At 35.6% G+C, this 288358-nt stretch overlaps 1 protein-coding gene across 2 annotated transcripts; it reads left to right on the top strand.

Moving 5' to 3' along the window:
* The first annotated feature begins 101353 nt into the window (after nucleotides 1-101353).
* LOC149554532 (Peptidase S41 family protein) lies at nucleotides 101354-285025 on the top strand. 2 transcript variants are annotated; one of them, XM_089828576.1, is made up of 13 exons: nucleotides 101354-101748; nucleotides 117620-117989; nucleotides 118312-118461; nucleotides 129512-129594; nucleotides 129908-130116; nucleotides 158084-158155; nucleotides 158387-158505; nucleotides 253993-254068; nucleotides 254235-254276; nucleotides 255161-255269; nucleotides 255891-255988; nucleotides 284302-284395; nucleotides 284695-285025. In XM_089828576.1, exons 1-13 carry the CDS (start codon nucleotides 101611-101613, stop codon nucleotides 284818-284820), a joined length of 1686 nt encoding a protein of 561 aa, XP_089684702.1. In that variant the 5' UTR covers nucleotides 101354-101610; the 3' UTR covers nucleotides 284821-285025. The 2 variants fall into 2 exon arrangements, with proteins under 2 accessions (XP_089684702.1, XP_089684703.1); XM_089828577.1 differs by having other exon boundaries at nucleotides 101393-101748; nucleotides 118348-118461.
* Nucleotides 285026-288358: the final 3333 nt, after the last annotated feature.

Genomic DNA, 288358 nt, shown 5'->3' with positions numbered 1-288358 from the left:
TTAATGAATAACAAAGGGACCTGATAAAGTGGCTGAGTGGGAAAGCAAGCATCAAAGTGATCAGTTAAACATGAAAAGCACGATACTTGGATTCCTGGAAGCTATTTAAGTCAGATAATAGAGTAGATCTAGCATCTCCTATGCTTTATATTTGTGGGAATTTAAGGAGATAATTAATGTCTTTACGATTGCATGCTTGCATAAGTCGTAAACTGTAACTGGCTATCCTTCATGAGGAAGTCGTAATTGTAAGAGTTTGTTATTTTCCTTCCTTTTAAATAAGACCTCATCTATATCTACGAGGTTAGGTAGTAAGTAGACTAATAGAAGTGATAGACATCTTGTTGTTTTTCCAAATTATTGTAATACTGCATATTTGAATGAACACATGACTTTGTTGAGTTTCTATACTTTCGTCTGAGTTGATCTTTCCTCCATTCTTCCATGGGGGCCCATGAAAAAGGTGGAGTCTACTTTAATAATTAGGAGTTAGACTCAGTTTTCTAAGTTAAGATTAGAATTGTTGTTCCTGCAGCCACTGGAAACAGAACTAGTCATTGTTCCTGTAGCAGTAGGTGCATAGATGTATGGTTAAATAATTAGAATTTCTTTCCAAGCATTTGATAGTTGTCTTTTCTTTGGATAAACTAGATTTCCTTAATAGTTATTGCATTCAAGTTAGTAGTGACTTTTAGCTAAAACTAGAGCATATGCTTTTCAAACATCATCTCAAGTTCACACTCCCAGATTGACATTTAATGAAGATCAGCATAGTACTTTGGTAGTAAGGGATGCCCAATCCTGTAACTAAAAAGGTGTTATATTGACTAGAAATTTTTGGCACCATTTCCAGGGATGGTGTCAGTCTCGTATTCACTAGTGAGTCACTTAGTTAGTTTCATTTTTAGTATTTTTGCATACATAGGAGAAGAGACCACCTTGGAATATTTCTTCCCAACTTCAATCAGGAAGATCCTTTTTATCCTGACCCTGAAGAAAGAGAAGAGAGAGAAGAAAGAGATGAAGAGCAAGAACTGTTTGAGAATGTATTTGCAAAAGTACTGGAACAAGTACAATCACCAACCACATTTGAAGAATCCTTCCATTTGAATAATCTTTTTGTTGAGCCAGAATATCAAGATAATCCATTAGCTCTAGTCATTTATCAGCCACCACTAGGACATCCACAAATGGTAGCAGCTTAGCCTACCTTTCCCTTTCCAATCCCTACTCAATAGGGTAACCAAAATCTGAAGAATATACCCTCAGCTACCCTGCCCAAGTTCTATGGTCTTATTACTGAAGATCCAGAAACCCTTCTCTTTGAGTTTGACATCCTTTGTCAAAGTTATGATTACACATTTCCATCAACTCTCAAAGAAGTTGCTTTAAGATGGTTCATGAGTCTAGGTGCCAATGTTGTGACAGATTGGCCAACTATGAGTAACATGTTCCTTAATAAATATCAAGAATATTGCAGAGGCCATCACTTAAAAGGAGATGACATTTTTAAGATGTCACAAAAGAAGGATGAGACTCTGGAGGACTATGTTGCCTAGTTCATATTTAACTTACAGTGCAACACACAGCATTAGCTGAATGAGGAGTCCCAAAAGCATCTCTTTCTAAAAGGAGTGCATGACAGGAGTATGGAAGCCTTAGACTTAATGGTTGGAGGTGACATTACACAGAAGACATGGGCTAAAATTTGGAACATTTGCTTGAGTTATTCTAGAGCAAAAATTAAAAAAAGGACAAGGTTTGAGGGACTTACTCCAAAAAAATCCTACTGTTGGAGTATCTAAGACAGAACTGTCAAACCTCCTATCATATTTCAAGTAGGACATCATTAATGATACCGTTGCACAACTAGACACCATGCAAGCACAAAGGAAGAAGGAGGATGCTAATATTATGTTAGCAAAATATCGTCCCCATTTTAGAGAGAAGAAATGCAACTGCCAAGGCAAGCCTATTACTAGCTTGGAATCACAGCATGTGCCTACTAAATTCAAGGCAATTGATGAAGATGGGGAAGTCCTCTATGTTGCTTAACGAAGGCCGTGGGCTCAAAGATTAGGTATTCCTCAAGACCCACTCCATAATTATGGTGGTAATAATCAATGGTAACAACAGCATGGTAATTATAATAATTAGTAGTAGCCTAACCAAGGGTGGTAGCAGCCAAACCAAGGGTGGCAGTAGCCTAACCAAGGGTGTCAGCAACCTAACCAAGGTTGGCAGCAACCTCAGTAGGGTTGGTAGCAACCCAAAAATTGGTAGTACCAGCATCAACCAGCCTTGACTTAGCCTCCTCAACAACAAGCCTTAATGCCTCCTACAACCAATATAGCCCCTCCACAATAGGCATAATTACCTACACAACCTGTGCCTAATCCTAATAGTGCATAACCTCCAGCCCAGCAATAAAGCTATTCCATCACCTTGAATGATATTCATCTACGATCTAAAACAATGCCTGCATCACCTCAGTAGCCCATTATAACATAAGTAGATGATACAAATGTTGAGTTAGTTCAAGAACCTACCACTACTATCTCTCCTATAGCCAAGAAACCACCATTTCCTAGTAGGTTAACAGAGAAAATTCTATCAAATGAAAATCAAGTTGCACTAGATTTGCTTGAGCAACTCAAGCAAATGATGGTAAAAATTCCCTTGCTTGATGCAATAAAGGAAGTACCCATATATTCAAAAGCCATCAAAGAAGCATGTATTAAAAATCTAGGAAGGAAAAAGAAAGATCCAAAGACTATCCATGTCCTTGGCTAGCTTTCTGATCTTATGCTCGATAACCTCAAGATGCCTAAGTATGCAAACCTTGGAAGCCTAGTAGTAACCCTTGCCATTCAAGGAGTGCAGAATGTTTTAATAGAATTAGGAGCATCCATTAATGTAATGACCAAGGAAGTAGTGTACAAGTTAAACATCATTGGTCTCAAACAAACACCAACAATCTTGTAGTTAGTAGATAGTTCTACCATCATTCCTGATGGCATGTTAGAAGATGTCACTGTCACATTACATTCATGGGATTATCTAGTTGATTTTGTAGTACTCTCTCCAAAAACAAGTACTGGGGGATATCTTATCATTCTAGGATGACTGTGGTTAGCAACAGTAGATGCTTATATTGCATGCCAATCAGGGAAGATGACTATTTCAGATGGGACAAACACTAAAAAATTAACCTTGTATTCTCCTACTCAACCTTTGCTATAGGATGACCAAGTTGTCTGGCCAAATATGGGTGATTTTGATATGGACATAGATTCTATTAAACAATTGATGATGATCTCATGGGACTCATTTGTAAGCATTAAAGAAGAGGATGATGTCATTTCTTCTATCATACTAGATGAGTATGGAACACAACTTGAGACATCTTCTAAAAAGGATTGTGTTTTAGAAAGCATTCTGCCTTTACCCTCTGAACTTCATTATTTTGAGTCTGCACAGCTTTTACATTCACTCCTACCACATGAGATAGACTCACAACCAATTGCTCAGATTTCAATGGCTAAAAAAGTAGTCAAAACAACAATCGTTCTAGGGAGAGAACTAAACTTAAGCAAGTCCTTGTCTCAAGCACAATATCACGATATCTTGCAACTATTACAAAAGCACCAAGATGCTTTCACTTGGGAGTATATAGATATGAAAGGTTTGGACCCCGCATTCTATACTCATAGGATTTATATAAGTCCTAATTGCAAACCTGTGAGATAACCTCAATGTAGGATAAACCCAGCATTAAGGGATATTGTCAAAAATGAACTGCAAAAGTTACTCAATGATAGCTTCATATATCCTATTTCAGATAGTCAATGGGTTTCACTATTGGTTATTGTTCCCAAGAAGGGGGGAAAATGGTGAGTCTACATAGATTATAAAGAACTTAACTCAGCTACCAAGAAGGATTACTTTCCATTGCCTTTTATCGATCATGTTCTTGGCAATCTTGCAGGAAAAAAGTACTTTTCATTCTTGGATGGGTTCGTGGCTACAATCAAATCCTAATAGCACTAGAGGATCAGGACAAGACCACATTCACATGTCCATGGGGAAAATTTTCTTATGATGTCCTACCATTTAGTTTGTGCAATGCACCTACAACTTTCCAAAGAGTTGTTATTAGCATTTTTTCTGACATATCTGCAAATTGTTGGGAAGTGTATATGGATGACTTCACCACATATGGGTAGACATATGAAGAAGCCAAGGAGAACTTGGACAAGGTTTTACAAAGATGAAAATACTACAACTTTTCTTTAAACAATGAAAAGTGTTTCATAATCATGCAAGAAGGAGTGGTGTTGGGACACTTTATTTCCCCCAAAGGAATTGAAGTAGATCCAGCAAAAATAAAAGTCATACACACATTGGATGTACCAGCTAAATTGAAAGAAGTTAGGAGTTTTCTAGAACATGCAGGGTACTATTGATGTTTTATCAAAGATTTCAATCAAATTACAACACCCCTATATAAATTGCTTCAAAAAGATGCAGAGTTTGTATGGGATTTTGATTATACAAAGGCTTTCTTGTAGCTTAAGGAAGTCCTCTCAACAACACCAGTGCTCCGAGGACCAAATTGGGAGTTACCTTTTCATATACATACTGATGCTTCAAATCATGTCATTAGAGTAGTACTTGGCCAAAAGATAGATTCAATAGAACATGCAATTTTCTATATCAGCAAGAATCTTCAAGGAGCCGATTATAACTACACTGTAACAGAGAAAGAATTGCTTGTTGTAATTTATGCTCTGAATAAGTTCAAACATTATATTACAGGGTACCAAATATTTGTACATACAAATCACTCTACTATCAAATATTTGATGAACAAACCAGCAATCTCTGGATGATTGGTTCGATGATTGTTACTAATGCAAGAATTTAACATTACCATTATCGACAAACCAAGTAAAGAAAATGTTGTAGCTGATTTTTTGTCTCATCTTCAAACACCTGATGATCCTAAAGCCATAGAAGATAGCTTTCCTGATGGACATTTCTTTCTTTTGTTAGCACAAAACCCTTGGTATGCTAACATTGCCAACTACCTAACCACTGGTAAAACACCCCCACATTTCTTTGCAAAGGAAAAATGGTTGTTGGTGGAAAATAGTTTTAACTTTTCATGGATCTCAGGGTTCATGTTTTATACTGGACCAGATCAGGTGACATGAAGATGTCTCAGAGAGGATGAAACTTATGATGTTCTTCGTGCTTGTCATTATGAACCCTATGGTGGCCACTTTGTTAACAAAAGGACTAAATTAAAGATTTTAAATATAGGATATTATTGGCCCACACTTCACAAGGATTCGGCCCAATATACAAAAAAGATGTGACAAATGTCAGAGAATGGGTCAACCAACAAAAATAGATGCAATGCCCCTACAACCACAGATAGTAGTAGCACCATTTGATAAATGGGGGATTGATTTTTTTAGCTCTATTAAACCACCATCAGAAGGAAAGAGTTACATCCTAGTTTGCACTGATTATGTTACTAAATGGGCAAAAGCAAAACCCATGAAGCATCCTCATGACAATAATGTTGCAAAGTTTCTATATGAATGTATCTTTACCAGATTCAGTGTTCCAACAGAATTACAATCAGATCAAGGGCCTTAGTTTACATCTAACTTGATAGCTACACTCATGGAGGAGTACAAAATTTGGCATGGAAAATCTTCTCCGTATCATCCACAGGCCAATGGACATGTTGAGGTGACAAATAGAGAGCTAGAAAATATACTCACTAAAATAGTGTCCTTGCATCGAAAAGATTGGGCAGCTCAACTTCTTGAAGCCTTATGGGCATACAAAACAGCATGGAAATCCACTATTGGGTTTACACCTTTTGAGCTTTTATATGGGAAGACAGTTGTTATGCCCATTGAATTTGAACATAAGACTCTGCAAGCAGCTTTGGAACTTGATATTGCCCTTCCTACAACACAATAGGATTGCATTTTGCATCTAAATGAGTTGGATGAATGGTGGAAGTTAGCTCTTCATAATATAGAATTAATTCAAAGTTAGAGGAAGCAATGGCATGACAGATTCATTGAAGATAGAGAATTCTATGTTGGTGATTGGGCGCTCCTATATGACTCGTGATATCAACATCATCAAGAAAAATTTCAAACTTGATGGTTTGGTCCATATGAAATTATTGCAATTTTTAAAAATGGAGCAGTTCAACTATCAACAATTGATCCGATCAAATTCAAACTCCTGGTTAATGGGCATCGCCCAAAGTTATATCATAAACTAGCAACCCAGGAGAATTTCTTTAACGGTTCAACATAACAGAAACATCTCTTCCTGCAACTACTTCATGCAAGTCTTCCACTTAGATGTCTAAAGCCCCTTGAATTTATTTCAAAGCCTTCATAATAAAAATTTCACATTCATGTGAAATTCATTTCTTTTCCACCTCATTCCATCCCATCTTCTTGTTTTTCCATCATCATGTCATCTCATCTTCTTTCTATCGTACGGTACTACTCAGACCATCATTCCTATCATGCCTCAAGTCGGTTACACTAAACCCCCTTTGCATTTATTTAATTTATTATTTATTTAGAAAAGCATGTTATTTTGGTTTTTAGAATTTTCAATCTTTAAGGTCTGGTGGGACCCAATCTCTAATAGGTTGGGGGAGGGAAAATCGAAATCATAAATGCAAATCAAGGTAAATCTTAAGTTGGCATGTAGGATGTATGGGGTAGGGTCATCTCAGTAATGAGTTGGCACTCCTTTGTACTTTTGAAGTGTGTGTGAAATAATTTAAAAAGCCAACCATTAAATTATGATTTCACAAGCACATAACTCCTCATTAATATGGCATATGTTTTGGGCATGATCTTTATCCTTATTATGTTTTGGTAATTAAAATGTCATCATGAAGTACTGAAAGATGTGTGAAGTACTAAAGGATGTGATGTGTGGAAAGTGTTGAAGTATTTCAAAAGCTTTTGTTTCCTTTTCCAAATGCCATTGTTGAAACCCTTGTAGCCATCTCTGCCCACACTCTTAATAACTTACAATGAATTTTCCAGTTATAGCATTTTTTTTTGAAGAAATTTTCAAAAAGAAAGCATGGGTGGAGAACCTTAGTGGCATGAACCAGTAGATCATAGAGTCTTGTTGGTAGACCTAACAACATGCAACTTGTTTCAACAACAAGGTTGGCTAGCTTACTGTCTCAGTTTGAAGTAGTTTGATTAGGAAATTGTGCTCCAATTTCATAATACACTAAGGGATGGATATGCAACTGTTAAGGGTATTTGGATAGATTTTATAGAGGAGGTGGTGGTAGAAGTTTCTATTTTGCCTACAAATGGAGGATGATGGACAGAGGACATGGATGCATGACAAGCAAAAGAGCAATTCTCAGTACATGGAGATCCTCGACTGGAGGAAAACAAAAAGTAAGGTACATTACGGTTATCTCTCCCTCTTCAATTTATCCACCTTGCTGAATTTAACATAAGATATTTTACCTATGAGGGGAGGTATTCCTATTTGCATGCTATTCATTTTAAAATTTTGAGTGGTTTGAGGCATGGTGATTGTCCTGTAAATCTCCCAAGTTTCTTTTATAATATTATCAAAAGGCAAGCTACTTATGTACAACAAGGAAAAACCCAGTTGGTATCCCACCATTGCTTAATTAGGGCCATAGTTGAAAGGGAATTAACTAGGCAACACTTAAGAACATGGGAGGATTTTGTAAAACTCAAGACAGTGGGACCCTAGAGGGGTGGACTTAAAGGGCAAGGAATGGGGACAAGAGAGAAAACTACTATAGGAATCAGGAAAGTGGTATATAAAATAGCTCAAGAAGCTTCGGCTTCTACATCTACACCCAAAACTATGAAAAGGAAAATTTTGCTTGTAGAAGCCTCAACCCCTAAAAAGAAAAAATCACACACAACTACTACAAAGTAAAGTTCAGAAGAAGCATCCCCAGTATCACAAGAACCTACACCCAACCTTAATAAAGGGAAATCTGTTGATAAGGGTAAGTAACCAATCTCTACCCCACAACGAGTTGTCAGATTATCTGGGGTGGACTTGAAAAAGGAACCTTCCATTCCACCTATTGATTCAGAAGCTCCAATACATACACCTATGCAGTCCTCAAAGCCTACAACCCATACTCCTAAAGATGAAAGTGATCTTGAGGAAATTCCTGCAAAACCAAATAGCCCTATTAACATTGATATGACACAGAGTCCTCAGAGAAAATATTGTTTGGGTTTGAACAACCAGCAGAGGAAACTAATAATTTACCACCAGAGGAATATCCATCTGTTGCACAGGAAATGGTTAAAGAAATTGTTGAAACATTTCAAGTTAAAATGGCTATTGTGCCCTATCTTGTAACTGTTGTGCCTTCAAAAAAAGTTGGCAGTCTTGTTGCTCATCAACCTCCTCAAGATGACAGCACTGTTGCTCATCAAAGTGATAGCTTTGTTAAACATCACCATTCTTAGGACGACAACACTATTATTGGTCCAAGTGTCAACCCTTTTATCCACCATCATCTTGAGCACCACCTTGAAGATAATAGACCCATTTTCCATTGTCATACACCACCAAACATTTCTACTCCATTAATAGCTAGCTTTAGTTTATACCAACAGTTTCAATGGGAAAAAACAAATTGGGACCTAGAAAGGAAACAATTGGTCAAAACTATCAAGGAACAAGCATTGCAAACTTGAAGAGAAAGGTAGTAAAATTATGGTCCTGCAGCAACGTGTCATGAAGGTGATAGAGTTCATTCCAGAGCTTGTAAATTGTAGGTCACTATCTCCAGTTTATACACTATTCCTAAAAGAACAAATGATTAATTTTCAATTGTCTCAAATTACTCGGGGGTTGAACCCTTCTTTGCAAACTCCCCAAGAATTCTATGAAACATTCAAATCAGTCTCAATGGTGTTGCAAAATCTCCTTTGTGAGTTATATGTTCATAATCTTACTATTCCAGATGATAAGGATTGAAATTCTTTGTTATATGTGGGAGATGTACAGTTTAGAGCAGTTATGTCATGGATGCAGAATGAGATCAATCGAGAGAATCAGGGCACTCCTTATAGGGAAAAAGAAATGTTTGAACCACTATAAATTTGGCCTGAGGTGCAAAACACTCACAGGGTATTCTTTGATTGGCTTTCTATTAAAAACAATCAAAGTGTTGCTACTAAAATTCACCCTATCCAAGAACAGGCATTTTTGGATTGGGAGAAACATTGTTCTACAATTGCCCTTGATGCCATTCGAGTCTCCACTCAAAGATGGATCCAATTATCAGAAGATCTAAAAACAAGGGAGTTGCACTCTCCTCAAAATCTAGAGTTGGCCATCAGTAGGATGCCCAGGTACATGATATTAGGTAGACATCAAAAAAGTTATTGGGTTCCTCTTCATTTCCAACCATCAATACTCTTGCATCCCATGCTTGGAAAGTATGATTCATTTGTTGAATATAACATGGTTATTGAAGAATAGAAATGGGAAAGGTTGAAACAGAGCTCATGAATCAGGGGAGAAAATCACCAATGATCTTGGGCTGCAGATAAGGATCAAAAACCTAGAGATGCTAAAGGGACTAGCATCAAGACGGTTGGGGGGGAAATGATGGCATGAAGAAATAGAAGTCTTTTTGGCCCTTTTTGTGAACATTTGTCTATAAAATACTAAACTTTATCATCTTTTAAGTATAGTATTTTGAAATTTTGATGTATAAGGTATGGATATATGGCATAAGAATGATAATTAGAATTATATCTAAAAGGGGGTTCATTTTGTGGTAAAAATATTTTTTCATGAATGTTTGATATGGGTAGATCTTCCTATAGTCAAAGAGATTGCAAAAAATATTAGTTGAATAATTAATGTTTTTTCTTTATAAATTAATAGATATAAATAAATGTGTGTGGGAAGTTTTATGTGCATTAAATGTTGATCTTAGGAATACAAGCTGAGTTGGAGTTAATCAAAAAAAATGTGAAGGATTAATGCTGAGGCATTTATGGTATTAAAGAGAAACATTATGACACTATTGCAGCTGGAGACTTGGTGGAAAAGTAAGAAGGGACATGTTTTAATGAATAATAAAAGGGACCTGATAAAGTGGCTGAGCAAGAAAGCAAGCATCAAAGCGATCGGTTAAACATTCAAAGCACAATACCTAGATTCCTAGAAGCTATTTAAGTCAGATAATAGAGCAGATCTAGCATCTACTATGCTCTATATTTGTGGGAATTTAAGGAGATAATTAATGTCTTTACGATTGCATGCTTGCATAAGTCTCAAACTGTAACTGTCTATCCTTCATGAGAAAGTCTTAATTGTAGGAGTTTGTTATTTTCCTTCCTTTTAAATAAGACCTCATCTATATCTACAAGGTTAGGTAGTAAGCAGACTGATAGAAGTGATAGACATCTTGTTGTTTTTCCAAGTTATTGTAATACTGAATATTTGAATGAAGACATGACTTTGTTGAGTTTCTATACTTTCATCTGAGTTGGTCTTTCCTTCATTCTTCCATTGGGGGCCCACGCCGAAGGTGGAGTCTACTTTAATAATTAGGAGTTAGACTCAGTTTTCTAAGTTAAGATTAGAACTGTTGTTCCTATAGGCACTGGAAATAGAACCAATCACTTTTCCTGCAGCAATAGGTGCATAGATATATGGTTAAATAATTAGAATTTCCTTCCAAGCATTTGATAGTTGTCTTTTCTTTGGATAAACTAGATTTCCTTAATGCTTATTGCATTCAAGGTAGTAGTGACTTTTAGCGAAAACTAAAGCATATAATTTTCAAACATCATCTCAATTTCACGCTCCCAGATTGACATTTAATGAAGATTAGCATAGTACTTTGGTAGTAAGGGATGCCCAATCCTTTAACTAAAAAGGTGTTATATTGACTAGATAGCTATAGGATCTTGTAGCTTGGTTAGGACCTCAAGTTGAGGAAAACCAACATGACCATGGCTAATAAGAGGGATCTCACCATGGAGACTCCCACATGTTAGAGCATAGAGGCAAAGAAGAGCATGGGCATGAATGCGAGAATTATCGCATACCAACTGGTGATAAGATTACCATAGGAGAGGCCATGGTCAGGATGATGGAGATTCTATCTGAATGGATATGATGAGAGACCTTTAGAGCTCTAAACCACCATTTTTTGATTGCCTAGGAGGAGGTCTTGAGACCAAGACATGGTTACTAGATATGGGGTTTTGCTTCTCATTGAGTCCTTATGAAAGAAACTTGAAAGCCCAGTGTGTTGTTACACAACTAAGAGACCATGGATCTATATGATGGGATATGGAGAGTGAGAAGCTCTAGATTAGTATAACAGATCTCACTTGGGAGATCTTTGAGGAGAGGTTTAGGGAGAAATTTCTATCTCCATAGTACTGAGAGGCTCATGCTGATGAGTTCCATGAACTCAAATAGGGGAACATGTTAGTGGATCAATATGAGAGGCAATTATTTGGGTTGAGATAGTACTCCAGCTATCATTATGATGAGGTACTCCTCACACAACATTTTGTAAGTGGTCTTTGATGTAGCCCAATATTGTCAAAGGATAATTTAGAAATTGATACAAGACAGATGTTTCAGAATACCATAACTCTTCATTAAAAATTTTGCAACTCTACTCTACCGCTACAATAAAAAAAAACACCTACTTATTACAATTTCAAAAATTACCATATTTGGCAAATTTTTAGGAAAAATAGATTTTTCCATTTTTGGTAATTTTTAAAACTCATCCTAAAAATCCCAATTTTTCCTAAGAAAAGCCCCCAACTAAGGCAAGATGAATTGCAAACTAATCAATGAAATCAAAAATATGATTTTAGATTTATTACAAAAATAACTTTATAAAAAAATGGAAAAAAATATAAAAAACCAAATTTGGAGGTCAAGATGAGATTTCAAGCTCCCAAAAAAATGTCAAAATAGGTCATCTATTGAACTAAGCTCCATTGACAATCCAAATAACTCCTAATACAACTGCTTGTAAAATTTCAGCCAAAACCCACATCCAAGTCAAAAGTTATGACCTTGGAAGTAAATATTGTCCAAAACCCACATTTGAGTCAATAGCCTTGACCCTTAGATACCCCTACATCATTCTCCCCTATTTGAAAAGAACATAACTCCTACAAGTTTTGGTCCTCAAACTACTTCCTTTTAAACTCTTCTAGATTTTACAAATCCCATTTTGTAATCCAAGTGTTATCTGTCAGTGTCAACTCTTCCCATTGGACGAGATATCTATTGTAGGCACCCTGGTGAGTCTGAACAGTCTTCTTGTCTAGAATTTGTGCAATCTTTTCTCTTTTTTTTATGGGTATGGTGTGTGTCTAGTCTACCACATCCTCCTTTTCAACAAAGGTATCATCACCATGGAAAGTATACAAATCAAAAATATTAAACAAAGGAGATATATCAAGACCATTGAGGAGCTCTGCCACATAAGCATTATTATTAATCTTCTTCAAAATCTTGTAGGGACCAATTTTCTTATATTTCAATTTATGATAATTCCCAGTAGGAAACCTCTCCTTTCTGAGATAAACTATTACCAGATCCCCTGCACTAAAAACTTGATACCTTCGAGTAGCATCTATAGAAGCTTTATACCACTCATTGATATCTTGCAACTTATGTTTTACATCATTCTACAACTAGTAGAGTTTCTCTACAAAGGATTCTCCATCATTACTGACTCTGTCACCCAAGGGAACCTACACCAAATCAAGAACACCCTAAGGGTTATGTCCATGAACAACTTGAAATGGTGACTTACTAGTTAACCTATTCACTAAGTTGTTATAAGAAAATTTTGCTTGAGGCAATGCCAAATCACATTGTTTGGGCTTCTCTCCAACAATACATCGCAATAGATTACCCAAACTACGATTGACAACTTATGTTTGTCCATCAGTTTGTGGATGGTAAGCACTATTAAACTATAATTTAGTTCCCATTTTCTTCCATAAGGTCCTCCAGAGATGACTCAAGAACTTAGTATCTCGATTAGAGGTGATCATTTTTAGAACCCCATGCAATCTGACTATTTCAAAAAAGAATAACTTGACCACCCTAGTACATCACTAGTTTTCTTACAAGCAATGAAATGAACCATTTTTGAGAATCTATTCACAACTACAAAGATAAAGTCATTACCTCATTGTGTATGTAGAAATCTCAATACAAAATCCATACTCAAGTCTATCCATAGTCCTACTAGAACTGGTAATGGCATGCACAATCCAATGTTCTGGGAGTGCCCTTTGGCTAACTTGATAAATTTGACACCTCTCCACAAACTTGGTGATATCTTGCTTTATCTTTGGCCAATAGTACTTATCTACCACCAAAGCTATTGTTTTATCCTTCCCAAAATTCCCAACCATACCATTGCTATGAAATTCTCAAATAATATTTTTCCACATTAAGCCTATAGGAACACATAGTTGCTTCCCCTTGAATAAGTAACCATCTTGCATTAGATACTCACCTCGAATAGTGTCTATGTGCCCAGGTACTAGATTCTTCAACTCATCAACTTCTTCCCAAAAGTCACTATTAGATCCATACAAGCCTTTGATTACATCGAAGCCAACCATCTCTATTTCCATGATGGTCAAAAGAAAAACTCACGTACTCAAGGCATCTGTAACTTGATTATGTTTCTCTGATTTATGCTTCAGAACAAAGGTAAACCCCTGTAAGAAAGAGACCCACTTTGCATGCCTATTGTTCAATTTCTTTTGTGTGTTTAAGTATTTTATAGCAATATGGTATGTAAACAACACAAATTCTATGGCTACTAGATAATGTTTCTAGTGTATCAAAGCTTGAACAATTGCATAGAATTCTATATCATATGTAGAATATTTCTTTCGCACATCATTCAATTTTTCACTAAAAAAGGCAATGGGCTTACCTTCTTGGTTGAGTACAGCACCAATGCCCACATGTGAGCCATCACAGTCCGCTTCAAACACTTTATCAAAATCTGGTAGTGCTAGTATTGGAGCTTCAGTGACCTTCTTCTTTAGGTATTGGAAACTTTCTTCAGCATCTTTGGTCCATGAAAAATCTTGACCCTTAGTGCAGTTTGTCACAGGTGCTACAATGCTACTGAAATTACAAATAACTTTCTATAAAAAGTAGTCAAGCCATGAAAACTTCTCACCTTTGTGATACTACATGGAATACATCATCCAAGAATGGCTCAAACTTTCTCTGGATCTATCTTGACACCATCTACAGAAATGACAAATCCTAGAAAAATCGAGCTTGCTTGCATGGACCTACACTTCTTAAAATTAGCAGAGAGCTCTTCTCTTCTTGATACCCCCAATATGATCCTCAGGTGTTGTAGATGTTCTTCCCTTTCCTTACTAAAAATTAGTATATCATCAAAATAAACTAGTACAAACTTATCAATGTAGGGATGCAACATAGTGTTCATGAGTCTCATAAAAGTACTAGGTGTGTTGGATAACCCAAAAGGCTTAACCTTCAATTCATACAAGCCATCCCTAGATTTGAAAGTTTTTTTCCACTCATCCCCCTCTTGGATGCAGATCAAATGGAACCCACTTGTAGATCAATCTTAGAGAAATGCATCGCTCCAACAAGCACGTCCATCATGTCATCCAAATGTGGGATAGGAAAATGATACTTGACGGTTATCCTATTGATGGCTTAATTTTTTGTGCACATCCTCCATGTTCCATCTTTATTTGGAGTTAATAATGTTGGGACAACACAAGGACTCATGCTTTCCTATACTAAGCTCTTTTGTATGAGCTTAGTCACTTATTTGTCCAATTTTGCATGTTGTGTCAGATTCATTCTATATGTTGCTTGATTGGGGAGACTTGCTCCTAGAATAAGATCAATATGATTATTGATATCTCATTTTGGGAGAAGTCCATTAGGTAGCTCTTTTGGAATAACATCTAAATATTATTCTAACACTGCAACTACTTTTGGTGGTATAGTCAATTATTCCTCTTTTCCCTTTTGTACTACCAATGCATAACAATACCCTGTCACTTTCATCTCCTTGACAAGTTCCTTTATGGACAACATACTTTCAGTTCTTCCATCACTCTTGAGAGGTAATAAGACTACCTTAGATCCATCCTTCCAGAAGGTGTAAGTATTATTTTCTCCATTATGAATAACCTTTTTTTCATACTGCTAGGGATAACCCAAGAGGACATGGCATACGTCCATCAGAATCACATCACACCATAGCTCATCCTTGTAGACCTTCCCTATGGAAAATTTAACAAGACACCTCTTATCTACTGTGACTTCACTTCCCTTTTTAAACCATGCAATCTAATAAGGATGAGGGTGCTTTTCACACTAGAGATTTAGTTTATCCACTATTTCTTTAGAAACCATATTCTCACAACTGCCTCCATCAATAATTACTTGACATAACTTTCCTCTTGAGGTACACCTTGTCAAAAATATTTTGGTCCTAAGCCATGAATCATCAATGCCTTTCTCCTCTACATCCTCCTTGGCTGGAATAATTATTGTCCTTCTCATCATGAGACTTTCTCCCATATCTAGAGATGCTTCTTTTTCAGATTCATTGTCGGCTTGGGCTAGGTTCACTCTGGATGGCCCTCCTTGATTTCTATCCTGCATGTTGAAATTGGAACACTCAAAAGTCTTGTGGCCTTCTTCTTCACACCTAAAACAAGTGAGAGGCCTTCTCTAGTTTTTCCAACCTCTTCTGCTTCTGTAGCCTTGACCTCACTAAAACCCCCTTCCTCTTTTTTGATTTGGAGGATCTTGCCTAGTGTCTATATATTTTTTGGAACCTTGAAAACTCTCTCCTCAGCCATTATTAAAACCTCTCAAAAATGGAGTTGAGTTACCCCTTTATCCACCTCAATTCCTCTAGTTATATTACCTATTCTACTTTTCTTCAACCTTCAGAGCTAATTGGTAGGCTTCCTCCATACTATTAACATAATGCATGCTTAGTTCATCTTGAATAGAGAATTTTAGGCCATTCACATATCTAGTAGCCATCTACTCATTATTTTATTGATGCTCTATGCACATGGATAACTTGTAGAACTCATTTTTATAGTCTTGCACTGAAGACAAGTTTTGCTTCAAATTTTGGAATCTGTGAAAGAGGGTTTGTAAATAATCTATGAGTAAGAACTTTTGTCTCAACTTTTTATCCATCTTAATCCATGTCTTAATCTTCTCGTTGTCATTTCTAACTTGTTCCTTTTGGAGGTGATCCCACCATATCATTGCATGTCCTTTTAGTTTTGTGCATGTAGACTTCATCTTCTTTTCTTCTATCATAGGCTTCCATTAAAAAAAAAATCCCATCTCATTCAACCATTCTATTAGTTCTTATGGCCTAAGACTAACAACATAGTTTGAAACATCAATTTTGATTACTTCACTCCTTCCTTCTAAAGCCTTGAGAACTCTATCTTCATAGCTCATTTCTCCCAGTCCTTTGTCTACATTTTCTCCCTCTTCATCAGATTCATTTCCTCTTTGTATTCCTTGATTATCTAGTCGCTTATTGATTCATTCAATCTCCCTCTACATTTCTAGTACCAATCTTTGCATCGGCTTGACACCTCCTCTTCCTCTTCCTCTTCCTCTCCTAGTCATCTTACTACTTTAATACCAAATGATGTAGCCCAATCTCATTAAAGGATAATTTAAAAATTGACATAAGATAGATGGTTTAGAATACCATGACTCTTCATTAAAACTTTCGCAACTCTACTCTACCTCTACAATGAAAAAAAAAACCTACTTATTACAATTCTAAAAATTACCATATTTGGCAAATTTTTGGGAAAAATAATTTTTTCTATTTTTAGTAATTTTTAAAACTCATCGTACGAATCCCAATTTTTCCAAAGAAAATCCCCAACTAAGGCAAGACGAATTTCCAACTAATCAACGAAATCAAAAATATGATTTTGGATTTATTACAAAAATAACTTTCTAAAAAAAACTATAATTTTTTTTTTTTAAATCCAAATTTGAAGGTCAAGATGAGATTTCAGGCTCCTGGAAAAATGTCAAAAATGGCCACCTATCAAGCTAAGTTCCATTGGTAGTCCAAATAAATCCTTCTAATGTAATTACTTGTAAAATTTCAGCCAAAATTGACATCTGAGTCAAAAGTTTTGACCCTCAGAATTAAATCTTGACCAAAACCCACATCTAAGTCAATAGCCTTGACCCTTAGATGCCCCAGCATTAGTCTTAAATACTCTATCATTGGTGATGTTCATCTTCACCATCCTAGGACACCTGCATTTTCCACAAAGAAGGCAAGAATTGCTGAGAGAAATATGGTTAGGGGATTTAGTGTTAGATTATGCTCTTAGAGCCATAGTACACAATCTACATGGTAGAGTGTATCACCCCTCAAACATAGGTCATAGGGTGGGGCCAAGCCCAATCAGCACCCTCACAAGGTGGTCATGGTTGTCAGGACCGATGATGCCAACATTATTGACATAAGGGTGGATAGAGTTTAGGTACCACATAAGGAAAGGGGCATGACCAAAGTTGAGGTCAGTAGTCCCAGTAGACTCATCCATCTTAGGGTAATAAGCAAGACTCTGTTAGAGGGAGTGCACCATATTCTAGTGCTTCCTAGGGTGGACATGGATCCGATTCTAGTTTTAGAGGAGCATGTTTTCCATGTGGTCAGCTCCTCCATAGATCAATGGAGTGTCCACTAAAGACATCTTCAAGACCTAGAAAAGGTGTGGCCATGTTTGAACCTATTGTAGGAGATGTAGGCAGATCTCACAGAGTTTTTACGATGGTTGAAAATTATCAAGTTGAGCACTAGGGTATCACAGTCAAGGCTATAGGTACATTGCATGGTAATTTATTTAAAGTATTAATTGATTTATGTTCTTTGTTTTCTTTTATTTCACCAACCCTTATTCAGCGATGTGGTCTAGTGGTTGCATGATAGGTTGATAGGTGACAGGTTGGGGTAGCTACAGGTTCCAAGGTGACTGTGGATTCCATAGTAAGTGGTTGTGTTTTGGACTTGGGTACCTTTACTACAATAATTGATCTTTGAATCTTGCTCCTAGGATCTTACGATATCATGTTGGTTAGATGCCCATCAGGTGAATATATATTGTTGATATAAGTTGCTACAATGTGTCGATGACACAGGTGATCAAGTAGAGCTTGTAGGGGTCTAGAGGCCAGTCTCACTCTGGTTCTCAGCTAAATAGCTGAAGTGGAGTGTGTGACATGGATGTCATATGTTTGTGGTCTTTGTCAGTGACCTTGAGGAGGCTGAGAGCCATGAGGTGATGCTAGATGATCACCCACTCCTTTGTGAGTATGCAGACATATTCCCTGATGAGATACCAAGTATGTTGTCAGAATGTGACATTGATTTTCATATTGATCTCATTCTAGGAGTGAAGCCTATTTTATGAGCTTCTTACTATATGACTACATAGGAGTTGAGTGAACTAAGATTACCAATGGAGGAATTATTGGCCAAGGGCCATATTCATCCTAGTGTATCCCCATAGGGTGCACTAGTCATCTCTGTGAAGAAGAAAGATGGGTCATTGCATTTATGCATTGATTACTGACAACTAGATAAGGTAACAGTGAAGAACCGGTACCCCTTGTCAAGGATTGTTGACTTGTTTGATTAGATGAAGAGAGAAAGAGTGCTCTCAAAGATTGATCTTAAGTTAGGATATCATCATCTTCGGATTCATGAGGTTGACATTCATCGGGAAACTTTTGTACATGCTACGGGCATTATGAATTTATGATTATACCCTTTGGGTTAACCAAAGTGTCATCAATGTTTAAGAGTTTAATGAATGGAGTATTTTGCATGTACCATAATCAGTGTGTCCTTGTTTTCTTAGATGACATATTGCTCTATTCTAAGATTGTTGAAGACCATGAGGTCCATTATCACCAAGTGTTGTAGTACTTATGAGACCATTTGTTGTATGCAAACTTGGGTAAATGTGGATTCTTCTAGTTTGAGGTGAAGTATTTGGGGCATATCATCATTGATGATGGCATTGCAGTGGATCCAAAGAAAATTTGAGCTATTATGGATTGGTTGGCACCCACTAATGTTTCAAAGGTCCATAGTTTCATGGGATTGGTAGGTTACTATTGTCTATTCATGAAGAATTTGTCACAAGTGGCTCATCATATCACTTCTCTTCAATAGAAAGGGAAGAAGTATGTTTGGTTAGACCAATGTGAGTTAGGGTTTTAGGCTCTAAAGGAGCGAGTGACCAATGTGCCAGTCCTTGTTGTGCCTAATCCTATAGATAACTTTATGGTTTGTACAGATACATCCTTGGAGGTTTTGGGTGCAGTGTTGATGCAGGATGGTCGTGTGATTGTATATGAGTTTAGAAAACTCAAGAACCATGAGCTTAACTATTGAACTCATGATTTGGAACTTGCAGTAGTTGCACATGCACTTGTGCATTGGATACATTTCCTTTTGGGACATAAGTTTGATTTGCATAGAGATCATCATAGCTTGTAGCATCTCTTTACTCATCGAAACCTAAATGTACAATGTCACTGGATGGAATTTTTGTGTGAATATTATTTTGATGTTTACTACATCAAAGGGAAAGAGAATGTCATTATAGATGCCTAGAGTAGGAGATGACATTAGATATCACTTTTGTCATTGAAAGTGGATTTAAGGAGTCGTATCTTGGAGGTCTTGCCTAGTGACACATGGTATCATGAGGTGAGGTTGGATATTGAGTATATATTTATCCTTAATGGGATGTTTTCAAGTTATTTGTTAGAGTCTGATGGGCTATTGTGGTACTTTGGGCATACTTATGTTTTGGTGCTTGTTGATCTTCGTACCTTGATTTTGTCAAAAGTATATTGTGCACCATATTCCACACATCCCAACATCAAGAAGATGCATGTTGACCTTAGATAGTTGTACTTTTGGGTAGGGATGAGGCATGATGTTGTTGATTTTATTGCTTGATGTCTTGAGTGTCAGAGAGTAAAGGCAAAGCATCAACATCTGGCAAGCCTTTTGTAACTATATACCATTCCAGAGTGGAAGTGGGATACTATATCTATTGATTTTATCACATGTTTTCCTATTTCATCATGATGACATGATTATATCATGGTAACAATGGACAAGTTGTCCAAGGTAGCACATTTTTTGCTAATGAGAGCATCCTACATAGCTTCTCTTGTAGCGCATATTTTGTTGGAGAACATTATTCGATTGCATGGAATCCCTTATCAAATTATATAAGATAGATATTTATTATTTACTTCATCATTGTGGACATCTCTCCAGCATGCTTTGGGCACGTAGCTCAATTTTAGTTTGCCATATGTCTGTGATGGACAAGTAGTTGAAGTGGGAAGACTACTTATACCTTATTGATTTTTCTTATAACAATGGGTATCACAATTCTCTTAGCATGTCACCTTTCCAAGCCTTGTACAGTAGACCATGTCATACCCCTTTGAGTTGGGATCGTTTGGAGGACCCAGTAATTTTAGGTCTAGAGATGCTTTAGGATATGGACTAGTAGGTTGTACATATTAGAGAGAATTTGATTATTGCTCATGATAGGTAGAAGAAATATGCATATACCCATAGGTTGGAACATCACTTTTTAGTTGGTGACTGAGTATTTTTAAGAGTGTGTCCACCGAAGAGCCCCATCTGTATGGTAGATCATGTCATACCCCTTTGAGTTGGGATTGTTTGGAGGACTTAGTAATTTTAGGTCTAGAGATGCTTCAGGATATGGAGCAATAGGTTGTACATATAAGAGATAATTTGGTTATTGCTCATGACAGGTAGAAGAAATATGCATATACCCATAGGTTGGATCATCACTTTTTAGTTGGTGACCAAGTGTTTTTAAGAGTGTGTTCACTGAAGAACCCCATCCATTATGGGAAGGCTCTAAGTTGGCACCACATTTTTTTTGGACCATTTGAGATCCTTGAAAGGATCATTCTTTTTTTTTATCAACTAGCATTTCCACCTTGCCTATCACGTATCCATCAAGTTTTCCATGTTTTCGATATGATGTAGTATATTCTTGATGTGACCCATGTACTTGACTAGGATGCTTTGTAGGTGGAGGATGGGTAGCTTTCTTTGGAGCCCATTTGTATCCTTGAGCATCAGAGGTCAGGATCTAGAGTAGGTAAGGGCCCAACGGGACTCGAATGATGAGACTTCTGCTACTTGGGAGGATGTTACATGATTGAGAGATTTGTACCTTATCTTTTTGCACGCTTCTAGGAGTAAGTCTATGCCTAGTGGGGGAGGATGGAGTTCCACTTGAATTTGTATTTTGTACCTTGTTAGATTTTTTGATTTGAGGGATATTTTGATACTCATGTTGGATGGTATTTGAGATGACATGATGGCCAGATACTATATTTTGATTGCTAGTATTATAGATGTTAGATACTATGTTGTTCAATTTGATCATATATGCATGATGGTGCTTATTGATGTGACATGATGCTTTATGATGATATCTAGTTAATTTTTTTTCGAACATATACTCCTTTTATGATTATATTATGGACTTATTGGATTATGGATATAATGATTTGATGTTATGTATATTTACTTCATTCTTGTTTTGAAATGTTTTATGATGTAGTGAGTGACCTAAATAGATTATTTAATATAATTTTTAAAATGTTTAATTATGTGATTTAATGCATATATCACTTTGGCTATATGATTATATGCAATTGCACTTGATAGCATTGTTTAGTGTGCAAGATTTATATCCTTAGTATTGGCACATGAAGTTAGTGATTCAGCTATTTATACCTAGCAAATGTCATCTTCGTATGGGTGGCGTGTCTTGTTTAATTTTTAATTAAACCTTCCAATGATTTAATAGAAATTTGGATTCATTTACATTTGTGTCGAGACCCATATTATGTTTGTGCATTTAGATATCCGCATTTGGTCACAAATATTATTATTAAGGAAAATTGTGATTTAATATTCTAGGATATTTTGGGTTTCTGATTTCATTATTTTAATTACTGGCAGCTTTTTCATAGTTGAATTCCATTTTATTGGAATTACTTGATTTTTTTTGGGTTAAAAAGGGATTTATTTTAGTGAGCCGATTATTTTCCTATTTTAATATTTCACTTTTAGAGTGAATATATATCCCAAAAAGGGTATTATTCCTCACTTATCACTTTTGAATTAGAAATTTGAGAGCGAAATCTCAAATCTTCTTCAAGAGGTATTGTTTTTTTACTCATTGTAGGAGTTGTGGGCATGGGGATCATTGTGAGATTGATCTTCTTGGACCTGGCTCGGGGAGACCTTGGTTTGTTGAGTTTTTTTGTGGCTTTCATAGAGCGATTATTTTATCACAAGTGATTTTTGCCTTTTTGGCTACTATGTAGGGATCTTCCATTTTTGAGTTTTTAACTCTGTCTCTAAGTCTATTTCTGGTACTAATATGTTAGGAGTCAGAGAACTAGTGTTCCCCTTTGTTTCTGTATGTAGGCTCTACCCAGTTGGGTAGGTGTGAGCATTTGTTGCTTCTTGGTGTGAGGTTTTGGGTTTTTGGACTATTATGCTATTATTTTTTGCATACGGACTCCAAACCCAAATTTTATTGGATATTTGGGGGTTTTATACTCATTTGTGAAAAGAGTTCTAGTTTCGTTGATTTTCATCAACATTGGTTTTTGGGCATTTTTTACTTCCCCTCGATTTTCATGCAGCCTAGTTTTCTTGGGTGTTTCATGGCACTAATGTTGGTCATGGACTCAGATTATTCATGAGGAATCCAATCCAACCATAAATGTTTCTTCTTTTATTAGGATTCATGTCAAATCTGGACTCCTGACTATGTGCTTAGTTGAGTGATTTGATACTTAGTATTTTATTATTGGTTCTCATCCAGCCCTTGTTGTTTATGATCTTTGTGTAGTTAGTGTACCCACACATTAGCATGTGAGTGTGCACTTGTTAGGTTCTTCCGAGACCTAATCTCCTAGTTGCTTTTTCTTGAGTTATGTTCATTGGGGTTGGGTCGGGAAACTACATTTCCTATGGGAACTCATCATGTGATGAACATGGGCATGTAGGGTAGACTAGTGGAGGGGCTTCTCTCATAACCTTAGGTCATGTTCCTGACAAGGTTGACATGATTAAGTTTCTAATAAGTAATAACTAAATTAATTCATGGGTAATAAAACTAAGATAAGAAAATGTGACATACATGTACAGCTCATCAAAAGGTATGTACCCATTCAATTCATTTGAGGGCCAAGTGTCTGCATGGTTCATCTAGTGACACAATGCAATGACCTCTCGAGGGAGAGTTTTTGTACAATTCTTATCTTGGGAGTCCCAAGAGATCTACTTTCCACTAGAATCCCTACAAAGTAAACCCATAAAGCATTTGACTATGACCTATTGTATTGCATTGTCTCATAATCTTGGTTTCAATCCTATGTACTATTTGGCATGAGTATTAGCCATGGATGAGTGTATTGTGTGTGTTTGAGGTTGGATCACTATCTCTATCAGCACGGCAGGAGTGGGCATATGGGTTCCACATGGTTGGGAGGCATAGCTACCTATACCATTGCTAGGGACTGGCAAATAATATTGGCCTTCCTCCATCATCAAGTCTAGAGCTAGATGCTCACATGGTTCTCCATATCTTCTAGAGTATGCTTTCCATGTGGTTTATGTTATTTCAGTTAATTAAGATAGTTGATTTATGCACATGTATGTTTAGTACAATGTTACTTTTTTGCAAGATTACACTTGATGCTATGGATTAGATGGTTAGATGTTTAAATCTCCTTTATTTACACGTCATTTCATTTCCATATTTTTGAGTGTCTAAGCCTTGATTTGTGTGTTTTTGGTACTCCCCAGTGTGGAGGAATTATTCTTACCATATTTTCATTTACGCATTTAATGTTTTTTTTCATCCTTTTTTGCATCAGATATGTGTTTCCTCACATGAGGAGAGCATCTCTCACATGGGCCTTGGTAGATGCTCATGTCAGAGTATGTGTTCTCATGCATAGACTAGTGTTTACTCGCATGAGAAAGTATTGACTTGCATGACCAAGTAGTCTCTTGTGTAGTTGAATGTCTACCTGTGCGAAGGAGTGTTTCCTCATGCAAAGGAGTGGTTCCTCACATGAAGGAGAGTTTCCTCACACAGGGGTGAGTTTCCTTACATGAGGCATGATACTTGCTCATGCAAGCATGTGTTCACTTGTGCGAGTCTAGATTTTTGAACTTCTTCATGCGGAAGACAAGGAGCTTGTTTGTGCATCTTTGGGAAGCATATTTGGGTGTCTTGGACACCATTTTGGATTGCACACTTTCCTAGGTCTTGATAGATCAGAGATTAAGGGTTTCTTGTTTGTTCAAACTCTCATAGCAGGTTATTGACACATTGGTAAGTAGTGACACTTGGAGATCATTGGTTGCTTGGATTGTTTGCTTAAGTCTTTTGTTACAATCTTTCAATCGGTTGCTTGTTGATGTTTTTTGAATCCATGCATGTTACTTTTTTTTAAAAAATGTATTTTCTTTTATGGATACTTGTTCCAAGGATCTATAGGTGGAGCACTATATTGGTGGTTCCTTGAGGCTAGAATATATGTTTTTTTACTATGCACGTTATTTATACATGGAAGATTCATTAGTTTTCTAGTTTACTATGTATGATATTCATAAAATATTCATTAGTTTACTAGTTTTTATCATCTTTTGGCAAGTTATTATGAATGAAATTTAATGATCAAATTGATGGAATAAAAAGAGTGTTGGAATCATAAGTTCTATTACACCAAAATCTCAAGCTAACAATGAATATCACAATAACCAGAGATAAGGGTCCACCGAAAGTTCTTAAGGAAATGTTAGAAATCCATCAATCTATGTTGAATGGTACCTTCACTTAAAGGGGATAGAGACACCAACCTCTTAAGAATCCCCCCTCAGCATGACCAAAGAAGGTTGAACCCTGCTTGGATACCACTTGCATGAATCACCATTGTTATTATGAGCCAAAATATCAAGCTATCAATGAACATCACAATAGCCAGAGATAAGGATCTACAAGAGTCGATTAGGCACACATCACAAATCAATAGTCTATAATAAAAGACCATCCTCCTAAAAAAGAGGATTATGAGTTATATTGTACACCTTGTGATGAAGGGTACTCCCTTTAATAACACAAACACATAGCAAAAATAAATAAATAACAATGAGTTGCAGAAACAAAGAATTGGCTTCTTATTATCTCTTAAAGTATGGATTACAAATTTTAGAAATAAAACATCCAAGTCCACATGGATATTTTTCTTACAATATTCTATAATCTAGAGCTACCACTAGCATCTAAGAACTGTCCTAGAAAACCCTACGAGCCTTATTTATATAGACAATTTTCCACCACCTAAAAAGGTTCTATAAATTTAACCCTAGACCCCAAGGCCAAAAAACCTTAAATTATTATTATTATTCATATTTTATTACATTAGAGTAGGCCCCAACAAAGAACTCAAAAGAAGTTTTGGATAATTTTAATTTTTTCCCTTTTTAGGCGGTGCGACTTCCAAAGACCATAACTTATTTCCAATTGCTCTGCTTGACTATTATGACCCTATTTTAGAAATTATGGAACCTAATCTAGAATGGTTGAATTGTGCAAGCTCTAGTCATTTGAGGTTTGACCCCTTTTAGAGCTTCTAAATCCTTCAAAACTAAGTTTAATTTTGTATACCCTACTACCAATATCAAATTTTTATACCCTACTACCAATATCAATTTTTAATACCCTGCTACCAATATAATAACTTCACAAATAGACTTGACATTGCAACAAAACATTATATGCAGGCTGATGTATGTGAAATTAAGCTCCAAGGATGAAATAATAACATTTTGATCTCAAATGGCCAACTTAAAAAAAATAGTAAGCCTCCACAAATAGTAACTCTACACTAAGATAACACTTGATGAAAAATAAAATGTAAATATTTTTGGGTAATGCAAGATTTCCCTTATGTTAAGGATGGTCCTACGTCAAACACCAAGGATAATTTGAGAAGTGACCTTAGCACAACTTAGGTGTTCAGAGGAAAACCAAGATGGTTAACCTCCTCCCTTTCTAGCCATGATGAATCTTCAATAAGTCATTATTTCCATTTGATTAGATATTCTTCATATGTCATATTTTGTGTGCTTCTACCAATACAATTGTCTAAAATTCCTTCAATCTCCTTTGTAGCTAAAGTAGTTGATGGAATACTCCATTGATCTTCAGTGACCTTGTCTTCAACACCTCCTTCATAATATTATGTTTGAAATGTTACACATTAGTGAAACATTTATCTCATTAGACAACTCTACTTCATAGGCATTTCTTGAATCATGCTTCTTTAGTATCTTGCATGGTCCAAAATTCTTCATCTTCAACTTATTATATGTTATAACTAAAAATATATCCTTCCCTAAATGAACCATGACTTGATCTCTAGTATGAAATTCCTTATGTCTCCTTTTCTCATTTGCCTTCTCCTTCTATTATGTATTAATTTTGGTAATGTTATTCCCCGCCGCTTCATGAATTCTCTTACAATATTATGCAAAATGAACTCCTTGGCCCAAAATTCCTCATCTTCTCTGGGTCCATTTTTAGACCTTCTGCTAAGATTACAAATCTAAGATATACTAACTCCTTTACAAAATTGTATTTCTTTAGGTTAATCGATAATTTATCTTCTCTTAGCCTCTCAAAGACCCTATGATATGCATTATATGCTCCTCCAAAGTCATACTAAAGATCAAAATATCATCTAGGTAAACGATGAAAAAATTACCTAAAAATTCTTTCAATACATCATTTATGAGCCGCATAAATGTGCACAGTGTACTAGTTATCCCAAAAGGCATGTCCAACCACTCATACAATCCCTCCTTTATCTTGAAGGTTGTCGTTCATTCATCTCCTTATCTGATCCATATTTGGTGATATCCTCTCTTCAAATATATATTTGTCAATTATAAAAATTCACTCAAATAATCCATAATATCATCCATCCTTAGCAAGGAAAATCTATAATTGATAGTGATCTTGTTAATGGTTCAAGAATATATACAAATCTTCCATTGTCATATTTTATTTTGTTCTAATATTGATGGTACAACACATGGACTCAAACTCTCATGAATCAACTCCTCTAATAATGTTTATACTTATTTATTTAATTCTTCACCTTTTGTTGGAATCATTCAATGAGCTATCTTATTTGCAAAATTAGCTCTTGGAATCAAATCCATCTAACAAATTATCTTCCTTATAGGTGGCATCCCATTAGGAAAATTATTAGATACAATTACCTTAAATTTTTGTGTGAAAAAGTAGGCATACTTCTATAAACCATTATATCCAAGGGATCTCAATGACTAGAAGGCTTAGAAGGTGGCTTATAAATAATTATCCATGTTATGAAAGGAATCAAATGATGTATAATCTGATAATGACTCTCAAATAAACCAAAAGATTGCAGACCCTTGCAAAGTGCACCATATAATAAGAGATTCAAAGAGTATAAGAAATAGAGAGATGCTAGTATCCAAGATATCAAGTGAATATGTGATGCAAGAGCATCTAGGGTGTAAGAGAAATCTTGCATCAACCAAAAATTTTGTATTCCAATTATTTGAATAAGTTTTGTCTTAATGTAGAGTTGTTGTCTATGGAGGATTGTTACTCAGTAAGTGAGTCATATGAGCTTAGAATGTTCTAATTTCAGAGGTGGGGGCTCATATCAGCCTGCCAGTTGAGGCTTAGTACCATATCATAAGTATCAGTGGAGTTATTATGGATTTTTTGTATAAATGTTTGGTACAAAACCTTTGCGATTAATTTTGAAGGAAAAATGTACCCAGATGAGGCTCAAAAAATTGATGGATGGGCACTTGCACCAATCCAAGCTTATATATCAAAAGTTGAGGATTCCAAAAAGTAATCAGAGCAACAGTTTGAAAGTTATGGTTTTCCAAAGTTGGGCCAACCAAAACTTCCAAAATAAATGTCAAGAGTGTATATGATAGACTATATATGTATTGTTAGAGTCTATTAGACTTAGGTATTAAGTTTAAGTGTCTAGAAGCTTCCTAAGTGGCATAAAATTGCCAATTTAAGAAATGTGTGTACATTGTCTAGGACAGCTCTAGGTGATTGTTCATAGATTTTTCTTGCAAATTGCTATAATAATGGCACCCATGTGGGTTAGCATATTGTAATTCTGAATTCTGTAATTTTGCATTTATAGTGATAATAAGAAGCCCATATTTTGTTCTCACAAATTGTTGTTATTTCTTTGTTTTTGTTATGTGTTTATGGTATTTAGGGGAACACCCTTCATCAAGTGGTAACAAAGATGAAGTTCCTAAGTGTGTTGACAGATTATCAAATATGAGGTAGTTCATACAAGGACTATGGTTTGGGTTGACTGTGTAGACAAATCACCAATTGTGAGGCAATTTACACTAGGGTTTCAGCGGAATTGCAAAGATGCCTCCATAAAGAAAGTGCACTAGGAGAGTTATAGGTGTTACACCTGAGGTTTTTAGAGCCCTCAAGACTAAAATGCAAGCATTACAAGAACAAATGTATAGAGGAATTAATCTTACCATAGAAGATGATGAAAGGAAGGATGAAAGGGAAGAAGAAGGAAATGTTGATCAAGCAGTACAAGATGAAGCTTTGAACCTAGGGGGGAAATTATTTTAAGGCTATTTCTAAGATTGGAAAAAGCCCTAAGTTTGAAGTTCCCACATTTTTGAGAAATATTAATTGAGAGGAATTGATCGATTGGATCAATGAATTAGAAGAGATTTTTGAATATGAAGATATTAAAGATCTAGGTAGGGTGAAGTTTGCAAAGGCCAAATTAAAGGGTCATGCAAAGATTTGGTGGCAAGAGATCCAATTGAAATGAAATAGAAGAGGGAAGGACAAAATCACTTGATGGGATCAAATGATAGCTAAAATGAAACAACAATTCATTCTTGTGGATTATGAGCTTGATTTGTTAAAGAAAATGCAAGGGTTGAAGCAAGCAGGGAGATTTTTTCAAGACTATACCAAAGAGTTCTACCAAATTCTCATTAGAACCGAGCATGTAGAAGTTGATAAAGAGAAAGCTAGTTGTTATCTTAGTGGGTTAATTTCAAGAATTTAGGAGGAGCTATGTCTAGTTTGAATGACTAGTATTGAGGAGGTGTATCATTTTTCCTTAAGAGTTGAAGAAAAGGTAAGCACAAAGTTTGATAACAAGAATAGTGGAAGAGGTTGTAGTGGAAGATCTAGTGGATATTCTTATGGAGGTCAAAAAGATGATCAAAAGAACAAGGATGAGGCAAGTAGTAGCAATTGGGATCAGAGGGGAAATAATTCCAATTGTTTCCATGATCAAGACAATAGAAATTCAAGAGGAAGAGGAACAAGACAAGGTTCTAAAAGAGGAGATTTTCTAAGAAAATACTTTCACTTTGGAGAGGAAGGGCACATAGCATGTGAATTTTCCTAGCACCAAGGAAGGACAGATCAAATAAAAGAAGGTCATGCAAGAGTTGTGCATGTTGATGAAGATTCCAAATCATCTCATTATAAAGATGTTGAAAGAGGAGAATTCATAGTTAATAGGAGAGTCGTGTTGAGTGGAGAGAATGAACCTAATCAAAGGAGGAGTTTATTTCACAACTAGTTCAAATGTGAAGATAAGTGCTATGATGTTATCATTAATAGTAGAAGTACTAACAATATGGTATCAGAAAATATGGTTACAAAGTTGAAGCTGAAGAGGAAGAAACACCTGCATTTGTATTGTATTGTCTGGGTGCAAGATGACCACAAGGTCATGGTCAATGAGAAATACACAATGAAGTTCAAGATTGGAAGCTACTAGGATAAGGTGTTGTGTGATATCATACCTATGGATATATGTCATATGTTGTTGGGTAGGTCATGGAAGTTTGACAAGCATGTTGTACATGAGGGGTGATTAAATAACTACACTCTAACAAAGGATGGAGTGAAACATAAGTTGCAACCATTAAAGGAGAAAAAAGAAAAGGTATGTAGTGCTACAAGAATATATGTTGTTGATGGAAAGGAGTTTCTCCAAGGTATGAAGCATGAACATATGTGTTTTATTATAATCCCAAAAGATGGTAAAGAAGAAGTATAGGAGGTACTTGTAAAAGTTGTAGATTTGTTGGGAGAGTTTCCTAATATTGTGTTAGATAATGTACTTGGTAGATTACCCCCAATAAGGAAGATTAGTCATTAGATGGATTTTATTATAGGAGCCATTTTTCCAAAAATCTAGTGCATAGAATGACAACAATAAAAACTGAGTTAAAAATACAAGTGCATGAGTTTTTCTAGAAGGGGTTGATTTGAGAGAGTTTGAGTCCATGGCTTGTACCAGCAATATTAGTAGCAAAGAAGAATGGCAAATGAAAGATGTATACAAATTCTTGAGCTATCAACAAGATGACAATAAAGTATAGATTTTCATTGCCAAGGATGGATGATATTATGGATTGTTTGAGTGGAGTTGTCTATTTCATAAAGATAGATCTAAAGAGCAGGTACCATCAAATTTGTATTAGAAAAGGATTAGAGTGGAAGACTACCTTCAAGAAAAGGGAAGGATTGTATGAGTAGTTATTCATGCCTTTTAGGCTAACTAATGTACCAAGCACTTTTATGAGGTTTATGAATGAGGTACTGAAGGAATTTGTAGGTAAGTTTGCCATTGTTTACCTAGATGATATATTGATCTTTAGCAAGATGCTAGAGGAGCATTTGATGCATATCAAAAAGATGTTTGATAATTTGAGGGAAGAAAAGTTGTTGATAAACCTGAAGAAGTGCATTTTTGTGAAGAAGGAGTTGATGTACCTAGGATTTGTAGTTTCAATAGAAGGTCTAAAAATGGACCTAAAGAAATTAAAGGCTTTCCCTTAATGGCCTTCTCCAAAGAGTGCTACAAAGGTAAGATTTTTTCATGAACTGACTAGTTTTTACAGAAAGCTCATATGAGGTTTTAGCAGTATTTGTGGACCCTTGACTAAAATAATGTGAGAGAATATGAAAGAATTTAAGTGGATTGTAGGAAAAGATAAGAGTTTTAATCTATTGAAACATAAAGTTATAGAGAAGCTTGTATAAGCACTTCCAGATTTTAATAAGGTGTTTCAAGTAAATTGTGATGCTAGTGGTACTGCAATGGAAGTTGTTTTGAGCTAACAAGGTAGGCCTGTTACTTATTTTAGTGAAAAATTGAACAATGCCAAAAGAAAATATTATGTTTATGATTAGGAATTTTATGCTATAGTTCAAGCATTGAAGAAGTGGATACACTATCTTCTTCCTAAAGAGTTTGTTTTGTATATTGATCATCAGGCTTTGTAATATTTGAATAGTCTGGGAAAATTAAACCAAAGGCATTTGAAGTGAGTTGAGTTTATGCAAAGTTATACATTTTTTTTTTGAAACACAAGAGTGGGAAATCTAAAAGAGTTGTAGATTCTCTTAGTAGAAAGCAACTTTTGCTAACAAAAAAACAAATTAAGGTGGTCGGGTTCAAGGAACTCAGTAATTTGTATCCAAAGGATTTTGATTTTATTGAAGTGTGGAAGGGTTGTACAGAACCTATTACACTTTTTAGGACAAAGTGGTTGGATTTCATAATCCAATATGGTATATTGTTCAAAGCAAGTCAGTTGTGCATTCCAAGAAGTTCGATGAGAGAGAATCTTGTCAAGGAGAAGCATAGTGGAGGATTGGTTGGACACTTTGGTAGAGATAAAACTATTGCTTTGGTTGTTGAGAACTATTATTGACCATAGTTACATCAAGATGTCAAGAAGTTTGCATAGAGTTGTATAGTATGTCAAAATGGAAAAAGGAATAAAGAAGAATAAAAGGTTGTATCATCTATTACTTGTACTAGAGAAGTCATGAAAGGATGTCAAATGGATTTCATTCTTGGATTTCCAAGGACTCAACAAGACCATGATTCTATTTTAAAGGTGGTTGACAGGGTTTCAAAGATGGCACATTTCATTCCCTGCAAGAAGACTAGTGATGTCATTCATATGACATAGTTGTTTTTTATAGAAGTGGTGAGACTACTTGTTCTGCCAAAGAGCATAGTTTCAGATCGAGATACCAAATTTTTTGGGTATTTGTGTTGTACATTATAGAATAAATTGAAGATAAATTTGATTTTTAGTTCATCACATCATCCATAGACTAATGGATAGACAAAAGTTGTGAATCACACTTTGGGAAATTTGTTGAGATGCTTAGTTGGAGATAAACTAAAGGGATAGGATCTAATTTTACCATAGGTAGAATTTCCATATAATAATTATGTCAACAAGAGTATTGGTAAATCACCATTCTAGATTATAGATGGGAGCAATCCCAGAAATGCTTCTAAATTGAGTTAGTTCGACAAAGGACAAATACGTAGTGTTCAAGTAGAAGAGTTTGTTGAATATTTGAAGAATGTCCATGAGGAAGTGAGAAAACACATCACAAAGATGAATATGCTGCAAAAGTTTAAGGAATATGTGAAAAAAGGTATAAAGAATTTTATATTGGAGATGAAGTCATGGTTCATTTGAGAAAGGATCATTTTCCAATGGGTACATATAATAAGTTGAAAATGAATAAGTTTGGACTATGCAAGCAAGGATGACTTTAGTGGCTAATATTCACCAATTGGATAATCTCACTCACTGGGGACCCCAAATTTGGCTAATATTTTTGCACATTTGGGGTGTCAATGTTGCCTACACTTTACCAAAATTGGGTCCCATACTTAAGCTAATCACCAATAATAATACAAAAGTATTTAGATTTTAGCGATGACTTTGTGAATGGAATCTAATTTTCGTATGTGATAAATTACATATTTTCTTCTATAATTTTGAAGGCTTTTCTTACTCGATTTTCATATTCACCAATATTTGGTAAAAATTTAAGTTAAGTTATAGATTAATTATACACATATAACATGTCTCTCTATTTCAAAGACTTTTAATGAAACTTTAGATCATTTCTTACTTTGGCCCATAATAGATTTGCTTAGGGACACATGTTTTTATAAGTTTCACCTAAAATAGGATTTAGGACATTAATTTAGGATCACCCAATGGTTATATTAAATAGGGTTGTTGATATTGATATTACAGTCAAGTTTGTTTATTAGTGACACACACATTTAATCAGATAGTTAGCAACTATTGAGCTTATCTTGTAGTCTATAGTGTTAACCAAGTAATTCAGGTTATACTGAGTTCTACGATTGCTATCGAGTTCCAAAAATAATATTCAGTTCACACCAAGTAGTATCTACTAAGTTGGTGATTATCAGTGTAAGTCGAGTTTCATAGTGTTTACCGAGTTTCTTAGTGCAAACTAAGTTTTCTAGTGCTTACTAAGTTCACAGCTTTAGTAATGTGAATCTAGTGCTAACCAAGCTATGTAGTATCAACCAAGCTATTCAATTTATACTAAGCTCATAGTGATGGTGTTGACCAAGCTATGCAGTGTCAACCAAGTGATTCAGTTTATATGCCAAGTTTTGGAGTCACCAGTACAGACTGAGTTCAGAATACTTGAAAGTGATTAGTATGAGTTGAGCTTCTACATCTACCGAGTGCATGACAATACTGAGCATTGAAAATGGTTTTTGAGTGTCAAAATCTCACTAAGTTTTTCTTTAGAACCCGTGTACCTACAATTGGGCCAACTTTGTGTATTTTGATGAAACCTATATTACAGCTGACTTTGATGAATTGTAAATTGGATTGGTATATATGTAATGTATTGTATCAAATCCAAAAAAAGAAATAAATAAGAATGAATACAAAAATATATTTATAAGAGTAGAAGTGGGAAGTAAGGAGGGTACAAGTAGTATAAGGAGCAGCAAAAATTTATCTGTCATAGCAAGGTGATCATTACACTCCAAAGGAATCTCATTCAAAAAATCAAAGTTGCAGATCAGAGATTAGCCACTGGTTCATCCTAATAGGTGGAACAGTTAAATCATTTCACAAGGTAGACTTAACAGTCTTTTGTAAATCTCTTTACCGAGTGCATACTTCATTGAATGTTTGTAAATACTTTTGCAAGGTGGATCTAGTAGTTCTTATTGCTCCTAATAGGGTAGATCATCAAAAGCGATCATTGTAAGCCTTAATAGGTCAACTTTATACTGCAGTACTAAAGCTTATGGGTATCATCCCCACCCCAGTTTTACTTTCTATTTGGAAGGTTTTTGGGTTACCATATTGTGTCAAAGTGTTATGAATGTTTTAATGCTTTCAATTTTTAATGCATGCAATTAGATTAGAATGCATATGAAGGATTAATTGGTGAATTAAGATTAAGTTTTATTGGTTATTAATTCACCCCTCCCCTCTCAATAACCTAGCCTATCTTATATTTCCAATAACTACCCCCAAACTAACATTCAATAGTTGGGAGGGAAACTATAATGATAAAATGGGCTGAATTTAACCTTAAAGTTTGATAATTAATTAGGTTCTATATAATAATAATAATAATAATTAGTTTCTAGATATGTGTACTTTTGTTCATGATTTTCATCAATAACAAAAGATTCGCATGGATTTTATAGAATTTTCATATGGTTGAAAATAATTCGCCAGTAAATTTTATTTTTTAAATCTTACCTGAAAATAGGAATTTGCTAATAGAAATTAATTTTTTTCCCCTTAACTAGTTTGATTCACCAAAATTTTATACTTTTTTCCAAAGATGGGTTTCTTAAAGTTATCCTTGCGTGCAAGATTGTGAAAAGGCATGATTTTGGAATTGCCTATGAAGTGGAGTTTCCTGTTGAACTAAATATTTCACCACTATTTAACATTTTAGATTTGAAAAAGTATCATTAAGGAGGTGATGAAGATGAAATTGTAGAAGTGTAGTGGAGTACTCTAGCAACTATTTGAGCTACAAAGGAAATTGATGAGATACTGGATAGTTGTGTTGGAAAAAGTATAAGGAACAAAACTTATGAATAATGTTTGATCAAAGGGAAAGGGAGGATAGTAAATGATTCATCATGGATAGCAAGGGAGGAAGTTAACCTTCTTTTTTTCCTCTGAACACTTGACATGTGATAGGGTCACTTCTCAAATTATCCAGAGTGTCTGATGTGGGAGCATCTAGGGTGTAAAAGCAATCTTGCATCAACCAAAAATATTTTATTTCAGTTGTTTGAATAAGACTTGTCTTAATGTAGAGTTGTTGTCTATAGAGGCTTACTACTCAGTAAGTCATTCATACAAGCTCAGAATGTCCTAATTATATTACAGGTGTAGATTTATCTCAGTCATATCAGCCTGCCAGATGCAGCTTGGTGCCATATATAAGTATTAGTGGATTTATTGCTCATTTTTGGTATAAAGTTTGGGCACAAAAGATTTGGGCTCAATTTTGAAGGCCTGAATGTGCTTGGATGAGGTATAAAAACTCAAAGGATGGGCACATGTGTCATTCTGAGCCTATATGTCAAAAGCTTAAGATTTTGAAAAAGTGGTTATAATAGCCAATCGGAGCAATGATTTGAGAGTTATGGCCTTCCAAAGTTGGGCTAACCAAAACTTCCAAAATAAATGTCAAAAGCATATTTGGCCTATACTATATCTATTGTTGGGGTTTGTCAACCCTAGGTATTAAGTTTGAGTGTTTAGAACCTTCTCGAGTAACATAAAGTTTCTTATTTAAGAAATGTTCATACATTATCTATGAAAACTTTGGGTCATAGTTTGCACATCTGTCTCCCAGATTACTGTAATGAAGGCACCCATGTGGGTTCGCATATTGTAATTATAAATTCTATAATTCTACATTTGTGGCTAAAATAAGAAGCCCATATTTTGTTCTCGCAAATTATTATTATTTCTTTGTTTATGTATGTGTTTATGGTATTAAGGGGAGAACCCTTCATCAATATGCAATGCAAAACTAAACTAAAATGAGATGCAATATTACTTCCTCCCAATTAAGCTAGATATGCTAATCTAATTGCAATGAAATGAAATATTAAGCTAGACTGCAAGCATGAAAATGCAAGAGTGCAAAGTGCTTAAGAATAAAAAATGACAACAAAACATTAACATGAACTCTAGATGTATGACAGAGTGAGGAGAGAGAGCCTCCTTTTAAAGAAATTTGGACAGTCAATATTAAGGGACAAAGTCAATGATGAGGATTTGTACATTTAGTTGATCCATTTGCACAAGATTCTCAAGAGGTAAAAGGATTGCATGAGATTAATAGGAAAAATAATGAGTGGTAGAGTTTTTTTTTTTTAAATTGAAAGGTCAAAAGACTCCACTCACCTTGTAAAGCATGCATTAAGTTGTAGATAATTTGTTTTGATTTTTATTTATAAATTATAAAAATATATTTTCATATGGACATAGAATAAAGTGGATTTTTATTTAAGTAAAAGGGGACATGTTCTTTTAATTCAATAAACCTAGGATAAAGTTGTCATAATCAAATAAATGCTTTGATCAAGGATTATAGATTGATAAATTATGTAGAATTGATTAAGTGCATAATGTGGTCTAGCACATGGATTCCAAAATACTGAAAAGGGGTGCTTAAAATTTACTATACCAAAATTGGATGATTGCATTTTCCCCTCTTTGATTTAGCCTATGAGTGAGCACATTGAGTCAAAAATTTAAAATGTAAAATAACTGATAAGAGATTTGACTTCAAACCTGATCGAACAATGTGTAGTAAGATAACTAACTCCAAATTTGATCAAACAAATATTAGCAAGTTTAATAATCTTGAAAATGCAATTTGATGTGAAGTAAAGAAACTAAATATTAAGACATGGTTGATAAGACATTACCAAAACTGATGTGATGTGATGAGAACTAATATGTCCAAGGTTGAATACATTGGACAAAACATCTTTCTCAAGAAGAAATATTTGAAGGATCTCAACTTGATGTAAAGCAATGAAGGTGAGATGCTCCTAACGATAATAGTGTGGCATATTCAATTTGTAGCTTTGAAAGATTGATGATAAAGTATTCCTTCCCCTTCAGGTTTGAAATCAAAATGATGTAGAGAAGATGAAAAAATGAGATAGAGTTTATCAAATCAAGATAATATAAGGTCAAGATGAATGATGAGTGATTCAAAAAGTATAGAACCAAGTTTGACCACCTAGCAATAAGAATTTGTCCCAAATGTACTAGACATATATATGAATTAAGTCAATAAAGAAGAAATGAGATAAAAATGATGATGACGGATAGGTTGGAATGATAAGTAAATATGAATAAAGTTTGCCTCAAATGATACGAAAGATTTGCTTCAAAAGGTTCAGTCAACATCGTACATAAGAAAGAAATTAAAAATCATGATTTTGACAAGCCATATGGAGTTGGATTTCAATTTTGATCTAAAAAATAACCCAAGATGTCAAAATTAGGTTAGGGTAAATTTTTGAAAAAATCCAAAATATTACATAATTATGTCAAAATGCTATATAAGGGGTCAAAAAGGGTCATTTTAAAATCATTTGTTCTTTTGTCTTTGAATGATCTCAGAGCTTTTTAAAGAGTAAAAATGTCAATTTATGTATGAGAGCATCGATTTAAGCTAAGTAGGAGGCATAATAGGCCTCGATACTATGGTGCATCGGTAAGTAATAAAAAACCAAACTCAATTCTACTTTTGTTTCTAAAAAATTTCAAGTTTTTGGTTTAGTGATTTTTTGTATCACATAATAGGGTAGTTTTATCATATGCTTTTAGGGGAAAAAATGGAACAATTTTTCATTCAATGTTATTTTATCACATGCCTTGGTTCCATATTATCATAGATTTGGTACCTAAATGTCATACGACTTCATGTGATCTATCGCATGGAAAATGGTGAATTATTGTATGATAATTATCAAACATTTATTTTATCGCCCATATAAATGTGACCATTTAATTAATTTTTGAACTAACCAATTTTTCATTTTAGTTGATGTTGTGATTCCTTGGCTCTTTTAGATGCATTTAAATATATCATTTATATGTTGTGGCATGTATTTTCTTCTTTGCAATGCAATAGAAGTTCTCAAATTTGTATATCTCATGCCCCTATCCCATGGGCTTGTGTTTAGTGAGATGACTGACCAATGATGAGACAACAATATTACATGTCATGAGACTATGTTCCTTACTACATTTTCCCCATATCTGAGAAAATTGTGACCTATAGATAGCTCTTGCTGAGGGGTTCTATTCAATGCATAACACATTCAAATTGCCTACCAGAGAGACCACTATTACTTTGGAGGATATATATTGCATTCTTTGCATTCCATGTTAAGGAGACTCGGTAAGTATTTTCAATGTTGCATTTTTTTTTTGTATGGTTTACTCATGTTTGAAAAACATTAATATAAATCTATGGCTTATTACATGTGTACTTTGATCAGAGTTTGAGAAATAACATAGCCACAATGCACAAAGTTTTTGATGATGAGACCATTCTTGACAGGCATATTCTGTGGGATCAAATGATGCGCTTTTATAGTAATGACTATCCTATTGCCTATATACTTTATTCACTGATTGGTCATATCCTTGGAGAAGATAAATGTCAATAGGGCTTCCAATGTGATTGGAATAGGTTGGGTATGGATCTGATATCTTATCCTCGACATATGCCATCGGGACCCAACATTTTGTTAGAGAGCTACATGATATAGTATATAGAGATGGGAATAGTTGGTATGTTGGGGTTATGATTTCTCAAATGTGGGTATGGGAGCACATAGTGATCACTTGACCCATTGTAACACTATGGTATAGGGGGCATACCTACATATTGATATATCATACAACTTCATCAAACCTAGTTGGGAAAAATACCCTACTAGTGATAGACATTGGATGGTATTACCTCATTAGTTTGAAGACCATATGTTCAATGTGAGCTATGGGAGGGAGATGATGAGGATTTATCATTTATGCTATTCAGCAAGGCTCTAATGGGTATACAATTAGGGATAGTAGATAGGTTTGCTATCAGTCAAGTGGAGGCAACATGGTATTAACACTGAGTTAATCAATTATGCATGTTATCCCCCATAGAAGGCACTAGGTTGGGAGCCTATAGCAAGCTTCAACTTATGTTAAAAAGAGGTATGAGAGCATCAAATTACTACATGGGACCTTTTATCCCAACTAATGGATGTAGATGCTACTCTCGAGTATCACCATTGATTTCATGTGCATCTTCTTCCTCGGTTCATTAATCCTATGAAGTATGTCCCTCAGTCAGATGATGTAGATCATGGAGGTGATGGGGAAGATAGACAACATGGTGGAGGGAGAGGAGGTGGAGGCAAAAACACTAGTGGTAGGTCTAGGGTCAGTGACCCTTCCAATAGCTGACCAAGTCCACATACCTGGAGTAGGGAAGAGAGACACACTCTAAGCTCTATGAGAATTTTTATGGCAATGGAGGAGGGTTAGCCAAATGGAGAAATGACTGGTGAGGAGCCAATAGGTCAATAGAGGCTCATTGCAGAGGAAGCTTCTACAACAATAGGAGTAGCAAGCGAAGGATAGTGCGTCCACTAAGTCGATCAGGGTGCTAGAGGTCGAGTTACTGATGTAGGAGCATCTTAGGTGTAAGGGCAATCTTTCTTCACCCAAAAATATATATTTTTGGCATTTTTCAATAAATTCTATTTTAGTATAGAGTTACTATTTGTGGAAATTTACTATTTTTAGTAAGTGGTTCATACAATCTTAGAATGTTCTAATTTCATAGGTGGAGGTTCATCTTAGTGGATCAGCCTGCCAATGGAGTTGCATCATCATACCATATGTATTGAAAAAGTTATTGAGGTTTTTGGGTATGAAACCTTTGAGCTTAGATTTGAAGGCCTTAAAGGCTCCAAAACTTGATCATGCCTAGGTTGATTTGCACTTGCACATTTCAAGCACTATGTTTTAGAAGTAATGATTCCAAAAAGTACTTATAGTTGAGAACTGGAGCTTGTATGCAAAAGTTATGACCTCTCAAAGTTCAGGTACCTAAAAACATAGTTATGGTTGACCCTATGTAATAAATTAGAAAATAATTTTAATTGGGGGTTTTTTTGACCTTAAGGGCTAGGATTAGTGTCTAGAAACTTCATAGGCCGTGAAAAATTACCTATTTAAGGAAGGCTCATAGTGATGTCTGGGCAGTGCTAGGTTATAGTTTACAGCTCTATCTTTTAGATTATTGTAAATAAGGTGTCCATATGGGTTTGCATATTGTATTTAAAATTATGTAATTCTTTATTTGCAATGAGAATAAGATGCCCATATTTTGTTCTCACAAATTGTTGTTATTTCTTTATTTTTGTTATGTGTTTATGGTATTAAAGAGAGCACCCTTCATTAAATGGTATCAAAGTGAGAGTTTCTGAGTGTGTAGTATATAATTGACTATGAGTAAATTTGCATGAGGATCATGATTTGGGTTGCATGTGTAGACAGATCACTGATTATAAGGTTTTTTACACTAGGATTTTAGTGAAATTGTGAAAATGCCTCCAAGAAGATAATGTGGTGGAAGAGCCACGGGTATTACACTTGAGGGCTTTAGAGCCCTCCAAAGACAAAAACAAGCATTGGAAGAACACATGCATAAAGGAATAAATCTTTTTGTAAGAGATGAAAGTGAACAAGAAGGAGAAGAAGAAGAAAATGTTGAAGAAGGGGCAAATTCTAAACCCAGAAGAAGAGAAGCTTTTTAGGATCACTTCCAAGATTTGAAAAAGATCTAGGTTTTAGGTTCCCACTTTTTTGATAAATCTTCACCTAGAGGAATTGATTGATTGGATCAATGAATTAGAAGAACATTTTGAGTATGAAGATATTGAGGTTCCTAATAGGGTCAAGTTTACAAAGAATAAACTAAAGGGTCATGCGAAGATGTAGTGGCAGGAGATTCAACTATAGAAGAATAGAAGAAGGAAGGATAAAATCACAAGATGGGAACAAATGATAGCCAAAATGAAGGAACATTCATTTTTATCAATTATGAGCTTGATATGGTGAAGAAAATACAAGGGTTCAAGCAAGTAGGAAATTTGTTCCAGAATATACAACAAAGTTCTACCGAGTTCTTATCATAAAATTTCATGCAAAAGTTGACAAGGAGAAGGTTGCATTATCTTAATCAATTTGTCATGTCCCCTTTTCAAATAACTAAAAATAATAATCTTTGCTAAGGAAAGCAGGCTCAAAAAGGTGAAGTTTCAGCAAAAGGAGGTAATCTTTGGAAACCAATGGACTAATAAATGAAAATTATTATTAAAATATGTTTTATTAACCCCTCTTGGTCGTGAGTTAGGGTTATGCCCTTTTTTAAAGGAATTTGGAGGCATTTTGGGTTCATTCCAGAACTTGATTTTTTCTCATTGCTTTATTGTTCTTCAGATGTTGTCAAACCTATGGAGAAGGAGACCCAAGGATGGGAGTTTAAAGCCATTCCATGTGCAAAATCATGCAGAGTTTTCCCCTGTGTTGAACAGTGCAAATTTGTGAGTTTTCGAGTGTGTTTTTTGTAAGAGTTTGGTGTTTTCAGTTGAGTATTTCATATCAGTTTGGGTTGCTACTGTATTTCAAACATTTAGATGTTAAAATAGAGCTGAATATATGTATTGGGTCATGGTTATACTTATGTGATAGATTATTAGTGTTTTAGTGGTGTTTCTGGGCTATTTTGTGTTATTTTTGGGAGCCCAATGAGCATTGTTTTTGTCCTTTGTTTGGGAGCTATTGTGTAAACTCTATACAGATCTAGAAATGTCATTTTGTAGGCCATTATGCTGGTGAAATTTCTATAAAAATTGTCCACTTTCAGATTTATGAATAATATGTGAAGCTGTGAAGTTTTTGGCACTATTTCAAGCATACTCGATTTGGGTTTTATTGAGAAATTGGTGGATCTTTAAAATATTGGTTGTTTGATTTTAAAAATCTAATTAGAGGCTTTAAATATCATATAAAATCATAAAGGGGACATTTCAGCAGTATCAGAGCTATGTGTTGGGCCCATTTGTCGTTGCACCAAAAGCCATGACTCTTAGTGAACATGGAACACCATGATCTTGCCATCCTGAGGGTTTGTAGAAGTTTGCATGCAACTAAGTAAAAGAGAAAAGAGATATTTGCAACGAGAAAAGAATAAAGAAATTTTGATCAAACCTCTAGTTAAAAGTAAAAGTACAAAATCCAAGGAAGGAAAAAGTATGGCTGACCCAGATGAGATGGCAAAGAAATTCTTCCAAGACATCCAAAATACTCAAAAGCAAACAATGGATAGTTTGGCAAAAACTAGAGAGGCTTTGCGAATATTGATAGAAAAACTGCAACGAGGTGCATCTACTAATGAGAAAGGGAGCACTTCAGAGGAGCCAAGAAATCTGAAACCCACACCCTTTAAATAAACCAAAACTATTTTCCTTCCTATAGATGAGCCACTAGTACCAAATCTAGCCCTTAATCCCATGGAAGAGGTTAAAAGTAACTTGATTGCATTAAGAGCTACTTACAATGGCTTAGATGATGACTTTTGCAATTCGATTCCTTTTAGAGAATATGTGGATATGATGAACACTTTGATGCCCAAGAAAGAGTACAAGAGGGAGCATGACATGAGTGGAAGAGAGCTCAAAAATAAAATAGACAAGTTTACAACACCTACTTTTGATGGAACACATAAAATTTCAGCTAGAGCATGGCTACAAAAATTACATACCTTCTTCACACTTAACCCCATGAAGGAGAGTGATGTTGTTCAATTTGCAAGTCCACACTTGGAAGATGTAGCCTATGATTGGTGGTATCATGGAATGACTACTCAAGGTCATGATCAGGTAACTACATTTGATGATTTCAGTCAAAGAGTGATAGATAGATTTGACCTCAAGGATGATGAAGAGTATTTTAAAGAATTGTCAAAGTTGAAGCAAACCAAATTAGTTAATGAGTATGTAGAAGAGTTTCAAAAAGTGGCTATTATGGTACCTGATATGAGTGAAAAGAGGATTGTTTATCTTTTTCTTGATGGTTTGGAAGATTATGTTAAGGGTTTGGTTAAGGTTTTCTCACTCTCAACCTTATAGGAAGCTATCAAAAGAAGCTTGCAACTTGAAACTTGTGTGCCTATGAAACCAGTCACTAATCAAAAACCCCCAAATCTTTGGCAACACAAGGAGAATTTTTAGAAAAAGACTTTTCCAACACTACCACCAAAAGATGTGATAAATGTGGCAAAAAAGAAGGTAGATGAAGAGACTAGGAGTGACTTACGAAGGAAAAAGCTTTGTTTCACTTGTAAAGAACCATGGGTTCTAGGACACAGATGTTTGGGGAAAGGTCAAGTGCACTATATTGAAGTTGCTTCATAATCTGATTCAGATGAGCATAAGGAATTTCATGATACTAAGGAGGAGGAAGAAGAAGAGAGCGAAAAAGAAATCAGCAAGGATGGAACTTTAGCAACATTATCAAGAGTCCCAAGATACCATCCCTTTCGAATTCGAGGGGTACTAGCATGGAAAAGGTTGACAATTCTTGTTGATAGTGGGGCAACTCACAATTTTATTGATGAAGGATTTGTCATGAAAAGAGGGCTTAAAGCAAAAGATTTTGAGGAATTTAATGTTACTGTAGCTAATGAATTCACTATGCCTTGCACACGGGTGGTGAAACAACTCAAGATGAACTTAGGAGATTATGAGTTATGTGATGACTTCTATGTTGTTGGCATTAGGGAGACAAATCTTGCATTGGGTGTTCAATGGTTGCACTCTATTGGAGGCTATTACATGAACCATCAAACTATGGAGTTTAAATTTCATTCTAATGGGAAAGAAGTCTTATTGAGAGGCTTATCGAATGGAGCACCTAAGGTGGTCTCTGCAAAGAGGATGGAGAAGACTTTTCGAAGAGGACAAGTAGCATGGGCAGTAGGAGTCATAATCCATCCAACAAGCTCTCTAAAGAATCAAGGTAATTTCCATTTTGAAATTCAAAATATTCTTGATAAGCATAGTATAGTTTTCAATGACTTGTCTCTAGGATTACCACCAGATAGAGGTTTTGAGCATGTTATAGAGTTAGAATAGGGTGCCAAACTAGTTCTAACAACCCCATACTGTCATCCAAGAGGTTATAAGGAAGAAAGTAAAAAAACTATTAAGGAACTCCTGGACATGGGATTCATAAGGCCTAGCTCTAGTCCATTTGCATCATCTATGGTACTTATCAAGAAAAAAGATGGTACAATGAGAATGTGTATAGACTACAGGGCTCTAAATAAGAAGCCCATAAAAAATAGGTATCCCATACCATGCATAGATGAACTCATTGATGAGTTACATGGTGTTGTATACTTTTCAAAAATTGACTTAAGATCAGGGTACCATCAAATCTGAATGAGGAGTGAAGATGTGGAAAAGACTGCTTTCAGATGTCACTATGGACACTTTGAATTTCTTGTTATGCCATTTGGCCTCACTAATGCACCCACAACATTCCAATCTTGTATGAATAAGGTATTCAGCCAGCATCTTCAAAAATTTGTTTTGGTATTTTTTGATGATATCTTGATTTATAGTAAAACATGGGAAGAGCATATAAAGCACATAGACACTGTTTTGGGAATCTTGGAGTAGCAATCTTCTATGCTAAGCTATCTAAATATGAGTTTGGTTTGACAGAGATCCTATATTTGGGACATATTATAAGTTCTAAAGGAGTATAGGTTGATCAACAAAAAATCCAGGCAATTTTGGATTGGCCTCCACCCACTAATCTTACACAGTTGAGAGGTTTCTTCGAGTTGTGTAGCTACTATAGGAGATTTTCCAAGGGATTTTCTTAGCTTTCTGCCCCCTTGACTGATTTGACAAAGAAAGAATCTTTTTTTTGGATAGAAGAGGCACAAAAAACATTTGATAAGCTTAAGGAAGTAATGAATTCATGCCCTATGCTTGCAATTCCAGATTTCTCTTTACCTTTTGTTGTTGAATGTGATGCTTCTGGAGAAGGTATAGGGGCTATCCTAACTCAAAGGGGACATCCAATAGCATTTGAGAGTAGAAAATTAAATCAATCAAAGAAAGGTTACTCCATCTATGATAAGGAAATGTTGGAAATCATGCATGCACTTCATAAGTTTAGACAATATTTGGTATGTGGGAGATTCATTGCAAAGACAGACCATAATAGCCTTAGGTTCTTCTTGAACCAAAGGGATTTGAATGATCTTCAACAAAAATGGGTAAGCAAATTGCAAGCTTATGATTTTGATATTGAATACATGAAAGGAAAGAATAATGTGGTTGTTGATGCTCTCTCAAGAAAGTCCACTTTGTGTTCCTTAAAATCTATCTCTATTGATTGAAAAGTCTCCATAATTTTAGAGTATGCTAAAGATTCCTTTGCCACCAAGATTTTGGATAAGTTAGTGGATGATAATAGGTACAATGTTGTTGATGAATTGATTTATTATAAGAACGGGATCTTCTTAGTGCCAGGATCAAAAACTAAGGAGAGGATATTGAGGGCCTTTCATGACACACCTTTGGCTGGTCATCAAGGATACTTCAAGACATACAGGAAAATTCAAAAGAAGTTTTCATGGAAGGGTATGAAGGAGGATGTCCTTAAACACATTAAGGAATGTATGGTATGCCAACAAAGCAAGAGTGAGAAAAATTTTCTTGCAGGGTTATTGCAGCCACTTCCTATTCCTGAACAAAAATGGGAAAGTATTTCCATGGACTTCACCACCTAGTTTGCCCAAGGTTCAAGGTAAGGATTGCATATATGTGGTGGTAGATAGACTAACTAAGTATGCACATTTCTTTCCTATCACATCTGATTTCAAGGCATCAGAAGTGGTCAAATTGTTCTTCAAGAAAATTTTTAGATTACATGGCTTGCCTAGAAACATTGTCAGTGACCGAGACAGTAGATTCCTCATCTCTTTTTGGAAGGAGCTCTTTCATTTGGCAGGAACTGAACTCACTCCCAGTACTAGCTATCACCCTCAAATAGATGGACAAATAAAGATAGTTAGTAAATGGATAGAGGGATATTTCAGGAACTATGTTTCAAATCAACAACATGCTTGGGTGAAATGGTTGCACCTAGGGGAGTATTGTTACAATAAATCTCATCACATGTCTATTGGTATGCCTCCTTTTTGTGCTCTTTATGGCTATGATGCCCTTTCCTTTGTTGATCTAGTACTTTCAGATAGCAAAGTACCTATAGCAAGTGATTTTGTCAAGCAAAGCCAAGACATAATAAGGTCCCTCAAGGATAATCTACAACATGTACAGAACCAACAGAAGTTGTACTTTGATAGGAAAAGGACTAAAAGATCTTTTGAGGTGGGAGATTTGGTATTTTTCAGGTTGCAGCGATATAAGAAAAGCACCTTGAAGAGGAGTGGGGTAGAGAAGCTCAAGCCAAGGTTCTATGGGCCTTATAAGATCATCAAGAAGGTAGGAGAGGTAGCTTATGAATTGGAGCTCCCACCAAACAAAAAAATACATAATGTTTTCCATGTATCTTTTCTAAAGAAGGTTCTAGGCCAGCAAACCATAGTATCTACAAAATTACCACCTCTTGATGATGAAGGGAAATTAGTTTTGATACTAGAAGAGATTTTGGATATAAGAGAGAAAAGATTAAGAAATAGGAATATCATAGAGCATTTGGTCAAATGGAAAGGATTACCATTAGAGGATGCAACTTGGAAAGGAGCACATATTCTTGAGCATTACAACCTTCATTTCTTGAGGACAAGAAATATTTGGGAGGGGAGGACTTGTCATGTCCCCTTTTCAAATAATTAAAAATAATAATCTTTGCTAAGGCAGGTAGGCTCAAAAAGGTGAAGTTTCGGCAAAAGGGGCTAATCTTTGAAAACCAATGGACTAATAAATGAAAATTATTATTAAAATATGTTTTATTAACCCCTCTTGGTCATGAGTTAGGGTTATGCCCTCTTATAAAGGGATTTGGAGGCATTTTGGGTTCATTCTAGAATTTGATTTTTGCTCATTGCTTTGTTGTTCTTCAGAGGCTGCCAAACCTGTGGAGAAGGAGACCCAAGGATGGGAGTTTGCAAGTTTCTAGGAAGGATAAGTATGGGATTTTGAAGCCATTCCATGTGCAAGCTCAAGCAGATTTTTTCCTTGTGCTGAATAGTGCAAATTTGTGGATTTTCGAGTGTGTTTTTTGTAAGAGTTTGGTGTTTACGATTGAGTATTTCATATCAGTTTGGGTTGCTACTGTATTTCAAACATTTAGATGTTAAAATAGATCTGAATATATGTATTGGGTCATGGTTATACTTATGTGATAGATTATTAGTGTTTTTGGGGTGTTTCTGGGCTATTTTGTGTTATATTTGGGAGCCCGATGAGTGTTGTTTTTGTCCTCCATTTGGAAGCTATTGTGTAAACTCTATATAGATCTAGAAATGTCATTTTTTAGGCCATTATTCTGGTGAAATTTATATAAAAATTGACCATTTTAAAATTTATTAATAATATGTGAAGCTGTGAAATTTTTAGCACTATTTCGGGCATACCCGATTTGGGTTTTATTGAGAAATTGGTGGATCTTTGAAATATTGGTTGTTTGATTTTAAAAATCTAATTAGAGGCTTTAAATATCATATAAAATTAGAAAGAGGACATTTCATAGTTGAGGCCAAGCATTCAAGAGGAATTGAGTCTGGCCTGAATGAACAATATTGAAGAGGCATACCAATCTGCCCTAAGATTTAAGGAAAAGATGAAGAAGAAGTTTGATAACAAGAATAGTGGTAGAGGTCATGATGAAAGATTTGGTAGGTGGTCTTATGGAGGATGAAATGAACATCACTAAAAGAAGGATGAGGCCAATAGTAACATTCAAAACCAAAGGGAAAATGATTCCAATAGTTTCCATGATTAGAATAACAAACATTAAAGAGCAAGAGTAAGAGGGCAAGGATCTAGTAGAGGAGGTTTTGTGGAACCTATTTTAACTGTGAGAAGAAGAGAATATGGCATTTAAGTGACCTTAGTGCTAGGATATGATAGATATGAGACCCAAAGGTCAAGCCAAAGCTATGCATGTTGATGAATATGCCAAATCATCTCATTATTAAGATGCTAAAAGAGGAAACGTCCTAGTTTACAAAAGATTTTTGTTGAGTGGTGAGAATGAACCTGATTAAAGGAGGAGTTTTTTCGTAAAAGTTGCAAATGTGAAGATAAGTGTTATGATGTGATTACTGATGGTAGAAGTACTAATAATCTGGTTTCATAAAATATGATCATGAAGTTAAAACTCAAGAAATAGAAACACTCGTATCCATACTGAATTGCTTGGGTGTAGGATGACCACAAGGTTATGGTCAATGAAAAATGCCTAGTGAAGTTCAAGATTGGAAGTTACCAGGATGAGGTTCTTTGTGATATCATGCCTATGGACATATGTCATATATCATATGTTATTATGTAGGTTGTGAAAGTTTGATATGCATGATGTACATGATGGGTGTAAAAACACATATACTTTAACAAAGGATAGAGTAAAATATAAGTTGAAGCCATTGAAGGATACAAATGAAAATGTATGTAGTGTTGCTAGAGTATGTTTTGTTGATGGAAATAAGTTCCTAGAGGGTATGAGGTGTGAGCATATGTTTTTTTCTTTAATTCCAAAAGATGGTAAAGAAGTAGATGAGGTACCTATAGAAGTTGAAGATTTATTGGAAGAGTTTCTAGATAATATATTTGATAATGTACTAGATGGGCTACCACTAGTAAGGAAGATCAATCACCAAATGGGCTTGATTCTAAGAGCCAATTTTCCAAAGAAGGCAGCACATAGCATGACACTAGAAGTAAGTGGGGAGTTAAATAAAAAAGTGCATGAGTTGTTGCAGAAGTGGTTGATTTGAGAGAGTCTAAGTCCATGTGTTGTACCAGTAGTATTGGCACCAAAATAGAATTGAGAATGAAGGATGTGTATAGATTCTTGAGCCATCAACAAGATCAAAATCAAGTACATATTTTCATTGCTACAGATGGATGATATCATGGACTATTTGAGCAAAGAAATGTATTTTGCAAAGATAGAGCTAAAGAGTAAGTATGATTAGATTTAGATTTGAGAAGGAGATGAGTGGAAGATAACCTTCAAGACAAGGGAAGGATTGTATGAGTGGTTATTCATGCCTTTTGGGATAACCAATGTACTAAGCACTTTCATGCGGCTCATGAATGAAGCACAACAATAATTTCTAGGAAAGTTTGTCAACATTTTCTTGGATGATATTTAGATATTTATTCAGACATTAGAGGAGCATATGATGCATATTTGTAAGGTGTTTGAGAAGTTGAAGAAAAAAAAGTTGTTGATAAAATTCGAAGAAGTATAATTTTTTGAAGAGGGAGTTGGTGTACCTAGGATTTGTAGTTTCGGTAGAAGGTCTAAAAATAGACCCTAAGAAAGTGAAAGCTATTCTTGAATGGCCTAGTCTAAGGAGTGTAATTGGAGTAAAGTCTTTTCATGGACTAGCTAGTTTTTATAGGAAGTTTATCAAAGGTTTTAGTAGTATTTTTGAACCCTTGAATGAAACAATGAGAGGGGATAGGAAAGAGTTTAAGTGGACTATAGGAGAAAATTGAGTTTTCAATTTGTTGAAACAAGAAGTTATAAAACAATCTATTTTAGAACTTATAGATTTTAATAAGGTGTTTCAAGTATACCGTGATGCAAGTGGTAATGAAATGGAAGTTGTTTTGATCCGAGAAGGTGGACTTATTGCCTATTTCAGTGAAAATTTGAATTATGCCAAAATAAAATACTTTTTTTATGATTATGAATTTTATGCTATAGTTAAAATATTGAAGAAGTGGAGACATTATCTTCTTCCTAAGGAGTTTGTTTTGTATACTAATCATCAAGCTTTGCAATTTTTGATAGTCAAGGAAAATTGAACCAAAGGCATTTTAAAAGGGTTAAAGTTTGGTAGAGTTATAGATGCAAATTTAGGTGGTTGGGTTCAAGGAACTCAAGAATTTGTATTCAAAGGATCTAGATTTTCATGAATTGTAAAAATATTATACATAACCTATTACACTTGACATAATGAAGTGGTTGGATTTCATAATCTAGGCTAGAATATTATTCAAAGGAAGTTAGTTATATATTCTTAGAAGTTCTATGGAGAGAATCCCATGAAGGAGAAGCATAGTGGAGGATTGGCTTGACATTTTAGTAGAGATAAAACTATTGCTTTGGTTGTTGAGAATTATTACTAGTCATAATTGCAACAAGATGTTGAGAAGCTTGTACAGAATTACAGAGAATGTTAGATGGAAAAAGGAGTGAAGCACAATATGAGTCATGTACCAGAGAAGTTGTGGGAGGATATCAACATGGATTTCATTCTTGGTTTATGAAGGACTTAATGAGGACATGATAAAAAATTGTAGGGTTTGATAGATTTTCAAAGATTATACATTTCATTCTCTGCAAGAAACTAGTGATATTGTTCATGTGACAAAGTTGTTTTTACAGAAGTGGTGAGAGAATATAGTATGCCAAATAGTATAGTTTCTAATCAAAATTCCAAGGTTCTTGGCATTTCTAACATACATTATGGAAGAACTTGAAAACATATTTGAATTTTATCTCATCACATCACCCACAGACTGATGGATAGACAAAGGTGGTGAATTAGTGTTTGGGGAACTTGTTGAGGCGTTTGGTTGGAGATAATCCAAAAGGTTGGGATCTGATTTTACCACAGGTAGGATTTACATAGAATAATTATGTCAACAAGAGCATTGGTAAATCACCATTCTGGATTGTATATGGGACTAGTCCTAGGAATGTTTCTAAATTAAGGAAGTTAGATAAATGAGAGATTAGTGTTGAAGTTGAGGATTTTGTTGAACATTTAAAGAATGTCCATTAGAAGGTGAGGAAGCACATCACAAAAATGAATAAACAATATAAGGCTAAAGAAGATGTGAAAAGGAGATGTAAAGAACTTCAAGTTGGAGATGAAGTCATTGTTCATTTGAGGAAGGAGAGTTTTCTAGTAGGCACATATAATTAGTTGAAATGAAGAATTTTGGACCATGCATGATACTGAAAATGCATGATTCTGAAAATGCCTATGAAGTAGAGTTTCCTGTTGAACTAAATATTTTGCCAATATTCAAAATTTTAGTTTTGATAGAATATTATGAAGGAGGTGATGGAGACAAGTTTTAGAAGCATAGTGGAGTATTCTAGCAACTATTTCAACTACAAAGGAGATTGAGGAGATATTGAACAATCATGTTGGAAGAAGCACATGGAACATAACATATGAAGAGTATCCAGTCAAATAGAAAGGGAGGTCAATGGAGAATTCATTGTGTCTAAGAAGGGAGGAGGTTGACCATCTTCATTTTCCTCTGACTGCCTGAGACGTGACAAGGTCACTTCTCAAATTACCCCAGTTATCTAATGTAGGAGCATCCTAGGTGTAAGGGTAATCTTGCATCACCCAAAAATATTTTATTTTTTCATTTTTCAATAAGGGCTATTTCAAAACAAAGTTACTATTTGTAAAAACATACTATTTTTAGTAAGTGGTTCATGCAATCTCAAAATGTTTTGATTTCACAAGTGGAGGTTTATCTTAGTCATAATAGCCTGCTAGTAGAAATGTATCATCTTACCATGTATTGTAGAAATTATTGAGGTTTCTAGGTACGAAACCTTTGAGCTTAGATTTGAAGGCCTTGGAGTCTCTAAAATGAGGTTGTGTTTGGGTTGACTAGTTCTTGTGTGTGTTAGGGATTGTAGGCTAGGAGCTGACGATTCTGAAAAGTAATTATAGTTGAAAATCAAAGCTCATATGCAAAAATTATGGCCTTTGAAAGTTGGGGTACCTAAAAGCATAGTTATGGATAACCCTATGTAATAAATTAGAAAATAATTTTTAATTGGGATTTTTTTAGCTTCAAGGGCTAGGGTTAGTATCTAAAACTTTCCAAGGTAGTAAAAATTTGCCTATTTAAGGAAGGCTCGTAGTGGTGTCTAGGAAGTGTCTGGTGATAGTTCACAGCTTTGTCTTGCAAATTATTGTAAAGAAGGTGCCCATGTGTGTTTGCATATTATATTTCAAAATTTTGTAATTTTGCATTTGCGACAATAATAAGAAGACCATATTTTATTGTCACAAATTGTTGTTATTTCCTTTTTTTTTATGTGTTTATGATATCAAGGGGAGCACCCTTCATCAGATATAATAGCTACTTATTGAACTAGTAGCTAGAGATAACATAGTTGATAGATGAGAGAGTACGTGGGTAGGTCCTAATACAAGAGAGGGACTAAGAATGCTAAGATGCAAAGAGGCATGGATCTTAGGAGACTGATTTTTTTGATGCAGATATAGGTGCAATGTTATCAAATAGGAGAGTACCATACTACTCTCAACACACATGATAGTCAAAGGAAGCAGTATAACCCCCAGAAAAGACATAGGCTCACCCACCTCCTCCTCTAGATTAGGTGGGAGGGAGTCAATCGAGAGCTCTCTATCATAGTTTGTACTTAGGATTATTTTTAAGAGATTTAGACTTTGAGATTATTCTAGATTTTGATCTCACTATACTTCAACTTGATTCATCATGATATATATGTGATACTATATTTGGAAATTTTCTATTGTTTACTTGTCTCATTCTCATGTGTGTGAATGTTATTTACTTTCATTACTTTCCTTCATGTTCATGTGATGTTGATATACATATATTATCTCTATCATTTTAGTATCACAATTTAGATATTATGCTCTCATAGATATAATTCTCTCATGTGTGTTAAGAACTTTGTAATTTGAAAACTTAGCATTTTGGATAAGATCGAATGGGATGATGTGATTAAGCCCTTTAATTGTAGGATAGAAGAATACTAAGAGGTAATAAAGACATGACAATAATACTCGGCTGATGAAAGCTCCCACCTCGCTCGATGCAAGATGAAAAAACTAAGATGAAACCCTAACATGAAATATGAAAAGTGCATGGTACAAGGGTTATTTTGAGTAGGTCCTTATTTTTATTATCGAGCCTTACCAAGGGACGTTGCAATATCATACAACTATCATTAGTGCAAGTGTAAATATGAAGATATGAATATAATCTATGTTAGATAGGATGTAGAAAAATACAATAAGCATCAAAGATGTAGAGGTCAAGACGACTCGTGATTAGATTTCTAACTAATGGGGTAAGATTATGTTCACATCAAGACATAAGTGTGGAGATGGCCATAAGCATGATCTTGCAGAAAAAAAACAATATTAAAGTCAAGGACATAATTCCAATTCAACTAAGTTTCCAAATGAATCAAGTCAAGGTATATGCAATGTTCCAACCAAGATGGGATACTTGTCATAGACACCTGATGCACTAGAATGCATAAGATCATCAAAATTGCACCTATAGGCAAAAGACAAATAAAATATTCCCCAAGGCCTCATTCCTCTAGTCAAGTGACATCTTAGGGAAACCAAGGATTGAACATCAACAAAAATAAATAGTAACAAGCACATAAAGAAAATCATAAATCATGCCTCAATGAATTTAGTTTAAGTGCAACATGAAAAAGAAAATAATCCCTAACCCTCAAGGACTTATGCCTACAAATGAGAGATGTCACATAATCCTAGACTACTAATAGAATCTTGGTTCAAGATAGACTATATGATAAGTGTGAAGAAAACCTTGATGTAAGATGGGAAGTGTTGATAAACATTGTTATGTCCTAGAAACAAAGATAACATGGTACATTCTCCCTAGAGCTAGACAAGACTAATTCCAAACCAAGGAGACATACATGTGATGGAAGTCAAGTGGTTCATGGCCAAAGTCGCAAGTTGATAGATGAAATTGCAAAGGTACATATAGTGCCTACTTCAAGGTTTTCACCACTTGGAAGATTTTTGTTTTTGTGAGTTTTCTATTTTTTTTGTTGATACATAAAAGTGCATATTTTCTAGGTTTTAACTAAGTTGATCATTTTTTTCAAGACATTTTAGGATTTTTCAAGATCATATATTAATTTTTTAATATATTTTTTTGGTGATATATCAAAGTGCCTATTTGTCAAGTTTTTACTAAGATGAACATTTTTTCAAGAAATTTGATGGTTTTTATGATTATTTAAGGATTATTTTTATTTATATTTTATTATTATTTTAGGATAATAAGCTATGTACAAGATCTATGAATGAAAGAGTGTCAAGCATAGAACTTCTTCAAGTGGAGAGTATTGATTGGCTTGGGAGTTGTTCCTGAGAGATCTAAAGTCATTGTAATGATATAAGGATCCAAAAAATTAGGTTTAAAATTTCCTTTTTGTTATCTATTCTTATGCTTTTGTCTCAAAACTAGGTCATCAACCTCAAATCTCTATAATGTACCTTCTTATTGTAGCTCTTTCACATCCTTTTTTGGTATACTCTCATGTGATCAAACACATATTGTCTGCATTTGTCTAGTGTGTTATTCTAGTCCTCATATATCACAAGCCCTTTTGAGGATACTGCAAGTGATGGTATCTCAACCTCAATAGGTAAGACAACTTTAGCCCCATAGACTAGATAAAAAGGAGTAGCTCCCATCGATGTGCATATTCTAGTTTTACAAGCCCATAAAGTAAGATTGATTTGGAGATGTCAATCCCTACTAGACTTAACAACTATTTTTTTCAAGATCTTGAGGAGATTTTTATTTGAAGCTTCAAATTTCCCATTTCCCTAAGGATAGTGTATGGATGACCAATTTTGTTTGATCTTAAACTTCTTGCATAATTGCTTTAGGTATTTTTTCTTCAATTGTCATCCATTATTAGTAACTATAGAGGATGTCACACTATATCGACAAATGATATAGTTCTAGATAAATAAGGACATTTATTTTCCTATAGTAACTAATAGTGGTACAACCTCAACCTGTTTTGTGAAATACTCAATAGCTGTGATGATAAATTTGTGTCATCTTGATGAGTTGGGATATATTTAACCTACTAGATCAAAGCTTTGCTACTAAAAAGGCCAGTATGTAATAGAAGGGATGAGGTCCTTGCCTAGAGCATGGATCAAATTGTCATGCATCTAATACTTCTTGTAGGATTTAGCATATCTAATAACATCAATCTACATGGTAGGCCAGTAATAACCAGTCTAAAGTAGTTTTCAAACTAGTATAAGACCATTATAGTGAGACTCACACACACCCTCATAGACTTTAATCAATGCACATTTAGATTCCTCTCTATCTAAAATTCTAAGAAGTTCTCTATCTTGACCCCTCCTAAATAAGTCACCAAAGATGGGGGTATAATGAGAGTTGTTGTGGTTAAGTTGTCATTTTCATTATAATTAAGCCATTAGGGATGATTTGGTCATGTAGATAGGAATAGATGTTGCATAGTGAGAGGAATCATGGAGAAAAATGGTGTAGATAGTGAAATTATTAGAAGAATTATGTGCGAGGAACTATAGATCTTCCACCAAGAATTGATAACTATACTCATGTTCTTATAATTGAAGGATAAAAGCCAATGTAGCCATAACATTGACAGCCTTGTTCTCAATTCTAGGAATATGCAGAAATGTTACAAAGGTGAAGTATTTATTAATATCATCAACCATATTTTTTTTAGCATGAATTTTGATGGTATTTATATGGAGGAGCATCATAGCATTGTTGGAGACATGATTTAGTGCTTATGTGTTGTATTCATGACATTTTTCATCATTGATGTCAGCATATACCTTATTTTGTAAAGATTTCTAGAGTTGTAAAGGCAGAGGTATTTGGCATGGTCAATAGTCAATGAGTTGGGTTGTGTGCTCTTAGACATATTTTTAGATATGTGTATAAGTTCTACAATTATTTTGCATAGAAAGAGATATAAAAATATGATAGAGTTATGGGATGTTTTCTAAAGGTAGCTTTCAGAGAGAGTTTCTAAAAAGTGGATACCAGTAAATCAATTATATCTTTTGGCTAAGATGGGATTTGGTTAAGTGAATTTAGAGGACGGTTAGAGACATATTCAAGATTTTATTTCTAGATGGAAAAATTAGATTTGTATTTTGAGCTGACTTATAAATTTTGTTCAATGTGTTTGTTCTTATGAGTTGAATATTGATCAAATCATTTATAGAAAGAGTTTAAATGTATTGTAACATTTATTGTAGTATAGTAATTATGTCCTATATTATCATTGTAAATTGAGAAAGTCTTAAGGCTGAATCAATATCTATTTTTGTACTTGGTATAAAGAAAAGGGCATTTCCTTGTGGTATAGTGTGGTATTGATTAGTGAGATCGTTGTGCAAACTTGAATATGAATTTTGCTAAAGTTAGAGCAAAGATTGATGCTAAGGATGTATTGTGAGCTTCAAAGGAACTTAATAGGCAAAAAAGTTTTTGTTTAGTCAATTTAGATTCTAGATAGGATATCTTGAATTTTTTTTGTGAAGACACTCTAAGGCTATTTAGACAGTGGATTATGTTATCCTCGTTTCAACTCCAACGAGGTTGGCACAGCTCCTAACATAGTTGGAATCTTCTAAAAAGGATTAAAAGTCTCCTTATAGGGAGTCATATATACTTATAGTGTTTCATTGGCTCCTAACAGATTCCATCCTTTCACAAGGAGATTTTATATTAGTACATCATGTTGTGGGCATCATTCCCACTAGGGTTTTCAATAGGATCAAGGGTTTCCCTAGATAACATATCTGGTGTTATTGTGGATGCTTATATTTCTATGGTCATTAGATCTATTTTTTACATGTTTCAAATTAATAAAGATATTGAGAGTTATTTTAATTACATAACTTATTTATCCCCCCCCCCCCCTCCCTCTCAATTATCTTTGTAGACTTTTCTTTCTAATACTTTTTATAAGGCATTAATTTTTAATCATTAGTTTTATATTCACTATTTTCTTGATTGATGACAAGCCAAGAATATCCAAAGATGTACAGCTGAGTAACCCCCATTTGATAGCCAATTTAGTTCCATTTATCAAAGCCTCATATTCAACTATGTTATTTGTGCGTGAGAATAACAACTTGTAAGATTTAGGGATGGTGTATCCTTGAGGTGTAATGAATAGTTTAACTTTGACACTTGAATTATTTTGTGTATAGTACCCCAAAAATTTAACCATTTTGTGTATAGGACCCATCAAAGAACATTTTTCAAGTGCATCCAATCGTGTACATGATGGATGAACTGGGATATTCATTCTGCATAGGTGCATTGTCTTGTAGAAGGAAGTTCGTTAATTGATCAACAATAGCTTGTCCTTTTATAGCCTTATGATCATTGTAATGTAAAATTTAGAAAGAATCACCATCCACTTAGCTAATTGACCCATAATTGTAACTTTACTTAATAAGTATTTGAATAGATTAATCTTAGCCACAAGCTCTATAGTATGTTCAAGTATATAGTGTCTAAGTGTTTGAGATACAAACACTACTACAAGACAAACTTTTTTAATCTTATTTTAATTGATATCATAAGCTACAAGTGTCCTACTAATGTATTAGATGAATCTTTCATTTCCTTTCTCATCTTTTTGTGTTAGTAATACCCCCAAGGATGTTGATGTAGCTCAAATGTATAGAATGAGAGGTTTCCCTAGAATAGGAGACATCAAGATAGGGGGATTCACCAAGTATGTCTTAATTTGACTCAATATTTTCTCACATTCTTCATTCCATACACACTTAGCACCCTTATGCAAGGTTTTATTAAATGGTTGTACTCTCTCAGCAAGTTGAGAAATGAGCCTCCTAATATATATTGTAGACATCCTTGAAGACTTCACATTTGACTAATGTTTCTAAGAAGTGACATATCCATAATGTCTTGAACATCTTTAGGGTCAACCTCAATTCCTTTAGAAGATATTATATAACCAAGTAGCTTTTGGGAGGTAACCCCAAATGCACACTTCTTCAAATTTGGTCTAAGCTCGAACCATTTCATGCACTCTGGGATTAAACTTAAATCTTCAAGATGTGTATTCCTTTACTTAGACTTAGCTAGAGTTTCACCCACATAATATTTCATTAAATGTTTCATCATATTATGAAATATGGCAGTCATAGCTCATGGATATGTAGCTTCAATATTTTTTAGTCCAAATGGCATGACATTCCAACAAAAGGTTCCTCATTGACAAGTAAAAGTGGGGTCTCTTGATCTTCGAAGCTATTTTATTTTTATTTTAACCTGAAAATCTATCCATTAGAGAATACATTTTGTAGCTCATTTTCATGTCCACTATAATATCTATTAGGAAGAAAAAAATCATTCTTAGGCAAAGCTTCATTTAAATCTAAAACATTAAAGAAAACTTGAAAGGATTTATCATATTTTGAGATAGGTATAATGTTTAAGATCCATTCAACAAAATCAATAGCTCGTATGAATCCAACACTTCATAGATTTTAGATTTTTTCTTTGACCAATGGAGATACGTGTGGATGCATCTTTCTAAATTTTTGTTTGACAAATTTAACACCAGGAGCTATGGAAAAGTGATGCATAATGAGATTAGTGTCAAGCCCTAGCATCTTTGAGTAAGTCCAAGTGAAGTTTATCTTTAACTTCATGAATAATTCTTTGAAATTTTTATTTTCATATTTTGATGAAGATTGTGCTAAGTGAATAATATGTGGTATTTCTTTTGTTCCAATATTGATCAATTGAGTAGGCTCTATCAAAACTAATGATCTTTCTTGAAAATAGCTAGGTAGATTACCAAGTATCTCATCATTAGGCACCTCAGGGAGGTTTTAACCTTGGGATAAATCTTTTCTTTTTACTATTTTAGGCTTTGACCCCACTACAAAGAGGTTTTCACCATCAGAGTGCTTATTATTTTTCATTGTTCTTTTTATTTTATAACTAAGATAGTTGATATTTGAATTAGTCATTTTTTTGTTGGTTCGGTGGTGGAAGAGACTACAAGTTTGACAATTTTTAGCTAAAATTTATTTCATAGTCATTTTGTAAAGTCAAAAATTTGGGTTGTTGATGTTGTTGTTGTGACCAATCGATAAAGTCGAGGTGCGTGAGTGAAAGGGATGTGGAATGTTTCAAGATATTAATATGGCGGTAATCATCTCTAGTGACAAGAAATTCAAAGCCTATAAGATCTTCTTCAAAGACACCTAAATTGATTGGACTCCTTGTAGCATGGTCAACTTGGTCAATGAGAGAAATATGTGAGTTTGACTCGTCAATCCTAGCGGGTGACTCATCATCTATAGAGTGAAATTGTGAATGACATCTACCCCCAATTATGTAGACTCAACTAAAAAATAACCCCACTCATAGTCATGTGAAGACAACATCCTTCACAAAAAAAATTGAGTTCTTCCTAGCAAGATGTTATAAGCAAGAGGTAGGTCCAAAACTTGGAAGAGAACATCCCTCTCAACTAACCCCACTTGAATAGGTAGTACAACAAGACCCTTAGAAGATCACTCTTCATCATCTTATGCCTTAATAGTAATTTTCCTTTGAGAGTTAATGATAAATGTTGACATGCCCAACTATTTAACTAAGTTATATGTACATATATTCAACCCTGTGCCTCTATTTATCAACATACATCTAACACAAGTTTTATGGATTTTGACTTCATTGTACAAGGCTGAATTGTGTTGGTGGATATGTGACTTATCATATTATTTAGAAAAGGTAAGCTAATGGGGGGAAATGATATGATTAACCATAGTTTGGAACCGATCAATGTCAAAATTCTTAGGATCACTTGCTATGAGTAATGCTTTCTCTATGATCTCCTTACGCAAAGGAGAGAGTTCCAAAAACTCAAGGATAGAAATCTAAGGAAGGGTGCATTGTGTTGGTGTTTGAAACTACTGAGCAACAAAATACTCAATATCACAGTGAACTTACTCACACAATCTAAGGATTAGCCAATTCCTAGTAGCAATTATATGAATAAACCACTTTGACCCAACTTCAACAAAACCAAAGATGGTTTCGTACTCTTTAGGCTCTGCTAAACCAAGGCGGGTATACCTAGGGATGATTCTAATGCAAACTGTTGTGTAGAGATTCTTTTAGTTTCATTCTGATTCTCATCTATTACACACTAACACATGAGCAGTTCACTTCACTTCTTTTAATGTTCTCAAACTTATATGCATCCCTTATTAGCAGATCTGGTCATAATTCTCCTAGGATTTACAAATATTCCTAGAAATAGCAGCTACCTAAGACTCAAAGAATAGATATAAACGAGTAGTGACCAGCATTTATAACTTTGAACAAAATGGAACAAAAAATAATTTTGATTTTATAATTGGTTTGATATGCAGCAACAGAATTCATCCTTGTTCACTTCTGACTTATGTGACCAATGCCTTATCCATTGGGCATAAAATTGACTATTAGCAGGAGATCTAATTAAAATAACTTGTAAATGAATTAATCAATTGTAATAACCCATTCCCATTCTTATGAAGTATCCTTCTCATAAATTAATAAACCCTACTTATTCACTGAAGCATTTCTATAATTCCTTGAATTAAAAGAAATAATGAAATTAGTATACAACCCATCCAGATTGTATTTAGTCAATTTAAACCTTATTTAAATGACTTCAAAGTAGATAAACCCATAAAATGGAGATAGAAATTGATGACACAGATATAGTGTAAATACCCTTTTGTATTAGCCCTTTAGATGACTAATACAATGACCAATAGAATGGAAAGCCCAAAATACCTTGCTGATTCTATCATTTCAATATATCATCAGAAAGTACAACTGGAAATAAACTCAAAATAACTACACACTATTGGACCAACTATATTCTCTCAAAAGACTAAAAATTATACTGAATTCGAACCCTCACATTGCCTTGAAAACTCATTTATATAGGCATGAGTTGCAATAAGCAAAGGGCAGATGTGATTTACAGGTGTCCTTCAAAAAGATTTTTTACATACATCTATAACAAAAAGACAAAATGCAAATAACAAAGAGGCTAATACATCAAACATTCCTTTGTGGGTCCACTTCTATTATTTCCTTTGGAAAGGCAAAAATACTTTGATCGAATTCCTTTAGCGTTCTGGTTCCTTGGGATAGGTGGCCATTAAATGTGATAGTGATGAGTCATCTCTTGCTACCTGAGGGTCCTCTTTGTCTTTATCATTAGTAGCAGAGGTGACTTCTACTTTTGTATCCTCTTCTTTATCATCATCCTCCACCTCATCATCTCCTTCTACCTACTCTGTAAACATAAACTCTTCCTTCCACTTATTGTAGGTAGTGTCCTTCGGCCAGTCAAAATTTAGAACTTCTCTTTGTACAATTACTAAAGAATTTGCATTTGCCTCTAAATCAACAAAATCTTTTTTGATGATATTATAGAATAATTTTACTTTTACCAACTCCTCATTTGTCATTGCCCATAACAAATAGCCTGTTTCATTTATAACCTTATTTATTCTTTCACAAAAGACTTCATCTAGCTCCCTCTTCCATTCTTCCTTTTCCTTTATTTTATCAATTATTTTTAGAGCACAAGGGAAAAAATCAAAAAAAATTGCAAAATACTTGGAAAAAAAAATAGTTAATCTTCTATAGAAAGAATCTTGCTTATCATCAAAACCTTGCAACTTATTTAGTAAATCAAAAATTTCTTCTATCTGATGATATGTTTGCTGAATAACAGATATACACATACCAGTGATATCTTCATTTCTCTCTGTCCATTTTTGTACAATGGGTTTAAATACGAATTCATTTCTTTTCAATTCATCCATCCCTAATAGCTAAAATCCTTGCTAATTGATCAAAAAATGTGGGCCATTCTATCCTATCTATTAAATACGTGATACCCTGCCTCAATTTTTCTTCATATTGATTATTAAGTTCTACATGCATTGCATGTAACTTATTTTTCTCCTCTTCAAAATCCTCTGCAGTATAGAACTGAGGCCTTTCTGGAGTATCAGGTATCTCAATAATTAGTGTTGATTTAAAAGGCTCAATAGGTGGTCGTGGGGGGTATGCAATCCTGGGTTTACTAGTCTCTCCTAATTTTCTTTTCCCAAGAATCTTCTCCATCTGAGTTACTTTATTTTCTAATGATTGCATTTGCATACCCCTCTCCTCATATGCTTTCAAAACTTCTTCAAACCTAGCATTGAGTTGGGCAAATTTATCTTCCTCTTGGCCATACACCATTCTACCAAATTTTAGCATCTCTGACGCCATCCCAATTATTTATTTACTACCTATCTCTCCAGCCCTGAACACTGTCAATGCACCAGTATGCTCTGTAGTGGGAATCTCATGCATTCTGGTATTTTCCCTTTTTTCATGGACCATATAACAAGAGCTTGGTGGTCATCACTAAATTTGACTCCTCTATGAGCCTGTAGTATTTATTCAGTAGTCCTTAGTTGAACATCCCTTTCTTTCCTTATTGAATAAAAAACAATGGCATTTGCTATATCCCATTCTGGCAAAAGGAGGACTCCTAATTATCTAACTATCTGCGTCCTAGCTTCAGGAGTAAATTGAGCAAAATCATTCAAAAATTTAGATTTCAACTCTTCCTTAATATCTAAATCTTTTTGGTTGCTCAGCCTTGATCTTCTCACAGGTTTTCTCAAAATTTGCATGTTTAATCTCCACAAAAATTGAGCAAAAGCCCTAGATTTTACAAAATTCTAATCATTAATAAAACTTTTAGAGGCTTGGGCAACAATCAGATCAATTTCCTTACCTTGGTAATCAATAACAGTTAAATCCAAGGAAGGCATAGGAGGTTCTTGTGGTTCTCCAATATCCAAATCTGTGGATGTAACAATTACATCCCCTTCTCCACCAATTTGTCTAAGCTGCTCCTTTAGAGATGCTTCATCATCTATTCAGATTGGGGACTGGCTTGGGGAGTATTGCTCTTTTTGAGAAGAAGAAGACCCCTGCTCTAATTTTTTCCTTTTTGGAGAGTTGGCTGCAGATGGACTTCCTGATCTTGGCCTCTGATGAAGGGGTGCCTTTTGCACACTCTAAACCATGACATAACCTACCCTTCTCTGCAATGTATACTGGCAAGAGCCACTATATTTTTGTTGCTTATCTTCCTTTGTACTTCTGCAGCCTTTTCTGGATATGTCTCAATATACATGGCTTTCTTTTCATTCATACTTTGGATGATCATAGCAAAATTATTCATTAATGTTTGCATTTTGGCTCCCCAATTTTTTTTCTTTCAATGGGTCATACTAGGGGTCAAAAGCATTAATAAATTCTAGGGTCTTGCTGAATACTATCCATTTTTCTTTCCTCGATTCTTGTTCTTGCAAAGTGAAAATATTTCTGATTATATCCTCCAGATAATAAACTTGTTGTACCATGCGAGAAGCTTTCACCCTCTCTCTTAAGACGTCATAGAATCCTTCAGGATCAATAAATCTGGCATGAGATTCTGCCATGTTATATCGATCTAAAAACAAATTCAGGTGCTTCCACCCCTTCCTGACAAAGACAAAATCATGTACCACAGTAACAATTGGAAAAAAGGTACCCTTCTTAGACAATTCCCTCTCATCTATAGTGCCTATTTGCCATAGGAGCTTGGCTATCCCTATCTTCAAGGGCACATGAAAAGGCAACACATGTGGCTTTCCCAAAAAACCATATACTCTTATTAGAGTTGAAACATTATAAGGGACTATATCCCCCCAATTATGACTAACCAATAGTCCTTGTGCATGGTCCTTGGGTCTGACCAATTCTAACAATGCTTGTAGAATTCAGGGGCTGCCCCCTTTCAAAAGCAACCTAAGCTTTGATGCAAAGTATCTATCAAATCTCACAAAACTGGCATCTGTAGCTTCTAAAGTCATATCTACACTCCACAGCTGCACTGGATTCCTCTCTCCATCCCTGGTCGTTTCCAGCTCAATACCCTTGGAGAAGAAGGTAAATACCTTGTACAAGCATACATGCATAAACAATGAATACCAATAGAATGGTTTGTCCACTTTTCCCCGTGCTATCCCCACCAGACCATTGTGAATTTCTTTCGCAAGAAAAGTAGCAAAATCCATTATAGTGCTCATCCCAAATTGAAGAGTTTGAGCCATGATAAGGACAATAGAACCTAGAATTTGATCAACTTCATCCATCCCAAAAATCTTGCAAAGAGAAAAATATAATGCTTGAGCTCTCAGGTTGAAATGTCTTCTCAGCAATGGCTCTAGGGTGCTGACTGTAATCACATGCAAGGTGCCAATTTTAGCAGCACGCTCCTACAATGGCCCTATTCTTAGGTAAATCCTTTGTGCATCATACCTTGCTTGAAGGTCATATCATGCACAACATGGTTAGGATTGAGGTTGAAAATCGCACTAATTAAATCAGGGCAAACCCTAAAGAGATTCACTCCAGCATGGTTTTTTATCCACCTTGTAATCGAATCATAATTCTTGGCCAAATCCATCAACAAATCACTATTAAAGAAAACTATGGGGACTGTTAATTCACCAATGTCAAACTCCTATACATTTTTCATAGGAGTGTCCAATTTTTGCTCTAATAAACATTTCTTAAACAATTCCAGACCCCCATGGAAACCTGGGCATCTCTTACCCAATTTGCTCTGTCATAAAAACCTTCTGCTACAGCTACTCTCGGGTGTTTTGGAATGAGTTCCCTCCCCTTAGTTATTTCATGTATTGATAAGGGGAATTGTTCAAGAAAATCATCGTGTACAGAACGCTTCAAATAATCTGTTTGTTCGGTGAACTCTTTTCGGGGAGGCATTTTGAATAAAACCATAGAAATTTTATAACAGCAAACACTTGAATTTTTTAAAGAGTCACAAAGTACTTACCCGCTAGAATTCATAGTTCTACACTGTGTGATTTCTTCTACAATTTTATTGGATCGCTAGCTAAAAATTTTGTGCCCTGGCTCTAAGAATTTTGTATGCCCTGATGTTCTTTCTGCGCTTTGGTGATTCATTAATGGTGAGATCATGAGTTCTTTTCATACATTGAAATCGCACGAATGAAATCTGAACCATATTTACTCTCAATAATTGTTACCTCCAAATTATAACCAAATTTGAATCCTATCCATAGATTTTCACCAGATCGGACGACTTTGATTTAAAAGGCAACAAGCTTTATGGCTTTAAAAAATAAGGCTACATGTCGCAATACCACTTGCCCACATTTCTTAAATTTCTTGCACTTTAGAATTGCGAGGAAGCACCGCTTGTTGATCAAGACAAGATCAACAATCAGATCAATTCACATTTGAACAAAATTCAGTCAGCTATACTGACCAATAGGAAGCCTTTATATGAGTTTGTGCCTTCTGACAACTTCCACGCCAACGGGTCCCATATCTTCTTCTAAGCGAGCAGGTGCTTGACGTCATTATTTCCACGTGTCAAGCTGGTGCATTCCCGCTTTCCTTATTGATCGAACATTTCCTTATTGTGGGATTGCGCCAGCCATTGATTTTTGAAAGATCAACGGTGACACTGATTATACCCTGCAGAGCTTCTGAGTTATAATTTTAGACGTCACCATGGACACGTGTCTGCAAGGCGCATATTTTCTTTACTTAAACTTCATTCAAGTTCTTAATGCGAGCAAGTGCCCTTCGTTGATCAAGACAAGATCAACGGTGTGAAACAATTCTACAGTTTATGCTTGCATCATCCACTTGGGCCAATGAAATGACTGCTTTCAATTTGCGTGCTCTGACTCATCTGACTATTGCATTAATTTATGAAACTTTCTATGCCCACATCATAAGTATTTCTAGCTAAGCACAAGTGGTAGGCCACATGGTGTGACTTAGTGTTCTTCCATAATTTGGCCCCACTATGACACACATTGCAAAGGCACATACCCACATTCCTTATTTGACTAGTAGCTTCATAATGCAGGTGTGCGCCAGACCTTGATCTTTAAAGGATCTATAGTCTAACAAAACTTCAATTGATCTGGCAAACACAACACTTTATTGGCATAACTGGCAGTACATATCAGCAATTTTTTTACAGCTTGGCACACTGTAGCACACACTGACAATTCTCGACCCCACCTTGCCATATGTCAAAAAACTGCTTACTCGCATTATTTATCTCTCGTGTAGCTTCAAAATGCGGGCATGTGTTGGCCTTTGATCTTTGACAGATCTACGGTTATAGAATCAAGTATCTTAAACACAATGTTGGCTGAAGTGACGAATAAAAAATTTCCAACCATCCCAACTTGTTTGACACTTTCCATGGAAGACATCTCAACATCATCCTTGAGAATGATGGGCCCATCTTGTTAGACTGTGCCACTTGTCCTATTGATGCTTCCCCGCAATATTTATTTCATGAGCATCTCCTTCTTGTGGGAAAGCACTAGCCCTTGATTCAAATGAAATCAATGGTTGATGCTTCTTGGTGATAAAGGCATATCTCTATTAGTAACTCAACCAATGATATTGCAGGAAATCCAAAACGTGCACGAAAAGTATTGACAAACCTGCAAAAGTTCTTGACAACTTATGACTCCCCACAAACTTTATGGTTCACTGGAACTTTAAAAAGGCAAGGGCTACATGTCGCCGATTCGCATGCCCACATTATTTAAAAACCTTGCATCTTAAAATTGCAGTAATGCAACACCCGTTGATCTGAACAAGATCAACAATCATAAAGATTTTGTGTCATCAGAGGTATTTCCTAATAGAAAGATCAAACAATTTACAAGCCAAGCATGACCATGTAAAGTTTAGACAAAATTATAATGAATTCATGCTTGCGCAAGCCCTTCCTTGGGATAAAAGCAATAAAAAAATTTGAGGGTTTTTTAAACTAGGGCAATCTAAGGGTTTGAAAAATACAAGGGAAAAAACCCTAATTTGCAAGATTTTAAGACTCAAATGATTTTTCACTAGAATTTTCCATAATTTTTGCATTGTGAAAAATTAGACCAACACATTGCAATTGGTCAAATAAGTTATAACTTGACTTGGTAGAGGTGCATATTTGTTTAGATGAGGTCCTTGATTTTTCATATGTTGGCTATTTGGACATTACTTTCTTGGAAGAGTTAGAACCCCTGAGTATGACCTTAGGTTGACTTCAAGTCATAGTATTCAAGCCCTCAGTTTGTGATGGGAAGTCAACTCCTCTAAAAATGATAATAGGTCATTGCTATTTTTTTCTAGGGTTCAATTCCATAAGGTTATGATCATATATTAGAAGAACCAACACCCTTTAGATATTTTCATATTTGAGCAAATGGTGTAGGAGAATTGCACTAGCACATAGCTATTGTCTCACACCTCATTGTTTGTGAGCTCCACCTTTGTGTCCTTATCACATTATCATCCTCATAGTCTTGCACATACTTTATTGCACAATGGAAGATGATCCACCTTTGGTGGACATGTGATTATACCCTGTCCAGTTGATAGGTTATCTCTATCATTACTCCCAGTTATCATGCATTGCATGTATATTCAAGCACATCTATGATGTATTTATTTGAATATTTGAATCTAAAATCCATTATCATTTGATCATTATTGAGATTCTCATTTGATCATCATTTTATCTTCCTTGTTCTATGTATTGATCTTATAGATCTTGGCCTTGCATTCATTGTCTTAGGCGAATTCTCATAGTTTTTGTCAAGTTTAATCCATAATGTTTGCAAAAAAAAGGTTTTTCTTCTCTGATTGTAGGTGTTTGATTATTGGTATAATTTCACATCCTTTATTCTTTTTTTTTCTCCTTGTTGTGAATAGTTTTGAGTATTGTTTTTTTCCTTATGTTAATATCCCTCGCAATCCCACACGTTTTGAGCTAATTGAGGCCTCAAGTAGAGTTACCTAACTTAAGTTATAAAGGAAAACATGGGGTTTTATTAGGCCAAAAACATGTCATAATTAAAAAACTCTAAACACAGACAATTTATTGACAAAAACATAAAATAGAATTATATTTAACATCTAAAGTGGATTTTGACATACATTTTTAAATTTTAACTCATTATGAGTTGATTTGACCACATATATTAATGTTTTATGAAAGTTAGCCCTTTTTAGTCTATTTTCATGTTATTTTATTGAAAACAATAGTCACTTTATTAAATTTAATTACATGAGACATTAAAAACGCATAAAGGTGGGATTTTTTATTACTCAAAACATATATCAACGTGTTAAACACTTATTAAACACTACTGCCAATAAATTTAAGTCCTAAATGCATATTAGTGGGCCTTTTAAATACAAAAACATGTTATTTAATCATTTAAATCACCTAAGGTAGAAAATTTGAACCCAAAAATATGTGTATTATATTTTTTAAGTCTATTAATGTGTTCATTAACTTGAACTAGTTATAAAAAGTATATAGGTGAGGAATTTCAATCCAAAAACACATGTGATTGTCAAAGCATGTGTTTTTCCTCCTCAAAAACACGTTATTACTTCTTTATAAGGGGTTTTTAAACATGTTTTTGCATATAGTGGGCTTTTTGAACTCCAAAACATGTAATTTTCACTTCTAAAAGCATGTCGTTTCTCATGCTAATTGTTAGAGTAATTATTTATTTACACTTATTAATTAAATCACTTTGATTTAATTAAATAAGTTGCCTATTACTCTAGTTTTCTTGTAGTGCCTGCCCCTAGGTCGCATTTATGTTATCATTGTCGAGCTCTTTTAGGGCTAGTTCTATGTTGATGGTTAGCAGCATTGTTTTGAGACTATTAGATATGTGTTATGGATTCAGTTGATATGTGATGAGATTACTTGGTACTTTACATTTCATGTATGCATGATGATTATTACAGTGTTTGCAATTATTGATGATGATTAGTTAGATGATTTATCATCATATGTGTTTTCTTATGGATACTTACCCCATACTTGCATGTGTATGGTGTGCGTGTTTGTTCTTATGTATGGCGTGTCTGATGTGGTTAAGGAAGTGAGTCATAGTCACTTGCTAGTCGGGATCTACATGATGCACCACTTCATGCCATTGCCTGTTTAGTTAGTATATATTGTGCTTGTACATTTATAGTTTTTATGTAGGTTGCAGGTACCAGGTATCGACTTCTCTGAATTGCCAGGATGAGCATACCCTATCACATCATCTCAATGATAAGAGATGGGAGATAAATTCTCATGTCCAAATCTCAACCTTTTAAGCCATTTGTCCTAATTGAAAATTAGGACAAGTATCTGAGTTGAGTACCCTCCGAATACATTGGATAACGTAATTCGTGATATAAACCCTTGGTTTGATTTTGTATGTATTTTGGCTATGATGGATTTTCATATTTTACCTTTGTGAGTCTTTGATGTATTTTCTATTAATTAAGCTTAATTAAAAGATTTAATTAATGGTTTAATTTAATGGAAGATTAATATGATATTTTAATATTTATTTTATTTAATTAATTGAAAAATTAATTAAATAAAATAATTAAATTTGAAGATAAAAGTTATAAGTTTAAATTTGGAATGTGACAATATTCATTTTAATAATAATATATTTGGAGTTCATTTTTAAATAAATGACTACATAATATTATTATTAAAGCTAATAAATATTTTAGAAATTAAGTTTTGAAAATGAAATTTAAAAGTGGAAAATATATTAAAATTATTAAAAGATTCTAGATTTCATGTGATTAAATATATATATATATATATATATATATATATATATATATATATATATATATATATATATATATATATATATATATATATATATATATATATATATATATATATATATATATATAAAGATTGAAAAGTGGAATTATTATAGTTAAGTGCATGAGATTTAATAAATAAATAAATAAAATTGGAAAGAGGAAATTAAATATTATATTAATTATTGTGCATTGTTTTAATATTTGCTCACATAGGAGTTGGCAAATTCTTGGGAGTTGTCATGTAGACAACACAGGAGTTGGCACTATAAGTATGCACAAGTTGTCTACACTTAGGAGTTAGCATTTTATTTGAGCACATGGTGTCTACAACCTTATGACTCATCTAGAAGGTTGGAGTAGACTCATGCTTAGTTGTCATGCTTATCTTCTAGTTGTCTCTAGACACATTCTAGATGCATCTTAGAGGCCTTTAAATAGAGGCTCTCCTAGTGTGCTTCTACATGCTCATATGTTTCTCCATGCTCATATGTTTCTACATGCTTCTATGCTTCTTCTAGCACTTCTAGTCACTTGGAGGATTCAATTGGCTTGGGTCTTGGAGGAATTGCGAATGATGGAGAAGGAATGGATTTTCTATGGACTTCTGAGGCATGGAAAATTAGCATCAGTGTCTAGGTGCACTCGTGATATTCGCATATTCTCTTTGCACTATTTCTCTTCCTGTCTTCATCATGTCTATTATATGTGTCTGAATACTCTCTGTGATTGAATCTACAATTTGAAATTGGAATCTAGATATGTATGTTATTTGGTTTCAAAAAAAACCTTAGCTTCAATTTAAAACGGGTTTGGGTTCGAATTAGAATCAAATTGAAAAATGGTGATTTCAAAATTTATAGTTAAACCTATTGGATGGAATATCGGGTAAATTTAGAGAACAAATATTCTTAAGTTGGGAAGTCTCTTAAAAATTGTGTATATGTTCTATACATGTTTATTTATCTTTTCAAATCTGCAAACACACACACACACACACACACACACACACACACACACACACACACACACACACACACATATATGTTAATGTTGTAGCATAAAACTATGCACATATATATATATATATATATATATATATATATATATATATATATATATATATATATATATATATATATATATATATATATATATATATATATATATATATATATATATATATATATATATATATATATATATATATATATATATATATTGCCAAATGAAATACTTAAATCGCATTCGAAACTTTATTGTTAGCCGAATCGCATGAAAACGTATTTGAAAAATGTTATGCAAAATAAATATAACATTGGGGCGGCGGGGTTCATCCACCACACCCCCCCGTAACCACAATTATTGCCGGCGGTGTACCTGCACAGGTCGTAGAGTACTCGCGAGTACACAGGGTACCTACAACCCGCGGGCCGCATGGCTTGCGTGTTGTATGCAGCGATTAAATTGCTTTGAATTACTTTAATATGATTTGAATGATAGTTTTGTTAAAAATTCATATGTTATATATTATGTTTTGAATTCGATATTTATATATATAGAGTTAATAAATATTATTATATGTATATATGTATATGTGTATATATATATATATATATATATATATATATATATATATATATATATATATATATATATATATATATATATATATATATATATATATATATATATATATATATTAATAGAATTTTATTTAAGTAATGTATTAGTGTAATTAAGATTAATAAAAAAATGTTGCAATTGAAATAGGGAAGTTGCCCAAATAGTTTTGGAATTCTCACGAATGAAAAAATGAGAAAACTATATATAATTCTTCCTAGAGATATAAACATTTACTTGATATTCATTGAATGATTGAATGAATGAAGAATCTAATTTAAATATTGATCATTATTAATGGGATTAGTATTTATTAATAATTGTTAAGGTTAGCAATTATTAATGAATGATAAGTATAGACTAGCTATTAAGTAATTCAATTAAATTGAAATTGAAATTAGTAATAATGGAAGTACAACAATAAGATATAATAATTAGTTTAGACAATCTCAGGGGATATGAGACGAAAGGTTAAAATAATTATTAGTTAATGATATTGAGAGATAGTTATCCTTATATCATTGGGAATATAAATGCATCAAAATATAGGTTATGGAACTATGGTTATTTATTAATCGAGAGATATTCTTTGAGTTGTCATGTTAAATATTAGTTAATTTAATTAATTGTAAATTAATTAAATTCAACTAATAAATAAGTCATGCAATGAGGTTCAATTGAATAATTAATGATTAAAAATAGTTTTAATGAGACTAATTGGTCGAGATAGAGGAAACGAAATTCATTCTATTATGATTAAATCATAATCATCTCTTGAGAGAACATAAAATTATAATGATTCGAACATTTACCCTTAGTGGAGTTTAGAAGGTTGATTTCAAAATAGTACGAGGATTACACTATAGGGTTAAAGGAAGTCTTCTTGCTTGATAGTAATCATTGAGTTATCAATTAAGTTATGTAATAGAGTTCAAATTGATATGCTAATATCGATTCCTCTAGCGATATTGTGAATTATCTATATCGAAGTTGGTAAGCCTTATGACTTGAATAATGAATTTAGATATTATATGGTTGTCAACGATGATAACGAATAAATTAAAAGGCTCAAACTTTAGTAATACTTAATTAAGTTTATAATTGAGAACTAATAGAATGTTGGAAGGTCATGGACTATGTACCTATGTTAATTGAGCTTTTTAATAACGTTATAATCTTATTTGAAGATTGATAATTGGTTCTCTTGTAAACGAATAATGATCCTTTGATTATGATGAAAAGTTGAAGTAACATTAAAGAAGAGTTATTCAATTAGAATATGGATCATAGTTAAATAAAGAGAACAATTTAATTAAAGGTCAATGATGATCAGTTTAATGAGTAAAGTATTTACCCTTAAGCTATTCTTAGAATATTATTTAAATTAATGGAAGGATAATGCTATCGGGGAAACAAACGGGTTGACTTGTAGGTCAAATGATTACTCTTAGTATACTTGAAACAAAAATTGGAAACCTCTACACTTAATTCAACTATGTGATTTTAGTAAACCGAAACATGTGTTTGCATTGTGTATTCTCTATGCTATTTGTTTTGAGTTTTGGGTTGACTAGTGTTGACCAGTCTTAGGTTGTTACCAGAGGCTCGGGGGTTATGAGATGTGATGGCATGTTGATCTTATTTGGTCTCGATCTTTATAAACCCAACCATGGTAATGTGATCGTATGCTCTATGAAATGTTTGTATTTATTGATTGTTATTGCTTTTTAGTCTTCATGTGTGAAGCTGAGATGTATGTGTATGAGACGCTTGAGCTAATCATTTTTGAGTCATCGATCAATTATCCTTGGATTATTTTCTAGTCGCCATGATGGGACTAAAATATGGATTTATTTCTTGATGATGTCATGTTGTGACATGTTTTGACTCAACCATTTTGGAGTCTTCGATCAATATGATTTTGAGATATTCTTGGTTGCTTGTTGAGAACCAATGGATATTGTGATTCATTTTGAGATATATTTTGGTTGTTGTGAACCAATAGATATGGTGATTTATTTTGAGATATATTTTGGTTATTGAGAACCAATTGATACTTATGATTATCAGTGACGCCTTCAGTTGCCAATAGAGAACTGTTGTGGTCATGATTTTCTATGGATGCTTTTCAGATGCTCATGGAGATTTGATGATTGTTATCATGGAGATTTGATGATTCTTATTGTGGATATTTGATGCTTTTATCATGGTTATTTGATGATTCTTTTTATGGATTATCTTTTGATATTTCTTTCTAGTCGCTTGTATAGGACTGGGGTGATTTTATGATTCCATGAGCTTAGGGTAGGTTATCTACTTGTAGTGTCAAAAAGTGGCTTGCAATGGGGGCCAGGGCCCTAAGTGGCTGCCAGGGTAACTCATTGTAAGTTTGGTTAATAAGTGTTAACATTTACACACTAAATGGGGATTAAATGAACCTAAAAAGATAATTGTTTTGATGTTCTCGCCCATGCCTTGAGTGCTTGTACAGACTAGGATGGGAGTAGAGAGAACGCATGGTTGCGACCTTGCATTCCGTAGTATGCCTCATCAGTATGAGAGGATACTAGTGGCCGCATGAGATCAGTATGGACCCGTGGAGTTTAGCTAACTGCCAAGGTAACTTGTACGTGATAAATTTGATGACACTTTCCCACTTGTAGAGTAGGTTTCCTACATGTCATTGTGTGCCTCTGGGAATTAGATGTCAATTTTGTGTGATGGAACCTTTGAGTTAGTATACTTTTAGGATTCTTGGACTTAAAGAGATTTAGACTATGTGTTTTTGGATAGCCTGTATGGGACTTGAGATTATCTCCTCAGCACAGTGGGAGTGGACCACGTAGGTACCACGCAATCGGGTGGTAGTGTTTTTCCACTCTTATCATTTGAGATCCATCGAAGACACCGTGGCTGGAGCATTCTTGGTTGGTATTTATCTTCATTATGTTCTTGGAGCATTATGATAGATGATATACCTTATGATGGATGTATTTACTAGTATGTTTCTTATATTGATGATTTGCATATGTTAAATGATGTTATCTTATGCTTTACTTTGTATGTTAGTAGGATGTTTTAGGAGTGACATTCCTACTATGATAATACCGATGATCTCTTCGGTGCTTTGGAATGTTATGCACAGAGGGATGGCTAAGATCCACAATGGTCTAATGATGCTATTTACGGTTGGGAGGAACCGTGCACTTAGTTATTTATGTTTGTGATGTATGGTTATCTCTTATAATGGATGTTTATATCTTATGTGATGATGTATGATTTGTGGTTTCATTTATGTTATTGCATCATGGATTAATATTGGATGATGATTTACTTTATTTACATGGATGCTTTATTCTTTTAAGCCTTTCATACCTTGTAACATGTACAGTGGATGATTGACCTAAAATGTAATTACTAAAAAGGACACTTGTAATATTGTTTAAGAACATTGGATGTAACATTGCTAAGAATGTGATGTTAGATGAATAGTTAATTTAGATGTGATACAACATTAAGGGATCTTTAAAGAATGTAACTGTTATGTATGTTATGTTTACTTTCATTTGAATTGTTGCTATTGCTTCCGCAAATGTTATGAATGGTTTACTTTCATGATTAAAAAATAAATAAATTGTTCAGCAAACTTAGTGAAATTTTAGATTAATTCTTTGGATCCCTTGGCGGGGTATTACATTTCTTAAGCTATCTCTTAGGTGCATATAAATAATATTTTATATTAATTATAATTTGCAACCTATCTTTTTTAGGCTTTAGGTTACCCTTTTTGGGTTTTGATCTCCTTTTATAAGGATTGATTTCTTTGTAATTATTAATCGGTTGAATAATCTTTTCTTCATTTGAATACAATTTGCATATTTTTTAGATCAAACCCTTGCCTCTTCTTGTCTTTTTCTTCTTTGTGATAGGTTTTGTACATGCAAGTATTCTTGGGCTTCGTGGATTTGATTTGCATATTTGCTCAAATCCTACATGGTATCAGAGCCAAATCTGTTGTAGCTTGTTTAGTATTTAGAGAAAAAGGGAGAACAAGGGTTTGGCAAATCAGATCTAGTGTTTTTCAGGTATTTCCCAAGAAAATAAGGGGGTCACTGATTATCAAAGCAGTTTGAGGCTAGATAGACTTCACAGATGGATCCAAAAGGCATCAAAACTCATGTTTCCATATAAAGTTTATCCGATTTGGACAACGTTGATCTAGGAGGCAAAAATTTTTTTGCCCGGCAGGCCCATATAGCCTCTGGCATGCAGTTCAAGGCAAAATTTTTGAAAAAAATGAAAAAATAAATTTAAAAGGTATTTTAACACCACGTCAATTAACTAACCGCTAGCGGTGCCGCTGATGTCACTCCTAGCAGTCACCACTTAGTAGTGGTCCACCTAGTAGCTCCACAACGGCCCGCCCACTGGCATCCCGCAAGCAACTCAACCCTATGGCTACCCAACTGCCACCCACCCGCTACCTAGCCACCGCTCCATCGGTGATGCGAGATTTTTTTTTTAATATTATTTTTTAATTAAAAATAATTTTTTTTGTGCTTTTTCAGGGGTGCTGTTAGTTTTTTCGTCATAACTTGAGCATACAAAGGTCTTTTTTTGATCTGAAAGAAGCACTAGAAAGCTGGTTCTAAGAAAAAGATAGTGGTTTAGGAGTTTTTTGGTTTTGATGCAATTTGGTTGCCTATTTTGGTAGTCAAAGCTAGATGTTCAATTTTTCACTCCTAAGGGCCTATCTTGTGCGTCCCATCTCCATTTTTTAAAAATGTTATATTTTTGGAAAGCTAGTTCTGTCTAATTTTTAGAAATGCTATAATTTCTTTTAGATTCTACCCCATTCTCTTTCTATCATGTTTTTGGCATTTTTTCTCTATGGTAGATTTCTTGGTTGTTCCAGATCCGAGGATCATTTTCATCACATGAGATCTTTTGTTTTCAGATGTACTATCTGTTGTATCAGCTTTTTTCCCTTTCTGATCATTGTTGATATCATTTGTAAGCATCTTTATGCAAATGCACTGAGATAAAGTGTCACTCCATGTGTTTCAGGATCTTTTTCATCATTGTGATTTATTGTACTCGCACTATATTATAAAGTGCCATAAGGGGATAGTTGATTATCATTTAGGCCCTCTTCCTTTGTCAAGTGAGTGTCCCTTCCATGACATTAGCCCCATGATGTGTCAATGACATGTGCCTTTATAGGTGTCTATACCCCTTCCTCACTCTCGATGTGCCTAGTTATTTATGTTTTGCAGGAGATTTTTGGCCCATTTTCTCAGTTGCCTATCACCTCACCCTATCTGCATTAAGGGGGGTTCTTTTTTTGTTTCTAATGCTTCCTTGGTTCAATGGTTCATTGGAGTAAGCTATGTATTCAATTTTTGATCCTATATACTAGGCAATCATAGTGGTTGGATACTTATGCATTTCGGTGAGATGGATCATCTACCATATAGACACTCTTATTTTCATTCCTACCTTGAGGTTCTAAGATTAGCAGTTTCTTTTTTATAGAGTTTGCGGCTTCTTCTTGCTTTTGTGGTTCTCTTCATGATCACTCTTTGTTACTATCTTCTGGAACATTCTTTGCTATCTCTTTTTGGAGTAGGGTTTTTCCCGTGTGGTTTTCTCTATTTCTCCATTTCATAGAGGTTTTGTTGTGATCGGGTACCTCATCAGGCCTTGTTGTTGAGACCCAATTTTCTACTTTCATAGTTGTGCTAGGTTAGCTTACGTCTTGAGCTTCCCTTAAGAGGGGTTGTTAGAGTAATTATTTGTTTACACTTATTAATTAAATCACTTTGATTTAATTATTACTCTAGTTTTCTTAAGCTATCTCTTAGGTCCATATAATTAATATTTTATATTAATTATAATGTGCAACCTAGCTTTTTAGGCTTTAGGTTACCCTTTTTGGGTTTCGATTTTCTTTTATAAGGATTGATCTCTTTGTAATTATTAATAGGTTGAATACAATTTCCATGTTTTTCATATCAAACCCTTGCCTCTTCTTGTCTTTTTCTTCTCTGTGACAGGTTTTGTACATACAAGTATTCTTGGGCTTCGTGGATTTGATTTGCATATTTGCTCAAATCCAACAACAATGTTAAAATTCATAAAGATGGAGATTATTGTGTCAAAAATACATGATTTTATCATTCATAAGCTTGCCCATACTTTTAAAACATGTATTTCTAAACACCATCCCTTAAGGTGGGGAATTTCAATCCAAAAGCATGTGTTTCTATCATTAAAAAGTAGGTCTTTAATGGTTTTATAACTAAAAGGCTAGAGGGTGGCAATTTATCCCAAAAGTACGTGCTTTTGGATTTGAAAAGTGTGTATTTAATGAAACATGCATGCGTTTGAGTAAAATGGCAAATTTTTGTCCAAAACCACATGCTTTTGTAAATAAAAATTAATCTTAATTACTTCATAAATTGAGAATTTTTGATCAAATACCCAAAAGTGGAAAATTTTAGCACAAAATCACATCTTTTTTACTCTCAAAACTCCACTTTCTTGAGATTTTTTCTCCAAGAATAGGTTTTTTAGCCTTCAAATGCTCATTTCTTGAGCATTACTTGATGTTTTTTATGATACATTGGTCATTTTCACCTAAAATCACCTAGGGATGACATATGGATATTCAAAAAGAGAGATTGTAGAGTGTTTTCCTCATCTCTCAACCCATCTAGTGAACATTTTTGCTCTAAAATGCCTTAGTTTGGAGCATTTTGCACCATCAAAACAAGTGTTTGGATCAAGGTAAGTTTGAAATCATTTTTTTATCATTCCTAGCTTGCATTCAAATCTTTTAAATCACATGATATGCTTTGGATGACATTTTCCAAATTCTTTGCATGTTGCACATTGCTTGGTCAAAATGATTGCAAATATGATGTATTTTCTTTCTCCAAATCTCTATAGTTGCCAAGCTACAAATTTTGACTCATTTCTTCCAATGATTGAATAAAGATTCCAGGTCTATTTAAAACTTCATCTTGTAACCTTTCTAAATCTAATAAATCTTTGTAATTGCATTTTTAGATTTTCTGCAAGTGTTTAAAAATACTTCTTCTCTTTCCTCTTGAGGAAAATGTATGATTCTTTTTTATTTTTTACAAGGGTTTTTGTTGTATATATTTGTTGACTTTTTTATGTAAGTCTCTTCATTTTAATTTTTAGACTTGCATGTATATATGATGTGCTCATTCTATTTTTCATCTACATTCTTTTAGTTGCATGTGCAAGCACTTCATATTACTTGTTTGTGCAATCAAGATTTAAAAACCCATTCTTAAAAATAACTCTCGTAAAGAAAATACATTTATCATATGCTTTTTTTTAATTAAAAAGCTCCATTTCCATGCTTGCATATACTCCTTTTATATCTTACATACCACTATCATGTATTTTAAAAATTCATAATATGGTGAATCCTTGCATGCACATAAATGGTTTTTTATAATGAAAATCAACAGTCTCATCATAAACAAACATCTTTCCATTCATTTTCCATGCTTTTTCCACACATAAATTTTGTTGTCTGTGCATGTTATTACCCTCCAAAAACTCATTTTTGGGTTTTTGCATCATATAAACACATATTTTGAGCTTTAAAACATGTATCCATTTCTTGTCCCAAAAAAATCCATCTGTATTTTTTAGAACTAGAAAATATTAGGGGGCAGGTTGAATCAATATTTCACAAACTTTTGTCTAAAATTAGATATCTTAATAAACTTTATAACTTACATGAGAAAGTAAACTAACTATGTCAAACAATAAACATAACCGTGCAATAAAGTAACTTAGAACACCATATTTTTGTTAAGTAGGAAAACCCTAGCCAAGTGAAAACCCTAGTGGGATGGTACCCACAAAATTATCCACTAATCAAAAGTATTTGGTTAAAGATATTGGCCCTATTAGGAGTATAATACATATGTATAGTGTCTCAGTCCTTGTTAGAGGACTTAGGCCTTGTTAAGCCTCAACCCTATTAAGATTTTTTATATACAATTACAAAATATATGCAAGATGAGCCCGTTGCCCAAACATACAATGTACAATAAGGTTCTTCAATACAAAGAGATAGATACAAAAACCTTTGTACTATTATCTTCAATATCTAATATTGCCTTTTCTGTTCTTCACAGAACTTTATCACAATTTGCATTTCTTTAATCATACATTAGAATTTGCATCTGATAAGCATTACATCAATATCGCATAACTCACACATAACTTTGCATTTAGCAATCTTCCTTCATACCTTTTTAATTGACAAATATTTTCTTTGTTGGCCTTCATGCCTTTATACACTTTATCAAAATAAAAAATTTACTTTTTTCCACTTAGTTTTAACATCTAAGATGTCATCCCTAATGAGTTAAGTAATTATTTTGTAAAACAAATAGTTCCTTAACCTAAAATGCCCATTTCCTTATCATGTCTTGTTTTGTCTATGCATTGTTGTAACTGGAAAATTCATCATAACTCTGCAAATACTGACTGTACTATCCTACAAACTTGCACACATCACCATCATAGTCTCAGGTAACCATACCTAAATCCTCACATGTCCATAATATGCCTATGAATCTCGCTAATCAAAACTCTAACTGTTCTGCTAGATAAATTGTATAACACATCTAAGTCTAAATGCCATAACTTTATCTTCATGCTTTGCTCACTTCATGTGACTGATATGTGTCCATAAATGAAAAAATAAAAATTTCTAACCTAGAAAAACTATCAACAATCTCCCCCTTTGGCATTGATGGCAACATATGGAAAAATTGGCTAAGTCCCAAAAGAAGACTTCTCAAAAACTTCAAAATTTACAAAACTTGTGGCCTTTGGAAAATGTCAAAACTTTAAAATGTCAAAATTGTGGATCATTACATATACCATATTTTCCTTATATCTTCTAGTTACATTAAAACTCCCCCTTTGATTAAAATTCTTTATTCTTATTACAATTTCTACACTGCTCCCCTTATATATACATACAATTTTTCTTATCTCTCCCCCTTTGACATTAATGCCAAAGGTGTCAAAAAGAACTATGTACATGTCAAAATTTCATAACCTATGTAGATGCTAAGTGGATATTCCTGAGATAAAATCAGTAAAGTTTATCTTCAAAATATCAAAATCCATATCCTATTTATCCTTCATTGTGTCTGAAATGCTAAGAACTACGCACAATGCATATGAAGCAATCTCTACTTCTTCCAAATTTGTATATGCAAACTTCTCATAAGAGGCCATAAAAAATTGGTATTATTTCAATTGTCTCGATACAAGATCAATTTTAGAGTAAGGTGTTCCCTTAACAGTGAAAATCTCTTCAGCATCATTTCCTTTTGTAGCTCTAAAAGCCTAATTTCATCATATATATACTTTCTTATTCTCCTTTCAGTTCTATAATCTAAACTAAGGGATTATGCACTTCATTCACAAGTGCCTTTAAATCTCTTAGCTTAATACTCAATTCACCTAAAATATCTCTGATAAATGTGTACATTCTAGGACACATTTTCCATACATAGTTTTTTCTTCTGTCAAACATTTTCTTAACTCTTTGATCTTTTCATCAAGAATCTTCAAATCTCCCTTAATGTTTTCATAGACTTTTCTAAACATTTTTGCATCGTGTAAGGTTTGAGCTTTGGTGGTTTTCACTTCTAATAAGTGTATGCATTCAGTATCAAAATCTTTGATCACTGCTTTAGCTCTATTTTGGGGTTCAATTTTAGTAAAATTCTTAGATATTACAGTCTAAAACTTCTCTATTATTTTTATCAAAGAGCTATGTAAACTCTTTACCTTTTTGTTCTTTTCAAACAATTTTTTGAGTGATGAGATCAATTCAACTTGATCATCATCATCTAACTTGTTTCCTGAAAAATGATTATTATAGATTCAAGTGGTGACCTAGAGAAACTAATTTCACTTTTCTTCATCTACTTGGCCTCCTCTTCCTTTTCTCCTCCTCCTCTTCCCTATTCTCCTTTTCTTCTTCTTCTCTTCTTCCTTCATCTTATTTTCTTCTTCTCTCTTCCTCTTCTTCCAACTTCTTTTTCTCTTCTTCTATCTTCTTTGTCACCTCTTTATTTTTCTTTCTTTCTTCCTCTAACTTGTTTTTCTTTTCTTCTTCTAACTTTTTCTTCTTTTCTTCTTTTTTTCTTGTAATCTTATTCCTTCTTCTTCCTTTTCCTTTTCTTATTCTACTTTCTCCTCTTCTCCTTCTTTATCATCTTTCGAGCTGACATAGCTTACCAAATTGTCAACATTTTCTCCAAAATCCTTAAAATGATAATCTATTATATCAATTGTGAAATTAGTGCTATCAATTTGCGTTGTATCCATACCTATTGTTACATGTGGAACTATTGCTACTATAGGTATTGTTGTCCTCTAAGGGTTGGAGGGTTTGAGGTTCTTCATCATCTATAATATGGATTTGTGAGTTTCCTCTCTTACATCCTCATAGTTATCTCCCATAATTAAAATTGTCCTTGTCTTGTTACTTACTTGTAAGGTTCAAGACTCTATAGTAAACTCTTCAAGTTCTCCTCACTTTCCACTACACATAAATTTCTGATCATGTTTTCTCTAATTTGTTTGTCTTCTTCTTGTAGCCTCTTCTTTGTATTCTATAATCTTTCATACAGATCATTGGGGATTTTTTCCTTAATGTCCTCAAAATTCTTCTTGTTAAAATCATATACCTTATTGTTGCTTTTCTAACTAAATTTTGTCCAAATTACTGTACAAGTATTCAACTGAACACAATTACCTTCATTAGTTATTACATTGTTCAACTTCTCTACCTTAGGTTTCCAAAGTTTGCTCTCTTTGATCACACTTTCTAATTTTCTTTTCTTTTCTTTAATTTCTTGGGGGTTTCTACTTGACCTCACATACTCTTTCCTTCATAGGTCATTAAGACCTTTTGTCTCTTCCCTAGCCTAACTCCCATCTTCTTTACTCTCTTTTGTTTGTGGGTCTCTACTGGTTCTTGTTTAATCTCTACCACTCTAGTTGATTTCCTTTTGACTTCCACAATGCCCACTTCTTGTTCTTCTTCACTAGATTCCACCAATGGAATTGTGAGTGCTCTCTAAGGTTGTTCTTGTGACACAACTACATATGGTACAACTGATGTTATTTCTTGAGGCTCAATGACTATTATGCCTTATGTCATGGGGTTTGGTGGTAAAGGTCTTGCTATTGCAAGTGGGGCCACAAACATAATTCCTTCTTATCCACTCCTCATTTATGCCACTATTTGTCTCATAGTTGATGCTTCTTATGGAGTCATTTGTGCTTCTTCCATAATCTTCTTCAGGATTCCCTCAACCAATTTCTTAGCTGACTTCTCGAGTTGAGCTTGCTAATTAATCTACATTATCTTCTCAAAAGTTCCAAATCTCTTAAACTCTTCATCTCTAGCTGACTTAAGAATCACTTCCACATATCCTTCAACTTGTTCTTCATAAATTTCATATCTAGCTGGCTCAACATATGTCATTTTTGTTGAAGTTGATGAAATATCAACCCCATAGCTCGCAAGAATCACCTATGTGCAAACACTTGTCACTGAAGAGAGAAGCAAAGGGTTATGGAGGCTAAAATTGCCAAATCCATAAATAAGACATTCTTGATGAGAAAAAAGAGAAATTGCTATTATCAAAAGTGAATCAATTAATTACAAATAGATCAATCCTTATAAAAGGAGATCAAAGCCCTAACAGGTAACTAACCTAGGTTGTATGATAATAATTAATAAAAGAATTAATTATTATATGCCCAAAGTTTAGCTTAAGTAAACTAGAGATAATAAGTGAATTAATAATTAAATCATATGATTTAATTAATAAAAATACTTTATCACTCTAACAATTTTGGGTTCTATTGCTTCTATGTAGGTAAATTTAGTATTAACAATAAAATATATATCATTCTTGAATTTGCTTACTACTGATGGTGGAATTCTACACCTCTACTTCATATCACTTTGGAATGTTCTAGCAATTAGATCTACAATGTTCTCAATCTTATCAATAGGGTATATCTTATATAAGTTAGTTATATTTTCCATGGTACAACTATCACTGCTCAGTAATTCGGTTACAAACATGAATGGAAATCTTTTAATCGGGTGGAAAAACATATAGGCTATCAATTACTTGAATCTAATTTCATTATTTTCACCTTCTTTATTCTTTCTAGATTTTCCACTAACTACGCTCTAAGCATCTCACACATGTTCATGTTTACTTTATCAACACACATCTTGTAGGTTGCATGGAAAAAGTCTACTACCATACCATCCTCTCTTGAACTAGAACAAAGATGTAATGATTCTACATATAAATCTTATATCCTGTTGTTTGATCTTGCTTGTCACAATTCCTCTTCCATTGTACTCAGACTTAGTATTTTTAGATGCAAGTTTCTTTACATTCGTCTCATTTATTGGCATTAAACCTTCATTACACAAACCATTCACTTCAAGAATGAGGTTTTTGATATATCTATCGCATTCTTTCCTAACCAAAAAATTTAATTGTGAAATTTTCTCAATATTATCTTTACCCAATCTTCATTGTCAAATTCGTGGGAAAATAAGTACTTAATCAGTTCATTCTGCTCCCGATGTTCATAACCACTCTTTAAACTCATGTCTTGATTGTATATAAGGTTGAATTCTTTGGTTATATTCCCTTCTCCCATAGTTTCAAACTTTCTTTTAATGTAACTTCCAATGTTTTCCAACTACAAAACTTTGTCTAGAATTATCAAAAATGCTATTGAAGAATCATCTTCTAGGGGTTTGATTGGGTTTATCTTTATCTTATGTTTAGGCTCATCCTCAACATTGCGAATTAAAATTCCTATCCATCTATAGTGCAAATAGTGGATTCAAATTCACAACTTCAACTTTTATAATCCGTAAAATACCTTCATATTGTGAAAATATGATTTACTAATGATTCACTACAATACTTCCTTGATATCCTTTGATTCACTCTTAATTTTCTCCTTAGCTCTTTGCACATTCAAATGATACTCAAAATATCAATTCTAATCCTTAAATTCTTATGTTTACCTACTCCATTAATTGTGCAAGTATGCAATCAACAAAAGTTCATTCTTTCTTTATCAGTAACCTTGTTTTACTTCGTGTATCCACATACAAGCTCCAAATCATTTGGGAATTTCACCATAGCTTCCACATATCATGTTCTACCTCATACTAACTATGCATACCTTAATTCTTTTTGTGTTACTTCTACTACCTTTCTTATGCTAATTCCTTGATAAAAGTGCTCAATTTAAATAGGATGAATCAATCACTACAACTGACTTCAATCTTCCTTTAGGTACTTCCTTTGACTATTCTTCCAACACTACATGTGAACTTGATGGATCTTTGACTTTGACAAATAGTTATCTTTCCAGTTGTCACTGTTGTTATGATTCCTTTTGGTATTCATGTTCATGTTCCTTCTAAAGTTTGGATTCTTCATGTTGTTCCTCATGTTCATTCTACAAAATCTTGCTATATGACCAAAATTGTTACATAACTAGCATACTGGTGCATTGTTTCCAAATCTAGGTCTAGGCTGGTTATAGGTTCTTTGCAATCTCTTAAAATATGTCTAAAGTCATTGCACTTATAACACATAATGTTGCTTCATATTCCATCATTTCCTTCATTAGATCTTCTTCCTGTTGGGTTAGTACCTCTAAACATTCTACTATTACTATTACTATTACTATTATCAAATTTAGACTTCTTACAATTAACTACTCTATGAACAAAACCATGACAATTATAATAGTAAAAATCAATAATAGATTCAAATGACTTACCTATATAGCCCTTTTCATATGATCAATTTCATTGCATGCATAAAATCTACCTTTAAATTCATATCTCACTTCTTCATGTGATTCAAGTTGCTTCGGTTGCTTAAGTTTATCAACTTGCTAAGGTTGTTTAGCTTTCTCAACCTCCTTAGGTGCATCATCAGATTGATTTGACTCAATCTTATCTAGGTCTTCTTTTTCTTGCATAGACTGATGATTTTTTAAAATCCAGTTCCTTTCTTGGTTCAAACTTCTTAACTAACTTTTCTTCAATGAAATATCTAAGACTAGTCTCATCATAAGAAGTTCTCTATATAAATATTTTTCATCAAGCTTCTCACTACTAGAAAACAATTTCTCAAGTTTCTGCTTAGACTAAGTTAACTCTCCTTTCACAATAATGTTGTACTTCTCAAGTTCTATATACTGCAACTTACTAGACTCAAGCTCAGATGTCAATTTGGTAATATTGTATCTCAGATCTGCATTCTAAACTTCAAATCTAATTCAACTTTACTGGTATCATACTTCAAGCTCAAATTTAGATCTATAATCTTAAGTTCATGCTTTAGGATCTCAGTTTCTTTCTTCAATATTGAAACTTCATTTGTGTCCTTAATTTGATCTTTAGGCTCTTTCTTGGACTTGAGATGATATATCTTGTATTTCAACTTTCCATGTAGTCTTTAGCATCTTCATATCTTTCTTTCAATCTGCTCTAGTGCACGGGGGTTAATCACTATTTCATAAACTTTTGCATATCTTTAATAACTTTATAACTTGCATAAGAAAGTAAACTAACTATGTTGAAAAGTAAACATAACAATGCAATAAATTACCTCATAACACCATAATTTTTTAACTAAGGAATCCTTGGCCAAGGGAAAACCCCAGTGGGATGGTACCCACAAATGATCCACTTATCAAAAGTATTTGGTGAAAGATATTGACACTTTAGGAGTCTATTGCATCTATATAGTGTCACAGTCCTTGTTAGAACCCTCAATCCTATTAGGATTTATTATATACAATTACAAAATATATTCAAGATGAGCCCACTACCCAAACATGCAATGTACAATAAAGTTCTTCAATACAAAGAGAGATATACAAAAACCTTTGTACTATTGGTGTTATCTTCAATATTTGATATTGCCTTTTCTTCTCTTCACAAAAATTTATCACAATTCACATTCCTCTGATCATACATCATAATTCACATCTCATAAACATTACACAAATATTACATAACTTACACATAACTTCGTATTTAGCAATCTTCCTTTATACCTTGCTAATTGACAAATATCTATTGTGTGGACCTTTGTGCCTTTATACATTTTATCAAAATACAAAAAAAAAAATTCCACTTAGGGCTACCATCTAGGATGTCTTCCCTAATTAGTTAAGTAATTAATTCCTTAACCTAAAATACCTATTTCCTTATCATACTCTATTATGCTTGTACACTGTTGTAACTAGTAAATTCATCATAACTTTGTATGTACTGACTGTACAATTCTAAAAACTTGCACACATCATCATTACAATCTCAGGCAATCATATCTCATTCCATACATGTCCATAATATTCCTACGAAGCTCTCCAATAAAAACTCTAACTCTGCTAGATAAACTATATAACACTTAGACAATTATCTAAGGCTAATTGGCATAACTTCATCTTCATGATCTGCTCACTTCATGTGATTGGTATGTTGCCATAAATGACAATATCAAAATATCTAACCCAGCCAAATTGTCAATAGTACTCCAATGCAATGCTCCCAGAAAACCTTATTTCTAAGTTTTTACCTCATTTAAAGAGATGGTTTTATGCATGCAAAGAAGAATGGAGGACAAATCAATGTTAAATTTAAATTAATATTTACTAATCAACACCACATACTAAGTAGTGAAGATAAGAAGGGGTACAAATTTAGAGGCTTGGGGCAAAGGAGAAAATTGAGAAAATTGGCAAAGAAGAGCAAATCTTTCCTCATATACTAAATTAGATTACTTCGCTCCTAGAGATTCATGACATTACCCTACTAATACAAATAGAAATTGTGATCAAATATTTGGTTACACCCAAAACTCTAGAAGTCACAAACAATAGCTTGGGGAAAAGAATGATTCATGGAAGGATAGGAAAGAACGAGCCAAGTACCATTTTTGAAGAGTAAGAGAAAACCCTAGATCTTTGACAGATCAAGGCAATAGAAGAATTAGCCCTTGGGAACCCCCACGATGGTTGAAATTCCCTATTCAACCAAGGGAAGACAATATATTGTGCAAAAGTCCAGAAATAAATAGATGGGGATATGCGCATATAATATCTGGAATTAAGGGAGGTTTTAAACTAGTAGAGGCAAAAGGTAGATTGTAACCCAAGTTAATAAGAAAATCCTAAATCCAACAACTTTAAAGTTTTAAACATCAGTATTGATTCAAAAGCATTGACATCATTGTTAGAGTGATAAAGTTTTTTATTATTAATTAGATCATATTGATTTAATTATTCACTTATTATCTCTAATTTACTTAAGCTAAACTTTGGACATATAATAATGAAATTTTTTTATTAATTATTATCATGCAACCTAGGTCTTACTTGTTAGGGTTTTGGTCTCTTTTTATAAGGATTGATCTCTTTGTACTATTCATTCACTTTTGATAATAATTATCTCTTGTTTTGCTCATCAAGAATGTCTCATCTGTGGATCTAGGAATTCTAACCTCCATAGCTTTTACTTCTCTCTTCTTGTGGTAGGTGGTTGTATGTAGGTGATTCTTAAGAGCTATGGGGTTGATCTTTCATCAACTTCAACATGGTATCAGAGCTCTAGATCTTCATGCCCCTGTTATGTTTATGAGAGTTTGGCTTGGCTTTTAGATATGCGCCTTTTCTTTCAAAGGGTTTCATTTTTTTAAGGATTTTTGTAATGAATATAAGAGGCCACTGATTTTTGGTGCACTTTCAAACCAAATAGACATCACCATTAAGCTTAGAACGCATAAAAACCCCTATTTTCATATAGAATTTGTCCAATTTCGACACAATTGGAATTTGAGGCAAAAAATAATATTGCTTCCAAATTAAGCACATTTCTTGATGTGGTGATTTTGTGGTTTTTGACATAGAAATCAATATTTTTCTCAAAAATTAATATTTTAGGCGTGCAAATTGAGGTTTTTTGAAACGTAAATCAAGATTTTTGTACAAAAATGATATTTTAGCACACAAATCGAGATACGTTGGCATGAAAGCCAATGTAGTTTGTACACAAACCAAGATATTTTGGTGTAGAAACCAAGATATGTTGGCACAAAAAATGAGGTGATTCACCTCTGCTTTCCCTTATGACTCTTTTTTGACCTATTTGTATTTTTGGCGATAACTTGCTCATCCAGACTCTATTTTTCGCAAATGAGATATCATCAGAAAGCTTATTTTGAGCTTGTCATGATGGTTTCATTTATTTGGACTTTTGGTGTTGTTTGGTTTCTAGTGTATGCAATCAAATTCAAAGGTTCTATTTTTCACTCTAGGAGACATATCTTGAGACATTCTATTTTCCAAATTTTGCTTTAGGCACATCTCATTTAGTTTTTTTTAATTCTTTGCATTTTGGTGGATATCTTGATTGTTCAGGTCTAGAGATCAATTTTGTTGCTTCAGATGATTTTTCATGGGTTTTTCTCTCACTTGTATTAGTCTTATGTCTCTTTTGATCTTTGTTAATGTCTTTTTGTAGTATTTTCGTAAACACACTGAGATAAAGTGCCACTCTATTGCATTTCAGCATCTTGCACATCTTTGTGTTTTGTTGTACTCACACTAAATTATAAAGTGCCTTGGGGGGTTTCGTGTTGGCTATACTCACCATCTTCCTTTATCAAGTGAGTGTTCCTTCCACGACATTAGCCTCATGATGTGTCGATGACACATACCAATATAGGTGTTTATACTTTTTTTGTACTCTCGATGTTCTTGGTTATTCTTTCTGTAGGAGATATTACATTTAATTTCAGTGTTCATGTCTTACCTCTCAGCATTATAGGGGGGTTATTTTGGTTCTATTATTTTCTTGGTTTGATGGAGTGAGCTATGTACTCAATATTTGATCCTATGTACTTGGAGATTGCAGTGGCTGGATACCTATGCATTTTAGTGAGATGGACCATTTACCATATAGACATTCTTTCATTCCTATGGACCATTTACCATATAGACATTCTTTCATTCCTATTTTTGGAGGCCATGAAGATACCTTCCATCTTTGATTGATTAGATCTTTAGACTTAGTCTTCGCTACCTAGTCATGTTGTATGCAATGGAGGTTCTTTTGATCAACAATTTAGTAGCATTTGTAGATTCATAGAGATCGATGAATTTGGAAAACATATACCAAAATGGCAATGCAATTACATCTACAAGTGATCTTAAGAAATCAACAAAATTTTTAACCCAATTACTGCAAAAATGGAGGAAATCCCAATATGGGTCCATTTGTACAAATTCTCATATGAATATAGGCTTGAAGACATTTTTATGGAAATCAAAAATAAATTGGGAAAATTTGTCTAGTTAGACAAAGCCATCTCCAAGGCAAACTTCAATATTTATGTAGGAATCTATGTGCTTTGGAATCCCCATTCACTCTTTCACAAAGTAGTAGAAATTAAAACTTCAGAAGGACTATGGAGACAGGAAATTTAAGTGGAGAAAGTCTTGGGAAAATGTCCACTTTGCAAAGAATGGGGGCACCTAGTCTAGGACTGTATCTACAACAAGAAAGGTAAGGAAACTTTAGACGAAGCTGCATATATTAGGATAATCAGTTTGGAGGAAAGGAATATTATTGAATCTAGACTAAAATATATGGATCTGAAGGATAAGGACAACCTGCCAACTAAAAAAAAAAAAAACCCAAATCAATCTCATCCTTCTAGATCTATTATCAAAATCCAAGATCTAAACCTATCACCTCTATTAGATGAGGCTAGAAACCATAAATATGTATCAAAAGTTGCATCAATAATTATCAAAGATGGGTTGGAACTAATTGGTATAATAGACTCAACTCAGCCAGTGGAAGGAGATGCAATGACATTATTGGAAGAGGTGAAAAACATAATTGGGGATTGTAATGACGATGAGGGCCCTTTAGGCTTGTAGGAGTAATTTCAAATAGAGGAACCAAGATCCATTTTGTAGTCAAAACCTATATTTTTTACTAAAAATTTGGGAAAATAGAAATGAGGTCATTGAATAATCCTATGATTATTACAGGATGAAGGAAACATAAAGGGTCAGACCAAATTGGGAAGCTCTAAAAATTCTCTAACCAACCAAAATTGAGATATGAGAGAGATAATTTCTCTCCCAAGGCTCCATGAAGTTCCTAACATGGAACATAAGGGGCTACAATGCCCCTGAAACAATATGCCTGATTAAAAAAGAGCTTGGTTAGGAAAAAGCGAATATTATATGCATTCAAGAAACAAAATTATCTAAATAGGAAGCAAGTTTGTGTTTTGAAGTTGGAAAAAAGTGGTGTGGTTTCTTTAATGATACAATTGGTGCATTAGGAGGGTTGGATTTATTATGGAATCCCAAAATAGTTCAGCTAGTGCCACTTGTCAAACATAGATTTTGGCAAGTAGGTTGATTAATGTCTATGGGCCAATAAAGATGATAGATAGGAAATCTATTTGGGAAGAAATATCTCATTTCATTAGTTGTCATCCCATTGAATCAATTATTATCACAATTGACTTCAATGTTACCCTATCTCCCACAAAAAAGGAGATGGTTGCAACTCATCCAGCCAAGTGTAGATGGATTTTCAAAACAAATTATCTTCCAATAATTTATGGGAAATTGAAGAAAAAGGTATCACATTTACATGGACAAACATATGCAAAGGACATTCGAATGCTACAAAGAAACTGAATTATTTCTTTCTTGTGGCTAATTGCCAATCCTCTCCCCTTTTATTTTAAGCTTTGGTCCTAAGCATTTTGGGATCAAACCATCCCATTTTTTTATTAGTCAACAAGGATGAGGTTCCAACTCGATGTCCTTTCAAGTTTGAAAAAAAATGGTTTAGACATGAAGGATTCGGGGAGATGGTCTCAAAATGGTGGATTTCTACCCTAATAAAAGATGAGAACAAAGCATTTAGATTCTTTGAAAAGTTAAAATACGTCAAGAAAAATCTAAAAGCATGGAACAAAAAACATTTTTGTAGCATTTTACAAGAAAAACATGAGCTTGAAGGTAATCTTGAGGTCCTTAATAGTAAAATCCTATCAGAAGGGATGGATGACCTTGACTATGCCATAGAGAAGGACAATAATAACATAGATGAAGAGATTCTTCAAAGAGAATAATTTTTTTGGAAGTAGAAATCAAGGGAAAATTGATTAAAGGAGGGAGATCAAAACACCAAAAAATTTCATAGTTCAGTCAAAGTGCACATATTTGTTAGTAGGACACTCTCAACTAGATTCATTGATGACAGTATATCGAAAGATCTAGAATTCATAAACTAGGAATCAATCTCTTTCTTTAACAATTTACGGAGCAAAAATTCAGAAACCAATATGCAAGGAAATAAGGACATACTTGGTGTAATCCCAAAATTGATCTATAAGATCGACAATGCCAACCCAATGAAACTATTAGGATTGGACGAGATTAAGAAGATAGTCTTCGACCTCAAAGGAGACAAGGCTCCTAACCTGGATGGTTTTGAAGCTTGTTTCTACTAAAACCTATGGGATATTATTGCACAAGAGCTTTTAGAGGTAGTGGAGGAATCTCAAAAGAATGGATTCATCATGAAAAAATTCAACAACACAATGGTGGCCTTAATCCCTCAAAAGGAGAAGCCTCAATCTTTTGAAGAATTCAGACCCATTTCTTTGTGCAAGTCATATCAAAGGTGGTTGCTAACAAGATAAAGCCAATTTTGGAGAAACTTATTTCCCCAAATCAAAGTGGCTTCACTCCAGGAAGGAATATTGTAGATGGAATCATTGTACACATAAGATAATCCATTTAGCCTAATCACATAAGAGAAGATAAATGATGTTAAAGCTTGATATTAGGAAGGCCTATGATAGGGTAGATAGAGGATTCTCAATCCAAGTTCTAAATAAGTTTGGCTTCTGTTATGGTTGGTTGAATTGGATCAATGGCATTATCAATGAGTAGAGGGCTTAAATTCAAGTTAATAGAAGCCCACATGGATTCTTTGAAACATCAAGGGTTCTATGCCAAAGGGACCTAATCTCACCCTTCTTGTTCATCCTTTTAGCTAAAGTGTTGGCAAACTAATTACTACTAAACATGCAAGTGGACAATGGAAGTATATTTCTATCTCTCATGATTTAGATGCAGTTACTCACACACAATTTGTAGATGACATATGTCTATTTGGTTTGGCCAATATGGAAGAAGCTCACATTATGAAAGGAGTTTTGAATACCTTTAGCATTGCAACAGGATGATGTGTAAATTGGGAAAAATCTAAATTATTGTGCGTTAACACTAAGAGAGGATCCCAACAAGCTATTGTAGCCCTCTTTGGAGAAAAAATTGGTAAGCTACCAGGTAAATACATTGGGGTTCCACTATTTGAAGGAAGAGGGGCCACATATTTATGGCATGATCTGTTTGATGGTTGTTGCTCTAAGTTGGAAAGTTGGAAGGGTAAGTGGCTGCCCTTGGTAGGGCGATTGTTAATTTTGTGCACATGAGTTATACTTGGGATGCCTATGCACTTGATGTCTTTTTTTTGGATTCGCCACAAAGTAGTTGACACTATTCAAAAGTGAATGAGGAAATTCTTATGGAATGACAATCAAGAGTAGGATGAATTCCCTATGATAATGTGGGGTAGTATCTTCCAACCCAAAGGTGATAGTGGCGTCGGTCTAAGGGATGTCAACTATTAAAACTTGGCATTGGAAGCAAAATTGATTTGGCAAATGTATGCCAATTCGGATCAGAGATGGGTCAAGATTCTTGCTACTAAATATATGGATTCACAGGAAAAAGGTAGAATACTTACAATAGCTAATCCAAGAAGAGGTTCGACTTTATGGAAATTCATTCTTAGTTGTAAAAGTTTAATCATAGACCACCTTACTTAGAAAATTGGTGATGGCTCATCCACTGACTTCTGGAGTGACTCTTGGGAAGGATTTCGAGTTCTAAAGGAAGGGGGATTTCCCTCCAGCATTCACAACACAATAGATAGGTCTTGGGGGCCCTAAAGCCAGAGATTTCATTAATATTAAGGCTTTAGAAGTAGGTAGAATATTCATGTGGAAAAATACTGATAGCTTAAACCTTCCCCCTAAGGACAAGGAAATACTACAAGAAATATTAAATAGTCTCCAAATCTCCGTATCTAGAAGTAAGCCAAGATAATTTGGCGCAGTTCACAAAGTGGCAAGTACTCAGTCAAAGTGGGATATACTCACTACAAGGGAAGCATGATGAGATGGAATGGGAAAAGAGACTTTGTTGGTATTCCTTATGTCTCCTCAAAGCTGTTGTTTTCACATGGCTTGCAGGAAACCAACAAATTTTGACTGGGGAATGACTTCAAAAAGTGGGGTTTTTGGGACATTTCAAATGCGCTCTATGCTTGATAGTGGAAGGAAAAACATATCATATTTTTCATCAATTATGAATTTTCACAACACACTTAGAACTTCATCTTCCAAAGATTGAATTGGCAAGGCCTAATGCTTACCAAGCTTAAGGACTGGATGTTTGCTTGGCCCTCAAAAGCTTGTAGGTCCATATATCGGTCCATCTGGCACAATATCCCATCCATTAATTTATGGGAATTGTGGAAAGAATGTAACTAAAGAATTTTCTAGGATAAATTAGAGTCTATTTAACAATTCCTATTTCGGTTGGAAAAGGCTAATTGAGAACTTGTCTCAAATGCTACTTCTGATCTCATCCTGACAAGCCCATCATCTAACATTAGGGATACTTTCATTTAGTAGAGTTGGTCCCTTATCGAGTATAGGCACATTCATAGCCTTGGGAGGATCAATCCTCTGCCTTGCAAAAGAGTGAGGCAAAGTGACAAGCTCCTGAAGATGGATGGATAAAAATTAATTTCGATGGGGCTACTAAAGGAAACCCAGGACCTTCAGGTATCAGGGTCATGGCAAGGAATGAATGTGGTAACATATTAGCGATTGATGCAAAACATGTACTCGAGGGAACTGATAATCTAGCTGAATGTTTGGCAGCACTTGAGACAGTCCTACTAGGTCTCAAAAATGGAGTTCGAAAAGTTTTCCTTGAAGGCGACTCTCAACTAGTAATTATAGGTATCATCAAATGTGAAATAGACACATGGTATCTAAACAAATATATATCACAAATTCGATACTTATTGGACAAGTTTGAGGACTTCAAGGTATCACATATCTTTTGAGAGGCTAACAAAATTGCTAACATTTTATCAAAATTTGGGGTGAACAATCCAAGTATTTTCCTTTTCAAAGATTTTTGGGAACTCAAACTCAAGCTCCTTGACTTCAACCATCTAAACCACAAAAGCCTTCAAAGAATGGGTGGCATGCCTTTCAATCACACGACAATATGTTTGGTAGGGCCCAACCATAGGCAGGTGTCCCTGATAGCATTACCAAAGTAAAGACTCCTCTGTACAATGAAATATTTCACATCCCCAAACAAGCATGATGGCATACATTCCAAAGATGAATCACATGATGGAGAGGTACCACCTTTGATGTTGTGTCAGAATCTATAGAAGGAATCGATTTCACCCAAATCTTAGGCTTGTTGGTAGTTCAAACCAGGATGTTGTCCATGGCAATGGTAGTGTTACAATTAATGTTGAGCCCAACGGTGGTGACCCAATATATCTGTGATTGTTGCTGATGTTTCACTTTTCTCTGAATGTGGTAGTTGTAAAGGAAAGCATGATCATGAGTGGGGGAATGCAAGGAGTAAATTTCTTGATGTTAGGTCTTCAACTATTTTTCTAAATTTTTCCAAGGATGAGGCTACTGGATGGTTTAAGTAAATCTTTATTGTTTTTCTATGGTCACATTTTGATCCTGGTGACTTTCTTGAATTGTACTTCCATCACATTTTGTTCACGTGATCTATACATTTGCAAGCTAGAACTTGGGTCGATGGATATCTAGGTGTTTAGGTTTGGTGTTTTGGAATCTCGTCCATAATAGATGCCTAAAAGCATGTTATATATATATATATATATATATATATATATATATATATATATATATATATATATATATATATATTTATATATATATATATATATATATATATATATATATTTTAATATCAATATAAACACTTTATTACCAATAAAAAAGAAGAAGAACAAAGGACACAAATTGGGCATGATCACATAATGGAACCTTCGTGGAGGTTAAAGAATGATTGCAAACATAAAGTGCTTTCAAGATAAAAATGGTCAACACTCAATGAAATGATCAAGGATGCATATATATATTCCAATCATAGATGCTTCCACCAAACCTGACCATGATAATTGTAATAAATCGGGCGTCTTGTAGCAACATGAAGACCAATAAAGCCTAATGTAATAGAATTCATGTCTTGCAAGAAACTTAGAATATTTTCATCATGTATATGTAATTTGCAATTGACATATTATGTGCAATGCAAAAACAAGATGTAATTGCATATGATAGTATCATGTGCAAAGTTGTAACATGCAATCAAGTTGCAACTCCATTAGGCACGTAATTTTGAATAAGTCAAAGTTAGTTAGGAGTTTATTTTTGAATAAATCAAAGTGGTTGAGTGTTTCCCCTTTTATCTCTACCTTTCTCTCTCTTCTTTTCCTATACAAAGGAGGGAGCTCATTACAAATAATGATATTCTGGCGAGCCACAAAAATTCTACCATTTTGTATTGTACACTCTAAGGCTTTTAATAAATCGTAATGTTTTGGTCAAGATGGATTTGGGTTCTAGTGTGCAGACTCTAAGCTGCCTATTGTATTTAGAGCCAATATAAACTTTTGAAGACTTTGTGTTGTAGAAAGACAAATTGTGATAGATAGTAGTGGTTGAAATTACTTAAAGTCAAAGAGCTTGGGCTTCAATTGTAATGTTTTTAATAAATTTGGGAATAACTAGTAGGAGACTTTGTGCCTTATTGTTTATTCTACCTGAATCCTCATTTGAGAAAATGCTCAAAGACTTTGGCTTCCTTTTTTTATTTCACAATACATAAAAAAATAAAATTACTTTCTATGGTGTTGTTCTTACGCATCAATTCCAGGGTCACTTGTATTATTGTAGCAATAGGGCACTCATTGTTAAGTTGGAAAGTTGTACTTGTATGCAAAATCATTCCTAAAAAAGAAGAATTGATTAAAGAATCATCATTTTGTTAATTTCAATTAACTTCTTATTGAAGCCACCTATGGTAAGAAGGGAGCCTCCCTTTTGTTGAGAGGAGAGAGTAATCTCATGAAATGTTACCTAAAGTTACAATTTTGTAAGTTGCAACTAGCTATGCACAATGTTTTTAACCAACACTTGCAAAAATATACATAAAAAACCACAAAAACCAGAAGAAATAGAAAATTTACAAAGATATTAAATCCACTAAAGAAAAATATAAATCCCAAAGCTCATAAGCTAACCAATCCAACATTGAGCATCCAATTTCTCTGCTCTCTTCATTAACATTTATATATAGACCTTATAATTCAAATGGCTTTAATGCCATCGTATATAGCCATGGAGATGACATGATCTACCCACTTATCAAAAGATTTTAAATGTCAATTATCCTCACCACATATCTGCTCCATCTGAGTACTAATTTAAAATTTTATTAAAGAGGGTAACATTTTTAACCCAAGCATACTCTCTTATTATTATTTATATTGTGGATCTATTGAATTGCACAATTCATGGGATCAAATAGAGCTGTGACTCCTACTTTTCATGTGCACATGGTTTCATATGGAATTTTAAGGTAGGTATTGGAGAAAGGGTCTAAGGTTTCCGCTCCTACACATAAATTTTAAGATATAATCTGGAAACTATTTACTTGAGAAACATTGACTTTGTTCTCATTCTCTCTTAATTTTTAAAGCCAACCAATGATTTTCAATTGTCATTAATCCATTTTAAAGAAAACTACTTCAAAAAAAATCTAAACAACATTTTGCAGACATAATACTTACAAGGAAGCAAGATAGATCTTCGATGGATTCCTACTTGAGCTAGTGAGCATTTACTCATGTTTGGCATATATAGAATGCCTATGTTCAAATACAAATAGTTCTAGGGCATCCTTTTGCAAACATAAACAATCTACAAATAATTTTGGGGTTTCCTTTTGCACATGGAGAAAAATCTAGAAATATTTTTAGGGTTTCCTTCCATACACATAGAAAAATCTAGAAACATTTAAAGTGATGGTGATGGTTAATAGTCATGTTTAGTTTATTTTCTAATTAAAGATCTAGAATATTATTTTTCTCATTGTTATTTTTTAGCAAGGAGCAATATAATTATAAATAAATAGTATTATTATTTTTGATTGAAAATGCATTAGAATAAATAGTATTGTTTAGCTTTATTAAATAAATCTAAATGATCAAAAAATAAATTTAATAGAAACGGTAGTAAATATTTTTGCATGATTCCAAAAATAAAATAAAATAAAATATCAACTAGCATTTTTTTTTTTGATCGGTAATAGTTGTTTTGTAATATAAAATATAAAAAATGGGTTATCCTTGGCCTGAACCAGTAACAAAAGGGTATGCACCCAACCTGAAGAGAGTCAATACAAAGGGGAAACTACATCTAAAATATGGGCTAGGACCTATAACTTTTCTTTACCTCAAGACTAAGACCAGAGGATCATCTCAAAGGGCTCTTTTGCCCCTCGCTTCTCTTTCTTGCTCTTCACAGCCTGCCATCCATCTTCCACCATTGCAGCTTTGGTCTGCCATGCTCTCCATATGTGTAGGATAATCCTCTTCATTATCATTTCTTTGTAATGTCTCTTTTGTTGCGTCATGATCATATTGCTTTTGCTTCTCTTTTCCTTCTGGTGTACCCATGCCTTCATAAACCTGCAAACACTTTCCACTTGCTACTGAAAATTTACCACTCCTTTTTGGAGGCTCATTTTTAGCTTCTGGAGATATCCTTTACAAGGATTTTGTAACAACTTGAGAGAAACTTTTTTGTTTCTCACCCTCATCCTCATTCTTCAAAATCATGTAGTGTTGTTCCTCACTATCTCTCCACCAAGATGCTTTTGCTGGATTCTCACTTTTGAGCATTTTGAAGCCACATGTCCCACTTAGTGACATCTCCTACACCTAAATGGAATACCTTCATAATCCAAGGGTTGAACCCAACAACCCATTGAAGTTTTAATCTCAATTTATGCTGGTAGCCCAAGTGAAATATTCATTTCAACTAAAACCCAGGCATAGGTGGAATGTAAAAGGTTTGAAGAGCCTTCATCTACCATCAAAAAATCACCTAACGAATTTCCAATAGATTCCAAACAAGAGTTAAACCATAAGTGTAAAGGAAAGTAGGGGAGTCTTACCCAGATAGGGATCTTTTCAAAACTTTTCGAATCAGGTCAGAAATTTGGGTGCCATGGTCTTAGCATAAGGGCATGTTGATCCTTCCAACACCAAAAATGATCACACGAGATTATCTTTTTATCCTGGGTATTCTCAAACACAACAATAAAAAACCCTTCAGCTGCAAGGTAAATCTAGATTGTTCCTGTTAGTAGGGTCCCCAAATTTTCGAGATCCATTTATGCAGCTCACTTAAACTAGGCCATAACCCATTGAACCTTCCTATTATTCCAAAATTAGAAAAGACTGGAACATTATGCATAACTTCCTCATTTGCACATGCATCTAAAACCACCGAAACACCTCCTTTTTTTTGTTGCACAGGGGGTCTAAAGGTAATAGCCCCGCTGCATCCTTCGCCATGGTTATCATGGCTTCCATCCCCAACCAAACCACCTCCCTTATTACCACTACTAGCAGAGTCTTCACCAACGGCACCAAAACCACCACCATCATCAAATTGGCTGCCTATTCTTCCACCCTTAACTCCTTCGTCACTATAATCTCTTCCATTTTTACATCTACCTTTGTCGAAACTCCCTGCCTTATCAAAACACTTGCTAACATTCGAGCAATAACAGACATTTGTGCCTGGGACTTGTGAAACCCTATGTCTGCCATCCGAGCTGAGTTCCATAGCTAACATCCCTGGCACGCCTTTGCCCAGGCCCTTGGATCCATCGGCCTTGAAGGGTGACTATTTAGCGAGAGGACCAACACAACCACTCATAAAAGAAATGTGTCTCGTATCCTTCTTTACGTTCATCTATTTCTCCTTTCCCGACATGTTCTTAGCACATTTCTTGAACATTTCCATTCGAAGCTAGAGGGGAGAGAGCTTAACGTTTTCGATCACCAATAGGTAGATTGCAGGGAGGTAAAACCTTAGTCGTCACATCAGTCGAGAGCGCCATGATATAAGTAGATAAGTTATTTCACATAAGTCATTAAATTTTTCAACTAGCATATTTCACTCTATAAATTAGATATATATTATTTTTATATTTTAATATAATATACAATGTTTATATTTATAATATATTAAGATCCATATTTAATAGCAACTAGATTATTATTTTTAATCACTTTGTCTTCATATTAACAAGTTTTCTAAATCTCAAATGCGTCATAACTTAGGTATCATTTTATTAGTGAATCATCTACAACAAAAATGAATTTTATAATTTTGTAAATTAAATATTTCTTATGTATGCTTTGAGAAATTTAGAATATAAAAATACTTGAATTTAATTGATGACTGAATGAAGATGTTTTAACAATAGCTACGAGACTGAACAACCCATTGGACCACAAAGTAAAGCTCTATCATTTTCATTTTATTTACGATATCAATCCTTTTTTTATGAATCTGCATCAGAAAACTAGATCTTTTGTGTAGTCTTGTTTCATCAGAGAGTTGGTGTAAGTAGCCCTCTTTCAAATTGTCCTCAAACTGTGTTTGAATATCTTGATAGCCAATGCACTAAAAGATAAAGTACAATTTTGTTTCGACACACCCTTTACTGCACATAAACTGTACTTTCTTTCTTCCCATACCTCCTTGGGCACCCCCCATCTCACACCATAGATGATAATTGCACCACTAGCAGTCTAACATTACCTTTCATGGGCATCCGTAGGTAATCTTTATCCTCATGACACCACGTGGGGTTGAACTCTTTCACATAGTGGATTATTTTTCTTCTCTATTTATTTTGTCTTCATGACGACCTTTAAGTTTATCCAACACAATTTTTTTTATCTCTTGACTAGTGTTGGAACATTTTAGAATGTTAATGTTCCGCTTATTTAACAATTTTTTTTATTATCCCTCATCTACAACTTTTTTCTTAGACCTAATCCCTCTTCAGATTAAAATTGCATGTTAATATTAAAATTAAAAATTTAATAACTACTTAAACAAAACTGATTTTAATGGTATATAACCTACAAGCAAATACTACTAGTTACTACTAATAATAAGAAGCCAAACGATAATTTAATTAAACGACCCATCAAGGAGAGGAGATTTCATCCCAAATGATCTGCAAGGGCGGAAAAATTATGCGCGAGCTTCAATGCCTCTTAAAAACTAAATGTGAAATCATACAAGTAAAAATCTAGTGAAGTTCAGAGAATAGAATGCTGCGGCATTCTCTTTATAAGGGGCAATCTTAATACGAACGGCAGCGAAGTTTTGTATGGGCACCATTGGTCGCTGAGCAGAGATGGGAGGATGCTATTATTACCATACGTTATCCTCTCCTAATGTCCCTTTACCTTCTGTCGCCGCTATTGCTGTCAATAGATGTCTTATTACTGGATGCTATGGGAAGCACAAATTCAGAGTTGCAGAATTTCAAGAGGTAAATATGTTTTGACACGTACATTATTATTTGATACTTACGTAGTGTATTCTAGCTAATTAGAAAGCTTCTGTTGAGAACAAGTTTTTAAAAAATATTTATAATTAATCATTTTATCAATACATATTTTTATCGTGAGAGGAATTGTGGACGCCCATTTTGAAGTTCATTCGTTCATTCAAATAAGACATGAAACCATCACCCCAAAAGTGTCTTGGTCAGGGATAGGTGTCGTTTCATACATCCATCTGGAAACAAGTTCGAAAGTCATTATAGCTAAACTATGTCTGTCCTTCAATGCACCCATTTGAGAACAAGTCTCGAATCCAAGATACCCTACTGGATTTGTCTTCGGCTAAGATAAGCCAATTGCGATTGTCTTCAGGAAAGGATAATTAAAGTCATTGCATGAATTCATTCTTATACAACGCTTAAAACCATGATACCCAAGTGGATTTGCTATGCATTTGTAAATAAGGCCTATAATCAAACTGCCCAACTGGCGTCGTCATCATCAGGAAAATAAAATTGATTTCCTTCCATATACCCATTTTGCGTTCACTTGAATTGCGCTTCGGAGATGTTCAATTCAGTAGATTGTTCTGCTATAATGGTGTGTAAGGAGCGTTTGAAATTATTTATTCCTTTCTATATACCCATATTGCTCAAGAAAAGAAAATTGGTTTCGATAAGCAGATTTCTCTGCCTCAATGGTCCGTAAGGAGTGGTTTGAAATTAATTTATGTTTATATTTGGCCACTAAGTTTTAAAGCCTGTTATTTGTCGGTCCATGTTAGTGTAGTTGAACATTTGATGAAGTCCATGTCTAAGCTTAGTTTGAATGGTTTGAATCATAGTTGAAAATCTTAGTCTTGGCAATATCTTGGCGAACCCAAAAAAATTCAAATCTTGGAATGCCGAAAAATTCAAATCTCGAAATGCCGATAACTCAAATTTTTTTTTGGCAATAAATTGGCACTTCTATTGAACATTTGAAAATATATAACTTCTTAAAATTATTTAAAACACACACATATACACTAAATTTGTAGAATGTATACTGATTTTAGATATCCACCATATATTAATCAAAGTTTTGACATTAATGCATAATAATTTGTCAATTAGAACTTAGCATATTTGCATAGAACCATTTATCAAAAAGAAAGTGCGACATCTAAATAAATATAAGTTGACTATATATCGAACTCCATGAAACTATTACTTTTGAAACATATTAAGTTTCGGCCGACCAAAACTAGAAGTAGAAATTATAAATTGCGTCTACGAGTAAAGCTCAAAAGAGATTGCTATTGCTGGGTGGGTGTTGCTGAAGTAGTTGGAACATCCTTAATAGATGCCTCCATAGGTGCTTGACTATGGTTTCATTCCTCCTCCTCATGTGCTGCCACTTCTGCATCTCAATCATTTCCTCCATTTGAAGCTCTAATAGCCGCTCATCAGTGAACAAAGGATTTTCATGCACATCCACATCCACATCATCACCATTAGGAGGAGCTATCCAATCTGCTGCATATGGATCAATGTCATCCAAGTCAAGTGCTTCATATGAAGCTTTCTCTCACACCCTTTTTTCGTGCAATTGAAGGTTGTACCACACAAACCATGTCATTCAAGTGCTTTTGAGTCAATCTATTCTGCTTCATTGTGTGTATGTTCCCAAAAATGCTCCAATTTTGTTTGCAACCAGAATCACTACAGGGCTGTGATAATATTCGAATGGAAAACTTTTGAAGATTAGGTGTTGTGGCACCATAATATTCCCACCACAAATCTGCAAGGATAAGAAAACTATTTGAAGTATGCTCAAGATTCCAATAAACTAATGTGTGAAATCAATGGTATAATAAAACAAAACACACGTGTTTTTTTACTTGGTTGTAGGGTGTATCTCCTATGTTTGCAATTGGGAGAAGAAAACAATGGCCCCTCTTCCCTCTTGTAGCTCTGTAACTCATCAAGTATGAGGTCTCGAAGGTCCAAATCAACAACCAATCTCTGAATACATGTGTCTAGGCCAACTTGAACCTCTGCATCAGCTTGGAAAGTGTCAGAGAAATAGAAGTTGTGATTCAAATAGTAGGCAGCTGTATGAATATGTTAGTGGAGTTGTTGGTTCCACTTATGATCAATTATGTTCCATATGGGTCTATATTTGGTCTCATTTGACCTATATAAGTGCTGAATGGCCTCTTTGGCCCTATCCATGGCCTCATATAGATACCCCATGTGGTTTTTATCCCCATCCACAATTCCTAGAACTTTCACCAACGATGTTGACACCTAGACATAAGAAATTCGACAAAAATCAGTAAATTGCGATATTTAAAAATTAAATAATAAATCATCAAATGACTTGAAAACTTACATTGATGATCTCCTCCACTAGCTCGGAAAATCTAGTATCAAACACAACCTTCACAATCTTTTTTGTTTTAGGCTTCTTGGCATAAGGACTCTCTAACCATTTCTTTTTTAGAAACATACGCCTCAGGTCTAACAATGTTTCCAATATGCTTTGCAAGTTGAGAAAATTAGTAGCAAAGCGTGTGAGCCCTTCTCGCACAAGATCCTTACCACCAATGTGCTCTCTCATAAGACTTAGGACCAATGTGTGATTGCAGATGTACTTTGCAATATCCTTCCATCTTTAACCACCTTCTCTACACAACTTAGTTTCCCTGTGTCCTCAAGGAGCAAGTCAAGACAATGGGCAACACAAGGGCTCCAAAATAATGTGGGATGCCTTTCTATCAAAAGTTTACTAACTGCCACATATGCAGTTGCATTATTAGTCACAATTTGGATTACATCAGCCACTCCCACTTCAACTACCACCTCATCCAACATGTTGCACAAAGTTTTTGCATTCTTCATTTGATCAGAGGCATCAACCAATTTTAGAAATACCAGTTGTCCCCCTGAGGAAACTACAAAGTTGATGAGCGTCCTATTCTTGTCAACTGTCCACCCATCGGATATAATAGTGCAACCCCTATGTTCCCAAATATTTCTTTTCTCTTCCACAAGTTGATGAATAGTTTTTACCTCATTGTCTAACAATGACCCACTCACCTCATAAAGAGTTTGGCCCTTGAACCCCTTACTAGACATAGAAATCAAAGTGACTACTTGATCCCAATATGGGCTACATAAAGCATCGAAGGGAAGATCATTGTAGAACCAAAATCTTGCAACTGCCACCCTTGTCTTCTCATGCATCTCTTTGTTCCATGCAGTGCCTTTCAATCCAGGTTGAGCACTAGGAGTATTATGTGGAATCCAAAAGTCTGAAAGATGGCCACTCACATTCTCGAATGACAATCCTCGTATCCCTGGCCCAGTGGAAGAAGCTTCTACACTTGTTTGTGACCTTGTAAAACTAAAATCTCCCATTGGGGCAGACATAGCATTTGCTGTCCTCATTTTGGCTATCTTCTTTTGCTCATATGCATTAAGGCTTGTTATAGACTGCCTAGTAGCCTCTTCACGACAACCATCACATGGTGTGATATCATGACCTTCTATCTTCCGAGTGTGATATTTTAGTTGAGTTATGCCCCCATTCATCGACTTAGGACATTGGTTACATTTCACATCTCTTTTTTCTCCCGGTGTCCCATGTTTCCAAAAGTCATCCCTACCTCTCCCACCTTCCATTTTATACAAAATCCAGGTACTGATTTTGTTACCTACTAGTCTGCAACAACAAGAATAAAGAATCAGAGTCACTGAGACTGAGAGGACACAATAAATAATTACAGCATAAGGATCGATGATCATATTTAATGGCTAATGTTTCTACTATTTTGCTCAAGGATATGTTAAACAGTTGGCTTTCATATAACACTCACTGCTCATAATCAAAGGCATTAAAATTTATTTGATTTGCAATTATTTAACAATACATACTCCCTCATTTATTACAATTTTGATGACCCCTGTTCTCATATGAAATATGGAGATTTGCAATATGGGCGTCTTCAAACATATTCCTATTTCTTAAACAATAAATGAGGGCTGGGTGGTTGTAACTTGTACAGTTTCATTTTCCTTACCATTGTTAGACACACATTGAATTGTGAAGTTGTGAACTATAATTATCATTTTTATTTTCAAAGTGTTTAGTGCAACGGATATAGGAAATGTTGTAGATTATGTTGAAGTTTGCATCTGGTATTTAATTATTAATTATAAGTGTCAAGATTATAGTCTCCTTCGGATTGATAGGTTCAGAATATCGTTTTGATATTAATATATATATGTACTTGTGAAGTAATATATATATATCTCCTTGAAAGACATGTATGGTAAATCGATTTAATATCGAAATGTTATTGGTTACTGAATGAGTTTTGTAAAGTAACCATTCGGTGATTATAAGTTGTGAAGAGTCAAGCCACGGAGGGCCATGACTCTTCGTGGCATATGCCACAGGAGAGTCATGTCTCTCCGTGGACATTGACTCCCATCATAAGTATTTATCCATCGTCAAGGACTGCTGTAGAAAATAATTAATAACCAGGACATTATCGACTACCAGCCATCTCTTAAATAAATCAAGTTAAATACGATTCAGTCCTTGGATAACTTGGTCAATTTCCAGTCATACCATATATTCTAAATCTGAATTAATATACGTGACAGTCTTACAAATATCAAACTGATATATATATAAAGAGCTCTGATTTCCTCTATAAAGATCTGTACACATATTTAACATGGTATCAGAGCCTTGTTAGAGGAAAATCATCGGAATTAAATTGAAATAAAGTTTTACTGTTATTTATATCAGTCAGATTAAATCAAGGCTATAATGGTGAATGGGATCAAAGTAGAAGATAAATTGGAAGGGGCTGGAAATTTCTCTTCATGGAAGATACGAATTTTAGCCCTACTTGAAGAACTTGAATTAGAAACCTTTGTAGAAGAAGATTAAAAAATGCCTGAAGAAGAACTTGAAAGGACAACTTGGAACAGATGAAAAAGAAAGCCCAAGAAGATTCTAATTGATGCCGTTAGAGATCATATTCTTCCTTCAATAGCAAGATTAAAAACAGCTTTTGAAGGATTTAAACCAATAAAGGATACGTTTGAAATAAGCAATGCAAGCAGAATACTTACATAATTACATTAAAGCAGCAACTCATGAACATGAAAATAAACAAAGGAGAGGCAATAACATCATACTTCCTAAGAATTTCTGAAATAAAGGATCAACTTGCCACCATGGGAAACAATGTAGACGACTCTGAACTTTGTCTAATTGCTCTAAGAGGACTTCCTATATCATGGGAGTCATTCATCCAATGTTTAAGCCATCCTACATTTCCAAAATTTGATCAACTAAAGAACAAATGCACTCAAGAGGAGTCACGACTAATATCAAGAGGAATTTGTACAAACAAAGGAGGAGAGATTCAAGCACTACATGCAAACTCAAGAAACAAAGGAATAAGAGGAAGTCCAAACCAAAGAGAGGAAACAAATCTCAAAATCACAAGGAGAGAGATCTATCCAAAGTACAATGCTATCGATGTGAAAAGTTTGGTCACATTCAAAGATTTTGTCCAAAAAAGAAGGAAAATCAAGCTACCTTGGCTGAATCCCATGAAGTGGAAAATTCTCTATTCTATTTAGCCTTGTCAAGTGAAATAAATTCAAGTAATAATTCTTGGATAATAGATAGCGGAGCTTGAAGACATATAATTGGATTTAGAAATCAGTTTGAAACATTCAAAAAGTATTGTATAGAAGAAGTCACAATTGGAGATAATTCTACTTACCCAGTAAAAGGAATTGGGACTTGCTCCTCTTTCATTAAAAGATGTGTTATTTGTACTTGGGATAAAAAGAAATCTAATCTCCATTTCAAGATTAGCTTATCAAGGATATCGTGTCACCTTCAATGAAGACAAAGTATTACTATAGCCTAAAAACTCCAACATAAAGAACGCCATTAATATAGGATCAAGAGATTGAACCTTGTTCAAATTAAGTACTAAAGCAAAACAACAAGCCCTAAATCATGAAGTCCATAAATCAATTGAAGTTTGACATAGAAGATTAGGACACCTTGGCTTTAGTGCCCTTCCTACTATAGGAAAAATCACTATAGTTCTACCTAATCTCAAATTTGATCATACTAGTATTTGTAAAGGGTGTGCACTAGGAAAAAATAAAAAGGGGTATTTTCCTTAAAGTAAGCACAAGTCTAAAATGGTGCTAGAACTTGTTCACACTGATTTGTGTGGACCCATGTCAACAACTTCTCTAGGAGGATTGTTGTACTATGTGACCTTCATTGATGATTACTCTAGAAAAGCTTGGATATACTTCCTAAAACTTAAAAGAATCTAATGAAGTTTTACAAAAGTTCAAAGAATTTAAAGCTCTAGTGGAAAATCATACTAGAAAGAAAATAAAAACTTTAAGATCAGATAATGGAGGTCAATACACTTCCGACATCTTCAAATAATTTTGTATTTCTGTTGGAATTAAGAGGGAGACAACAATACCGTATAATCCTCAACAAAATGGGGTTGCAGCAAGAAAAAATAGAACTATTATAGAAGCAACAAAAGCAATGATTCATGATCAAAATCTCTCTGTCTTTTTGGGCTGAAGCAGCAAATACAACAACATACATACAAAACAGAAGCCCTCATGTAACATTAGAAAATGTAACTCTAGAAGAGGCTTTCACAGGGAACAAACCAGACCTTAGTCATCTAAGAATTTTTGGTGGTCTAGTCTACATTCACATTCCCAAAGAGAAAAGGTCCAAATTAGAACCTTCCAGAAAGAAAGGCATATTGGTTGGTTACAGTGAAACATCTAAGGGATACAAACTATATATTCCAGGACAAAAGTCTATTGAAATCAGTAGGGATGTTCAGTTTGATGAAGACATTGCTTTCAAAACATCCTTAAACAAAGAAGATGAGGAAATTGAGAATCAGAGGGAGTACATCATAGAAGATGATTATAATACTGAGAACCAGAGGGAGAACACTATAGAAGATACTTCGACTAGAAATCTGAGGGAGTGCCCTTCAGAAGAACGAGACCCTCCCGTACCTAATCCTGAGAATGAGGAAGTTTTAAATCACAAGAAAAGACCACTATGGGCCAAGAAAATGATTGAAGAGAACAATGTAGAACTAGATGAGATTTCTAGAGAAAATAAGAAAACAAGAAATCAAAAATGTTATGTAGCCTTAATAACATAACTCACAAAAACTGAGCCAACTAATGTTGAGGAGGCTTAAAAATGTCAAGCATGGAAAGATGCAATGGTAGAAGAATATCAATCCATTCTAAAAATGATGTCTAGGATATCGTACCCAGACCTAAAGAAAAATCAGTTGTATCTTCAAAATGGTTGTTTAAAATCACGTATGCACCTGACAAAAGCATTAAAAAAACACAAGGCCGGATTTGTTGCAAGAGGTTTCTTTCAAAAGGCTGGAATTGACTCTGAAGAAATATTTTCTCCAGTTGCACACTACAGCTCACTAAGAACGATAATTGCCATTGCTGCATCCAAATGATGGAAAATACATCAAATGGATGTAAAGACAACTTTTCTAAATGGCATCATTGAAAAAGTATATATAGAACAACTTGACTGGTTCACCACACATGATAGGAAGCATTATGTATGCAAACTAAAGAAAGCTTTTTTATGGCCTTAAGCAAAGCTCCCAGGGCTTGGTATGAGAGGATAGACAACTATCTCTCCAAGTTAGGATACTCTAAAAATGAAGCTGATCCTAACATATACTTCAAAATATCTAATGATGATATGTTAGTTCTTGTTCTTTATGTCGATGATTTACTGATAAGAGGTGCAGACCATCTTATAGCCAAATGCAAGCAATATCTCATAGCTGAATTTGACATGAAGGATCTTGGACTTCTACATTATTTTTTAGGTTTAGAAGTGAGGCAAAAAGAGAAATATATTATCCTAAACCAAGAAAAATATACTACTGATATATTGACCAGATTTGGAATGATGGATTGCAAGCGTCTTTCAATGCCAATGGAAACTAACCTTCATAAGCTTAAAAGCGAAGTAGTAGATTCAGAACCTATAGAACCTACTAATTACCACCAAATGTGCGAACCCAAGAAAATTCATAATAGCTGCCAAGCATATTTTAAGATATCTACGAGGAACGATTGAACTTGGATTAAAGTATACAAATATAGAGTTACAACTTCAAGGGTATTTTGATTCAGACTGGGCAAGCAGTTCTATTGATCGTAAGAGTACTACAGGATGTTTTAGCCTTGGATCAGCTATGGTATCTTGGTTTAATAGAAAATAGTCAGTAGTTGCTCAGAGCTCCACTAAAGCTGAATATATGGCTGCCTCTATAGGAGTACATGAAGCAGCATGGCTAAGGAAACTTATATTTGGATTATTAGGAAAACCACTAAAACCCACTATAATCTACTGTGACAATCAAAGGTGCATTAGACTATCAGTTAACCCAATTTTCCATAACAAGTCCAAGCACATAGAAATTCCTTACCATTATGTAAGGGACATGGTGGACAAAGATGTTATAAAATTGATCTTCATTAGCACTGAAGAACAAAATGTAGACATTTTCACTAAGCCTCTTGCAAAGTTGAAAATTGAGTACTTCAAGAACAAACTTGGTATGATTAAATTGTAACCTGAGATTAAAATCTTGTATTATGTAAATTATTCATGAATATTTAATAAAATCAATATTGCAATATTGTGGATGTCTTGTGGCATAAGAAATGACGATTTGTTATGCGGATATGGTTGCTATTATAGGTGACGATCTTATTATAGCTTGACCTGTTATCATGTGTCATAATTTGATTTGAACACGTGATGACGGATGTATCAAGGTTGATTACATTCAGATGAAGTCCTTGTGTATCTTGATACTAGTGTTATCACTGGATCTAGTTAGAGGTTGTGATAACCATTGTGTTAAAATTGAGGTAAAACAGAAGATCTTGTTATCCTCAACTATTTTGTTGTGCACTCTCAAGATTGCACTCTCAATCCTTTGTTTGTCTAAGAGGGAGTGCTAAGATTATAGTTTTCTTTGGATTGATAGGTTCAGAATATGGTTTTGATATTAATATTTATATGTACTTGTGAAGTAATATATATATATATATATATATATATATATATATATATATATATATATATCTCCTTAAAATACATCTATGGTAAATCGATGTAATATTGAAATGATATTGGTTATCAAATGAATTTTGTAAAGTCACCATTCGGTGATTATAAGTTGTGAAGAGTCAAGCCAAGGAGGGCCATGACTCCTCGTGGCATATGCCACGGGAGAGTCATGTCCCTCCGTGGACATTGACTCAGATCATAAGTATATATCCATCATTGATGACTGCTGTAGAAAATAATTAATAACTAGGGCATTATTGACTACCAACAGTCTCATAAATAAATCAAATACGATTCAGTCCTTGGATAACTTGGTCAATTTCTAGTCATAACATATATTCTAAATCTGAATCATTATATGCGACAGTCTTACAAATATCAAACTGATATATATATATGTACATATATGTATATGTACATATATGTATATGTATAGATGTACATATATGTATGTACATATATCTATATATGTATATATGTACATATATATATACAAAGAGCTCTGATTTCCTCTATAAAGATCTATATATATATATATTTAACAGTAAGTTCTGCCTTACAATTGTTGATGATTGGTAGCTTTAGTAGTATAAACCTGTGAGATAAATTAATACAATAATAATGACTCATATATATAATTAAGATTATCATTATATCAATTACACTAATGAATAGACATGTCCCATGAAAGGACATGTCTCCTCTTGGTTTATTCCTCATACAAATACAAAGAGATTGTTGCTATTTGAAAAACACATACCTTAAATGGCAGTGCTATTACATTTGGAGGGATCTTAGAAACTCAACGTGGTATCAGAGTCAGGTTCCTTCTATAAAGCCTAACAACTTGAAGGTAGATCAACATGTGGGGAGAAAATAGTGAGTGTGAACAACATGAAGAGTATGTTGGAACTAATAGATTTGTTATTAGACATACTTGTATCAATCTTTAACGTAAATATATTGTTTGAGTGCAGATATGACATTAAGCATATATATATATTATATGTGCAAGGTAACATGTTTATCCTAACAACATTTTTACCAATACTACCCCCACATTTCTAGCGGTGTATATTGTAGAATAGCTATGCTATTAGTGACCATGATAGCGGACAACAAACGAAGAATATCAAATAGAAGGTTATATTTAAAGAGTGAAATTCCTCCCACCATCATAGGTGTTGATGATGTTTGAGTGGGTCTCCATGGAGCATTGACAAGAGTCTTGTAATGGTAACATTGCCAAGGATGGTACTATGAACCACATAGCTCTCAGATCCACATGATCTCGGGAATGTAGCAATTGGTAACCCTAAAACATGTTGGTTGAATAGTCAATGGAAGCGGGAACCATTGTTGGGTTCTTGAACTATTTGGGAACTCCTGATACAACCCGACCATGCTCCTAGTTAGAGGATCGGGTGAAAAATGGGGGTGTGAACCACGTTGAGCTATCAATCAACTTCGAAATTACTTGCTCTGTGCGACACTATTGAACCTTAAAGGGCTTAAGAGCAATTTTAATAGCAAACTGTGTCATCATTATGGGTGTCATATAGAATAAAAACATTAAGAAATGTTGCGCCAGAGTCATCGTGGATTGTGTTGAGAAATATTGCATTGAGGCACTAAGGGAAGCCTCGAAAAATATTTGTGTTGCTTACTAGAGTATCAAAAGAATCTCGTAACAAACTTTTGCGCCTTTTTGCTACTATCAAGAAAGAAATAACTGAAACAAAATATACAATATTCCATTAGGCACTTTATATGTGAATGACAATATTTCTTGAAAACATATAGTTTGATTACGATTGGAAGAGGTAGAGAATATCTGATTGTTGTGTGTCTTTAAATTTGGAAAAAATTAAAGGTGTAGTTGTATTTGAATATTTGCAAGGTTCAAGAAGTGAAGGCTTAAGTATTCTTGAATTAAATATTTAAATTTGCAGAACCTTTGTGCGTGAATATGGTGAACAAACAAAGTTCGTAGACATCTTCAGTAAGTGATATTTAGCGATTTAAGCCTGAACATCAATATTGTGAATTGTGGGATTTGGAGAAGTATTGTCATGTCATCATAGAAATTGATTCATTTAAAGACATAAAAAACCAAAGTTAATCCATTGTGATTAGAATGCTTGCATGAGCTTTAGAACTCTCAAGTTTTTGTAAAGAAGAGGAGAATGTTGCCTAGGTGACATGACCTTGATTGGAGCAGCTTATATTTGGAAGGATGTTGATAAGCGTTTGCTCCTAAGTAATGAGATAAGTATTTTGATTATTATATCTTGAATATTATCCATAATTTGCTTTTTATAGTCAACCTCTTATTTGTATTTCTACACGTACTATATGAGCTATTTGCCTTGATCTTTTCTGAGGATGCTTTTGCAGGAAAAAGGAGGATTGATATCAAATTCAGAGGGAGTTTGACACTTCTACAAAGGTAAAGGAGCTCAAAAAATTGATGTCCAGAGTAAGTTTGACACATCCATCTGAAGGAGTGGATAGAGGATATGTTTCAGTCCATTTTGAAGATCTTGATCATATCTGAATCAGAGGGAGTTTTGAATTTATGTAATCTTTTGGTATCATGTGTGTTATTGCATGATTTAATGGGCCTACCCCCTATGTGCATCATGAGGAAGTGACAACTTCCAAATGATTATCACTTGTATTTGCAGAAGTTATTGAAAAGTGATGATCTTACAATAACTTAATTTTCTATTATGATGGATATCTTACAATGTCTATGCAGATCATGATAGATTATACTTTGCATGGTGGATGTTTATATGGTACCATTATGAGAATGCGTGTGCACATACCTTATAAACATTTTGAGTACATGCTGAATGTTATACAAATTGATGTTCTGGAGGCCATTACATAGAGTACTAGGTGAATATCATGCAACTTGATGTTCAAGAGGCCATTACTCACAATACTTGGTGAATATATTGCATCTCAATATTTTTGGAGGCCATTACTCAAAGAGTACTTGGTGAACATCATTTCTTGATATTCTAGAAGACCAATACTCATGATATCAGATGTGATATCAAATCTTATTTGAGTATTTGGTGAATATCATATGTTGATATTCTGGAAGACCAATACTCATTATATCAAACGTGATATCAAAATAGTGAATATCATATGTGTTGACCCTATGGCAAGACATATTGTCAATTAGTAACAAACCACTTAAGCTACAACTACTTAGGAAGGTTGGTTAATATTGCAACTGAGCTTTCCATCAATAAAGAGTTTTCAGTGTAGCCTGAGCTGATGAAGGTTATATTGTGTTAACTGAGCTCACAGTATAAACTGAGTTATCCAAGTTGTCAGTGGAAACCAAGTTCCTAGTATGAACCGAGTTCATAGTGTTAGCCACGTTCTCAGTTTGAACCGAGCTAACTAGTTCAAGTCAGATTGCTCCTGTATCACTTGAGTGTCATAGAGTTATCCGAGCATCCAATAAATAGTGTCACCCGAGCTCACTGTATTGCCCAAGCATCATCAACAAAACATCAAATGCACAATATTGCCTGAGCGTCAGTATTTGGGTCGACTTGAAGGTATAACTTGATTATTATGAAGATAACTCTTATGTGAGCCAACTTGGTATGAAGTTATTGATTGAAGGGCATATAAGGAAGACAAATTCATTTGTCTATGATATAAGTTGTGTAATAATGAGATATATATGAAGACAAGGAGTGAATATGGAGTAGATTAAGCAAGCAAGCTACAAGGCAGTATAAAGGGCAAAGCAGTGACTCATTCATCACAGTCAGGTGATCATATAATTCAAAAGATCTACATCAGCAAACAGAGTAGCAAAGCTGAGATCAACCTGCTGATTTATCCTAACAGGTGCATCAGTCAAATCCTCTAACCAGGTGGACCTAACAGTCCTTTGCTGAATCTTTTAATAGAGTACATACTTCATTGTATTGTAAAATCCTTTTGCAAGGTGGACCTAACAATCCTTCATACTCCTAATAGAGTAGATCACCATAAGTGATCAATTGTAAGCCCTAATAGGCCACTTTTATTACTGCAGTAGTGAAGCATTGTGGGTGTCATCCCCATCCTAGTTTTAGCTTCTACTTGGAGGGTTTCTGGGTTACCAAATCTTGTGTCAAAATGTAATGGTTTCTTTGTTACTTTATGTACATGCAAGAAATTAGAGTAGACAATCTAAAGAAGTAAAGCAGAAGTCACCTAAGTGAAAAAATGTTTAATTGGTTCCTGATTCAGCCCCCCTCCCCCCTCTTAGTCTCCTGCTTGTTCTTACATTTCCAACAATTGGTATCAGAGCAAGGTTCTCTTATTAGGGGCTTAACAACTTAAGAGTAAAGATCTAAGAAAATGGAAGTGTACAAGTTAGAGAAAGCTATTAACAATGAAAAACTGGATCTACACATGGCTATGGAGCAAGTCAAGAAACTTAAGGAACAACTCACTCACTCTTTGAAAAGAAGAAAGGAATTGTCTATACAGATGAATGACAATCTCTACATAGAAGAAAGATTAGAAGATCTTTGCAAAGAAAGAAGTTCAAAAGAAGCAGATGCAGCCATAGAAGATCTACTAGTGAGAAATGCCACTTTACAAGAAGTAAGAAAATTGAGAAGAGAACAAGAAAGTCACTCGGTCAGGCTATGTGAAGTCATGGATCAAAAGAACAAAGCAATAAATGGCAAAGAAATGTCAAGTTCCTAGTATTGATCATAAGTCACACTCAAAATAAGGGAGAAAACATACATGATAATATTGTACAACGGAAGGTGGATTACGAATGTTACTCCATGATCATTAAATCATTGCTCAAGGGCAAGCAATTTTAGCAAGGGCAGACTGTCATATCCCTGGCATAGTATAGAGATAATCATTCTCCATGATTGATGACCAGAGAGTAATGCCCAGGAATAAAGCAACGATTCATATAAACCAGCAGATGACTAAGATGAAGCAATGCTCTGAATGATGATGCTACGATTGTTGAAAATGAAGCAGCAACCTTGTTGATAAAAGCAGCGGTCTTTATTACAAACAGTAATTGATGAGTAAAGAAGTAGGAACATAATGAAAAGATGCCACTCTCACAAGAGAGCACAACCACAGAAAGGGACACATCCTTCCATTCCAAGAAGAAGATATACATATTTGTAAGTGCAGGATCCGAGTGGCATCATCAGCAATCACCATGAAATTCCCTGCACATGTTTGACATCGCCAACTTTGCAAATAAATATGGCAGTCTCAAAACTCAGATCATAATCTTTATAGCTGTTAAGCAAGGACCGACTGGAATTCTAACATAAATCATGAATTAAGGCCGACCTAATGAGGAACATCACAAATCCGCGCATTGCTAAATTTCCCAGTTTAAAGAATACCTTCTCTTTTTGCAATCTCAGATATATTAGATCAAAACAACTTAATTTATAGCTTTGTTGAATCTGTTTTGAGGTGTTTCCTTTTGTTGGCTTGCTTCGTAAAATTTATTTGTGTGTTATGTTTTGTTTTGTCAGTTGCCTTTGTCCTTCTATTGAAGACATCTTATTGCAATTTTTTTTTGTTTCTATGAATTTCAACCTTAATATTTATTTCTTAATTTTTCAACAGTTTTTTATTTGTTGCCAGAAATTTGCAGTAGAGTCTAATCTCAAAGTGATATGTAAGCAGTGCCTTTTCAAAGATAAATTCAAGGTTTTCAATGTTTTGTCTGTTTTTAATTTGCTTTCTAAGAATGCTGTTTGTTTGCCAACTCAGTGTCTACAACATAAACATCATTCATAACATATTCTGTTATATTAGCAATATTATATTACTGCAGCAACATTTAAGAATCAATTCGGTTATCATGTTATTTCCATTGGCAATCTATATTTCATTTGCTGTACCACCTTAACAGATGTAATTGAAATCGGAGATTTTACATAAATCACACATCATGAATGAAACTTTTACCATGCAATTTTGAATGCTATCATCTTACCCTTAGTTTGCAGACTCTCATCTCTATCATCTTTTTTTCCTGCGCGAGTTTTCACAAGTTTAATTCTTGCTTTTTTATAAATGCAAAAAGATGTGGGTACAAATGGCGATGTAGGTAAAGCGCTGGTTAAAGTGCATTTTTTACATGTTGCTTTTGCTATAAAATCATGCATTTTCTTTTGTGAGATGGCACTCTTTAATTAAATTTTTATATGTTTCTTTAAGAGAGTTAATTTTTAGTATTCTCTAAGTTGCAAACTTTTTGCTGAGTTTTTATCGAGTATTTGCTGAGTTGAAAATTTTGGGCTTGCCGAGCACTATCCGAGTCTACGTCTGTGAACTATGATCTTATCTATTCCTTGAGCAAGGCACCTTTGGAATTTCTAGCTGACCTAAGATAAAAAGGTCACTAATGGGTTAAATCACATTTCTATCAGATATTAAATGTTATTGCTGTTAAACATGAAAAACACACTTGAGGTTATTGGAACAAGACTACTAGTAACTGTCTCTTTTCTAGCCAAGTGAATAGAGCTGAAAGACAAACATATGATTAATATCTTCTGTTTTCATATCATTAAGTATAATGATTTGGTTTATATTTATGCTTTAGGACTTGTGTTGGATGCTTTTGTATTTGTGCAGATCTCACAGCCAAAGACTAAGTACTGGAAGTGGGAAGTGAGAAAACACATGCACGACCATTTTTCACTTGACAAGAGAAAAGACAGACTACAGCTAGGAAATGGCATTAGGGCAAAGATAACAAATGGGCTCTTACCAGAAATTAAGTTGCAGTTCCAGGAATTTCTGAAGCACTCCAATTTATTTTTTCAGCGAGGCATACAATTATATCCAAACTATTTGGAATGTTATATTCACCCAAAAAAGTTAACAAAAGCACAGAGATGGCAAAAAAGCAAGAACAACAGGGGTTCCCTTATCCTGGTTGGATCAGTCATAACTCTTGTATTGATGATGTCAGTCTCCATAAATATCAACAGAAGTCCATCATGTGAGTACAAACTAACATTGACATTCATTTGACCTTCAAGATCTTTCAGCTTTGCAATTAAAATAAAACGAATTCATTATTGAAGGGATAAACTTAAAAAAAGAGCCTTAGAATGCGATAGATATGCAAAATGACATCACTAACAGTCATCTATGCATTTATTCTCCCACATTGTGAGGTTCGTATCATAAGAAAATGCTTTACAGGCATTCAAGCTGTAAACTGTTGCGGGTTTGAGTTTCTTGAACTAATTTTTTATCCTTGAGACATTATTGTTGCCTTATCATTTTAGCAATATATATGTTTCCCGAATTGAATGTAGGGGCACTTACTGAGGAAAATTTACTCTTTCTGGAAGCATGGAGGACCATTGATCGAGCATATGTTGACAAAACATTCAATGGTCAAAGATGGTTTCGCTATCGAGAAGATGCACTTCGCCATGACCCCATGAATACTCGTGAAGAGACATGTATGCAATCTTCCCTTAACTTATGTTTTTGTTTTCAATAATTTGAGCCGAGGTACATGTGCCTTTATTTTCTTCAATGTTGCCATTTTTAAACATGATGGAATATGTTGATAGAGAGGCCATGACAGCTGTAGTGCCCAATTGATGTAATTAAATTTAGGTTACCTTTTGCAATACCCTTTTGGGTTTATAAGATGAGCCCGAAGAGTAGGAGAGTTTATTCACTCTTGTTGCAGGCTTCCAGCCACCCTCAACATTTTGATGGGCTTCTGTTTAACCCTCCTAATGACACCCCTGGCCTTGGAGGTGTGACAAGCATGTTGTAGGATTGTGGACCTGTGGTTGTGGGGCCTAACAATGTGGATGCCATTTCTTTGATATATTTATTGTTTTTATGCTTCCTAGTGATTATCCAATAATGTCAAACTCTACAACTGAGGAATTCTACACTTGCCTCTTGGGTGCAGGTCATGTATAATGTCGAGTGTTGTCTACTTTCCTTGTACTTGACAAGGATTTTTCACAACTTTGCCCTTTTGTTTGTCACTTCTCATTTTTGTCACAACCTTTGGAATTGGGAACAATGACTATAATTTGGCAGGTCATCATGTCTGATTGCCCAGCAATGCAATAAAAATAAGGATGAATGCTATTACAATAATGACAATGATTATATTACTCAATGAAAGAATACATGAAACACAATTCAATTTGGGAAGAGTCCCACAGATGCTTCTACAAGGGTGAATCTTTGTCAACCAAATAAAGATATGATAAGATAAATTTATTAATGTCCAACAAGAGACCACAAAGAGGTATTAAGGGATTGCCAAAATACAACAAAAGAAACCAGACAACACCGGGAACACCAAATGGTGTCTGAGGAAAAGAAAAACAAAGAGCAACATTAGGTGGGAGCAGTAGCTACTGAGAACCCCAAAGGGTGTGATCCAGATTGAGAGGAAGTCTTATGCCACCTCTGAGAACCACTGGAGGTGGAGAGCTATTGCTGGGTGAAACTCCTGCTAGGCTTCACGGACCTAGTGTGCCCAGAGGAAGGGAGACCAAGTGACCGCTTGGTACCCAAGGCCGAAGGGACCACTGATAAGGAGGTGATGAGCTGATATGTGGTCTGTGTTGAAGAAGACTAAATCTGTAAGGTGTGGTCCTGAAGTCTCGAAGTCTCCTGAAGATAAAGAACAAGACATCGCTGTTTGGTGTACCCGAAGAAGGCTGAAAGGGACTGGCATCCTCTGAATAGAAAAAAATTGACAAAATGAATGGTGGGACTAAATAAGGGTGCATGCTAAATTTAAATAAGCATACTAATGCAATATTATTGTGAATTTTATATATTACGCGATTAAAGAATACATGATGCATGGTTTAACATGGGAAGAGTCCATTAGTTGGTGTCTACAATGATGACTATACCAGGTACATAATGACAAAAATGAATGGGATAACTTGAGATAAAAAAACATTGTGGTTGCACCATCATAATAGTTGGACAAATATTTGTAGTCTTATTATATCATAGACTATTTTTCTTTTACTACAACTTTCTTGCATTGTCTATATGGGAATTTTTGTAGTGGGGTATGCACGTGTTGCCCTCTCCAATATAACATAATAACAGACATACATGTCTAAGACATTGTTTTTTTATCAAGGCAAATTCTTCATGCATACTCATAGCATATAAACTGAGATTCGTTTTATCTCTCAGATTGTTGTATTTGATCCAGAATTATTACCTTTAAAAATATAGTGTTCTACACATATACTCTGTGTAGTATATTTTCTGGTAGTTTCATTTATTGAACATCGCATTGTGTATGGACTCAGCTGTTTTTTGTATTGCAGTAGAAACAATTGATCAGGACATTTTTCTGGGTCTAAACATTTTGAGTGCCATCGAACTTCTTTGGGCGATTGTGGACATTAATATAATCTCATTGTTAAACTCCTACACAAGTATTCCAGAAATTGCAAAATCCCTAATAGTAATGTGACTTGTGGAGGTTTAGAAGGTTTGTTGATTTACTTTTTCTATTTCTATGTTTGGATCACATTACTGTAGTGAAGTTTGTTGAATAGGCCGAATAACTGAGACGGGTAAATTAGTTATTCCCACACGCTTATAAAAACTTTTGATGTGTCGATTAATACTTAACAATCAACAATCGCTGCTTAAGATTTGTTGGTTATTGCATAGTAAATCACCAATGTAAAGATAAGCTTGAAAGCACATAAATACCAAAACAATCAACACTAGGATTTATGTGAAAAACCCAAACTGGGAAAAACCATGAAGAAGTTAATTCTCATGAAATGAAAAACACCTGTTAATGTGACACCGATTAAGGTGATTTTGTACAACAAGGCTAACTACTTGAAATGCTCACTGCAATATGAAAGGGTTTTGCCGGTAAGCTTCATTGTTCAGATGTCCACGCCTGCCAATAGTCTTATAGCTAGTACATGATAGATGAAGTAAGAACTACCATACAATATAGTTGTCAAGCCTCTGGAATTACAGTTTGTTACTGTCTTCACCTCCTCGAATCAGCTAACTGAGTAAGTTCGCACTTGCACCACATATAGCTCACATATAAGCAACAAGATCACATGAATCAAATGTACAATCTTGAATACATGGAGTTGTATGTATCCCTCTTGAAATGATACTTTATTTATACTAGATGCACACCACAAATCTATCGGTTAAAATAGATTTGAGATAGGTCACACCACCTCGAGCAATACAAAGATCCTCAAACACAACAACATGCCACAATGATCTCCAATGCCAATGGTTATGAATAAACACACTAGGAAAAATTGTTGTGACCTAAATCAAACCGCACACATCACAAAAGATCAACAAAAAAATATGATCCACCAAAATGATGCAAACCATCACCGAGGCATGAAATGATAAAATAATCAATGATTATCCAATGGTAACACCATCACCCGATACACGGGCAATTGGTGAAAGATAATCAATATGTGACCAATAGATACACCAAGTTGACAGTATATTGTACCGATACACTAGAGGTTGAGATAGAGATGTTGACATTAATGACAACCATCAACCCCATATTCTAGCAATCTCCCCTTTTGTCATTGATGGCAACAATCATCAATAACAAAGCATAGAAAGATCACTAGAATTAATGCTAAAACTCTCTGGAAGTTCTCCAACCCCCTTTAAAAACAATGACAAAGGGCTAGAAGGAAAATAATAGCTCCCTGGGACAAGCACACATTGCTTCCCTTGAGAGGAAGCCCACCAACATTGATGCAAACAGATATAGATGTGCAAAACGACTGGTCCAATATTCTAATGAGCACCAGAAAGGGGCTTAATGCTCAAGTTCCCTCTGAGATACTCGACAGTATCCTTAGACAAAGGTTTTGTGAATATGTTTGTGATTTGCTTCTTTGTTGATACATACTCCAGCTAAACTTCTCCAGCCTCAACCTTCTCTTTGATAAAGTGATATCTGATATCAATGTGTTTTGTTCTGCAATGCATTACCGGATTCCTTGACATATAGATAGCAATGGTGTTATCACATAGTATAGGAATTGGTTTAGAAAAATGGATCCCTATATTCTTCAAAGATTACTTCATCTATAATACCTATGTACAACACAAGGATGCTGCAATATATTCTGTTTCAGCTATTGAAAGCATTACAAAATCCTGCTTCTTGCTCGACCAAGGAACTAACAAAGAGCCAAGAAAGAGGACTTCCCTTTGGTACTCTTCCGGTCATCCAAAGATCTTGTCCAACTAGTACCTATATATGCTGTCAAAGTCAAATCTGATCCTTTTGGATACCATAAACTATAATCTTTACTCCCTTTCAAGTACTTGAAGATTCTCTTCACTACCATAACATGAGATTCTTTCAGTTCTTGAAACTTGGCTACCAAACATATTGCATAGATGATATCTCATCTAGACGCAGTGAGATACTAGGAACATCCAATCGATCTATACTTATTTGCATCTGCTTTCAGCAAGTCATCATACTTAATCAACTTGCAGCCGATGATAATAGGAGTGCTTACTGGCTTCGAGTTTTCTAAGCAAAATTTCTTCAACAATTCCTTCTCATACTTGGATTGTGAGATAAAAAATAGCTTTGCTGTTTCAGTTCACTTTTAATCCAAGGAAGAAATTCAATGCACCAATCCTAGACATCTCAAATTCCTTTCACATATCCTCAACAATTTTTTTGCACATATCATCTTTTCCACCAAAGATAATATCATCCACATACACCACAACAACCAGAACTCTGTTGGTATTTACTTTGAAGTACATATTGTTGTCTGCCCAACCTTTCTAAAATCCTCGAGTGATCAAATATTTATCCAACTTACCACGCTAGGCTCTAGGCACCTATTACAATCCATAAAGAGCCTTTTCCAATCTGCAAACTGCATCTGGTTTTGTCTCTGACCTGAAACCTTCCAGTTGCTCATTGTAGACTTCTTTATTCTGCTCACCATTCAAAAGTGCTGACATGACATCCATCTGATAGACTTTGAATTATCTGTAAGTTGCAAAAGCCAAGAACATTATGCTGGCCTCCATCTGAGCAACGGGTGCGTAAATCTCATCAAAGTCAATTCCTTCAATCTAAGAATAACCTTTGTAGACAAGTTTAGCTTTGTTTTTCACAACTTTACCATTCTAATCCAACTTGCTCCTGAGAACCCATTTAGTTCCAATCACATTCTTTCCTGTCGTTTTGGGAACAAGCTCCCAAGTCTGATTCTTTTCAATCTAATTTAGTTGTTCTTCCATTGCCTTGATTTAACTTTGATAATTACAAGATTTTGTCATAGATTTAGGTTCAACTTCTGAAAATAGGCATTATAAAGCTTGCTCTTTCATTGCCATACTTTTGGTAATAGCACCTTTGTTCTTATCACCGATAATCTTCTTTTTAGAATGATGCTTCTAAACATACCTTGGAATTTTACTGGTAGGAGAAGGGGCCGGTCTCGGTTCTTCTGCTTCCTCATCATTTTCTTTCTTTTCCTTAGTATCAGATTCATAATCAACAATCTTCTCTGGTTTCTTCTGAAAACTCTTCGTCAATTCTCACATTCACACTTTATTGTAACACTAATATGCTTTGTATCTGGTAGAGTGACCCAGAAAAAATCCTTCATCAGATCTGCTGTTCAACTTTCCCAAATTGTCTTCATCTCTTTGAATATAACAGCTACTTTCAAAGATTTTGAAAGATTTCATAATAGGTACCCTTCCATGCCAAAAGTTTGCATAAAGTCTTATAGTATCTTTTCCAGTACGAAACTCTGTTCAATGTGTACACAATAGTGTGTGCCGCTTCCTTGCAATAAACTTTTGGTAGGTTTGCTTCTTTTGATCATAGTCCATTTTGCTTATTGAATAGTTCTTCTATTCTTTCCACAATACCATTTTGCTGCAGGGTTTTGGCTGCAAAAGTTGTCTCCTTATTCCATGATCCTCACAGTAACTTTCAAATTCATTAGAAGTAAAATTGCCGCCTCTGCCAGATTTTAAATATTTGACTTTCCTTTCCCATTCACTCTCTACTCTAGCCTTAAATATCTTGATTTTGTCAAATGCTTCAGTTTTTCCTCCTAGAAATGTAACCCATGTATATCTAGAATGATTATCAATGAATTGCAAAATATACCTTTCACCCAGTAAACCTCTTGTTCTTGTAGGACCACAAAATATTGGTGTGCACAACATCTAGTACACTATTAGATGGGTGATCTTTAACTTCGAACATTTCTCTTGTATGCTTTCCTTCTTGACATCCTCTGCATATTACATATTACATTGTCTAGCTTTCTTAGCTTCAATAAGTCTAACAACTTCACTCATACTTATCCTTACCAAATTATCAAAATTTATGTGACATTTTCCAGTGCCAGAGCCAACTGTCATCAACTCAAAATATCTGACATCCTTCTGCATCTCCTTCCAACTGATGTTTATTTTTGCTAGTTCTCTTGCTAACCGCAATCAATGCTATTGTTCTCTTCTTGATTTCACAACCTTCATTCTTGAAAATAACGTCATAACCATTCTCATACCTGTCCAACACTCAACAAATTATAATACAAACCCTTCACATAATAAACATCGTTAGTGTAATTCTGACCATCAAAAGTAAATGATCCTTTCCCAACAATATATGCTGCTTTGTCCTCACCAAATTTAATAGGACCACCATTATACTTATGAAGTGAAACAAAATTTACTTTTATCTCCAGTCATATGATGAGAACAGCCACTGTCAATCAACCATTCATTCTATTTCCTGCTAACATATAAAGCAATTTCAATATGATCAATCTTAGCACAAATCTTAGAAATATCAATTTCAGATTTCTTGACCTCTTCCTCATCTTCAACATAAAACAAATAATCTTCACCTTCTGATTCATCATCAAAAACTTCTGTCTAGGACCTCTTAGGGCATCTAGTATCCAAGTGACCAACTTTACCACATTAAAAAATTTCAGAGGTAATGTACATTTATACTTGCTGGTACCTTTCTTCAATCTTCTTACTAAGTTAGCTTCGATCTCTTCATCATCATCACTGTTAGGTTCTTCCTCAACTTTGGTTGCTTTGAAAGCCGTTTCAGATATGCTTTTGTCATCAGCAAACTTTCTCAGCTCAGATGCTATCAATGTGCCAAACAATTGTTCCTTGGTAAACTCATTCGGATCATAAACTTCTTCAATAAACGAAACTTTGTCACTTTAACTGTCTAGTAATGTCATCAAGATCTCCATAAAGTCTTCATCAATTATGTTGCCGCCTTGATTCTTGTTCTCATTCACTGCACTTTCTACTCTTTGAAAATAACTTTTGATACCTTCAACATCTTCAATTCTAAGATTTTCATAATGTCTCTTTGCAGTCAACTTCTTAGAATGCTTCACCTTATCATTTCCTTCATAGATTATTTTCAAGTTTTCCCAAACCTCACAAGTAGAGTTTCAAAGAAATAACTTTAACAAGTTCTGATTTAGATAAAGCAGTAATAGTTGCATACCTTGCCTTCTCATTTTCCTCATATACTTCGATTTCATCTGCAGTATGTAAACCATTTTGAGGGAACACATACACAGTCTCCACATGCTTGCAAGTCGTGTAACTAGCAACTAATACTAGACAAACTGTCATCCGATCTTTCTATGAACTGTAATTCAATCTATCAAACATAAGAATTTTCAATTTGTGCGCCATCAGATTTGCCTGAAGCGATTAAGCTCAACACTGTGGAGCCAAGCTTTGATACCAATTATTGATTAGGCCAAATAATTGAGAGGGGGTGAATCAGTTATTCCCACACTTATAAAAACCTTTAATTTGTCAGTTAATACTTAATAATCAACAATCACCACTTAAGATCTATCAATTTGTAATATCCCTTTTTGGATATTTTTCCAAAAACCCGTGATAAAAAGTGCAGATTTAAATCCAAACAGAAAACCAATATTCAATATAAATTCCAAAACTTTAATCGATTTCTAACCAACACATTTGCATACAAGAAACTCAGAAAAGATTATTTTATTCCCCAATATTCAAAAGCTTATACATAAACCAGCAGATTAATACAAATAATTGTCCAATAACGTTACTGTATTATACAACAGCAATACAATAACATGCAACAATCCCAATAATCCAATCTTATAAACAGAAATGACAGTTAGATTGGCAATGTTTATTAAACCTGTAAGAAGGCTAGTTTTGCGTCCAACCTTCAAATGCTTCTTCAAGGGTTTGTGTCCTAGAAGAAATAACCAGCAACTGTTTCCAGCTCCCAGATTAATATTTGTCTTCAATATTATAATCTTCATATATCCTCTCATGTGGGGCTTGTTGTACCTTTATTACTTTTCCCAATGTGATGCACGCTCATTCAAGCAATGTGGGATAAAGCACCTTTTTTGTCCTTTAGTCACTTAAGTGAACATAGTACCTTTTTAAATAAAGTGACAAGTTAAATGAACTTTAATAGTCACTTAGTCAGTAAACCATATAGTCATTAGGCATTAAAATAACTGACCAAATGAACTCTGATAAACATGTGCAATAGCTTGTTGGAAAGCTCTCAGCGAGACGCTTCCAACTCAACACTGAGGTACCGAACATACCGAGTTTTGATTACTTACTAAAAATAGTAAGCATGTGGACAACCTACCAAAATTGCTCTGATGGGTTTGGAATTGGAAATGTCTAGGCCAAATCTCGAACTATACCCCGTAAAGAACCTTTTTGCCCCCGAAACCTAGGCGAAGTGAGCTGGCCACACAGAATTATAATGTCCCAGAAAAAAGGGGACATTACACAGTTATAGCATAGTACACCACCAACGTAAAGATAAGCATGAAAGCACAAAAATACCAATAAGATCAACACTAGGATTTATGTGGAAATCCCAAACTAGGAAAAACAGAGAAGCTAATGCTCATGAAATGAAAAAGACTGGTTAAGATGACCTCTGTTAAGGTGATTTTTTACAACAAGGTTACTTGCTTGTGCTCACTGCGATATGAAAGGGTTCTGTGAATGGAGACTTTACTTCTAGGATGGCCATGCCCTAGAAATACAATAAGGCTCACTGTCGATAGATTAAGGCTCACTGCCAACAAGTTTATGGCTAGTACAAGGTGGATGAAGTAACAACTACCACAAAAATAGTTGTCGAGCCTGTGCAATTCCAGTATGCTTCTCTCTTCACCTCCTTGAATCAGCTGAGTAAGTTTGCACTTGCACCACATATAGCTTGCATATAAGAAACAAGACAACATGAATTAAATGTACTAGCTTGAACTCACGGACTTACATGCATCCCTCTTGAAATGATACTTTATTTATGCCAAATGCACACCAAAAACCTGTTGGCTATAGTAGATTTGAGATAGGTCACACCTGTGTCACAAGGTTTGCCGAATTTTCAGCTTTAGGTTTGAAATTTGGCAAACCTATAAAAAATTAAAAAAACTTGTATAAATGTGGCTAAAACTGTAAAAAAATCACTTTTGGTTTTCTTAAAACATATTTTACTACGCATTTTGAAAAGGATTTTTTGGTAGTTTTCTCTGTAAATATTACCCTTGTTTAAGTGAAATAGCAGTTTTATGATCACGTCTATTGTGGAGGGTTTCTCAAGTTGATCTCGCTCTCGTAAAATCTTTGAAATTTAGGAAGATTTGAGCCAACTTCAAGATCATCCAATGCTTGCCAAACTTAGAGATTTTCCCAGTTATTTCCTTAGGGTTTCTCTTCTACTATCATGGCAATAATTCCTTCACTGCGAGCATGGTTTGTTGATTGCAACAGGGGCTTTCGATGTACTTAGAAGCTCTCCCTTCACTTGTGACCAAATTTGGCTATGACAATGATCTCTGGCATTGCCTTGCTGAACTTTCCTGTCACCACACAAAGAACGCAATGGAGGGAGGCCATCAAAGTTTTCAATTTAATACATCACTTTGTTTCTTAGGTTTCAATCTTTATTTTTCAATGTTTTAAGATTGCATATATAGTTATGTTATTTTTATTTATTTTTTAATATTAAAAATATTTAAGTTTGTTTATTATTATTTATAGGTTATATATATATATATATTATTAAAGCATTAATATCAAGTATATAAATTATTAATGCTGATAGGCATTCTACAATGCCAGGAAGGGTGGAGTGGGATGGTGTGAGTGTGTTAGTATTAACATTTATCTTTTTAGGTTAAATTTGACAACCAGTTACATGTCAAAATCATATTATTTATTATAAATAAAGTATATTTTTAGAAATAATTTGATAAGAATTACATAAAACATTTGCTAAAATTATAAACTTTGGAGATATAATTATTCACTTTGTAGTAATTAAAATAAAAAACTGAAGTGAGGGCAAAATAAATAAATAGAAATACATGGAAATATAAATATTTTTAGATGTAGTAAATTGATTTTTAATCATTTTATAATGGATATCTATCGACATCTCTTTAGATAGATTTGTTTATTATATCTATACTAGTTTATTATCATTATTAGTTCATTTGTTATTACTATTTTAATATATCAAACACAATAAATTAATCTTTTTATTATTGTTATTTATTATTTTGTTTTGTAAAGTTAAAATAAAAATAAATATATTTCTATTTTATGTTTTAAAAGTTATAGTTAGTGATTTTTTTTATTTTAAAAGTTTAATTTAAAAAAAAGAAAAAGTAGTATTATTTGAGTCAAAAGACAAAAAAGACAAAATAATTACTAGATATACTTATATTTTCAAAAAATTATATAAAGCGAATTTAATGTCAATTTTTTTAGAATTTTTTGCCCTTGTCGAATTTCATCCAAATTTTATAATTGTCGAACTTGAACTTGAACCTTGTGACTTAGGGTCACATCACCTTGAGTAATGCAACCATCCTCGAATACGACACATCACAATGATCTCTGGTGCTAATAGTTATGAATGAACACACTAGGAAAAGCCATTGTGACAAACATCAAACCACACACATCACAAAAGATTGACCCAAAAACATGATTCACTAGAATGATGCAAACCATCACAAAGGCAGGAAACAGTAAAACAATAAATGTTCAGCCAATGATTACACACATCACCCGATATACAAGCAAATAGTGAAAGAAAATCAATATGCAACCAATCAATACACCTTACAAACACCAAGTTGTTGGTACACTGCTGCCGACACAACTGTCAACTTCATATTCTAACACAGTTAAGAGTTAATCTGTTTGCATAAGTTAGGATCTCAGTCTCAGATTATTAAGTTGAAGTTTTCTAATAGATGAATGTATCATCCCCCTCTATAAAGGAGCCAGTTGTCTTGTTTTATTATTTAAACATTCACTAGTTTTCTTTGACATTTTTCTCTTGGTCATTGGTTGTGTGATTTTTATAACCTTCTTATTAGAAGAATATTCTCTAACTTGATCTTATTGGATAATGTCTAGATGCGGCAATCCGAAAGATGCTTGCGACTTTAAATGATCCTTTCACACGTTTCTTGGAGCCAGAAAAGTTCAACAGTTTGCGGGTATGTTTCTTTGACTTGCAACATTTTTATGTTTTGAGCTCTGTTTTGCACTTCTTGCTGTTATTTAATTGTTTATCATTGCTAATAGAGGAGCAATTTATTAATCTTCTTAGATATTAAGGTGGTTATTGAACAGTGCTTATATTCTATTTAAACACTTAAGAATGTTGCATGATACATTTGATTGAAATTTGGTGAAACTATACTTATAAAATGTAAATCATTATGCATTGGGAAACTCGAGATTTTTAGGACTGTGTTGTGTGTGCTAAATTGCATCAAACTAAGATGTTGCCATTGGCTTTGAAGTCAGTCTGGTACTAAGGGCGCTCTGACAGGAGTCGGTTTGGAGGTTGGATTTGACATGACTGTTGATAAAGCTTCAACTAATCTTATGGTCGTTTCACCTGTAGCTGGTGGGCCAGCAGACCATGCTGGTGTAATGCCTGGAGATATAATCTCTGCCATTAATGGCACAAGTACCCAAGGCATGGGGTTATATGATGCTGCTGAACTGCTACAGTGAGTATAGATTTTTCACTCTACAGATCTTTTATTCTGTTCTTGGTGCCATATGATGTTTTTACCAAAACATAAGGTAAATAAGGGTCATATGGCACTGCAAGATCTGATCTTGTTACAATTTCGGGTTTACTGCAAATCATTCAGTATTTTTCATTATTTATACAATTACTACAATAGCACAAGATTTGGCATAAAATATCATTTTGACTAGCTTCTTACTAGTGGCACAAATAGGCATAGTCAATAAAAGAAGCAAATTTATCTAGTATTGATTAACGGCAATTTTTTTTGTGTAGAACATACAACTTCAACTGAAATTACTAAATGATGAATGATAGAAAATTGAACCTTAAGTTTTGCATAGCTAATTAACAATGGAGAGTAGTGTGTGATGGATAGAGACACGGATCATAACAGTGGTGCAGGATATATAATATTGTGTTGTATATTAATTTTTCTATGGAAATGGTATTCAAGGTCAATATTGAAAACTTTAAATGTTTTAATGACCTAAGCAATATCAATATTAACATTTAGAATAAGATGAAGTTTACGAAAAATTTATAATTGTTAAGTTGCTATCCATAATGAAGAGAGATGATCTTTACTTGCAAGTACAATTTCAATCATTGAGTCTATGCTGAATTTTAATTGGGTGACATATGCTAATTGTTTTTGCAATGCCATCAATCCAAAATCAAATTACATTAATTAGTGGAGGATTTTATTGGGGTCGCTGCCTAAGACAAAAACATAACTGACATTACAAAAAATAAAGTGATTCAGATGGTCATAACAGTTTATACAGACAGCACAAGATAGCCTTAAAGAAGGCGGAGATAGTGTAAGAAGCCCAACAGATTCTAACTTCACCAGCATATTACTCCTTGCAATTTTTCTCTTAAATCTTCAATCTTTTGTCATGTGCATTTCATCAAACAATTTCCATCCTTAATTAAGAAAATTGCTTCATGATGCTGTCATAGAAATCATACTGGCAACTTATATAAAATCTGAATTTTTCGAACAGAGACATAGTCATTAAACCAAAGTTACAAACAGTTGGCATCCATCATATGTTGATGGTGTTCAAGGCATCACGCTAGACATATTGACAAACACTTGGCTAGCAGACTTTATAAACTCAGAACTCTGATTTTATTAACCAGGCATAAACTGAAATTCTCTAATCCACTCAGCTAATTACAATGAGAGATATTTGCCAAAAAAAAAATTAAAACTAATTGGCAATTATAGTAAAAAACCTGGAAATCAATACAGCACATCAAATCTATCAGTATTCTTTGAATTGTCTTCAGACATTGCATGAAACCCCCTAGACATCCATCATTGGGTAAGATAAAGCCCAAAAGCTGATTTGAAACCCTCTTTTGGTCGAACGGCACCCCTAGCTATGACCCAATTGCTAAGATATTTGAGTCAGCTGTTATAAATATTTCAAACATAGATCATATAGTAGCTGTGATTTCTCTGATCCCTGAGGACACTCCATACGCAATCTGAGACAATCTTTATTTACAATCCACGATTTTTTTTTAATTTCACCATTCAATCTCAATTTAACGCACATTGATGGCTCTGAATGAACCATACTCTGACACAATTCAGTGGCATCAATCTGGCAATTCAAAGTGCAAAAATCTTGGTAGAATTCTCAATTCTACAAGATCATGATTTTCTCTAACCCTTGTTTCTCTTCTTCACAAACAATCACAAAATGTATCCAGAGTAATCTTCGATTGGCATTCTCCCGGCTTATATATCTTCCCAATGCAAATTGACTAGAGGCTTCCATCACACACCTCACATAACTTAAAAGTTCATACTTCGATTGCATTTGAATTATAATATTTAATTCATCCTTCCTCATAGTTTGGCACCAACATATAAATTAATATTACAACCATTAATGGCACTTAAAACATATAACTTAGCAATTATGCAGTAAGCTTGAACATTATTATTAAATAAGTTAATTAATAATCATTAATTCAATAAATAGCCTATTTAATTCATCCAGTGACCAATTCACTACCCAGATGCTCACTTCCTGTCTTAGATGCCAAAATTTCTCCCATGGGGCATCTCTCTTTGAAACAAGTTAAATTTTCTTTTAAAAGTGTTTCCAAGTATGTCACCTTAACGCCCTTTATGAGTCACATATATTTAAAACAATATTAGGTTATGTATTTAATTTAACTTATATATTAATGTTGCTTCAGTAGTTCCCTGATCACCAAATATCACCAGGTAATTGACATTAAATGCTATCACCAACCATTGTAAAGAGAAATTGTTGCCAATTGATCAAGTTGGTGCCCAAGTTGATACTTACAAAAAATAAGTTAAATCAGACTAATTCTTTTGAAACCACCCCAGAGAGTGTCACAATATATAGTTTACTAAATTGAGCCCAAGGCAAGACCTGTAAACACCAAATAAGCTGAATGGTGAGGTCCTCAAGTTCCGAAGGCTCCCTAACCATATAGCATTAACCTATGGGAACCTGTTGAGTAGGCTAATAGTCACCAAGTTGTCAATGCCAAAGAAGGGGACATTACGTAAGTGTATTTGGCATAATTGACTATAATATTTCATTAATTTGTTTGTATTCAACTAATTATTATTTATTTAGGGGTATGGGTAGTATTAAGTGTTGATTCTTAGCAATTATCAATAGTTGTATTTTGCTAGGCAACTATTGGATGCTTGAAAGGGGCTCCTTGTAGTCAAGGAAAGTATTATGATGCATGGATGATCATCCTTGTCCTACTTTTGTGTAGGAACTTTGCATGAATAAAGTTATTCTTTTGTTACTATCTACTATGTATTGTCATTTATATTCCTCTATGCAATTACTATGCTTGTCATATATGGGATGAACAATCACCACACACCCCAACCAAACATGTGTTTGACATGCATTGTGGTCGCCTTTTCACTTGCATACTATTGAGGATCTTGTATTGTTTTGTCAGATGATGGAAATTGGATAAGATTTACTCCCTCTATGTTGGGTGAATGTTATTTGAAAAAATAATTTATGATTTACTTATCTCCAAGCAAAGTTCAACTTATTGTTATCAACAACTTATCGGCAAGAACAAAAAAAAATATCGGAGATAAGCCGGGAACTTCTCGGGAAAACATCAGGAACTTAAAAAATTGCTTAAATTTAAATGGAAATGCATTTTTGGCAAAATTAAATTAGCAGATCTAAACGAGTAAACAACCTAAACAAGCTGATCTAAGTATATATAAATGCAAATATGATACAAAATCGCTTCCTCATGCAAAATGCTGATGCCTCAAAGCCATAGTCAAATAGTTTGAACTCTAAAGAAAACTAAAAACAGCAAATTGTCTTTGTAAAACTATAAGCAAATACAAGTGTCAAGTACAATATCAAATTAGTCTACATCTTCCTCTTCCTCTTCATAGCAGCTCTAATAAAAACTACTAGAATAAGAGGGAGTTTAGCCCTAGAAGATTGCTGCGGCTGTGGCTGGATCTCCATCCTAGATGTATTTTACTTGGCAACTATTGGATGCTTGAAATAGGCTCCTTTTAGTCCAGGAAAGTATTATGATGCATGGCTGATCATCCTTGGCCTACTTTTGTGTAGGAACTTCACATGAACAAACTTATTCTTCTGTTACCGTATCTTTTATGTATTGTCATTTATATTCCTCTATGCAAGTACTACGCTTATCGTATATAGGATGAACAATCATCATACACCCCAACCAAACATGTTTTTGACATGCATTGTGGTTGCCTTTTCACTTGCACACTATTGAGGATCTTGTATTGTCTTGTTCGATGACGGGAAATTGATACTTTTGAAGATTTCCTCCCTCCTCTATGTTGGGTGAATTTTCTTTGCAAAAAAATATAATTATTATTTACTTGATATATTCAGGCATAGTTCAACTTATTGTTATAGAAAACTTATCGTTGAAATATTAGAGTAATTTAGGAGCTTCTTGAGAAAATATCAGAGATAAGTTGGGAACTTCTTGGGAACTGAAAAATTTGCTTAAATTTAATTGGAAATGCATTTTTTTTGCAAATTCAAAGGAGATGCATCTATTGAGTCAGTAAATGAGTAAACAACCCAAACAAGGTGATCTAGGTATATATAAATGCAAATATGATACAAAATCACATCCTCGTGTGGAATGTCGATTGCTTGTAGCCATAGTCTGATAGTCTGAACTCTAAAGCAAACTTTAAAAAGAAAATTGTCTTTGTAAAACTCTAAGAAAATACAAGTGTCAAGGACAATATTAAAATAGGCTATATCTTCCTCTTCCCCTTCCCCTTCCCAACTACTCTAGTAAAAACTACTGGAGTGGGAGGGAGTCTAGCCCAAGAAGACTATTGTGGTTGTGGCTGGACCCCCATCCTAGATGTAGATGATGCTTACACTAGCAGTGCCTCATCATATATATCTTCAATACTTTCAGTGCCCTCATCCTACTCAATGTCATCCAATCCCACTGTGAATCCACCCTTCTCCATACCCCGCCTCTCAAAATTACTAAATTCATCGTCTGTGAACAATGGGGGCTGCTCTTGTGATGTCCAATCATAGGAGGGATCTATGTCATCCAAATCAAGTGGACCAACTACTTCTAACTCTACCTTTTTTATGCTCAACTGAAGGTTATAATGCACATAAACAAAGTTATTGAGCCATCTCTGTGCTAACTTGTTCCTCTTTTTCATGTAAATGGTCTCGAATAAGCTCTAGGTATGCTCCCAACTAGATGAGGTATTGGCTGACATAAGATGCAAAGGGTAAGCTTTTGCAGATTTTGAACATTTCCGCCCCAATTTTGCCACAAATCATCTGCAAGATAAATAGTAAAGAGTTAGAAAACAAGGTGAAACATATTTTAGTAACTTAGTTTTTATCTACTTATCATGCATGCAAAAAACACCAAAAATCCAAATATTGTACCTGGAGTTTGAGTGTTCCTTCCTCTTCTTGCCAAGTTTGAGGAGAATAGCTTTCTTGTTGCATTTTGATACAGTTCCATTTCGGCCACAATGAGGCCTCTCACCCAAAGTAACGTGACTTGGACCTGGCTTGGACTCGGCAAGGGTAACTTGACTCGTGACCCAGCTCGGACTCGCCAGTGACTCAGCAAAGTGAAAAATCCTCAAAATTTTGAGATTTTTTAGGATTTAAAGAACATTCCATGCACCCATTATTGAATAAATCTTAAAGACACAATAACATTATTAAATAGAAGGTAATTTGATCTTAATGCACATACTTAAACATACATCGATTACATAAGTACAATACTACAAAGGTAAATTGCTAAATACTAAATAGTAGCTGAAGGAAATATTAGAAAAGTAAAACATAGATATATAAAATGATAAATCCATGAAACCCATCAAAATGTATATGAAATCCAACACATCAATAGTGATCATCAAATGTTCCAAATTCTGATCATATGTTAAGTTAAACAAAAAGTTAAAACAAGACTATAGCTATGGCTCCTAGTCCTCATCGTCATCCTCATCCTCATTCCCAACCTCAACCTCAACCTCAGGCTCAGTATAATCTATAAAATGCCTCTTAGTAAGGCGTCTAAGGTAGGCCCTGGATGACTGATTAGCCATAGCATCAGCCTGTGAGGTGCCTCTAGGATCAACAGTAGTCTTTGGCTCTGCCAGTGCCTGTGAGGTGCCACTGGGAACACTGGAGCTCTCTGGTCTTCTGCTGCCATAGCCACGGCTTCAGCCTCTTTGTTTGCCTCGTCAACCAACTCTAGGTCCTCATCATCAAAGACAGAATCAATAGCCTCAATGATCCACTCAGACTCTGGATCAACCTCCTCTAGAGTAATCGAAGAGGTGTCACTATCCAAAATCTCCCTAGTCCTAATGCGCAGGTTGTAATGCACAAAGACTAGCTTACTCATTTTCTCTACAAAAAACCTGTTATGCCTTTTCGAGTGGATGTGCTCGAACATGCTCCAGTTGCGCTCACATCCAGAAGCGCACTGGGCTGGCTCATTATGTGGATGGCAATTTACTGAAGGTTTTTGGTTGAAGGCCCAAACATTTGCCACCATCTATTTGAATTTTGAAAAAAGGAAAAGAAAAAAATATTAGTCTCATTTCAAAATTTGAACTTTAAAGCTAAAAATTTAGAAACTAGATTGTATAAGGCTTAAGATGCATTTTTTACCTGGCTGCAATTTTGTACGACCTTTGCAAATTTGACTTGAAAAAATGGGCCTTGATGCATTATTATAGGCATCCATCTCAAGCAATATATCTATGGCATTAGTGGCCATCTTTGATATTAGAGTGTATGGGCCACTAAGAACCTCCTCATCTGTCTTGAAATCTTCACGGAAACAGTGTGCCGGATTGAGGTAATAGGCTGCTGCTTGGATGGGCTTATGAAGCTGATTTTGCCATCTCCTATCAATTATGTCCCAAATAGGGTCATACTTGTCCTCAACTCCTACATATTTGGCCTTAATAGCCTCCTTGGCCCTATCCATACCCTCATATATGTAGCCCATAGCGGGCTTCTCCTCATTAGCAACTCGTAGGAGGGCTACAAGGGGCTCAATGATCTACAAAACAATTAAACAAAAAAACAATTTAGTGAATGATGAAACTTTGCAAAGTTGCACAATGAAAATAAAACAAAAATATGCATGACATAAATTAATTTATAAAATTTTAAGACTTAAGCTTTTAAAATTTAAATTACCTCCACAATCTCCGTACATGGCTCCCAAAAACCTTCTTCATCATAAATGCATTTTGTTGCATCTGTCCCTGCAGGGGTGGTCGCAAAGGATGAGAAACTCTATTGTGGACTAACAAACGTGCACCTCAAAGCTAACCTTGAACTCAACAAGGATTTTAGCCTGATAAAATTAGAGGCAAATCTTGTGATATCGAGACGAGCCAACTTCTTTCCCTTCGTGTACTCCCTCATAATGCTGAGGACCAAGGTATGATTATAGATGAACTTTCAAAGATTTTTGGCCCTAGCAACACATGATTTCACCCATTCAAGCTTGCCAATGTTCTCTAACATGAGGTCGAGGCAATGGGCCACACATGGAGTCCAAAAGATTTTTGGGTCTCTCCAAAAGTTTCCCTACAACAATTTTAAATTAGTTAGTAAACAGTGAAAATTTTGATGTATTACAAACTTTTAGTTTTCAAAATTTAATGAAATACTAAAATAATTTTTTTAGAACTTAGAAGTTAAAATCTTACTTGTAGCAACATATCAGTCACCACTTAAACAACATTCTCTTCCCCCACCTCCCTTATGACCTCCTCAATAGCCTCACATAAGAATTTTGCATTTTTGACATGTGAGGAAGTGTAATGTCCCCATTTTAGCAGTTGACCAAGTGTGTGTGCGTTAGCCTTGTTCTACATGGTCCCGAGGGCTAACGAAGGGTTTAATGGGATCTTGGAGTGTTTTGGCCTAGTCATTTCCAGTTTGGGCCAAAACGAAGTTGATTTACTCAGTTTCAGGCATACTTACTATTTTTAGTAAGTCGGCAGGACACAGTGGAGGTCAATTTTGGTGATTGGATTCGATACTCCTCGGTGAGAGCTTTCCGATGAGCTATCACTCCCATTTTTCGGAGTCCGATTGCTAATACATTTTAATGCCTGAAGTTTTATTAAAATAACGTCTAATTTAATTGTAAAATATTAAAGTGTTACTTTAATATTTATTTTATGGTGATGTGTGTAGACACCTAAATTTGATTACACTGCTTTGGTAATCTAATTTAGCCATCTCTAAAGGCATTATTAATTAAATTCTTATTTAATTAATCCTTTGCCATCCCTAGTTGATTAATTTAATTAATCATCTATAGTCCTAATTGATAAATCAAATAATCTATTATTTATCAATTAAATCCTTTTCTCCTATCTAATTCCAAAAATCCCCATTTATTAAATAAATCTATTTGATAAATGAAATCCTCAAATTCAAAAACCCCTAACCTATCTCTAATCCTCCATTTAGCCTAATCCACCCCATCCACCCATACTAACCAAGCTTAGCCACTAACTCACCCACCCTCATTAATGCCATCCACTTGCACATCTCTAACACTCCTAATCTAATCCTAAACCCAAGCCTAATCCACCCCCTAATGTTGTCACATTCCTTAAACAAGTTTAAGACTTTCCTAATCCAAACCAAAGTCTCCCCTCAAAAAACCCAACCACTAAGTCATGAGTGCTCTTACAAAACATAAAAGACTCTTACAAGCCCACTCATGACTCTTACACCCATCTTCCACACTCTTCCCTCTTCCACACTCATTCCTCTTACATCCCTCTTACATACTCAACCCCACTCATCATGACTTTAACCAACCCTTTACCCTACCCTCTCACACTCATCCTCCTTGTGACAAGTGTCACCTTCTCATTGGTGCTAAACAAGCACAATCCATGTGCTCTCCTTTGAGTGCATCCTAGCCCTCCTTAAGCCTTCATCCATCCTTGCATCTAAGCCCTCCATCCCTCTACCCCTTAGCCTATAAATTGAATCCCATCCCAAGCCATTTCATCAACAATCTTTGAGCTAAAGTTACCATGCTATTTTGAGAACCAAAGTCATCAATCTTACCCTTATAATGCCAAATTGAGAGCTCACAAAGCTACCAATTTGCCATTACCCATCTCCATTGAAGCAAGCTTTTGAGCATCTTGAGCATACATCCACAGCAAAAGGACACATCTACAGAATCAAGAAAGCATGGAGTGTTTTATCTTGTGAGGTTTGCACTTTTTGTTTGCTTTCTTTGTCTAAGCATATATGTGGATTTAGTTTTTGGTTTGTGAATGTTTACTTTATTTGTAAATTTTCTTTGCATACTAATTCTTGTTCTACAATGTGTACCCAAGGGAGACATAAGGGGTATTTTAATATATGTTTTATATTACACATCTTTATCCCACATTGCCCATATGAGTTGAACGGACCCGTGGGAATAGAATAAAAGGAAGCATTTGTAGCTTCATTAGACAAGTTGAATATGAGAAGAAATTGGTGTGTGAGTTGCAGCTCCGTTCTTGGCATTTGAGGACGTCTATCCTCTCTTGTAACATTCTAGACTTCATTACCTTGGGGTTTGGCCTTTAGAATTCTTTGTTATTGGCTTCATTATCAGGCAATTTAGTTGCATTTCCAGCTACAGGCAGATTTGGTATTTTGCTCATATCTTCTTCACTACTTTTCCGACGCTTATGCCGCTTTGAAGGAATGATATTACGAAGGTAGTGGACTGATTGAAGGACAAAGCACTGTAGCAACAAGTTTGAAAGCATGGGTTGGAGTATTATGTCAATACTGTTGAAGTAATTAGTGAGTTGATAAATCTGCCATGTATTTGGTTTTATGAATTCTGAAAATAACATTTTATTAGCAGCAGTTCATTTCCACTTTGCATATTATTGTAGTTTCTTTCTTGTTTATGTTGTATGATACCAATTCCATGCAAAAAACACAACAAACAAATAAACGTTTGATTTCTGGAGTTATAAGGGGTTTAAAACATTAAACGGAAAAATAAGAGGTTGAATGCAAACTGTTTGACAAAATTCCTTTCAGCAAATTGGTTTAGTTTTTTGGGACATCCAGGGGTGCCCATTACAGTGGTATCAGAGCTATAAGTCCTGCCATCCTGTGGAGGTCTTATAGGGAATTTAGAACAGCCGGATAGAGGGAAAAAGTAAGTAAAAAACACAGGCTAAGCATTTATGTTTGAGCATGCGACAGGGGTCTTATAATTTCCGCGATACCAGAGCAAGACAAAATAGGATTTCAGACTTGCAAAGCAAACAGTCTAGTACATCCGTGCAGGGGGACATTGAATTCAACCATACAGACATAGAGGAGATATTCTGTGATCAGGACAATAATATGGGTGATCGAGATGACAGGAATACAGGATTAGGCGGAGGCAGAAATGCTAGTCCAGATCAGGGGGAGGTACTGTTCCGACAGTTACTGGATACATTAGAGCAGGAGCAGAATAGGCGAATGGACATGATGTTGCAGCTCATGGCTAGACAGATGGGTGTCAATATTAATCCAGGTGATGCCAACAACAGAAACAATAACAACGAGAGAAACAATAACAACGGGGGAAACAATAACCATGAAGGCCAAGGCAACAACAATGGTCCTGAGAATAACATTAATGGTAATAATGGAAATGGCAACAATGGGAATGAGGCTGATAACTTTAGACACGTTGCACGCCCAGCACGGACTGCGAGCTCGAGACCTCTTCTACCCACTTTTCCACCCAGAGATCCGGTTCAACCAGTAAACGAACCGCAGATTACCGAGTTACAGGATCAGTTCAGGAGGGACTGGGAGGCTAGTGGACCAGAGTTTCAGGCGGATATTTCTCTTAGAGATTATATGGACTTGAGGATGAGACACATGCCTAAAGCAGGAGGGAGGAATCAAAACTTTGAGCTGAGGAAGAAATTTGGAAAACTTTCTTTACCTTATTATGATGCTTCAGGGAAGATGATTGCACGAGCTTGGGTGCAGAAGGTAGATACATACTTGCAGCTAAATCCTATGCCTGAGGAGGAGGCTATCAAGTATGCGGCTATGCACTTGGATGGCGTTGCACATGAATGGTGGCATCATGGCATGGTGACTTTGGGGCATAATCAGATTACATCCTATGAGGAATTCACCGAAACATTGATTGGGAGATTTGACACTAAGGATCAGATATCTGTACTTGTTACTGATATCTCTTCTAGGAGATTGGTGGTGTTATTTTGTGATGGTCTTGCTGATCCATTACGAGGTTGGGTGAAGGGACATGATCCACTCACGTTAACTGAAGCAACTAAAAAGGCACAAGATTTAGCCCCTTCGGTATACAAAGGAAAAAACCATTCAACAGATTCTTCCTACCGCAAGGACAAAGACAAAAAATCATTTCAGAAAGAGTATAGCAAACCCAAAGAAGGATCAAAAGGACTAGACAATGAAACCTTGAATGAACTTCGAAAGAAGAAGCTGTGCTTCCATTGTAGAGAGCCTTGGGACTTATCTCATAAATGTTCTCTCAAGGCTAAGGCAAATCAAATGGAGTATTTTTCAGCAGAAGAGTCAGAGTCAGAAGGGGAGGATCAGCACTCCGATTCAGATGAGGGTAACACTATAGAGGAGAGCAACATTCCTAAGGATGATAGATCGTTGGCACGCTTGACAGGGGCCCAAAAGGCAATCACATTTAAGGTCAGGGGTACTATCCAGGGGCAGAAAGTGATATCTCTTATTGACACTGGGGCTACACATAACTTCATAGATGCACAGTTGGTAGCCAGGAGAGGGTTACAGACAGAGGAGCATGATGGGTTTAGAGTCATGGTGGCTAACGGTGATAAGTTATTATGCACTCGGAAGATATCTAATCTTCGCATCAGGTTTGGAGATGGCTACGAGTTGGAGGATGAGTTCTATGTTGTGGACATGGGAGATTATGATGTCATCCTCGGCATGACATGGATGGCTTCACTAGTTGAGTTCACACTCAATCTAGCGAAATTGGAGATGAGATTCCAGCATGAGGGCAAAACTGTGGTACTTAGAGGGCTTTCAGATGGAGGTTGCAGAGTAGTGTCCTTGAGGAGAATGCGGAGACTTTTTCGTCATGATGACATAGAGTGGGCGGCAGAGTGCCACATTATGCCAACTTCACCAGAGCCACAAGAAAAGAGTCATCCACTAGATGTCCAGAAGATACTTGATAGACACGCTAAAGTATTTAGTGATATTCCTCATGGGGTTCCTCCTGACAGAGGGATGGAACATGTTATTGAGCTCGAGGAGGGAGTCAAACCAGTTATGATTACTCCCTATCGTCATCCTAAGAAACACAAGGATGAGATAGAGAAGGCGATTAAGGATTTGTTGGAGATGGGGCATATCAGGCCCAGTAAGAGCCCTTTTGCTTCAGCAGTAGTATTGGTAAAGAAGAAGGATGGGACGATGCGCATGTGCATCGATTACAGGGCACTGAATAAGAAAACAATTAAAAACAGGTATCCCATTCCTAGGATTGATGAGCTGATTGATGAGTTGCATGGGGCATGCTTCTTCACCAAAATTGATTTGCGATCCGGATACCATCAGATCAGGATGAGAGCAAAGGACATTGAGAAAAAAGCCTTCTGATGTCACTATGGCCACTTTGAGTTCATGGTTATGCCATTTGGTCTAACCAATGCACCTGCTACATTTCAAAGTTGTATGAACCAGGTATTCAGGAAGCAGCTGAGGAGATTTGTCTTGATCTTCTTTAATGACATCTTGGTCTTCAGTAAGACCTGGGAGGAGCACTTACATCATCTAGAGGAGGTGTTATCTATTCTGGAGAGGGAGTCATTGTATGCCAAGGAATCTAAATATGAGTTTGGCATGACTGAGCTCCTTTACCTGGGGCATATCATTAGTGCAGATGGCGTTCGGGTTGATCCCGAAAAGATTAGAGCTATTGTAGAATGGCCTACTCCCACAAACCTTACACAGCTTAAGGGATTCTTTGGTTTATGTGGTTTTTATAGGAGGTTTGTTAAGGGATTCTCATAGATTGCTACACCCTTGACAGATCTTACCAGGAAAGGAGCCTTCGTGTGGACAGGGGCAGCACAGAGGTGTTTTGAGCATTTCAAGCAGGTAATGTCTTCATGTCCAGTTCTAGCTCTACCGGATTTCACGAAGCCTTTTGAGCTTCATTGTGATGCATCAGGTGATGGGATTGGAGCAGTATTGATGCAGGAGAAGCATCCCATTGCATTCGAGAGTAGGAAGCTCCGAGGAGTTGAGAAAAGTTATTCTGTCTATGACCGGGAGATGTTGGCCATAATGCATGCATTGGCCAAATTTCGATCATATTTGGTAGGTGGACGTTTTGTGATCAAGACTGATCACAACAGTATTAAATACTTCATGAGCCAGCGTGATCTTAATGACCGGCAACAAAAATGGGTGACTAATTTGCAGGCTTATGACTTTGACATAGAGTTTGTCAAAGGTAAGAAAAATGTGGTGGCTGATGCCTTATCTCGGAGACCTCACTTATGTGCTCTGGCAGAGATTTCAGGAGATTGGAGAGATCGGATTATAGAAGAGTATGTCGGAGATGCTTGGGCTTCTGGATTGATTTCAGGTACCATACAGGATGATCGCTATGAGGTGATAGATGGATTGATCAGAGTTCAGGACAGGGTTTATTTGATTCCGTCATCACATTTGAGAGAGGCGATACTGAAGGCATTTCATGATGCACCCACAGCTGGACATTCGGGGGTCTTCAAGACCTACAGGCAGATCCGAGAGCGGTTTTCATGGAAAGGGCTCAAGGATGATGTTCAGAGGTATGTCAGGGAGTGTGTGGTTTGTCAACAGAATAAGGGAGAACACACATTTCCTGCAGGTTTATTACAGCCCTTGCCCATTCCTGATAGGAAATGGGAAAGTATTTTGATGGACTTCATCACTGGTTTACCACGAGTGCAGGGAAGGGATTGCATCTATGTGGTGGTGGACTGCTTGACGAAGTTTGCTCACTTCATTGCTATTCCGTCCACTTACATAGCAGCACAGGTGGCAGATATTTTCTTTAAAGAGATATTCAGGTTACATGGGTTGCCCAGATTCATTGTCAACGACCGGGATAGTAAGTTTATGAGTGTTTTTTGGCAAGAGTTGTTTAGGTTGTGTGGTACAGATCTTACACCTAGCACTAGTTATCATCCGCAAACAGATGGGCAAACAGAGATTGTGAATAAATGGGTGGAAGGATATTTGAGGAACTATGTAACTACACAACAAAAGGCTTGGATCAGATGGTTGCATATGGGAGAGTATTGTTATAACACCACTTCTCATATGTCCATCAAGATGACTCCTTTCATGACACTCTATGGTTATGAAGCACCTAGCTTCATGGATTTAGTTTTGGGGGACAGTAGAGTGCCCAAAGCCAAAAACTTATAGCAGGATAGTCAGGACATCCTGAAAGTGCTCAAAGAGAATATACAACAGGCCCAGAATCAACAGAAATTGTATGCTGATCAGCACCAAATAGAGCGCAGTTTTGAGGTAGGGGATATGGTTTACTTGAGGCTACAACCATATAGACAGTCATTGCTCAAGAAGAGCGGAGCTGAAAAGTTGAAACCTAGATTTTATGGTCCCTACAGGGTGATTCGCAAAGTGGGCAAAGTCGCCTATGAGCTTGAGCTTCCAGAGGGCAATCGAGTGCACAATGTGTTTCATGTGTCTAGGCTTAAGAAAGCCATTGGTCAGAGTGTAGTGCCTTCTGCAGTTTTACCCCCTTTGGATGAGGAGGGGAAGCTTGTGTTAGTACCTGATGCTATTCTGGATACCAGAGAGAGGAAGCTTAGAAATAGGATAGTGAAGGAGTATTTGGTCAGATGGAAAGATCTGCCGGAGGAAGATTCTACATGGGAGAGTGAGCAGGTTATTCAGCAGGCTGGACTGAGATTGCTTGAGGACAAGCAATTTCAAGGGGGGCAGACTGTATTGTCCCCATTTTAGCAGTTGACCAAGTGTGTGTGCGTTAGCCTTGTTCTACATGGTCCCGAGGGCTAACGAAGGGTTTAATGGGATCTTGGAGTGTTTTGGCCTAGTCATTTCCAGTTTGGGCCAAAACGAAGTTGATTTACTCAGTTTCAGGCATACTTACTATTTTTAGTAAGTCGGCAGGACACAGTGCAGGTCAATTTTGGTGATTGGATTCGATACTCCTCGGTGAGAGCTTTCCGATGAGCTATCACTCGCATTATTCGGAGTCCGATTGCTAATACATTTTAATGCCTGAAGTTTTATTAAAGTAACGTCTAATTTAATTGTAAAATATTAAAGTGTTACTTTAATATTTATTTTATGGTGATGTGTACCCAAGGGAGACATAAGGGGTATTTTAATATATGTTTTATATTACACATCTTTATCCCACATTGCCCATATGAGTTGAACGGACCCGTGAGAATAGAATAAAAGGAAGCATTTGTAGCTTCATTAGACAAGTTGAATATGAGAAGAAATTGGTGTGTGAGTTGCAGCTCCGTTCTTGGCATTTGAGGACGTCTATCCTCTCTTGTAACATTCTAGACGTCATTCCCTTGGGGTTTGGCCTTTAGAATTCTTTGTTATTGGCTTCATTATCAGGCAATTTAGTTGCATTTCCAGCTACAGGCAGATTTGGTATTTTGCTCATATCTTCTTCACTACTTTTCCGACGCTTATGCCGCTTTGAAGGAATGATATTACAAAGGTAGTGGATTGATTGAAGGACAAAGCACTGTAGCAACAAGTTCGAAAGCATGGGCTGGAGTATTATGTCAATACTACTGAAGTAATTAGTGAGTTGATAAATCTGCCATGTATTTGGTTTTATGAATTCTGAAAATAACATTTTATTAGCAGCAGTTCATTTCCACTTTGCATATTATTGTAGTTTCTTTCTTGTTTATGTTGTATGATACCAATTCCATGCACAAAACACAACAAACAAATAAACGTTTGATTTCTGGAGTTATAAGGGGTTTAAAACATTAAACGGAAAAATAAGAGGTTGAATGCAAACTGTTTGACAAAATTCCTTTCAGCAAATTGGTTTAGTTTTTTGGGACATCCAGGGGTGCCCATTACAGGAAGCATCTATAGACTTCAAAAACATGGTGGATCCTGAAAGTGAAAATTAAACAAAATAATTATCATTCAAGAATCAATAGTCAATAAAACAAAATTTTAGTTATTCATAATACATTAAATTTTAGACTTCGAGAAGTAGAGGATGATGAATTACCTCTGCTAGAAACAAAAAAATTTAGGAGGGTCCTATTCCTCCTATCTGTCCATCCATCCATCATAATGGTACACCCCCTTTGGCTCCAAATCTTTCTATGATTCTCCAACTCAAGTTTCATCTCGTCAACAATTTCTAGTAAGAGGGGGCCACTCAACTCATCTTTAGTGGGGGTTTTGAATCCCATACCACAGATGGAAACCACATAAATCATCCCTTGCCAATAAGGAGTCCTGTTACATTTAGAAAAATATTTTAATTAGCATATTTCAAATTTTCAACATCAAGTTAAAATTATAAAATTGAATTTAGAACTTAAAAGTTTAAAACGTAAAACAACCAAATATAAATGTAGTTGAAGTACCTGGCTGCTATGAATGGAATGTTGCAGAAAAACCAAAACTTGCAAACTGCTCTTATTTCAGCTTCATGGATCTCCCTATTCTTATTACAATAATAGATAAGACGTCTATTAGTAGTTAATGGTTATCTATTGTAAATATTTAGTTAGCTTTCGTTTTTTTAGTTTTATTTGTTAGAATAGAATATTTCTATTATTTCCGCTTTATTCTTTTGTATAAATTGACCTTTCGGTCTCTGTTAATAGCAAGCAAGTATTTACCAATTACCTCGTAATATGGTATCAGAGTATATTTCTTAATTTTTTTGAAAATTATAATTTCCTCTTCCGAAATTATCAGAGCCAATTTTCGAAATTATTATGTGAACTTTGCTTCCTAATCTCAAAACCCTGAGATTTTCAAAATAGTTTTTTCTTTGAGATTTTTGAAACTCGAGGATTTTTCCTGGCAGACTTGGGGATTTTTTTTTGGGCCATTTTCTTTGAAATCGCGGATTTCTTTTTCCTTGTGTTTTTTTTTGAGATTTGCGGCTTGCAAGCATCCTTCCTCTATTGGCGACCTTGTCTCCTCATGCAATCGTGTCACATGGCAGCACAAATCTAAACAAACATATGCAGAAAACGACGCGATTTTCTGGACCCGCAAAACACATGCAAAAAACGACTATTTTGAACGCCAAAGATCACTGCTGAAGCATTCACGACCCTCTTTGCCAGCATATCTTCCTTTTTCGGGTGTTTATTTATCCAAATTTGCCATTTTTTTCTGCAAATCCGACCTTCAAAGCCGCCGACTAGGGTTTTGCTCGAAACCCTAATTTTTGGAGTCGGAATTTTTTTGTTTGCAGATTCTTGGTGGGTTTTTCAAGAGCTCAACTGGCTTGTCATCCGTTTTTTCTGGGTGCCTCGATTTTTGTGCCTCAATTTTCGAGCCAGCGGATCCAGAAAATGACAGTAGATTCCTTCTGGGTTTTTCGAGCTCTCTTCTGGGTCATTCTCTGATTCTTTTGAGTCTTTCGTATTTTTGCCTTGAAGAACGTGCCTTCACAGATTTTCACAGTTTTTCATTGAAAAACGTGCCATGACATCTCTGAAAAATATTCTTCTTGAGCATAATTCCAAATTCAATGGTAGTAATTATGGAACCTGGAAGCAGCGCATCATCGCAATTTTCGAATATCGAAACACCGATCAACTTGTTCTGGGTGTTAGGTAGCGTCCGACTTCTCCGGGTCCTGATCAAGATACATGGGATCTGAATAATCGAGAGGCAATAATGCTTCTCAAACTATCCGTAGCTGATGACCAACTTTCTCAGATTTCATCCGGCAAGACAGCTGCTGAAATCTAGACACATCTAAAAGGTCTTCATGAGACTTTCGACAAGAGCAGAGCCTTCTTTCTGAAAAACACTTTGTTTTCTATTGTCATGGATGAGTGCACCTCGCTCCAGGCACACCTGAATCGGATTCAGGAAATCCGTGATTAGTTACTTGCCATCGGTCGCAAGATGGAGGAAGAGGATATTGTGGTAATCACTCTTCGGAGTTTACCAAAATCCTATGAGCATTTTATCGAGACTCTCAACATCACATCTACTGGTGTTGATCTAAAGTTCACTGATCTCTGCACCCTGCTGCTTCAGCAAGATCGGTGGAAACAACAGTTCGGTAGCAGCTCTAGTTCCACCTCCACTGAGCAAGCCTTTGCTGCGAAATCCTTTCAAAAGGATAATGGCAAGTTTCAGCAACCATCTCAGCAGAAGTCTTCTGCTCCAGCATCCGATGGTACCGAAAAGAAGAACATTCAATGCAACTACTGTCACAAGTTTGGTTACATGAAGGTTGAATGTCGGAAACGTTTAGCTGCCCAGTCTAAGCAATCAGGTTCGCAACCCAAAGAGAACAGTGCAGAGCACACTGAGCAGGCGAAATCTGCCTTTTACGCCTTTATGGCTAAAAGACCCGCAGATCATGTGAAGTCATCTGCCTGGTACATTGATTCAGGTGCCTCTCGACATTTCACTCATCGCAGAGACTGGTTTACTGACTACCGACCTTATTCAAATTCTGTTATTTTTGGTGGTGGAGAAGAGTACACGGTTGTTGGTAAAGGCAACATTCAAATTCAGTCTGTTGGGAGGAATCTCATATTCCTTGATGTGTACTACGTTCCAGGGATGGAACTAAATCTACTCTCAGTCAGTCAGTTGCTGCGACATTCTCCACACTTGGCAGTCACCTTCAGTTCACATCAGTGCACCATCACTGATCGGGCGACTAAGTCTACTGTTGCAGTTGGTCTTGAGGATCATGGTCTTTTCAGACTTACTAATTCTGGTGATTCTCAGGACTTAGCTATGGCTGCTCGGCGATCTTCCATCAACACACTTTGGCATCAGCGATATGGGCACTTAAATGTGCATTATCTCTCACAACTTGCTCGGGATGAGCTTGTTCTTGGTTTGCCAGAGATTCAAACTCAACACCTTGGAGTTTGTGACGCATGTCAGGCTGGGAAGCAACATCGCACACCTTTCCCCAGCGGCGATTCTTGGCGAGCTTCTCAGGTACTTCAGCTTGTTCATGCTGATATCTACGGCCCTATGGCCACTCCTTCTGTTCTTGGGTACAAGTATTTTCTGTTGTTTGTAGATGATTTCAGTAGAAAAATGTGGGTGTATTTCCTTAAAAAGAAATCCGATGCATTTACTGTATTTCAGAAGTTTAAACCCTTAGTTGAAAAAGAGTTTGGGAAATCTATTATTACTCTTAGATCAGACAATGGGGGGGAATTTTGTTCTAATGTTTTCTCCAACTTCTTGGATACACATGGCATCCAACGTCAGTTCACCACACCCCACATGCCACAACAAAACAGTGTAGTTGAACGTCGGAATAGGACAATCACCGAGATGGCTCGTTCTATGCTCGAACACAGACATGTTCCGAAGCAGTTTTGGGTAGAAGCAGTTAACACTGCAATTTATCTATTGAACCGGTCACCCACAGTGGCAGTCAAAGGTAAAACTCTCGAAGAGGCCTAGTCAGGTCGCAAGCCCAGAATCAGTCACCTGAAGGTTTTTGGCTCTCTTGCTTTTGTTTGGATTCTTGATGCTTCACGCACCAAGTTGGATGCCAAGAGTCAGAAATTGATGCTTGCTGGATATAGCAGTCTTCACATAGCCTACCGCCTTATTGATGTTGAGACATCTCGTCTCATAAACAGCCGCGATGTAGTCTTTGATGAGCAGCGAGGACCATTCATGCCTGTTTCTCCTGTTCCTGATCCAGCAGACCATCCTATGCAGGCTCATGATTTGGAAGTTCGATTTCCATTAGGTCCACCTGATGGGAGGGCTCCTGTAGCTCCTGCAGCTCCAGTCATGCCAGTGATACCTGTACAGACACCTCCGGCTTCTCCTGCAGGATCACCTCGTTTTGAAGATGCTTCACCTGAGTTTGATCCAGATTCTTCTGATGAGGATCCTTTTGATCAAGCATCTCCTAGTACTACTATTGGTCATTCTCCTCTCCGGCCTAAGTGGTGGGCTAAGACACTTGCTGATCTTCATGATGATGAGCTCATTGATGGGAGAACTGCTCGGAAAAAGAGCAAAACTACAGATTCTGTTAACTTTGCTCTTATGGCCAACATTCACAGTGTGTTTGAACCTCAAACATATTCCGAGGCTAAAGGAATTCCAGAGTGGGAACAGACCATGACATCTGAACACTAGAGCTTGCTGAAGAACAACACTTGGGTCCTTTCTAATCTTCCCCCAGGGAAGAAACCCATTGGCTGCAAATGGGTCTACAAAATCAAATACAAATCAGATGGTACTTTGGATAAGTACAAAGCTCGTTTAGTGGCAAAGGGCTTTTCTCAGCGTCAGGGCATTGATTATGAGAAGACCTTTGCTCCTACTGCAAAGATGAGCACCATCAGATTAGTCCTAGCCATGGCAGCACAGTTTGGCTGGAAGGTCCATCAGATGGACGTAAAGAGTGCTTTCCTGAATGGTGATCTCCATGTAGAGGTCTACATGACGCAGCCTCCTGGTTTCATGGTTGCTGGTAAAGACCATCGGGTTCTCAGATTGGTAAAAGCCCTCTATGGTTTGAAGCAAGCCCCTCGGGCATGGTACATCAAGATTGATACGTACCTCAGTGATCAAGGCTTCAAGAGGAGTTCTTCAGACTCAAATCTGTACATCAAGACTACTGACAGTGACATCATCCTTCTGGTTATCTATGTGGATGATCTGATCATCACTGGCAGTTCAACATCTTTGATTCAGGGAATCAAACAACACTTATGCCAGTCTTTTGATATGACTGACCTTGGGCTCATGCATTATTGCTTAGGTGTTGAAGTTTGGCAACAGTCTTCTGGTATATTCATCTCTCAGTCCAAATATGCTAGGGCCCTCTTAGACAAATTCTGAATCCAGGATTGCAAACCTGCATCTACACCTATGGAGAAAGGTCTCAAGTTATCAGCCAAGTCTGATTCTCTTTCCGTTGATGATACTACGTATAGGCAACTAGTAGGCAGCCTCATCTACCTATCTGCTACTAGGCTTGATATCAGCTTCGCAGTCAGCTATATTTCACGCTTTATGATAGCTCCTAAGGCTGATCATTGGACGGCAACAAAGCGTGTGCTTCGTTATGTGAAGGGCACTTCCGATTATGGACTTCTGTATTCTCGGAGTTCTAATCCTCAACTCAGTGGGTTCACAGATTCAGATTGGGCAGGCTCTGTTGATGATAAAAAGTCAACATTTGGATATGTGTTCAGTTTGGGATCCGATGCAGTCACATGGACCAGCAAGAAGCAACAGGCACTTTTTCTCTCTTCTACAAAGGCTGAATACAGAGGGACTGTTAAGGCAGGATGTGAAGCTGTTTGGCTTCATCGGATGCTTGAGGATATGCAGATGTCACCAACAGGACCGACTACTCTGTTTGTTGATAACGAAGGCGTTATCAAGTTAGCACGGAATCCAGTCTTCCATGAATGAACCAAGCATGTGGATGTTCGTTGTCATTACATACGACAACTGGTTGAAGACGGGACTATAGATCTGCATTATGTTCCTACCACCGATTAGACTGCAGACATTCTCACCAAGCCTCTTGGTCCTGATAAGTTTGTCAAATTCAGAGAACAGCTTGGTGTGTTAGATAGATTAACCATTAAGGGAGGGTATTACAATAATAGATAAGATGTCTATTATTAGTTAATGGTTATCTATTGTAAATATTTAGTTAGCTTTAGTTAGCTTTCGTTTTTTTAGTTTTATTTGTTAGAATAGAATATTTCTATTCTTTTGTATAAATTGACCTCTCGGTCTCTGTTAATAACAAGCAAGTATTTATCAATTACCTCGTAATAATTCTAGCCCAAGCTCTCAAGTGAGGGTTGTGCATCAGGAGTGGAATGTGGTACAAAAAAATTGTCCAACCTAGATTTTCTGACTCTAAGACGAAAGGTAAAGCCAATACTACTATCAGGGGCAGCACCACTAGCAGTGCAAGGAATAGATGTGGAAGAAGTACAACTAACAGAAGCACTAGGATGATAGGGGGGAAGGGAACAACCTTCTCCAACACAACTTATTGAACCTAGCCTGGGTGTAAAACTATATATATAAACATTTTCAAATGAACGTCGAAGGGAATTGGAACCAATCTGAGCTAACTCTGCTAATTGTTTTTGTTTTAATTCATTTTCTTGTTCATATTTTTCTAAGGCAACATAACAAAAATGTTGTGCTTCAATAGTTACAACTTTACAAGGCTCAACATCATGCCCAAGTATGCTAGCAATATGGTATTTCAATCTATTTATCCCCCCACTATTAACGACCTTACAAAATAGGCATTTTGTTTGAGTTCTACCTCTACCCAAAAAGTCTATAGTGTACTTCCAGCACTCATATTTTTTATTGCCTTTAGAGAGCTTGGGTTTTTTTACCTCCAGGAGCCATTATGAGAAAGGAAAAATATAAAGGTTGCTGCAATACGACATTTTAGACGAAATATTACCATTTAAGCATTGTATTTTATGAAGATCTAAAGTAAAACAAAACTCATAAACATACAAAAAAAATTCATCCAAAAAACCCATAAGCATAGAGGAAAAAATCATCAAAATCTAAAAAATCAACTCTTACCTCTTTGAAATGCGTTGAGAAGTGTTGAGAAGAGCTCCTATAAACTCCTTGATGATCTAAATGCAAGTGTATAGTTGCTCCAATGTTACAAATGCAAGCTTTTCTCCTCTTCCTTTTAGCTAGTTGCAAAACAACAACACTCTATTTCTTTTCTCTCTCTCTCTCTCTCTCTCTCTCTCTCTCTCTCTTTTTCTCATAATAGAGTGTTATGAAAGCCCTTTTAGGTTATAAGAATAACAAAGAACAAAAAAATTGTTTTTGTGTTATTTTTCCTTAACTGGAAACTAGCTACCGCGGCTGAGTCAAGTGAGTCGTGACCCGCGAGTCAGGTGAGTCACATCACCTGACCTGCCGAGCTCGGGTCATGGGTCATTTTGACCCGGCAAGCCATTGATGATTCGCCGACTTGGGAGACTCGCCTGACTCGCGGCGAGTCTCGTTACTTTGCTCTTACCTCAAACTTAGCTACCATCCTAAATATGCAGTCAATCAAGCCCTCCATGACCTCAACATTGAGATATGCATAGGATGGAGAGAAGCAAAAACAAGAGTTGAGTAAGTACTCCACTACATCGATGGGTTGGTGGAGTTGATTGTCTACCTCCTATCAAAAATTTTCCATATGGGGTCAAATTGGATGCTGTCCCCCTTATAGTAAATTTATACATCCTTTTTCCCTATCCATGGCCTCATATAAAGATACCCCATTGGGGTTTCCTCCTTGTCTACTATTGGTATATAGATTTGTCTTCACATAAAACTTCTAAAATAAACCTTATTCGCCCAATAACAAAGACACAAAAAGCTACCAACAGTTGGGTCACTTTGCCATTGGATTGTGCAAGTGCCCTCTGAATTTTACAAGGTACAACTCCCCGATTGATATACAAAGAATAAGATTTAAGAAACACTTTTAACTTCAAAGCGAAGGCTACCCGCACTATTCTTGAATAGGGGGCAAATTATTATAACTGAAATAGAAAGAAAAGACTTCCACATGCGGCAATGGAGATGCACAGTTCTTCCACCCACAAATGCACTTAGAAAGATTGAGAAAAGATTAAACTAAGGACATCCCCTGCAATAAATGAATTTTGTAATAGAATGGTAACTCCATCATTCAACCTTAATTCACACATGAATGAGAATAAGATCGATTCAAAGCATATAATCTTCGAAGCAATGAAATCTTCATTCAGTTAGAAATTATACAATTTCTAAACATTACTGACAATTCAAATTTCTTGTAGAAAATGAGAAAAAGAAACAAAACTAAAACGAACAGTTCTGATCACAATTAAAAATTGCCCCCTTTACACAATCTGAATTTCCCCAAATATGCAGCACAAAGTCTGCAAAAACAGTAGAACCTCCAGGACTCTCCACACCCAGAAAGAAGAAGCACATCGTTTGCTCCTTTCAGAAAAAGAACCCCCTTTACATTGAGCCTTTTTTAATATATAATCTTCCTCCAATGCCTTTTTCGGTTTTCAATTTAGTTCCCATAACCGTTTTCCCCAAACTACTTATGACATTACGTGCTTAATGTTTGTACCTGTGTCTATTGACATATGACTTTGAAAATCATATAAAGGTATTACTTATTGTTCACATCTTTCCAGGTCTATGTATAGCCGTATTCCATTATTCATGCATTCAATTTATAAGGTTTTGATGGTAAATGTAGGTGATGATTCACCGAGATAACTTTTTAATAGCTACCAAATCATAACAACAACGGGCCTTTTTCTGTGGTGACACATATCAAGTCAAGGATTTGTTCAGACAATTCTTTCAATGTAGAAGGCAACATAGGATTCAATTGTGTGCTTCATATGCCTTTTTTTCGCTCCTCCACTAAGCTCCTATTGATTTGTGATCCATTATCTTCTAGCAATCAGAGTTCATGCCTGCTCGAACCTTCCAAAGTAAGACTATGTTGTGGAGGATTTGTGTACTGAGTTCAAACACTCGGTTTTGTCAAGCATTTGGCTGACAGACTTATGTCTTGAATCACAAAACTTAGTGAAACCTCTTTATCTCCTTCCTGTGAATGTCACTTTGCCTTCTTGAGTGAGTTGGCGTCCATTGTGACGAGGATCCATCGGGGATGTCACACACCTCCTTTGCTCTCCATATTTAGTTGGACAACTAACACACATTCTTCACGGGACTGGCTCGATGGCTTCTCTTATGCTCTGCCATGTAGATGGCTCCTCATCATGTTGCTGTCCTATAGACTCAAGGGAGTCTCCAATCCGCATACATCAATAGGAGCACATTGCGCTCGGTGAAGATTGGAATGGTAACCACCTGATAGTGATCCTCTAACAGAGGGCATACGATCTCATTCAAAGTCCGTAGAGACTCATAGGCATTTTAACTAATGGTTGGCAAGCAATCCTCAGGTTACCCATCCATGAGATAGTGTGTTCGAGTTCCTCCATTCTTCGTGACATCTATGCCTTGTAGGTTCCTGTGCTTAGTCCGGATGTGAGCATCTTTGGTGAAATTGCCTGCGCATATGGGTGTTGATGATTTCGGTCGATGTTTCTTGTCTTCTAACCTTCGACCTCGATGTATACCATTTGACAATCCTTGGCCTTGTGCTCTACCAGCGGCTCCGATGCACTTTCATGTTTGGAATGCTGCCCATAGTACACCTCAAGCATAATGAATAGTTTTGTGCGCACCCGACACTTCAATTCCATCAGAGGTAACCCGATTGTCCATTTGGATAGTACATGTTCAAATGTCGATTTTTGTTTATGACCAATATCCTGTCAATACTTGCTATTACACATGCAACCGAATCCATTCAATGGCCTTTGAAATATCCACACGTCTCCTTTGATGACTGAGCCACTTTATTAAGGTTCTGAATGCTTAATTTGAGCATTGGTGCATTATCTCGGACTTGGACTGGATAATATTTTGTAAATCTTATGAATTCTTCATGGAGGTTATACCCGATTATTTTTTTTTGGATTATACCAATATCATGACTTTGTGATGCTCCTAGTGCATGATATCATCTCACAATATAGCCTGCAGTGATTATCTTTTATAGATATGCCATCTGATTCAAATTTGGAATCTTAGTCTTACTAACATCTATTGGAAAGCAATTTTGGTCTTCGATGACCTGGTTCTTCAACTAGTCAGGGTGTCTAAACTTGAATTTTGGTTTGCATCAAAGGACCCATTTTAACTGATTTGGGCCTTATTGGACTAAGGTGAACCGAGGAAAACTCTATCAAAATGACCTAAACCATTCAATCTGAATAAGAGAATCTCCTTAACCTGACTGCCCCAATTGTATTAGAGTGAACCACTGAACTTTGAAGTTGAACTGCTGAATTACATCCATAATCATGTCTCTAAATTGAATTTTGAATCTGAAGTTGGATTTCAAACTGGGGTACTTGAGTCTTCATTTGGACTTCAAACTGGTGTGCCATATCGAAACAATGGATTTGTTGAACCTTTTGAACCTTTGAACCTTGTTCAGATGGTTCAAAATTTACAAAGGAAAGCCTTGAACTTGTGTGCTTGAGCATTTTGATTCATCGTCATGAACTTCATCTGAGACCTTCTTTACACAACATTTTCAACACAGATCAGAGGAGAATTCAAGAGAACCAAGGAAAAGATCATTAGGAGGATGAGATTTTCAAGTTTAAAATTGGGGGTCAAAATGCCAACTAACATCTACCAAGCGGAGAATTTTAACTAAAGACTTTGTCACTTGCAATTGAAAAGTTAAAAAAGATTATCGTTAATTAGAGACTAGAGTTAAATAATGAAAGACTTGATTATTGAATGCAACAAAATTAAATATTCGACTTTTGAAGCTTCCAAGATACCTTCACAATTTCTATAGCACCATCAAAAAAGTGGTTGTTAAAAGAGCAACACTCTGTCCATCGGGCTTCTTTGAGTAGCTTGAGTTTAGCCATTCTGGACTTGCAAATTCAAAGAACTAATAACACTTTGCAATGTTAAGAAAATCATTGCAAACCTTGTGTCAGTAGGTCTAACCAACTCCTTCCCATGGGTGAACTCTCTCATAAAGCAGAGAACCCAAGGGTGATTGTAGATGTATTTTGTTATCTTCCTTGCATCCTCTACATTTGGTCTCACCCAATCCATTGGTAAGTTGAAGAGTCTTATACAATCTATTTATGTGATTGCTTGGTATATTGTAAATTAATCAAGTGAAAGCTTTGTACTCGAATACTTTTTATTGTCAATAAAAGAGAGATTTTACTGTTGTGGCTTGGTTTTTCCCCTTCAAGTGGAAGGTTTTTCCCAGGATAAATGCATTGTATCTTTTATGTATTATTTCTGGTCTTCTATATAGCTGTTTATCCAGTTTCTGGACTCAAAACATAACATTATGATCATATTAAAGAGACATTCAGAAACTTTATATATAAAAAGGGATAAAACTGAAAGATCTAAAATAGGACATTACAGATTCATGGTTAAAGTATTTCTTGATCTTATAATGTTAAATCATCACTTCCATTACCTACAATCTTGTATAACACTGCTTCATGGATATAGGCCAATGCCAGTAGCACACTGATGATAATCTTCACTGAAAACCAAAGAGAATATAAGGTGGTGGCACAATTGAAGTTGAATTATACAGGTTATGAATAATAATTTCTTTGGGGAAGGGCAAAGAATTCTTAATGCTGGACAATGCAGTTCTTTTTTAGCGTTATATGCAGAGGTCATCGAATGAAGTTTAGCTCAGGCCTAAAGCTCTTGGTTTTAGAATTAAAGACTATAAAGCTACGGACATAATTTCAGAGGATGATAAGTCAGAGGTAGTACAATACAAAGTCTAGCCATAGCCTTGTACGTCATGCAACTCACATTGATTGATATGACAACTTAAGGTTTGTTGTCAAATTCTATATGAACAGTTTCTCTTTCATTGAAATCCTACAAATTTCCACATATTAGAAATTTTGAAATCGATGAAGACCTGAAGTCTCGTCACAGTTGTGTCAAAAAGTTGAGCCCTGCTTCATGGCTATCCCACTAACTATTGACATCATTTGAATAATTCCAATCTCTTGATTCTACGTGCAACTAATTGCCCATTGCTAAAGATTATTTAATGTGGATTAGGATATTTAATGCAATGACTTCTCAACGTGGACACTCCATGAACTCTTTTTCTGGTTATTCATATTCTAGAAATCTGTTATGTCTGATTTGTTCTTGGTGTTATAAGAGACACTTTCTCAAGAAGTAATACCACATATCCAGTTCCCTGGATTTATTTGCATGGACCTTTTTACAATTTTTTTTGTGTTAAAGGGCAATATTCATTATGTAATACTCATTGATGATGGTTCCCACAAACATGTTTTAATCATATATGAGCAGTGATGAAGTTTACTTTGTATCTTTTGTTTAAATTCATTTATTGAGCATTTGAGAAAATACTTTTATTTCTTGTGCTTTGTTTTGTGGTTGATAAAACAGGGGTCCTGAGGATACAGTCGTCGAGCTAACACTCCATAAAGGAGACTCCGATTCAAGGACAATTTCTTTGAAGTGAGTGTTAGGCAGCTTAAATTGGATATTTTTATAGTTGGTCTTCAAGCGATATGGGGCTGCATGTTTCTGAGCAAGACAGTATATGGACATATGTTAAATATGATGTGAAAATTCTATACATTTAATCTTTTTATCCGTTTTTATTTGTTCTTGATATCAGTTTCAGTTTAACTATTATCAGTTGTAGTAGGTATGTTCATACCTAAGAACTTTGATTAAGGCTTGCAGACGGAAAAGAATTATGCTGAACCCTGTCAGTTGGCGGCTATGCAAACTCTCAAGAAATGGAAAAGAAACTTTAAGGATTGGGTACATCAGACTTGCAACTTTCAACCAGAATGCATCTGGTATGTTTGTGTACTTGCATTACCCTTTCTATGACAGGGACCAAGAATTTTAATATATTTTTGCTAATGTTTTTCTAGATTTTCTGCATATATGTTTTAGTCTCTATATATTTTGGAGACGTGTTACATAGGGTTCTATACATCTTTGTGGTTACTCTGTATTGGACTAAGCTATTGGTTATGTTCCTTTATACGCTGTATTTGAAATTTTGAATATACTTTAACTGCTTGTGGATTGGCATATCTATTCTGTTGGATAACATACCCCTGATGAATTTTATCTTCTGATAGTCAGAATGCAGCAATCGGAACTATTGACTTTCTGCTCAACTTTGATACACGTGGACTAAGTAATGCAGATAATTTTTTTAACATTAACCTTAATACCATGGATAGAGTTGGGATTTGCCCCTAGTGATTAGATTCTGTAAGATGGGTACTGACTGCTTTTATAATAAACAACACATCAAAATTTTGATGTAACATCTACAGTGACCATTCTGTCAACATTCATACCTACTACCTAAGTCATAGGATTCGCCAAATTTCATCCATGACAACATAATTGAGAATGAATAGAGAAAGACTTGGGGCATCTATGTCCACACCAGAGTTGATTTCAAGTAGATGCAACAAAAAGTTGCAAAAGTTGTTAGTGCATGGTTATTGCAAATCTCCCATATTACAGGCTCTGCCTGGCTTCATTTTATAGACTCTATCGCTGTCAGGTGTATATGTGTAGTGACAAAAACTTATATTGAAAGAGAGTATTTTGAGATCCAAAATTTCCGGATGTCTGTTAATGGGGCATATGGTAGATAGCAGCTGTACAAATAGATCCAAGTGGTTGGGCTGGACACAGTTTCTTTTGATTGCAAAGTAGCATTTTGTTGCCAGAAGACAATATAGTGCACAGCTTCATTATAAAGAAAAGCTGGTTAGAAAAGGATGCATGCCTCATAACCAGAGAACTAAGGGTCCATTGCTCAAAATTGCCAAGTATCATAGACTAGAAATACAAAAGGTTAGGGGAGCTGTGGAAGAGTGGAACCAAATAAAAATAAAGTAAATAAAAAGGGGAGCTGTGGAAGAGTGGAACCAAATAAAAATAAAGTAAATAAAACCTAACTGATCCTGATTTTGATACAGATTTGGGTACAAGGACTGGGCAAAAATAAATCCCACTTGGGTGCCTGCTCTGTGCACACATCCACACACATTGATATATTATAAAATTATAAATAGCTCAATGTGTACATGTTTCCACCAAATCATAGATAGATATCAATGCATGGATTTCTAGCATATAATATAATCGTTTCACTCTGCCAGTTCAGCAAAATCAGGAGTAGAGATTTGTGTTTTTACTTTATAGTGGCTTTTTAAAAAATACTTCAAAAATAAATCTTAGATTTGCGACACAGCTTCCATATGCCATTATGGACAATTGAGTTACTGATTTTAATATCTCTGTGTATGCCATCTATTCATGTCCCCCAGAATCAAAATTGTCTCAAAATACTTACCTTTTATTAAAACCAGATCAAGAATCCTCTTCAGAAGAATTAGCCTTGTGAGATTCTAGATAGAAGGTGAATCTGATTAAGATGCCTCTAAACTCTTAATGAAGCATGTTTCTCAGAAGACGTACATAGCTGTTATTCATATATTTACTTCATCAGAAAAGGGATTTCCGAGCTTTCAATACAACAGTATTGCATACATGCAGTCCACTTTGGAGATCATGTCTTTGAATCAAGAGGAAGGCAGGGTTGTACACCTTAATGAACAATATGTAAGGTAAATGGAAGAAGTAATTCTCTTGCAGAATGTATGGTTAAAGAGCCTCGCACACCATTTTGTTGTCTTGCATGGACCTAACCTAAAAATTACCTTCATCTTTTTAACTTTTTATTACATATAGAATATTCTGAAATGATTTGTAAAAATTCAATAGTATCAGATTCTTAAAATAATTTTCCTTCTACTTTGTTATAGTACAGTTACTAGATATGATTTATGCAAAGAACTTTGACATTGAGTTCATGTACAGTCATCTTTTGAAGTACAAGACCAAACAAGAAATAAATTGTAAACCATAGTGGTGGTTAAAAAAAAGTGAAAAAAACAAGACTTCTTTATTGGCAAACACACCCAAGGTTGAAAATGGAAGATGATGAATGACTTGGCCATTAGTCTAATGTTGAAGAACTCAAGAAAATTAAGGCATACCAAGAAAGAAAATCCTTTGGGTTCTGCTAGATTCTCCTTGGGTGCTGCTCGGGTCCTTCCTAGGCGCGTGAGTTCTTTGCGGGTTTTCCCACAGAGAACTTGGGCATCTAGGAAGGACTCGAGCAAAACTCAGGGAGAACTAGCTCAGAACTAGGCCCAAGATCAAACCCGTATCAGAACAGAGTACAAGGATCCAGTTGGTTAGGACTCAAGCAGGGCATCCCATGAATTATGTAATGAATTCTTGATAAATGACCTAGTTTTAATTAGAATATTGTAATGTTTCTTTAATGGTCATGTTAGTACTTTATAACATAGAAACTTTCCTGTTAGCTTTTTAGAATGTTTCTATTTCTTTCCCAATTATTCTCTATATTAGGAGACTACGTCTCCATTTGTAATTACTCATTTATGAATAATAAAATATTGGAACTTGGTATTAGAGCGAGTTGATGGGCTTTAATATTTGGCAAATTTTTTAAAAGAAAAATTTGTAGACCTTTTTGTCTTGGAATTTATTCCAAATTTTTGAATTGCTTTTTATGATAAAAATGGCTTTGCAAATTCCTTGGTGGATTCAAGGAGTGTGCGCTAAAAATAGTAAGCTTGGTCGAGGGTTTTGGTCGTGTGATTTCTTGGTTTGAGCAAAAGTCTACAAATTTTGCGTGTTGTATGTACTTGCATGTGCATTTTTGTGAGTTTCTTATTACTCACATGTGCTCTTTACCATGTGAAGTCAGTGTTTTTGTGTGTAAAAGTTTTTGAGGGTTTTTATAATTTTTTTTCTTAAAACTTATTGGTCAAGAAATTAAGGAGGATATGGTAGCATAACCTTGAAAAGTCTACCTAAATCAAGTGAGCACTTCATTAAAAACCCTCAATAGTACTACAACTAATCTCTACTTAAAGTTTTCAGACTTGCACACCAAACTTTTGTAGTAGGACCATTGCAAACAATAGTTTGGTAATAGTGCAACTTCATTCTCTTCAAATTAAGCCTTCTTCGCCAAATTCTTCACAAGGATAAAGGCAAACCGCAATTGACTCAATAGAAAGGCTATGGTTAGCCTAAGGATAGCTTGAAGAAGAAGAAAGTTCACTATAACAACTACCACAAATTTGATCACTTGATAAAGGATTTCCGAAACCAGCTTTCTTCTTAAAACAAGTTGGGAGGGTCTTATCCTAAAGCCAATGTTGCAATGCACATAGAGAAGAAAGAGTCTGCATTTTATGCTTTTTGTTGAGATTATTTGTGTTGCACACATTGCATAATATTTTGTTTATATTGTATTATTTTATTTTATTATTTAATGTTACATCTAGGAGCACCTAGATGGACATGCAACATGTAGAGATTCCCATGGAATATTCTTGAAGAGTTGTATTGTAACATTGTGATAATATTTAATGTAATTATTTAATATTAGGGAAAAATAATTAAATGCCCATTATTAAATGTGGGGTCAATGGGTTAGATAACACATGGTTTTAGCACATGGTTTATGTAATACCACTTGATGATTTTGTGGGAGATTGCTACGATATAAGTAACCACAATGGTAGTTGTAGAGGCAAGAGAAAAAATGCAATGTCCCTAGTATCTTCCAAGTTGATTGGCTTACAAACCTGCAAACGTGTTAGTATTCTGATAAATATAAAAAATATAAGATTATATTACTAAGACTTATGTGTGGAAAAAATGATAACTATTTCCTTCCTTAAGGAAAGATGGCTGTCAGATGTTTAGTTCTTGAGGGAGTGCATCCTTGGGCTCTATTTGTCATGCATGAATTAAAACAAGATCTCCACTAAACACCATCTTTTCACTATATTTTCTCTCATTAAGGCCTTATGGATAATCACATCGATATATCCATCCTTCTTAGGAGAGGTCTACTCATGCTAAGCCTTATTTATAAACAAATAGGTTTGTTCATCCTTATTAATGATTTGTCTTTCCAAAATTACTGACCTTCAGAGATATTCGATCCCTGCCAAAAAATAGGAATGACTTTTCCACTTTGGATGTATTCTTGCTTCCTCACAAGAGTCCTGCAACAAATTAGATCGTCCTTACTTCAATAGATAATTTCCAATGTATCTGTTATTTATTTATTTCTGATGTTTCCTTAGCATCAGGTTCTTTACACAACTGGGGGCTCCTAGATATTTATATTTATTAATGGAATGTTCACAATTTACTTCTCTCCCAATTTGCTTAACCTAATAGCTTGTACTTGTCTTCAAAGGTTTGTTTAGTGTTTGTTCTAACTCTGTTGCAGATCTCTGATATGCTAAGGTCGAAGCTTTACTTTACTCTTTCTATCTTTGATTTGTGGCTGAGGACTCTTCTTCCCCTTTTCCTGGCTCCGTGGTTTCCTTGATGTAGTGAGTGCTTCTCATGCAGCTGTCGATTATTGTTTCGATGGTTTCTTTGATTGTTTGTACTTTGACCTTCCTATTTATGTAACACTTGTACAATCCCCCCCGGACGGTTCAAAGATTGAGTTTGCTTGGAATTCCCTTGAGCCTTTTCCTAAGGTAATGTGATGCCGAGTTGGAAATTCACATTGGAATTGAATCGGTTTTTGTCTAACATGGTTTATGTTGTTGTTTCCTTCCTCTAATAAGTCTCACTAATCTCTGCTTTGTATCCCTCCGCCCTTATTCGACCATATACATATACTATGTCAAAGCTTCCACCTTGATTGGTCGTGCTGTTTGGGGTTGAGGTATATTTGACAATGGAAACAACTTGTTTATTGATGTAGGTATTTAATTATGTATAACATTTAAGTTAAATATAATATTTATGTTTCATGAATTATATGAAATATTATAAGGGTAAGATTATATATATATACATATTTGAAGGATATTTAAAATGGATGACAATAATGATTATTATTATTTCTTTTTATATAAATTATTTATATGAATTGAATTCTCATCTTTAGTATTTTATCAATATAAATGTTTATTCTATTTTCCTAGGGTCGTTACAGTTTCTCCCACTTGATTTTGCTTGTCCTTAAGCACTTTTATAATCTCTTCCTTCTCCCAAGTGGCATCTTCCTTAGGTAGATTCCTTCATTGAACTAGATATTTTGTAATAGTTCTATTTCTTAGCTTTCTTTTTCGAGTATCAAGAATGATCTAAGGTTCTAGTACAAGTTGACCTTTGTCGTCAAGAGGGGCTAAGCCTTTACAAGGTTCTATTTGTTTCCCTAGAACCCTCTTAAGCTTTGAGACATGTAAAACATTACAGATCCTACTCCCTTCAGGAAGTTGTAATTGATACGCTACTCTAGTTTTCCCTAATATTTGGTATGGTCCATAGAATTGTGGCTTGAGTTTTTCTACTCCATTCTTCTTAATTAAGGTTTGTTTATATGGTTGTAGTTTTAAGAACACTAAGTCCCCAACATCAAATGTCCTTTAATTATTTTGAGGTGGGGGCGTCGAGACAAAGCAACTGCAACTCCATTATTTACTCCTTATGTCATGTCCCCATTCTAGAGTGGACATCAGAGACAATAGAGTTGGCCTATCATTAGAGTCTCGTAGGTTGGCAGTGGTGTTTAGGGACTCAGTCAGGGTACATAGTGTTCGGATCTAGAGTTTCAGACAGTAGGAGAGCAGTTGAGAGCAGTTTCTTAATTGTGAGAGGAGTTTCCTACATTTTAGGAGGTGGAGATGGGTTACATTCTTGAGTCTCAATGAGATCATTCTATGCTTTCAGTTTTGGGAGATTCGGAGACATTCCTATTTTTTAGGAGTATCCCTATTTTTGAGGGATGAGACTGTCAATTATTTCAGATTATCCAGCATCAGACACAAGAGGTGACAAGATCAGTTTCACCTTGTAGAGGTGTTTTGGGCTATCAGTTCGCTATTTGGGAAATATTTTAATATATTTAAATATTCTCCTAAGTTAGCATTTTAATAATTTAAATAAGGCTAAGTTATAGCAATTTTGGAGTAATAAGGGGTTTTTTGGCCTCATCTGGATGAGTATCCCTTGGTGTAATAGCTCATTGGAAAGGTCTTGAACTTTTCTAAAGATTTCTCTTTTGACTCAGAGCATTTCGGTGAACGGATTTCTTTCTATTGGGAAAAAGGTCAATTTCTGGATACTTGACCACTTTAAAAATAAGAAATATATTATTTTATAACCCAACGCCACATGGAGACATTTTTAGGGTTTGAGCTAAGTATGGTGGGTTATAAGGAGGTAAAGAAAGTTCTAATTCATTATTGACATATTACATCTTGGATTTGCGATTTGGGCTTTGATTGAGCTTTCAGCACTTGGGACGCCAACTCCACTTGCTTTGCCTGTTTGGGATGTAGCCCCCAAAATAGTGGTTTGGATTTGTTGCAGTTAGAGGTGTCTTGGAGATTGTGCATTATTTCTTCTTGGGAACACAGTATTGAATTAGAGTTTCAGCTGGGATTTGGGCATTCTATCTATGTGTGAACACTTTGCAATTGTACGGCAACACCTGGCAGCCATATTCTTTCCCACGTGCAGCATTGGAGAGCTGGAATCTAGCCGTGTCTTCTTTTTGGGTTCATATTTCTTCTTCCCGCGTTCAAGTTGGGTTTATTCTTGGTTGTAATCTTGGTTGTAATCATCTGGATATTATTGTAAATCTTCATCCGATTACAAACTAGGTTTTATATTTAAAAATCTGCTTGAAGTGAAATTACTTTGGCTATATTTGAAATATATTTTCAGACCTGGTTCAGGTTATTGTACTTTTGTTATTACTCATTGCAAAATCATCAAAAACATAAAACACTCAAACCCTTCTGCAACTTCTGTCTAGCTCTGCAAGAAAATATTATTAAACAGGGAAAACAGATTTAAAAATGATAAAATTACAGCAGATCAACAGAAGAGATCCATCAGGGATCTTTCACCTTAACATATTCTATATCAAAGTCATATGCTTGAATTCTGCTCACCCACTTTTGGTTACGATCATTAAGGTCTTTCTGACTCAAGAAGAAACGTAGGCTGTTATGATCTATCTTAACAATGAACTTTCCACAAACCGAATACCGTCGAAATTTTGCCAAAGCATGCATTATGGCTAGCATTTATTTATCATATATAAAATACTGTTTTTCCACCTTGGCAAGTTTGCGACTTTCAAATGCTATGGGATACTTTGTTTGCATGAGGATCGCTCCAATCCCTTCTGATGCATCACATGTAACTCGAAGGGCAATGTGAAATTGGGTATGGCTAATACTGGCAATGAGCTCATAGTTTCTTTTAGTTTTTCAAATGCTTGTTGAGCCTTCTCTTTCCATGAGAAAGCACTCTTCTGGGTAAAGTCTATGAGGGGGGCGGCAATCTTAGAGAACCCTTTTATAAATTGTCCGTAATAACTGCATAATTCAATAAATCCCTAGAGTTAGAGTTAGGGTTTTCGGCTTCAGCCATTCTTCAATGGCTTAAATCTTTTCTTCATCTACGCTTACTCCTGCATTAATCTTTTGTCCCAAGTAAAGAATTTCATTTAGTCCAAACTCACTTTTTGAAATTTTCGCATAGAACGATTATGTTTCTAAAAGATTTAGAACTTCTTCAATATGTTGCAAATGTTCTTTCTAGGTCTTACTGTAAATGAGTATATCATCAAAAAATGTGGAGAAACTTTCTTAATTGTTGACTAAAAGTATGGTTCATACATGATTGGAAAGTGGCTAGAGCATTTATGAGGCTCAAGGAAAGTACTACAAATTTGAAATGCCCATAATGACGCTTGAATGCTGTTTTTGGGACATCTTCCTTCCTCATTCTAATTTGGTGATACCCAAATCTTAAATCATTTTTTTGAAAATATTGAGCACCATGTAATTCATCCATCAATTCATCTATCCTTGGAATTGGATACCTATTTTTTTACAGTTTTCTTGTTTAAGGCCCTATAATCAATGCACATTCTCATGATCCAGTTGTCTTGTATTTTGTCACCACAAAATGTAGGTAATTGTACAAAACTTTTCCGAACTAGTTTCGTATTTCTGTAAGCTTATTTCATTATTTAATTGGTTTGTATTGATCAATCAAACAACACCAATTGATATAATGAATCATTTTATTGAAGGCTTTCGTCAAGTCTTTTTCATTTTTCTATTTTTTGAGCCTATGCTTTATTTTTTAGGCCTTCAATGTCTTTTTCTTCGTTTTTGAGTGTGTTTTTGGTTTTGCTCAAATCATTGCTTTTGGTTTTCCCTTCGATTTGATCTAACTTGGGCCTCAATCGGAGTTGACAATCAAAAGATATGACCAATTTAGTGTCCAAAAAGTGGACCTTTTGATTTAACTGCATGAACTAAAAATATCATGTTATACTTTTAATTTGACATTCAGTTTTTGAAAAAAATAACTTAAATTCACTTTATGTTATGTATTTATGTTACTTTATTATTTAAATTTTTACTTAAAGTAACTATAGTGCACTTTATGTTATATTTTTAAGTTGAGTTTGTTTTTTGATTTTTCACATAAGTGACTGTATTAACTATAAAGTTCAATTTAATATTTGATATTTAAATCAAATGCTCTAGTAAATACTACTTATTAAATTATATTTACACATTATATTGTTAATATGATAATGTAAATGTAATTTATGTCCTACTTAAGTAATATTTTATCAAAATTAAATTGACATGTGCTTGAAAAAATCACTTAAATGTATAAAATCATTTAAAAGTGGACGTTTTTGATGCTATTGCAAGTAAACTTGCTTAAACGTGAGATGAAATCAAAAAGTTGAGCTACATATGTTATATGCATATGCATAAAAAAGGTGAGCTTTTGCCTTGAGTTGCATATGCGTGTAACTTAAACATGTCTTTACACCAAAAAGGTGTGTTTTGCACCAAAGACATGTAATTGCATCCCTAAAACCCGTTTTTGGGCAAAAAAACATGTTTGTAAAACGTGCATATGCACCAAAAAGGTGCATTTTTGCCTTGGGAGAGCCCATTACATGTTTTTTAAAGATGTAACAGCCTCTAAAAGGTGTGTTTTTCTCTATTGTGCGTATTTAAAACATGCAATCACAAAAAAAAGGTCCATTTTGCATTCAACTTCATGCATTTGCTCTTCCAAAACCCATTCTTAAAATTTCATGACTTTGGCCTCCAAGAACTCGTTTTTGGAGATTTCTCTTAGATTCTTCCATGGAATGACTTGAAATCTTTCCCTCAAGAGGTGTTTTTGCATCCTTATGCATTTTGCAACCTCATTCATTCTAAAAACATTTTATTTCAGCCCCATTTGAGTCACGTTTTGAAGAAAAATGCCCAGCCTTCAATTCACGTTTTGGCCAAATAAGGGGTTGTTTTGGAGTTTTGGTCATTGTACATGCATTTGAGAAAGTCGTTTTTTCATTCACAAGTCAAAAATGACTCATAAACATATGCATTTTTTGGCCATGTTTTTGCCAAAACAGCCCAGATTTTTGCATTAAAAATCATGTTTTTGTTCAAAAACTCAAAAAATGACATTTCTAGCCCATATCTTTGATCAAGAGGGGCTGTTTTTGAGGTTTAATGCATGCTATTGTCTTTGGAGACTATGTTTTTGGCATTCTCATATCAAATTTGACCATTGAATGCCCATTACATGCAAGTACAGAAGAAGTCAAAAAGTTGTTTGAAAATACGGATTTGAGGGAGAATTGGTCTTCAAGTCTATAAAACTCGCTATTTTGGTTCTTTGATCATCAAATAAGTAGACATTTTCCTTCTTATCTTATCTTTGTGGTCTCTTGTTGGACATTAATATCATTATCTTATCTTATCTTATCTTGCTAATTAATTTGTGCTTATTTTGCTGATTTTGTGCATATTTTAGCTTTATGTTTTACACATGTTGATTTTGTTGCCATGGAAAGTGTATTTTTCTTTTAAAAATGATGAAATGGTTCATTTTCATGTTTTTGGTTTTTTCCCAAACTCCAAATTCGAAATTGCATGTTGAAGTGGTTTGTTTGTTGACATGTTTGAGTCTTTTGCCAAAGGTATGTTCTTTTGAAGTTTGTTTTTGTGTTTTGTGTGTTTGCTTTTCAATTTTTCTTCATTTTGAAGAAGTTGCAAGTTCTTTCCCAAGAACTTGATCATGTTTCATTTCACTCCATCTTCCATTTCATGTAAGAGCATCATCACATTCCATTTCCATCTTTCCATATGCACTTACATCTCCATGAGCAAATACATATTACTCCATTTCCCGTATCATTATGCATTTCATTTCATCGTCATCCGCTCTTACATGTAAGCTCATCTTCCACCCACATTTGCATGTTATCTCACTTTCCATTCTTCATTACATATTGCATTTACATGTAATCCATTTTCCATGTAATGACATCTCGAAAACCCAAAGTCACTTTTTAAAAAGTCAAGAATTTTCATTCACACACATTCCCATGCATTCCACCTTCATAACTTTTCACTCCACCTTTCGTTTTCCATCCTCTACATATGCTTTCTGGTTCATTTACAACCATCACATGTGTTTCATAAGTATCTAATCCATACTTAGAATACCCACTCATGGGTTTGTCATTGTAACTCAAATCTCAAAGCTTTCATGGATTCAATCCCATTGAAACTTTCATGTTGCAACAAGTCAAGATACATCAAAATTTCTATAAAGAACGAAGACATCCAGTAAAGAAGGCGTGATTCAAAAAAGCGACAATTCATTTGGTCTCCATTTTCTCGATGGTTGTCTGAGAACCTAAGTTCATGTGGGAATGCGCCAAGCACTTTGTTTAAAAAAGAGAGTTAAAAGTGCTAATGAATTGTTGTTTTGAGTTATATCTGAACACCATTGAGAAGGTTTTCAAAGTGTTGGAGATTCCACAATGTGTCAATCTACAAAGGAGAATTCATGACAACTTGAACGAGAAAAAACTTGATCCCATCAAGATTTCAAATGACAACATATAATTCATCAAGCAGAGTTAGAGGCTATCAAAAGATGTAACACCATGATTATCAAGGTGAATGCAGTGGCACGAAACACAGGAACTCTCAATCCTATGATCATCCGGCATAGGATTGCCAAGTACAAGGCCCTTCAGCACAATTCTTAGGATTGTTTCAATTCTCTTCTGTCTTTCTTCTTCTTCTTCTTTCATGTTTGTAATTGAAGAGGATGTATTACATGAAAATGTGTAATTACATGTAACATGAGTTGCATGTAACCTATTAATTTATCTTTTAGTTAGACTAGGTCAAAGTTGGTTGAGTTGCTCCCATTTTTCCTCCATCTTTTACTCAACTCCTTTGCCTATATAAAGGAGTGCCCCCTCATTGTAAAAATTATCTTTTGTTGTATGCAAGAAAGCTCTACTAGATTTGTGTAAGTATAACTTTGATTGTGTAGTACAACTTTGGGAGATGTGAATAAAAGAAGCAATTGGATTCAAAGCTTTGACTGGAAGCAATTGTGATAGAGCAAATTAGAAGCTTTGATTATAATTTGTGTCTATTGGCTTTAATTCATGTTATTATTGTGCTTTCAATAATAGAGCATAGTGATTTAAGAAGCAATTGGAGCCGAAACTTTAACTGGGAGCAGTTGTGGCAATACATAGACTATTAGCTTTGATTGTAGCTTGTATTACCATCTCAAATTCACGAAAAATTAGTTAGAATTCCTTACTACTGGAAGTTTTTGTGCCCCAATGGCAGAGGTTATTCTTATAGAATACGTTAAAACAAGACTTAGAGCCAAACTGGTACGCTTTCAGCTAACATTTGAGTTTGTGTTGGTTTATCGGTATCACCATTTACAACTTTAGATAGAAGTGTAGTTTGAGGTTTCATCTTGCCCATTACTCGCTCCACAGGTAAGTGGATTCTTTCTTGACAGCTAAGAGGAATGAATACTGGTAACATTTCTTACAAAATCTCTTAACTTCTTGCTTACCTTGCATTGATCCAAGGAACGGTGAGAAGGGGGAGCCTTCCCTTTGAGGTAGGAGAGGCATTGTCTCACACTCTGTGGCTGGTCATCCTATTTTGCGACTGGATTTTACCTAAAATTTTCGGTTGCAAAATATCCACCCGATAGGCTCCATCTTTTTTCTTGACAAGAACTACTGAAGAGGCAAATGGGTTGTTGCTGGGTTGAATGTGTCCCATCTTTAATAACTCTTTAATAGTTTTTTCAATTTCTTCTTTGTATTTATGGGGGTGCTTGTAAGGGGTGGTTATGACTGGTTTGGCTCCTTCATCTAATTCTATGGAGTGTTCAAAGCCTCTTCTGGGTGGTAGACTTGGAAGGATATCTTCAAAGATTTTTTTGTGCTTCTTCAGGATGGGACGTATATCTGCATGTACTTTGAGTCCATCAGGAGGGGACTTATCTAGAACCATATTTTTAACTTTCCATTCTCCTTGATTGTGTCTAAGAATATGTTCTATTCTATTGCAAGATACTATTTTGGGGGATCCATCAGGTAATCCTTTTAATGTTATATCTTTTCCTTTGTGTTTAAAACATACTTCTAGATTGGGGTTATTGTAATAACCCTCAGTATGGTTATAACTTAAACTCCAAATTTCACCTATTTTTCACACTAGGTAGGTGTTTGGCATTTTGTCAAACACTTGTCAAATAAACTTTCCAGCAATGTAATTGGAAATGCATATTAATGTTCTCTAACTTGACTCACGTTTTTATTTGTGTTGAATAAATATTTGCATAGAGACAAATGCTGAAGGTAATGTAAATGACAGTATGCCACTAAAATATCCAGCCTTTAACAATTTGCAGCCCAGGAATTGTAATTATTAACAGCAGAAGCATACTTACAAATTTATATCGACTTGCAAATTTGAAAACCAGTCAATGCTGCATTATGATTAAAGATAAATCTGTCACTGCTCCTAACCAGTCGATTTGTACAAGGGCCCACTATAGTTTGAACAGACCTGCTCAATCCAGCTTGCATGGTAAAATAAGCACTTGAGTATCCCTTCCCAATATTGTCATGTGTGTGTTCCAATCTTGCAACGTCTCCACACACAGATTGACTGATAATAAAGGGGACAATTTCCTAGCAGCAATGTCCAGGCAGTGGCAACATATGTACTAGCGTCGGTTGTAGCATCTAGTAACCCGATAGGGCAATCTACCCTCAAAAGAAATGCAATCGTCCTCCACACAAATAGTCATCCAGGTTGACAGCCCTTGGATACTCAAAAAGAAAATGTACAGTAGCAATCTGCAGCAGATAATATCCTTCCCAAAAACCAGATTTCTCGACATCAAGGCCTCAAGACAATCACGTACTAAAAATTGCCTTAATTTGCAGCAGCAATTTGTTCACAATAACAAAGATATGAGCCCCAGAATAGAAATGTAATACACAGTAGTTATTATTGTTAATTTCTCCCAGATCTTTAACATCTTCTAGCAACCACGTATACAAACAGAAGACACCATAATTTGTATTTGACAAATTCAAATAATCTACTATACCTCAGCAGTAGATTAATTGCAGATCTCAGACTACTGGAACCTCAAATTATACCCTTCAGAATTCAATCTTTTAGCAAAACCAAAACTCCCAACACAAAGACTTCTTCCAAAGCAACAGTAACATAGAAATGGAAGATTAATAATTCTGAGAAATCAAATTCACAATACCTCAGTTGTGAATTGCCACTACTCAGAATTAACCCTTATACCACAGCAAGGGTGAAGAAATCAGAACTCAGGAAAGAGACACAAAGGCAACAAAAGAAAATATGTATTCAAGCATGTCTTTCCCAATAAACGAGCTCTTATTTATAAGCTTTTCGTTAGTCAAAGTTTTCTTAGAACTCCAGTTCAGAAATTGTGGAAGTCTCCCAAAAGAACTCAATGCTAGAAACTTTCCAACTCGCTTTTTAGAAACATCTCTTAAAGTCATTATTATAATAATATAAACATTATTATGATAGTGCAACTCAATGATTAATAAAAATAAGAGCTCATGCAATTATTACTTTACTAAGTGCAGGTGACGACCAACTGTTGAAGCCACCCACTGCATTGCCAAAAATAGCAACTGCCAAAATAATAGACTTAGTCAAATAGTAAGTCCACAACTAAGAACCCCAAAACATCATATCAGCTCATGAGAGTCGCTATGATGAGCCAACTCCATCCACTGTGTTGACCAGCCAAAATTGGGGACATTACAGTTATCTATAGTGAAATGCCCTAAGTGTCAATCCAAGGCATTCTGAGGATGATAGCATTTTGCAGTTCTACAACAAAAAAATCTGCCTTTATAGTGTGATTAGAGTAATTTTTAATTGGGGAATAATCTCCATGTATTGATCATTTGTCGCATTGCCCATTATCACCTTGAAGCCCTTGAATGTTTGAGTTTTTAACCTTATCTTTGCCACTAGGTCTTTGCTGATGAAGTTGTGAGAAGCTCTTGAATCTATTAATGCAATCACCTTTTGGCCCTTTAATGTTCCTTTGACATGAAAAGGTCTCTTTCCCCTTCCGTGTGTGATTACTGCTAGCATCCCAATTTTCTTCTCATTCACCCTTATTCTTTTGTGTGGTGCTTCATCCTCTCTTGTTTCTTCCATACTATGTAGTTGTCCACTTTTACATTGGTGGTCTCGTGCCCAAGGTTCTTTACATTTGAAACACAACCCTTTCTTAGATAATTGATCCTCATTCTTAATTGCTTCTTTACCTTGACATCGATGCCCTGGATTCCAAAGTTCTTTGCAAAAGTAACATGTTTTATCTTTATTTTCCCTTCTTGATCCTTCTTGCTTTTTAGGAGGGTAAGTTCTAAATCTTTCTTTGGATACATTAGATTCCACCTTTCTAGCCTTTTGGATGGCTTTTTCTACTATTTGTGGTTCTAAAGAATTGATTATGTTTTTAATGGAATCTTTTAAGCCTTCAACAAATAAGTATGTAAGCCTTTTTGGGATAAGTCAGGAACCATACCTGAAAGCTTTTGGAACTCGGCTGCAAATTCTTCTACCATTCCATGATGTTTTACATGGGCTAGTTCTTTAAAGCATAGTTGGAAAACTCGCCAAGCCCCCCAAAAGTTTAATTGGGAAAAACTCGGCGATTTAAAAAAAAAACTCAGGAACCTAAAAAACCACTGAAATTTAATTAAAAATACATTTATTTTGCAAAATTTAATGAGAAGATGCTTTTAATAAGTTAATTAAAGACAATAAAAAGAAACAAGCATAGTTTAGAATCTAGATATATATAAATCCATAGTGTGTACAAAATTACATTCTCATGTGGAATGCTCATGGCAAGAAGCAAAATAGTAAATAGTTTCAATTTGTCAAACTAGAAGTAAATACTAAAAGTCTAAATACATCAATACAATCACATCTTCCTCTTTCCACTTGCACTAGCAGGAAAGCGAGGGGGTGTAGTCCTAGAAGAAGTGCCTCGCACTGGGATAGGGTGTGAGCTACGTGACTGTGAACTCTGTGGCTGTTCCCCCTCGCTTGACGTCCCTACTGATTGGCTCGGCGTCCTGGAAGAGGATGCATCTCCTCCTAATGGTAATGCCTCATCCTCTGAGCTTGAATCATCATTGTCCTTGTCCTCATCCTCAATGTCATCCATTGTGAATTGAAAATCAGTGTCAGCCTCCCCCTCCATGGCCTGCCTCTCCAAATCAGCGATCTCATCTGGTGTAAACAATGGACCTGGCTCCTGTGCTATCCAATCAGAATAAGGATCTATCTCATCTAGATCAAGTGGACCAAGTAGTTCTAAGATCTGTGCCTTTTTTATGCGCAACTTAAGATTATAGTGCACATAAACAAGGTTATTAAGCCGTTTTTTAGTCATTCTATTTCTTTTCTTTGTGTGGATGGACTCAAATAAGTTCCAATTGGGCTCACAATGGGATGAGCTACAAGGTTGGGATAGGACTCTGAGAGCAAATTTTCTTAAATTGGTGGTATTGCCACCCCAACTTGCCCACCAAGAATCTGCAAAACAAAATATTAAAAGTTATAAAGCAATAAAAAAGATAATCAGAAGTACAACTTATCAATTAGCAAAAGTTTTAAAGATTGTTGACGCTTTACCTGGTGCTTGAGTAGATCTTGCTCTCTTTGCTAGCATAGAAGAGAACAAAGGACCCCTCGATTCCACATAGACTTGTTGTTCGGTCACAATAAGGTCTCTCTCTGCTTAACTGGATATCATTCTCTCAATGCATTTAGAGAGCCCTTCCATGACCTCTCCATTAGGATCTGAGTAGGAATCATCAGCCCTAAAACAAATAGAAAATGATATCAAGTCTTACTATACAACCTTAAAAAGTAAAGTAAAATAAAGTCTTAGTAAAATCCCAACTTCAAGGACAATCATAGTACCTGAATTTGGGGTTGAGGAAGTAGCCTGTTGCATGAATGGGTTGGTGGAGCATATTGTTCCACCTCCTATCAATTATTTCCCAAATGGGGTCAAATCTGAGACTGTCCCCATGATAGTAACTTCTAATAGCCTCTTTCGACCTATACATGGCCTCATAAAGACCTCCCATTGGGGATTGCTGCCCATCACATACGCGCAAGACTAGAACCAGGGGCAGAGACATTTACATTTGAAATTTGAAAAATACAAATTAGTTAATAACATAGTAAGTTATGAATTAATAATGAAACTTGAATAAACTAAAAATATAATGTTTTGATTCTTGAAGTTACCTCCACAATCTCCTTGGCCTTTGCGAAAAAACTATCATCAAAGACTATTCGTGCCACAGCCTCTCCTTCGAGCTTCTATGAGTAAGAAGAAGTAACCCAATCAGCACACACAAACATTTGTTTCAAAGCCAATATGTGGTCAAGAAAACTTTGCAACGTCAAGAAGACCGTTGCAAACCTTGTCATCGCAGGTCTCATCAAATCTTTGCCTTTAGTGGCCTTTCTCATCAAACTAAGAACCCATGGGTGATTATAGATATATTTCGTGACTCGCCTAGCATCTTCCACAATTGGACTCACCCAATCAAGTTTTCCTATGTCCTCCAAAAGAAGGTCAAGGACATGTGCTGCACAAGGTGACCAAAAAAGTGTGGGATGCCTCTCTTGGAGGATTCTACCTAAAAGACTGGCAAAAAATCAATAATTAGTTACAAACTTTCCATATTTAGTATTTACAAATTATATCAAATCTAAATTGAATAATACCATAGCATTACATTCATGATTCATATTGATTCGAACATAAAAAATTAAAAATTACCTGCTGCCACATATGCTGCTGCATTATCTGTGATTATTTGAACCACATTCTCTATTCCCACCTCCATGACAACATTCTCCAACATTAAAACCAATGTGGCTGCATTTTTCACTTTGTTGGAGGCGTCAACAGATTTCCAAAACACCACATCATCTTTGTAAGCAACCAAGAAATTAATGATGGTTCTACTTCTTCCATCTGTCCACCCATAAGATAAAATGGTGCAGCCATACTTCTTCCACTCTTTCTTGTGGTCTTCTATCAATACTGTTGCCCTACCAACCGCTTTGTCAAGCAACCTACAAAATTTAGGTGTAATATTAAATAAAGTGTTAGTAAAAATTAGGAAACAAGTTATAACAATTAAGATTTAAAATATAACAATGAACTAAAGTGAATCACAATTATTTACAATAACTAAACAGTAAAATACTAACCTTCCACTCATATTCTTGCGATTAGGCGGCTTGTACCCTTTGCCCGATATTGTCATTGCATTCACCATATTGACTCAATAGGGACTATCAGCTACATTCATTGAGATATTGTTGAAAAATCAAAAATCAGATGCTGCAATATCAGTTTGCTCATGCACCTCCTTGAACCATTCAGTGCCCTCTAATGATGGTTGTGCTCCAGGTGTGTTCCTAGGCACAAAATAACCCCCTATCCCTGATGAGGTTGGTGATGAAGAAGTAGGAGATGTAGAAGAAGTGGAACCGGTAAAAGAGATATTTTGTTTGCGGATCCGTGGGCCACGAAGAGATCCTGGTATGTTTTCAAGTGCTTCTTCTTCTTCTTGCATATCAAAAGGAGCTCCTTCAGATTCAGCCATGGCTGCCCTCATAGCTAATTTTGCCCTCTCCCTATTCGATTTTTTCTCTTCAACAATTGCAAGTAGGGCATTGATGAATCTTTTTTCTTCATCAGTTACCTTGAGACAAGGATTTGAGTCATGTTTCTTTATGCTTGCAAGGTGGTATTTGAGGCGGTTTATGCCTCTAGAAATAATTCTCACATGGAATGCATATCACCTTCCCAACATCATTTGGAGCTTCATAGGCATATCGCCATGTCTTATCTCTTGCATTTTTAGGCTGAGTGCTTATATATCCAGATGGGCATGGTGTTTGTGGCCACTCTTCTTGCGGGTTTGTCATTTTTTTAAATGGTTGACCGCTGCCCTACACATAAATGTATAAAAAAATGAATAAACAAAGTTAGAACCTAGAAGCTAGGGTTTCAAATGATTCAAAGTTCAAAGTTCAAAGTTCAACTTTAAACATAGAGTTAAACCTAAGTTACCGATTCGGATGCGGATTCCGGAAGCGGATACGGGATGTGGGGATTTTTTTTTTTTGGATGTGGATGCGGGAGGAAACGTGTGTGTATATATATATATATATATATATATATATATATATATATATATATATATAATATTATAATATTAACATATGCAACGAAATGCAAGAAAGATACAAAAACAAATCATTTGATAAAGCATAATATGACTATGAATCTATGATACTTAACAGTTAATTGAACCTTTAAACAAAATTCAAGATATTTCAAAATTCATATGATATTCATATATCAATATCAATATGTGCTTGTCCAACGTTAGCGTTTAGTCTTGACTCTTAAACAATAAGTTCAAATAGGTCATGTTCAAGATTCCAACAAAATAAAATTTAAAAACATGGTAAATGATTGAAGTCTGAAGATTCAATCAATTAGAGTCTGGCTCTGAATCATAGGGATTTGCAAGAAAATCCACATTCTCATTGTCATCTCCAACTGCTGAAAGATCATTTGAACCAAGCATGGTTCCACTTACACTAGATGCACCACGTGCCACACTAACATCATCACCGTCTCCAACTGTAACAAGATCATGAAGTGTTGCATCCAAATCTGCACACTCAGGGGCTACATCCCAAAGCTTTGTTGCCCCTTCCTTGTAATGATCATTCTTACGTGACAAAAGACGCAAGTTGGTGTGGACAAAGAACAAGTCCTCAGCTTTCTTGGAGCCTAACCGGTTGCGCTTCACCGAATGGATAAAGGAGTATGTACTCCAATTCCTTTCAGCAGCAGAAGAACTAGCAACCTATATAGTTGTCACAAAACATACAAATGAAAAGCAAATTAATTTTATAGAATGTGTGAAACACTAAATTCTACAATGCAAGTGTAAACATAAAATTTTAAAACAAATTTACAAAACAAAATAAAAAACTTACTTGTGATAGGACTTTGATTGCAAGAGGTTGAAGATGCTTGAAAGGTTGACCATACATGTACCACCATGTGATAGCTCCCATTCTATTTTGGTCCTTTAGTGCAAATGGAGAATGCTTTAACCCCGAAGCAAACAACCCAAATTCTTCCCTCACTTTTTCATGCATTTCTTCCAGTGGGAAGAGTCTTGAAAGGGCTTTGTGGCACCCCTCAGCAACCTCCTCATCCGCAAATGGTGCAACTCTATCCGGCATACCAGCTATCTCCTCACTATAGTACCTAGGAGATAAGGCATATGCAAGGAGGTGCAATGGGGTAGTCATCTTATTCCAGCGATGGTTGATAATTGCTTGCACTTGTTTGCATAAGGCTTCACATTGTGTGGGGTCACTCTCATGTGCTTGTATAGAATGTTTTACCTTCTCAACCATGGTCTCCATGCCATCATACACATCCCCTAAGCAAGGTGTATCTGTATCAGCAAAACGGAGCATAGTCATGATGGGCTCGGTGAAATCCAATACATATGCCACACGAGTCCACCAACTCTCATTCAAGATCAAATTCCCGATCCTTTGTGCTCTTTCTGAATTTGAGATCTTCCATACACCCCATTGATGACCGATGACCATTTGACTTAATGCATCTTTTACCTTGAGGAGTCGTCTCATAACGATTGTATGAGATGCAAAACGGGTCTCAGCAACCTAAGCAAGTTAACAATATGTCAATTGACAATATAATTATAAATTTTAATTTTTAACTAAATTACAAAACCATGAAACTTAGTAATTTAAAAAAATTAATTTACCTTCAGCAACTCCAATTTGGAGTATGTTCTAAAAATGGATTGTGACATGTGGTGGTTGGTCACAAACATCTGTATGTCCTCCCCCTCTTCATATATTTTCTTCACCCAATCTACTTCAGTGCCAATCCTCTGCATGATCAAGTTAAGGGAGTGAACAGTGCATGGAGTCCAAAAAATATGGTCATACCGACTCTCAACTAAAGCACCTGCACCCCTGCAATTTTTGGCATTGTCAGTGACCACCTGTACCACATTCTCACTACCCACCATCTCAATGGCCTCAATGAGAATTCTAGAAATGAATTCTGAATCCTTCACTTGCCCTTCACAATCAATGGCCTTCAAAAACATTGCCGCTTTGGGGGAAATTGCAATTACATTAATCAGTGGCCGGTTTCTTGTATCCTTCCAACCATCTGACACAATAGTTAGACCTGAAGTTTTCCAAGATTTTTTGATTGGTTGAAGGTCTCTCTCTATATGTGCCCTCTCTTGTTGCAATAAAGTTGTACGCACCTTTTCATAGCTCGGGATTGTGTAGTCAGCTGGTGATTCTTTGATTGCTGCCACCATTTCCTTCCAATATGGTGATCTCACCAAGTTGAAAGAAAGCCCATTCGCATAGAGGCAACGTGCAATAGCTTCATCAGCGCGGTCTCTTGCCCCCATTTTAAATGCGGTGTCCAATGGGCCTCTTTTACGGGTTGAAATTTCCATTTCTTCCTCATCCTCTTCTGGCACAGGTACCTGCAAGAATGGGTGTTGGGAGGATGCCATTGGTTCAGTGGGTGTCTTTGGCTTGCTCTTTGAGGAAGGACCTTGATAGTAGCTTTTTTTTGATCTATTGATCAATGCATCAGCAGCTTCTTGTTCTCTTACAAATGAAAGTATTTCCGCGCTAGTCATCCTAGTACCATTTTTGCCTTTGCACATTCCAAATCCTTTGCCAGCAGGGCCCATAAAATGAAGCTTCACTCGAGAATATGAGCTATTGAAAGGTTTTCCTTTGTTACTTTGACAATAATTGCACTTCCAATAGTATGAGCCACCTCCTGAAACCTGTGATATCCGTGTTGTATGTCTCCACAAAGGAGAACCTACATCAATTTTGAAATTATCAGTCCCTTCCCCTCCTTGGCCCCCCACTGAACTTTGACTAGCACTACCACCAGTATCCATTCTTGTCTAGTTTTTTGCAACCTATTTTATAAGAAAATAAATAAATTTTAATTAGTTCCTAACAACGATGAACATCAATGATCATGCATACAAGTGGAAAGAAGTGAGAAAAACTACTAAAATAGATACCCGAAGTTGCTTCTACATATCTTTCAAAAAAAAAAAATTGAAAAAAAACTTTAAAAAAATCTTCAAGAACTTAAAAAAATCATCAAAAACTCAAAAAAATTCATCTAAATACTCAAGAAAAGGATTGATCACTTACCTTGAATGGTTTAAACTTCTTTGAGAAAGCTATCTCTCCCTCTTCGATCGATCCTCTTCGAAAATGCTGAACTTAGCTTCACAATGAAGGAGTGGCTGTAGGTGCAAACAAAACTCTAAAATGACTCTTGTGAATGCTTCTATGTTGTCTTCTAGGGTCGTTTTAGGGTTTTATTGTGAAAAAATGCTTTAAAAAATGCTTTTAGTCACATGTTGTTTCATTGTTTTAAGTTAAAATATACTTTATTTAATTAGTTTTCCGCCTAACTCCTACGGATGCGTCCGGATGCTCCCGGATTCCCTGCGGATGCTACCCAGAAGCCACCTGCAGGCATCTGGAGGCTTCCCGCATCCGTCTGTATCGGATGCGGAAGCCAGGGAGCAGGGCCACGAATCGGTATCAGAGAGTTAAACTAAAAATGATTTTAAATGATTTGAAAACATATACAAACAACAACAAAAACAAAAGAACATTTGTTATAAAACTATAAAAACTTAAAAAGTTTTCAAACTATGATAAAATGAAAATACCTGGAAAGAAATTTGTCTTCTAAAACCGGTTAGAATCCTCTAAAATCCACTCAAATCCACTTTGAATCACTTGCAATCAGCCAAGAATGCCTCCAAACCTTCTTCTCTCCACACCTCAAGGCTCTAGACAATGCAAATATAAGAAAGAATGAGGAAAAAAAACACTTTTTGCCCTTTTAACCCGTCACAGGCCGCGGGCCAGTAAACCACGAGTTTTTATAAAAAACTCGCCGAGTTTTTGCAGGGTAATCGCTGACTATTTGGCGAGTTTTTTGAGAGTCAGCCGAGTTTTTAATCGGCGAGTTAATTGGTTAAAAACTCGCCGAGCTGGAAAACTCGGCGACTTTTCCATCTATGCTTTAATGTACCATTCAGGTTTGATTTGATCAAATCATTTATGAGCTTTTAAGAGAATTCTTGGTAAGAAGTTATGTTTTGATGGCCTAGAGAGAGAAGCCCATTATGCCACCATTCATGTGCTATTCCCTCTAAGTGGAGTATGGTGAATTGAAGGGCATCTTCTTCAGTCATTGTATAAAGAGTGAAATAGGTGTTTAATTTCTGGAGCCATGCATGGGCGGTCATTTTTTTTATCCATCAAAATTTGGTAGTATCACTTTTCTCACTTTGTGTTTAAGTTCACTATTTGTATGTCTTCTTTTTCTTTTTGGGGCCTCATGTTTTTGACCCTCGCGAAATTTTTTAAATGTTATGAGTTCTCTAATTTCGCTTGCATAGGCTCTTGCATTATCTATTGTGTTATTGGTGGGTTGATTCATTCCTTCCTCTTCCATTGGTATTTCTTCCCTTGGCAAAAAGTGTGGTGTCAGAATTCGAGAAGATGATGATTCATTCATATCTGCTTAATTTGAACTTATATCTCTTCCATAGTTTGGGTTATTCTTGCGACCGTTAATGGAATTTTTCATATTTTCCAAGGCTTTTAGAAGGGCTTGATTGGATTTATCTAACCTTTGGTTTTGACTCATGAGGGTTTGATTAGTTTGTTCCATAAAAGTTCTTAGTTCACTGGCCATTTCATTCATGGTTGTCTTCTTAGTTCTTTTCTCGTAAGTTTGCATGAAATGTCACAGGATGGCAAGATTGATGCTTTGATACCCTTGCAATGTCCCTAGTATCTTCTGAGTCGACTGGCTTACAAACCTGCAAATGTGTTAGTATTCTGATAAATATAAAAAATATAAGATTATATTACTAAGACATATGTGTGGAAAAAATGATAACTAGTTCCGTAAGGAGAGATGGTGATCAAATGTTCAGTTCCTGAGGGAGTGCCTCCCTGGGCTCTATTCGTCATGCACGACTTAGAACATCTCCACTAAACATCGTATTTCCTCTCATTAAGGCCTTATGGATAATCACATTGATATATCCATCCTTCTTAGGAAAGGTTCTACTCATCCTAAGCCTTATGAATAATGAAACAGGTTTTGTTCATCCTTATCAATGATTCATCTTTCCAAAAATACTAACCTTCAAAGATATTCGATCCCTACCTTAAATAGGAATGAATGACTTTTCCACTTTGGATGTATTCTTGCTTCCTCACGAGTCTTGCAAAAAATTGGATCGTCCTTACTTCAATAGATAATTTCCTATGTATGTGTTATTTATTTATTTTTGATGGTTCCTTAGCATCAGGTTCTTTACACAATCGGGGGCTCCTAGATATTTATATTTATTAATGGAATGTTCACAGTTTACTTCTCTCCCAATTTGCTTAACCCGACAACTTGTACTTGTCTTCGAAGGTTTGTTTAGTGTTTGTTCTAGTTCTGTTGTGGATCTCTGATGTGCCGAGGTTGAAGCTTTACTTTACTCTTTCTATCTTTGATTTGCAGCTGAGAGACTCTTATTCCCCTTTTCCTGGTTCCGTCGTTCCTTGATGTAGTGAGTGCTTCTCACACATCTATCGATTATTTTGCGATGGTTTCTTTGATTGTTTGCACTTTGAACTTCCTATTTATGTAACACTGTACAATCCTCCTGGACGGTTCGAAGATTGACTTTGCTTGGAATTCCACTTAGCCTTTTCCTAAGTTAATGTGATGCCAAGTTGGAAATCCACATCGGAATTGAACCTATTTTTGTCTGACACGGTTTACCTTGTTGTTGACTTCCTCTAATAAGTCTCACTGATCTTTTCTTTCTATCCCTCCTCCCTTATTTGACTAAATACGTTTACTATGTCAAAGCTTCCACGTTGACCAGTCGTGCCATTTGGGGTTGAGGTATATTTGACAATGGAAACAACTTGTTTATCGATGTAGGTATTTAATTATGTATAATATTTAAATTAAGTATGATATTTATGTTTCATGAATTATATGAAATATTATACGGGTAAGATTATATATATATTTCAAGGATATTTAAAATGGATGACCATAATGATTATTATTATTCCTTTTTATACAAATGATTTATATGAATTGAATTCTCATCTTTAATATTTTATCAATACAAATGTTTATCATATATTATCAATACAGATGTTTATCCTATTTTCCTATGGTCATTGCAAAAAAGGCAAAAGGCAAGAAAGAAAAGTCAAGCAAGGCAAGGTTTGACAGATTAGCCAAGGGAGCATTTGTGAAGGTTGGAAGTATGACATGGGATGTGTGGATTCATCCTTGTTTACATGGATTGCTTGATTATGACTATTGCTTTGAAGGCTTTCATTGTTGTATTGCAATGGTATTTTTGATGAGTAATACTTGGTGATGGATGGTTTTGAAGGTTGAGTTTTTCCCTCAATGAGGATTTCACAGGGTATATCTTGTGTCACATTTTTTTGGGTATGTTATCTATTCTATTACATGTGGATTTTAATGCTTATTTGTTTTAGATCTATTATGGGTTATGTGGAAATGGTAATATTTGTTGTTTCAAGTTTTCTTATAAGTGATATTAGAGCTATGGTTTCATTATTGTAGCCCTTGATTAAATCCATGGGAATGCATGAAAGAATGAAAGAAATGACAAGATATGTTGGTTTTGTAAGTTGTTTATCACAGGTCTAAGGGTTTTGGGTTTGCTGTTATGATGAGATGTTGGAAAATTTTGGGTATGTGAAGTTTTTGGTCAAAATGTTTTTTTTCGATATTTCATGTATATGAGTGGTTTAGGGGGGAGCTTGCAGAAATGACCTCCTAGGCGAAAACAAACATCACCATTGGATCAAGGTTGCCCTTTCTATAAATTGTGATATTTAATATGCCTTAGTTTGGCCATATTGATAGAAAATGCAAAGATTTGGCCGTCAAATTTAATCCTATCGAAATTTCGTCACTAGGAAAAGAAATAAAATCGTATTGAAAGTGGTAAAAAAACTGTCTTGGTAAAACGATCATAACAGTCACTCACGATATCGGATTTCAAACTTGTTATTGTCATTGGAAAACTAATTCAAAGAACTACAACTTGGTGCAAGTTTGATTTCCTGATTTTGACATTTTGTCAAGTTTAAGAGTCCAAAAGTTAGATATTGTTTATGTTGAGCACAAATATGGGCATAAATTGGGCATTCAAAGTCGGATTTTGGACTTTGAACAGTCAATGGAAACCTTTTGGAGAGCTCTACACATTGGTTCATATTTGGTGCAGGTTTGACATGGTTTATTTGGTGATATATTAATCTGAATGGTTTATAATATATATTGACCATGGTAACATTGTGAGTTTATGACATTGTATGTTTTTGAGATTTGACATTTGATGTCATTGTATACTCAATTTATGTTTCATATTGGTCTCATGATGATATGATTATCAGTGTTTGGTTTAGATATGTATGATGATTTGTTGGTCTACAAGTTGTGCAATTTTGTAAGCGATCTATTCTTACAGGTTGCATTTATGGCTTGGATATTAGTTGTCTTTGCCCATTGATCTTTCACTATTGATGCATATTCATATTTGTGGCTTGGAATTTGGGTTGTGTATCCCCTAAGTCGCATAATTTGCCGATTTGTGTTCATGTAGAAAGGATGAGATGTTATTATTGAGTATAGTCATGGTGGAGGATTGTGGCTGACTATTTTATGCTGATAGTTTGGAAACTTTGAGATTTCATTTCTTGGTTCATAGATGTGATCATGGTGCCATGGATTTCAACATGACATGATTGGATATACAGGTAATCAATTGGTGCTCATTGGTTTGGATTCTTGATTTTCTTATGGTGGTATATCTTCTTGGTTGAGGATTATGATTATTTGGTTTTTTTGAGGAGCTCATGATGTGTACTTTGAGTTCTTTAATGGTTTAAAGTCTTCGTTGATTCTCATGGTTAGAGGATGGTTTTTCTTATGATGTCATGGATAACTTGGATAGATGGTTTAGTGGGAGCTTGTGACAATGATGAGGTGGCAGTGCAAGATTAGTTTCTGGTGTGGTTTGTAGCTTCTTGATTTGGAGATATTGGTTTCATTTGGTACTGACACTTGGGTTGTGTGTGTGTAGACTTAGATGATCTTCATTTAGGAGATGGATATTATGATGCCATAGGTGACCCAGTACCATGGTTGAATGGGAGTTGTTGGCATTGATATATTTATTGAGTGTTTGTAGATGTTGGAGGATGTCTTAGATCTTGTTGCTGCACAAGCGTCTTTGATATTTGCATAGTGCACATGGTTCTTCATGGTGTGTGGAGATGGTTGCATCTTGAGGACTCATAGGGTTCTTGGTAAAAGTGTGGTTTATGCTTTCATTTGACATGTTATCCTTGGTATTATGATAGTTTCAGTATTATGTTATGGTTACTCTTGATATGTGTTTATAGTTTTGACATGTTATGGTAGATTCATATGGAGCATGTTGTCTCTTTAGTTAAGATAGTTAGATCATGTTGTCATAAATATGTTGCTGAGGCCATGGTTGGAACTTTAACATTGATCTTGGTCTAGTTTCTTGGTATTGAATACATTGATCATTTGCTAGATACTTCATGATATTGCTATCTTGCATTTGGAGTTGGCATAGATTGATTGGTTACAGGTACTCGTGGATACTTAGAGATGGTGGTGATGCTGATTTCTCTTGATTAGAGAAGTATTTGTTGTGATAGTTGATAGTTTCACTTGCAAGTTCGAATGGCATTCACCTGATATGGACTTGAGAGTAGATTGTTCTTCGATGAGTCTTGGTTGGAGACTTGGATATTTTGATGAGTGTTCTCATCTGCCATCTTGGTCTACTCAACAGTTTACTACTTGAGAGGTATAGCCGTTGGTTCTCTCAAGTTTATTATGTTTATGCTTGTTTTTCATTGATATGAATCTTGAGCTATGGTACATGAGTTAGTTCCTAAATATTCATTTGAGATAAAATTTAGCGTTGGTTATTTCCTTGTGCATATGTTGTTATGCTAGTTGAGTTTGGGAGATGGTTTTACATTGGGCATATTCTTTGGATTAGGAATGGTTATTCTTTGGGTTTATGAATGGTTTACGAGTTTTATCTTCTCGTGAGAAGCTTACATCCATGATTAGTTATATGGTATGGTTTGGGAATTGTTGTGGCTTCTTAGTTGAGGTTTTATGGAGGAGATCAAAGTAGAATAGTTTACATCTAGAGATGTGTGTAAAAGGACATGATACAGGTTATGATTTGCATGGTTTTTCTTTGGTCTTGGTTATCTTCCTGGATGTTCAGTTTCATTTACATTGGATTTGAGATTGATTGAAGATTGTGATAACTAGTTTGTGTTCATATATGTTATGTGAGAGATGACATAGTTGTTCTTTATCTCTTTCCTTTGTTGGTTGTGGAGAACTTGGGAGAGTATTGGAGACTTGTTAGGTGAGTTGTTTTGCAAGTTATTGGTTTATATGATGTGGATGTCCTTGATACTACATGGATTCACTTCTATGAGATGTTGTGAGTGGATTGGTTATAGACTTGCCACTATCTTTTGCAGTGGGAGCTTCTTGGTGTGAATGTGGAAGGCATTGCTCTTGTGATTGTAGGTTACAAATTGAATATCTTGATGATATGAGATTCATTTGGTATACCTTTGGAGGTATGGATAGTTGGATGGGTTGGCACTTTCTATGGGTGTTATTTCAAATGTGGATTTTGACAACTGTAGATGCATGTGATTATCTTTGGATCAGGTGTTTGTGCTTGATATTTTTCAGTTGGTGCAAGATTTTTTGACTTTAATGTGATAGGTTGGATGACTTTTTCTTTGGATGAATTCTATGTATGTCCAGTTGCAGTGGTATAATAGGAGGTAGGATCATTCATGTTTGAGATACTAGATACTTTGATTTTGTTGTGGGTACCAGGATGGAGCACACGGTGTACTTTGATCCATGATGGTGGATGCGCTAGGAAGGATTATTTCCTTGTTCATTTGTGTGGCTACGGATTAACCCTATGCAATGTATACAACAAGTGGGAGATTGTTGAGATTATATGTTGCACACATCGCACAATGTTGTTTATATTGTATTATATTATTTTATTATGAAATGTTACACCTAGGATCACCTAGATGGATGTGCAACATGTAGAGATTCCCATGAAATGTTGTTGATGAGTTGTATTGTAACATTATGATAATATTTGATGTAATCATTTAATATTGGGGAATAATAATTAAATGACTAACATTAAATGTGAGGTAAATGGGTAGGTAGCACATGGTTTTAGCACATGGTATATGTAATACCACTTGGTAGTTTTGTGGGAGATTACTACTTAATAAGCAACTTCAAGGGTAGTTGTAGAGGCACGGGAAAAAAGACAAAAGGCAAGAAATAAAAGTCGAGCAAGACAAGGCTTGACAGGTTAGCCAAGGGAGTATATGTGAAGGTTGGAAGCATAGCATGGGATGTGTGGATTCATGCTTGTTCACATGGATTGCTTGATTTGTTGAGTAACATGGATCTTTTCTGCAAATGTAATAATATGAGCATTGTGATAGGTATGTTCCAAGTGCAGATTTTGATCTCATATAAATATGAGAGGAGAGGAGACATGTCTCCAAGGTTTAATCATCATTTAATTAATACATATATTTCATAATAATAATTAGTATAATATATGTGTGTGTTTGTGTATTATATACTATATATAATAATATATTATTACTTAAATACACTTATATAGAAAATGATGATTTACCAAAAGTAACAATGTATCTCAGATCGAATTTATCAGACCGAAGCTACAACTTTAACACTCCCTCTTAGCTAGGGAGGATTTGTAGAACCTTGTTCTCTCAAGTATATAAAGAGATATCGACTCAGTATGATATTCTTGGAATGACATATATAAGGATATCAACATAAATCCATCAACACAAATATATATATTAATATATATTACATATGGAATTTGCTTCAATTCGCTATGAGTTTAAATTTCTCAACACTCCTTTAACAAGGAGAGAATTTTAGTAGTTATAATACAAGATTTGAATACCCCCTTCAGTGCGGTCTACGATAGATTTCAGTTATGGTGTTTAGCAAGAGCTGGCCTAAAGAACCATAACAAATTGATTTTCAAGGTGTCCAACAAAATTTGGCCCAAAGAACTATGATGAGTTGATTATCAAGGTGTCCGACAAAATTTGGCCCGAAGAACCATGATAAGTTGATTATCAATGTGTCCAGAAAAATCCGTCCCGAAGAACCAAGATAACACTTGTTCCACCACATTTTGGTGTTCAGAGAGAAGTCAACTATTGATAAGATTGTCACCTTACAGTAGCTACCTTCTATTCGTTATCATAACTTACGACAATCCAAGACAACAACTTAAATATAGTCTGTTATGATAATAGGTTCAGTTATTGATAAGATTGTCACCTTTCAGTAGCTTCCCTCTAAATATATACATCAAAGAAAGATCATCACCTTTCATGAAATAATCACAAAAGCATCATGTAGTAACTTACATGGTATCCACCATGAACCAAGTTAGAGGGTGGACCCACCATAGCTGCTACAAGAGGGTGGAACAAGGGTTTTCACCTCAGACTTCTCTGTCATAGAGGAGAGCACATTACAAAAGAATTTCACATAGAACTTCTCATAGAGAAGGTATCATCCACAAAGGATTACATATCAAAATTTCTCCCTCTGAACATCGATCATGGGAAGTCAGGTCCTCTAGTTACTTCCTTAGAAACTCTCTTCACCCAAGAATGCCTGTCAAACTCACTCTGAATTCGATATCAATTCTTCAACCTTCAGTGATAAGTTGTTATTTCTACATGATGTATATAGGGGTAGGCCCATCAAAATCATGTAGTCACATATATGTATATTTTAGACTCCTAAGTATCAATTTTCTAAGCTTCTAGATTACCTTTGAAGAAGTGCCAGACTCCCTCTTAATGAGAGAATACTCATTATCTCAATCATCAAGGATACTTGCTTCAAGAATCTCACTTTATCCAACCTAAGGAATTTTGGATCATTGTTTCTTTGTGTCTACATAGTGTTTAGTGGCATGTGTAAAGTAGCAACCTTCTTTTCTTGCAAGAACATCCCAAACATAAAGGAAAAGATCAAGGCAAATAGCTAGTATGTATAGAAACACAAATAGATAAATGTAATACTCAAATATATAAAATACTTATCTGCACATAGATAGACCATCTTCTCTCTAAAGATGGTTCAACTGGGAATGGAACATTGTTATCATTTTCCCTCCCCACGATGTGAAGTTCCCATTCTATATTTCCATGTGGCTATAATAATGTTTTGGATCATCTCCTGATTAATATAACTTTGCACGAGTCTGCACGAGTCTTTATAACAATTGCACCAATTTGTCAACACAAAAAACATGACTAAGGTACACATAAAATACATTGCCCAACTTCAGTTATGCCCACTCTCGATTTCACATTGATGATAGAAAGCGTCGAAGGATCAATAGGGCCCCATAAAATATGGATTGCAATAAAGTTCTCTCAAGCATATTGAATTATATATCATGCCATCTTATTTTGACAATGGATGGAGAACATGATGCAGGAACATCTTGGGCTTGCTTGCAATCTTGCGTGATTGGACAATTTTTGGCTTAAAGTATACATATGGAGCTTGACATACTCTATAGAGCTTGGCATTGCTTATTGGTTTGGTTGATGCTCGGCTTGGTTTTTTTTTGGCACTCGGCTTGGTCTTGGTTCCTGTTGGTGTCGAGTTGTCTGTAAGCCGACTTTCGGCATTTAATTTATGTATGGGTATTTAATTTATGTTGTAGCCGACTTGTGGCTCAACATATATTTAATGTAAGGGATTCAATTTAGTTTGTAAGGAATTGGCTGACTTGTGGCTTAGTTGGGTATAAGTATAGGGTCTTGTAGAGTCTTTAGGCATGATTATGGTGATCTAGCGTGGAAAAGAGGATGAAGGGTAGATGCGAACTTTGAAGAGCTAGTAGTTGTGGCTTGAGAATCAGAGAATTGCTTGGTGGACCTGAGGGTACAAGTGTGGATTCTTCTTGGTGTTTTTATCCAGCTGTGGATCTGGACTAGCTGGGAATTGAGATTATAAGTTGGATCTTGTGGGATCTTGTAGAACTGGTATTGTAATTATTGTTTGTATTTGGCCCTAACTAGGAAGGCCTTATAGCCCGACACATTGCATGTTATAAGTTATTTTAGGAATAAAGAGTTGTGATTTGGTACCAGATCTTACATTATTGTTGCTTGTTGTTGTGTTTCCACTGTGTGGTTATTTGTTGGGGGTTTGGGCATCTCCTTTGGGGATTCTCTTGCCTTGCACTGTGTTAGGTGGTATCAGAGCAAAGGTTTTCTTGAGCGTGTAGACAAATCGCCAAAGAGGAGGCAATTTGCACCAGGACTTGCAGAGAAGGTTGATCTTGTGGAGCTGATTGATCCTTTGGATTGGTGGATTTGTTGCTTTAGGTTTGCGAAATTTTGGAAGATACCTCCAAGAAGATTGGACCCTAGTGCGATTGATGATCTTAGTGATATCGTGGAAGAAAGGATCTCAAAGAAGGTTAGAGCAGAATTGAGATTTGAGATTGCATTGATGAGGAGTGATATGATTGCTGAAATTGTGAGTGCTTTAAGTGGTGTACCTAGGCATGTGGGTACTGAAGATGGCTATGAGGAAGTTATTGAAGACTTTAAAGTTGTTGGATCTAGTGGTGAGGATAGAACTGATCGTGTGCAGAGACTTATTGGAACTAGGGCTGGTCAGTTTGCTAGACCTGGATCTCAGTTGAAGCTGAAGCATAAGATGGAGGTTTCTAATTTCTCAGGTACTTTGACTCTTGAAGACTTGATTGATTGGATTGGTGAATTGGAAGACTACTTTGAGCTTGAGGATATTGAAGATCCACTCAGAGTGAGGTTGGCACAAACTAAGTTGAAAGGACATGTTGCTCTTTGGTGGAAATAATTGCAAAGAGACAGAGAGGAGGAAGGTGAAGTGAAGATCATTAGAGGGAGGTTGATGGTGACTATGTTGAAGGCTAAGTTCATTCTTGTTGATTATGAACTTGAGTTGTTTAAGAGATTGCAAAATTTGAAACAAAAGTATATGTCTGTGAAAGATTATACTGAGGAGTTCTACAAGTTGACTATTTGATCTGGTCATAAAAAATTGTCAAAGAAAAAGGTAGCTCGATACATTAATGGATTAAGATTCAATATTTAGGATGAGGTTGGTGCTGAATATTTCTTCAGTTGAGGATTTTATCAATATGCTCTGAAGGCAGGAGATAAGTTGAAGAGGAAAAGTCAAGGTAACGCTAGAGGGAAGGAGAAGTAGGATAACTCGGCAAAGGCTAAACTGAGTGCAGAAGGTGAACCAAAACCTGTTGATCAGAAGAGAAGGATAGGTGGAGGTGGGTTTAGTGGTAATTGTTTTAGATGTGGTGAAGGGCATAGATCTTTTGAATGTCCTCATGGTAGGAAAGCTGCTGTTGTGAATGAGGTTGTAGTCCAAAACAGTCAACCTGAGCAAGGAGAGAGTTTACTGGCTCGGCGAGTACTAGTTGGTTAAAGGACTAGTTTGTTCAGGACTCGTAAGTTTGGTGGTAAAGTCTGCAAGGTGATTGTGGATGGTGGTAGTATTGATAACCTTGTTGCTGAAGAGATGGTTCAGAAACTTGGTTTGAAGAGAGTGAGACACCCTTATCCTTATAGGATTGGTTGGTTGCAAGGTGAGCATGCTTTGGAATTGAGGGAGCAATGCCGTGTTGATTTCCAGATTAGGCAGTATAAAGATCAAGTGTTGTGTGACATTGTGGACATGAATAGTTGGCATGTGTTGCTTGGTAGACCTTGGCAGTATGATTGCGGAGCTGTGCATGATTTTCTCAAGAATGTGTTTACTATTGAGAAAGGTGGCAAGAAGTTTTCCCTGATTCATTTGCCAAATAAACAGCTCGGTAGGAGGAACTTGAGTATTGGTAGCCGAGTTGAGTTGAAAGATTTTGATAGGGTTGAAGATAAGCATGGAAAACAGACTTGTGGAACACCGAATATGGATGTCAAGAAGTAGAAGAAGAACAAGGGAAAGAGTGTACAAGTTGAGGACTTGGAGGATATGTATGTGAAGAACCAATTTGAGATTTATGTGCTGAATCTTAGAAGATGTTCTTCCTGCTACTGAGAACATCTTTTCGAACTTGGCGTGTCCGATGCAAAAGCATGCTGGGCTTGCTTGCAATCTTGCATGATCGGAGGATTTTTGGCTTAAAGTATACACTTGGAGCTCATCATACTCTATGGAGTTCGACGGATACTGGGAGCTTAGCATTCTCTATAGAGCTCGGCGAACGCTAAGGGCTTGGCATGCTCTAGGAGCTCAATATTGCTTATGGTTTGGTTGATGCTCGGCTTGGTTTTCTGTGGCACTCAGCTTGGTCTTGGTTCTTGTTGGTGCTGAGTTGTCTATGAGCCAACTTTGGACATTTAATTTATGTATGGGTATTTAATTTGTGTTGTAGCCGACTTGTGGCTCAACATAAAGTTAATGTAAGGGATTTAATTTAGTTTGTAAGGAACTGGGCCGACTTGTGGCTTAGTTGAGTATAAGTAGGGGGTTTGATAGAGTCTTTAGGCATGATTATGATGATCCAGTGTGGAGAAGAGGATGAAGAGTAGATGTGAACCTTGAAGAGCTTGTAGCTGTGGCTTGAGAACCAAAGGATTGCTTAGTGGACCTGAGGGTACAAGTGTGGATTCTTCTTAGTGTTTTTATCCAGTTGTGGATCTGGACTAGCTGGGAATTGCGAATGTAAGTTGGATCTTACAGAATTGATATTGTAATTGTTGTTTGTATTTGGCCCTAATCAGGAAGGCCTTACAGCTTGACACATTGCATGCAATAAATTATTTTAGGAATAGAGAGTTGTGATTTGGTATCAGATCTTTCATTATTGTTGCTTGTTGTTGTGTTTCCACTGTGTGGTTATTTGTTGGGGGTTTGGATATCTCCTTTGGGGATTATCCTACTTTGCACTGTGTCAGAACATAAAAAATTAAAAAATTCCAATAAGATTCATTATGCTAGTAGATTTATTGAATTTCTATGAACTTTTACAATCATGTGTAATGTCCCCATTTTTAGCAGGGTCCTGCAGTTGCCCAGTTCAGTTCACCAATGCGACCCTTGTGTGCTGATAGTGGGATTTGAGGGTTAATTGTGTGGTTATAAGCTTTCCAACAGCCTACGATGTGTTTGACTCCGTTTGAGGGACTTACTATTTATAGTAAGTCAATCTGTTGGTTCCGATGAGCTCAGTTTAGTTAGAGAAGTTGGAGGATGTTCTTAGTTTTTATTTCAAGCTTTCGGTTTGAGCTCCAAGAATCTTGGAGGGAGCGTCTATTTATAGTAAGTCACATCGTCAGGTTCATTCATCATCTTTCATCATCAGGATCACTTTGGTGTTGTCAGATTTCGATTTTGATACTTCTTCAGTTGTTTTCACAAGATGGGTGAATTATTATTATTATTCATCTAAATACGTTGAGGTTGCTATTTTTGTTGGTGTTGTTTGTTGGTCACTTCAGTATCATAGATCATTGGAATTGGGGCAAAAAAATTTAAATCATGGGAACAAGAAATAATGACCTTATGTGTCAAAATATTAAGTTATAGTGGAAAAGGTCATTTTTGGAGCCAAAACCAATTAATAAATTAGATTATAATGACACTACTATATTTTAATGTTTTGTGTGGGAAGCTTCTTAAGTGAAGTTCATTTAGGAAACTTTGTGCCATTTGGAGATTATAAATATGAGCCCATTCGATGAGTAAGGCATCTGATTGAATATTATTTTTCTCTTGTTGTCTTTGTGACACTTCTAAAGTTCTGAAATTTTGTGCACTTGTTAAAGTATAAGGGTTTGGGATCTATAGCTGAAGTATTGTAGATTCAATTCTGAGTTTCCATTTTGAGGATTGCATTTGCAATTGTGCTGAGGTATACAATTGCCTTTTTATCCTACTGTATTAACTGTTGCCAAGGAGAAGTTTAATTTTTCTTGCTACTGGAGATTATTTTGGAATTTGTGAAGGCATTCGGTGGAATTGTTATATCAAATTGTGTGCTGGTTAATTTGGAGTTGGTTGGGCACCATTTATATTTGTTGTCAGGCATTATTTGCTATCTACACTTTGGGAGCAACATATCTGTAGTTGCATTTGTTTGTTGGAGAATTCTTTTATTGTTGTTAGTCTTCATTTCAGAGGGTTTTCAAAGCATGTCTATATGTAAGTTCATGGACTGTAACTTCTAATTTTTTTGGGTATTGGTTTTTTTTTTTTATCAATAAGAGACCGAAGCCAAGATTCATTATTATTATGTGATGTGATTAATTGTTATTATTTATTAAGCTTGTGTAGAGTCGAACCCAAGATCTCTATGATAAGAGGCTTACAATTTACTGTTGTGTTATAGGCTCTTGCCTATTTTTCAGGGTATTGTTGATTTAGATAATAGGAGATATTTTATCAACTGGGTTGTTGATATTTTCTGAAAATACTTAGAATCTAAATTGGTATTAAAATTTGGAATTTTTAGTTGTGTATTTCCTATGTAATTTCCAAATATTTGAGTTCAAATTATTATTGCAATATCTTCTATTTTGTTGCTATATTGTTGTATCAAAAATTGCAAAGTATCAAAAACAAAAAAAGGAATCAATTCTTCATCAGAAACTGTTTGAGAGCCAACAAGGCTCATTACAGTGGTATCAAAGGTTGCTTGCAAAGTGTTTGACGAAATGTCAACCAACTAAATTATAACAGAATTTGGTGTTTGTTGAACTTATAACCGGTTGGGGTTATTACATCATGGTGGTCACAACCTCAATCTTGTTGTCATTTTGTGAAGTGCTAATATTGATGATGAAGTCGTACATGCCATCTCTTTAGAAAACTCAATCATCAAAGTAGGAGTTGGGAGTTGTGAATTCTTATTATTTCCTATTCCTCTATCTTCAAATGTCATTCTAAGCTCGTGTATGAGTCATAGAATTCCCTATCATTCAAATAATGACACTAACTATGTAATTCAACAATTATAGTCTTTTGATTAAGCAATATAATCTCATAGGTGTTAGCAAAACCTAATTACTTATTATCACCTCCGTGTTAGATAACAATATGAGTTTTAGATGTTCACATTCCAAGGGTAGGAATTACTAATATGTGTAGGTTTGTCAAAAAAAATGCATGATTCACACCATTGGAGCTTCCAACCTGACAAATGATAGTGCGAGTTCAAGCTATAAAATCCCTAGGTTGCTGGGTGTAAGTAAGTTGAATCGTTGGAAAACCTAATTATTATGAATTTGGACTTATGAAAACCATAGGCTGGTGAGAAGTCTTATTATGAATCCCATTGTTAGAATTTTATGTGTACGATTAAATTTGTAGGTTTCTCAAGGAGAAAGGGGAAAGATTGCGCAAAGTAAGACATAGTTGTGAATCAGGGTGCCAAATGGAAGTTTGACATACATTACAGAGATTTTGAATGCATGTGTAACATGATGCTCAATGGAAGAGAATCCCATCGCCTATGGATGGCTTAGCTCTGCAAGAATGATAAATCCCAGATTGTTCAAGCGTTTGGCTGTCTCGTGAACAATGGGAAACCATTGAAACCATTGAAGTTCGATGACTCCATTCTCTTCCACTATGCTAATTTAAGGTTGTGATTTCTTTTCTTCAAACCATTGTTATGCTTGGTATATTGTGATATTGCTATCAGGATTTAATTGTGTGATTTTGAGTCAAACTCATTGACCCATATTTCATGAGTAGTGATTCAACATGAATCCATCTCTCATGAGAATAAGTCAAACACTTAGCACTTATTGGATCTAGGTGATGCTCATGCGGGTGAAGAACCTGGACTTTTCGGGAGGTCACCCATCTCAGTACTACTCCAACTTGAGTGCGCTTAACTATGGAGTTTCCTCCATGGTTAAACCCAAAGCTTGCAACCCCATTTGCAAAACCTTCACCAAGTGTTGTGCTTAATGAGTTTGACACAAAATCACACAGTTAAATCATGGTAGCAATATCACAATTTGATTTGTTGTGGAAATTATCTCCTACTTATCAATTGATGAGTTTAAGGGGCTTTCTAATGAATGGTTCATAAAGCACAACACTTGGTCAAGGGGTTGCAAGCTTTGGGTTTAACCATGGAGGAAATTCCATAGTTAAGTGCACTCAGGCTATAGTAGTATTGGGATGGGTGACCTCCTGGGAAGTGTCGGTGCTTCACGCCTGTGAACATCACCTAGACCTAATGAGTGCTAAGTGTTCCATTTATTCTAATGAGAGATGGATTCATGTTGAATCACCACTCATGAAATATGGGTCAATTAGAGTTTGACTCAAAATCACACAGTTAAATCCTAATAGCAATATCACAATTTGACTTGTGGAAATTATCTCCTACTTATCAATTGATGAGCTTAAGGGGCTTTCTAATGAATGGTTCATACGACACAACACTTGGTGAAGGTTTTGCAAATGGGGTTGCAAGGTTTGGGTTTAACCATGGAGGAAACTCCATAGTTAAATGTGCTAAGGCTAGAGTAGTACTGGCATGGGTGACCTCCCGAGAAGTCTCGGTGCTTCACCTCTGTGAGCCACTGAGCATCACCTAGATCCAATGAGTGCTAAGTGTTTCATTTATTCTCATGAGAGATGGATTCATGTTGAATCACTAATGAAATATGGGTCAATGAGTTTGACTCAAAATCACATAGTTAAATCTTGATAGCAATATCACAATTTGACTTGCTGTGGAAATTATCTCCTACTTATCAAATGCTTGGTATAGTTGTCCTGCATTTTGTCACCACAAAATGTTGCTAACAATACAAAACTTTTCCAAGCTAGTTTCGTGTTTCTCTAAGCTTGAATTTGATATTCAATTGCTTAACGTTGATCGATCCATCCATTTCAATTTATATATCAAATTATTTTATTGAAGGTTTTTGTCAAGTCTTTTTCTTTTTTGTTTTCTATCGAGCCTTTGCTTAATTTTTGAAGCTTTCATCGTCATTTTCTTTTCTTTTGAGTTTGCATTTGTTGGTTTTAAGTCCTTTGGTTTTGCTCATGTCATGCCTTTCGGTTTTCCCTTCGATTTGATCTAACCTAGAGATCAATCAGAGTTGTCAATCAACAAATATGCCCGTTTTAGTGCATCAAAAGTGGACCTTTTAGGTGCAACAACACAAATTAAAAATATTATATATTTTTAATATGACTTTCACTTTTTGATAAATATAACTTAAATTCACTTTTTGTTATGTTTTAAGTTACTTTTACTTTAAATTTTTCACTTAAAGCGACTATAGTGAACTTTATGTTATAATTTTGAGTTACTTTTTGATTTTTCACTTAAAGTGACAATATAACTATATAGTTCCAGTTTAATTTTTTAATTTTTAAATCAAATTCTCATTTAAATGTTACTTTTTAAATGATGTTTATATGTTGTATTTTTAAATATGATATATAAATATATTTTATGACCCATTTAGTAACATTTTTATAAAATTAAGTGGATTAAATGACTTCATCAAAAGTGGACATTTTATATGCAATTACATATAAAATCCATCAAAAGTGGACATTTTAGATGTCACTGCATATAAAGTTCAACTTAGTGGACCTTTTTGATGTCATTGCATCAAAAGGTAAGTTTTTATGTCTTTGCATCCAAAATGTGAGATGTAACTTAAAATGTACATTCCCTTCCAAAAGGGGTCCGATTTTGATTGCTTGCACATTTTATAACATGTCATTGACCCAAAAAGGTCTTATTTGCCTTGTTTGCACATTTTAAAAGATGCTCTTGACCCAAAAAGGTCCAATTTTAACTTGAAACATGTTTTGATATATGCAATGCCCTTCAAAAAGTCTGATTTTGAAGAAATGCATGTCTTTGTGCTCCAAGAACCCGATTTTGATTATAAAGAGAGATTTTCGTGATGGATTTGCATGGGATTTTTTTCTATTGGAGGCATTTTTACTTGGCAATGATTTTCCTTGCATAAAAAATGGATCTAACATGCCCAAAAACATTATTTGAAGCTCAAATCTAGGGCACGTTTTTGAAGAAATAAGGAGAAAACATTTTTGAAGCTCAAATACAATTCAATTTGGCTTTATTAGGGGTTACATTGTATGTTGATGCATATTTTGGTGTTTAAACACCAAATCAATTTGGTCTTGTATCTTGGTGAAAAATGTTTTTCACCAAAAACATCCCAAGCACATGCATCCCAAAAATGTTGGATCTTGGAGCAATTTTAGGGAACATTTTGGCATCTTTTAACAACTATTCCTTGTTTGTTGCCCTTTCTCATTCAAATTTGTTAAAGGTTGAAAGATTCAAACTTTTTGGAGAACTTTTCAACATTGGATCATCTTTCTCCTTCATTTTTGGCACTCAATCTTCATGTAAGTGGACTCTTTCTTTCTTGCTATTTATTTGTGCTTATCTTGCTGATTTTATGCACATAATTGCTTGATGATTGCCACTCGTTGAAATCTATGCCAAGGAAAAGGGAATTTTTCCTTTAAAAATGAAGATTTTGATCATTTTCATGTTTTTAGTTCTTTCCCAAGTTTCAATTTCGAATTTGAGTGTTGAAGTGTTTTGCATCTTGGCATGTTCGAGTCACTTTCCAAAGTTATGCTTTTCTTTGTGTTTTTGTGTTTTGTGTTTGCTTGCCGGTTTTCTCTACTTTGGAGAAGTCAGAAGTTCTTTCCCAAGAACTTCTTGTTGTTTCACTTCATGTGAAAGCATCATCACATTCCACATTTCGTTTCCGTGTCACAACACCTCACCTCTCATTCAACGAATGTGATTACATGTTTTTCATCTCATTCACCATTCGCACATGCGTGTAATTTCATTTTCTGCTTCCATTTTCACTCATTTCACTTTCCGCATCCATTCGTGTGACATGATTAGATGAAATGCCTTACGTGTAATTGCATCCAAAAGGTCTGATTTTGATTAAGTCACTTTTTGAAAAGTCAAAAAGATGCTATTTTCATCGCCCATGTACTTTGACTTCCCCTTTTCACCAAAAGTGACTATAAAGCTCGTTATCCCTTTTCCATTTTCCATTTTTTCCCCTCCATATGCATTTGTGCCTTCATGAGCAAATATATGTTTCCACATTTTTTCATGCTTTGTATCTCATCTTCCATCCGCGCTCACATGTGAAGTGCATCCTCCATCTGCATTCGCACCTCATCTCACCTTTCATCTCCCATTACATGTTGCATGTTCATGTACTCATTTTTCATGCAATAATGCCTTGAAAACCCTACGTCACATTTGAAATCAGGAATCTTTATTTGCACACATTTCCATGCGTTCCACCACACATTCTCATTTTATTTCGTATCATTCCATCTTCCATTTTTCCACCTTCATAAGACTTCATTCCGCTTTCCGTTAATTTCATTTTCATCCATTGCATATGCATATGATTTCTTTGAGATCATTTCGTTGGATCTACCAAGTCTCCAATTTGTTTTCAAATCTTTGTTGATCACAAATCAACTTGTATGGCTATTCCATCTGATAATCTATTTATGTTTTGGGATTTTTGTATTGCAGTACATGCACAAGAAATGTCCTCACCATCAAAATCCAAAGGCAAAATGAAATATTAATATGATAAAGAATTGGCTCATATGGCTCCCTTATTGGTCATATTTATTCTAGATAACGTAATGAACATGAAGATTGGTCATGTGGATGTGGCTGATTTTTTGCAAAGAGTTGAAGCTCCAACTGGCCATGAAATGAAGTGTATCAAGAGAAGTAACATTCACCTGCTGTTTACATTTCCTATGGCTGCCATAGAATCTGATTTTGTTTTCAGATGTGCATAGCAGTTTACTCCAAAGACAAAGACTATCAAAGACGTTGATGGCAAGGTTATCATTAGCCTTGGTCCCGAGGTCATTGAACAAATCTTCAAGGTTTCAGATAAAGCAGAATGCGCAAACTTAACCAAGGAATAATCTTTGGCATGCTGGAATGAGCAAAAGGGTGATTATCAAAAGTTTGTCAACCTTTACTGGTTGGACAATAAAATGAACAACTTCTCCAAATGGCCAAAGACCGTTCATCGGTCTAACTTCAAACAAGAATATAAGAATCTTATCATCCTTCTCAGCAGAATTTGTGGCCTTAAAGATTCTAATGATTTCGAGTCATGGATGTATAAGTTCATGTTTCAAATCATGGAGAATAAAGAACACATCTTTTGGGGAGAGCTTATTTTCACTGCATTTTGCCAGTAGATAGGTAATGTGAGAACTTCATTGCCCTTCTACACGAATTCTTATCTTGTTTACATTGTTGCTGCCATGGGATCTTTTGCCAATCTTTCAACCAAGGGAGATCATCTTCAGGTTCCTATTTGGGATTACTATGACCAAATCACTTTGGCAAATAGTAAATTTCATTATAAAAGAGTCCAGGATGCCTTCTTTGGGCATTTCCAGTGTCTGTTCAATAAATAGTTATCTATTAAAAATGTATCTGACGCGGCGTGGAAGAAAGTGAACCAATACGGCTGTATTTTATTCAATTTCCAACTTTCACATTCTTGAGAGTTGGGTATTTCAAAGGCAAGCCATATACCTTACCTAGGTATGCTACAGATCGAATCATCTTGATGGAGTTAGCTAGACAGCTCATGAATGTGCAGAGTGATCAGCATGCTATGCATAGGTCTGGTTTTGGTAAATCCTCAGCTAAACCTTTGGCTATTAGCAACTATTCGATCATTTTTGTACCTAAAGCAAAGAACATGGAAGCAGAGTTGTAGTTGATCACCTTGAAGAAGTTCAAAGCCAGATTTGACTTTGATTACCGAGAGATGAATTCTCAAATAAAAATAGCTTACACTCATGTTCATCGCATCGAGGACATCTGTATTGATATGAGGACAAAACTTGACATCATGAAGATGGATTATTGCAGATTAACCTTGCAACAGATAATTGATCTTAACATGTTGGAGATCCCTTCAGATTTCCAAGGTGAAGATAATGGCAACATCCTTGATCTGGAGTTTCATCAAGCTAGCTTTGATTAAAAAGTGTCTTTTTCCTATCCGATGGCAACAAAAGGAAAGTACATTTATCATGGATAGATTTCAATCTATTTTGGTAAACACCAACAAATGGTTGAAAAATAAGGGCTTTAAAGAGTAAATCCTAAGATGGGCTTGGAATGTGGAAGTTTTGGTCCTCCTGTCAGGAAGTCACAACTGGAAATCAAGAGGAAAGATGGTGCCTCCTCTTCTGATGCTAAGGGTTCCCTCAAATTCAAATTAAAGGGTGGAAAAGGAGCCAAATCATCTCAAATCTATGAACCAATTTAAGAATCAGAGGAAGAATTGGAAACAGAATCTGATAAAGAAGATTCAGATGAAGAAGGGAAAATTATGATCATATCTCCCCCAAAGTCTGCACAAGCTTGTGCACCGTCTATACATGAGCCTTTTCTACACGAAGTAGATGATGATGTAGATTCATTTTGCACAATTTTCACTCCTATTCCAGTCTTGGAAGTCAATACAATGGCTCTTCCTATTTCTTCCATTGCTCCTCGCATTCCTGCAAATGAACAATTTGAACATTTAGCAAATGTGTTTGAGGATTTTCCAACTCTTACAATTGGTCAAGTTTCTCAGCTTGATATGTCTTTGACAGGTTTTGAGCTTTTCATGAAATCTTCTCAGCATGTTGCTATGCCTTCTGCTGTGTAAACTGAATCCTGTTCTGTTACAACAAAAATACAATCAGGATCAATGCCAATGGTTTCCATTGTATCCGCTTCTATGGATGAAGGTTTCAGCCTACCTATATAGTTGAGCAAAATAACAACGAAGACGAGAAAAGTGGTTATTCCTCTGGACAATCTCTTTGTTAAGAAGACCAAATCCAAATCTTTGAAAGACAAGATTGTTTCAAGGACTTTGGTTGATTCAGATAAAACCAAATTTGTTGAAGTTGCTGAGCCCCTGGTTGACAAACCTGTTGAGGAACTTACTCATTTTGATTACAAGTTTAGTAAAGTTGAAATCGGAAAGCAATCGCGTTTGAGTTGCTTGCAAGATGCTCAAGATGCATTGGCTAATGTATGAAAGAGCAATCATGAGTTATGGGAAAAGAAAAATCAACGGTTTTTCGTCTGAACGAGGTCATTCAGAAACAATCTTAATATTCTCATAGTGTTGTTATGTCTCAAACATCTAAGGAGAGATAGCTAATTGAAGCGGCCAAGTCTTGGATACAGGAAATCATTTTTGAAGGACTTCGAGCGATCATGGCGACATTTGCAGTTCTTAGGCATGTGAAAGAGATGAATGAAATGGAGCGAAACTTAATCTCTTCTTTGACTCAAGAAGTAGATAATTTGAAGGAAATCCTTGATGATTGGGATGAAATGGTAAGTTTTGATCTGGATGCCTTGGTCTCATGTGAGGTTCTTTCGTCATGTGAAATGCTCTTCAGATATCAATGACTCATTGGTTACAAAGAGGAAACATTGAGGAAGCTGATCACAAAGTTGCAGGTGGCCTTTGGAGATTGTCAAGCAGTTGAAGCAAGTGTTACTTGTGATTTGGAACAGATAGGATGCTGTTTTATTGATGATTTTGGTAATCTCATTGCAGTAGAAAGAGTAAACTCAGAATATATAATTAGGATCAATGCTGATGTAGATTCTGAAGACTTTGGTTGACACACAGTGAACAAGTTTGTCATGTATAAATCCTTGAGAAAACACTTATTGGATACTATGGCAGCAAACATCAAAGTTGTACAAACAACGTATGCAAATGCAGTGAGGGTAGAAGCCATATCGAAGACTGTAATGTTCCTTGTTACCAGTTTGAATTTTGCAGAGTAGAAAATTGATGGTTATGTGCCAAGGATTGGTCCCGTACGGATGAGGAAGTTCTTGGAGTGTAGTGATAGAAGCCGTACGGTGACTCTAGGTTGCTTGTAGCAGTCCGTACGGGCCAGATTCTCAGTAGGAAACCAAGTCCGTACGGTGAGTAGGTGGGCCACAGAAGACAGTACGGTCTATTGCCGTACGCTGGTATGTTTGCTGAAGGGAATGAGGGAGTGGCCGTACGGTAGATCACAAATGACCGTACAGGAACCACAGATCTAGCTATACGCTACACTATTATTATATTATGAATTGTGAATTGTGAATAATAAAGCAGGGCCCAATACAACACAGAGGAGCCGTACGGGCATGAGGAGAAAGAGTGAATGATGGAGGTCGTACAGTAACATTCCAGGAGGCAATTATCAATGCAAGCTAATTGATAATCAATAGTTCAGTTGCAAGAAAACTTACACAATTTGCACATGCAGAGACTACGCATTCACCAACAGGAATAGAGATGAAATTTAGCCTTCAGATTGCCCGAAACAGACCAAGGACACAATCGGAATAGGGTGAGGGTTTTGTTCCCACTGAAACCAAGTGAGCCAAATAGGGAAGGTCTTTCACTTCCGAAATGGCGAACAAATTCCGAACTCCAACAAGAATCCGCAGTACAGAGAAAATATGATTCCCAAAAACATACCTATCAACTACTACGAGCCGTGCTTAAATACCCATCGGAAAAGCTTTTCAAGGGTGTACAAAATTAGCCGACGGCGACACACTCTACTATGACAAAAATTAAATTTGGGTCCGAGTTAAATTAAACAATCGGCCCGTTACACAGAAATAATTAAATACATTTATTTCTATTTAGGAACATTACGGTCCTCCCGTCCCGAAATTTGCTTGTCCTCAAGCAAATGCAGTATCGGATGCTGAAGGATGTGTTCGCCTTCCCACGTTGCATCGTCCAGCGATAGATGTTGCCAACGTACTAGGTATTCTCTCACCGTTCGGTTACACAAGACTTTCGCGTACTTCGAGAATCTCAGCAGATTCCAAGATGAGTTTTCCCTCCTCATTGAGTGGTGGAAGATCTGTAGTTACGGAGATGTTTTGCTCGATAGCCTTCTTCAGACAAGAAACGTGGAAGACATTATGAATGCGACTACCTTCGGGAAGCTCTAGTTCGTACGCTACCTCACCAATGCGATGGATCACACTGATGAAGCGTCTATCCCGGTCGTTGACAATGTTTCAGGGTAACAATACATGCTCTGACATGCTGCAATACATCCCCTTTAAATCCCTTCCATGAGAACCTCTCCCTCATACTTCTGTAAGTTTTTAGGAAGCTAGGATGACCAGCTAGAGGGGAGTCGTGCACGTGCTTCTAGATCTTTTTCTTCAACTTTGATTCAGTCACTAGGTAGATCCAATCCTTATAATAAATGATATCATTCACCACCTTATAACGATCATCGTGGATATGACCATCCATTATCTCACAAGCAAAAGTATTCTTGGAATATTCCACCAGCAATTGTGCCTTCCAGTCGGCTGAGATCTGCTCTAGTGAGCAGATGGTGGGTCTTCGGGACAAGGCATCTGCAACAACATTGTTTTCCCCCTTTACATATTCAATATCAAAATCAAAAGATTGAACCTTGCTTACCCATTTTTGTTGCCGTTCGTTCAGATCTCACTGCTCCAGGAAATATTTCAAACTGTTGTGATTCGTACGGACAAAAAACTTGGCACCAACCAGGTACTGCCGAAACTTGGTCAGTGCGTGAACAATGGCCAATATTTCCTTATCATAGATGGAATACAGGCGCTCGGCTGGTGTAAGCTTCCTGCTCACATAGGCAATGGGGTGTTTGTCCTGCATCAAAACTGCTCCAATGCCTTCCCCTGACGCGTCGCATTCCAAAATGAATGGTCGGGGGAAGTCGGGCAATACCAACACCGGACAAGTGCTCATGGCCTCTTTTAACCTATCAAATGTGAGTTGCGCTTCTTCAGTCCACTGGAAAGCCCCTTTCTTCATCATATTTGTTAAAGGTGCGCTGAGCTGAGAAAAACCCTTGAAAAATCTCTAGTAGTAGCTGCACAATCCGAAGAACCCTCGCAGATCCGTGAGTGATTTCGGGGGAGGCCAATCGAGGATGGCCTGGATCTTCTCCTGATGCACTTGAACCCCATATTGATTCACAACATGCCCCAAGTACAATATCTCTGTCATTCCGAACTCACATTTGGATTGTTTGGCAAACAAGGACTGTTCTTCCATGATACTTACAACCTCATTCAAATGTTTCAGGTGCTCCTCCCACATCCTGCTATAAATGAGAAGATCATCAAAGAACACCAACAAATACTTACGCAACTGCTTGTTAAAGATGTGATTCATGCATGACTGGAATGTAGCAGGTGCGTTGGTCAGCTCAAACGGCATGACTAGGAACTCATAGTGTCCGTAATGGCAACGGAAGGCCGTTTTCTCCACATCCTCTTCCCTCATTCGGATCTGATGGTATCCAGAATGGAGATCTATTTTTGAGAAATAGACCGCACCATATAGTTCATCCAGCAGCTCATCTATCCTCGGAATGGGGTACCTGTTCTTTATTGTCCTCTTGTTCAATGCGCGATAGTCCACACACATACGCAATGTTCCGTCCTTCTTGACCAACACTACTGATGATGCGAACGGGCTAGAACTGGGACGGATCCATCCCTTATCAAGTAACTCCTGGATTGTTCGTTCGATTTCATCTTTGAACTTCTTCGGGTGGCGGTACGGTGTGGTTATAACAGGTTTCGCTCCTGGTTCCAACTCTATTGTATGTTCAAATCCTCGATGCGGCTATATGCCAGGAGGAATGTCTATGAAAATCCTTTCATGCTTACTTAAAACATCCTGAAGCTCTTTATCTTGTGGAGGTGTTCGGTGCCCCTTAATAGGTTCCACCGCGATGAAACATTGTGCAACCCACGCAACATCATCATGTCGTAGGATTGCCTCTATCCGATGCGCAGACACTTCCTTTGGTCCTTCATTTGCCATCCCTCAGAGTACCACCTTCTTCCCATCAGCCACGAAAGTGAAGTCCATTCGCTTGAAACTCTAAGTGTATTCATCAAGCGTCTCCATCCACTGTATGCCGAGGATGACCTCCATGTCGGCCAGATCCACTATAAAAAAGTCCTCTGTCACCGTGTGATTTGCCATCCCGCCAATCCTCCCCTATTTCCTCGAAGGTTTGAAGTCTCTCTCCGTGATGTGTCTCAGTCCGTGGTGGGAAAGTCGGCATGGATGGTCGAGAGTGTGCAGTGTGAGGGTGTGATCTGCTTGCCATTGAATCTGCGTTATGTCCATTCGGTTCTCCAGAAATTTTGTTTTTCGCCAACTTTTTGAGAGTTTCTTCCATAAGCCGTTGAGTATTAGTGATCTATGCCTGGTTCCGCGCAAGATCCCTCAAAAGTGCAATGAGTTCGGCACCTGTCGGTTCCTGTTCCTGTTCTTGTTCTTTAGCCATTCGATCAACAGAATGTGTCCTCTTCCAGCTATAAACTCACATTCACCGACCACAGGCTGGCAGGATCGATTGCTCTGATACCACTGTAATGTTCCCTGTTACCAGTTTGAATTTTGCAGAGTAGAAAATCGATGGTTATGTGCCAAGGATTAGTCTCGTACGGATGAGGAAGTGCCTAGAGTGCAGTGACAGAAGCCGTACGGTGACTATAGGTTGCTTGTAGCAGTCCGTACAAGAGTTAACAAGGGTGCCAGATTCTCAGTAGGAAACCAAGTCCGTACGGTGAGTAGGTGGGCCACAGAAGACCGTACGGTCTATTGTCGTACGGTGGTATGTTTGCTGAAGGGAATGAGGGGGTGGCCGTACGGTAGATCACAAATGACCGTATGGGAACCACAGATCTAGCCGTACGCTACACTATTATTATATTATGAATTGTGAATTGTGAATTATGAAGCGGGGCCGAATACAACACAGAGGAGCCGTACGGGCATGAGGAGAAAGAGTGAATGATGGAGGTCGTACAGTAACATTCTAGGAGGCAATTATCAATGCAAACTAATTGATAATCAATAGTTCAGTTGCAAGAAAACTTACACAATTTGCACATGTAGAGACTAAGCATTCACCAACAGGAATAGAGATGAAATTTAGCCTTCAGATTGCCTGAAACAGACCAAGGACACAATCGGAATAGGGTGAGGGTTTTGTTCCCACCGAAACCAAGCGAGCCAAATAGGGAAGGTCTTTCACTTCCGAAATGGCGAACAAATTCTGAACTCCAATAGGAATCCGCAGTACAGAGAAAATATGATTCCCAAAAACATACCTATCAACTACTACGAGCCGTGCTTAAATACCCATCGGAAAAGCTTTCTGAGGGTGTACAAAATTAGCCGATGGCGACACACTCTACTATGACAAAAATTAAATTTGGGTCCGAGTTAAATTAAACAATCGGCCCGTTACACAAAAATAATTAAATACATTTATTTCTGTTCAGGAACATTACAAAGACCATGGAAATTGTTGACCTCCCCACAGTGTGTGACATCATTGTCAAATTCAAAGCACTGAAAGACAATCTTTGATATTGTTGTTTTTGTTTTTATTTCATGTTAGTAGTTGTAAAAGGATGCATTACATGTAATGCGAGTTGCATGTAACCCTATATTATCTCTTGTAGTTAGACTCAGTGTAACGAGACTCGGACTCGGCAAGGGTAACTTGACTCGTGACCCGGCTCTAACTCGTGACCCAACTTAGCGGTGACTCAGCAAAGTGAAAAAACCTCAAAATTTTGAGATTTTTTAGGATTTAAAGAACATTTCATGCACCTATTATTGAATAAAGTGTAAAGACACAATAACATCATTAAATAGAAGATAATTTGATCATAATGCACATGCCACATACTTAAAAACTTAAAACTTAAAAGTCAAACATCGATTACATATGTACAATACTACAAAATTACAAACTTGCAAAGGTAAATTGCTAAAAGTAAATACTATATTACTAGTAATTAAAGTCAAACTAAGATAAATCCATGCAAACCATCAAAATGTATATGTATTATCATTTATGCATTATGAAATCCAACACATCAAGATTCAATAGTCATCGTCAAATTCAAATGTTCCAAATGCTGATCATATGTTAAGTTACTGTTAAACTATTAAACAAAAAGTTAAAACAAGACTATAAGTCTACAGCTATGGCTCCTAGTCGGAGTCCTCATCATCATCCTCATCCTCAGGCTCATTCTCATCGTTATGCTCATCATCATCGTCATCCTCATCCTCATCCCCAACCTCAACCTCAACCTCAGGCTCAGTATAATCTACAAAATGCCTCTTAGTAAGGTGTCTAAGGTAGGTCTTGGATGTCTCAGTAGCCATAGCATCAGCTCATGAGGTGCCTCTAAGATCAACTGTACTCTCTGCCTCTGGCTCTGCCAATGTCTGTGAGGTGCCACTAAGAACAACTGGAGCTCTCTTGTCCTCTGCTACCATAGCCACAGCCTCAGCCTGGCCCTCTCTATCTGCTTGGTCAAGCCACTGGAGGTCCTCATCATCAAAGACATGATCAGTAGCCTCAGTGATCCAATCAGACTCTGGATCAACCTCCTCTAGAGTAATTGGAGAGTTGTCACTATCCAAAATCTCCTTGATCCTAATGTGCAAGTTGTAGTGCACAAAGACTAGACTATTCATTTTCTGCACAGATAACCTGTTACGCCTCTTCGAGTGGATGTGCTCGAACATGCTCCAGTTGCGCTCACATCCAGAAGCGCTACTTGGCTGTCTCAAAATGTGGATGGCGATTTGCTGAAGGTTTTTGGTTGAAGGCCCAAACATTTGCCACCATCTATCTGAATTTTGAAAAAAGGAAAACAAATTTTTTTTTGTCTCATTTCAAAATTTGAACTTTAAGTTTAAAGCTAGAAATTTAGAAACTAGATTGTATAAGGCTTAAGCTGCAATCTTTACCTGGCTGCAATTTTGTACGACCTTCTTTGCAAATTTGACTTGAAAAAATGGGCCTTGATGCATTATTATAGGCATCCATCTCAAGCAATATATTTGTGGGATTAGGGGACATCTTCGATACCACTGTGTATAGGCCACTAAGAACCTCCTCATCTGCCTTGAAATCATCAAGGAGACGGTATGCCGGATTGAGGTAATAGGCTGCTGCGTGGATGGGCTTATGAAGCTGATTTTGCCATCTCCTATCAATTATGTCCCAAATAGGGCCATAGTTTTCCTCAAGTCCTACATATTTGGCCTTAATGGTCTCCTTGACCCTATCCATGCCCTCATAAATGTAGCCCATAGAGGGCTTCTCGCCATCAACAACTCGTAAGAGGGCTACAAGGGGCTCGATGATCTACAAAACAATTAAACAAAAAAACAATTTAGTGAATGATGAAACTTTGCAAAGTTGCACAATGAAAATAAAACAAAAATATGTATGAAACAAATTAATTTATAAAATTTTACGACTTAAGCTTTAAAAATTTAAAATTTAAATTTTAAATTACCTCCACAATCTTTGAACATGGCTCCCAAAAATCATCATCATCATAAATGCATTTTGTTGCATCTATCCCTGCAGGGCTGCTCGCAAAGGAGGAGGAACTCCATTCTAGACTAACAAACATGCACCTCAACTCTAACCTTGAACTCAGCAAGGATTTTAGTGTAATAAAGTTAGAGGCAAATCTTGTGATACCAGGACGAGCCAACTGCTTTCCCTTTGTGTATTTCCTCATAGTGCTGAGGACCAAGGCATGATTATAGATGAACTTACAAAGATTTTTGGCCTTGGTAACACATGATTTCACCCATACAAGCTTGCCAATATCCTCTAACATGAGGTCGATGCAATGGGCTGCACATGGAGTCCAAAATTTTTTTGGGTGTCTCTCCATCAATAGTTTTCCTGCAGCAATTTTAAATTAGTTAGTAAACAATGAAAATTTTTGATGTATTAAAAAATTTTTAATTTTCAAAATTTAATGAAAAACTAAAACAAATTTTTTAGAAGTAGAACTTAGAAAGTTAAAAGTTAAAATTTTACCTGCAGCAACATAATTAGTTGCATTATCTGTCACCACTTGGACAACATTGTCTTGCCCCACCTCCCTTATGACCTCCTCAATAGTCTCACATAAGAATTTTGCATTTTTCACACATGAGGAAGCATCTATGGACCTCAAAATCATGGTGGATCCTGAAAGTGAAAATTAAACAAAATAATTATCATTCAAGAATCAATACTCAGTAAAACAAAATTTTCGTTATTCAATAATAGTATACATTAAATTTTAAACTTCAAGAAGTAGAGCATGATGAATTACCTCCGCTAGAAACAAAAATATTTAGGAGGGTTCTGGACCTCCTATCTATCCATCCATCTGTCATGATGGTACACCCCTTTTGGCTCCAAATCTTTTTGTGGTCCTCCAACTCAAGTTTCATCTCCTCAACCATATCTAGCAAGAGGGGGCCACTCAACTCATCTTCAGTGGGGGCTTTGAACCCCGCACCCCAGATGGAAACTGCATCAATCATCCCCTGCCAATAAGGAGTCCTATTACATTTATAAAAACATTTTAATTAGCATATTTCAAATTTTCAACATCAAGTTAAAAGTATAAAATTGAATATAAATTTTAAAACTTAAAACGTAAAACAATCAAATATAAATGAAGTTGAAAAATTGAAGTACCTGGCTGCTATAAATGGAATGTCGCAAAAAAACCAAAACTTGCAAATTGCTCTTACTCCAGCTTCATGTATCTCCCTATTCCAGCCCATGCTCTCAAGTGAGGGTTGTGCACCAGGAGTGGTACGCGGTACAAAAAAGTTGTCCAACTTACTAGATTTTCTGACTCTAGGACGAAGAAGAGCAACACTACTAGAAGGGGCAGCAGAAGTAGCATCACTAGAAGTGCAAGGAATAGATGTAGAAGAAGCACGAGCAATAGAAGCACTAGGACGATAGGGGGGATGGGAAGAACCTTCTCCAACACAGCCTACTGACTCAGAAACATTTGCAGATGAGCGTGGAAGGGAACTAGAACCAATCAAAGCTAACTCTTCTAATTATTTTTTTTTAAATTACTTTTCTTGTTCATATTTTTCCATGGCTACATAACAAAAACGTTGAGCCTCAACAGTTGCAGCTCCACAAGGCTCAATATCATGACCACGTAAGCCAGCAATATGGTATTTTAATCTATTTATCCCCCTACTATTAATGGTTTTGCAAAATAGGCATTTTGTTTGACTTTTCTTTCTACCCGGAAATTCTATGGTGAACTTCCAACACTCATCTTTTTTGTTGTCTTTAGAGAGCTTGGGTTTTTTTAATCTCCAGAAGCCATTATGACTTAATTAAGGAAAAATGTAAAGGTTGCTGCAATAAGACATTTTAGACCAAATATTACCATTTCAACATTGCATTTTATGAAGATCTAAAGTAAAAAAAAAACTCATAAACAAACAAAAAAAATTCATGCAAAAGACCCATAAGCATAGACAAAAAAATCATCAAAATCTAAACAATCAAGTCTTACCTCTTTCAAATGCTTTGTGAAGTGTTGAGAAGAGCTCCTATAAACTCCTTGATGATCTAAATGCAAGCTCCAATGTCACAAATGCAAGCTTTTCTCCTCCTCCTTTCCGCTGGTTGCAAAACAAGAAAACTCTAATTCTCTTCTTCCTCTCTCTCTCTTTCTTCTTTTCACTATAGACTGTTATGGGAGCCCTTTTAGGGTTATATGAGTGAGAAATGTTAAAAAAAAACATGTAAAAAATTATATTTTGAAGGCCCGGTTTCAAGCCTATCGCGGCCGAGTCAAGCAGGCCGGGTCACGCGAGTCACTCGGTGACTCGCGAGCCATGCGAGTCACTCCTCGTGACTCGCCGCTCGCGGGTCACGAGTCATTGTGACTTGGCGAGGTCAGCGCGGCTCGCTAACTCGCGTGACTCGTTGCGAGTCACGTTACCCTGGTTAGACTGGGTCAAAGTTGGTTGAGTTGCTCCCACTTTTTCTCAACTCCTATGCCTATATAAAGGAGTGCCCCCTCATTGTAAAATCATCATTATCTTTATGCAAGAGAGCTCTGGAGAAATTGTGCTAGCAGAACTTTGTTTGTGTAAACACTATTTTGAGAGAAAGTGAATACAAAGGAGCATTTGGGACTTAACTTTGATTAAGTGAGATTGTTACTTGTGTGAGTTATAAGCTTTGTCTATAATTCATCTAAGTTATCTTTGATTCATGTTATCTTGTGTTTTGGGTAATTGTATCTTGTGAATTGAATATAAAAGAGTTAAGAAGCAATTGGAGCCAGAGCTTTGAATTCCAAGTTGTTTTCCTCTTATTGTCTCAGATGGAGTCATCCTTCTTGATTTTGTGCTCTTGCCGAACAACCTTCTCTAGAGCTTCCTCCATGGTTTGAGGAGTGAGAACATCAACTGCTCCACCTATTCTGTTGTTCAAACCCATAATGAATTTCCTCACTTTCATATTGGTATCCTGTTGATACGATGGTACATACTTTAACAATTGGGTGAATTTCTCCCAATACTTATGTACTGACATATCTCCTTACTTCAAATTTTGGAAGTCTAAAAGTTTCTGATCATAAAAGGTTTGGGGCAGCCTGCGGTTCCTAAAAATGGTCACAAATTTTTCCCAAGCGATCTCAGTGGTTTTAATATTCTGCTCAACTTTGGTGTTTGCTCACTAGGTTGTAGCTTCTCCAGTAAAATGATATATTCCCCAAGCTGCTTTTGAGGTTTCAAAGAAGTTTCTAATTTCAAAATATTATTCCATTTCAATTAACCAAGCCTTTGCTTCCTCCCTGGACTCAAAACCGGAAAACTTGGGTGATTTGATTTTCTTAATATCCCCTGACAGATCAGCCACTATTTCTTGTTTCTTTTTTTTTTATTGTTTGGGTGAGGATGTTTTCTTGTTATGCCTGGAGACTTTTGTCTCTACTCTAGGAGGAGGTGATGATTGAGTTTCCTTGCGATTCTGCCCCATTTGGGCTGCCATTTCATTCATTCTTCTTTCCATGTTTTCCAACTTCAGTTGCGTTTCTTGCAAGATCTGAAGTAACAAGTCATTAGAAGATCGAGTGTTTTCACAAATTATGCCTTGATCTGCAACATCCTCATTGTTGTTCATTTTATTTGTTTATTGATTTCACCTGTTAATTTTTACAAATTTGTGTCAACTTATTGAATTCATACATGTTTAGGAATTTCCACAAAATAAAGAGCTTGCATGAAATGCATGAATTTTTTTAAATTAACTTAATACTTTGTTGCTACACTTAGAGCAACCTTATTTACAAAAATTTCCTTTATTGAGGAGGTTTACATCAAAATATTTAATCTTGCTTTACAACACTTAATTTTGGCTCAGATTGGTACATATCCCACACCATCCAGGATCTATGGAATTGCAAACGAGAGTTGCTCTGTCGAACGTTCCAATTTTGAATCAACTTATTCCTATAAGCTGCTTTACTAGCTGGAGTCCATTTGACTCTTTCTTTCTTCATTCATTGTAATGCTTGGTACAGAGTTTCGTTGTCTTGGGGCATGGAGCAACAGGTGTAGTTGTATTTAGGCATGTTTTTAATTGAATAAGGAAAAATGGGATGTCAAGCCTTCTTGCGGGGTGTTTTACGTACTTGCATCCTATGCAATCAGTCTAGAACTTTTAGGTTTACATAAAAGGTAGTGTGCCCTAGGTTCAATGTCAAACCCAACGCTTTGATACCATATGTAACAAACGAATTTTCATAACCAATTCAAAGACATCTTAAGATCTATATGTTCTAACAATTACAAAGTAAATGATTCCATTTCACATGACAAAGACTTCTTGTAACGATAATTATATTAATATTCAGTTAAATGACTATTACTAATCCAACTGTATTTTCATGTTTAACTGAAATAATGAGAAACATATTCATTGTAAATAATTTAACCATTTCTAACCAATAACATATTCAACTATAAAAAATAAAGCAACCACTATCTTCTTTAACTAAAATCATGCTTAACTGAAAGTATACATATTCTTACTCAAATTTAGATGGCAATTAATTACCCTAATTGAAATTAAAAAGCTATCTAATATTCATGCTAGATGATTAACAAGTAAAAGAGTGAAAAACATACAGTAATAACAGATGATCCTTTATTTGGTTGTGTAAGCTTTGGCATTGGTAAGAGGAGAAGCATTGACACAGGCTTAACTTTTCAACCTCGGACCATACTTATCTCCACACATCCTAACATATTAGAATGACCCTCCCTACGTCGAGATCGGGCTTGGGATGTTCTTTAGTCCAGCCATCCGAGTTACCGGGTGGTTTTGAGTGCCCAATCAATTATACCTATATAACTGACGTCTACGAACATCAAGTGATCATAAGATTAACAAATATGCCTATAAACTACCTTGGCCAAGGATTTCTGTTCGGGTTCAATGACCCGATCACCACCACTCGACTTGACAACAGATTCCACTATAGGGACAACATGAGCTATTAAGTGTTTCATTACATAGTTATTCATATTTGATTTCATTCTTAGTTCGTGCAGGTTAACTCCACCTCTTCACCATTTCAATGGCTTCCTTGCCAGTGAATCTTAGGTGCTTGAAAGATTATGATCATTTTGTTTTATTTACACCTCTTCACCATTTCAATGGCTTCATTGCCGATGAATCCTAGGTGTTGGAGAATCTAAGAGTACTCTAATATTTGTTTCAGAAATTATATCAGCATGTTTATTGATGTCGATTCCAGAAATTATATCAGCATGTTTATTGATGTCGATTCATACAATCATTTATGTATTAACAGCTATCATTCGAATTTATAAATAATGTTTAGTCATGTAGATCTTCAATGAACTCTATGTAATGTAAGAGACCAATAGCATGGTTTGTGAATTAATCTCAGTCTACAATGCATAGCCAGCTACAGTTGGACATTCAAATCAGGATAGGAAGAAGTTATGAATTTGAAAACATATTTTGCATTATTCTCAGTTCTAACCATAAGTAGCCAACAGCAATCAGAGAAGTAAGAAACCATGAATTACGAATGCATCTGTTATATTTCTTTCAGCCATAGCAATGTGTAGCCTACTACATACTCAGCAAAAGAAGGACTCTTATGAAATATGATTGCATTTAATCATGACCTATGATTGGGATTGAAGTTGGTCATGACACAGCTCCTCCCGTCCCTAGCCAAATCTCATGTTTGGCTAATTGTTTCACCCGCTAGCTCTAAGACTTGGTTTGTGGGATACAAACGTTGGCAGAGCAAGGAAGAGACAGTATGATATGGGGTGTGCTAATAGAATGAATGATTCGACTGAGAAGGAAACTCACGGCTTGAATGATTCACACGACTTGGATGGAAAACGTAGTAGACATGGAAATAGGTTGATCCTGCCTTGGTTGTTTCACGGCTTCTTTAATGGCTTGTCGAGACTCCTCAGCTACTATCGATTTCCAAGATGTCTATTCGAATTCAAAAACATAAATTCGATTTGAAAAAAAAAAAATGAAGAGAGAAAAGAAATAAGGAGAAAAGAGGAGTTGAAGAGTTATAATTTTTATTATATTATAATAATATGTTCTTATATATGTTCACATAAGTATATTGATGAGGTGACATCATTAGAGTTTATATTATTATAATTTGTTGGTGCTATTTCATTTTTATATTTATGTGTTTGTATGTAAGTGTTTATTATAATGATATGATAAAAATTAATAAACAATCTCTTTAGGTATGTATTATATTGTAATTTATATTATTTTATGTTTTTTCCTATATTGTTTCTTTAATAGCTCATGTGGGTCTCATAATGTAACCTATGGACAAGTCATCGTATCCCTTCCAAGGAAGTCTAAGGTCATACCTGTCGATCCTGATGATTGAACCAAACTAACATCCCATTCCGGTGATCCCGTTTAGCAATGCTTTCCCTCTCTTCAGTCTTCTTTTGGAATCACCCATGTAAAACATTCTCGCCAAAATATTAATTCCATAGTAAATCAAAATAAAATATATTAGTTATTAATTAAAATCAAACAACTGCTAATCATCTAATAACAGTTATAGGTTACCGACATTTCATCAACAGTTAGTACAACGTATATAAATAACTCATTTCACATGATCATGAAAAGAATAATTCATCAACAGTCGGTACAACGTATATAAGTAACTAACTCATTTCACATGATCATGAAAGAAATAATTTGTTAAACCAACAGTTGTGGTCAAATAAAAAGTTAGGGCAAAATTTGGGATGTAACAATGGTGCATTTCCGTATTATTTATTCCTCATTCATTTCAATGTGAAACAAGTCTAGGTAAGAATTTTCTCTTGTTTTTCCACTCATATTTAAATAGATTTGATCTTCATATTGTTGGTGTGATTTCTTCCAAATAAGAGATACTACCACGGATTGATTTGTGGGTCTGTCACCGTCAGTCCTGCAACTTATGTTAATTTGGAGCAATTGGTGTTGTGTCCTTTATAACTACCTTCTTCCTTCCCTGTGATTGTTTTGCATTTATTTTATTTTCTACATTTGCAGCCTATTGCTCTGATACCATGTTGAGTAACATGGATCTTGTCTACAAATGTAATAATATGACCATTGTGATAGATATGCTCCAAATCCAACTTTGGATCTCATATAAATATGAGAGGAGACATGTCTCCAAGGTTTAATCATCATTTAATTCATACATATATTTCATAATAATAATTAGTATAATATATTATTATGACTTGAATAAGCATATATATAGAAAATAATGATTTACCAAAAGTAACAATGTATCTCAGATCAATTTTTTCTGACTGAAGCTACAACTTTAACATGATTATGGCTATGGTTTTGAAGGCTTCCATGGTTATATTGCAATGGTATTTTTGTTGAATAACACATGGTGATGGATGCTTTTAGAGGTTGGGTTTTTTCCTTAATGAGGGTTTCCCACGGTATATCTTGTGTCACATTTTTGTGAGTATGTTGTTTATTCTCTTGCATGTGGATTTTAATTGCTTAATTATTTTAGATCTATTATGGGTTATGTGGAAATGGTAATATTTTTGGTTGCAAGTTTCCTTACGCTTTCATGGCGAAACATCTTGCATATAATGTGGATTCTTTTGCCTAGTACATAGACTCTGGTGCTTGTTGACACTTCATTCATTAGCATGATTGGTTCATAGACTTCTTAGCTTTCACAGATTTAGTTATTTTTGGAGAAGAGTGTACTATTGTTGGCGTTGGGCAAAGACGTGTAGATGTAGTCTAGTGGGAAGAATCTCATATTCCTCAATTTATTCTACGTTCTTGGTATGAAACTAAATTCTCAATCTCATATTCCTCAATATATTCTATGTTCTTGGTATGAAACTAAATCTTCTCTCCTTGAGCTAGATTATGTGGCACTCTCTTCATCTTGATGTGGTGTTCACTTCACACAAGGTTGATCGTGCAACTTGTATTACTATGGTTGTAGGCATCAAGGATCATGGTTTGTACAGACTTGTGCATTTGGGTGATTTTCTTGAGCATGCCTTTGTAAGTAAATCATCTTCCGTCAACAATCTTTGGCATTAGTGGCATGGTCATTTGAACATTCACTATATTTCTCAGCATGTTTGAGAGGATCTATTTCTTGGCTTACTTTAGATTCACACTCAACATCATAGAATTTATGGAGCTAGTCAAGTTGGGAAGCAACATAGGACACCATTCAAGGATGGTGACTCATGATGAGCCTCAAAGGTATGAGAGTTGTTTCAGGTTGATGTGTGTGGTCTAATGAATCATCTTTTGTAATTGGTGCCAAGTTTATTTTTCTTTTTGTGGATGATTTTAGTCATAAAATCTGGGTGTACTTTCTTAGATAGGAATAAGATGTGTATTGTATGGAAAAAATTTAAGGCCTTAGTAGAAAAGATTTAGGTTGTTCTATAGTCAGTCTTAGGTCAGATAATGGGGGGTATTCTATTCTACTGCTTTCTCTACTTTCTATGATACACAACATCAAACGACAGTTAACGACACCTTACACTTTACAATAGAATGATCTTGTTGAATGTTGAAACTACACTATAAAAAAAATGGCTAGGTCAATAAGGAGACACGAGTGTTTCTAAGAAATATTGGGCAGAAGTAATATTCACTACAATCTATCTCCTTGGTTTCAAACAAAACTTGTTAAGGGGAAGACTCCCAAGGAAGCTTGGACTAGTCGCAAACGTAGGATGGATCATCTGAAAGTCTTTGGGTCTTTAGCATATGTTTGGATTCAAGATGCCTGACACTCCAAATTGGATTCTGAAAGTCAGAAATGTATGTTCACAGTGTTGGGTGGATATTTTGTAACCAATAGTTTTAGGTAAAATCCAGTCCCAAAATAAGATGACTAGCCACAACATGTGAGACAAAGCCTCTCCTACATTAAAGGGAAGGTTGCCCCTTCTCACCATTCCTTGGATTAACAAGGTAAGCAAGAAGTTGAGAGATTTTGTAAGGGGTGTTACCAATGTTCTTTCCTTTTAAATCTCAAGAAAGAATCCACTTACCAATGGAGAGAGTAACGGGCAATGTGAAATCTCTAACTACACTTCTATCTAGTAGTTGGAAACGATGATACCAATAAACCAATACCAACTGAAAGGCTGATTGAAAGTGTAGCGATTTGGCTCTAAGTATTGTTTGCTTAATTTATAAGAAAAATCACTACCATTGGGGCACAAAGACTTCTAGAAGTAGATGATTTCTATTACGATTGCTTCTTAACTCACTGCGCTCTATTGTTGAACACACAATAATAAAATGAATCAAAGACAATAGGCACAAATTACAGTCAAAGAATCTAATTTACTGTATCACGATTGTTTCTAGTCAAAGCTTCAAATCCAATTGCTTCTTTTATTCACTTTTCTCCCAATTTGTACTACACAATCAAAGTTATGCTTGCACAAGTTTGACAGAGTTTTTTTGCATACAACAAAAGATGATCTTTACGATGAGGGGGCACTCCTTTCTATAGGCACAAGAGTCAAGAAAAAGATGGAAGAAAAAGTGCAAGCAACTCAACCAACTTTGACCAAATCTAACTAGAAGACAAATTATTAGATTGCATGTCATTACACATGTAAGTCGTATTACATGAAATTACACATTTTTATGTAATACATCCTCTCCAATTACAAAGATGAAGAAGAATAAGAAAGATGGAAGAGAATTAAAACAATCCTGGGGATTGTTTTGAAGGACCTTGTACTAGGTGATGCAACCCCAGATGATAACAGGATTGGGAGTTCCTGTAATTTGTGCCACTGCATTCACTTTGATAATCATGGTGTCACATCTTTTCATAGCCTCCAACTCTCTTTGATGAATTATCCATTGTCATCTGAAAACTTAATGTAATCAAACTTTTTCTTGTTTAAGTTGTGTAATGTCCCCAATTTTGTCGGCATCAGAGTTTCAGGGGTTAGCCTATTGTTGTGATCCTTGTAGGCTAATTATTGTGGATAGAGGGTCTTCTGTGATAGTGGCTTGGCTTGGGAGGATCTTATCTTCTCCACATTTCAGTAAGCTACAAGTTGGTCTTCGTTTGGCTCAAATCGGACTTCATTTGGTCTTAATTTTGTGTATTTACTATTTGTGGTAAGTTGGTGTTGATCGAGATGAACCCTTTCTATTTTTGGAAAGTGCATTTGGTCACATGGAGAACTAATAGGTATGACTCCTATTTCAGACTACATATTTAAATGATGAGTATTTTGGGAGTTATATTTTTAGTGGCCAAATTATTATTAATTATTAAATGGCTTATTATAAAGTTATAATTTAAACTTTATAATTTCACTTAAGTTGAGAGTTCAGTTATCATTGGAAAGTGTCATTTATTAATTAGTTTAGCCAAGTTAAGTGAGAGAATCTAAAGGAAGCTTCTAATTAATGTTGTGTGGTGAAGCTTTTTGAGTGAAGTTACATTTTGGCAATAAAAGGGAATTTGGAGGTTATAAATACAAGCCCATTTGTTGAGAAAGCACGCTTGAATATATATTTGTTTTTTTGTTGCCTTTGTGGCTTTTCTCGAATTCTGAATTGTGAACCCTTGCTGAAATATAAGGGTCTCTGAGTTTCTAAAGATTGTTTGAAGTCACTGCTGATGTATAGTGGTTTCATTGGTTAAATCTCCTAACTGTGATTTTTTGTGACTGGGAGATTGGATTTATAATTTTGAGAATTTAGAGTCTTGGAATTTTTTCTAGTAATTTGATTGCAAGTTGTGGTATACAATTTGCTGAGTCTCCCTACTGTATCCCTGTGGCTAAGGAGAGATTGGTTGTGGATGTTTCCCATTGTAGTGATCAGAGTTTGATTGGGATTTGCAAATTTTGGGTGATGAGATTGGCAAATTAGTGAAAGGTGGCAACACCTACAGGCAGTGATTTGTGTGTTGGAGCTAAGGATGACATATTTGGAAGCTGCATTTTGGATGCTACAAGCTCCATCTACCAATCTACAGGCTGAGACATTGATTTGGAGGTAACTTGAAGTTCAGTTTGGTTCAAGAAATTCAGAGTACGTGAGCACCAGTGTTCAGAGGTTTCGCATGGTAACATTCAATTTAATAATTCAGTGATTGAGCTCCTGTAGGCTCTTCCTTTCTTGCAGATCTAGAATGCACATATTCCTTGTATTTTGGTGCCAGTATATCCTGCTCATAGGGGTGATTTTGCTGAGGTATTCTGCAGCATTTGAAGCCAGTATATATCTAGTTGTCTAACGTTGGGTTGGGACAACTTTGTCTGCAATTTTTGCCAAGTTTAAACACATATATCTGGTGTTTTTTTCCAGCTCCATTCTGTTCGAATTTGAAGGTTTATTTCTGCAGATTGCATCACTTCTTGGCATTGGCGTGTGAGCAAATTGGAGGTGGCAAAATTTGCTTTAGATTCAAGCATGTTGTGAGTTGTGTTGCTGATGATAATTATGAATTGAAGGTCAGATTATTTGATTCAAGTATAGTGAAACAATTGATGCTATTTGCAAATATTTTTCTATTAGATGTTGGCATCAGCACAGAGGTTATGTGTTTAGAAACTTTCCTTGCAATTTGATTGGGTTTGGGTATTATCATTTTTTAGAGTGGTAATTTATAATCAAGGATAATACAAGTTGACAAACATTTGGAGTTCATTTTATTACCTTATATTTTAATTAATATTGCATGTTTAACAGAATGTCAACTATTGACTTGTAAAGAGAATTGGTATTATCTGAGCTATCACCGATAGAGGTTATTACAAAGTTGTCGTGAATTCTCCTTTATAGATTGGCACATTTTGGAGTCTTCGACACTTTGAAAACCTCAATTGTGTTTGGATGTAAACTCGAAACAACTTTCCAACAAACATCTACAAATTTTATTTTTTTTGAAAGCAAAGTGCTTGGCACATTCTCACACGAACTCAAGTTCCAAAGCCGCCATTGGGAAAGTGGAGACCACATGAATAATTTCTTCTTGAAAATTAAAGCACGTCTTCTTGACAGGTTGCGACTGTTCTTTGAAGAAATTCTCACATATTTGGAAAAGTATGCCACAACATAAATACGAAAACATCTTCCAATGAGATTAGATCCATGAAAACCTTTGGATTTGAGTTACAAGGACGAATCCATGAGGGATAGGTATTCAAATATATGAATTAGACACTTATGGAACACATATAATGGTTGGAAATTAACTAGAATGCGTATGTATATGGATGGAAAGAGCCAAAGTCGGACTTGGAAAGATGGATTGCATGTGGGAAATGATGGGCTTTTGTGGGTATGGCCGAGAATGCAAGTTAGGATGCATAAGGATGTGTGCAAATGGTAACTTTTGACTTTAAAAGGGTGACCTTTAGTCAAAATCAGGTTCTCAAGGTGCAATTACATGTAAAGTGATTTACATGTAATCACGACTTCACGCAAACATGGAATTAGGTTTAAAAGATGAGATTACATGTAAGTGGGTTTGGAAAATAGGTTTATATGTAAATGCATATGAAAGATGGAATTACATGTAAATGTGGATGGAAGATGAGATTACATGTAATTGCGGATGGAGAATGAGATTATATGTAATCGCATGTGGAGAATGAGATGTAATGTGTCACAGCATGAAAAGTGGAATTACATGTAATTGCTCTTGAAGTGTAATTGCGTATGAAAGAAATGGATGCAATGTGCTTTGGCATGTAATGATGAATATGGAATGAAACAATGGACTTGCATGAAGAGGTGGAAAGTGGAGTGAAGTGAAACGTGCTCAAATTTTTGGGAAAGAACTTGCAATTTCTTTTAAAAAAGAAAAACGAGAAAGCAAGCAAACAAACAACAGAAAAAGCACAAAACAAACACATGCCTTTGGTTTTAGACTCAAACATGTCAAGAAGCAAGTTGTTTTCAAATGCAATTTGGAATTTGGGGAAATTCCAAACACTTCAAAATGAATGTTTCCATTTTATTTAAAGAGAATTTGCACTTTACATGGTATACATTTGGATAAATGTGCAATAAGAAATCATAATATGCATGGAAATAGAAAGATAAGCATGAATTGATGGGCAAGTTTGAAAATCTCCACTTATTTGGAGGTTATGAGCCAAAATAGCAAGATTTTTATAAATTTTGAAGACCAATTCACCCTCAAATCCGGATTTTCAAACAACTTTTTTGACTTCTTCCATACTTGCATTCTACAAATATTAGTGAGCAATGAAGGGTCGAATATGACTTGTGAATGCCAAAAACATGGTCTCCAAAGCTATGTTGCTAGAAACGAGAAACGAGAAATGTAACAACAACGACAATGTAACGAGGAACGCAATATATGAAAAGTTGTGCATAAGAAACATGTACACACACACACACTTTATCTATATTTATATTAATTATAAATTATTAATATCTATATAAAATGTGACGTGTAAGAAGTCCAGTGAATTTACTAAATATTGAAATTGAAAATGAATGATTTAATCTTTTAATAAAATCTATAAATTAAATTAATAGATAGTTAACTCATACTTAGATATTATAAATTTATATAATTAACTCATACTGAAAACATTCTAATTTTATATATAAATGAAACTATAGTTAACTGATTTAAATTATAACAAATTAAAACTAAATGCAAAATAATTTATAAATGAAACTATAGTTAACTGATCTTAAGCTATAGCAATTTAAAACTATAAATGTGAAATATTCGTTACTTCCTCCAATCGATGTATGTATGTTTCTGACTATGTTCCCCCAAGTTTTCGGTACGGGGACGGTGGGGGACGGTGGGACGGGTTTTCGGGACAGCAAATTTTTTTGGCGATTTTGGGGACAGGGGGGATGGGGACGGCTATATATATATATAGGAAAATTTTAAAATATAGTATATACATTGAAATTTGTAAATATACATGTCATTCATATGAAACTAAGCACAAAGCATATCATTTAAACATTATAGAACCATAACATACAACATTTGAATGCCATCTATGAAATAATATCCGATTTTAGTATTTTAGTATCCAATCCTCAAAATGCATATCAATACAATATCAGAGAACACTGAACAATGAACATTAAGTTATTAACCATTGTCAATATCATAAGACTCATAATGATAAGCATGATAAATCATAAATCTGAAAATCAAAATCAAAATATGCCCAAAGCTATAGGCTGCCATAAAGTAATAAGTATCATATAATCAATGTATCATAATCATGTTCATGTTCAACATAAAAAGAAAAACATAGAAAATGAAGCAGACTGCTGCTCCTATTCTGCCTCTACTAATCCATGGCATCAAAATCAAAATCCTCCTCACTGTCATCCTCCACAGGAAGCGTAGTCTCATCTAATGAAACTCCAACCAGTCCTGGTGCTATGTCATCCTCATCTATCTGGGCCACATCCTCAAGCTCAACATCCCATCGCAAAGCTGGTGTCTGCCTATACTCTGGAGTCTGGCGATCAGCAAGTCGAAGAGCATGATGCACTGTCACTAGCTTCTCCGCTCTTTTAGAGGTAAGTCTATTCCTTTTGATAGAGTGGATATATGAATATGTGGACCAGTTCCTCTCTGTAGCTGAAGAACTAGTAACTTGTGAAAGGAGGCGACCGGCAAGTATCTTTAACTCAGGTGTATCTCTCCAATGCCAAGTCCACCATCCAATAGGATCCCTCTGTGCCAAAACAACTCTATCCAACCTTGCTTGTGGCTTACCCAAGTTTGGGCCACGAAAGTTGGTGAAGTCAAGGAACTGTGCACGAAGAGTAGAGGCATCTTGAGCTGAATACATCTTATCAATTGCTTTTGTGAAGCCATCCAAAACCTCAGGATCATCACATGGGAGGCCCTTTCCACCCAACTGTGCATACCATTTGGGATTTAGAGCAAATGCTGCCATATGAAGCAGGGTATTCATTATGTTCCACCTCCGCGTCACAATAGGCCTAATATGCTCCTCATAAAAGCCCAATGTAGGATCCTTTGCCACAACAATTCTCTTCATCTTACCCAACATGCTGTCAATAGTCTCAAAGATCTCTCCTAAACTAGGAGCATCAGTATCAGCATATCTAATGACATCAACAATGGGTGCTATGACAGAGCAAATGTATCTGCAAGATCAAAATGGCAACAAAAATAAAATCAGAATTATAATTTTAAGAATTTTAAGATTATTAGTAGGAAAATCAGCAAACAAAAGACTAATAATAAATTTAAAAACCAACAACTTACTTCATTGTGGACCACCAACTCTCATCAAGGATCCTTTGCCTCACTGCTTTTCCTTCAGTGGACTTAGAATGAGACCATCGTCCTCACTCTGGATTCACCACCATCAATTGAAGGGCCTCATACACCTCAATCATCCTTTCCATCAAGATGAAATATGTGCAATACCTATAGCAACAATTAAAAATTAAAAATTTAAACTTAAACATTAATGATTAAAATTTAAAACAAAAAGCATCACACGTAAGTAAACTTATAAATAATTTTTTTAAATAACTTAAAGTTTAAACAAACTAAAAGTAAACTATAATTATAATTGACATACCTTGTCTCGGTTGGTTTGAGGAACTCCTTCTTAGAGAAGGACCTGAATAGAGTAAGTGAAGTGTGATGGTTGCAAATAAACATTTGCACTTCTCTAGCTTCTAGCACCGCTTGCTTCACCCATTCAATCTTCCGTATGTCCTTCAATGCATTGTTCAAGGAATGAACACAACAAGGGGTCCAAAATATATGCCTATAAGCACCCTCTATTATCAAACCTGCTGATTTGCACACAAGTGCAGAATCTGTGATAACCTGTACAACATTAGAGGGCCCAATCTCCTCTATAGCATCTCGCAAAATGGTCAACTGAAAATCTGCATCCTTCTTCTTTCCTGAGCAATCTATGGCTCTCAAAAAATAAGAGCCAACAGGGGATGTGACAATGATATTGATGAGTGGCCGATGTCTAACATCGGTCCACCCATCCATCACAATAGAGCAGCCTGTCCTAACTCAAGTGCGTCTCATATCCTCAAATAATAAAGCAACCTTTGAGTACTCTTCATCTAGGATAGTGGTTCGTAGCTTATGCTCACCGCGGGCACAAATGAGGAATTCATGCTCATAATACCTTTCACCATTTGTTTATAATAAGTGGAACGGGCTGCATTATATGGAATACCATTAGCAACAAAGAATCTACCAATGGATGCCTCACACTTCTCCTTTGCCTGTGCATTAAACATACTTTCCACCGAGCCCTTCTCACTACTACTTATCTTTTTCTTCCCTCTAGACCCACTAGGGCTGCCACTAGTACCAATGGCGGATGAAATATGCCTAGATGATTGTGAGGGAATGGATGGTGATGTCACTGTCAAATTTTACCCTTCCATTTCAGCCTCTAAGTGCAATCTTTGACATTCTAATTTTTGTTCATCGGTTAGGTTAGGACAAGCTTTGACTCCTTGGCATGTAACACCTAAAAAATGTGACTTTACTCTTGTATAGCTGCCCCTAAAATCATCAAGACAAACATGACAATCCCACACCCTAGTCCCTTCCGAATTCTTTTTATCTTTTGGCCTAGGTGTGACATATTGGAGAAAAGGTTTTTTCCTATTGAAACGACCCTTTGCAAAATTCTTCATAATGTCGGAAGGGCATTTAAACAAATCAGCTTTAGGATTGGGTTTTTGCCTAGTGTCACTACTAACAACATCAACCTCTACATTTTCTTTTTCACTACTACTACTTGTACTCCCATTGCTGCTCATTGTGTTTAAATATGCAATTGAATAGATATATGAGCTGAAACAATGAAAAAATAAAAAAAAATCAGACTTTGCAAGCTACAAATTTATTAAAAAAATGATAGATGAAAGCACAAAGAGTTTTATACTTACTTGGTGGACAAAATAGAAGATCAAACCCTTGGTCAAGCTCTTGGAAGCAAAACTATTACCTCCTCTACTTGCAAAATGAAAACTTCAGCCGGCTGCAACATAAAATGAAAACCAAAGAATGGTTAAAACAATTTAAATGTGTTGAGTTATATACATTTTAGGGTTCTTGGCGGAGTGGGGCCCATTAGTCGACCAAAAAAGACACAACAAATATTTTTTTTTATGTTTTTTTTTTTAATGTTTTGAGCTTGCAAAAAAGGGGGACGACCGACCATACTCGGTACGGTTGGAGGACGGCTAGACGTCCCCTTTTTGTCCCCCCCACGTCCCCAAGTTTTGGGGACGTCCCCTGCAAAAAAAGGGAATCTGGGGACGGCTGGGGGACGTCGCATACTCGTCCCCCCGTCCCCGGGACATCCCCGTCCCCGAAACGGGGGGTTTTAGGCCGGGTACGCGTCCCCAGGGAACATAGGTTTCTGCAGTAGTCAAAATTGATGAAGAATTAATATTTTTTTGAATTTCACTGAAATAATTAAAAACTGGAATTATCGCTTGGAAATGGTTGTTTCGTGACGGGAAACCCATTTCTGTCATTGAAATGGGAAACGGAGGTCTCCCATCACGTTTCTGGTAACTATGCTCCAAAGGCCATGGAATGCATAAAAACTCATAAACAACACCTATTGATCCAAAGGTATGGGCTGGAAATGTCATTTTTGAGTTTTTTGAACAAAAATGTGCCCTTTTCATGCAGAAATCTGGGCCTTTTTAGCAAAAACGTAGCTCATAAATGTATATAAATTGATCATTTTTTACTTTTGAACGCAAAAACGACTTTCCCAAATGCTAATACATGGATCCAAATGCAAAAAATGTGGCTTCAAAATGCATAAAAGCGGATTAAAAATCGTATTTTCTGGGCGTTTTAAACAAAAGGGTGATTCATAAAAAGCATGATATGAAGATTTTTTGACATCTAATGGCAAAAACGTGTTCTTCAATTGTATATGTATGGATCAAGATTCAAAACCTCAAAACGACTTCTATTTGAGCTAGAAAGTGATCAAAACTGCCCCAAATTTGAGCATTTTTTAGCATAAACGTGACTCAAAAAAGCAAAAATACGAGTCATATTTGTCATGGATATGTAAAATCATGACCTCCAAATGCACATATATTCATTAAAATTCAAAAAACGCCCCTTGTGTGATGGATTTCAAGCCATTTTATGGGCAAATCTAAGCATTTTTTATGAAAACATGTTCTTGGAGGAAGAAAACATCAATTTTTTTGCCCTTGAATCTTCAAAAGCAGGTTTTTGGGATGCAAATGTATGTTTTATGAGCAAAATACACTTTAAAGATGCATATACATGTTTTAAAAACATGTCTTGAGCTTCTTTTTACCCAAAAGCTCCTTTTGGGTGCATTGACATGTTTTAAAAATATGCATCTTGGTCAAAAATGGGTTTCCAAGATGCATATGCATGTTTTAGAAACAAAACACACCTTTTTGGTGTCTTTGCATATTATTGCAATATGCATATCTCACCTTTTAGGTGTGATTGTATAGTTTAGCAATATGCATTTGCATCTTTTTTAATGCATTTTCATTCAAAATCTCACCTTTTAGATGCAATTGCATATTTTTTATGAAAAATGTTTGTAGACATGTTTTACACAATTTAAGTGATGAATAAAGCACATGTCAATTTAATTTTTGATGAAATATTACTTAAATAGGTCATAAATAACATTTACACTGTCATATTTAAAATATAATGTACAAATATCATTTTAAAAGTAACTTTTACTAGAACATTTGATTTAAAAATAAAAAATTAAATCAAACTATATAGTTAATATAGTCACTTAAGTGAAAAATCAAAAGGCAACTCAACTTAAAAATATAACATAAAGTGCACTATAGTTACATTAAGTGAATCAAAATGATAAAGTAACTTAAAAACATAACATAAAATGAATTCATATTATGTTTTTCAAAAAGTGAATGTCAACTTAAAAATATAACATGAAATTTTTAATTCGTGGAGTTGCATATAAAAGGTCCACTTTTTGGGTACTAAATAGGTCATATCTTTTGATTGCCAACTCTGATTAAGCTTTAAGATATATCAAATCGAATGGGAACTAAAAGCAATATTCTGAACAAAATCAAAACACTAAAAATCAACAAACACACTGAAAAACGATAAAAAAGACGTTGAAAGCTTCAAAAATCAAGCATAGACTCGACAAACAGAAAAACAAAAAGACTTGACGAAAGCCTTCAATTAAAGAATTTGTTACGTGAATTGGATTTGATTGATTGACCAACATTAACCAATTAAATAACAAATTTAACTAAGAGAAATGTGAAACTAGTTTGAAAAAGTTTTGTACTATTACACAGGGTACAATGACAACGGCAAGGCTTACTCGTTGATTGATGTAGGCCCTAATGTCTTCTCTTTAGTTGAGATGTTGTCTTTGATGAAGAATGAAGACCTTTTCAACTTTCCTCATTTATGCAAGATTCTAAGAACCAACCTTTCAACTTTGAAGGCTATTGATTTGAGTGTCCGTCTCCATTTGGTTCACTTAATGGTAAAGACGATGCAGACTTTGAGTTTGCCTATAAACTACCTAAAATTTCTTCATATGATGCTCCTGTTGGACTTGTTCTAGTTATTCCTTTAGCATTTGATGATGGTTCTTCTACTCTTCGGCCTAAATGGTGGGTTGCAACCATCTATGATTTCGTCCTAGTGAGCTCATTGAGGGTAGATTTTCCAAAAGCAAGAGCAAGCAGAAAAATACATCAACTTTTCTCTCATGGCCAACTTTCATAGTATTTTTGAGTGTCAAACATATACCAAGGCTAGAGAGATTCCTTAGTCTAAAGAGGCTTTATAAGTTGAACACTAGAGTCTTCTGAAGAATAACACTTGGATCCTTTATAATCTTCCTCTTAAGGATGAAGCCCATTAGCTGCACATGAGTCTATAAAGTCAAATACAAAGACAATAGAACTCTTGACAAATGTAAACCTCATCTCGTTTGTAGAGGGCTCTCACAAAAAGAAGACATCGACTATAAGGAAACTTTTGCTCCTATAATCAAAATGAGTACCATAAGGCTCATCCTTGCTTTAGTAGTTTAGTTTGGTTGGAAAGTCCATCAGATGCATGTTAAGAGTGCCTTCCTCAATGATGAATTGTAGGATGAAGTCTACATGATACATCCTCTTGGTTTCAAGGTTGTTGGAACAAATAATTAGGTGTGGAGATTGGTGAACGCACTTTATGGCCTAAAATTCCCTCTGTGGGCTTGGTACATTAAAATTGACTAGTACCTTACATTAGAGAAGTCTATCTTATTTTAATTTATATATCAAAAAAACTGGTAATGATATTCTTCTACTTCTTGTTTATGTTGATGACTTGATTATCATTGGTTTGACACTTTTTGATCGATCAAATTGTTGGATATTTGCCCAAAAATAAGATAAACAATAATAAAGAAAAGAACTAAAACATATACAATAATCATTAGAAATTATCCTAGGAAAACCCTTCTAGAATAAAGAGAAAACTCCAGGCACACAACCAAAGATCACTTTATTGATGATAAAAATTCAACTGTACAATGCCTTCTACTTGAACTAATATATATAACACAAGAGAGACTTTTCACATTACAGCTGAAGATCTCTTGAATTTCCCTAACCATGGCTTTTCATTTATCAAATACAACTCTTCGTATTTCCATGCCTCAACGCATGTCATATGACACGTCTTTATATTTAATATTATAGTTTATCATAAAAGTCCTCTTCAACTGAAGATGATCATAATAGTATTAACGCCCAGAGATAAATATCTCTATCACATCTGCAATCTTCAACACTCCCTCTTAGCGAGAGAGAGATCTTTAGCTGAACATCACACAAGGTTGCAACCAAAATGTTGAAGATAAAATCTAACCCTATAGATCCTATAAGATTCACAGAATCACTCAGCATGAAAACCTTGCAAGAAACACAACCAACTTTCATCACAGACTCTATCAACGTGATGTTGTCATGGAATCTCTCAATATGACACTCATTGTTAATTAGTGTAATGTCCCCGTTTTTGGTGAGTCTATGCAGTTGATGGGGTTAGCTCATCATAGCGATCCTCGTGAGCTGATAGGGTGTTTTGGGGGTCCCAGTTGTGTACTTACAACTTTTAGTAAGTTTATTTTTGGTAGTTGCTATTTTTGGCGGTGCAGTGAGTGGCTTTGGTAGTTGGCCGTCACTCGCAATTGATCAGGTTAATAATTACATGAGCTCTTATTTAGTTATTTTTCATTGAGCTGTATTATTATAATAATGTTTATATTATTATAATAATGACTTTAAAAGATATTTCTAAAAAGCGTGTTGGAAAGTTTTTAGTGTTGAGTTCCTTTGGGAAACTTCCACAATTTCTGAAGTGAAGTTTTTTAGGAAACTATGGCCAACCGAAAGTTATATATGAGAGCTCATTTCATTGGGAAAAGCACACTTGAAAATTTAATTGCTTTTGGTTGCCTTTGTGGCTTTTTCCTAAAGTTTGAATTGTGAGCCCTTGCTGAAGTATAGGGATCTCTAAATTTCTGATGTTTGATGTAATGCCCCGCCAAGGGATCCAAAAGAATTAACCTAAAGTTTTACTAAATTTGCCAAAAAAAAATTTTTTTTATCATGAAAGATAAACCATTCATATCAATCATATAGTAGCAGAAGCAATAACATGCAATCAACTAAAGCATACATAACAGGTTACATTCCTTAAGGATCCCAAGACGTTGAATCACATTTAATCTTAATGAATACTAAGTCTAACAACTACTACATCTACATGAAAGAATAATGAAAAGTCTAATGTCCATAATATAAATTTGTTCTGAATGCCTCTTGGCAATTAAATTCGGAATACTCAATCATCCACTGTACATGTCACAGGGTATGAAAAGTTTAAAAGATTAAACATATGTAAAAATAAAGATACATCATCCTCATCAATAATGATATAACAACCATTGTAAAAGATAACCATCCATCATAAAACACAACTAACTAACATACATCATATGCATAAAGAAATCTAACATGCAAGAATAAAGCATAAGATGATCCTACAAAGTAGATAACATCATCTATCACATGTTAATCATCAATATAGAGAAACGTACCAGTAAATAACATCCATCATAAGATCCATGAACAGAGTGAAGGTAAATACCACAAAGAATGCTCCAGCCACGGTGACTACAAACGAATCTTAAATGGTAAGAGTGAAAAAGCACTACCACCCGACCACGTGGAACCTAAATGGCCCACTCCCACCATGCTGAGGAGATACTCTCAAGTCCCAAACAGGATATCAAATCACATAACACAAGTACTCTCTAAGTCTAGGAATCCTAGATGTACACTAACTCAAGGTTCTAACACAGAACGACATCTAATTCCCAAAGGCACACAAAGACACGTAGGAAACCTACTATGTAAGCGGGAAAGTGTCATCGCACGAATCACGCTAGAGTTACCCTGGTAGTCTCTCAATAGACCCTAGCCCCCTAGTGATCCCTATGCGGCCACTAGTATCCTCTCGTACTAACGAGGCATACTACAGAATGCAAGGTCGCAACCATGCGTTATCTCTACTCCCATCCTAGTCTGTACTAGCACTCGAGGCATGGGCGAGAACATACAATTATCTTATTAAGTTCATTTTAATTCCCATTTAGTGTAAATGTTTTCACTTATTAAAACAACTTACAATGAGTTACCTTGGCAGCCACTTAGGGCCCCGACCCTCATTGCAAGCCACTTCTCGACACTACAAGTAGATAACCTACCCTAGGCTCATGGAATCATAAATCACAAAATTGCCTCAGTCCTATACAAGCGACTGGAAAGCATCATAAAGATAATCAAAATAATCACATCAGTTCTCCATGAGCAACTAAAAAACATTCAATGATAATCATAATATCCATCGGTTCTCAACAAGCAACTTAAAAGTATCTCAAAGTAATACTGATCGAAGACTCCAAAATGGTCAAGTCAAACATGTCACAATATGACATCATCAAGATCAAAACAAACACTTCAGTCCCATCAAGGCGATTGGAAAGTAACCCAAGTATAATTGATCGATGACTCAAAAATGGTTAAGTCAAGTATCTCAAATACATACACCTTAGCTTCACACAAGAAGACTGGAAATCAATAACAATCAGTAAATACAAACATCTCATAGAGCATACCATCACATTACCACGGTTGGGTTTAGAAAGATCGAGATCAAATAACATCAACATGCCATCACATTCGCATAACTTCCAAGCCTCTGGTAGACGTCCTAATTGATCAACACTTTAGACCACCCAAACCCCAAACATGGATAGCATAAAGAACAAGATACAAACACATATTTTAGTTTTCTTTCGCAATCACTTGGCTAAGTCAAATATGAGGTTTCAGTTTTTGTTTCAAGTATACTTCAAGTGTATAAGATTCTTCGTTTAATCTCCAAGTCAACCCATTTATCTTTTCGAATAAAACATAGAATTATCCTTCCATTAGTTTAAAACAATTTTCTAAAATAGTCAAAAGATAATTATTTACTTATTTAAATCATTAAACTAATTCCCATTGACTTTTAATAAAATCATTGCATTATGTTACTAATAATTAAATGAAACTCCCTTAATTCCAAGAGCATCTCCCATTATTCAAATCATAAGAATAATACTTATCAACTTTCAAATAATTAGTTTACAATTTCTTTAAAACACTTAAAGGACAAACATTTATTTAAAATAATCTTCATTGATTTTAAGTAAAATCAATCTCATTAATAATTCAATTATTTAATTCTACTAAACACTTATTAATATCTCTTTTCTTTTAATTTTCCCTCATTTAAAAATCCATTTACTAAAATTGACTAATAATTAATTAGACTCCTTCTACTATTAACTAATCTTAATTAAATTTAATTTAATTAGATTAGTTAATAAATCATATAAAACTAATGCATAATAATAAGATTCTATTTTAATTCGAACCTAAACCCGAATCAATTTCCAAATCTTGATTCTACCAAGGGAAGATTGCAATAATATTTTTAATTCCCATAACTGGATGAAACAATATGCATGCCCAAATTCCAAATTACAAAATTGAATATTCATTCATAGAGAATTATTTAGACACACATAACAGACACGATGAAGACGGGAAGGGAAAGAGCGTAATAAAATATGTGAAATAATCACGAGTGTCTACCTGGACACTGATGCTAATTCGCTACGCCTCAGAAAATTGTAGAGAAGCTCCTCCTCTTAAAACCTTCTCCTTTCTGAAAATTCCTTCCTTCTCCAACATTCGCAATTCCCCCAAGAACTGAAACCCCCCCCAAGTGACTAGGAGTGCTTGTAGAAGCATATGAGGATGTCCATGCACGCTAAGAGAGCCTGTATATAAAAGCTTCTAAGATGCATCTAGAATGTGTCTAGAAAGAACTAGGAGATAAGCATGACAACTAAGCACATATCTTCCACAATAAGAAGATAAACATGATGAGGTGTCTAGAATGTCGTAGACACCATGTGCCCAAATAATGCGCTAACTCCTAAGTGTAGACAACACGTGCATAATTAGAGTGCAAACTCTTGTGTTGTCAACATGACAACTCACAAGAGTTCACATACTTCTATGTGAATAAATATTAAAATAATACAAATTACTTAATTAATTAAATTTCTTTATTTAATATTCACTTGACTCCTTTTAAAATTAATTTATTAATTTTAAATCTCATGCACTCACTTTATTAAATCCACTTGTTTTATCTTAATATATTTTAATCACATGCACGCATCATGTGATCTAGAATCTTTTAATAATTTTAAGATCTTTTCCACTTTTAAATTTATTTTCGAAATTTAATTAATAAAATATTTATTAACTTAAATAATAATATTATTTAACATTTATTTAAAAATCAACTCTAAATAAATATCATCACATTCTAAATTTATATTTATAACCTCCATCTCCAAATTAATTCTTTTATTTAATTAATTTCCCAATTAATTAAATGTAAAGTATCATATTAATTTTCCATTTAATTAAATCATTAATTAAATCTTTTAATTAGGCTTAATTAATAGAAAATTCACCGAGAAAGAGTTTGGCAATAATAGCAAAGATGTGACCTAGGGGCAGGCACTACATTTGAAGTCTTTGCTGAGGTATAGTGGCTTCACTGGTCAAATCTCCTTACTGTCATTATCTGTGTCTAGGAGATTAGAATTATAATTCTGAGAATTCTGAGTTTGTGAATTGAAGCAAGCATTGCTAAGGTATACCAATTGTCAAAACTCCTATTGTCTATATTATATCTGTAGTTTTGTTGATGATGATAGACTGACATTTGGAAGAGATCCGAATTACTCTTCAATTGGTGGTTGCCACTGGAAATCGAATTCTAATTTGAAGGAGTGCCAAGTAACATTTGGGGGCAGCATTCTAAGTTCTGGAATAAGTCCAATTCTGTAGCCTTTGTGTGGGAGTTGAACGACATTAAACTGGGCCTACGGAATGTTAATGGCTGCGTGGATGTTCTAACCATAGTTGTAGGTGAATACTGGGTCTACATATTGGTGTCGGCAATTGTTTGGAGGAGTGCTTTGGCATTTGTTGAGTTGGTTTTGCATTCCCAACTAGTTGTGGTTGATACTAGAGTGTCTTGAGCACATCAAGTGGTGTTGCTAACTGCCTGCGGACTTCCTAAAGCAATTCGATAGAGCATTTGGAACTTGGATGTAACTTCTGCATTGATCATTGTCATCTATTTTCCAAGCCAGTTTTATTGTTATTTATTTTGGTTGTATGAGCCAATTAATAAATTGCTGCATACTTTTTAATAATCAAATAAATTGGTCAACAATTGAATAGTTGGCAGAATACAACACAATAAGAGAAGTGTTCTTTTACATTGATTAGACAAATTCCAATTGGCTATGTGCATTTAATTGTTATAAGAAATCAAAGGAATTTATATGTTTCAAGGAACCAAGAAGAAAAACTATAAATTTTTTAAAAACATAGATGAAATTCTTTACACCTAGCTAGTTATCAGATTGAAGCCAAGTTGGGCTTTTTACAATGGTATCAAAGCAGTGTCCTGCCAGCTTGCAGGAATTGGGCTCCTAATCAAATGCTAATGGTCAGTGCTTGGTTAGAATTGCAATCTATGTTTAATCCATTTTTGTTTATTTAGTATCATGGCTGATGATAGAAGATTTGTATCGGGTATGCACTACACCAGAAGAGGACGTACTTCTCCACCTAGGGAAGGTGAACCTGAGATACAGTTTGGTTCTGTTGGTAGTCCAAGCAGTTCAGGTGGGTCCAGAGTTAGAGATGTTGATGTTGATAGAGAGGCTATGCAAACATTTAGGAACTTGGCAGCTGGACAACAACAGATGATAGGTGTATGTAATGTTCTTGACCTCCGGGTGGTGTTTAAATTCAACTCAAACAATACTGTGTAGTACGCAAATATGTGCACGACAATGGAAGTAGGGTAGTAGAGTGAAATTGGCATTGTATGATGAACACAAATAGGTGTTACCCAAGTCGTACGGTGAGAGTGAATGGAGATGGCGTACAAGGCCATACGGTATAATCAATAGCCGTACGGTAAGAGGAATGGAGAGGCCATACAAACTCCACCTGATGGCCGTACGGAGTAAGGGCGACAAATTACAGTGAAGGTGTAGGTGTCTCATGATAGGCAATAGAGGGTCATACAGATGGGTCGTACGGTGTATGGAGAGTCGTACAGTATGTAATAGAAGGTCGTACGACAGATGTATGCAAACTATATGGTCTGTAAATGGATGTTGTACTGTTGGATGGAGGATGATTTGATTGAGTTTTGTAGCCGTACGGATAGGGAATGTGGAAGTGGCACAAAAGGTCGAGTTGCCGATGGGATATGGAGGGGAAAATGAGTCATTATATATCATAAACTACTAATCCTGAGATTATTAATCAATGCCAAACAACAATGGAGATTTGAACACAAATAACTTCCAATTAATATTTGCTAGAATATGGTGCTCCGATTTGCCAGATCTGAGCAAAGTGTTACATGCAACGACAGAATAGGGTGAGGGCTGAATCCCATCGGAACTACACAAACCAAATAGGGACGATCTTTCACTTCCAAAATGGCGAATAACAAAAAATTTCAATAGGAATTCGCAGTATAGAGAAATAATCCAAATTGCATGCCTAAAGACTACCTCGAAGCCGTGCTTAAATACCCTTCGGGGAAAACGTTCCAATTGTGTACAAAGATAGCCGACGGTGACACAAACTGTGGAAACAAAATAAAAATGGGTCCAAGATACATAAAATCAATCGGCCTGTTACAATAGTTTGGTAAATGATTTATTTTATAATGGGAACATTACAGTCCTCCCGTCCCAAATTTTGCTTGTCCTCAAACAAATGTAATGTCGGGCGCTGGAGAATGTGCTCGCCTTCCCACGTCATGTCGTCCAATGGCAAGTGTTTCCAGCACACCAGATTTTCCTTCACCGTGCGGTTCTGCAAAGTCTTCTCACGTACTTCGATAATCTCGGTTGGTTCTAATATGAGCTTTCCTTTTTCATTGAGCAATGGAAGGTCTGTGGCTATCGTGACGTTATGCCCTATGGCCTTCTTCAAGCATGAAACATGGAAGACATTATGAATACGGCTTCCCTTCAGAAGTTCCAATTCATATGCGACTTCACCAACGTGATGAACTAGACAATAGGGGCCATAAAATCATGGCTTCGATTTTTCTTTTCCCTTTTCCTTCAATGAAGATTGTCAATATGGTTGGAGCTGGAAATAGACCAAATCCCCTATTTTGAAACTCCTCTCCATTCTGTGTCTGTCGGCATACATCTTCTGTTGATTTTGTGCCTGCTATAAGTTTTCCTTCAAGCATCTCAGTAGGTCATGTCCCTCTTGAAGCGAGTCCCTCGCCCTTGGTGCACGACTATCACTTAGAACTGTGTCAATGAAGGAGAGGGGTTTGTATCCGTACAAAGCTTTGAATGGTGTCATTCCAATGGACATGTGGTACGTGGTATTGTAGCAATATTCCCCTAGATGTAACCATTTGACCCATGCTCGTTGTTATGCCGAGACGTAGTTCCGAAGGTAATCTTTGAGCCATTTGTTCACAATCTCCATTTGTCTGTTTGTCTGCAGGTGGTAACTAGTACTTGACGATAATTTTGTCCCTACCATCTAAAATAGTTCTATCCAGAAGATACTAATGAATTGCCCATCCTGATCACTGACGATGTTTTGGGGTAACCCATGTAGACAAAAGACTTCTCTAAAAAACAAATCGGCAACTTGTGCGGCCTAAAGGTTGGAGGGGATGGCGAAGAAATGTGCGTCCTTTGTCAATCTGTAAACCACTACAAAAATACAATCCTTTCCATTCACCTTGAGAAGCCCTATTATGAAATCCATCGATATACTTTTCCCACTTATGTTCTAGAATTAGCGGAGGTTGTAGTAACCCGACAGGTAGAGTATGTTCAGACTTTTTTTGCTGGCAAACCGGACACTCTTACATACTTCAACATGTTCCCTTTAAGTCCTTTCCATGAAAACCTCTCCCGAAGACCTCTGTAAGTTTTGAGGAAACTCGGGTGTCCTGCCAGGGGTGAGTCGTGTACTTCCTTCAAGATTTTTTGCTTCAATTTAGATTCTAAGACCAAAAATATCCGATTCTTATAGTAGATGATGTCATCCACTACTCTGTATCAATCATCCTGGGTGTTGCCATCCATTAGTTCACAGACAAATGTGTTTTTGGAGTATTCTACTAACAGATGTGCCTTCTAGTCAGTTGAAATTTAGTTTAGTGAGTAGATGGTGGGTTTCCTGGACAAGGCATCTGCAACCACATTGTTCTATCCTTTCACATATTCAATGTCAAAATCAAAAGCTTGAACCTTGCTTACCCATTTTTATTGCCTCGTTCAAGTCCCGTTGCTCCAGAAAATATCTCAAATTGTTGTGATTCATACGAACGGCAAACTTGGCACCTACCAAATACTGTTGGAACTTGGTTAGTGCATGTACAGTGGCCAACATCTCTTTGTCGTAGATGGACTATAGGCATTCTGTCTACATAAGCTTCTTGCTCTCATAAGCTATGGAGTGCCTATCTTGCATCAGTACCGCTCCAATGCCTTCTCCGGACGCATTGCACTCCAAAATGATCAATCAAGTGAAATAAGGTAACGTAAGTACAGGAGAAGTGCTCTTTGCCTCTTTCAACTTATCAAAAGTGAGTTGTGCCTTTTCATTCCATTGGAAAGACCCTTTCCTTGTCAGATCCATTAAGGGTGCACTGAGCTGAGAGAATCCTTTAACAAACCTCCGGTAATAATTGCACAGTCCAAAAAACCCTCGCAAATCCATGAGTGATTTTGGGGGAGGCCAATCAAGGATAGCCTGAATCTTTTCCTGGTGAACTTGAACTCCGTATTTACTGACAACATGCTCCAAGTACAATATTTCTGTCATACTGAATTCACACTTGGATTGCTTGGCGATCAAAGACTGCTCTTCCATGATCCTTAGGACTTCATCCAGATGCTTCAGGTGCTCCTTCCATGTCCAGCTATAAATAAGATCATCAAAAAATACCAATAAGTACTTACATAATTGTTTGTTGAAAATGCGATTCATGCATGATTGGAATATAGCAGGTGCATTTGTTAATTTGAACGACATGATCAAAAACTCATAATGCCCGTAGTGACAACGAAAGGTCGTCTTTTCTACATCTCCCTCCCTTATGCGGATCTGATGGTATCCAGAACGAAGATCTATTTTTAAAAAATAGACTGCACCATGTAATTCATCTAGCAACTCATCTATCCTTGGAATGGGATATCTATTCTTTATTGTTTTTTTGTTCAACGCACGGTAGTCCACACACATGCTCATCGTCCTGTCCTTTTTGACCAATACCATAGATGACATGAAAGGGCTAAAACTGGACTAGATCCATCCTTTCTTTAGCAGTTCCTGAATCGTCTTTTCGATCTCATCTTTGAACTTGTTGGGATGGCAGTACGGTATGGTTATGATTGGCTTGGTTCCTGCTTCCAACTCGATTGTATGTTCAAACCCTCGATGAGGTGGTATGCCAGGAGGAATGTCAATGAAAACTTTATCATGTTTACTTAAAATATCTTGGAGATCATCATCCTGTGGAGGTGTCCGTTGCCCCTTTATAGGTTCCACCAACACAAAACAATGTGCAGCCCACGAAATGTCATGCGCCCAAAAATGACCTCCATCCAATGTGTAGAAACTTCCTTCGAACCTTCATTTGTCATTTATCAAGTGTCTCCATCCACTGTATGCCTAGAATAACCTCCATGTCATCAAGGTCCACTATGAAGAAATCCTCAGTTACCGTGTGATTCGCCATTGTGATACTTAACTGAGGAACAAGGTGTGTGCAGGGCAAAAGAGTCCCTCCAGCTACCTTGACCTAAAATCTTGCGTGTCTTCGTAGGTTGACCTCTTCACTTCACTAAAGATGAGTTTACAAAGTTCAGAGTAGCTCCACTATCCAACATTACCGTAACCCTTTGTCCTTGAAGGGTACCCCTTACACAAAAAACTGTGCACCTCAGGCTACCAGCTAGGGCAATAGTTTCTCCACGTCATACCAAAGCTGCAATTCTTTCTGTACGGTTCAGACTAACTATATTGGTGTCGTGATGTTGGTTGTCTTCAGCGAGCGTTTCTTCCTATTCATCCTCATCATCAGACATGACTCAATGTAGTGTATTTTCCCTTTTCTGAGGCGTCTATGGCCGGGTTCCCACAGTCCCTTGCAGTTGAAACATATTTTTCCCTTCGGAGTTCTTGTCTGGTAGCTTCGTCCAATGACAGTGTCCTGGGCGGAGGTTTATTATCTGTCCCTTGGGAACGCTGGCGGTTTGGGGTGTTAGTAACTTTGAGAGGATGATGTCGATGATGATGCCATGCTCCGTGCCTTCTTAATAGCCTCCAACAAAGTGGCAGGATTGAACCCTTTGACCCAACCCTTCAGTGGTTCTGTCAATCCGTCAATGAAGAGCACTATTCGTCTTCTTTCAGAAATGTCCATGACCAAAACATAGAGTTTATGAAATTTCGCAATGTACTAGTCGATCAATCTAGTTTGTCTCAACTGTGCCAAATCTTTGAAATTGAGTTCTAGATCTTTACCATCAAATTGCTCTATCAATCTCTCAGTGAATTTCGCGTAAGTAGTTATTTTATCATGCCCCAGTGTGATGGTGCCATGATGTCACCATTCGTGCGCAACTCCCTCCAAGTGCAGTGCCGCAAATTTGATTGCTTCTTCTTCTAACATAGGATTCAGCTAGAAGTAAGTATTGGCCTTCATTACCCACGCTTGTGTAGATATGGATCCGGATCCGTCAAATGGAGATAGGTTTACTCAACTTTTTTCTGAGATCATTGTTAAAGTACCCTCGATTTCTGCCTCTTGAATATCTCATTCTCTTATCTGCATAATCTTTGTAAGATATATCCTCCTCAAGATTCACATTCTTCTAGTCTTCTCTCAGTTGTTCTTGCATCTCTTCAAAGGTTGGTTGTTTCGCTCCCTGTGGTGCTTGAAAAGACGGCATGGAAGGTTGAGAGCGTACTGGATGAGGGTTTGTTTTACCCGACACCAAGTCCGTGCTATGACCATTATGTTCTTCGGATATTTTATTGTCTGCCAACTTCTTGACAATCTCTTCCATGAGCTGCTAAGTATCGGTGATCTGTGCCTGATTCTTTGCAAGTTCTCTCAGTAGTGCCATGAGTTCGGCAACTGTTGGTTCCGATTCAATAGCCATTCTATCAATGGAATGGGTTCTTTGTCTCTTCCGGCTATAAACTCTCATTCATTGTTCATAGGCTGGTAGGATCGAAGCGCTCTAATACCACTATAATATTCTTGACCTCCAGGTGGTGTCTGAGAGCAACTCAAACAATACTGTGCAGTATGCAATATGTGCACGACAATGGAAGTAGGGTAGAAGAGTGAAATTGGCACTGTACGGTGAACACAAATAGGTGTTACCCAAGTCGTACAGTGAGAGTGAATGGAGATGCCGTACAAGGCCGTACGGTATAATCAATAGTTGTACAGTAAGAGGAATGGAGAGGCCTTACAAACTCCACCTGATGGCCGTACGAAGTAAGGGCGGCAAACTACAGTGAAGGTGTAGGTGTCTCATGGTAGGCAATGGAGGGCCATACATATATGGAGAGTCGTACGGTATGTAGTAGAAGGTCTTACGACAGATGTATGCAGGCCATACAGTCTGTAAATGGATGTTGTGTTGTTGGATGAAGGATGATTTGATTGAGTTTTGTGGCCGTACGAGTAGGGCATGTGGAAGTGGCACAGAAGGTCAAGTTGCCAATGGGATATGGAGGGGAAATGAGTCCCATTATATATCATAAACTACTAATCCTGAGATTATTAATCAATGCCAAACAACAATGAAGATTTGAACACGAATAACTTCTAATTAATATTTGTTAGAATATGGTGCTCCGATTATGCCAAATCCGAGCGAAGTATTACATGCAACAATGGAATAGGGCGAGGGTTGAATCCCACCAAAACCGCACAAACCAAATAGGGAAGATCTTTCAGTTCAGAAATGACGAACAACAGAGAATTCCAATAGGAATTCGCAATACAGAGAAATAATCCAAATTGCATACCTAAAGACTACCTCTAAGCCTTGCTTAAATACCTGTTGGGGAAAACTTTCTGAGGGTGTACAAAGATAGCCAATGGCGACACAAACTATAGAAACAAAATAAAAATGGGTCCAAGCTACATAAAATCAATTGACTCGTTACAATAGTTTAATAAATGATTATTTTATAACGGGAACATTACAGTGTATTGCAACAACTGTCTAATTCTCTGTAGCAGATAGCACTTCCTTGAGGAGGGAGTAGGGAGAGAGCTTGGGATGTTTTTGCTGGTTGTCATAGATCTCGAGTCGAGGACAAAGCTCGAGATGGTGAAAGGTATAGAGATTTAGATTGGGTTTGAGTTGAGGATCGTGGTGGATTAGCTGACAGAGCTAACATATGTACTGACACTCATGATAGGCCGCAGAGGCCCACGTTTTTGAGCCCTGAGGTGGATGCGGTCAGTATTGAGTTTGAGGCCGCTCCTTTTGTTGATGATGTGCTGGTGCACTTTATGGAGTGGGATGTTTTACCATAGGCTATTGAAGATTATTTGAATTTTGATAGGTTCTTGACTCAAAAACGGGAGCATTCTAGAGCGAGGTCGACACCTAAGAGACAACGACCTCGATAGACTAAGTTACAAGTTGTTGGTAAGATGACGTTGGAGTACTTTGATGGCACTGGGAGAGTTACAGCTCGAGCTTGGATTCATAAGCTTGACACATATTTGGCTTTGAGTCCTATGTCAGAGGTGGACGATATTAGATTTGGAGTGTTGAATCTAGACAGAGTTGTCGATGACTAGTGGTACCATGGGTTAGTTTTTTGTGACATGATCAGATCACTTCTTATCAAGAGTTTGTGGATCGCTTGATCGAGAGATTTGATAGGAAGGATCCAAAAGTGTACTTTCATGAATTGGCTAAGTTGAAGCAATCTGGTGGATTGGAGAGTTACGTCGGTGAGTTCTAGAGGCTTTCAATTATGGTTTATGATATTTCGGAGCACAGATGAGTTATGTTATTAATGGAGGGATTGACTGAGCCACTCTGTGGATGGGTGAAGTCCTTAGACCCATCTTCTCTCTAGTTAATGATGAGGAAGGCACGAGACTTGGAGTCCTCTTCTTGAAGCAAAGTTGCTTCAAAATGTTCTGCTCTTCCAGTCGATGATGACCCCCACTAGTTGAAGAGGACAAGGGTAAGTCAGTGGAAAGATATGATGACACTCCTAGAGAGGATTTGAGGAGGCATCAACTTTTCTATTGCTGCAAGGGGCCTTTCTCTAAAGGTCATACTTGTGCGTTGAGGCTGAAGGGAGCAGCGAATCGTGGTATGTGGGTTTACACTAATGAGATTGAGGATGAGTCATCACAACAACATGAGGATGTCGGTGAAGATGATTATACTGATGATAGAGTTTATAATATGATGAGCATTTATAGTTTGGTATTTGACTCGCATGTTCAGAATTTGCACTGGGTACAGAGTTGGTCTAAGCCTAAGTTGGATTGTCTGCAGAATAATTGGGTAGCCACAGTGAAGAAGAGTGTGTTGAGATCTCCTAAGGATTTGTTTGTTAGTGATGTTCTGACTTTTACATCACTAGCACAAATATTTGGTGCTATATTGCAGGTCATGTTATTGGGTCTAATGATGGTATTGGCATTCAGTTGGTTCAGTGAGGACATGGACATCACTTGCTTCTTGTGGGATCCCGATGGAGGTTTTTGCACGATGTTGGATTGCTTAAGGACAAGCAATCTCGGGGAGAGAGGACTATAATGTCCCCGTTTTTTGGTGAGTCTATGCAATTGATGGAGTTAGCTCATCATAGTGACCCTCGTGAGTTGACAGGGTGTTTTGGGGGTCCTAGTTGTGAACTTACTAATTTTAGTAAGTTTATTTTTGGCAATGCTGTAGGTGGCTCTGGTAGTTAGTCGTCACCTGCAATTGATCGGGTTAATAATTACATGAGCTCTTATTTAGTTATTTTTCATTGAGTTGCATTATTATAATAATGTTTATATTATTATAATAATGACTTTAAAGATATTTCTAAAAAGCGTGTTGGAAAGTTTCTAGTGTTGAGTTCTTTTGGGAAACTTCCACAATTTCTGAAGTTGTGTTTTTTAGGACACGTTGGTCAATGAAAGGTTATAAATGAGAGCTTATTTCATTGGGAAAAACACGCTTGAAAATTTAATTGCTTTTGATTGTCTTTGTGGCTTTTTCCTGAAGTCTGAATTGTGAACCCTTGCTGAAGTATAAGGGTCTTTGAATTTCTGATGTTTGAAGTCTCTGCTGAGGTATAGTGACTTCACTAGTCAAATCTCCTTACTGTCATTATCTGTGTCTGGGAGATTAGAATTATAATTTTGAGAGTTTTGAGTTTGTGAATTGAAGCAATCGTTGCTAAGGTATAGTGATTGTCAAAACTCCTACTGTCTATACTGTATCTGGAGTTTTGTTGATGATGATAGACTGACATTTGGAAGAGATCTGAATTACTCTTCAATTGGTGGTTGCCGTTGGAAATCGAATTCTAATTTGAAGGAGTGCCGAGTAACATTTGGGGGCAGCATTCTAAGTTCTGGAATAAGTCCAATTCTGTAGCCTTTGTGTGGGAGTTGAACAACATTAAACTCGGCCTATGAAATTTTAATGGCTGCGTGGATGTTCTAACCACAGCCGTAGGTGAATACTGGGTCTACATATTGGTGTCGGCAAGTGTTTGGAGGAGTGCTTTGGCATTTGTTGAGTTGGTTTTGCATTCCCAACTAGTTGTGGTTGGTACTGGAGTGTCTTGAGCACATCAAGTGGTGTTGCTGACTGCCTACGGACTTCCTAAAGCAATTCAATAGAGCATTTGGACCTTGGACGTAACTTCTACATTGATCATTGTCGTCTATTTTCCAAGCCAGGTTCATTATTATTTATTTTGGTTGTATGAGCCAATTAATAAATTGCTGCATATTTTTTAATATTTAAATAAATTGGTCAACAATTCTATAGTTGGCCGAATACAATGCAATAAGAGAAGTGTTCTTTTACGTTGATTAGACAAATTCTGGTTGGCTATGTGCATTTAGTTGTTATAAGAAATCAAAGGAATTTGTATGTTTCAAGGAACCAAGAAGTGAAACTATAAATTTTTTTAAAAAAATAGATGAAATTCTTTACACCCAGCTAGTTATTAGATTGAGCCAGGTTGGGCTTTTTACAATTATCATGGAATCATTCAACATGATAGTCTTGTAACAATTACTCATAGTCAACATGATAGATGGAAATATTAATTCATAACTAATAATCATGGACTCACGCAACATGAAACAACTGCAAGAATCACAATCAACTTTCCCATGGACTTAGTCAATGTGATGCTGACAAGGAATCTGACAAACTGGTAAGGTTTACAATCAACATGTTATCACAGGCTCTCTCAACGTGATGCTGTCATGGACTCTGTCAACATTTCTTCCAACTCCCATAACAGAATCTCTCAATGTGATGACATCATGGACTCTCTCTACATGTAGCTCACTATGAATCTCATAAGTGAAAGAGTTATCAGGTTGTCCTTACAATTTTAATTTAATTTTACATGAATAATAACTCATAAAATCACAGTTTAAACGCTTTTCCAACAAGATTCTCAAAATCTAACAAGAAAGGAAATCACAGGTGAAACTCTTTTCCAACAAGAGTGTCAAAATCTGCAATATCAAAATATTAACAACATATATAAGAATGGCGGAGATTCCATAATGACCCCCTCTCAATCAAGAACTACTTTGATCATCATGGTAAGACAGCAGATGAAACCTTTCTCTAAAGTTAAAACATCTCCCTTTTGAACATGTTAAGACAACATTCATCTCTTGTTACATCCTGCAACCAAGAGAAATGTTAATATCAACATTATTCTCAATAACAACAATCAATTTTCAGAAGTAACAAAAAACTTATCTTAGAAGAATCTTTTCACATGTTTATCTGCATAAAACATGGGAAACTCTAGTTCTCATTTCAAGAGAAGTGCTGAATGTTAAATCATTGGATGCTCGCAAATGATAGAAGAATCCCATGCTAAGAGAGATGCATAAAGGAAAAGCAACAGTTTCAGCCCTTGAAATTTGTATCTCCAATATTTTCTAGAAACAACCATCTTTAGTTTTATGACACAAGAATGTAATAAAGAATTTGAAGTACCGCTCAATCATCATTACGAAAAAATTACCACGCATTACCTCACCGATGATTCATGCCGAGGAAACCTCCACAATAAAGAATGGTCAATAAAGATGTCATCCATTGGGGAGCTTGAATGGACTCGAGCTAGCAGTCTTCGTCATGACTGGGGAGAGAAAAGGGAGCTTGCAGGCTGCATTAAATCTTTGGAGTCTGCTACTATTCCTGCTCCTCCTCCCTCATCCTCCGTAAATGCTCTAGCTATTTTCCTCAACTTTGTTTCTCGCCTCCTTGCAGTTACAACACTCGCAATCTCCAGATTTGTGTGCTTATTGATTTTCCACTTTCCCTTGTCTTACGAGTTTAGCCAAAAGGTGAAATCTTTTTCTATACAAAGAGTTCATGGGGACATAATCAATGGACAAATCATGATAGTGATCCACATGCGGAGCCAAACTACAGAATTGACTAGATCTTTGCTATCTCATTACACCCGATGTCGCAAATAATGTGACTTCAAAAAATAGTGCTCAGTGCCTTCTGAACAACATGCTTTGAAGTGGAGAGGAGGCGCAAGAGAGAAAAAAATGAAGTTAGATTGCCTAGTTCACAAACATTAGAATGGAGCCTCTTCATCATTTCTAAACTTCAGTAGCTCATAGGTAACATTACATGATATCAAATACGTATAGGATAACAAATTTGATAACAACATCAAAACTTAGAAGTAGCAATCAACGCAGTATGTGCAAACAAAAACTTTTGTAGTATATTTTTGCTCCCTCGAACACCAACCTTTCCATCATTTTAATCTTAAAAGAATATCAATATTGTACCACTAGAACTCAAGCTTTCCTGAGACCGGATCTACGAAAATAAATAAATAAATTTCTGATCAATCACACATGCATGATGAAGGGTTTGCAAAAGATGAGTCACTGCGAGAATGCCAAAAATAGAGGAAAAATTTTGATGGAGAGAAAGGAGGCGATGCAAAAAAATATCAATGAAGAGAACCTAGACATATTTTGGGCATATGCAAATGAATTGATTCCTCCAAAACATAACCTGTACACGAAAAGAGGGTGGCATCCATAAATAATTTCAAAACTAGAACCAATGGATAGGGAATCGAACACAGGTACTATAAAAGTGCAGATCAAGGCAAAAGAAACATACAATAAATCATCTCAAATACAATCCGGTAAGGAACCTTTAACTAGGAAAGGTTTTGATCCCTTGACCTCCGAAATAGGACTATAAATTTAAGCTTCTTCTTGCACGTCAAAAGATTGTTGCCATCTAACTAGGCTCTAATACCATGTTGGGTATTTGCCCAGAAATAAGATAAACAACAATAAAGAAAAGAAGTAAAACATATACAATAACCATAAAAAATTATCCTAGGAAAACCCTTCTAGAATGAAGAGAAAAACCTAGCCACAAAACTAAAGATCACTTTATTGATAATAAAAATTCAAGTGTACAATGCCTTTTGCTTGAAGCAATATATTTATAACACAAGAGAGAATCTTTACATTACAACTAAAGGTCTCTTGAATTTCCGAAACTATGAGTTTTCATTTATCAAATACAATTCTTCATATTTCCATGCCGCAATGCATGTCATATGGCACATGTCTTTATATTTACTATTACAATTCATAATAAATGTCCTCTTCAGCTGAAGGTGATCATAAGGTTATTAACGTCCAGAGATAAAGATCTCTATTGCAACTATAATCTCCAACACAGATCAAACAGAGTTTGTGTCGATCTTTTGACATGATAGACTTGAGACACTTGCATTATTGTTTAGGTGTCAAATTTTGGTAGACTGAAGATAGTATCTTGTTATCTTAGTCTGAGTATGCTCGCCATTTGCAAGACAAGTTTCAGATGCAAGGCTGCAAACCTACATCCACACCTATGGGGAAAGGGCTGAAGTTGACAACCAAATCGGATTCACCTATGGTGAATGAATCAACATTTAGTACCTTACTGCTACTAGGCCTGATCTCTATTTCGCAATGAGCTATATTTCACACTTCATGACAACCTACAAGGATGATAATTGGGTAGCAGCGAAGTGTGTGTTGCGTTGTGTGAAGGGCACTTCTGACTTTGGTCTTCTATACAACAGAAGTCATGCTCTTAGGCTGATTGGTTTTACAAAGTCAAATTGGACAGTTTCCATTGATGATAGAAAGTCAACATCTAGTTTTTTTTTTTTAGTTTGGGATTTGGTAGGGTCACATGGACTAGCAAGAAGCAATAATCAGTGGCTCTTTCCTCAACAGAAGCTGAGTATTGAGGAACAGTTAAGGCATCTTTTGAGGTTGTTTGGTTTTCAGAGGATGCTTTCAGACATTCAGATGTCTCAAGCAAATCCTACTCCCCTTTGCTGTGACAGTCAAGGGTTTCTCAAACTGGCCATGAATCTGGTCTTCCATGAGAGAAGCATGTTGACCTTCATTGTCATTTCATTTGGCAGTTAGTTGAAGACGGATCAGTTAAATTGTTGTTTGTTCTGAGTGCAGATCAGGCAACAACTATTCTCACCAAGTCTTTGAGCCTGGACAAGTTTGTAAAATTCAGGGGGTAACTTGGTGTAGTTGATAGATTGACCATCAAGGGAGGTTATTAGATTAGTATCTTTATAATAGGTTATTAGATTAATATCTTTATAATATCCTTATTATTCATTATTAAATTATGTAAATGTTATGTACTTTCTATTTTACGATTGTTTATTAATAGAAATATCATTTGTGTAACCTCTTTAATTGATCATTTGATTCATTCATTATTTTACCACTTTCTTGTGGTATAGTTTTTACCTTAGTTACCAGATTTTGTATGCTTGAAGTTGATGTCATGTTATAATAATTACTGTTGTATATTGTAACTCATGCAGATGCATTAAATGTTGCAGTCTATCTGTGATGTCCCCTGTCCAAATGAGAGTTGATTGATAAAATATAATAATGAAATTAAATAATATATCAATATAAATAATGTGTAATGTATAATAATTTATATCAACAATTTATTATTAACATTGAAGAACACAACATATTGATTTATATAGAATTATGAATCAATATTATATATAACAATAATATATAATGAATAATAAATATCATATTAATAAAATTAAAATATTAAATATATAGATAATAATATAATTACAAACTACAAAATATCTCAACTTTGGCAAAATAGATATCAAAGTATACTGGTTAGTAGCTGATCGACCAAGCCAAAACAAGGTCATCAATTAGCAAGACAATCAAAAAATATTATGACTAATGGTACGAAGTCTTACAACTAATCTAATCCTATGCTCCATGTAAGTAATAAGTTAAGATCGATTATCCACAGTCAAACTTAAGAATTAATGGATGATAACCAATTTAGAAAAAACGATCAACATCAAAGGCAATGAAGGCTCAAATAGTGATTCCTTTACAAAATGTGATTGGGATAAGTAAACAGCTACCAATTATAAACAGAAGATATCGGTATGAGGGTCAACATTTATCATTCCCAACAGACACAAATTAAGAATTAATCAAATCGCGCTGATTACCATCAATAAGCCATCCACCAAAGGATACACAGTATAAGTTGTGTCTCATGCAAGCATCTTACATGGGAAAAAAGAATGACACTTAGATACCAACAAATTTAACACAATTACGAATCATGATACCAAAAGAGGAGAGTCGTCAATCTTATAAAAATCTCAAGTCAAATCATCTTGCAGCTACCGAGACTACATTTAAAGGAAATAAGAAATATTTATGAGTTAACAAATCACAATCAAAGAGGAAGATTAAAAGACCGTGACCAAAGGACAAGATGTGGCTTTTCCCACCCTTTCATTTATCAAATGCAAGTATATGAAAGCCATCGAATTATCTTTTGAAGGTATCACTTATGATATTTATTTTGTGTTCCAAGATCTGCTCTGTTTTGAAGTTTAAAGTCTGCCAGCTTCAAACACAAATGGAACTATCAAAGGAGCATCCATTTCCATTGCTTATATCTATTAAAAGACCAGACAAATATTAACCTTGTCCGAGAACAACTATATGTATAAATCAGAGATTCTGTAATGCTGCATATTTCATAGTCAGATATCAGAACATCCATTGCATGCTCAAAACTGTAAATCAGAAAAACGGCATTATAGATTTGTGTAAAGTGCCTTGACAATTTTTGAAGTTTTATCCCTGTTTTTCTGCCTTAGGAATTTTATCAAACACTTCCCTTGCAGCCTCAGCTTGCTGATGTTTGTTGTTTTGCTATGATTTTTGAATGCCAATGATATTGATGAATACAAATGACTGCAAAATAACTAATTGGAAATCAAAGTGATATGCAACTTCTTTATATTATTTTCCAAATGCAAGTGCATGAAATTCTGATGTAAAATGCACACCTACAGCCAAGAGGTATTTTCACAAACACTTGGCATGCATCCTATGAATGACTATGCAATGAGACGTTTTTACAAACATTTGGCATACAAGCTGAACGGCTGAATTAAGTTGATTTCCCTTCAATACTTCAATGTTTACAATCACTGAATACTTTGGTAACAAAAGGACATATATTACTTGTCAAATGTATCCATATACAATTGCCAAATGTAAATACCAAAAGAACCTGGAATAAGTAGCCGAGATGACATATTTTTTGGCTTTGCTTTTTTCGGATTTTCTTTTTCAGACTGCTTTTTCGGATCTGTTTTTTCGGACTGTTTTTTCGGCTCTGCTTTTTCGCTTTGCTTTTTCGGACTGCTTTTTCGCTTTGCTTTTTCAAATCCGCTGCGAAAACTGAAACCTTTCTCCTCGCCAATTGATGTCAAAAATTAGATGCACGAGCTGAACAAAAATCACTGAATATCATCTCCCAATTAATTATAAATGAATTAGCTAAATACCAATTCCTCCACTCCCAACTAGGGTTGATATCTCACAACCGAAATTGGCACCTTAGAGTCTTTAAACCCTCAAGCAATTATGCAAACACTAAGGCTCTCAGCACAATAGATGAATATGCAACTCAAGATGTGTAAAATGACCCCCCAAAGGCTCCTTATAAATATTTCACAAGCAACTCCAAGAAGCTTCTAGAGGAATCCAGCACTTTATTCTTTTAAGTGACTTTTTGATATTTTATTATGTTAGTCACTTTAATATTAAATTAATTAAATATAAAGTTACTTTTTAATATTTCATTGTTTAGTAACCTTATAAGTAATTAATTTAATATATCTTTTCCCCCTTATTTCTTCCTTTTTAGCCTCCGGGGAAAATAAAGGCTAAAATAAAATAAGTAGCTGATGCCTGTCAAAAAGGGGACATTACAATCTGTGACTATCAGTTCTAGAATACATTTTAATATTGCTTGCCATTATCATATTGTATACTGTGGAAAAGATATTGACAAAGCAGAATTAGAAGGAAAGAAAATAGTAATAAATAGGAAGTCAACATTAGTCACCAATTAAACAATTACCAATAACCATTGAACACGTTGTTCAAACCCATTCTGTCAGAACAGACTATCCCTTGTAAGATTTAGAAGTATCTAATTTACATAGTGGACATAAACTAGTTATTGCCTAACCTCTATAACATATTGGTGATAACGACCAATTTGCTGAAATGAATTACCCATCAAATTATATATAACATTCCTTTCCAATACAAATGAAATGACAACAACATTCATAATGTATCTTTATCAGATATTGACATATTCCTGCATTCAAAAATAATAATTCCTATGTAACATCTCTATATTACAACCATTTGATAAAGAAGAAGGTCAAATTAGGTAGTTGACCCAACTTCCATTTTAATGGAATAAAGGGGTATATTACACTATCCCCCATCCCAATATCCTTCCAAATTTGACTCTTGCAGTATTAATGTACCATCTGATTAGGGGGATGAAAGCATTTGTGATGAGTGTTCCTTTCCTTTCATGGATGAATTAGATAATTTCAGTCCTGATTTTTTTACCACAGAGATGTTATTCCCATTTAGGAATCATCCATTTGTCAATCTGCTAGTGGCATCTGAAAACCAAATATTGGCTTATCTTCAGTGAAGAAAAGCTGAAAATCAGAAGCTGAGAGACTTCAAACTGAAGGCAGGGAGGCTGTTGAGGAGGGTTCTCAGCAGACCATGGTTGCCCTTCTAAACAGAAGGGCCTAGCAAAACAAACTCAATGGTCAAGCCTAGATCTAAGAAGGTTTTAACTGTACACAGTTCTTGCTTTTTCTTTCCATCGTTGGATCTCTCATTGAGTTTCCATTAGCTGTCCCTTGATGTTTTCTCAAGGCCTTTTGTCTTTCTCTGAGTTTCCATTCTTTAGTCATTGTGCTTCCCCTCTGTGAGTCTGTAGCAATTCTCTCTATTTTAAATTTGTTCTTTTATTGGGACCGGGCACTTCCCCCACAACTTATCTATGAAAAACCAATGTTGTCAACTGTGATTATGAAATTTATCACAAGATTGATTGGCTTGGACAATTACCCAACTAATCTGTAAGTTTATGGGTAAGTTTTGCTATAGGCATTGGCGTGGTGCTGGCCAATCTGAAAGGTCAAGGGTTCCTGTGCTGGAAAGGATCCTAATAACTAGTTGTATATCGTTGCAATGGTACTGTGTAATGTAATTGAATATAATTAATGTCTCTGGGGGTTTCATTCCATGTGAATGTTTGAAGAAAATGAAGAGATAAAATATGGGTTAGTTGCAGACAATAGATAAGGGAGGGATCTGAATTGGGTGCCTGATACCCGTTCTTTTGTCACAGGAGCTGTTAAGGAAGCCATTGAAAACTTACGGGAGCATAAAGTGGCATCCTATGTGCTAGATCTTCGGAACAACAGGTTATTTTGACTCATTTGCTATATTCTTGTTCCTTCTTATCCCCAGAAACTATGTTGAAACATTTTACGATGTATGTGACTCTGTTTGGCATTGTCTGCAAGCTGATTCGTTTTCTTTGGTTATTTGACTCCATGCTTGTAATCTCTGGTCTGTTATGGTACGCAGCGGCGGACTCTTTCCTGAAGGGATCAAAATCGCAAAGATCTGGTATAATTTTACTGATTATTTTTATCACTTGTTTTCACATTTAATGTCAATTGTACTCATCTGCCTTGCCAAAATAATCAAACAATTTTTAACTTTGATTTCCCTGTGAAAGCAATTCAGCAACTCACACGGTACGAATTAATTAACTTAATTTAGAAAAGTATATGAATAATTATATAATCAATATCCTTAAGAATAATGAAGTTTTTCTGAAGAAACTGATGGATTATATCTAATCAATATCCATGAAGCCATGTCAAATGTGATGGACTTGAATGGTAAAACATTGGAGCTTAAATAATGGAGGCTTGTGTTCAAGCTTCTAGGAGACATGTACACATGCTGAATGTTGAATTGGTTAATCTACCACATCCCATTTGGGTAAGGTGTACCATAGCAGATGACACTAGCTGCAATTAGTGGGTGGTTCAATAGAAGAGATAAAATTTGGTTGGGTCATCTAAGCTGAAGCTCATTCTACGAGGGATACATTTACTATTAAACCTGTTGTAAAAATAATTCCTTGGGAAAAATGAAATCAATTTGCATATGAAAATTATTTAAGAATGTTTAGCCGTGATTTTGATACGATTTCTTCATTAACTTTCCTATCACCCTTTTAATATATTTAATTGTCAGAAATAAATAAATAAATCCTAAGAGCACCCTTGTGTGAATAGCTGAGATTCAAGAGAGTGCAGGGATAAAAAAACGAGAAATGCAGTGGTATTCTCAATTTAAAAATATTGAATGGGCAAGAGCCATTGTGTTGTGCGAAAATATTTAATACAATTATTCACACTCTTGGCTACAAAATGTAACAGTGTTAATTGTTGATATAAGTTCGGACAAATAGGAGATAAGAATATTTGTGTTGATTTCAGGTTGGACAAAGGTGTGATAGTCTATATCTGTGATAGCAAGGGTGTTCGTGATATATATGACACAGATGGAAGTGAAGCAATTGCAACATCAGAACCATTGGTAGTGCTGGTAAGATGCACTCTTGTCTTTTTCTAAAACTCCAGCTTGATCAAGATGGTTGCATTACACTGAATTGCACAAAAGAAGAGAAAAAATAGCACTTTTTTTCAAGCATTGTTTCCACCTTTAATTTAGAAGTAGAAACCCCTAGACTTGATTAAAAAAAATATTATTTGATCATTGTTAGCTTGATTAGATTCTTCCAACCAGAATTTGACCATGAAGATGTGCAATGGCTATCCAAGACTTAAAGTATTAGTGTATGTTTTACAGATTATCTGATCAAAAGGACCCATTGATGTCTAGTCTACATGCTTACACCATGACCAAGCACTGATTTAGAGAAGACCTAATTCAGGATAATCACCTAATATTTTGTCAACTTTGCACAGATATGTTCTTTGATGTGATCGCTTGTGAAAAAGCAAATTAGCTATGGTTAGATGACATAGGAGCTTTGTTTTTATTAAACCAAAGTCTATTGCCTTGCATGTAGAACAAATTCATATTCATTTTACATCAATATGAAATTCCTCCAACAATTAATTATTGTATAAACTCTTTAGCTTAACACTGTGAGACTGTGACCATTTCAATAATAGTGGTATTCTGATAAATTTTCCTCTCAAGGTGAACAAGGGAACTGCAAGTGCAAGTGAGATTTTAGCAGCTGCTCTGAAAGACAATAAGCGGGCAGTTCTACTTGGGGACCCTACATTTGGAAAAGGGTAAGGGCTATTTAGTAAATTGTTATGATGTAAAATGTGTAAGTTTTGCTTAATATAAGGGTGTTAGATAAATATAAAATAATGTTAGCATTGTAGAATATATCGTAGCTAATTGGAATTAGTTTTATTTTATGTTAATTTATCCAAGTCCTTCATCTCTTCAGTAGAAAATACTTCAGCATCAGGTCCTAAGAGAAGAGATCTTAAAATCTTATATGCTACTTTATTATTCTAATTTTTTCACCAAGATCCTTTATGCTATTGACGATATCATCTACTCGAAGCAAATAAGCAGCAATTTTTCTTCATCCAATCATTAAACAAGATTATCTTGTTGGTGATGATTTTAGTTTGAACTATTTTTCTCTTATTTCCCTTTCTTCTAGACTTGATTCTATTTTTCGAAAATAATATGGTATCTACAACTACAACTGAGAAAGGTAGCCAGCCTAAGGACAATTGCTAGAAATGTGAAACAAAAGGTTCAAAACAGGGAATGGTTGTGGAGCCACTTCTATAAACATATGAGAGGAGATCTAAATCATCTAAAATATCACCTTCATCAGGTTCCTTGCCAAAATGTTACACCATGTATTGAACTAACTCCAAAGATTTAGAATGAGGTGAGAACTCTCCTTTCAACATTTCAGAAAAGAAAACAGTAGATAAATGAGGATGAAAAAGTTAATGGGAGCCTCATGATTCTATAGGTTGATACAGGGAGCTCTGCTTCCATTAGGCCATAAATACAAGTGTGACTAGCCCACATTCTAGGTTTTTGTGGTTCCTTATAATATTCTTAGTGTGCACCTGCATTATGTTGAGAATGTTAGCCTCATAGTAAATTGAAGCAAACTCTATAAGTGAATATAGTTTACGATAACCTTCATGATTGATCAAATAATGAAAAACTGTGATTATATATATATATATATATATATATATATCATCAACTTATCAATTGCCAAAAGACCGATTATCTATTATGTAAACCGGTTGAAATCTGATCAAGTAACATATCGGTTCAAATGCTATACCGATCACATTTGATTGTGCTTCAGTTATGTTATCCTCTGATCGTCCATAATTATCATCAGGTTGTAATACTTGTTTAGATAAGAATGTAGAGGCATGACCACATAGGGTCATGACTCTACGTGGCATAGGCCACATAGGGTCATGCCCCTACATGGGCATGCCTCCCCACATTAATATTAATATGCAATCTGAAGGCTGGTATGATCATCAATTAAATTGGCAATGCAGAATCCTAGTCTTCAGAATAAATAGAAATATATCTTCATTACAGTTCATTGATCATAGACTGATATATCTGCCCACATTCTAGCAGCAGTTCCTGCAAAAGGAAAACACAAAATTATCAGAAATATAATATAATCAATCAATATTGTTGCAAGTATATTTAGTTCTATCTCCACCAAAACGATCTATGAATAATTAACACGGTATCAGAGCCAAATTGGTGGAGAGATTGCTAAACTAATTTCTTAAAATATAAGTGACATCATAACAGACAATGTTAGAGTTGAGGATAGAATTGAAGGAGTAACAAACTTCTTCTCATGGAAAATTCGAATTACAACAATCCTCAAAGAATTGGAATTGGAATCATTCATTGAAATTGACATTTCAATACTTGAAGACAAGGTAGAAAAGGCCACTTGAAAAAGGCAAAATAACAAAGCCAGGAAGATGATTGTTGATTCAGTAAAATATCATATTTTTCCTTCCATATCAAACCTCAAGAAAGCATTTGAAGTATTTAAAAGAATTAAGGATACCTTTGAGATCAACAACTCTAGTAGATTGCTTACATTAACAATCAACTTATGAATATAAAAATGAATAAAAGGAGAGTCAATCTCATCCTACTTTGGAAGAATTTCCAAAATAAAAATTCAACTATCTTCTATTGGAAACAAAGTAGAAGATCAAGAATTATCCATAATAGCACTTAGAAGATTACCTATATCTTGGGAAGCATTCATTCAAGTCAGAAACAGACCGTTAATACCAGCTTTTGATCAACTTAAAAATGATTGCACCTCAAAATAATCAAGACCAATTTATAGAGGGATCATTTCAAGTCAAGAGGGAGAAAATCAAGCTCTTTTCTCAGTCTCTAATAACAGAGAGAATAAGAGAAAATTCAAACGAAAGAAAAATGATGAACAAAAAGGAAACGATAATTACAAAAGAAATGACTTCTCCAAAGTTCAATGTTACAAGTGTGAGAAATTTGGACATACCTTCAGAATTTGTCCAGAAAGGGAAAAAATTCTAGTCTCCGTAGCTGAAACAAAAAAGGAAGAAAATCTATTATTCTACATAGCCCTATCAAGTGAGATGAAATCCAACGAAAATGTGTGGATAATAAACAGTGGTGCATCCCGTCACATAACAGGATTCAGAGATAAGTTTAAAACTTTTGGAACTTATACCACTAAAGGAGTCACCATTGGAGATAACTCTACCTATCTAGTAAAAGGAATTGGAACATGTTCTATACAACTAAAAACTGGGATTACTCTACAATTGAAAGATGTTATTTTTGTACTTGGCATAAAAAGGAATCTAGTATCCATCTCTGGACTTGTTGATGAAGGGTACAAGTCACCTTTAATGAAGACAAAGTGTTGTATTGGCCTAAATACTCTAACCTCAAGAATGCTATCATCATAGGGTCTAGAGATGGAACTCTATATAAGCTATGTAACATCCAAAAGTAAGCCCTAAATCGTGAAGTAATAAATCCTAATGAAATATGACATAGAAGGCTCGGACATATTGGATTCAATACACTACCAATCATAGAAAAAATCACCACTGGAACACTTAAACTTAAATTCAAACCATATAGGCATTTGTAAAGGATGCGCTCTAAAAAAGAATGTAAAAAGATCTTTTCCTCCTAGCGAACACAAGTCTTCTTAACTTAAATTCAAACCATATAGGCATTTGTAAAGGATGCGCTCTAAAAAAGAATGTAAAAAGATCTTTTCCTCCTAGCGAACACAAGTCTAAATCAATTCTAGAACTAGTCCACGCTGATTTATGTGGACTTATGCCAACACTTTCTCTAGGAGGATTCTAATATTACATAATCTTTATTGATGATTTTTCTAGGAAAACCTAGATATATTTTCTAAAAGTCAAAGAATCAAACGAGGTTCTATTAAAATTTAAAGAGTTCAAAGCGATTGTGGAAAATCAAACGTCAAAAAGAATAAAAACTCTAAGATCAGACAATAGGAGTGAATACACCTCTAAAAATTTCAAAGACTTCTGCACCTTTGTTGGAATTGAGAGAAAGTATAATGTACCTTATAATACTCAACAGAATGGGGTGGTAGAAAGAAAAAATAGAACCATTGTTGAAGCAACTAAAGTCATGCTTCATGATCAAAATTTACACTTTTTTGGGTGGAGGCCACTAATACTGTTGTATATATTCAAAATAGATGCCCACACTTAATTCTAGAAAACATACTCCCGAAGAAGTCTTTACAGGAATTAAACCTGACCTAAGTCATCTCAAAATATTTGGTTGTCCCGTTTACATTCACATACCTAAAGAAAAGAGAACCAAGTTAAAACCATTCGAGAAGAGAGTAATATTTGTTGGCTACAGTGAAAACACCAAAGGGTATAAAGTCTATTTACTTGGGCAGATATCAGTTGAAATCAGTAGAGATATCAAATTTGAAGAAAGCACTGCCTTAAAACTATCCACTAGTACAGAAAACAAGCCCATCATAGAATTAGACGAAAATCTGCAAACTAAAAATCAGAGGGAGAACATATCAGAAGAAAATTAACTACTACTGGACATTGAAAATAGAGACATCTCTAATATCAAGAAAAGGCCTTTATCGGCAAGGAAAATGATTGAAGAAATTAATGTTGAAATAGATGAAATCTCCAGAGAGAGCAAGAAAACCAAAAATTAATCTTTGTTACGCTGCAGTAGTAACTGCTCTTACAAACTTTAAACCATCAACTGTTGAAGAAACCCTATCTTGTCAAGCATGGAAAGATGCTATGGTCGAAGAAAATCAATCCATATTACAAACTGGTGTTTGGGATATTGTATCTAGGCCAAAAGACAAATCAGTTGTTTTATCAAACTGGTTATACAGTATCAAATATGCTTCAGATGTCAATATTGAAAAACATAAAGCAAGATTTGTTGCTCGAGGTTTTTCCCAAAAGGTAGGTATTGATTATGAGGAAACCTTTGCTCCATTTGCTCAATGCACTTCAGTAAGGACAACTATTGCAATTGCAGAATCTAAAGGATGGAAGATACATCAAATGGATGTCAAGACCGCATTTCTAAATGGTGTCATTAATGAAGAAGTGTACATTGAACAACCTGAATGTTTTGTTATAAAAGATAAGAATCTATATGTAAGTAAACTAAAGAAAGCTCTTTATGGCCTCAAATAGGCACCACAAGCCTGGTATGAAAGGATAGATAGCTACCTCTCCAAACTAGGATACTTCAAAAATGAAGTTGAGCCTAACGTATATTTCAAAATATCTAATGGTGACATGTTAATAGTTATTTTATATGTTGATGACCTATTGATAACAGGTAAAGATCACTTAGTTGAAAGATGCAAACAAGATCTTATAGCTGAATTTGAAATGAAGGATCTAGGCCTACTACACTATTTTTTGGGTCTAGAAGTATGTCAAAAGAAAGATCATATTTTTCTAAATCAAGGGAAGTACACCTGTGACATCTTGACGAGATTTGAGAATATGGACAACAAACCTCTAGCAACTTCGATGGAAACAAATCTACACAAGCTAAAAGAAGAAGCTGTGAATTTAGAGTCTATTGACCCCACTCTACAGATAGATCATTGGATCACTTACGTATCTAGTAAAAACTAGGCTTGATATCTGCTATGCCACCAATATTTTAAGTCATTTCATGGGTCAACCAAAGAAGATTCATTTGATGGTTGCTAAACATATCTTGAGATATTTGCGTGGCACTATTGGTCTTGGTTTGAAGTACAAAAATGTTGAGATTAAACTTGAAGGATATACTGATTCTAATTGGCCTGGTTGTTCCATAAACCACAAAAGTACTACAGGGTGTTGCTTTAATCTTGGATCAGTAGAAAACAACCGATAGTTGCCTTGAGTTCCACCAAAGCTGAATATATGGCAGCCTCCATGGGAGCTTGCGAAGTACTATCTCTGAGAAAGTTATTATTTGGACTCTTTGGAAAGCAACTAAATCTCACAGTATTCATTTTGATAACTAGAGCTGCATCAAACTTTCTGCTAATCCTGTCTTCCACAATCGATCAAAGCACATCGAGACTCCTTACCATTACATAAGAGACATGGTTGATAGAAATGTTATCAAGCTGATTTATATCAGCACTAATGACCAAAATTTTGACATTTTTACCAAGCCTTTTGCAAGGTTGAAAACAGCGTACTTCAAAGGTAAACTTGGTATGACATTTTTAAATACATTTGTAAGTTAATATACTCATGAATAAATGAAAATTAGATTTTTTGCAAACTTTTGTTATGAAAGGTGACGATCTTTCATATGTGTAACGTCACTATTGTAAGGTGATGACCTTATCAATAGTTGATCTATCTCCTAACACCAAAATGTGTTGGAGCAAAGTGTTATCATGGTTCTTTGGACCGGATTTTGCCGGACACCATTTTAATGAATTGTTATGGTTCTTTGGGCTGTATCTTGCCAGACACTATAACATAAATATATCATAGACCACACTTAAGGTGGTATTTAATCTTGTATTACATCTACTTCAATTTCCTTCTTGCTAAAAGAGGGAGTGTTGAGAATGTTAGCCTCATAGTAAATTGGAGCAAACTCTATAAGTGAGTATAGTTTATTATAACCTTCATGATTGATCAAATTATGAAATTCTGATTATATATATATAATCATCGTCAACTTATCAATTGCCAAAATACCAATTATCTATTGTGTATATCGGTTGAAATCTGATCAAGCAACATATCGTTTCAAATGCTATACCGATCAAATTCAATTTTGTTTTGGTTATGTTATCCTCTGATCATCTGTAATTATCATTGGGCAGTAATATTTTTTTAGATAAGAATGTAGAGGCATGACCACGTAGGGTCATGACTCTAGGGTGATGCCCCTACCTGGGCATCCCTCCTCACATTAATATTAATATGTAATCTGAAGGCTGGGATGACCATCAATTAAATCAGCAATGCAGAATCCCAGTCTTCAGAATAAATAAGAAATATATCTTCATTACAGTTCATTGGTCATAGACTGATATATCTGCCCACATTATAGCATCAGTTCCTGCAAAAGGAAAACAGAAAATTATATCAGAAATATAATATAATCAGTCAATATTGTTGCAAGTATATTTAGTTCTATCTCCACCAAAACGATCTATGAATAATTAACACATTGGAAGGTACTGCATGGATCGGGAATTGCATCATGAGGTATAGTTTGCATGTGCCAAAATTTGGTACTGTGATAGTATTCTCTTTAATGTTGCTTCAAGTCCTTATTGGAAGGTGTTGGGTTTGGCACTAACTATGATAGTCAAGGGGTTCAAGGGCCCAAAAAGTTATGAATTAAGTGGTCGATTATTTAAGGATGAGATCCAGAATATATATAAGTTGGTAGAGGAACAAAACCAGATTTAGAACGCAATGGCTGTAATATTTTGTTTGATAGGTGGAAAAATGTCAAGAAAATGGCATTAACTTTTAGTGGTTTCAAGAGGACAATTGGATTTTTTTGAAGTTAGCAGTTTCAATAGGACAATTGGTTTGGTGGGAATATCTGCAACTCAGTCTACACCCTTACAATACAAAAGTGAAATTTTCAACTTCAATTTTCTCTCTAATAAAGTGATGTTGAAGACCAATGCGTTTGATCCTTGCATTGAAAATTGGATTCTCTGCCAACGTAATGGCACTTTGATCGTCGCAATACAAATGTGTAGGAACCTCTTGAGGTAAACCCAAATCATCAAGTAGTCTTTCTTTACCTTAGAGATTCTTTGGATGCATGGATAGAACCTCAATATTCAACTTCGGTAGAGCTAAGTAGATCGTTTCATTTTACTATTCCAAGAGATGGCATTCGATCCAACAGAAAAAACAATATCTACGAGTAGATTTCCCATCATCAAGATCACCCCCTAGATCTGAATCCATGTAACTTTTTTAAACAACTTCACAATTTGCATCATAAAATAAACAACAGATAAGAGTGTCGTGAACTATAAACCTATGCTTCCTTTCAACTACACTATTTTAACGAGGTGCATATGGAATTGATAACTCATTATTACTACCAAATGACTTTAATAAACTATTGAAATATGCCTTATCATAATCAATTCTAAGGGTTATGACTTTAGAACTAATTTACCTTTTAGTAGATATGAGAGAAGTTTTAAGAACATGATCCTTAAAATATGGAATTGAGATCCAAGTTGATAAACATCAATCGGATTAACTGCATACCAAATCATTGGATGGAGATATTCTACAATGGTCCCAAAAAGGTTACTATGAATGAGGTGCACCTGAGTGCTCTCCACAATTAACCTTGTAGAAAGCGCTTCCTGCACATCTGACCAAACATGCATCTATGTGCATATAAATTGATGGCATAATACCAAATAAATCGATAGTATTCCATACTAATTATTGAAATTATAATAATGTGACAATACTAATCAAGGAAAAATAGTGAGATGACTTATAGTTCCTGCAAGTTTAGCATTAGCAATGGTTTTATGTGCTTTGGATTAATCATATGGCACACATGTTTATAAAAGTCAGTTATAACTTTTAGGTTGACACTGTTTCAAAAGCTTGAACAAATGGCTAGCTGTGGAAAATATTATCCCCTTTGTGCAATGAACATAGTCTCCTTCCTTTGTAATGAAATAATAAACGAAATGAGTGTTTACAATGACAGATGGTACTATTTAATTTAGTTTCTACACTTAAAGTAGACATGATTACAAGAATTTAGGGTACCAGAAAAAAAGTTACTCCCACAAAATAAGTTTGAAGCTTTTTGTTTTAGCAAAAAAACGAAATAATCTCTCATTTTAAAAAAATCAAGAAGTAACTTAAATAATTTCAAATAGGTTTTTAAAATAAACTATGTAGTGAAAAGCTTTAATTAAAAAAATGATTTTGTTTTTTAAATAATACAATATCCTTTTAAAACTTAATCATTTTGATATTTAAAATAAAGCTTTACACTAGAAAAGCTTATTCAATTCTAACTTAAAAAACAATTGAAGTATAACTTTTTAATAAAAGCGTTAAAATATTTTAAAGAACTTTTCATTGTATAAATTAATTTTAAAACTTGGAAAAATGTTCTAAAACTGTTAATTTTGTGATCAGATTTATTCAACTTACAGAATTTTGTATAAGAGTTCTAAATATATATTGATCTGCAATTTGTCAATATATAGATCCACGAAATATAAGAATGACCTTTGCTATACTTTGTCTCTAATATATATATATCCTCTACAATAAAATCAAAACTCTAACTTCGACGCTATTCATATCCTATATGAATAATAATAATTATCTTCTTATTTACAGACGATATCATCCACAATAACTATATAGTCTACAATAGTCAATATTGTCCTCTAGTGCCTGTGGTCGATAATAATAATATCTATATGAGATAGTACACAGATGTTGAAGAAAAAACAAAATCAGAATTAGTTCGATACTTGGGATAACCAGCAAGATCTCAAATATATAACAAGAGGGGGTGCATGACAAAGGCAACATGATTCTTACTCAACCAACGCATAGATTGAAAACAAAGTTTGGGAGATTAGAGCATACCTGATCAAAGCGGGTTTACACAAACATAAATGAATTACCACCTTACTCCAATGTGGCACAACAACCATCTTAAGCCTGATGCAGATATAGGATTCCCACCATCCTTTTTAATCTCCACACACATTAGATGAATTTGCCCAATCGTGACTAGGGACAGACTTGCACAACCATTTAGATATTTGAAGGACATAATAATTATTTGAAGTGAATAGAATATACTTATATATATATCCCATAATATATTTTAATCAAAGGGTTATCCTTTATGTTTACCTTATGTTTTATCCAACTGAAGATAAAAAAAACATTAACACTCCTCTTAGCTAGGGAGGATAAACACAAAAAAGTATTACTTCAACATAACATTACAATTTTAAGGATATCTCATTTGATATGTTACAAGATTTACACCATTTGATATCACGTGTACTCAAAAGGTTTTGATATCATAAGTATTGGTCTCCCTGAATATCAAGATTCGATATTCACCAAATACTTTGTGAGTAATGGCCTTCTAGAATATTAGAACATGTGATATTCACCAAATACTGTGAGTAATGGCCTTCTTGAATATCAAAATGTGTGATATTCACCAAGTACTCTGAGTATTGGCCTCCCAAAATATCAAGACTGGTGATATTCACCAAATACTCTATGTAATGGCCTTCCAGAATATTAATAACATTCACCATATACTCAAAAATGTTTATAAGGTATGCACACACTCATTCTCATAATGCTTACCACATAAACATCCACTGTGCAAAGTATAATCTATTATGATCTCCATAGACATTGTAAGATATCCATCATAATAGAAAATTAAGTTATTGTAAGATCGTCACCTTTCAATAACTTTTGCAAATTCAAGTGATGATCATTTGGAAGTCGTCACTTCCTCATGATGTACATAGGGGGTAGAACCACCACATAGTCATGAGTAATATTCACGAATCATGGTCGTCTTGACTACTACAATTTATTGATCAATGGAGAATCCATCTCAACATGGTTTACTCCATCTAAATTAATATGATTGAGATTTCCAAAGGTTGACTGAATCATATCCTCTATGTCAGACTCAAGATAGCCTGTGCTGTCTCTTGGGTCAACCGTATAGGCTCTAATGAAATGCCAGGCTCCCTTTGAATCTCAATATCCCTCTTGCAATAACATTCTCAAATGAAAAGATCAAAGTACATAACTCTTGAATAGTATGTACAAACAAATAAATGTGATTTTAAAAATATATTACAATAAGTTGGTATTCTAAGACTCCATCTCATAAATTGTTACCAAGCCAAATTCATTTTAAAAAAAAACATTTCACAGTTATTTTGCAATTTCATGAAGATAATAAGAAAATTGAGAACTCCCTCTTAATTCTAGTATTTCATACGTGTTAAGGATATTTGAAGTTCTTTAGAATGGACATCTTTCTAAATCTATATCTGAATTGCTGACTTTGGCAAAGGATGCTTGATGTTTCAGTCTATCAGGGCATTAAAATGTAGAGTGACTATAGTTGACACATCTAAAGCATTGCATTTTAGAGTAATCTCTATGTTTCCTTTTTCCTCTGAATTTAGGTTTCTTTCTTTAATCAACTTGGGTTGTGAGAACCTGAATATCACCTCTACTGGAAGTATCATCTTGAGACATTAACATGCACTCCTCATTTATGCAGTCAGCCTTGAATCGAGCAAGTTTAGGAAGCATGGATCGAGCGCATACTCCTTGTCTAAAAGCATTCCATGATGGTGATAGTCCCTTTAGAGAAATCATGGCTTATTCTTTCTCATCATAGATTTGACCAATTGTAGAAAGTTGGTTCCTTAGTTTTGTTATCCTTATGAAATATAAAGCGGAAAATTCTCCTTTGTCCATCTTAATGATGGAGAGATTGTCTTTTAGAGTTAGAATTCTAGTGGTATTGTTTATCTCAAACATTTCTTGAAGTGCTTTAAAAATTACATGTGTTGTGTCTAATTCAAAAATAATAGGAAGTAGATGATCCTTAACATTGTGCACAAATCAATTTCATGGGTCTAGTGTTATCCTTCTCCCATTTATTCAATTCATCACTTCCCTTTGGTGGTTGGTCAGACCTTTCAATAAATTGCTTTAGGTCATTCTCTTTTAGGATTAACTTTATTCGCAATTTCCACCCTGCGTAATTTAAATCACTGTCGAGTCTATCCTCTACCTTCATACCATTTACCATTTTGATAGATAAGGAATTTTTGGATATTTGAGAGCACTCTGTAGATAAATCTGATCAGGATCGTCTTTTAACTAGGCTTTGATACCATGTTAATTTTGTGATCAGATTTATTCAACTTACAAAATTTTGTATAAGTTAGTAATGTCCTGAAGGGAAACTTGACCTGAAGGCGATCTCAGCCCGAAGGCAATGACTTCCCAATGGGGATCTCGACCCGAAGCCAATTGCTCTAATACCACCGTAATGTCCCAGAGGGGAATTCGGCCTGAAGGCTATCTCGGCCCAAAGGCAATCGCTCTGATACCATTGTAATGTCCCAAAATGGAACTTGGCCTAAAGGAGATCTCGACCCAAAGGCAAACCTGGCCCAAAGGTGATCTTGGTCCAGAGGCAATCTCGATTCAAAGGGGATCTCGACTCTAAGGCAATTGCTCTGATATCACTTTAATGTTTCAAAGGCAAACTCAAAGATACTCTAACTTAGCGCATAGGTTGCAAGTCGAACATACTTCGAAGCAACACTCAACATTGTCCATGTGGTAAATAGACAGCCTGTACAGTTGACCCAAGAGACCGTACGGCTAAAGCCAGGGCAGTTCCTATGGTGTGGAGTGCAAACCATATGGCAATGCAAAAGGTCGTACGGCGAGTGAAGGTTGATGACCATCTGGTAGGGTGATCCTATGTAGTGTATCAGGAGGGTACAAAGTAGTGAAGAGAGAGTGGCATATGGTGTTGGGTGAGTCCATACGGAAGTGACTTTGGTAGTTTGGTGAAGTATGTGGGGTCGTACGGTGCCTTTACACCAACGGTTCGCCAATACTGATTTTATGCATAGATGATTCAAAATGATCAACGATATTAAATATGTACTCCAAATTGCAAGAACAAATGAACACCAAAAGAATTGAGGAAGTTCCACAAACAATATTGATAACTGCAAATGAAGATGGTGCAGAAATTTCTTAGATTCGGGCGAAGTAATCCATAGAATCGGAATAGGGTGAGGGTTGAATCCCACTGAAATCACACTAGCCAAGTAGGGAAGATCTTTCACTTCCGAAATAGTGAACAACAAAGAATGCCAACAGGAATTCGCAATACAAAGAAAATAATCCAAATTACATGACAATTACTACCTACATGTTGTGCTTAAATACCCTTCGGAAGAACGCCCAAGGGTTTACAACAATAGCCAATGGTAACACCTATGGAAATAATTAAAATAAAAATGGGTCTAAGACATACTAAATCAATTGGAACCACAAATACAAATATCATTAACTTGGGCCCCATATTTACTAATTAAAGGTCCTTTTTATTATATTATTTAAATGCTGGGACCAAATAATTAATTAATTTAATTTTAATTATTACATTAAAATTTGGGGACATGACAGTTCTAAATATATATCGATTTGCAATTTGTCAAGATATAGATCCACGAAATATAAGAATGACCTTTGCTATAGTTTGTATACCCTTCGATATATATATAATCAAAACTCTAAATGTGATGGTATTCATATCCTATATTAATAATAATAAATATCTTCTTATTTACAGACAATATCATCCACAATAACTATAGTCTTCAATAGTCAATATTGTCCTCTTCCTTTGTGGTCGATAATAATAATATCTATATTAGATAGTATGCAGATGTTGAAGAATAAACAAAATCAGAATTAGTTTGATACTTGGGATAACCGGCAAGATCTCAAATATATATAACAGGAGGTGGTGCATGACAAAGGTGACGTGACTCTTACTCAACGAACACATACATTGCAAACAATGTTTGGCGGATTAGAGCATACTTGATCAAAGCGGGTTTACACAAACATAAATGAGTTACCACCTTACTCCAACGTGGCATAACAACCATCTTAAGCCTGATGCAGATATAGGATTCTCGCTAGCTTTTTTAATGTCCACACACATTATGTGAATATTCCCAATTGTGGACAAGGACAAACATACACAAATATTTAGATATTCGAAGGACATAATAATTATTTGAAGTGAATAGAATATACTTATATGGTTATAGACATAAATTTATATGATCTTATACACACACACACACACACACACACACACACACACACACACACACACACACACACACACACACACACACACACATACATACATACACACACACACACACACACACACACATATATCTTGTTGTCTCGCATTTTGTCACCACAAAATGTTGGTAACAACACAAAACTTTTTCAAGCTAGTTTCATGTTTCTCTAAGCTTGAATTTGATATTCAATTGCTTAATGTTGATCGATTTATCCATTCCAATTCATATATCAAATCATTTTATTGAAGGCCTTCGTCAAGTCTTTTTTGTTTTGCTTTCTGTCAAGCCTTTACTTGATTTTTGAAGCCTTTATCATCTTTTTATTTGCTTTTGAGTTTTCTTTTGTTGGTTTTTAGTCTTTTGGTTTTGCTCATGTCATGCCTTTCGCTTTTCCTTTTGATTTGGTCTAACCTAGAGCTCAATCGGAGTTGTCAGTCAAGAGATATGCCCATTTTAGTGCCTCAAGAGTGGACCTTTTTGGTGCAACAACACGAATTTAAAATATGATGTTATTTTTTTAATTTGACTTTCACTATTTAATAAATATAACTTAAATTCACTTTTTGTTATGTTTTTAAGTTACTTTAACTTTTTAACTTAAAGTGACTATAGTGCACTTTATGTTCTAACTTTTTGTGCCTCAAGAGTGGACCTTTTTGGTGCAACAACACGAATTAAAAATATGATGTTATTTTTTTAATTTGACTTTCACTTTTTAATAAATATAACTTAAATTCACTTTTTGTTATGTTTTTAAGTTACTTTAACTTTTTAACTTAAAGTGACTGTATACTTTGTGATGGAAAAAAAATGCTATGCTGGTTTAGATTTAAGGGTATCATACTTATAAGATTTCTTCTAAAGATCGATTTGTGAAGTTCTATGTGTTTCTTCAGCTCAATGTTGCTACTAGTGAGGTTGTTCTTCATTAAGCTTCTTCATATTTCTATCACTCTAATGCATTTGCTCAGCTCATACTTCTGCATATAATGTATTTTGTTGTGGCAAAGCCTTTCGTATCTCTACTATTGGTTTCTTGATCTTCAATTCATCTTTGGAGTATCATCTTGTTTTATGTATGTGTATTTGTGTACACAAGCAGAAAGTAGTGATGTTTTGAATTTGAAGAGGGGTGAGGCATGTCGCTAGCATCTTCCGAGGAAAGAAAGCAAGACAATAGTGTCCTTAGTAGCACTAAAGAGTTAGAGTCACAATGGGAAGATAAGTTTTCTAGTATCTTTCATTAATTTTTATGCGATTAAAGGATATGTTTTCTTTGGGCATAATGAGCATAGTCTCTCTATTCTACATATTGTGCACTTTTTTTGTCTAATTCTCGATCTACATATATACTTGTGGCAGTGCTTTTTTGAAGAAGAGTAATGTTTTCATTTTTCGTTTCATGTTGAGCAAAGCTAATATTTGTAGTTCTTTTCCCGTAATGGATAGTGCCCTTTTGGAGAGGCTACATTATGAGTGGACAAGGATTTTGAGTGGATATTTTGCGACCAACAGTTTGTTCAAATCTAGTCGCAAAATAAGTAGACCAGCCATAGCATATGAGACAAAGTCTTTTCTACCTTAAAGGGAAGGTTCTCCCTTCTCACCGTTCCTTAGATCAACTCAAGGTAGGCAAGAATTTGAAAGATTTTGTAAGGGGTGTTACCAATATTCTTTCCTCTTATCTTTCAAGAAAGAATCCACTTACCCGCAAAGCAAGTAATGGGCAAGATAAAATCTCTAATTACACTTCTATCGAATAGTTGAAACGGTGATACCAATAAAGCAACATCAACTCAAAGGTTGATTGAAAGCATACTGGTGTGCCTCTAATTTCTATTTGTTTAATTTATAAGAAAAATCATCATTGGGGCACAAAGACTTCCTGAATTTCTATTCTATAACTTAATTTTAGTTTTAATCTATTCTATAAGAAAAACTACTGGTGTAAATACATATTTACTATTTACACATAAGTTTACTTAGATTAATGCATTATTTTATTATCATGCATTATTTTATTATTTCCTTAGGTGAGACAATTAGGAGTTTGCGTACTTTTATGGGTTGTCATGTTGATAACACAAAATAAGCAACTCTAATTCATCACATGGTGTCTACAACACTAGAGTTTGCATAATTAACTGAGTTGTCATGTAGACAACACAGTTATTCGCACTCCTATTTTAGCACATGTTGTCTACAACATAATTTTGCGTGTTGCACCATTGTAGGCTTATCCTATCATCATTGCACTTACTACTGTGCTTAATGGAGGATAACCCACATCTGGTGGACATGTGCTTAGTTGTATGACTTATAATGTTGTTGATATTCCTAGGCATTCTAGAGCATTCCAAAGGCCTTTATGTATAGGCACTCCTAGTGTACTTTCACATTGAATTGAATAGCAATAAATCAATTGTGGATATTGTTATTCTGATCATACCTTGTTGGTCTACTATTGTGCTTGTGTTTGAGTTCCTTGATCTTGGGTGAATTTTGCCTTAAGGCAAATTCTTACATGGTATCAGAGCTTGGAGAATTTCTCTTCACATAGCCGTTTGAGACCATTGTTGCTTCAGCACCTCGACCTAGATCCAGAGTATTGTAGTCATTGGGAGCATCTAGAGCCAAAGCGGACTTCACCATTGCATTTGGAATGTCGATTCAGCGAATTTTGACTATAAATTCGCCTACCTTAGGCCATAGTCAAAATTGAGGCAATATTTTTTTTGCAAACTGGCAACCCGAAGGCCCGATTTGCAAATTTGGTATGATCATTTCAGATCTACATTTTTTTTCATCTGCATCTCTACAAGTTTTTTCGGATCTACATTATTTTTTTTGAAAAAATTGGCCATCAGGCTTGTAGGAGAGATTTTTTGCAATTGAAGATTGAAGCTTGCTGGTGCAAATCAAATATTTGCATCACATTTAGAAGGTCAAAAAACTCCGAAATTGGATTTTGTTTCATCCAAATCGGACGTCTAAGGCAAAATCTAGAGCCATTTTATTTTTGGAGGCGCGACGGCGGCGATTCAAGAAAAATAATTACACTAGTATTTTCAAATAGCGATATCTCCCTCATACGAACTCCTTTTTGTGAACAATTTTGTTGTTTTGGGGTAGAATTTCATGATCTACACGTTAGTACAGGTGGTTTGAGATCTTTGTTCCTGAATTTTTCTGCAACTCGCAAATCCTGATTTTTGCCACTTCAAATGCTTAGTATGGGCTCATCTAGACACATAATGAGGTTTCGTTTTTTTTTTTAAGTGCATTTTTTTTGGTCTTCTTTCTAGATTTGCAATTAGATTATAGGGTTTGTGGACCGAAATACTGTTTTCAAATAGGCCCTAAATTGGCTGTTGGACACACACTACCTATAAAGTGCTTGAATCATACATTAGGGGGGGTTTCTTTGATTTTTTTTTGCATTTTGGGGGTTACATTGACTAGTCCATCATGGAAGAGGAAGATTTTATTATCTGGACACTAGACAACTATCAAGAATGGAGTCAATTGGTTATCACATATCTTAGTCAACACAATGCACTGCCATATGCGAGAGGACTTACCTACCATGCGGACACAAGTGCTCTCATTTGTCGTACTCTCTATCTATTTATGGATATGGAGGTTATGGATTCACTTGATGACATGAAGTCCACTAATCCATATGATGTTTGGATCTATCTTTGGGAGATGTATGGAGATCCACAAATTCCTCCATTCCCAAAAGATCTTTTACCTCCAATTGCAGTTGCATCCTCTCCAGATGAGATCACACCTCCAGATGCTCTTGTTGATTCTGCTAATCCAATTCTAGCCACAGATGCTTCGGATTTAGTGCAGCAAGAAACTCCATGTCTTCCTACTTCAACTTCATTGGACAACTTCCTTCTAGACATTGCAGAGCTATTTGTGGAGTCTCACATTAACGATGTAGGAGACATCATCGATGATATTTGTCTTCTCTTTGTTGAGGCGAATACTTCATCCATTGCCACAGTGATAGGTTCATGTACTTCAGCACAGCAAGGTACACCTTGTCTTCCAATTCCAGCATCTGCAGATGACTTCTTGACAGACATTGAAGGTTTGTTTGTGGAGTCACACATAGCAAACTTGGGAGACTTCTTTGATGATCTACAGCTTCTCTTTGATGAGCAGTTGCAAGAGGTCTCTTTATCATTTTAGGAGATAGATGGTTCTTTGGGATAGGTTCTCCATCCATCCTTGCTAGATCTGCACCCGTTCTTCTCAGTAGTATTGGAAGCAGCGACCATCAGCATCGACATAGGGACAATTGAGCAGGTTTCAAAGACACCGTTCATCATAGAGATTCTTTCTACACCTAGGGGAAGCATCTCACCAATACCTCTGCCATTGTTTCTTCCAAAAGGGAGGAACATCATTTAGCGCCCATGGATCAGCTTCTACATTGGAGCAGCTCTCACTGATCGACACACTACATTTGGGGCGGGAGGGGACTACCTTGTCTCCTTCTTCTCTTTCATGGGGGGGACATTTTCCTCATATGAGTTTTGTCCTTCTACTTCTCTTTTGTATATACTTGATGTATGTCGTAATGGGGGGGTCTTAATTACTCCATCCATCCATCCATGCATCTTTTCTTTTCATCTCTCTTTTTGGGGGAGGGCTTTTCCCATGAGGTTTTCCCTCTTTCTCTGCTTTATGAGAGATTGCATTTCATTATGTACATGGGTACCTAACATGGCCTAGTAGCCAGGACCCATTATGCATTTCATCCTAGCTTTTGTAAGCTTAAGTGCATTCCCCTAAGTTGCACTTAAGGGGGGGTGCTGGTGTAAATACGTATTTACTATTTACACTTTACTTAAGTTTACTTAGGTTAATGCATTATTTTATTATTTCCTTAGATGAGACTCTTAGGAGTTTGCATACTTTAATGAATTGTCATATTGAAAACACACAAGTAAGCAACTCTAATTCAACAAGTGGTGTCTATAACACTGGAGTTTGCATAATTAACTAAGTTGTCATGTAGACAACACAGTTATTCGCACTCCTATTTTAGCACATGGTGTCTACAACATAATTTTTTGTGCTACACCTTTGTAGGCTTATCCTCTCATCATCACACTTACTCCTGTGCTTAATGGAGGATAACCCACATCTAGTGGACATGTGTCTGGTTGTATGACTTATCATGTTGTTGATTCTTAGGTATTCTGTAAGCATTCCAGAGGCCTTTATACATATGCACTCTTAGTGTACTTTCCCATCGAATTGAATAGCAATAAATCAATTGTGGATATTGTTATTCTAATCATACCTTGTTGGTCTACTATTGTGCTTGTGTTTGAGTTCCTTGATCTTGGGTGAATTATGCCCTAAGGCAAATTCTTACAAAAACCTCTACCATTGGGGTGCAAAGACTTCTAGAACTAGGGAAATTCTAACTATTTTTTATGATTTTGAGATTGTAACACAAGCTACAGTCAAAGCTTCTAGTCTATGTATTGCCACAACTGCTCCTAGTCAAACTTTTGACTCTGATTGCTTCTTAGCTCACTATGATCTATGATTAAACACACAATAATAACATGAATTAAAGACAATAGGCACAAATTACAAACAAAGCTTGAAGTCCAATTGCTTCCTTTATTCACTTTTCTCCCAAATCGGTACTACATAATCAAAGTTATGCTTGCACAAGTTTGGCAAAGCTTTTTTGCATACAATAAAAGATGTTTTGTACAATGAGAGAGGCACTCCTTTAGGAAAAAAGGTGAGGAAAAGGAGGAAAGAGTGGTAACAACTCAACCAACTTTGACCCGGTCTAACTAGGAAAGAAGAATTATTGGATTACATGTTTGAAGGACATGTAATCGGATTACATGCGATTGCATTACATGCATTTGAGTTACATGTGATTGGATTACATGCAATCCATCTTTTGCATCTACAAAGAAGAAAACTACACTTGAAAAAAAGATGACGATGTTGAAACTGTTGATTTTGAATGAATCAATCTTGTAGACGATCTACAAAATCCTTGTTCTTCATGATGATCACGGGATCAGGGATTCCTGTATTCTGCACCACTGCATTCTCTTTGATGAGCTTCTAGTTGTCCGAAAACTTGATGTGATCAAGTTTTTTCTTGTTCAAGTTGTTGTAAATTCTCCTTTGTAGATTTGCACATTCTGGAGTCTCTGACGCTTTGAAAACCTGCTCGACAGTGTCCGGATGTAAACTTAGAGCAACTTTCCATTAGCACCTTTACTCTTCTTTTTTCGGAAGCAAAGTGCTTGGCGCATTCCCACACGAACTCAAGCTCTAGGGAAGCCATTGGAAAAGTGGAGATGAAATGAATGTTGCTTTTTTGGATTTGGCGAATATCTTCTTTTGCAATGTCTTCGTTCTTTGAGGAAATTTTGACATATCTTGAAGAGTGCACCGCAACATGAAGATGAGAACATCTTCCAATGAGATTGAATCCTTGAGAACTTTGGGATTTGAGTTTTGATGACAGATCTGTGAAAGGTGAGTGTTAATAATAAGACGGCCAAGAATGCAAGTTGGAAGCATATGAATATGGGAAAAATGATGATTTTTATATTCAAAAGAGTGACTTTTCACCAAATCGGGTTCTCTAGATGCAATTACATGTAAAAATTCATCATTTTATCTTGAGGTAAACATGTAATCGGGTTCGTAAGATGTAATTGTATGTGTTGGAAGATGGATTGAGTATGGATTGGCATGAAAATTGAAAGCTTGTTGATGCACTTACATTCTTGGATAGGATTCTTCAATTTTATTCCAAAAAAAAACAAAACAAGCAAATGAGAAAACAAGAAACTAAGCACAAAACAAAAACATACCTCTTGCTATCGACTCGGACATGCCAAACTTCAAGATGTTCTTTTACATACAATTTCATTGTTGGAGTCTGGGGGATTTTCAAGCATTTCAAATGGGAAGATTTCATCTTATTTAAAGAAAAAATGCAAACAATATGGCATGCCTCTGGACAAATGGACAAAGATGAACCAAATAATGCAACATAATGGCACAGTAAGCAAAAAATGAAAGCAAAGTTGAAATCTTCACTTACTTGGAGTTCAAAGAGCCAAGTGGAGGAAAGAGAAGTTGGAATGAATGAGCCTTCTCCAAAATCAAACTCTCCAAGTGTGTTTGCACGAAACACGTGCAACAACTCAATGACTTTTGACCATTTCAAAGTTGCAAATGTAAATCTCCATGGTCAAATACTGGGTCGTTTTCGCATGTTGAAGGCAAAATACAAGTCACAAAAACTTGCAAAATGCAAAACGTTTTTGCATGTAGAATGTTCTTGAGGCATTTTCAATCAAAAATATGCCTCCTTACTGCTCATACATGGGTCCTTTTTTGAGGAATAGGGCAAAAACGTGATTCTTCAATCCCAAAACAAACTCCCAAATGCAAAAACGTGTAATTGCTGTTGGTTGGTTTGAGAAATCCTCCTAGCTAAGAGGGAGAGTTAATTTCTAATAGCTAGGTCGATTTCTAGCTCATCAATTTATAAGATTCTGTATAGTCTTTCAAATTAAACTGTTACTCTGGGCTGAGCCCAAGTTCGATCTAAACTAAATTAAAATTGTGATTACATTTTTACCTCTGTATGGGCTGACTAGATGCTAGTATTAATCTCCCAGCATGGGCCGACTTAGTTAAGGTGTTAACTCATGCCATATATAAGAAGTCAATTCTCCAGCGATTCAGGACAAGTCATATTCCTGATCTAATCAGAGCAGAAATGTGAATTATATATTAAGGTGTGAATTACAGAACCAGAGGTGTAAATTACAGAGCTGGAAGTGCGAACTTGAAGGCTGACTAATGTGTAATTGTTGGAGCCCATAATACTACTGTGTCATATCTATTTGTGTAAGCAATTTACAGATCAGACTGGTGAATTCTGATATCTTATGACAGAAAACTGTAAGACGTTTCCATACTTATCAGATTGATTTCATTGATCAAATCTGACATTGTCAAGAGGTCTGTAACAGTAACTTGAAAGGCTATACGATAGTATATAAATTGATTGCTGGGTTTTTCCTCCAAGAGGGCAAACACTGTGTTATTTTTGTCTCTTATCTCTGATCTGTTCAAGCAACTTAATTTAGTCATCATATTTATAGTTAGTATATAAATTCTGGGCAAAAATTAACAATCCCTTGATCCAGAATCGCACTTGGGAATTATCTGATCCTACATTCCATTCTAAACCCACTGGTTGTAATTGGATCTTTCGAAACAAATAGAAAGAGAGTTGCTCACTTGACAAACAGAAGCAAGGCTTGTCACAGATGGATATGGTAAAAAAGAAGGTATTGACCATGAGAACTTCTTCTACAACAAAATGGACCATGATTCAATTGTTGTCGGCTTTGGCTATACAAAACAGATGGAAAGTTGATTTGGATGCAGAAACTACTTTTTAAAATAGTAATTGTAAAGAAACAGTTTACATGACTCAAACAAAAAAAATTGTAGTGAAGGTCAAAAACACGAAGGTGTGAGTTGGTAAAATTGTTGTATGGTTACCAACAAGCCCCACATGCTTGGTATGAAAATTTCACCAAGCTGTTCTTTAGCATAAACTTCAAGTTTTTTGAATTTGTCGATGGAACTCTATTTCTCAAGAAAGTTGACAAAACAGTTGTATACCTATTTGTATATGTGGATGTTTTGCTCATAACAAGTAATAATGAAAAATACAACATGAAAGTGAAAGAAAAACTATTAAAAGGTTTTGAAAGGATAGATTTGGATACTCTTACTATTTTTGTATTGGAGTGATTAAAAAATCCAAGTACATTTCCATCACACTACACAAGTATAATGGTGAGATTTTGAGCACATTCGGAATGGTAGATTATAAATCACTTAGCATGCCCATGGAAGAATTCATAGGGTTTGAAGAAACAACCAAGTACAAACAATCCATTGGAAGATTGATCTATTTAATCGCACATAGACCTTACAGTTCATCTGTTGATGGTGTTGTCTCTAGATTCATGCAAAAGTCAAGAGAATGTCACTGGCTAGCAGCAACTGTGATATATGAATGGAGCTCAAAATTTTGGTCTTCATTACTCAAGGTGACTGATTTCAAACTATTTGGATATTAACCTCCAAACTATGCAAGGGATTTTGAAAATGGGAATTCTGCCTTAGGATTCTTGATGAATTTAGGATCAACAGTCATCAGCTGGAAGTCAAAGGAGCAGTTGGTGCTAACTCTTTCTTCGTCAAAAGTCAAATATATGGAAGCTTCAAAAGCAACCTGAGAAATCTTGTGGCTTAGAAGAATTATTGAGGATTTGAGGGAAAAACAAGTTTCATCAATACCACATATTGTTAACACTTACGTGAACAACGACAAATGCTTTTTCAACAACTGACCCAAGCACATTAACGCCAAATTCTGTTTTTGTTCTGCATTATGCGAAATATGGTAGTGTCAAATTGATCCATTATCCAATTGCAAATTTTATTTTTCATACAGTTTCGAGGCACACTTGTTCTCACTATAGCCTCTGTGGATTGGCTGGTGGGGGAGAACATAAACTGTCCAAACATTTTATAAATAATTGTTGGGTTTTATTAGAATCTGAATAATAATCTTGAAGATGTACTGAATATTCATATGTAGGAGAACTGATATGTCACTTATTGATCTATTTCTACATTTTTTTTCATTTAATGGAATCGTTTTAATGCATTGCATTTATATTCATGGTTTTAATTTTTGAAGTCCATTCTTGGGCTAACAGTATTCTCTTCTGATCATGAGAACTTTCTCTAATGATGGGCCACTGAATTCGTGAAGAGTTTGTCTTAAACCCTAACCTGCCAATGGTTAATGCATTTACCAATGCATCCAATATTGTTTGCTTACCACATTAAATGGTTTTTTATTATAGGACCAAAAATTTGTACCCACTATTGTAGCCACATGTTGCTTCACATTGTTCCAGGGAACACCTTCAAGTGAAGAAGGATACCTTAATAATTTTATTCGGCTCCAAAGAAATGACAAGTTTGGATCTGAGGCTTACCTTGCCCAGGATAGACTGTAATGAATTCTTGTCACCTTCAATTCTTGCATATATGGAGAATCTTCTCTTTTCTGTTTTCTCCCACACCATAAATTCTCCCTAGTTGTATCCCAGTGATACGCTGTCAGTTTGTTAAAGCTTACATAGACTGCAATGTAACAATTTCTTCAAGGTTTGAAATTAGGGCTTCACTATTTCAATTTAAGCCTATCATTCCTGGTTTCTGTGGGCTATCCAATTATATCACCTATTTTTGAAGTCATCCATGGATGTGAAAAATGGCATTGGAGAAGCCCTTGGACAGAAACTTAATTGCATTGGGCTATAATTCTCCAAGCCTCTCTTAAGCAATCTGCTACTGCCCCCATTGCCAGAGATAATCCTTCATGCTTGCCTCTCAATGCTCTAGATGCCAACATCTCTGGTTCTTTCTCTTTGATATTTATGAATCGTTCTGCCCTGTTGTTTCTTAAGGTTTTTGATTTGTTCCTGATCCTTATTTTCCATTTACATTTGTACTCAGGATTGATTTGTTCTTTTGGAAATTTTCACTCTCAAGTTTGCTGGCTATTGTTACATTCTCCTTGGCATTCTTTTCACACTTTTCTATTTCTCTATCACCTTTTCCCATCTTCCTTCTATGCCTTAAAATGATCTCCTCATTATTCTCTCCTGTTTTATCTCTCTGCTGTGACTTGCTGCCATGCCCTTTGCTCTTGTCTCTTCTAATCGGCCTTTGCTTTAGTCTGACTATAAGCATCAACATAATTATAGTTTAACCCTCATTCACTGTTAGAATTGTCAACTTTTGGTGGCTATACTCAATCTGTTGATTTTTCAAATATTTTCCAAAGATATTCACAACTTGAAAATGATGATTCATGTGAAATTTTTGAAATAGTATCTTTTTTAAGTTGGAGGGCTGAGGTGGTAGAACTCATCAACATCTAACCTTTAAGAACCTCGAAAAATAATTGAGGAATATCGCCAAAATTATTTATTGAGATTTCAATGATGAAAAAATTATGACAGAATTTCTAAACGTTTGAAATTGCATGCTTTCTTAAAAGCTTGTGTGACTAAAAGAAACAAAGCATCAATGTTTTGAGTGGCTGGAGCTTCAAGCAGTTTGCGAGTGGGTAACTTTAGTTTCTACCACGATGACCCTTCTCCCGCGATCTCCCCTCTACCGTGACGACCTCCATCCTCGCGCGCCTGGTTTGCTCCTCCCCACATGGCTTCTCTGATCTACCGTGGCTCATGTTGTCCTCCTCACCTAAGTTTTCATTTTTCATTTTCATTCTCTGTTCATTCCTTTTCGCATGTGTTGGTTTTCTTTTCACGTGCACTAGACATTTCATGCGGGACTATTTTGGTCTCCACTGCGGTGAGCTTCGACCTCCATTTTTTGTATGCTCACGCGAACGTGTTACTAGGGTTTTCTCTGCAAACAGTAATAATCCATTGCCTGACCCCTCGCTCGCTTCATGCTTCATGGACGGTGAGAGCGAGTTGTTTTCTTTTCATCTTTCCAGACTCCTTATTCCTGAGTGTTTTGTTGATTCTTGTGAGGCCTCCTCCATGTTTGATATGCTTGCTTCGGCCATTTGGAAATCAGCCATTCTTTCCATACCTCACCATCCATCACTCTCCCTTCATTGCAAATGTTGTATTACTTGTCCTATGAACCAATGGTTTGATGATGACTATAAAGCTTTTCATCGCTCATTACGTGACGCCTTTGAGACTCACTCCCCCAACCTCACTCACCTTCGTTTGTCCTATCTTTGTCTTCCTCACTACAAGAAACTTTCCTTTACTGCCTTCCAATGTAAATCCCTTTGCTCCATGTCGATTCATAATCCCCAGCTTTTCTGGCGCACCCTTTTCCCTCGTTATACTCCTCTATCTTCTATTCTTGACTTTTTCTCCCTAACCTCTCACACCGTGACTCTTTATGACATTCCTAGGCAGCCTTCTATTCATCCCATCCCGCCTCCTTTCTCCCACTTGTTCACCCCCTCTCACATTTACGAGGCCATAAGATCTATGAGATGCAGCAAAGTGGCGATTGAGGAGGGGTTTCAGGCTGAACTTTTCAAGTTTGGTGCCTCAATTCTAGGCCCCTATCTCTCTATTCTCTTTAACAAGGTGATTTGCACTGGGTTTCCGATTTCCTGGTCCAAGCATCTGATTTATCCAATTCATAAGTCCGGTATTGCTTCTGACCCTAGGAATTATAGGACCATCATGATTGGACATACATTTGCCAAACTGTATGCCACATCCCTCAATGCTATGTTATCTAGAGAGCTCGACAGGAAAGGTTGCAAAGCTAGAGGTTAGGTTGGTTTCCGTGTTGATTATCAGACCATGGATCATATTTTCACCTTACGGGCTATTATGGAGGAGGCTAGACATAAATCAAAGAAAGTCTACTACTATTTTGTTGATTTTCACAAGGCGACTATACGAAATTGTGGTGGGTAGATTCAGGATTGCAGATGGTTTCTCAAATCCGATCCACAGTACCATTGGTGTTAAGCAAGGATGTCGTCTCTCCCCCACTTTGTTCAGTTTGTATATTGATGAGCTTGAGGATTTACTTTTAAAATCTTTGCTCCTTGGAGACTGTTGCTACTTACACCAGGTCTTGATCTCCATTCTTCTTTTCACAGATGATGTGATTCTTCTTGCTTCTTCTCCAGAGAGTTTACAAAGACTTTTAGATGGTTTGGCTTCTTTTTGTGTTCAGAGGCAGCTTGTAATTAACCTGGGTAAGACTCGTGTTATGGTCTTTAATTGCCTAAAGAATTCTCATCTTCACTTCTTCTTTTAGGGGCAAGAAATTGAGATTGCTTCATCTTATATGTATCTTGGAGTGAAGTTTTCTGAGCCCCGCTTCAGTATGATACTGGCTATTCAGCCCAGGTTTAGTAAGGGTATGGGTTCTCTTGTTATGCTTGAGAAACAGTGTTTCAGACACCATTTTCAAGACATCTTGTCCAAGCTATCCCTTTTGGACTCCCTTGTTCATCCCACTGTTCTTTATGGCTCTGTGATTTGGGGGCCTTCTCTCCTTGGTTCTGATTGGGCCTCAATCGAGCTGGTGCAGACTTCTTTTCTCCGACACATAATCAGATGTCACAAGTTCACTCCCCCATAGTATTATTTTTTCCAAGTTTGGTGCTCATCCTTTCACTGTTGTAGCTATATTTGATCTTATTTGGTTCCTTCATCGCCTATGTGGTTTTGCGGATTTTGTTGACGAACGTGATAGATACCCCTATCTGGAAAATTGCTCTTCTGTTGCTACTGCGAGTTTTGATACTAGCTCTTGGGTTGGTTGCTAGTATGCTCAGGCATCTTCTCTGTTGAGTTTGATTGGAATTGATATTGACCATCTTCCTCCTTATCAATTCTCATTGAATGCGCCTACTCATCTCCTCCCATCTCAACAGGAGTTGAATGAGCATGTCAGACTTGATATTTACAGACAGTACATCACCACTACCTGGACTAACCCTCATGGTGGTTTACGTCCTAGGATGGCCTTTTACGCGGAGCATTTTCAGGAGATTAGTGATGGGATTGTTGTTCGTCCTAGTTATCTTTCTCGTTGGTGGTGTCATGCTTTGCATATTTCTCTAGGGTCATTCAAAGTTGGTTCTCACCTTCTTCGTGTTCAAATAGATCATCATATTGATAGAAGGGAATGTATCTATAAGTTGTGCACTCTTGATGAGATTGAGACGGAGACTCACTTTATCTTTCGGTGCCCTATCTTTTATGAGATCAAAGGGAGATTTCATTGTTTGTTCTATGACTGTTGTTCTCTCTCAGCCTTTTTCCGTTATTGTGACCAGCGATGTCTTGCTCTTTATCTTCAAGAGGCTACTTTGCTCCGTGCTAGTACTCTGCAGTCTCTACTTCCTCACCGGCATACCTTTGATCAGCTTATCACTGCCTTCTTCACACCCTTATCTCCTTTACGGGGTGTGAAAAGGTCGTCTAGTTCTTCTAGTTCTATTGGTCATTCTAGATCTGTCAGGCCCAGCAGCAGTTATTTACGTCAGTGACACTCTTCCACGAGCTCACTGCGATAGTCCAAGGCTCCTATCTACTCATAGTCTTATCCTTCTATGGCTGATTTCTTTTTGCCAAGGAAAGACTCCTAGTCTTTGCCTTGGCCTCTCTCTCTTCTCTTGTTTCTTGTTTCGCATTTCTTTGACACCGTTTGGTGCTCTTGTTGTTGCCTGCTTCATGGTTGTAGCTCTCAGTCCAATAGACCCTTTATAGATCCTTTGTGGTCTTTTATTGGACATTAATATTATCATCTTATATCTTATCTTCTTATCTTATCTTATCTTATCTTTTACCATGGTCTAGACTAAGAGAATATAGCCACTTAAAGATGTGTGAACCTCTACTTTGGATCACTTTTTTATAAGATGGCCTTTAATGTCACACATTGCCATGGGGCTTCTTTATTTCTCCATTCTGCTCATGCAGATTCATCGGAGTGCCAATTCTCATTAAGCAACATAAGTTCACCAGCCCTTTCACCGTGCTCCTTAAATTACTCTGCTCAATGTTTCAGAAAGAAGTAGCAACACAAAGGTCAAGGTGAACAGTGTATCACCAAAGCATGATAGATGCATTTGGTCGTGCATTAATGCATCACATTATCTATAAATCACTACATAATAAGTCCTCTGAGATTCACAATGGTATAATTACCCACTAATGCAATAATTAACGACTTTGAAAAATCCTTGCAGAAGCAAATCAATGCATAGTGACTTCACTCACATTGCCCAGATTAATAACAGCTATCTGGGCTATCTGTGTAACCCATGTAAGGTCCATCAGAAACATTCTTGAAACTGTACGAGTTAATAGAACAGCCAAATAATAATTGTATTATTGTGTTTTTGTTTAATGCACTCATTGAAAAAATTTATATGTTTCCCAGGAAGATACAATCAGTATATGAGCTATCTGATGGCTCTGGCATGGCTGTCACTGTTGCTCGCTATGAAACTCCTGCGCGTATTGACATTGATAAGGTACATTTTTAATCTGTCATAACAGATTATAAATTTATAAATGCCTCGTTTCCTAAAAGAATTGCAAATTATTTCCAATTTTGTAGGATATGAGAAGTTTGCATATTGGTTTATACTTTTCTTTTCTTTTAATTATATTGGGTTATACTTTGTGAGGATGAAGAATTTCTAGATGCTAACTTAATGTGTTTTTTACAGAACTTACATTTTTTTTTTGCTATATTGTATCTGAATGGTTCTTAGTCATTTCAGTCGTTTGTTTTCTTATCAATTATTGAAAATGTTTGCTTCTGCCTTAGGTGGGAGTGATTCCAGATCAACCACTACCGATGGGGCTACCTATTGATGGAGATGGTTTTTGCAAATGCCTTGAAGAATCAGATTTGAACTGTAATATTAATGCAACTGCATTCTTTCCAAAATGAAACTTGTGGAAAGGATGCTTCAATGTGATATTTTACACTATAATTTTATATCTATTCCTTTTAGTTTTTGAATTATATGCAGGTCATCACCAGTTGCATGCTTCTATCAGTTAAAAAAGAAGAAGTCCTGAAATTATTTTATAACTAATTTCGTCATTATTATCTTGCTATCCATTTGGAATGAGTATACGTGTGTTTAACTAAAGGTGTTAGAAATTTGTAGTGTATATAAGTGAGGAAGTCATAATTTGGAATCTTATCCACTACCAATTGTGAACTTTTCACATTATTTTGCAATTGAATTTTGCAGGTTCATATAGGTCAACTAGCTTTTGTTTTAATCATTAGACACAAACAATCTGATATGAGAAAATGCAATGCATACAAAACCAAGAAAAGCCTTGTTGCATATTATCTCCATTCCATATAATAACCTATTTCAATTGACAAGTGTTTCTGCAGTGCCTTAGGTTATTTCTATCAGATTTCAGCTACCAAGTATTTTAGCCGAATTTATTGATCCATATTTCATGAGCAGGGGCTTCACATGAATCAACCTATAATGAGAATGAACGGTCCACTCTACATTCTATGCATCCATTGATACTCGCATGGGTGAAAAAACCACCCCTAATTTCAATGGCATGAGTAAATACTTATTCAAAGAGAAATCACCAGAAATTCTTATCATTGGAAATTCAATATGTTTGCTTGTGTGTGTGATTAGTTTATTTGTAAAGGGTGTGGTTTTTATAAGAAATATATAGAGGCATGCAAAGCACTACCCTACTGTAATTAACCATGCAACTCTATTCAACTTGGCAAAATGATTATATCCACACATTGAACATGATTCACACTTACTGATAGTTGTGAGATCTATATAATCTGAATTCTATGCCACTGATTTATGTTCTATTGTAATGCTCATTTACAATGGGTATGTTGATATTCACACTCCAACCTAGCTTCCTTTATGTTTACTCTAGGCTAATTCATTAACATAGAGTACATTTTATCTATATCATAAATGGTAGTTGGAGTGATAACTTGATAATTTGTAACTATTTATCTTAAAAAATGTAAATTATAGTAAATGAAAATACTTTCTAATGTCAAAATAACAATCCAAATAAATGCTTTGAAATCTTGTTTCAAGATCAAGAATAATATTATTAAAATGATATTCATCTTGAGATCAAGAAAACTAAATAACCATCTAATATGTTTCAGACTGGAATATTCTTTTTTCTCCAATCAACAAGAATTGTGAGGATAATGGTTGGGTTTATAATAGTCAAATTATCCTTGACTTGTAGCCTTGATGAGTAAGTGACAAAGCTTTGATTTTAGAATAACTTGATAATATGTAATTGTTATCTTTTAATTCTTATATTAAAGATGGTATATCAAAACATCAGTACTTTATGAGTAAAAGATGGATTACCAGGTACTCAATAACAAAAATATCAAAGGTGACATTGTAAAGTGTTGTGGCATCATGAAAGTAAATATTAGCATCAAAACAAGCTAGAGATAGTTATTGTCAACACCAATAGCACTATTATTACATTCAATCTGATTACTTTCATAAATACCAAGTATGAGGGTGGGGGCAATAGTATTCGAGAGAACTGTGAGTTACCACATGTTATGTTTCATCTTCTTTGAAGATTGTCTTTATAGTTTGGCAATCTTTCTTTCATTCATGTAAAAATGGGGCAACCACCTTTGTTCATCATTTTTCTTCTTGGGGGGAAGAAGTGGGTAGATGTAATGATTGATCTATACATCAATGTATCTCCTTCCATAAGAAGAATCATAAGTACATCCTTTGGAATCTCCATAGCAATAGAAATTTGCAACATAATAATCAAGAAAATGAGTTCATTTTTAAGTTGAGTAAGGTGCATTCTTTTTCCTTGAAACACAATCTTTGTTCCTCTTTTCCCACGAGTACTGAAAAACCCCATTGGTTGAGACAAGCCAAAAATGGTTTAAAGCAACATTAAAAGAATCTATAAAACTATTGAGAATTGTAAACCAACAAAAAAATGTAGAGCTATCAAGCCAACTAATAGGATGGTTGAAAAACCAAAGATACATAGTAAATGACATATTTATAATCACAGGAAAGATGCTCAAAAGTTGTTGACATGTTACAAAAATCACAAGTTCTTGTAGCATATATACAATACTATTAATTTCCTTTTAGACCTAGTTTATTTGGAAAGCCTTATTCAACCAAGGATAGACATTTGCTAAGCCAATCAACATAAGTGAAGTTTGTTGATCAAGACAACATTGAGTTTAAAACCATCTTGCCAAATGATTTTATCCATCAGATCTATAACATTGATTAACTCTCTTCAAAAAATCACCTTTAAAGCATTAAAACACTATTAGAAAGTAAAGTCCACCAAGATAACTAAGAGGGGGTGGAGGAGAGGGGTGAATTAGTTATGCAATCAAAACAACTTTTGCTATTAAATGTGAAACATGTAATCAACAAGAAGATAACCATGCACATTAACACCAGATTTGTTAACTAGAGAGACCCTTGATCAAAGGGAAAACCCTAGTGGGGATGGTACCCATAAAATGTACTAATATATAAAATGTTTGTAAGGGTATGGACCCTATTAGGAGCCAATGAAATACACTCAGTACATATCAATCCTTGTTAGGAGACTTTGAACTCCTGTGAGGAGATTCTAACCTTGTTAGGAGTTGCGGAAGGCAAAAGGACCCACTATCCAAAAAACTTGAAGGGCAAGACCATCAAACTCACTATCCAGTAGGCCTCTATATTATTCCTTTCAAAACAATACCAAATGATTAGTTGTCCACTAGTACTCTTTGCCAAATATAATCGCATAGCTCATTCACTATGCCTCTATTACACCAAATACTTCTTAGATCCCAATACCAGATTTGCAAACTTGCATTGCACAAATCCCTTAGATTGCTTACTCGCATATAATTTGTTCATACTCATATCTAATCAGAAGGAAAACAACTTTCCTTTATACTAAGTCCTCAAATTAATTCAGTGAGTTGAGCTTGAGGCTTTCCTAATTAACAATTAAAATAGGACCTCATTAAGATAAAACAATACATGTCACATTACATTTTTTCATAATTACAAAGACTGTCAACTCACAGTCTTCACAAATCTTTTGCACATGCAACCTTGGACTTTGTGCTCTCATTGACATCATCATCATGATGTCTTCTAACTTTGTACAACTACACACAACTGGATTCTATCCCTATTACGAGATATAATCTGATTTTCAGAAACCACTTCTTAGGAACTTTGTCAATATACCATCTTCTGTAAATCTTGAATAATTGTCACCAATCTTTGACTTTCTACATGACCTCTTAGCCATGACATCAAGACACTTTGTAGAATATGTCTTCAACTGCGCTTGACCTCATCTTTAATCCTTGAACTATACGACCTCAAACATTGCTTGTTGCTTTGTTAATCTTCAATATGTTGACATCAATGACAAACACTGCCATAAATGCA

Source organism: Cupressus sempervirens, chromosome 5, assembly GCF_028749045.1.
Source record: "Cupressus sempervirens isolate cs-2001-9-10 chromosome 5, ASM2874904v1, whole genome shotgun sequence".
NCBI classification, from domain to species: Eukaryota; Viridiplantae; Streptophyta; class Pinopsida; order Cupressales; family Cupressaceae; genus Cupressus; species Cupressus sempervirens.
Note: the sequence above shows the minus strand (reverse complement) of the source record. Positions and strands in the feature narration are given on the sequence as shown.

Excerpts from the sequence above, each read along its gene's own strand:
- LOC149554532 (XM_089828576.1), top strand. The coding sequence starts at position 101,611 with ATGGGAGGATGCTATTATTACCATACGTTATCCTCTCCTAATGTCCCT. Across the intron at positions 118,462-129,511 it reads GAATACTCGTGAAGAGACAT|ATGCGGCAATCCGAAAGATG; the intron begins GTATGCAATCTT and ends GATAATGTCTAG. Across the intron at positions 284,396-284,694 it reads CGCGTATTGACATTGATAAG|GTGGGAGTGATTCCAGATCA; the intron begins GTACATTTTTAA and ends CTTCTGCCTTAG.